A 288,358-nucleotide genomic window follows, 5' to 3' on the forward strand; every position below is an offset into this window, starting at 1 on the left:
CCCAGTACTTGGGAGGTGGAGACAGGAATATAAGGCAGTGGAAACAGGATCTCAGCCCCCACTTTTGGTCTGGGATTTCGTATCGGTAAGAAGTCTCTGGTGGCTGGCTGCTCAGCTTCTCTGATCTTTCAGCTTATACCCTGATGTCTGACTCCTGGTTTTTACTGGTAAGACTAATTAGGTTCATGCTTCAGGGCTTTGTGGACATTTTCTATAGAAAGAATTATCTTGCTGAGACACTTTTGCTTTGCTGGTATGTTCTTTTGTGTGACACAGAAGATTATTTGTTTCTAACAGGGAAGGATCTCTGAAGGCTTGTTCTTTAAATTTATTAGAATTAAATTTCCTTAATAATAAAAAGTATTATTAGAGAGTGTGAAGTGTGAGTATAAGTGTATGTGTGCCAGGATGCACAAGCAAAGGTCAGAGGACAACTCTGGGTTGTCAGTTCTCTCCTTTTATAGTGGTTTCTGGGGATCAAACTCTGGTCATCTGGCCTGGATAGCAACTGCTCTAACCCCACTAAGCCATTTTGCTGAGCCTGTCCTGTTCTTCATCCATTATTTCTTGATCCCTAATATTCGTGAGGACTTTAACTAGTCAAAGCCCAAGCACCCAGTGACTCATGAGTCAGACTAGGTGGAACTGATTTTTTTTTTTTTTTCCGTATTTCCTCAAATTATGTAACTACAAACTCAAGGAAGAATGAGTGTAGATAGATTATGTTAACCTCAGTTTCTCCACTTTTCCACTTAGATGATTCCATCTCTACCAAATCTCACATGCTAGGCTTCCAGGGGGCTCTTTCATTTCTTGTTTAAAAGTGTTCCCTAATTCAAGCAGTTCAGATGCAGTTTTTTGTACAAGACAACCAGACACCCATCTGCATGCCGGTACAGATTTTCTTCTATATTAAAGGTCAGACCTGAAGGATATCTTCTATCATTTCTCCTTTGCTCTTTCCTTTACTGTTCAATTCTTCCCATGGATTCTAACTTCTTTGGTCCCAAGAAGGTGTCTTGAGCACAGGTCTAATTAGTAGTCTTCTTTCCCTTGCATCCTGCCAGCGATAGTAGCGACACCTGTATTTCACCCTCTCTCATTGGAATAATTTCCTGCTAAGAGTACTCATGATAGGCAGATCAGTATCATGCTTTTCTCCCTGTAATTCTCCCATTAGACGGGCAAGTTCCTTATGGGCAGGCAGTGGAGCTTGTTATCTTTCACCACCCACAGGAAAAGGTATACAACTGCCATAAGCTGCTCACAATCTGGTCCCACAGTGCCACTTCTGAGAACTGTTGTCTGTTCTCCAGTCCACTGGCATTTTTACTAGTACACGAATACTCTTGCAGTGGATCCCAGCAAAGTGTGCCACCCCACACCATGCAGAGAAAGACTGTCCGAATTAGTTCTAACTGTCCACTTTATAAACTCAACAGTCATCAGACATGAGAGCCTCAATTAAGGAATTGCCTAAATCAAATTGGTGCAGGAAGGCACAGCCTACTTTGAATGGCACATAGACAGGTGATCCTTAGTTATATAAGCTAGTTTAGCATGATCCTATAACTGAGCCAGAGAGTGAGCAAGCAAGCAAGCATTGCTCTATGGTTTCTGCCTAGAGTTCTGTCCTAATTTCCCTCAATAATAGGCTATTACTTGGAAGTGTGAGATAAAATAAATCTTGTCCTCCTTTATGTAGATTTTGGTCAGGGTTTTATCACAGTGACAGAAATAAAGTTCAGTCACCCTGTATTTTTTCCCAAAGATACTCCACTTCGATGGCTCTACCTCAGTTGCATGTCTTATCATTTATATCAGACAGCATGAAACTACCACTAAAGCAAAGGAGGCACACTGTCTCCTTCCACACGGGAAGGCCTGCATCAGGACTACCCAAACTGATACTCCACCCTCAAAAGAATCAGCTCCGAGTCTATCTTACGATTACAGAACTCACACTGCTAATCCTCCCAAAGAGATCTTTGGTTCTGCCTGTCCCTGTGTGGGTGCCCTGTTTGTGGTGCGTGACATTCTGTGGAGATGTGGACAAATGTCTACTCCCTGGATAGGGTGCTAGAGCTAGATCAAGGAAATAAGTCCACCAAGCCTGGCTTGGCAAACCAATGAATTACTGAAGGTTACTTATAGGAGTATTTATGACTCAGAGGCTGCTGTAACAACAAAAACCCTATCCCAGCATGGGAGATAACAAAGTAAGCTACATCCTTGGGCTCCCTTTCTAATTTATTAGCAGTTCCATACATATAAGTTTTCTATGTAGCAGCAATTATTTACTATTCATAACCTGGGGGATGACGCCTGAGCATTTTGAGTCCTGAAGCTTTGACAAGTTTCCTGTTTCATTAGCTTCCTCAGGGCATCCTTGTATCCTCTAGGAGAGAATATTTCAGTTCAGCAAATATCTACACAACAGTTCCCAGAACATACTCAATAGATGGGCTAGTATTAAGATAATGGACCGTCTATGTTCAAATCAGGTAGCCGGAGAACTCAGGCAAGTGAGTGATGTGTGCCATATTAACTTCTTCATTGGTAAACTGGGAATAATAACAGAACACATTGATGTTTATTTAGAGTACTCAATAGTTACTTATAAGGCATTCCTGCTTGTCTATGAGAAGCACTACATAGTGTTTGACCATTTATTATCAATGCATTATAGTCCTTTGTTATGAAAAAATGTAGTCCCTATAAAAAGGAACACTTCACACAAAAAAGCACCCAATCTTGTATGCACCCAGTTACAGAACGTCAGAATAAATAGAAAAAAAAAATGACAAAGTTCTAAGAATGTTAATCCATAATCACAGTGGAAGACTACCATGGCTCTACTACAAAATTATTTTGAAAGAAAACTATTTGTACATACAGTTAACATTGAATGTGTTAATGAGCATACATCCTATATCAACATGTAACAGAATATATATTACTTTCAAAGAACTATGGATATTACTTGACAAACAGGTTTACCAGTTAGGTATGCATTAAGATAGAACTTAACATTGCTTCAAAAACAAACAGCAAATCATGTTGGCTTCAAGAAGTTACTTCTAATCAAAGCATGAATTAAAAAAAAAAAAGAAGGAATCTAGAACTAATGTACTCAATCAGAGGTTTTTGAGGAAACTAAATAATTTTTACTGTTCCACTGCTTACGTCATCATGATCAAAACAAGAGAAAACAGTTCTCACTCCAGATCATACAGTTACTTGCCAAAAGAAAGTATGAGAGGAATAGAAAATAGATGAGAAGTCAGGCTTTCCCTTCAGGCTCCAAATTTCATGGTGCCAGTCTTGAGGCTTCAAGAAATCCTGGCATATTATTTTAATACACTTATAGATTAAAAAAAAATATTGCTTTTGTTGTTGGGCTGATGTGTGTGGATGTCAAGAGTCCATTGTCTACTTTCACTGTCTGAGTTCTGGGGACTGAACTCAGGTGATCAGGTCTGGTGGCAAGAACCTCCACCCAGTGAGCCATCTTATTGGCCCTAAGCAGGACAAAATGGACACTAGGTACTTGCAGGGCAGAAAGAAGAAAAAAGATCAATATCAAAAAGTCCTAGCTGGGCGGTGGTGGCACACGCCTTTAATCCCAGCTCTTGGGAGGCAGAGCCAGGCAGATCTCCCTGAGTTTGAATCCAGCCTGGGCTACCAAGTGAGTTCCAGGAAAAAGGCGCAAAGCTACACAGAGAAACCCTGTCTCGAAAAACCAAAAAAAAAAAAAAAAAAAAAAAAAAGTTCTCTTTTGGGGTTGGGGACTTAGCTCAGTGGTAGAGCTCTTGCCTAGCAAGCGCAAGGCCCTGGGTTCGATACTCAGGTCCAAAAAAAAAAAATGTCCTATACTCTGACAAAAATACTATGTCGGCCAGTTCCAGCTTGCATCAGATTCACAATCTACCTTGTCCGCCTCCTGAGTGCTAGGGTTACTAGTGTGTGCCACCACACCCAGCCCTTCCAAAGACAAGCTATAAATACACTACACTGAAATTTTGGAAAAGTAAAGGGCTGTTTTTGGGGGTGGGGTTATACATATAAACATACACATTTATAAAACAAAGATTGAAAATTAATAAGCTGGTAACTGAACTGACAGATACTACCTACTGGTAGAAGTATCCCCACACTCATTCATTTCATTTCCTGTATAAATGATTATAGTTACTCAGCAGACAGTTGATGCTGAAGCATCCTGACATGTATTACTTCACTTTCCTAAGGTGTCCCTCTAATTTATGTGCTTAGAAGAATCATTGCCATTTTTTCCCTACATCACAGGAATCCTCAAAGGCTTGCCAATGCCTATGATACTCAAGGGGGCTCATCAGAAGTCATTTTCATACCCCTTTAAGAAAGGAAAAGAGTCGAAGATTTCCCACTGTCACAGCAGAGCACCTCATTATCTGTGGTCAGTAATGTGAACACTTTGCTGTACAGTTTTCTGAATTTCTTTTGTTTTTCAATGGTGTGATTTCCCACAAGAAAGACCGTAAGGACTAACTGACATCACTGAAGACCATTACCACATGACCATGATTCTACTTACCAGGTTTTTTCCAGCACATCATCTTTGGGACACATTATGATAAGTGAACTAAAAAGCTTTATTACACAGGCATCTTTGCAGAAAGATTTAACAATTTACCAAATGTCATTTCACACTGTTTAAAAGGATTAAGGTCTACTGAAAACTTCATTAATTTCATGGCAAGTTTCTCAGATGGTTCTCAGAGAGCTGTGTCCTGACCCTCAAATATTCTGTAGTTTTCTCCCACACTGTATCAAGGCTGGTCTGTGTTCGATGAATACAATAGGGAAGAAGTAAAAATATACCTTTTGGAGGCCAGGTTATACTTCATTTTTTAATTGGCTTCTCTTGGAACACTTGGGGGAGGGACTGTCCTTTTGCCATATTATAAAGATATGTAATCATGCGGAGAGGCCTACATGGTAAGTCAGTGAACCAGCAGTAAATTCCTAGGCATGTGAGAGTGAGCCATCCTAGAAGTAGCTCCTTCAATGACAACTTTAGAAGATGCAGCTCTGTTTGATGTCCTCAACGTAAGCTCATGAGAAGTCCTGAGGAAGAAGTACACAACTAAGGTGTCCTCATATTCCTGACATATAAAGTGTGAGGTATTTCTTTAAAGCTACAACATTTGGGTGAGAATATATTACATACCAATAGATAACATGTACACCTGATGTAAATTCTCTCAAGTTATCTTAGATCAACAAAGCTTTCTCTCAGTCATTTCTCATCACAACAATTCATATCCACCTGTTATGTACTCTTTTGTGCACAGAGAGGTAGGAGTTACTGGTGAAAGATTTTCCACAATGGCTACATCCATAGGGTTTTTGCCCAGTATGAGTCATCAAGTGCTTCTTCACAGCTGAGAGATTATTAAAAGCTTTCCCACAGTGACTGCATTCATATGGCTTTTCTCCGGTATGTATTCTCTTGTGTACAGTTAGAGAGAAGCTACTGCTGAAGCACTTCCCACACTCACTACATTCATAGGGCTTCTCTCCAGTGTGAGTTCTTAAGTGCTGGGTTAGATATGAGCTCTTCCTGAAGGTTTTCCCACAATCCTGGCACTCAAAGGGCTTTTCTCCAGTATGAATGCTATTATGTCCAGTGAGAGAGGACCTTGTACTGAAGGCCTTTCCACACTGAGTACATTCATGGTGATTCTCACCCCCTGTGTGAATTCTCTTGTGGCTTTTGAGGTTACAGCTGGTACGAAAGACATGAAAACACTGGTTACACTCATAGGGCTTTTCCCCAGTGTGAATTCTTACGTGAAGTCTGAGGGATGAGGGATCACTAAATGCTTTTCCGCAGTGATTGCATTCAAACGGTTTTTCCCCATTATGGATTCTTCTGTGAACAGTAAGATAGGATTTACTGCGGAAGGATTTTCCACACTGACTACAGTCATAGGGTTTTTCTCCAGTATGAATTCTCTTGTGCTGAGTAAGGTTAGATTTCGTGCTGAAGACTTTAAAACACTGATTGCATTCATTGATTTTCATTCCATGATGATCTCTTTCCTGTTAATTATGACATAAATTTTAAGTATAATTTATAATATTAATACTATAACATGCTAAAAGATTCCTTCTCCCAGAAAATCTATGACATTATAAAAGTTAGGCTCTTTAGTGCTTATATATAACTTCTGCTTAGTTTGAGCTTGTTCAAAGGCACAGCCATCTGGCTATATATCCTTATATTAAAAACATTTCTTGATAATTTAGGACCACTTATGTTTCAAGCACCCAACACCTGATTCACACTTAATGAAATAGGAACTTGTGGGAATTCTCAGTGAAGAAATATGTCTGAAGTTGGCTTAATGTTTTTCTTTATCAAAATATCATCATTTCACAGCACCTTCCTAGAAACATCACTTCTTCAAGTTAGATGATACTGTTCATGATGACTCTCTGGGTTTCCTATCTTTCCTAACATGGGAAAACCAGAACTCATTACCTCCAATTTGACTGTTTTCCCACCGTTAGCATCTTCTTTGCTAAAGACATGCTCCTTAGGAGTTAGCCATTTGGCTTTAAGCACAGTCTCCAAATCTGAAACAAATAAAAAAGAACAATAAGTCAACAAAGAAAAAAAAAGTGGTGAGGTGCACACATGATTTAAGAAAGACTCTGAGAGATAAGAATACTTGGTAAAGACTGGAGAGAAAGGGGTGTTAGATCTGGAAAATTTAGGAGTTAAAGAAAATGTATTCTAGACATATATTGAGATTGATAAGAAAATAACAAAATAAATTATCAGGAATGGAGACTGTGACTTAAAATTTACAATTTATTTTTTATTTTTAATTGTGTTTATATGTGCTTGTATATACTGATGTCTGTGGTAAAGAGAGGGGTTGGGTTCTCCTAGAGCTAGAATTATAGGCAGGTAGGAGTTTCCTATGTGGTTGCTGGTAACTGAACTCTGGTTCTCTGCAAGAGCAGTACGTACTCTTAACCTTGGAGCCATGTCTCCAGCCTATGACTTAAAATCTGTAATGCAAAGAACTGCATCTTTGTTTTTCCTTCACAGGCCAAGGCATGAGATGACAAAGGCAGAGTTGAGAGAACAGTAAAAACAGTGGTAGTTCATGTCTACCTTTTTCAGAGGAAAAGAATACCTTATTTTTCATTCCTGCTTCCTAGGGCATAGCTGATAGATAGGAATTCCAACCATGCCCCATGGTCTGGTGGGACACTTAGTCATCTCCACCTAGTCATTTCCGGATCATACGTCCTGTGTGACCCAGGCCCCATGTGACAAGGGGGATATGACCTTGTGATCTCTGAGCATGGGCCTGTGTGCACAGATGCGTCCTGGCCTTTATAAGGCGGCGCCATGTTGCCCCTGTCTCTCCCTCTGCGCTCCTCTTTCTGTTTCCTCTCTGCCAGGCCTGGCTCCTCTCCTCCCCCTTCCCTCCATTAAAAGTTCTAAAAGGTACCACTGGGTTCTGTCGTGACTGTGACCTTTCCATGCAGCCACTTCCCAGAAGAGCCCAGACCCACTTTTGCTCACCTGAACAAATGCCAGGAATACTTCCTCTATCCTCTATTATAGCCTTGTCTTCTTGCTCCAATTGGGATATCAGATTTGGTTTATCAAGGTGATGCCCTATTTATGGAGAAAATACATGTAATGTTAGAAAGATTATTCAAGCACTATGCAACTCCATAAACCTGAAGCCAAACTTTTGAAGATTAAAAAAATGTGATTTTAGCCGCAGTGGAATAATTTTGTCTAAATTCCAAAGAACACAGTAACTTTCATAAGGAACAAAAATAAAGTACCTCTACCTCTGGGGTTGGGGATTTAGCTCAGTGGTAGAATGTGTGCCTAGCAAGCAGAAGGCCCTGGGTTTGGTCCTCAGCTCTGGCAAGAAAAAAAAAAAGTACCTCTACCTCAATTTCAAAGTAATGGGTTATTAATAATCCCAGATATGCATGCCTAAGTTCAAATATACATTTAAAAGGCCCTTAAAGTTTGAACTATAGCGATTATAAAGTCAGGACGAGAGAGAGAGAGAGAGAGAGAGAGAGAGAGAGAGAGAGAGAGAGAGAGAGAGACAGAGAGAGAGACAGAGAGAGAGAATGAATCATTTCTCAAGGAAGACATTAGACAGGAAGGTCCATGAAAATATGGGCCAAATCTGTTTTCACCACTGTGCTTTGAAATGCCGATTCACATTTAAGGAGATAAAGGAACTTAAGAAAGACATAAAATTGACAATGAAAATGATGAAAAGGGAAACTCAACCCCGCCCCCTCCAAAAAAATAGTAAATAAATTTACACAAATAAATTACCTTTCTGGAACTACAAACTTCAAAAAAATTAAATCTGTTCGTAGAATGTTTAACTATGGAAACAAAATCCAAATAACCACCCCTGAGTTAGCATGAGTAAGAGGGCTTCAGGCCCTTAACTGACTCATACCCATCCTTTCTCTGTTCTGGTTGTATACGGGAAGAGGGCAGCAAGCATTGTTTATCCTAGAGGGAGCACAACAGAGCTTAGTCTGCTTTCTTCTGGCCTCCAGGTACTTCCTGCACGATTGGCTTAAAGGGTGTTCCTTTATTTGTTTAACCCCAAACATAGACACACATGTGATAAACACATTTAAAAGTCAATGTATAAGAGAAAAAAGAAGACACAAATAAGCACTAAACCAAAAAGTATACTAAAAGAAGTTTGCTTAGAAGATTATTGTAAAGATAATGTTCTCCAGAATCAAGACCATGGTAACAGCACACACCCAGGGAAGGAAGACCTTACAAAGCACTAGGCTCACATTCTTGGTTAATCTCTGGCTTTGCATGAAGCAGAAGGTCAAGGCAGTGTTAGAAACCATCTCCTTTAGTTTTAGTATTTATATGACCTCATGCAAGCACAAAGTTCATTTGAAGAGATTAAGACATTTAGGCTTTTGGTTCTAGGACTTCAAAGAAATATCTGACAAATTACCTGTGTCCGCACCTGATAAATATAGATATTGGAAAATTAGTTTTGAAACATCAGTAACGCTACATTCAATGAATGACATGATAACCCCACAGACAGGTAGAAAAATAAGACTCCAGATTTGCTGCACAGATTGAGTAACCTAATGCAAATCCAAAACACTCTAAAATCCAAACCTGGTTTTTAAACTTTTATTATTGAGAATTGCATACATAAATACAATGACACATGATCACATTTATATCCTCCTCAATAGGTCCCTCTCTCTATTTCCTATCTCTTAGTTTCCATCCATTGCCACTAGCTCCACAGGAGGCAGGTAAGATCTAGTTATCATCTATCCTAACTATGAAGGAATTTGGCTGGCTTGATCTTACGTATGTTTTGTTCAAATAACCATAGCTGCTGTGAGTTCATGAGTTGAGTATGCCAGTCACGTATGTCATACCTAGAAAGCCGTATTTCATAGTGTTCTCCATCCTCCATATTTTATGTTCTTCCTATGTCTTCTTCTTCTTTTTTTTTTTTTTAAAAGATTTATTTATTTATTATGTATACAGAAGAGGGTACCAGATCTCATTACAGATGGTTGTGAGCCACCATGTGGTTGCTGGGAATTGAACTCAGGACCTCCGGAAGAGCGGTTGGTGCTCTTAACCTCTGAGCCATCTCTCCAGCCCCCTATCTCTTCTTCTGTTCCTTAAGTCTTAGGAGGGTAGTGGTAATATAGATTTCCCACTTAGAAATGGGAAATGGGTACTGAGTCTCTTATTCTCAGGACTTTGACCAATTAGGCATCTCTTCCATTGATTGCTCACCACTGCAAAAAGATTTTTTTTTAACCAAGGTTGAAAGTAGCCAAGGTCTATGGGTATAAGCACACATATTTAGAAGGTACTTTGATAGCATGGTTATTTAGTAAAATATCAATAAAAGGTTCCATTCTAGGGCCTATGACTTTCCCAGCCATGGGCTTTTACTAGGATATTGCTAATAATTTTTTAAAAGTCAAGAAGATCATTGTAAGTTTAAAGCCAACCTGGTCTAGCCTTATTACATAGGGAGACTGTCTCAAAATATGAGACAGACAGAGACACACAGAAAAGACAAATAGAGAAAGAGAGAAACCATGGATTTAGGTGGGAATAGAGTGCTATAATAATTGAGATTTCAAAACTTTAGTTTCAATAACATATTAATTCCTTCAAATGAGAACTGTGATGATATTTTGTTTGTGCTCTCACAAATAAAGCTTGCCTAGAGATCAGAACATAGAGCTAGCCATTAGAGACCAGGCAGTGATGGCATACAACTTTAATCACAGCACTTGGGAGGAGGAAACAGGAAGTGATATGTTTGGGTGGAGAGAGGAAGTGATAAGACAGGGTGGAGAGAGGAGCTCGGCCCTTTCAGGCTGAGGATTCAGTAGAGGTAAGAAGTCTCTCTAGTGGCTGGCTCCTTTACTGATCTTTCAGCATTTACCTCAATATCTGGCTCTGGGTTTTTATTATTAAGACCAATTAGGATTCGTGCTACAGAGAACTGGCCACCTAATGTCAGTAAAGAAACAATGGACATAAAGAATAAACTAAATGGCCCTAATGACATGTAAAGTATATGCACCAAAAAGAGAAAACACATTCAACTCAAATGCACATGCAACCATGTCTAGCACTGACCAAATTAGGTTACAAAAGCAGTATTACTATATTAAAAAAAATGAAGCACCAGGTGTGGCTATGTGAGACTGTACTCTCAGCTACTTAGCTGACACACAGAGATTACTTGAACATAAGAGTTCAAGAACAAGCAAGGCAGTGGTGGCTTATACCTTTAATCCCAGCACTCAGGAGGCAGAGACAGGTGATCTCTAAATTCAAGGCAAGCCTGGTCTACAGAGAGAGTTCCAGGACAGCCAGGGCTACACAGAAATTCTGCCTCAAAAAAACAAAAGAAAAAAGAAACCAAACCAAATAAAACAAAACAAAACAAAAAAAAAACCAGTTCAAGAACAGCCTGGGAAAGAGAGACTCAATCCCATAAGTAAAAATAAAACCACTACCACCATCCTGTAACAAAAATCAATGCCTCATGCTAAATATCTCCTCTAACAGTAATGGAAGAAAATTTCAAATGAGGAACAGAAGAATATACACTGCAAACCTTACTATTGTTAGGGTGATAACACTAGCAAGTGATCCACAGATCAATAATGATCAAAACTGTCACTGACTTTCTACTTTAGAAAAATGAATAACCTCATTTTAAAATCTGTAAAATTTCTAGGAATCCTAAACAGAAAACAAACTCTTAAAAAAGAACAAAAAGGGGGCTGGAGAGATGGCTCAGAGGTTAAAAGCATTGGTTGCTCTCCCAGAAGTCCTGAGTTCAATTCCCAGCAACCACATGGTGGCTCACAGCCATTTATAATTTGATCTTGTGCCCTCTTCTGGTGTGCAGGCATATATGTAGGCACACTGTATACATAATAAATAAATCTTAAAAAAAAAAAAGAACAAAAAGGTCAAAGGAGTTTGTAAGGAGTTTGTTTAGTGGGCAAAATATTTACTCCAGCAACGTGAGTGGCAGTCTGGATCACCAGAACACATGTAAAGTTAGGTGCCTATGGCATGCTGCCTGTAATCCCAGGGCATGGAAGGGCAGACAGGGAATTCCCAGAGAAAGCTAGCTCACAAGACTAGCCAAAACAGCCAGCTGCAGGTTGTGTAAGAGACCATACCTCAATGTATAAAGTGGAGAGCAATCAAGGATGACATCCACTGTTAACCTTAGTGTACCCAACCTCCCACATTGGTGCACACATGTAGTGGGTAGCCATTCTAGCCTTGGCCTGGAAGTTCTGACCCCCATTGAGGCTTCTGTAATAGTCACGCCCACAAGGCGGGGCTGAGGGAGGAAGATGAAGACCCAGGAACTAGAGGAGAGGCTTCTCTTGGTTGCCGGACCCTGGTCGCTGGAGGTAGACCAAGCAGAGTTCTCCAGAGAACACTGCAGGACTGCACCATACCTTTCCCAGACCCTGGAACCTATCCCTTCATTTGTAAGTTACCCCACAAAATAAACCTCCCTTTTAACTACGTGGAGTGGCCTTAATAATTTCACCAATACACACATATCATAAACACATATGAACAGACACATACCATATGTACATAGATTAAAAAATACAATGGCCAGTATTCCCTACAAAGCAAGTTATCAAAACAATATTGTATAACCCGGGCACACGGACTACTGGAATAGAATTAAAAGCATTCAAGTACACTTACACATGCAAAGTAAATCAATCTTTGATATACCATCCAAGACCATTTTACAAAGGCACTAGACAACTGTAGGCAAATGTAAAAGAAAGAATGAAGTTCAACTTCCTCTGCATCATTTGTCAAACTAACTCAAAATGATCAAATACCTAATGTAAGAATTAAAACCTATAAATTACTGAAAGAAAATACAGAAAGTTTTTTTTTTTTTTTGAGACAGGGTTTCTCTGTGTACCCACAGCTGTCCTGGAACTCACTCTGTAGACCAGGCCGACCTAGTATTAAGAGATCCACCTGCCTCTGCCTCCTCAGTATTGGGATTAAAGGAGAGCACTACTACTGCACAAGTTTTTTAAAAAGGTGCATTTAGTAATGGCTTCTTGAATATATCAAAAGCATAGGCAAAAAAAATGGAGGAAAGAGAAAAAGAAAAAAGTAAGAAAGAAAAGCTAGAGGGGTGAAGAAGCTGTGGTGTCTGTTCAGCTGTAGCTGAATCTCTTGTGATTAACAAGAGATCAAGACCACTGTAGTAAAACCTTCGATTTGTGGGGATAATGGATGCTGGGCGGGCAGAATCAGCTGTGAACAAGAAAATAGCATAACTGAGGAAGAATTTTCTGGGAAGTGTTCCCTCAGGGTCAGCACACAGAAGCTGTTCTAGTCCTGAGGGTGTCAAGACTGTACCTCAGCGTAACAGCTAAACTGAGTACTGTTAAGAATCTCCCAAGTGGGCTGGGCAGTGGCGGCACATGCCTTTAATCCAAGCACTCGGGAGGCAGAGGCAGAGGCAGGAGGATCTCTGTGTTCAAGGCCAGCCCGGGCTACAGAGTGAGTTCCAGGACAGGCTCCAAAGCTACACAGGGAAGCCTTGTCTCAAAAAAAAAAAAAAAAAAAAAAAAAAAAAAAAAAAAAAATCTCCCAAGTGGTACTGTTTTTGAAAGCATGAAGGAATCCCTGAAGAGAGGCTGGGAGAGGCCCCTAGTGATGGCAAAACCTCAATTGCAGTAGAAGGCCCAGGATTGAAGGGGTCATAGAGAGAAGTTGCTATTAGTTGAAGGTATAGCCAGCTCAGTTGCAGTGGAGACCAGAGCATTATGTTGGAGTGCTAACAGAGTGGCATGATGACTAAAGTCATCAGAAGTTGTGGAGTGGAGCTGCACTAAGCCTAGGAGACAAGCTCTGTGTGCTGTGGAGGGTGGAGCTCAAGATAATGATTCAATCCCTTCAGAGAAGCACAGAGGACTGCGAATGGATCCGAAGACATCAAGTACCTAGCTTTATACTGTTGAACTTTGGTTTTGTTTTGTTTTGATTATAACTGTGCCCTGGTTTTTCCCACATGGAGTTAAGAAACTGTGTCTTTTTTTTTTTTTTTTTACTTTACAGGAGCCCACAGTTGAGAGATACTGAACTTTTAAAATAACTTTGGAGTTTTAGAGAGACTATGGATATTTTAGAGATATTTTGACTATTTTAGAAAAACTCTGAACTTTAAAAAAGACTCTGGATATTTTAAAAAGACTAGGCTTAGAAAGTGATTGAACTTTTAAAGACTGGGACTTTTAAAAGTTAGAAGGTTTTATATTATTATATTAATATTAAAATGAGATCTTGCTGGGCAGTGGTGGCACATGCCTTTAATCCTAGCACTTGGGAGGCAGATCTCTGTGAGTTTGAGTCCATCCTGGTCTACAGAGTGAGATCCAGGACAGGCACCAAAACTACACAGAGAAACTCTGTCTTGAAAACAACAACAACAAAAAAGAGGTCTTTAAGATGAACAAGAAAGTAAAAGTTATAGTGACGTGCTAGCTAACAAGGGGTCAACTGGACACAATGTCAACTGGACACAAGCTAGAGTCACTTTGTAGAGAGGATCTGAACTGAGAAAATGCCCCCACCAGATTGGCCTGTGGTACTTTTTCTTGACTGATGATTGATATGGGAGGGTCCAGTTCACTGACTGTGAGGAGCTTAGTAAACAGCATTCCTCCATGGCTTCTGTTCCTGTTCCTTTCCCCAGGTTTCTGCCCTGGGTTCTGCCCTGGCTTTCCTCAGTGATGGACCTACTACAACTGGAAACTCTTTCCTTCCCAACTTTTGGTCATGGTTTTATCAGAGCAATGAAAACTCTATGACAAAGGACAGCATTGAGAAAATGAAAAGATGCATAATAGAGGAATTCAGAGAAAACTGAAATTTGAAAAGGTCTCTGGTATCCAAAATACCTAGCAAAATTTCATGCTCTAACAGAAATACTAATAACCCAAATGGACAAAGGACTTAAATGAATATTTTTTCACAGTTAAATAGTTAACAAGTACAAGCAAAAATGCTTAATATCATTATTCATTAAGAAAATGCAAATCAAAACAATGGGTATCATTTAACATCCATTACAATGACTATGATCAAAAGAAAATATTCCAGATGCATTAGTGTGACTGTATAACTGGGCATATGCCACGGAAGACTTTGAGTGTTCATAACAAAACAAAACAAAACAACCCCAGAAGTATCCCAAGAAATAAAAGCCAATGCTTAAACTAATGTGTAAACACTCATAACAATATTATTAAAAATAGCCATAGCCAAAAAATAAAAAAAATAACCAAATTCTTAACAACCAATTAATAGATAAGCAAAATTTGGTATGTCCACAATACAATGAATGAAACCCTGGTACATAGCTAAACCTCTAAAATATAGTATTTGAAAGCAGATTAATGGTAACCAGGGGCAATGGATGAGGTTTGAGAGTCACCTTAGCAAATTCTGCATGTTTTCTCTCATACATGGTTCCTAGCCTCAAGTTTTTTGTTTTGTATCTTTAAACCAGAGTACATGTGGAAGCTAGGAAACTAAATAAATGTGTTCTGCTGGTGATGGATGCCTTCCGGACATGGGTGGAAGGGGAAACAGTAAAATACAAGGAAAATGAAAATAGAAAATGGAATATGGGGACAGAAAAGTTCAAGATTGGAGCTGGGTAGGGAATGGAGAAATGAGGTGTTAGCAGGAGGCTTAACTAAATGAAGGGCACATGAGTTGGGAGGTGGTGGCACACACCTTTAATCCCAGCACTTGAGAAGAAGAGGATGGTGAATATCTGAGTTCAAGGCTGGCCTGGTCTACAGAGTGAGTTCCAGGATGGCCAAGCTACATAGAGAAACCCTGTCTCAAAACAAAACAAAATAAAAACCCCAAAAACAAAACAACCCCTCTCACCAAAAACAAAAGACAATCCTTCTAAAAGTTGTGTGGAAACCTACAATCTTCCAATCCAGGGAGGAAGGTTAAAAAAACAAAAACAAAAACAAAAAACAAAACCAAACCAAACAAAACAAAACCAACTGCAACTGGGGGAACAGTTGATCACAGGTGACAGAAAAGGACATGGGAGATACATTTGGGGTTAAAGTTTAATTAAGTGGAGATAGAGTGACTGGGGAAAGGAAATGGTGGGCAGGAGTGGATTAGCCAAAACTAGGATCTATGAAGAAGCCTTGTGGTGGTGTGAATGACAGTGGCCCCATAGACTCACATACTTGAATGCTTGGTTCCCAGTTGGCAGATTGTTTGGAAGTCTGAGAGGTGTGGCCTTGTTGGAGGAACTCTGTCACTAGGAGTGGGACAGGCCCTGTCTCTCATTCTTGGCCCCCATCTTATAGACGATGGAAGTTCTCAGCTACTACTCCAGGGCCATGACTGCCTGCCTGCCTACCTGCCACCAGGCTATCTACATGATGGCCATGGACTAACACTCTGAAACTGTAAGCAATCTACCAATTATATGTTTTCTTTTATAAGTTGCCTTGGTCACAATGCCTCTTCATAATGATAGAACAGTAACTAAGATAAGCCTTTTGGAATCCACTGGCTTGCAAGCTGATTATATATATATATAGAATAGAAGTAGCTTGCATAGGTGGAAATCTTAGTGCCAGGTATGGAATATCAGGCTATTGCCACTGTTTAGTTGCCTACCGTAACTAGACAATAAGACCCTACTGCTGAAGACACCACTCACTTTGAATGCAAAATGTAGAAAAATCAACCTTAAAATTATTAGGAACCTCTTTCCCCAATGACAAGGTTGTATAGTGCCAGAAAGTACTATGCAGCTGCTGATGGAGAAGAGATATCAACAGTCTTACCTAGTGCTAGACCCTGCATGCTGTAATACTGACTAGTTAGCAAAAAAAAGTGCCCACTTGTACAACATTGAGTGGCATGATGGTTATGGGGTTTACAATTGCTTTCTGACTGGATATGTGGTCTGCTTCATAGGAGAGATTTCATTCCTGGTACTATAAATATGTTCAAAAGCCCATAAGTGGAGAAATCCTAGGGAGGAACATACTCTTGTTTTGCTAAATGGTTATGCTGTCCAATTGCACTCTAAATATTTATGTTGATATCCATAGGTCTGTTCTTCTCTCAACTTTATTCAGAGAAGCTTCTTTCTGCCTTGGGCAGTAGTTACTGCAGAGAATCACAACTGATTAAAGTGCTGAGGGATGGGTCATCTATAACCACTTCCATTGAACTGAAGTGGATGAGGGGACAGAAATAATGTAGGGGCTGTTGGATTGCGGGGTGATGAGGAAATGCTGATTTCTGGACATGACATGGCCATTGCATGCATCAACAGATGTTATGATGTGGTTACCTGTTGTGGAATATTATTTTAAGATATATTACATTTGCTTATACGATAGAACATTTGTTTAATGATGCAAAGATGTGTTGTATTCTTTTATGTTGCATTTGTTTAACTCTGTGAAGCTGTGTTACTTTGCCTGTCTAAAACACCTGATTGGTCTAATAAAGAGCTGAATGGCCAATAGCAAGGGAGTAGAAAGGATAGGTGGGGCTGGCAGGCAGACAGAATAAAAAGAGAAGGAGAAATGTGGGAAGAAAGATAGAAGAGATCTAGGAGTGAGAGAAGGAGGGGGACTGAAGGGGCCAGTCATCCAGCTATACAGCCAACAACACAATAAGAAAGAAAGAAGGGTATACAGAAATAGAAAAAGGTAAAAGCCCAGTGGAAAAGGTAGACACAGTAAGTTAAGAAAAGCTGGCTAGAAATAAGCCAAGCTAAGGCAGGGCATTCATGAGAAAGAATAAGTCTCCATGTGGATTTATTTGGGAGCTGGTTGGTGGGCCCCCAAAGAGTAAAGAGTGTAAGAGTAAAAAACCAACTATAATTACCTATACAAGATCAAGCCAGTCAAAATTACAGCACAGCTAGAAGAGAGTCTCCAAGCACCTATCCCTACTAGATGAGCTATTGGCAATTAGTTTGCTCATGCTGGAGTGGATGGCCACATACTCATGTGCAAACAGCAAACTAATTAGACCCAGGGGGTTATTAATAAGAAAACCCAAAATACAAAAAGTTGAAATGGAGTCACAGGTGAGGGAATTTAAAGAGGGTGGAGGGAGGTAGTGATGGATATTATCAATGTACATTGAATACATGTAAGAAACTTTCAAAGCCTTTAATCCCAGCATTTGGGAGGCAGAGGCAGGTGGATCTCTGTGAGTTCGAGGCCAGCCTGGTCTACAGAGTGAGTTCCAGCCTTGTCTAAGGCTGCTACACTGAGAAACCCTGTCTTGAAAAACGCCCCCCCCCAAAAAAAAGAAACTTTGAAAGAACACACACAAGAACACACACACACACACACACACACACACACACACACACACAAAGTTGTTTTAGTCTCTTTTCTTATGCTGTAACAAGATATTGTGGCAGTTTATAAGGAAAAGAGGCTTATTTTGGCTCAAGATTTTGGTGTCTAGAAAGTCCAAACAGCATGGCACTTGATTTGGAGAAGGCTCCTGGCCTTGTCCCAATATGACAGAGAGTGGCTAGAGAGATGGCAGCGCAGTTACGAGTGCATACTGCTCTTACAGAGAATTCAGGTTCAACTTGCAGCACTAACACCTAGCAGCTCATAATTGCCTATAATTCTTGCTCCAAAAGGATGTGACACCTCTGGCCTCCATGGGCACTGACACTCATACACATGCCACATACGTACACAAAATTAAAGACAATAAAATAAATGTTTTTTTAAAGGTTAATATGGCAGAGAAATAGAAAGGGAATCAGCTGTATGAAGAGTAGAGTTGCCTCCCTCTACAACAACATTCTCAAAAGAGAATTAATTTGGTCCCATATGACCTGATAACTCCCAGGAAACAGCATGTATCCGCTGTGAAGATGTTTTGTTGATCCTGACACCTTCCAGCATGCCCCACCACTAGAAGCTTCCACCGCTTCAACACTGCCTTTTACAGGGGACTCAATTCCTAGCATATAAACCTTGGAGGCTAAACCAACCAGAGCAGAAGTATTGAAATGTTCTGAAATTACACCACTATAAAACATGATAAATACTCTGAAAGTCACTCAATTGTATATTTTAAAATGATTTGAACATTGTTTTGTTTTATACCAATAAATAAACTGGACCGAAAATCTTGCTCGAGTCATTAAATAAATGCAGCACAGGGCTGATGGTGGCTTACCAAGTGAAACCAGGTTCTTCCAGTTTTCCAGCATTACCTTCCTGTACAGAGTTCTTTGTAAAGGATCCAGCAAAGCCCACTCCTCCTCTGTGAACTGCACAGTCACATCTTCGAAGGACACCAGCTCCTAAATCATTCATACATCACAGCTGAGCCAAGGACCCCATCAAAGACAATAAGAGAGCCCAAGATGGTAAACCCAAAGACGAAAATCCAGAGCAAAAGATGTTAGGCATGTTGAATTCTATCTGCCTCAGCTTTTAGGCCTTGTATCCTGGCTCTTCTCAGGTCTACTGCCCTACCTCCCGAAGTCCCTTTCTTTTTCTACCCAGACTTGAACTCCTGTAATCTCATCTCCTGGGGCTAAGCACAAGCCTGGCACAGTCCACAAAGGGGAGAGACAACTGTTACATGAATGAATAATTTCCCCATGCTGTGATAAACTGAAAAAAAGACAGTCAAACTTTTAGTTGACCTCACCTCTCCAAGCCCTTGCCAGATGCCTGGGGATCCTGCTTGGAGTATATAAGTCTTTATAGTAACAAGTTTTATGGAAGGAATGACTTGGAAAAAATGAAGACCCAACTTACCTGTATCAAGTTTGTCAAGAACTCATTGGCCAGCCCTTCTTTCCCTGTGTGTCCTTTCTTGGGAGAGAGTGGGTACAGAGAAGACTGAACTGGGGAAGAAGAAATAAATCATGAGAATCTAGGACATCCTAAGATGCTCTGAGTTTACTTATCCACCCGAGACTGACAATATATCACCACCTACACTTACAGCATGCATATTCACATGCACATACATAGCACCTTCTTCTACTCCTGCATAGATACTTAGTCACAGCTTTCATAAACATGGCATAACCTTGTCTCAACTTAGCGAAGATTCAGAGTACCTGGTCCAACTGCCTATGAGGAAGAGAACATTTATTCCAGGAACAATTAAAGGTATAATTCAAAAGAGACCATATAGTCATCATGAAGATGACAGTTCCAACACCTAGTAGCTACATCCTGTTCTAAGAGCTATCTATCATATCTAAGGACTACTGGGCTTCACTCCTGCCTTTCCTGCTAGGCCTGAGCCTCCTCAATGGCTACCCATCCTCTACCACTTTCTGAACACGGGGACATTTGAATCTTACACTAAAGGCTGCAGGGACCCAGTGACTTACCATGGGTCAGAGGAACAGCAGCCGATGCCATCCCGACTGCAGCACTAGAGCTCCTGAACACAGTACAGTAGATGGGTCAGATAGACCTTGACCTCCCACAGACTCCAAGGGCAGCACGCTGGGATCAACAGAAGATAGGAAGTCTCCACAGCCACGCTCCTTCCCAGGGGTGTTGAAGGCCAGCCTTTTTCAGCTTGTCCATCTTAGCCTTCTTTCAACACGCACATCCCACACTGGGCCTTTATCCTGCATGGCAGGTTGTCTGTCCAGGGAAGAAAAAAGGTCTGTTTTCCCTCTGCTTTCACATCACCAGCAATAAGAATTCTCCCTATGTCAAGCAACACAGAAATTCTGAAGTCCTCACCAGCTGGACATCTACTAATTCAAGCTACTCCTGGCACAATCTGCTTGGATACACTATCAGGCTTGAATATTCACAGGCTGCAGGATCAGTTCCCAGCGTGCCCCTATACCCCAAATTTAGACGCCAGCTGCCAGCCCTAAGTGGGCTTCCCTATGTTCTTCACCTAGCGGCTGAAAACTGGGGCTTCCAGGATCCCTTTCGTAGGTTTGATTAATTTGCTTAAAAGGTCCACACAACTCCGGGAACAATTTCTTTATTGGTGGAGTGCAGCCATTTCTGTCTTAGCTTGTTAAAACTCACACATTTCTAAGGAGGCTTATTAAGATTCTGGAAATTCTAAAGGGAGACTCCTTAAAACATGAAAAGTAAACAACTCAGGAGACCCTGAACCATAAAACTGATCAGATTCCCAAGGCCCCTGTCTTCTCAAAGTAATATAAGCAGCAAGGACTGCTGGGGAGACAAAGCCGAGCTGCCTGAAGAGGGTCGGCCAGCTAAGCTGCCTGGATGAGATGCTCTCTGACCTGTGGAGCTACCTGCAAATAGTGCATTGAGTTCCAGGTCTCCAGCATTGGTGAGCGACCACCGATGTCGGGGTGGGTTTTGGTGATGCATCCATTCTTGAGGGCCCCGTGCATTTTTTCCCTTCAAGTATTCCATCTTGCCACCCAAGCCAGATAGCATCCTCTGTGGTGAGAGAATCTTATCCCTAAGTATGTTTTGTTTCTAGTTACTGTCCAGTCTGCTTCTCTGTATCAGGCAATCTTTCTCATGTCTCCCTCACTCTTGTCCTATTTGGTGGACAGTAACATCGACTGTCCACCACTTCCATCTCTGAAGCAACACTCCTGAATCAATGATGTTCACTATAACAGAGGCACCTGACACTATTTCCCATCTGTTCCACAAGCAAAACCATAGGTTTCAGCCTTTGCTGAGGAAACAAGGAAAAGCTTTTGCGCACACAGCTGGGCATAGCTCTTATGAAATTAATCTGGTCAACATTAGACAAAGTCTCCTTTCAATCCCATTTCTAAGAATTAGCTCAATTGATATTCAAATACCAAAAGACTAGGGTAAGATCACTGACTGTACTTATAAGAGCAAATAATTAAGATAATCACAGCGGTCCTGCGGAGATAGCTTAGCAGGTAAAGGCGCTTGCTGTCAAGCCTCATGACTCTTCTTGATCCGAGGGACCTACATGGCAAAAGATGAGAAGTAGCAAGCTGTCCTCTCACCATACACTACGGTACACACACACACACACACACACACACGCACACACACACGCACGCACGCACGCACACGCACACACACAGACACACACACGCACACACACGCGCACACACACACGCACGCGCACACACACACACACGCGCACACACACACACACACACACACGCGCACACGGACACACACACGCACACACACACACACACGCACACACACACGCACACCACGCACACACACGCACACACACGCACACACACACGCACACACACGCACACACACACGCACACACACGCACACACACAATAAATGTAATAAAATAAACACAGCCCACATAGTAGAAGGAGAGACCCAACTTTTGCAAGCTCTCCTCTTATTTCCACAGTAGCACATGTAAAAATAAATAAACGGCTAATAAAAATTGAAAATAAATACAAATAATCATCAAATGGGAAAGGTTAAATAAAATTGTAGGCAACCTACATAATAACACAAAGTGAGAAAAAATATAAAAACAAACCTGAAAACATCTGTAGGTACTGACAGAAATTATCTTCAATTTAAGTGGAAAAAATAAATCAAGATATCAAGAAAGTAGTATGTGTATATATGATGTTTCTTTTTTAGAGGAAGGGGAGGTCTCCTTCCCCTGACATTCACACCATAAAGCAGCTTCTTAAGGTTTAGTTGATTACTAATGCATCTCAAGGAAAGCATGTAGAGTATATAGGGCAGAGACAGAGTATAAACACTAAAAAGTTTGGACAATGTGACAAAGTGGATTTACAGGGATTCTTTGGCTCCTAGGGCTCTTTAGAAGACACATTTAGAACTCTTCTCATTCCCAGTTGTAATTTCCAGCCTCTGCTTTGCAGAAAGAATTCTGATGCTGCAAGTAAGGCGGAAACCCTGAATTAGGAGATATCCTGGAACGTACAATTGGATTGTACAATTGGATTGTACAATCGGATTGTACTAGGTGTAAGGAGAGAGGAGTTAGAATCTGAGAGTTGACAATATGAAGCATAGGAGTGAAAGAATGGAAGGGAGGTAGGAAGGGAGATATGAACAGCAAGAGACAGGAGGGGACAGAAAAAGAGAGGAGACAGAGACAGGATGAAAGGCAGACAACTCCAGAGGCAAAGAAAGCTGAGGATGCCTCCTTGTTGGTTTTAAAAGTGGAGGAAGATTGCCAGGTATAGTGGTGCATGCCTTTAAACATTCAGGAGACAAAGGCAAGAGGATCTGTGAGTTCGAAGCCATCCAGGGCTCTACAGAATAAAACCCAGGGGTGGGGTGGGGGAGAGCAAAGGGGGATGGAGGAAAGAACCACAAAACAAGGGATGTGGGAAGTTTGTGTAACATGGAAAAGGCTTTTTAAAAAGCTTATAGGAAAGCTGCCTGAGGCACTTAGACATCAAGAAAATGATGTCCCTGTGTCATCGGAAGCCACTGTTTCCAGTAATTTGAGATACCAGGCACCATTAGCTTGCAATCCAATTACTACTCCTTTCCAAATGGCTCTGTTGTCTCCTTAGACTCAGTCCTCAATATTCAATCTTTAGCATCTTTTCTGTTAGCATGTATATTCCACAGAGATAGGACAAAGTCTGTTTTGGGCCTCATGCGTCAGGCCCAAGGCCCAGCTCGTCAAAGTGACCAAGTATCCTAGATTGTCTAGGACTATTCTGAATCTTCAGGGTCCTCTGGCCTAGAAAACTCTTCAGCCTTGAATAAAATGAGGGTCTTGATCGTCCAAACTTGTGCAATAATGAGTATCAATTAAACAAGAACCAAATATTCCCTTAATATGATTAGAGGAATGCTGAAATAAAAATCGGCAGGAGTAGGGATGTGGCTCAGTGGTAGAACACTTGCCTAACTTGTCCAAGACCAGTGTTTGATCCCTAGCCCTGGATAAAAGAAACCAAACACATATAGCTAATAAATATCTTCTATATTATAAAAGATCATACCGTTGTTTCAGAAAAGCTAAATTCCCATTAGGAGGCAAGGTAGGAAGGAAGGACAGCCTTGTATCTTACTCTTTAATCTGAAAGTTGTTCTTTGATACTCTTCTAAATGTTTTCAATTCTCATCATTTAGTAGCCAGTCTATTCAGTTTTAGATTTCTATTACTAACAAAGAATTGCAGAACTTCGTTTTCATAATGCCCCTTTATTCTGAAACTTCATGAGGATGTACAGGCATTTAGAAGTCATATGGAATGACTTCTGAAGAATGCCACTGAGTAGTTCTAGCATTTACAGGGAAGACTTGTAAGGGCTAAAAATACACATAAATATCTCATATATTTGTGCTTAATTTAAAATCCTGAAAATTTCAGTGCTGTGGTACACAAGAAAATTCTACATTTATGTGCTTATTCATATTCATGGTTAATTATGCTTATTTCATATAATTTGCATGTAACTACATTTACTTATTACACACCTTAGTATCCATCCCTTGAATATAAACCCATCAAACACTGATACAGCTTCTTCAGATAACCTTCATTCTTAAGTGGTTACATCCTTAGAGTTACAACCTGTTACAAGCAAAAGAAAAGCCCTATAGAAGTTCCATACTGCAGGGTCGGCTGGAACTCCATTGCTTCATATTCATCTGGTTACATGAAATTCATGGATTAATGAAGGCAGGTGTTCACTGAGGCGTTTTCAACCCCACACTGAGTTTTCAACACAAATCTGTTTGAATGATTTTTTTTTTAACTGAAAAAAAAAAAAAAAAAAAAAAAAAAGGCATAAAAATCGATGCTGAGGCCTTTTACAGAAAGTACGAGTTATGATAGGAAAAAAAAATCTCCATACCCACCCTCCGCCTGTGTTTACGAATTAATAAGAGCCCAGCCTATGGCAGGGAAAATGGAATTACCTGATCTCTATGCAGGCACAAGCTCAAAAGAGCAGGCAGAAGATGAAATGATGTGTCTATTTAATTGCGCAACTTATTTGACTGGAGAGCGTTCTTCCAGTGACTCCATGCCTTGTCGCTTAGAGGGCCTAAAAGTGACAGGATTGAACTTCACAGAGCTGAAGGATTTCCACCCCCAGCACTACTGCTAATTTGCACTGCTTGCGCCTTGCTTGACAGGACCCAAAATTGCGTCCCTGGCCTCCACCGGCCAGCTAACAGTAGCTCTGTCCGCTCCGCCTCACTGTGGGAGAACAAAAAGCATCTCCAGAGCTGTGAAGTGCGAGAGCTCGGGATTATCTCCAGGCTACGGAAGGGGCCTGAGGCTTCCGGGAGGAAGCAGGAGTCCGGGGACCCCCTGTCGAGGACGCTGGCGGTCAGAGATCCTTCTCAATACGACCGGAGCCCATTGTGCACACACTACATCGCCCCTCCCAGCGGCCGAAGGCGCCCACCGGGAAGAAAAACTACACCAGCTCCCTGGAGGCCGCTTCCTCCTTCAGTTCCGCCCTGCTCTTCCACTTCCGGCCCTGTGCGGGCCGCTTCTCAGTTCACTTCCGCCCAAAAGTTAGTCGGGGTTGGGGGGTGGGGTTAGGAGGCAGATTTGGCATCCGTGGATCCCTGTAGATTGAAAGTGTTCTTCCCGGTTTCCTTATTGGCTCTGTACACAGTTGGACTTCGAGATAGGCCAGCCAAGGAGACCAGGAGCGGTTCCGGCGGCGGGGGACTGTTGGAGGAACAACCTGGGCACGGGGAGAGCTAAGCTTGGCCGGCCCCGTTGGATGATAGCGGGGGAAATAGTTCGGAGGGAGTGGCTGTGGTGGGGATTAGTTCCGGGGGCAGGATGATGGGCACGGACAAAGCCTGAAGGGAGTGAACTGAGTTGACTGTGGGTGGAGATTAGTTTTAGGGGTGGCCAATGGTAGTGTAGGGTGTGAGATAGGCTTGCTGTGTCCCAAGGAACAGGGATTGGAATTGCAGGGATGGGGATATGGACGGGCATTGGTAGTGTGGGGTGTGTGAGTCCTATGGTCCTATGTGCGATGATCCTCAGGGGGGCTACTGCAGGTGACCCGCCTTGGACCATGTAACAACATGTAAGGAGAATTCTGCTTGCTTGTGAAAAAACTCCAAGAGAACAGGACAAGAGTCGTGTGACCTCAGCCCTCCAAGTATAAAATTGTTTTCGAAATGTGCTTTCATGCCCCTCCCAGCTGTAGTAAGTAGGAGTGGGTTTACTTCAGATTATTTTACTATTCAGATGATGTTTCCAAGCTCGGGTTGTCCTCATGACTGTGTATAGCAGTGGTTCTTTACCTGGGGGTTGAAGGCCCCTTTCACGTAGGTTGCCTAAAACCATTGGAAGACACAGGTATTTACCGTAGCAAAATTACATGAAGTAGCAAGGAAAATAATTTTATGATTGGGGGTCACTACAACATGAGGAACTGTATTAAAGGATTGTATTAGGGAGGTTGAGAACTACTGGTATACAGCCTAAATGCATGTGAACATGCTTTGCCCTTGTGACTGTATAAAGCTCATATGACCCTGCTTAACCCTCAGAATACCCTTGGACAAATAAATTGCTTGATGCCCTGAATAAAGTTGGTTATTGCATGAGACTTCAGTCTGCCTCATTTTTAGGCTCCATCCTCCCAGGCTCATACCACCACCAAGAGTGGTGACCGATCACTCAACAGTAACCTTTCTTCAGTCTGTTCTCCACGATTATACAGCGTACTAGAAGTGCACTGTACACAGTTCTCTGCAATTTGCTTCTTGAAGGCCAACATTGCTTATTTTAATTTTTTGACGATTTTACACACCTATATAATGAATTGTAAAATAATTGCAGGTATAAACAAAAAACTTCAGCATGAACACTGGGTAGGGATAACAAAAAATTATTCACCTTATGACCCTAAATGCTGGGACTTTCTGGAATGAAGGAGAAGGGTTATTGTATTTAGAGCAAGTGATTGTTATAGTTATAATGTTTTGAAGAGTTTCCTTACTGAATCCCATGGTGACTACACTATTTTTCATTCTCAGAAACAGTGTGTAAAATTTTCGTTACTCTGTATCCTTAACAACATTTTTTTTTTTTTTCTTTTCTTGATAAAAGACATACTACCTGAGCAAGATAAAAGCTCCTGCTATACTATTGGGTATTTACTATAAAGAATCAGTCAGTGTTCTAGTTTGCTTTCAACTGCTGTGATAGAACATTCAGACAAGAAAGCCTCTTGAGGAAGAAAGGATTTATTTAGCTTACACATCCTGATCTCAGTCCATCACTGAGAGAAGTCTGGGTAGGAATAAAACAGGAGATGTGGAGGAACATTGTCTTTGTCCCTTAGGTAGCTCACACTTTCACACAACCTAAGAGTTCCTGTCTAGGGAGGCACTGCCCACAGTGGTACGGGTTCTCCCTCATCAATCATAATTATTAAAGTGCCCCACAGTCTTGTCTCCAGGCCAGTCTGATGGAGACATTTTCTCAGTTGAGGTTTTATCTTCACAGATGACTAGCTTGTGCCAATTTGACAAAAACTACACCAGCTTGCTACAAACTACATACCTACATACATACTCATGTTTGTTACCTCATTCTTCACAGTAGCTATGGTACAACCAGCTTATGTACCCATTAGCACAGGAATGGATAAAATGTGGTAAATATACACAGTGGGACTCTATCCAGCCATAAATATGTCATTTGCAAAAAAGAATGGACAAGGGTCACTATACTAAATAATCATAGTGAATGAAATAAAATAAACTAGTCTCCAAAGAAAAATATTTTTCTGTCACACATGGAATCTAGGGGAAAATATAGTAGGGAATATCATAAACCCATTCCTTTGTGCAATTAACATGTTAATTTAAAAGAACATTTTATTTATTGTGTGTTTCTGCATGCAGACGTCAGAGGACATTCCTCAGGAGTCAGTTCTCTCCTTCTACCATCTGGGTCCTAGGCATAGAATTTGTGTTGTCAGGCTTGGAATCAAGCACCCTGACTGAGCTATCTTTCAGGTCCAATATATGCTAATTTGATAATACAGGCTTTTTATGCAAGACAGGCTAATCCTAGGCTATGTTGGGAGTCATTGCCTCAACCTTGTTATATACAGATGTTTGACATTCTGCATTCTCTTAGCTGAAGTGGGTTTATCTTGAATTTAATCTATTCTCAGGAACGAAAACAAGAAGCACAATGCTGAGTGTGAACAGCAGGGCTGACTGGAGCCAGGATGTCAACTTCAGATCCGAGGCACAGCTGGAGTTCTGTTCCTGGTTCCCTGTCTACTGTAGTCATCTGTGTGCTGCGGGATGCTCTGCAGGGGATCAGCAGCTTTCAGTGGAGACTGTGCAGGGACCAGAGTGGGCTGTGAGTTGCCAGCACTCTCGCCCTTTACAGTGGGAAGTTATGTGTGGCTGGAGTAGGAGCCAGCCTTAAAAAGCAAAGGGATTCTGACATACAGTACAACATGATTGAAATAGCTTGTTGAGCAAGGTATGCCAGTCATAACAGATAAACGCTATCTGTTTCTACATACAGTTACCCTAGTGTAGTCAAATTTATAGAAGTAGAAAATAGAACAGTGGATGCCCTAGCCTGGCAAGAGGGATACAGAGTTAGTGTGTAGTAGGAAAGAGTTTCTGCTTCGGAAGTGACAGTTCTTGGGATGAGTGGTGGAAGTGGTTACACAAGATGAAGATAATGAAAACCACTGGGCCAGGACTGAAGATCGGGTCAGAAGGTCTGTTTTGTGTTTTGTAGATGATACCTTTATAGGGAGAGGGAGGGGGAGGGGGGAGGGGGAGAGGGAGGGGAAGGGAGGAGAAGGAGAGGGAGGGGGAGGGAGGAGAGGAGGGAGAGGGAGAGGGAGGAGAGGGAGAGGGAGAGGGAGGAGAGGGAGAGGGAGGGAGAAGAGGGAGAGGGAGGAGAGGGAGAGGGAGGGAGAAGAGGGAGAGGGAGAGGGAGGGAGAAGAGGGAGAGGGAGAGGGAGGAGAGGGAGAAGAGGGAGAGGGAGAGGGAGGAGAGGGAGAAGAGGGAGAGGGAGGGAGAAGAGGGAGAGGGGAGGAGAGGAAGAGGGAGGGAGAAGAGGGAGAGGGAGGAGAGGAAGAGGGAGGGAGAAGAGGGAGAGGGAGGAGAGGAAGAGGGAGAGGGAGGAGAGGAAGAGGGAGGGAGAAGAGGGAGAGGGAGGAGAGGAAGAGGGAGAGGGAGGGAGAAGAGGGAGAGGGAGAGGGAGGAGAGGGAGAGGGAGGGAGGAGAGGGAGAGGGAGGGAGGAGAGGGAGAGGGAGGAGAGGGAGAGAGGAGAGGGAGAGAGAGAAGCAGAGACAGGGAAGATGATACTTTTTAAAGCAAAAGAGTATGATCTGTAGCTACCCTGAGATTGTTTTCCTTCTCTGTTCATCTGAATGTCCTTCCTCTCCCTCTCCCTGCTCCTCTTCCTCCTCACTCTCCATCTTCTTTCCTCCCCTTTCATTTACATTTCCGTCTTCATGTCTTCCTGTTCTTTATTTCTCAGTGACTGTCCACTCTCTCTATCTCGTTCTTCCCTTGGCATTTGTTTCTCTCATCTGTTCCCTATCTCACACCTCCCCCCAATTATACTTCCAAAGTATTTTCTTTCTGTTAGAGATCCCAGTTTCTGCCCTTGTTTCTGTATCCTGTATCCTTTGTGTCACCAGAGAGATAATTATCTTCCAAACTGGTTGACCATATAAGCTATAGGAATTAAGGCAAGGACTAGGATTTCATGATAGAGAATACATCAAGACATCACATTCCACTTCACAAATATATTTAATTCTCAAAAATTTAAAAAAACATAAGAATGATAAAATTTATCAACAACCTGAAGTGTTATATAGACACAAACGTTATTTTATACTATGGCCCCAAATTAATATTCTTTTTATGTAAGTTAATTTTTTTTTTGAGCTGAGGATCGAACCCAGGGCCTTGCGCTTGCTAGGCAAGTGCTCTACCACTGAGCTAAATCCCCAACCCTGTAAGTTAAATTTGTTTTTAGCTAATATAACAAGTTTTACATATTTACAGAATAACTTATTAATTATGTTTGCATTACTAGGATTAAAATATCATAGAAATTATTTAAGGCGAGGAAAGTTTACTTAGCTACAGTTTCAGAATGCTACCATGTATCCTGGTAGAATTCTTGGCTTTGGGATTGGGAGACAGTAGTTGTATGCATGTGGAGAGACTAGGAAGCAGAGACTGGTGATTTGGAACCAGAGGTGGTTATAATGTTCACATTGCCTATTCCCAGTGATTTCCTTCCGCTAGCAAAGACCCTCTTGCTAAAGGCTCTATGGCTTCAAAATACTGCCATAATCTGGGGACTGAGAATTCAAAACATAAACCTGTGGGGAGACAGTTTGGATTCAAGCCATAGCAGGAACCATGTGACCTTTGATGTTTTGATATGTGTGTGCATTGTAAAATGTTGAAATCTGGTTAAATATACACTAATTTTAAAGACATTATTTGTTTATCCTGAAAATATAAAAACCTAACAAAATTTTTATTCATAGCCATTATTTTTTCTATAGTTATTTACATTTTTAAAAATACATTCTGGGTTGGGGATTTAGCTCAGTGGTAGAGTGCTTGCCTAGCAAGCACAAGGCCCTGGGTTCAATCCTCAGCTCAAAAAAAGAAAAAAGAAAAAAAAATACATTCTAGAAATTGTTTGTTAGTAGCACATATCAATGTATGGGTTGAAATGTATCAGATGTACATGCTCTGTATTCATGATATTTATAATTATGTTACGTGTGATAATTCATTTGAGAGGCTGAGGCTGAGTCAGGAGGATTGTGAATTTGAGTCCAGCCTGGGCTATACAGCAAGTTGAAGGATAACAAGGATTATGTGGAACCTGCCTAAAAAAAAAAAAAAAAAAAAAGTGCTTCCCACTTAGAGATTGTGTGAAAAGTTCCTTTGGGATCTAATAACAAAAGGGTCATTGTGACTTTTTCAAGGGAAGGAGCCACAGAATGATGACAACATACAAAGGTTCCAAGTAGTCTGAGGAGCTGCTTGGAGGTAAGATGCTCCAGAAAAACATCATATAGACATCCCTTTTTGAGCAGTTTGTGTTAAGAGGAAGGGGCAGAAAAGGTTAGGCAAGGGGTTTCTATGTAGTTCAGAGAAATGTAAACATGGTTTTATGCCGAAGGAAGGATTTCCTAGGAAAAGAGTTGTTGAAGATTGAGGGACTTCTTGGTGTATTGTGGGCATGAGGTTACAAAATAGGAAGATGGGGAAAATCTCAGATTGGGAGATAAAGGAAATATCAACATAATTGGAAGAAATTTACAAAGAGTCTAAGTTATGTCTGAGTATGTCAACTAGACCCTTAAAACTTCAGGCTTGTTAACAGTTTCCCAATGAAATATTGGGAAAGTTTTAAGGGAACATGAGTGTGTCAGAGCATGAGCATTTTATTGCTCTGCTCTTGGCTGTGGATGTAAGTATCTGACTTGACTTCCTTGCAGTGATGGACTATGATACAATGGAACTCTAAGGCATCATTGCTTGTGCCAGGGCATTTCCCCACAGCAACAAAAAGTGTAACTAAAAGTGGAAATGACAAGTAATAAAAATAAAGTATCAGGTTTAAGGGAACTTCAGTGACTGATAGACTAACACATCAAAGGAGAGATCAATGCCCAGGCTTTAGGACTTTCTCTATGTTAATGTTAAATATTTTGTATTTATAGTTGCACCAAAATAGTATGTTGTGTGTTTTTTTCTTCCAACAGGTATCATAAGGCTGGCAGTCTTCCAAATTTGAAGTTTTACAAGGTAGGTAAGGTAAATGGATAAGAATTTTTCAATAATACCAATGGAATTATTGAGCTAATAGACTATGGAATTGAGTATTAATGTGGGATCAGGAGGAAGGAGCTTGGATAATAGATACCAAAGTTACATTGGAAGAATCAGTTCTTATATTCTATAACAGCATGTGACTGTAGTTCACAATATTTTATAAATATTATAAAGAACTAGGAAAGATAAATTTGAAGCTTCCCAACACAAGGAAATTGTAAATGCTAAGATGGTTAAAATGCTAATTATCTTGATTTAATCACAATACAGTGTGTATATATGTATCACATGATCATACTCTTTTGTAAATGTTTGTACTTGTATGTTAACCTAAAAGAAGAACGATTTCCACAGAAGTCAAATTGTAGAATCTGCCCAGATGCCCATAATCTTATGAATGGATAAAGAAAATGTAGCATATATAGACAATAGAAATTTTTATTTTTGAGACAGGGTTTCATGTAGCCTAGGCTGGTCTCAAACTCATCATGTAGCTGAGGATGCCTTTACACTTTTTATCTTCCTTCCTCCATATCCCACGTGCTATCATTACCAACCTGCATCACCACACTCAGTTTTATGGAGATCAAACATAGGGTCTTATGCATGCTAGGCAAGCACTTTACCAACTGAGCTCTAGATTCAGTCAATAGACTGTTACTGAGCCATAAAGTAGAATGAAATTATGCCATTTTCAGGACAGTGGATAGAACTAGAGACCATCATATTGAGTGAAAGAAGTCAGACTTGGAAAGATTAAATACCAGGCTGGAGAGATGGCTCAGTGGATCAAATACTTCTATGCAATTATGAAGATTGGAGTTTGAATCCTAAGAACCCACATTAAAGCCAGCCAATATTTAGGAATATATGTATATATGGGTAGCATGTAACAACAATTAATGAAAAAAAAAGGGATCATGTCTGATAATATTTTGTTTGTACTCATTAATAATACACAATAAAAACATAAAATTTGCCTGAAGGTCAGAAGACAAAGCCAGCCACTAGATTAAACATAGAGTCCAGGCAGTGGTGGCACACACCTTTAATCCTAGCACTCAGAGGCAGAGATCCATCTGGATCTCTGTAAATTCAAAAGAGAAACAGAACCAGGCAATGGTGACACATACCTTTAATCCCAGTCCTTCGGAGTCACATGCCTTTAATCCTAGTATTAGGAAGTTTGAGACAGGAAGTGATATGGCTGGGCAGAGAAAGGAATATAAGGCAAGAGGAAACAGGAGTTTGGCATTCAGTCTGAGGATTTGTGGAGACAGGCTCTCACCTCTCTTTTGGCCCCAGGATTCGGCAGCGGCGAGAAGTTTCTCTAGTGGCTTGTTCCTTTGTTCCTCTGATCTTTCAGCATTTACCCCAGTATCTGGCTCTGGGTTTTTATTATAAGACCAATGAGGATTTGTGCAACAGTCATGAATTTAAAAGAGAGAAAGGAGGGGCAAAAGGGGGGTTGGTGGGAGGAAAGGGAAGAGAGAAATAGTGTAATATAATCTCAAAAATAAAATATGTTGAAAAAACAAAACAAAACAAACAAACAAAAAACCAAATAAGCAAGTGTGGTGGCCACATGTAATCCCAGTACCGAGGATCTCAGGGACAATCTGGCTATCTAGACTTCCCAGAATTGGTGAACTCCAGGTTCAATGAGAGACCCTGCCTCAATGAATAAAGTAGAAGTCTATTGCAGATGATATCTGGCATCAACTTCAGGCCTCCACAGGCACACATGCATATGTGCACACACATGCAAAGACATAAGCACATGCACATTCTACACATACACACCCAAAAGAAAAGACAAATACCGTATTTCCTCTTATGTGGAAACTCAATATTTAAAGCAGTTTTAATGCTTGTGGGTTTTTTTTTTTTGAGGAGGAGGTGTATAGATATGTTTGCTATGACAAGCATGTGGAGGTCAGAGGACAGCTCATTGGAGGCCATGATCAGGTTGTCAGGTTAGCAGCAAGGACCCTTACCTTCAGAGCCACATCAACATGGGAAGTGTGTTTTAAATAAAACAGAATATAACATGAAAAAGGGAAACATGAGAGATGTAGAAGGGAAATGGGGAAAGGAGGAAGGAGAGGAGGTGTAATAAAGAACAATAGCAGTGGTGGCTGTGATCAAAGTACATTATTTGTGAATATGGAAATGTCACAGCAAAGCCCCTTTGTGTAATACATATTAATAAAAATTAGTAAATAAAAAAGAGAGATAAGTATTCTGGAGTAAACTTTTGTTCTTGAGAAATATTAATGTGCCATGTACTGTTACATAAAATCTAGCAAAAAACACTAGAAATCAAAATCTGGTGGTGAGTGAATACTTTTCTTTCCTTCCTTCCTTTCTTCCTTCCTCCTTCCCTCCCTTCCTCCCTCCTCCCTCCCTCCCTTTCTCCCTTTCTTCCTCCCTTCCTCCCTTCCTTCCTTCTTTTCTCTCTTCCTTATTTCCTTCCTTCCATCCCTCTTTCTTTTCTTTCTGCTCTGCTGTTGAATAGGTTTTCTAAACTATTTTGAACATGACCTTTCAAGTTGATTAATATGTCTCAGATCTTGTGGTGATTTTTCAAGAATGATATTGTTGGTAGTTTTCCTATTAATTTTTTAAAATACATATTCTTTGAAAGTTTCATACATGTATGAAATGTGTTGATCATATCATCTTCCATTCCACCCTCCCAGCTTCACCCAAATGCCCTCCCTCACCACTTCTCCCTTCCGACTCCATGCCCTTCTTCTTTAATCTACTGAAAGTTCTTAGTGCTTCCAGTATGTGCATGGATGTAGGGCCATCCACTGAAGCAACCCATCAGAGGCCACATCCCTGAAGAAAACTTACTGTTCCTCCCTCTGCAGCCATCAGCTGCCATGAGCTTCTCCCACATTTGTGCTGGAATGTGTGCTGACCTGATCTTGTGCAGGTTTTGTGCGAGTAATTAGAATTATTTTGAGTTCCTGATTGCGATGGCCCTGTTGTATTCAGAAAGTGCTGTTTCTGTAACACTCTTTCCCAACCTCTGGCTCTTACAATCTAATTTCACTGTTGATTTAAATGTTAAAGGAGCTATGAAAATCAAGTGGTTCATAACATATTCATTGTCAAATAACATAGAAGAATGGCAAAATTAGAGACTTGGGGAGACAGGACTGTGTATCATGACAGGGGATCTGAGGTCTCAAGCTCTTGGCAGTGGATTCAGAGAGAATAAAAATACACTCAAGCAGGGACAGAGTTTTGCCAAATGGTTGGAGAATTTTGACTTGGAGCTTTCTGTGCTCAGCTTAGATCTCCCTGAATATAGGTCAAATCTATCACCTTAGGGATAGAGGGAAGGTGGAAGGTAAAAGCAGAATTGCTAATTGATAAGTATCACATGAATAATTCAAGAAGGCAGCCTTCATCACATTATTCCAATTTTATCATTTATGCTAATAGGATTAAGAAAGGAGTCAGATGGGCAAGACTTCACAGAGGAAGCAATGTGACTGTGAGAACCTATCAAAGCCAAAGCCTTGTTTAAACACCTCAATCCCCTTGAGAATGTCTAGTTATACATTCAAGAGGCCAGTCACTAGAATCACATCCCATTCTGGCAATGAGGTAAGATATCATCATTGGGAGGCGAGCCTGGACAAGCCCCAGCAAGCCTGCTGGCAGAAGAGACTACAAGGATTCCAGGCCTACAGCAGTGCAGGAGAACTTTTGACCACTTCAGGACTAGCCAAAGCTCTGCAAGACCTTACACCTAGAGGCACAGATGCATCTGTGTCAGAGACTCTACCCAACAGCATTGGCTCTAGGCCTATAACCACCCATGAGTCATCTTCACATTTGGCAGAGGTGATTCCAGAAGCAAGTGTTCCACAAATCCTTTGCAATCAAATTCTCGTCACCGAAGAAGACATTAGCAAGCAGGAAAGGAAAGTGAAGGTAGCAAGAGAAAGGCTGGCAGCTGCGTTGATTGAGCACAGGCTAGCAAATGAGGCCGAGAAAGCGAGGGCGCCAAGGAGGGCAAACTTCTAAACCAGGAGGGGAGGCTGGGGACAAGATACTGCAGATGAAATGCAGAATTGTTTTAACACTTCTTTGCAGTGTCTTTTGTTGTTGTTGGTTTTTTGTTTTTTTTTTTTTTTGAGGCCTGGAAACTTTAAACTTGACAATCTTTATTAAAATTCTTCATGCAGTGCAAAAAAATAAATACAAATGATAATTTATTTCCTTCTCTTACTCTACCCACCTCTTTCTCTATGTTGAAGATCAAACTGAACTTCCCACTCATACCAGGCAAATGCTCTACCATAGAACTATGTCATCCAGCCAGTAATTTTTATTTTTTTATTTTTTTTCCAGAGCTGAGGATCGAACCCAGGGCCTTGCACTTGCTAGGCAAGTGCTCTACCACTGAGCTAAATCCCCAACCCAATTTTTATTTTTTAAAATTATTTTAGGGGCTGAAGAGATGACTCTGTGATTAGAAGCACTGGCTACTTTCCAGAGTTCCCAAGTTTAATTCCCAGGATCTACACAGCAGTTTACAATAAGGGGATTGAATGCTGTCTTCTGGTCTCCAAAGACACCAGGTACACACACATGATACATAGACATACATGGAGGCATAAACATAACAAGTTACTTGTAATTATGTGTGTCTGTGTATTGCTATGTGCACATGAGGATAGGTGCATGAAGTGGCTATAAGAGGGCATTGTATAGGCAGTTGTGAGCCATCATCATACACTGGTATTGGGAACCAAACTTGGACCATCTTTGCGAGTGCTCTCAAGTATTGAACCATCTTTTAGCCCCAGTAAATTATTTTAGAGATGAGAAATTGTGTTTGAGATGAGAAAAGATTTTTTTCTTTTGCTCTTTATAGTCCTATATTTATTCACTATTTTATTTTGTTTATGTATATGAGTGTTTTACCTGCATGTATGTCTATGAACAGTGTGTGGGGTTGGTGGCCATGGAAGCCAAAGAGGGTATTGGATCTTCTGGAACTGGAGTTATAGACAGTTGGGAGTTGTCATTCAGGTTTTGGGAACCAAACCCAGGCCCTCTGGAAGAGCACCAAGTACTTCTTAACTTCCAACCTATCATTTTCTAGCTACCTTACATTCTTTTTTGTTGTTGTTTTTCGAGACAGGGTTTCTCTGTGTTGTTTTGGAGCCTGTATTTCACTTACAGTGTTTTCAAAGTTATTGTGGCTTTTGTAGTCTTAGAAGGCACAATCTTACAGCAAACTCCCTGTTTTTCATTTTGCTTTGCTTTGTTTGTTTGTTTGTTTTGGCTTTATAATCTTTTTGCCCCTTCTTGGCAATGGTCCCTAAACCTTAATTTCAGGAGTTGTGTTGTATGTGTATCCCTTGGGACTGGACTCCACAACTCTGTGTCTTGATTGGTTGTGGTTTTCTGTAATGGTGTCTGACTGTTGTAAAAAGAGGTTTCCTTGATGCAGGCGGAGGACTATACTTAACTGTGTAAAGATAAATGATACAGTGTTTTGTTATGCATGTACAATAAAATGATTTTTACAGATTAACAGCTATCATGTGTAACTTTTCTAATCACTAATGAAATACTTGTCAAAAGCAACTTAGGAAAAGAGTTTATTTTGCTTCACAGTTTGAGGGGGCAGTCAGAAGACTTGGCAGCAGGAATATGAGGCAACTGTTCACACTGTATCTGCAGTCAGAAAACTGCAAGACGGTGTTGAAGTTCTACTCACTCCCCTCTCCCCCCTTTTTTTCTTCTTATTCAGTCTGAGACCTCAGGCCATTGGATGGTACCACTTATGTTTTTTTAAATTTATTTTTAAAACTTTTTTATTCATTTTATGTAGATGTAATTCTAAACGGTTTTATTAAATAAGAAACACAGAGCCAAATAAAAGAGTTAAAAGCCCAAGAGGTCAGAGCACTAGCAAATAGCCTTTAGCTTACCAGTTGCTGCTGTCCTCCTGAGAGACCTTCTTCTGTGTGACCTGTCTTTTTATTGCCTTTTTGTTTGGTTGTAAACCCAACCACATGACTTCCTCCTCACTGCCTGACTATACAGACCTCCAGGTCTTTGTGGTTGGTACTGGGATTAAAGGCAAGTGTCTCCATGCTGACTGTGTCCTTGAATACACAGAGATTTTGCCTGCCATCTGACTGGATTAAGGGCATTTGCCACCACTGCTAAACTTCTGCTAAATGGCTTGCTATTAGCTCTGACCCCCAGGCAACTTTATTTATTAACATACAAATAAAGTCACATTTCGGCACAAATAAAATATCACCATAATTTTACATACCAACCACAGATTCCCCTCTCATCCCTCCTCCCTCCACTGCCACCTAACCCCCCACCCACACCCCTCCTCCCCTCCTCCGAAAGGATAAGTTCTCCCATGGGGGTACAGCAAAGCATAGTACATTCAGTTGAGGCAGCACCAAGCCCCTTCCCCCTGCATCAAGGGTGAGCAAGGTGTCTGACCATAGGTAATGGGATCTAGAAACCCAGTTCATGAACCAGGGATAGATCCTGATCACACTGCCAGAGCCCATCAAACAGACCCAGCTACACAACTGTCTCCTGTATGCAGAGGGTCTAGTCTGGTCCAATGCCGGTTCCACAGTTGTTGGTCTAAAGTTCATGAGTTCCTATGAGTTTGGTTCCACTCATGTTTAGGGTGGTTTTCCTCAATTAAACTCTGAAAATACCCTTACAGACATACCCAGAACTGTGTCTTCTAGGTAACTCTCAAACCAGTCCAGTTGACAATGCTGATGAATACCTCACGCTATTTCACATAGTTACAATCTTATGGGTAGTACAAAACCTAAACTCTGGCTTAGTCAGTTTCCATTATATAGCATGCTATTACTGACAGGAATTCTACACTGCACATTAGAGCTCTGGACATGGTTTTTCTACATAACTTCAGTTTTGTGCTCTCTAATCTCCATTTGTTCATGCTCATTCCTGCCCATAGTCACAATCATTCTCTTACCTATTTTCATATATCTGTCTTTCTAAATACTCTGTATAGCTGTACCATGAAGTCAACCACCCCACTCTGTGTGTGTGTGTGTGTGTGTGTGTGTGTGTATGCACGCATGGTAAGTGTGTGCCACAGAACATGATAGAGGACAAACTCTGGGGTTGACCCCTCACCTCTCACCTTGTCTGAGACAGTATGTCAAGCCCATGAACTTCTATGGATTCTTTTGTCCCTGTCCTATGGCCTCACAGGAGTGCTGGGCTTTCATATACATGCTACTGTGTCCAGATTATGGAATTCAAACTCTGTGTCTGTGCAGCAGACACCGGCAAGCATTTACCCACTAGGCTGTGCCCCAGCTTGTGCATTTCTTTTTATGTCAAACTTATTTTGCTTAAATTCATCAGGAGTTGCCTATGTCATTCAATTAGCCAGACCTGCTGACATAGGCTTTTGTGGTTGATACACCACAATAAATTTATCTGGGGGCCTGAGAACAAACAGCCACTATATTAAACATATAAGCACCTTTAATCCTAGCATTCTGGAGGCAGAGCTCCATCCTGATCTCTGTGAGTTCAAAGCCACACTGGAAACAGAGCCAGGCATGGTGGCACACACCTTTAATCTCAGCATGTTTTGCTTGGGAAAAACACATGCCTTTAATCCCAGGAAGTGATGGCAGGAAGCAGAAAAGTATAAAAGTATATAAAGCGTGAGGACCAGGAACTAGAGGCTTTCAAGCTTTTAGGCTTTTAGCAGCAGTTTAGCTGAGATCCATTCAGGTGAGGACTCAGAAGCTTTCAGCCTGAGGATTTGTGGAAACAGGATCAGATAGAGTTGTCAAGGTAAGGTTGGCTATGGCTTGTTCTTCAGATTACACCCCAATATCTGCCTCCATGTTTTTTATTAATAAGACCCGCTAACAATTCATGCTACAGGGGTGGGCATGCTGGGTCAGCAGGTAAAAGCTCTTGCTGCCAAGCATGAAATCTTGAGTTGATCCCTGGATTCACATGGCTGAAAGAGTTAACCAATTTCCCCAAGCAATTCTCTGACCACCACATGAGTGCCTGGCACCACATGCATGTGCATGTACACACACACACACACACACACACACACACACACAAACACAAATAAATGTAATGAAAATTAACTAGAAAACAGACATAAAACTTAAAGTGTTACCTAGATATATACTGAAACATTTCATAAATCTAGTACATTCTGGCTAGGCAACCTTAGCCTGTATCTCTTTATTATATCTATATATATAGTCCATATCTGTATCTATATGCATACATACATATGTACATACATACATACATACATATAGGGGGTAGAGAAAGGGGATTCCTTAGAATGGATTATAGGCTGTGTTCCAGTTAACACAACAATGGCCGTCTACCAATGGCAAGTCCAAATCCAGTACTTGTTCAGTCCACAAGGCTGGATGTCTCAGCTGGTCTTCAGTATATGCCAGAATTCTGAAGAAATAAACTCTAATGCCAGTGAAGGAGTGGACTGATAGTGAAAGCAAGATCAAGCAAAGAGAGAGCAAGCTTCCTTCTACCAAATCTTTTCCATAGGCTGCCAGAAAATGTGGTCCACATTAAAGGTTGATTTTACCAGTTTAAAAGATCTAGACTAAAGGTTTATCTTCCCACCTCAAAGATACAGTATAGAAGTGGGTTTTCCCACTTCAAATGACTTCCCTCACAGATGTGCCCTGCCATTTGGGTTTTAGTTAATTCCATATGTAATGAAGTTGACAAACAAAAATAACCATCACAATCTGTAAGGACAAGGCACTACATAATTCTGTGGCACTCCCTGTAGTCTGTGCTTGCAACTCTGGCCCCCACATCCACACCTACCCCACAAAGATGCTGTTGAGTTCACTTTCTGTTGGCTATCTACTGCTGGGCATACAGCCTACCCTTAAAAGTAGTTTGTTTTCCCAGTGAGACTCCCATGGAGAAAACTAAATTTTCACTTGCAAGTGGTTATCACCTAGAGATTGCTTTTGAGTTAAGAATGGGAATATGTATCCATTTCTCCTTTCAGCTCTAGGACCTCATCTGGTACAGACCTGTTAAGGCCCTGTGCATGCTGCTTCAGTCTCTGTGAGTTTGCACGTATGTTGACTATGTTGATTTGAAGGGCCTTCTTTTCTTGGTATCCTCCATCTTCTCTGGCTCTAACACTCTTTCCACTTCTTTTTCTGTGGAGCTCCCTGAGCCCTGAGGGGAGGGATTTGATTGATCTATCTTGTTTAGGACTGAGTGTTGGGAGGTATCCTTGATCTCTGCATAATGTCTGGCTATAGGTCACTGTATTTGTTCCCAGCTGCTGAAGGAGGATGCTTCTCTGTCTATGAGTATAGCTGAATTTAATGCTATTTTTTAAATACAGAACAATAGTGTGTTAGTCAGTATTCTATTGCTGTGAAGAGACCCTATGACCATGGCAACTCTTATAGAAGAAAGCCTTTAACTGGGACTTCCTTACAGTTTCAGAGATTTAGTCCATTATCCTTATGGCAGGGAGCATGGTGGTATGCAAGCAGACATTATAGTTGAGAGTTCAACATTTGTAATCTGTAGGCAGCAGGAAGAAAGAGAACCACACCTACTCCCAAAAGGTCACACCTCCTAATCCGTCTCAAAGAGCACCACTCCCAAATGACCAAACATTCAAATATATGAGCCTATGGGGCCATTCCTATTCAAACCACCATAAACAGTATTTGGTTTAACCCTAAGCAGTGACAGGTATAGGTTCTATCTTGTGGAGTGGACCTTTAGTCAAATCAGATATTGGTTGATAACTTCCATAAGCTTTGTGCCACCACTGCAGTAGTTATCTTGCAGGCAGGACACCGTTCTGCCCTTGGCATCAGTTTGTGGAGGGCAACCTGTAGTTTTGGCAACAGCCTGGATTGTTGATACTTTTAAAAAAGTAACAGAAGCCAGGCGGTGGTGGCACACTCCTTTAATCCCAGCACTCAGGAGGCAGAGCCAGGCGGATCTCTGTGAGTTTGAGGACAGCCTGGGCTACCAAGTGAGTTCCAGGAAAGGCACAAAGCTACACCGAAAAACCAAAAAAAAAAAAAAAAAAAAGTAACAGAACATACTATTTATATCTGTTCTAGAAATGAAACATTTTAAAACCCCCTCTTCTGTTTATTGTATTTACAATTTGGTATTCATATGGAATTGTAGTTAGCATGTATTTTAATATTAATTTAGATTAATACATTTCTCTGTACTGATTTTTTTCATTCCAATGGTTTTCTGTTTTTTTTTTTTTTTCATTACTTTTTTCTTCTTGGTGTATATTCTTTCAGTTAAGACTTATGGAAGATTAGCTTAGAATTGGTCTGTGTACCAAGATTCTTTTCTCTCTCCTTTTTCTTTCCCTCTCCTTTCCTCTCTCCTTCTCTGGAGGGTCTTATTCTATGGCCCAGGATGCCCTAGAGCACACACGCCTCCTGCCTCAGTGTCCTGCATGGTGGGATTATAGGTGTGTGCTGCTATTCCAGGCTGCCTCTATTTCTCTCTATATAGTTTGTCTAGATCAATAACTTGAGTTTAAGTAATTCTTTTCCTTCCTGCTCTAGATAGCTTAAGTCTTTGAGTCTCTATCCTTTCAGCTATAATACGTGAATAAAACCCTCAACAATGTTGTCTTTGTCCATGTCCATGGGATGTTGCTATAACACAAAGCCACAGACTACTCAGTTGATAAGTTATTCTCTCACAATTTTGAAGGTTGGGAATTCTAAGATCCAGGTGGTGGTATCTGAAGGGTAGCTTCTTGCTTCATTCTCCTCTGGCAGGAGGTGCAGAAACAAAAGAGGAAAAATGCTAAGCCCCTTTTTGGAATCAAAGGAGGCAGAAGAACCCATGTCCACAAGACCTTTATCAATATCAGCTTGACTTTATTCATGAGACAGGGAGAGCACACATGACCAGAACACTTATTTATAGTGTATTTTATTTGTATTGAAATGTGGTTTTATTTGTATGTCAATAAAGTTGCCTTGAGGTCAGAGCAAGCCAGAGCAGAAGCTGAGCAGTAGTGGGGCATGCCTTTAATCCCTGCACTTGGGAGGCAGAGCTAGGCGGATCTCTGTGTGTTCAAAGACAAAGCCAGCATGGCAGACACACGCCTTTAATCTCAATACCAACCATAGAAGACCTGGAGGTCTGTACAAACAGGCAGTGACAAGGAGGTCATGTGGCTGGGTTTACAACCAATGAGAAAACAGAACAGAAAGTCTATAAAAAAGACAGGACACACAGAAGTAGGTCTCTTGCGGAGAGGAAGGACAGCAGAAGCAGTGAAGGGTAAGGTTTTCCGCTCTTGCTCTGACTTCATGGTTTTTAACTCTGCAATCGGTTCTGTGTTTCTTATTTAACAAGCCGGATACATCTACACTTACTATCCTGAACTTTGAAAATTGTTGCCTTGGTGCTCTGTGAGTTTTTCTAGCAAAACCTGAACAAACACTCATCCCTGAGAGACCAAAGAAACAAAACCATCTAAGTCTAGTTGGTGAACCATGGGAGTTGCTTACAGGTAAAGGCAGCTGCATCACAGAAATGCCTATTCTAGGATGGGGGACTATTCAAGACAGCTGTTGCCTTGAAGCTCCTTTCAGAATCGGAAGGCAGCTACACTGGGTATTTATTCTCCTGTGGCCAGCAGTTGTTTACTGTGTTTTATCCTTGGAGATGGGCCCTGTGAATCTTGTAACTTTCTATCTCAGTCATCAACTTCCTTTTTCAAAATAAAGATTTATTTATATTTATGTGTGTGTGTGTGTGTGTGTGTGTGTGTGTGTGTGTGTGCGCATATGTATGTGTAAGCAGGTGCTTTCAAAGGTCAGAAGAGAGTGACTGGAATTACAGGTGGTTGTGAGCTGCCTTATATGGATACTGGAAAGAGAACAAAAGAGCAGTATATGCTCTTAACTGCTGGGCCATCTTTCCAGCACTTTAAGGATTAGGAAGCTCCCTCAACCTAAAGGTAATGTTTAAGTTAGAGAAACTAACTACAAAACACTTGAGGATTGCATTTCTAACATCAGGTTTTGGAGGGACACTTAGACCACAGCAGGTACATAATAAAGATAACATACCGAGTTTGTCATGTGTTGTACTTCACATGTGTTAAATCTTGCCACCCACTGTGATATTATTTTCACAATAAAAAAAATCACATCTATAACCATGCTCCAATATGATTAAATTGTGCTTGTTTGGGGGAAGTTATTGATTAATGTATAACTGTAATAAGTATGTTATAGCAGTTATCAATAAAAATTTTAACTATCACATTCTTGAGTGTATTCTCAAGGAAAGACTGCTTAAGTAGACTGAGGGTACAAGACTCACATCAAAGGAAGTTTATGATGCCATCATTTTGATTCGTAGCCATTGGTTATCATTGCTTATGATTTTCAAAATGTGTGGAGGTCAGGTTAAGGTGCATATTACTCTTCCTGATGACCCAAATTCAATCGCTAGCTTCCATATCTGGTGGCACAAAACGCATTGTAACTCATTTCTGGGGAATCCAACACATTTTTCTGGCCTCAGTAGGCACCTGAATATAAGTGGCATAACATACACAGATAAACAGATACATACACAAATTGCACACACACACACACACACACACACACACACACACACACAATGTAGTTTTTAAAAAGTATGTAGAGATCATGCAATGTATTCCAGGAAATTCAAAGCAAGACAGCTGTGAGGCTAGTCTACACTGTTTACTTGTGTTCAGACCACAAGAAGATGGAAGAAAATGTAAATGGCTTGACTTTTCCTATTGTCTTCCTCCATGTTTTATTGATTTTTACATTTAAAACATTACTTTCAGAAAATTGTTACATTATTCATGGAACTAGACTTTCATATGCCTTAGGGCCCCAAGTCCTGCGTCTAATTCTGGAGTCATTTCTGACCCGCTCACTCATTCCTTCACCTACTTCTTGTCTTGGATGATCCATCAGGGGAGAGGGTAATGACCCAAGAGAATTTGGGTGGAAGTTCTACAGAAGATGAGCGCAGAGAATCTGAGTTGAAGAGAACCTTGAGATGGCTAGGACTTCATGGAGTGGAGGGACTGGAGAGACACCTATTAGTGCAATGGCTGACACTGGAGTCAAGGGCAGGCATGCAGTGTGGTGTGAGTGCACCACACTGAAGGGGTATGCTCATTTTACACCATGACAATTTCTATACCAATGTGGTTTGAGTGTAGATTGTTCCTTATAGTCTCATATATTTAATCACTCGGCCTCTCCAGCTGTTGACATTTGGATGGTTGTGGGAAAGCTATGAAATGGAGCCTTGATGGAAGAAGAGGTCCATAAGGTGATGGGCTTTGAGATGTTATAGCCTGGCCCTACTTCCTGTTTTCTGTTTCTTAACTGCTTGTGTAGTATGACCAGCTTGGTGCCTGTGCCAGCCACCATGCTTTCCCCACTATAATGGACTGTGTCCCCCTGGAACTATAAGTCAAGCTAAACCCTTCTTTACATTGCTGTTGTCAGATATTTTGTTTTAGCAGCAAGAAAAGTAATTAATACAAGTAGTTTCACAAATTCTGCTGTGCCTGAAGAATGACATACTATGAGGCCACAGACCATAACTAACAATCTCCATTAAGTCTTAACAAAAGACGAATATGTCTCACTTAGTTCCCAGGGACCTCCTCAGTGACAAAGTCAAGAAAGTCACAGGTGATGAGTCTGACCAATGTGGTTTATTTATTCTTTTGATCCTGCTAGGGAAAAGGTAGGTGGATTCATGGGAACTTCCTCAGGTCTAGGTGAGGCAGGTAATAACCTAGGCGGTGACGTTGAACCTGGTAGTCTCCCTCCTTTTTTCTTCTGCAGACAGTCACCTGTGAGGGTCAGGAGAAGCCATAAAAATGAATTAGCCAGCCCTCCAGGTAGGGGAGATATCAGGAATGAAAACATGGCCAAAGCTAGAGACCTGATCTTTCTTATATCTCTCTTCTTCCTTTTTCTGTTTGGGTTTCTCCCTTAAAATGCTTTCTCTCTATCTCTCTAGTCTCAACTATTACTTCACCCATATATCTATTATTTCTATTTCTGAATTTATTAATATTCATTAAACATTTAGCTATCAATCGTGTATAAACTTCCCTATCATGCATCATAATCTAGTTTCTGCTTGTGTCATCAGTTGCCTCTGAATTATCTATCAGCTTGCAATCATTTATGATTCTATCATCTATCTATCATGTATTAATAATGTACTGTCTGTTATCTATATAGCTACTATCAACCATCTGCATATCCTTCTGTCAGTTAGCTTCTGTCAACCACCTATCCATCATATATCTCTCTAAATTTCTAACTATCAAGCACTTATCTACTTATTTACAATTTTTTTCCCTAATATTCTTGTCTCATTCTCATCCCAATTTCTGTGCTTCCTCCCTACTGTCATTTTTCTAGCTTAAAGGACAAGTAACTGACATGCAGTAAAGTCAACACATTTAAAGTGAATGATTTAGTCTGCTCACAGCAGTTAGGAAGTGGTTAATTTTATACTAGCCTGGGGTATATAGTGAAATTCTGTTTCAAAAAGAAATACATTATTTATAAGTTTTTATTATAACCCCTTAAACTATCACGTAGAAAGGAGATGAAAAACACCCATTTATCACCTCTATGTTAAGCTTTATCATAATTCCTTCTTCCCTGACATTTGCAAAAATATGTTTCAAGAAATCTCAGGGCTAATTTCTGTCTCTACAGATCAGCCATTCATCATTTTTTTTTATTACTGAATAGCATTCAATTGTTGAGATATACTTCTTGATGGAAACTTTTTGTTTTGTTTTCAGGTTGAGTTCACTTTTGTCTGTCTTTCTATCTTCCCTCCCTCCCTCCCTCCCTCCCTCCCTCCCTCCCTCCTTCCCTTCCTTCCTTTCTTTCCCTCTTCCTTTCTTACTCTCATTTCTTTTTTTAAATTTGGCTATGACTAAAAAGGTAGTTATTCACATTTTTTTTAAACAAATCTTTGGATAGATGTTCTCTCTCTCTCTCTCTCTCTCTCTCTCTCTCTCTCTCTCTCTTTCGCCCAGAGCTGAGGACCAAACCCAGGGCCTTGCACTTGCTAGGCAAGCGCTCTACCACTGGGCTAAATCCCCAACTCATGTTCTCTCTTTTTTATAGTCTTTAAAAGAACTTTTTTTCATATGATATATTTTGATTATTTTCCATCCCTCAACTCTTCCCAGATATTCTTCACCTCCCTAACCCAACTCAACTTCATGCTCTTATACTCTCTCTTAAAAAAAAGAAAAAATCAAAACAAAAGCTCAATAAGACAAAAAAAAATTGCCAAAACAAAAAAAAAAAAGCCTCACTCCCACAAAAAATCCCAATGAAGTTCATTTTGTGTTGGTCAACTACTCCTGGCCACAGTGCCTGCTCTGGAGTATGGTTGATATATCTAGTGACACTCCATTGGGGGAAAAATGATTTTTCCCTTAGCCAGCAAGTGTCAATTACAAAGAGCTTCTTGGTTAGAAGTGGGACTTTGTATCTACCTCCCCTTTTCAATGCTGGAATTTTGTCTGGCTTGAACTTGCACAGGTCTTATAGATAGGTATGTTCATTTTTCTTGCAAAACTTAATAGGATTAGAATGGTTATGTCCCATGCGAGTATATGTTACTCTGAAAGAAATGACCAACCTACATTCCACTAGTTCTCAGTAAGAGTTCCTGTTACTTTATATCTTTGGCAGCACTTACTAGTATTAACTTTCTAGTTATTGTTTAATCATTTTTCTATATTACTGTGTGAATTTCACTAATGATGAATGTTAGAATTTTAAATTCCATTGTAGAACGCACTGACTACAGTTACTATAATACACATTTCATAAATGCCAAGGGTAGGATTCATACCATACAAAATGATATGATGATATTTACTTGGTTTAGTCATTTTTTAATGCATACCTCACAACTTATTCAAATACACATTATTTGTCAAATAAAAATAAAATAGATACTGAGTATGGTAGAACACGCTTGTCGTCCCATTGCTTGGGACGCAGAAACTAGGGGAGGGAGGTCTTGAACTCATGATCTTCCTTGGCTACCTAGTGAATTTGAAGCCAGCCTAGGCTAAAAGCAAATAAATAAATAAATAAATAAATAAATAAATAAATAAATAAAATATTGATTGCAGTAAAATTAGAAAAAGTAGATTTAAAAGGTCAGCCACATACAATCTAGAGGAAAATATTCACAAATCATCACCAGTGAAGGACTTGTGTATTTATAATAGACATTCATGTACTGCATAACATTAGGGCCTCATTTTACAAATGTAATGTCGTTATAAAAACATTATAGACATTCTTTAAACAAGCTTATTTGGCTACAATGGCACTAGGCAGCATCATTTTTGGAGAACATTCTCATTTATGTGACACAAATGTCCCATCCTAGGACATTCCTAGACCAAGGAAGTGCTGTTTGGGCTTGCCTGTTTAAAAGTTCTTAACAATTCAGTATTGAGAATACAGGATCCTCCCCCCAACTTCCTTGCTCACCAGGAAACAGCACATCAGGCATGTGATGAGTACCAGTAGTACCACCAAGCAGATGAGAATGATGGCCCAGAAGGGAAGACCTGGGGAGATAAATACCAGAATAAATCCCTCATTGCCACCTTCCTGATCCCTGTGTGGCCTGAGGATGGGTATGAATCTTGTGGAGAGAGCTTAGTGGCTCAATTTCATGTGACTCCACATCCTACTTCTTTCTGTATGGGCTTCCAATAGGATGAAAACTGTAATGTCCGTCTACTCTACTTCATCAGCCCTTGCCATGGTTTGACCCTCTTTCATTTATGACCCTCTGCATACAGCACTTTATAACAATGTTACAGAGAAGGTGCTGCTATGATTCCCTAGGCATGGACTATTCTGAAACTTACCAGAATTCTTTATCACATCATCCTCCCTGTTTGAAGAATATCCTGGAAATAAATGAAACATAGATTGCATATGAGAATGTCTTATTTACTTATTTTGAGTTTTTCCTTACAGGGTTTCTCTGTGTAGCCCTGCCTGTTCAGGTACTCACTCTGTAGACCAGGCTGGCTTCAAACTCAGAGATCTACCTGCCTCTGCCACCTGACGGCTAGGATTAAAGGCATATGCTACGACATCTGGCCAGTCTTCCTTACTATTTGAAGGTAGGTATAAAATCCAAGGTCTTAGACATGGGAGGAGAGTTCTGTACTACGGAAATATACCCTCAGCCATGCTTTATTAATTAAAAAAAATTTGTTTCTTTGAGACAGGATCTCATTATATAGCCCTTTTGGAACTCACTATTTATTCTAGGCTGGCCTTGAACTTGTAAAGGTCTACCTGCCTCTGCCTTCATAGAACGTAGACTACAGACAATCATCATCATGCCTGGCTATTCATTTAAATAAAACTTTACAGAAATACAGAATAGTGTAATAATCCACTGCTTAAATTTAACTATTTAATTTTGTTTATTTAAAATCATGTTTACAAATGATTATCATTTACTGCCCTTGCTTTATTTAGCATTTTCATTCAAATTTTAAAATCAATTGGACTTCACAAATTTTACCCTGGAAAAAGAAGAAATCTATCTAAGAACCCATGGCTGGGAATGTCATCTTGTCTTCACTGACCAGGGAGCCTTACCATCCACAAGGACACTCTTCCTGTCCAGGGTGAAGTTCAGCAACTGGGTGCCATTTTGTGTCATCCGAAGGAATTCCTCATAAATAGCAACTCGGTCCACTCGCCGAGCTAATGGTGAGAAGTTACACAGGGAATCAACTCCTGTGTGGTTGCTGTTGGAGACAGACCTGAGAGGGCACAGAGGATGAACAAGGATGTCTGTTATTCTACATTTGTTATAGATTCTCTGTTGCTATTCTCTTTCTTGGGAGAATTTTGTCCAACAATGCAACATTCTATACCTGTACTTTCTGATACAGGTGTTAATTGTTGATACTTTATACTAGAAATGTGGCTAGGCCTAAATGAGTATCCTGTATTATACTCTTCCTCCAAAGGTTCTGTGATCATTATGTAATGGGGCAGAAAGATTGTATGAGATTGTCATGGAGGAAGACTGTGAAACAGTGTTTTCTAGATAAAACTGGACCACTGCACTTAGGAGCTCACAACTGCTGTGGTTGCCTACAAATAGTTTACATAAGCTAAAGCCAGGCTAAGACCTTGTTGCTGAAGGCACCACACACTTTTTTCACAAGACATGGAGAAATCATGCTGGAACTGACCAGGAAGATTCCTCCCCAAAGGCCAGCTTTCACAGTGCTGGGAGGTGCTATTCAGGATTCTGGGCTTGGGGGGTGGGGTGGTCTCTAGCAGTCTTTCTCAGCTGTGAATCCTAGGAACTACAATTATGACCAGTCTGTCAAGACTTTGACATGGGTTCAATAATGACACAAATGATATAGGGGTAACCAATTGCTCTCCAACTGGATTTAAGATCTGCTTGCTCTACTGGAGGAAATATGCCTGACACTGTAAATCTGGCCAAGAATCCACAGTTGTGGAGATCATAGCCCTCAAGAGTGAATCCTCTATTATTTTGTTAAATGGACATAGTTGGTAGAGACAGTCAACCAGGAATCATAATCACATGGAGTCTACAGTACCATGGCCTCCTAGATCTCTCCTCAGGTGAGATTCTGCTGTCTTTTTGAAAAATATTTTTACTGTGCTTATTTATGTGTGTGTGTGTGTGTGTGTGTGTGTGTGTGTGTGTGTGTGTTCACATGTATTGCATTGCTCATATGGCAGTCTGAGGACAACTTTTAGGAGTCACTTTTCTCCTTTCTATCATGAGAATTTTGGGGGTTAAACTTATCATTCTTGGCAGCAAGTGTCAGACATCTTATTGACTGAGAGATTCTCAGATCATGAAGGCACTTGACTTATTGAGACAATGGTGGTTTATTTGAGATAGGGTATCACTGTATAGTCTAGGTTGGTCTTGAACCCCTGATCCTCCTGCCTTGGTCTTCAATACTTAGACAGACATTAGCAGGTATCAGGCCATTGAAGATAGCCTCCTTCCTCATAATCAGCTTTGGATTTCACAGCCTGATTCTTTGTTAACACTAGAAAAGCATTACATGTGTGTTTCTTAAAATTTCAAATTCATACGAAAAGGTGGCAATATTATAGTTTTGTTGAAGTCCTTTAAGGCAATGTTACTTCTTTCTGGTCAAAAGAATGTATTCTGAGTTCTACCTCTATCCATGGGTAGAGCCATGATATTCTGTTCTGCCTAAAAGTTAAGAACATTATATAACACTATCTCCTTCTTTAAGAGTTAATCCAACCAGGCTAGGAAATGCTAAGGAGCTAGGAACAATTAGCCTTCTAAAAAGTTATGTATTCATACTCACCAGAAGCACATTCTTTGATGCACTTTCTTACAGCTCCTCACCATCTGCTCTTCTAAGTTACAATTAAAAAATCATTGCCTTTCCCCTTTCTATGTACTTTTTTGTGTGCCAGCCAATGTCCTACGCATGCTTTCCCTGGCAACCTAAGCATTCTTACTCTTTCTCTGAAGACTTCCTTCACCCCTTCTGGCACAAACACTTCATATACTGTTTGAAGACCCTTAAGGCTTAACTTGACTCAAAAAGCATAGAGTTTTCTTTTCTTCTTCTCTCTCCTCTTCCTGGAAGGTCCCAGAATTTACACCTTGCCTATTCTGTTATTTTCCTCTCAAAGTCTAATTAAAGAGTAATCAAGTTTTCTTTTTAGTTCTTTTAAAAGTTGTTTTGTCAATAAGTCTAAATTCACAAATTGGAACCTCAATTTTCCAGGAAAAAGAATACTGGGGTTATAGATATGTCTCCATGCCTGGCTCCATGTGGTAGTTCTTGAAGATTCTTACTCTCATCCACAAATCAAGTATTTTATGTTGAAATCCAAATTACTCATAAAAGTTAGCTTGTTTGAATGTTGCCGTTTTATGCAGGTGTATATTTGCTGTAGTTCTATACTCTGGATTCCATGACACCTCCTACCAATCACCATTATATCTAGTAGGCTTCATAAACTCAGCTAAGTTTCTAAGATGGTTTGACTTCCTATTGTATGAGTATTAGCTTTTAGGCAACAATTTTATAACCCCTGGGTTGTATTCCTAAAATAGGAACCAAGAAATTATGAAAAGGAAATAATTTTAAGTTTCTCTCCCCCTGCCCAGTTCTGGGTAACAGTTGCATGAGGCCTCGCCAGGTTTTTATATGGGTGCTAGGGATCCAAACTCAAGTCTCCATGCAAGGTAATTATTTTACTTACATTGTGGCTGCTATCCTTAACATGGCCACTAGAGGGGAGTGCTGTCCCAGGACTGTTCCCGATGGCTGCACTGTGACTTTGTAGAGACTCTACACGTTAGGAATCTCCTAGATTTGATGGTGCAGGGCTGTAATCCCAGCACTCTACACCAGAGGTGGAGGTAGTGGGACCAGAAATTCAAGGTCATATTCAGTTACACGATGAGTTTGAGGTCAGGGCGTCCTCAGGGTCAGAAGGTGCTGAAGTGGCACTTACCTGAAGGCTAAAACTTGACAGTCAGAAAAGTAACTCTTGATGCTGCTGTTTCTGAAAAGCTGGTTGAGCTGAAAGACAGGGCCACGTTCCCTATGTCAGAACCTCAGGTTCCGTTAGCCACTAAGTATACTTCCCAATCTACGTTCTCATTGGCAAATGCAAGCCCAAGCACAGGATGTCTTGTTCCATGGCATGACGTAGCTGTAGCACCCTTTCCTAGCTATTGAGTCTCTTTGTGGTCTTCATCATTTATAAATGGGAATAGGAATATGTTTTAAAGAACTCTTATTCTTAAAAAGTTGCCCACTGACCCAGTATTCACGGTCAGTCTCTGTCTGGGAGTGGAGAAGCAACAAGATTCTCACCGCATATTCAATGCTTCTTTTGCTTTGCTGGTGTTTGGCGGTGCCTGGCTGGGCTATGTCTTGTGAATAGGGTAGATTGGTGATGGTGAAGTTCAGGTTGAAATGCTGAGAGCTGGAACTGGTTGTTGGGACTTCTGTTGGCAGAAGAATGGGTGGCTTCATGTCTAGGGGGGGGGGAGGTAAAATTTCCATATTAACCATTTGTCAACAACCAATCGGCTATTAATTATTCATTATGGGCACCCAAGGAGGCAGCTCATCTTTGTTTACATGTAGGATCCTAAGGAGATGGCTCAGTCAGTGTGTGCTCACTGCACTAGCATGAAGACCTGAGTTTGAATCCCTAGCACCCATGTAAAAAACTGGGAGAAATGACCTACTGCTATTATTCTGCTAAATTTACATAGTATAAACTACTTTATGAATTCATATCTCTCTACTTAAAGATTAATGCTACATTCACACCTCACCAGAGAAGTTCCTTTGCATAGTAGATAATGGCAATTGTTAACAAAGGAACTCATAACTGATCCAAGTAGAGAGAATGAATCTCTCTGAAGAGCTCAGCCACAAATGGGGCATCTGTGTCGCACACACGCCCCACAAATGGGGCATCTGTATCGCACACACGCCCCACAAGGTTAGGGACCGTTATAGAGTAGGATGTGGAAAGATTATAAGAGCCAGCGGTCAGCAAGGACGGGAGCAAATCAGCATTTTGTAGACATAACAGTACAGCCATATTTGTGAACTGACAGCAGCTGTGGTTGTCATCACAAGGTCTGACAAGATCAGTCCAGTAAACATGAAGAGAGGGCTTCATAAGCCTCCATCCCTAGCTGAGGAGCCTAGCAGTTGGAGGCTTCTGATGAATAAAGAGTCCATTTTTTTGTAAGAGTGTGGCCCTAGGAGGTAAACCACATCCAGTGTGTGACTCCATGGTGGATCCATGAATATATGGGCATCACAAACTGGACTTGGTGGGTTATAAGAAACAAGAGGATATTAAGTTGGGAGTGGTGGAAGATGAGGGTGGATATGTAAGGAGTTGAGGGAGGAGTAGGGGGTGCATATGATCAAAATGCATTGAATGCGTGAGTGAAGTTCTTGAAACATTAATACTATATTTTTAAATATTGTATTTAAAAAGCTGGGTGTAGGCTTTGCTGACTCTCCATGGGAAGTCTTACCTTTTTGGAGGCGGGAATGGGGGATAACTCATAAAATCCCTCCTCTTTTCCTTCAGCAAGACTCTCAGAGCTCAACCCAATACTTGGCTGTGGATCTCTGCATCTGCTTCCATCAATTACTAGATAGAGTATCTCTGATAACAATCAGGGTAGTCACCAATCTGATTACAATAAAGACCCTTAGCTCTTTGCACAGGACTGGAGTTACATAGAAAACCTCTGCTATGAGAATGAACCTAAAGAAGGTGTGCATGCTAGGGATACAGAGGACTCACAAATGGGAAGTTACTCCAAAGTACAGGAATTGGAACTTTTATGGATGTTCATATTACTCAGGTTTCTTCCTTCCTTCCTTCCTTTCTTCCTTCCTTCCTTCTTTCCTTCCTTCCTCCCTTCCTTCCTCCCTTCCTTCCTCCCTCCCCCCCTCTCTCCTCCTCCTCCTCCTCCTTCTTCTTTTTGCTTACTTGGGTTCTATTTTCTGGAATGTTCTTCCACCTTCTTCACCCAGAAAATTCCAATTTATGCTTCAGGGAGTTCAACATGATGGATTTTGGGGAAAGTATATACACCTATCTTGTTACACTTCTGTCATGTCAGACTCCATTTCAGGAATCGCTCCTAGTCTCACCACTGCTGTGAGCTCCTACAACACACCGCTGCTCACGTGGGACTCATTAACATGCAGGAACCCCATATGGAAGAATCTACAACCCTCTTCCCAAGCAACACATGGGTCAGAATCTTGGATCTTGAATTAATGTTTATCACAAATCAGCCTAGAGGCTATTATATCATATGAAATAAATTGTAGAAAAATACACATATATGATCTCACTTAAAAGTGGAATAAATATTTTGTAAAATTATTATATATAATTTCCAAAACAATTCTGAGTAGCAAAAAGATAAAACTTACAGAGATAATAAATAGAACAGTGCTATCAGTGTATGATGTGTGTGTGTGTGTGTGTGTGTGTGTGTGTGTGTGTGTGTTATATGTGTGTGTAAGATGAGGAGCTGTTAATCAAAAGGCATGGTTTCTCAGCTGAAGTGTACATCAACTGATGAATGGATAATGCCACAGATCGAGAATGAATTCTCATTTGTACCAACTTAAGGACACTTCTGACAAATATTTGCAGTCTAGAGGTGATTTAGTGGGAGTTGAGAATTGAATGGAGATGACTGGAGGCTCAGGCACTGGAAGAGGATGGAGAAAGGTTGATCGACTAGCCTCAGTTCCAGCTATATTGATGTAAAAACTCTGGTGTTGTTACACAGAGTATGACTACAGATGATGGCAATGAACTGCAAACAAAGGGAAAGGATTTTAAAGAAATGTTTCTTTTTACTATAAAGAAATGATAAACAGGGAGTTCAATATGTCTAACTTGATTTAAACATTACCCAATGCAAAAATGAATGGCAACATGTTCAGCCTAGAACATGTTAGCAACATATTATGTATTTGAGGGTCACTTAAAAGTAGTGTTTAAAAGAAGAAAAGAAACTTTAAATATACAAAAGTTTTAAGAAGGTGAAGTTCTGAAGATTGTTGTCAAATATGGTGACTAGTTAATATGTATGTATAATTGATATTTTCAGATGTAAATTATACAAAGAAAGTGGTTTCAGTCAGGCATTTCCACACATGCATAAATATGTATAATTCTTAGTTTCGTTTTTAATGTAAACTTTTTTATGAAGAAATTTTATTATTCATTTTATATACCAACCACAGACTCCCCTCTCATTGTTCCTCCTGCTCCCCTACAGCCTTCCCTCTACAACTTCTCCATTCCCCTCCTCCAAAAAGGTAAGGCCTCCCATGGGGAGTCAGCAAAGCCCAGTACTTTATCTCCTTCCGTCTAGTCTCCCTGTTTTCTCTTCCGTTTCCCCATCATGCTTAGAGTTTTGACAGAGCATGTTTGGTTTGGTTTTATATTATTGAGATAAAGTTTCACACTGCCCCAATGGGCTAGGAACTTACTATGTGACCCAAGCTGGTCTTGTACTGATGGCAATCCCCTTGCTTCAGCCTCCTGAGTACTGGGATTATAAATGTTAGTCACTGGGCCCAGTTCTGAGAAGGGATTTTTAATGTTCTTCCTGGTATTTCTGTCTCTCTGTCTCTCCCTTTAGCCATTTACAGGGATATGTGTGTTAACTACTTTGACTGTAGTAAGTCATTTCATAAGCTATGCTTATAACAAACTATCACTGTGATCATTTTAGCTACATAGTTTGTTTTTTTTTTAAATTTTATTTATTTATTATGTATGCAGTGTTCTGCCTGCAGGCTAGTTTTATCTATCAGTAAAATCTCAACAAGCAGGAGGCTTTTAAATGTATGACATCAGTTTGGTCAACAAATTTCTTGTTATTTATCTGTCTTCCTGGTGACAGTTTAGGGAGGGTATTACTCTACAATCAACATAAGGGCTAACTTGGTTTTGTAGAGAAGGAAGTAGAATGAGGTCATCTAAATGCAGGCTCAGGACAACCAATCATTGTTGATGATGGCTTTCCTAGTCCATGAGATAGAAGCCTGGCATTCTTACATAAGGCATTTGAATTGTATCTTCTATCCACCCACTGAAACAACTCATTTTTAAGATCACATCTTGATGCTCCTCAAGATGGCTTTAAACCCATGGTTTAAATAATCTTCCTGCCTCATCTTTCCAAGTAGTGAGGACTAAAAGTACATACCACAATCCCTGGCTACACAATTAATATTTAATGATCATTTTTTATTCCTGCCAAGAAAATGGAACTGATTTACAACTTGCTTTATTGCAGTGATAACCTAGCTTGTTTCTAGCTCCTTCTCTCTGGGATGGTTGAAGATAAAACAGGGACTATTGTTTACCCCCTGAATATAGTGGAGGGAGGTTTGGTAGTGGGTCACTTACCACTAGGGGTAGTTCTTGTAATCTGGTGAGTGTAACCTGGAAGATAGGGGGGAGAGGTATTGGTGAGGTATTTGTGAAAATAGTTTAGCAACTTGGGACCCTATCTGTGTTGAGCTATTAACATATTCCTTTCTAGTCAGAGCAATAGGCCACTCTACCATCACAACTTCTTACTAGCTTACTACCCACCACCTGTTAGCTAGTCCCTTTGTGGGCAAACATATCCATGAACTAGAGGCAGTGTACCAATGCAGCCTGAAATGGTTTTAGATGTGTGAGTGTGGTTTTAGGAAAAATTCTCTATTTAGCATCATATGAGTATACTAGTAGACATGAATATGATTAAAATAAAATGTATCATTAGAAAGTACAGCCATAGTGCACAAAGGTTTATATGACCTACACATAACAATCAAAACAGAAAGCCAGCTGTAGCCCACCCTAGTAAACCACCCAACCTCTTCTAGGACCCACAGAAAGGAGCCTTGAGAAGGTGACCCTAGGCTCTTGTGCAAATCTAGCTTTAGCTTACTGCTTCATTGTAGTTTATCTGGTCTATATATTTTGCATTGCTTTTGAATTACAGCTCTTGCTACTTGATTAGTTGTGTGTGCTTTTTCAATTCTTTGTAGAAATACTGAAAACCTAGAAACACTAAAATCAGATGGACACCACAAGTAACTTTGGCAGGTATAGAAAAATATTAAAGGATGCCTGGAAACGCTCCACAACAAACCACAGTCCACACTCACCATTGACATAGAGACTATTCTGGTCCAGCATGTAGCTACCCAGCTGGGTGATGCCATGGGTCAGCTGACTCAGCTTTGTATATAGCTCCTGAGTGTCAAGCTCAGGATAGGCTGGGTTATGGTGGTAGGAGCAGATGGCACTCACACCAGTGGCTGTTCCATTCTTCTTAGGCCTGAAGAGAAAGGAATATAGAGACAGTAGAAAGATCCTAATGTGGATATAAGTCCCAAAGAAGGAGGACCAAGCAAAAGAGACACAATAAGGGATGGCCATTCCTGTGGAACGGATAAAAAGGAGAATTACCTGAGGGAAACCAGTCTGCAATCTGAATAGAGGGATTCATTCTGGACTAAGGGTCCAAGCTGAAAAGGAAAAGCAAGGGAAGAGGTAATGAAGGAGGGAATAGGTCTCATCAAACTGGAAGTTATCAGAATGAGCATCTCACCAGGTGCTGCAGGATCCTCTCAGTGGAATTAAACATGGCTGAGCTCATGCCTGCTGAGTATGGGAGGTTGGAGATAGTGAAATTGAGTGTGAACGTCTTCATATGTCCCATGGCTACTGGGAGAGAGGAAGAGAAATAACCATAAGTTACAGTTTATGTGGGATAAGTCTGATCTCCTGCACTCATCAGGTCATCTTTCCCATTGTATGACTACCAACAATGTACCCATCTATTAAAAAACCTGAACAGCTCTTCATCTCCATGTCACACCAACTATCTTTTCTGAATGTTCTTCATATGCATTCTCTCTGCTTCAGCATCACAGCTAGGTCTTATCCTCTTCTGTCCATGCTAAAATCCTAGAATACCCATTGGATGATTTGTCTAAAGGATGTTATCTATGCACCCTGCAGAAGAATTTTTATACAGTGAAAATCTCATTAAGACTGCTCCAACTCTAGGATTATTCATGACTCCTTTGAATTTTCAATATCAAGTTCAAGTTTATTTTACTTTGGTTCTGTTTTGTGTGTGTGTGTGTGTGTGTGTGTGTGTGTGTGTGTGTGTGTGTGTGTGTATGTGTAGTACCCATATGTGCAAATGTGGGGGCCAAGGATTGACACCAAGTATCTTCCTTAATCCCTATCAACATTATATATTGAGGAAGGGTCTCTTATTAAAACTCAGGTTACATTATTGACTAGACTAGCTAGTCAGTTTTGATGAGGGTCCTTTTTCTTGTCCTTCTAAGTGCTAGGATTACTGATAGGCTACCATGTTGGAATTTTAACTGTAGTTCACATGTTTATTTAACAAGCACTTTAACCACTGAGAAATCTCCCCAGTCCCAAGGTGAATCTTTTTGATTAGGCATTCAAGGCCCTTTCTGATCTGCTCTCTTGTTACCATTTATCTTTTTTTTTTTTCTTCACAACTCACATCTGTGTTTTATAACCATTTATCATTTAGTTACTTATTCATCCCTCAACTATCAGCATGGTCCTGTGAGTCCAGAACTAGACATATAGAAGCTATACTGGGAGCTGAGCTTTTTTGGTTCAGGTAAACCAATTTCTCTATTTTCCCATCACATTATGTTGCTGTGAGCTATGGAGCCCTCACTGAGGGAATACTGCCAGTAAAACTCCATGCCTTATTTATCTGGGTCACTTCTGCTCATCTTGAGAGATTCAGTTCAGGTGCAACATTCTCCAGAAAGTCATTCCCTCTTTATATTATGGTATGTGACTCATCTCCCATAAAAATTCCTCACTGTATTAATTCAGAGTCTGGTGGTTGCATGAAGGGAGGCATCTGATTGAATTGCTAGACTTATCTTTATTATTATATGGATGGACTTGACACTACAATATTCACATTCTGGTTTTCTAGTTGTCATGTGGAAATTAGGTAGTGAAGGTGTGGAATGGGTAACTCCTCTAGGATAAGAAAAAGAACTGCAACATACCTGTTGTGGGTTCTGGTTGCACAGATTTTGATGGAGAAGCCAGGATGGTGGTGGGTGACCCGGGAGCTAGGGAAAAGATTGTCATCAGGATAGACAGTATCTTCACACAATGAGAAAACCTTCCATCAGTGGTTCAAGCCATGAAAATCATTCCCAGGTGGATCATAAACAAGAGTAAAGGAAAGAGTGATTGCCTGAATGAAGGGGGACAAGTCTATGAATGTAATCAATTCAAGATAGTGAAAGTGGATAGCCCGAGAGGGTAAGCAAATAGGCCAGATGAACCGGAAGACAAAAAATGTAGAAGATATGAATGCATGAGTAGAAGGATGATAGATAAATGGATAGTCAAAACAAAATCAAAGACTAAAAATAAATAGGAGGTGGAATGATAAAAGGAAGATAGCATTTAAGAAAAGGGTAGATAAATATATGTACATGGTATAGATGATAGATGGACATGTGGGTGGTAGATGAATATATGGGATATATGGTGTGTGTGGATATTTGGATGGATGGAGGGATGGATGGATATAGAGAGTAAGAACAGGCTGGAGGGAACAAATGCCAAGAAGATAACTGGATAGAGAATATTGGTAGATGAGTAGATAGATTGACAAATATTAGTTAGACATATGGGTCAGTGGGTGCATATATGAGTAGGTACATAGATGAATGGATAAGAACGTAGGTGAATATATGGATTGGTATATATTTGGTATATAATATATATACCAAATGGAGAAAAGACAGAAAGAAGTAATTTCAAGCAGGCAAATGGACAGAAGGAGGTGGTCTGAAGATGGATGGACAAATTGATAGATGCAGAAGTAGGCAGATTTATGGATGGATGCTTAGGTAGGTAGGTGGTTGTCTAGCTGGCTAGATGGCTCTGTAAATATATACATGTGTTGGTAGATAGAGAAAGAAAAGAATCAATTAATGAAGGGATAAGCAGGGCAATGGATGGAAATACTTATGGATGGATGCAGGGGGGCGGAAATGGATTAACAAATCAACTGTAGAAGGAAAAACAGAAGGAATAAAGGTAATACATGAGAATGGGCAAGAAAGTGCATGGGAAGATAGATAAGTAGATATGTGGATACATGTATGAGTAGATATGTGGATGATGGATAGATAGATGGAAATGTGGTACCTGAGGATGAATGAGTAGAAAAATATAAAACAGGATAGCTACAAAGACAGAGAAATGGATCACTGAACAAAAGAATATGAAAAATTTTCCAGAATCACTTAAGTAGCCATCTGATTTTCAACTTAATAATGAAGCTCCTACTAGGGAACATTTTATTTGTTTTAAAAGACATAAACTCCAGTCTTCATCTGAACTCAGTCCTGTAATTCTGCAGGCAACACTTATATAAACATCTTTCTCTAATCAAGAGGAGTGAAGAAAAAAATCTAACACTTGAACTGAAATTCCAAGAAGAGGCCAGGCAGCAACTTTTTTCCATTAAGGCCTAAGTCCCTTTCCAGAGATTGCCTTGTGCTTATGGCAAGTTTCCTTTATAAATAAAAAGAAATGTGTGGACCAAGACCTAGATAGACCAAATTGATACATACCTGTAGGAAGACCTTCTGCACCATGTTCATTATAACCTATAACACAAAATGTACACATAAGGAAAAGTAGCAACAAGGCCCCATACACTGTGCCTTGGTACACGTAGGGCAAATATGGATGCATATCTTTGTACATAATTATTTAGAACTACTTCTGTTCTAAGAGCTAACATAAATATCAACATGAACAAGAATTTATTGCTATTTCTGCCAGATCCAATATTTCCTTACCACTTCTAGAGGATGTTCCTAACAAGAGCATCTCATAAGAACTATTGTCATACCTCAATACCCATTTATATGTACCTACCTACACTATCATACTCCCTTGTACTCTCCCTCTATCTATTCATCCGGTTGATAAACATCTGGTTGAGTACTTTCTATACATCCTTTCCCCACTCCCATTTGAAGAATATAGTGTTGAAAAATATCTGTGCCTTACTGTAGTTTACACTGGGGCAAACTTCATATGTAACTTATTTGTCTCTGGTGCTAAGCTTAATGTTTGGCTAAGATTCTTGGTATTATTGAGTAGACAACATATTGAAGCACATGAATCGCCTACTTTATGAAGGCTAAAACCCTGTATGTGTCCTGCAACTTCTGAATTACAGTGACCAGATGAAAACTCAGATCATCAAAATTCTGATTAGCAATAAACCTGTTGTAGGAGTATGAATTCCCTGTTCCCTTTACTCCTTATTGTTAAAATGAGGGTAACAGATGATAGAAAGACAAGACACCAACATTTTTGAATGTAGGAAGTAATTAACCTTGAACTGAACTGCAAGCTCATTCATTGATGACTGGTGTACCTTGTAGCAGAAGGTGAAATGCAGGCTGCTGAGAGAGAAAACTAATTAACATTTTTACCTAGCTGCAGACCTTGTGTGTTACAATAACAAATGGGCAGGAAGTTGGCTAGGTGAGTGGCTGTGACTTGTTCCTTTGTCTCTCTGATCTTTTAGCATTTATCCCAACATCTGGTTCTGGATTTTATTGTAAGAATTTAGGATTCATACAATAATAAAGGCACTGACATGTCAGGCTTGATTAAACAAGCAGAGTGTGGAGAAAAAAAATGCAGATTCAATGACTATTGAGTGCTCAGGTATAAAGAATTATTTATAATATCTTCTAAAAAGCTCAGAGAAATTTTCATATACTCAGAAGCATGTGAACATAAAAATGCTTGAGAATATCACATAGCAAATCAGAGAGCATACTCACCATTGACATATAGATTGTTCTTGTCCATTGAGTAGTTTCCCAGCTTGGTTAGATTTTTTAGCTCTGAGTACAGTCCTTGGATGTCCATCCCAGGATGTGAAGGGTCATGATGGTAGGTACAGATGGCATCCACACCAGTGGCTGTTCCATTCCTTTTAGGCCTAGAGAGATAGAAGTGTGGAGATTTTAGAAAAGTCATAATGAAGATCAGAACCAGAAGGAAGAAGGAGGAATTAGAATGGTAACAATAAGTAATTGTCATTCCTGGACAATGATCAGAAAGTAGCCTCACCTGAGAGAATCCAATCTGCAACTTGAGTTGAAGGAGCCATTTTGGAACAAGTGTCCATGCTGTGGATGGTAAAGGAAGAGGGAAATTAAAACAGCCATTGAAAAAGCAGTCATATGGGATTTACCTTCCCCAGACTGCTTGGATAAGGTTCTCACCAGGTACTGCAGGACACTCTCGGTTGAGCTTAACACAGCTGAGCCATTGCTCATATTTGATGAATATGGAAGATTGGTTATGGTGAAGTTGATTGTTAGGATCTCCAGATGGTGCCCCATAGCTGCAAGAGGAGAAGAGATACAACTGAGAATTTGCTGATACCAGAGTAGAATCCTGTTCTCATCAGCTTATCTTCACTTCAAGTCTCCAACCATATTCCAAAGTATCCATTTAGGTTGGATCCTACATATCTTCTTAAGTCCACATCACACAAATCACCTTTTCTGAACATTCCTTACATTAATTTTGTATTTGTTCTAGCTTAAGTCTTATCTACTCACAACCAGAATTTTTCCCTTCAGACTCAATGGATGCTCTGTCTAAAGATGTTCTCTATTGTGACACTAGGAGTTCCTTTCTGAAATTAAAATTCTCACTAGGATGGTTCATAGACCACTACTACCCATGGTTCCATATACTTTCAGGGTCAAGTACAAGCTTGAAAATTTGACCCTTGTGATGGCTAGTAGTTATACTTAGGAAGAAGGATTACAGAATTTCTTCCATCAGATAGACCTTTGGGCATATCTATCTGGTATTACCTTGATTGCTATTTGATATAGGAGATGCATTCAGCTATAAGCAGTACCACCACAAGGCAAGTGGGCTTGGGATGTACAAGAAAACTAGGTGATGTGAGCCTAAAAATAAGCCAGTATGCAATGTTCCTTCCATGGTCTTTTTAGGTCCTTTCTCTAGCTTTATGCCTTGAGTTCTAACTTGGCTTCCTTTAAGTATAGACTATGACACGGAACTATAAGTTGAAATAAACTCATACTTCCCCAAGTTCCTTTAGACTATCACACTTTTCACAGCAACAGAAGGCATCCCACAACAGCTTTCAATGCTGTGGGATAATGCTTTTGTACACTGGTTTAATAAAATGTTAATTGGACAGTAGCAAGGAAGGAAGTATAGGCAGGATAAGCAGACAAGGAGAATTCTGGAAAGAGGAAGGCTAAGTCGGGAGTCACTAGTCACACAGAGGAAGCAAGATGTGAAGGCAGAGCTGAAAATAAAAGGTACCAAGCCACATGGCTAATAACAGATAAGAATTATGGGTTAATTTAAGTATAAGAGGTAGTCAATAATAAGCCTGCGTTAATGACCATACAGTTCATAATTAATATAAGCCATTGTGTGGTTACAGGTGTCTGAGCAGCTGTGGGACTGGCCAATGAGAGAGATTTGTCCTGACTGTTGGCCTGGCAGGAGCAGAAAAACTTCAGCTACATTTCAAGTCATTTTTCATTGACTTCCATTCTCATTTATTCATCTATCCCGATTACTATGACCCAGTAGGTGCTACATAGGACACAGAAAGGCTGCGCTGGGAGTTGAGCAATATGAGTTGGAATTCACTACATTGTTGCTGGTCACTGAGCCCTCATACTGAAATCCTTATTTCCTGGAACATTTCATGCTTCATCTATCTGGATGATTCCTACTCATCCTGAGACATTAAGTTCAGGAGGAATTTTCCTCAGCAAGCCTTCTCCTTTCTACATTATGTTATATGCCTGTTACCCCCATACTGCCAATCCCTCAAATATCCAAAGTATTGCAGTAGTCTATTTGTCTCACATGCTTTTGGCTGAATGTGGGCAAGTACCCAGTTAGATTAATCTGATCCTTGTGCATTTTAAAATGACCCTGACACTAGAATCTTCATATACTGTTTTCTGAGATCTAACTAGAAGACAGATGGTGGAGGTGTGGGTAAAGGGAATTAACCAAAGGTAGGCAATGGGATCCCAAGATACCTGTGGCAGGTTCTGGCTGCAGAGAAGTAGATGCAGAAGGTAGAGTAATGGTGGCTGGCTCAGGAGCTGTAGAAAGGATTGTCATTGTTGAAATCCTCATTTCTAAGAAGATTTCATGTTTCGTTTATCTGGATGACTCTTATTCAACCTTATAGATTCAGTTCAGGAGGATTTTTTTCTCAGAAATCTATCCCTTTCTACATACAACAGAAACTCTCCATAGCAAGAGAAGCTTTTCTAACTATGGTCAGAGGCAAAAACCATCATTCACAGCTGAACCACGAACTACACTGAAGAGTGATTGCTTGAGTGAACAAGTGAACAAGACTATCAATGGAATTAAATCAAGATAGTGAGCTAATTGATCAGCGGAAATGATGAGAAAAGAGAACAGATGGATTAGGAAGATAAAAAATACAGAGAACAAAAGGATAGATGTAAGGAGGGATATAAAAAGGAGGGCAAAAAGGATTCAAGAAAAATAAAATCAAAGATAATTTGGAAGGATAAAAGAATTGACAACTAAGTGCATGAAGTTGATGATGGGTAAACAAGTGTGTGTGTGTGTGTGTGTGTGTGTGTGTGTGTGTGTGTGTGTTTGACTCAATGAGCAGATTATAGTGTAGTTACATAGATATGTTGATGAACATTAAATAGATGGGTAGATGCATGGATTAGTAGATAGGTACTGCATTCATAGATGCATGAATGGATTGGTACGTGAATTCACAGAAGAAAGAAAGATAGACTGTGAATGCTAAGCAGCCAAGGAAACAGAAGAAATCAGTGCACAAACAGATGAGTGAACTGAAAGATACATAGGTAGTAGCTGACAGAAGAGTGGGTGTTCATACCAGCCTATAATATATGGATATATAGGCATGTATGTGGTTGATGGAAGGTCAGGTGGATGTATGTATGAATGGATAAAGGAAAAAGAAATAAAGTATGAGCTGGAAAATGGACTGTAGTATGGGTTTATCAGTGAAAGTGGATGAGTAAATGAATGCAATCATGATTAAAGGATGGAGGAGAAAAAGAAACAAAGGAAATACAAAAGAATGGACAGGATAATGGATGAATGGATGGATGGATGGATTGATGGATCAATGGAAGGATGTATTTATAGAAATGTGATATGAGTTCAGGAATAGCTAGAAAAATAGAAGAATGATCAGCTTCAAAGATACATAATGAATAGGCTACTGAATAACCAAAACTCAACTCCAAATGGTTAAATAACCTTTACATAAATCCTGGTAACCTGAAGTAATTTAGGAGAAATTAGAGAATACACTTAAACTTACTGGCACAGGAAAGGATTTTGGGGATAGAACCTGGATAGCATAGTCTTAAAGGCTAACTATTATTAAACAGGTACCATGAATCTAAAAGTCTTCTCTACAGGAAAAGATAGCATTGTTTGAAACAAAACAGCTACCTACAGAATGGCAAAAATCTTTATCAGCTACATATCTGACAGAGAGTTTGTGTCTAGAATATACAAATAAATTAACCACCAAGAAAACAACCCAATTCAAAATATGTGGCATGGATCAGATAATTCACACAAAAGAAATGTAAATTTTGGAGAAACATTTTAAAAACATATTCGACATCCCTTGGTATCAGGGTAAAGAAAATTAAAACATTTTAAAGATTTCATTTTACCCCTATCAGAATAGCTAAGATCCCAAACAAACAAACAAACAAACAAACAAACAAAATATAAACAAGAAAGAAATGACAACAAATGCTGGCATGGATGTGAGAAACTGGAACAATCATTCACTTCCATTGGGATATAACCACTACAGAAATATGTGTGGATGTTCCTAAAAATGCCAGAAATAGATCTACTATGAGATAAGAGTTATCACTCTTGGTCATACCCTCAAAGGAGTCTAAATGGTGCTATCTTGAAACATGCATGTCTATGTTTATTGTTGCTCTATTCACAATATCTAGGAAATTGTGACAGTGTAGATGTCCATCAACTGATGGATACATAGTAAAAATTGGAAAATATACACTGTATTTTTCCAAATTAAGAATAATAGAATTGGCATTGTCTCTGTTGGGTCAGTCCTGTTGTATCTGGAAGGTATCCTTGGAATCATCTACAATTCTTAGAACTGTACAAATGTAAAGCAGAAAAATTGCAGCATTGAGAAAGTAAAGTGGACACAAAATTCTATCCCTAGCCAAGGAGCTATTTGGAATTTATACCTGGTAAGAAATGAAAGTTAGTTTTCTACAGTGAAGTGTCGCTGGGTATGTCAAACACACCTAGAAATGGACTCATGGTCAGAAATAGTTGGAGAACTACAAATGTACACCATTTCTTCCCTTAAAAAATTTCCCATGAGATTGTTGTTTCATTTTCTATAGTACTGAACTTATTTAATATTCCTTTTTTGATGGTTTATTTTTTGTTTGTTTAAATTTTCATTTTTGTCTTGAGGTACATGGGGAGAGAGAGAAACAAAAATAGGAAATAGAGAGGAAGAAAATGAATTTTAGTGAGTAGGAAAGTAGGGAGAATCTGAGTGCAATAACAGGAGAGGAAAACATGATCAAAATAAATTGCATAAAATTTAAATAAAAATGCATCTTTTATATGCTTAGATAATTGTTTTGTAACTGGAAACAATCATTTTAAGTGAAATAACCTGGATCCAGAATAACAAAGTCGTGTTTTTTATGGTTTGTGGCTGCTGGCTTTGAATCTTTAGATTTGAGTGTTTCATTATAGGATGCAGTGATATTAAGTGAAGAAAGAGAATAATGGAATGCGAAGGCCAAATGGGAAAGGAGTTGCCTAGTCGAATGACCAGATAGATCAGTAATAGAGGAATGAATAATTTACACTAAGAGCATTCCAAAAAGTCAGACAGAACTCTAATAGTATAGAAGCTTCCTAAAGTATATGCAAACACACATATAAAGAGTCTAAATGGAGTTGCTACATAATAGGCAACAATGCCCCACTTGACACCACAGGATTACAAAAAAACAAGTTCAGCAGCAGGAATGGATTATTCCTTTTGCAGTTGTTGACAAGTGATGTACTATAGACTCCCAAAAATTACTAGCTATTGACAATGCTTTTGATAACCTTCCAGAACTTCTTGGTTAGATTCAAATTGCTGGAGATACCACACATTTGAGATACAGCAAATGGAGAGATGAATCTGGTATTCAGCTTGAAGTTTTATCCCTTGTAGCTAGCTTTCAGAGTGCTGGAAGGTGCTTTGCATGCTACTAGTGAAGGAAAGGAATCACCATCTTACTCAACTGTTAATGCTTTGAGATACAGTAATGACTGGCCTGGTAACACATATCTACTGCGGCAATAGCAACATAAATTCATTGTACAAAACTCTCAAAGAACTAATAAAACTTAGAAAAAAATAATAGAGAGAAGATAATTTTAGTTAGAATACTAAAATAGCCATCAGAGTATGCAGTTTGTTAATGAAGTCCATGATGATGACTTTTCTTTTTAGGAAACATAAATTACACAGTAACAATCAAATCCCCATAATTCTCTAGGTTACACTTTTAGAGATACATTTCTCCAACCATTAAGAATATGGAAAATTCAGAAACCCAACATGAGAGCTGCAATTTCAAGAAGGGACTGCATCCCTTGCTTGCTTTGAGAACTTGACCTTTGAAAACAATGGCTTGTATTTGCATCAATTTTCCTTTGGAAATGTGGAAAAAAGTACAAACAAAGACCTAGATGGGCTAAATTGGTTCTTACTTGTAGGAGGTTCTTCTGGAGCAGGTTTATTATAACCTAGAAAATAGAAGATTTATAAGAAGAAGGGAGAACACAGGAAAGGACTCAGCAAGCTTTTATCTATATGCCACAACACAATGCTTATGTACATTAGTGAACATATGTTCACATTATGAGATTTAGTAAATAACCTGGAGAAGAATTTCCTGATATTTTGACTATACCTGTCTCTTCCCATACCTCTAGAATGTTCCTAATAGGTTCTTACCTATTTTCAAACCTCACTTCCATAATATTATGCATGAATATGCACCATTATCTTTCTTTCTATTCTGTCACTATATATATCTCCAGATGATCCTTATTGAGCATTTACTATTGGTAGTATTGCATTTTCATTTGAAGCATATAGTATGAATAGACAAAAATAAAAAATAAAACACAGGTTGTGCCCCTCACCCCCAAACTGCACTTAACATTTGGAAAAAGGTATAGATGAAAGTTGTTTGTTCTTTCTAACAGGCATAAGGTATGGTTTATAGTAAATGCTGAATAGAAAATGAGGAGATGGAAATTATACACAAGTCCTTGCAATGGCCTAATGAAACAGATTGGATATATGAAGCTGCACCTCAAAATTTCCATTAGTCAAAACTCAATGTAGGAAAGGCAAGTTCCTTTTCAGCTTTGTGCTTTGTTTCCTTTCTTCATTTAAATTCGAAGCAATGTAGATACACTATATCTTCTTGCCAACTTCATGCAGTATTGTGGTTAAAGTGGCTTGGCACTTAACAAGACATGCAGACATCAAACTGACAATTCTCTTGACATATGTGCAAGCAAGTTTCTCTATCTAGTTAGTTAGATAGAATGAGCAAGTGTAAATAAATGTGGGTACCAAAAACTTTGTGATATATTCCTGGATTCAAGAAGAAGTAGAAATGAAGCTTAGGAAACCTATTTCTATACTTTTGCTTGCTGACTTTCCACACAATATGAATATTGGAAAACCTACTTGCCACGCTATTTGTGTGTGCTTCTTGAATTTTTGAAGCAAGGTGATAAGAACATACAATAAACTGGTCTTGGCAGTACTATCAGTATTATTGACAGAGATAGAAAAAATAAAAGATGCCTAGGGCATATTATACAGCAAACCACAGAGAAATTTACCATTGACATATAAACTGTCTTTGTCTAGTGAGTAATTGCCCAGCTGGGTGATTCCCTGGGTTAGATTTTTCAGCTCTGAGTACAGTCGTTGGATGTCCATCCCAGGATGTGAAGGGTCATGGTGGTAGGTGCAGATGGCATCCACACCAGTGGCTGTTCCATTCTCCTTAGACCTAGAGAGAGAGGAGTGTGGAGATTTTAGAAAAGTCATAATGAAGATCAGAACCAGAAGGAAGGAGGAGGAATTAGAATGGTAACAATAAGTAATTGTCATTCCTGGACAATGATCAGAAAGTAGCTTCACCTGAGAGAATCCAATCTGCAACTTGAATTGAAGGAGCCATTTTGGAACAAGTGTCCAAGCTGTGGATGGTAAAGGAGGAGGGAAATGAAAATAGGCATTGAAAAGGGGGTCATGTGGGATTTACCTTCCCCAGACTGCTTGGATAAGGTTCTCACCAGGTACTGCAGGACACTCTCAGTTGAGCTGAACACAGCTGAGCCATTGCTCATATTTGATGAATATGGAAGATTGGTTATGGTGAAGTTGATTGTTAGGATCTCCAGATGGTGCCCCATAGCTACAGGAGGAGAAGAGATACAACTGAGAATTTGCTGATACCAGAGTAGAATCCTGTTCTCATCAGCTTATCTTCACTTCATGTCTCCAAGCATATTCCAAAGAATCCATTCAGGTTAGATCCTACACATCTTCTAAATCTACATCGCACAAATTGCCTTTTCTGAATGTTCCTCACATTAATTATCTCTTGATTCTAGTGTAGTTCTTATGACTACACTATTTTTCCTGCAGACTCAATGGATGCTCTGTCTAAAGATGTTCTCCATCCTAAGTAGTAAGAACATCATTCTGAGATTAAAACTCTCCCTAGAAATGTTGATAATCCATTAATACCCATGATTCCATGTGTATTTTCAGGGTCAAGTACAAGCATGCAGATTTGACACTTGTGTTGGCTGACATTGGTTGTCAAATATTCACACTTAGGAAGAAGAATTAAAGAATTTCTTCTATCACAATTAGCCTTTTGGAATATCTATGTGGCATTTTCTTGATTGCTATTTGATATAGGAGATACAGTCAAATATGAGTAGTACCACCACCAAGCAGATGGCTTGGGATATACAAGAAAACTAGCTGATGTGAACCTGAAAGCACGCCAGTATGTAGCATATACCCATGGTTTGTTTTAGGTCTTTTCTCTAGCTTTCTGCCTTAAGTTCTTACTTGGCTTCCCTTTAGGATAAACTGTGACATGGACCTGTATGTTGAAATAAACTCATACTTCCCCAAGTTCCTTTACACTATCACATTTATCACAGCAACAGAAGGCATCCTACAACTGTTTTCAAGTCATCTTGCATTATTTTTCATTCTCATTTACTCATCCATCCTGAGCCACCCAATTGACCCTGTAGGTGCTAGGCAGGACATGGAGAGGCTGCACTGGGTGTTCAGCAACATGGTTCATGGAAATCAAAATCCTTTCAATTCTACACATCCACTATAGTATTGCTGGTCACTGAGTCCTCATATTGAAATTCTCATTTCCTGGAACATTTCATTCTTAGTTTATCTGGATGACTCCTACTCATCCTGGGAGATTCAGTTCAGGAGGAATTTTCCTCAGAAAGCCTTCCCCTTTCTACATTATGTTACATGCCTATTACCTTCATACTGCACACGCATACGCGCATGCACACACACACACACACACACACACACACACACACACACGAAATCATTTTAGTAGTCTCTTTGTCCCACAAGCCTTTTGGTTACATGGGGGAAAGTATCCAGTTTGATTGTTAGTGTTATCCTAGTACATATGAAGATGACCCTGACACTAGGATCTTCAAATACTGGTGTCCTAGCTCTATCTGGAAGGCAGATGGTGGAAGTGTGTGACAGAGGATCTAATAAGAGGGAGGCAATGGGACCTTACCATACCTGTGTCAGGTTCTGGCTGCAGAGATGTAGATGTAGATGTAGAAGGTAGGGTAGTGGTGGCTGGCTCAGCAGCTGTGGAAATGATTGTCATTGTTGAAATACTCATTTACAAGAACACTTCATGTTTCATTTTTCTGGATTGCTCTTTCTCATCCTGATAGATTCAGTTTAGGAGGAATTTTTCTCAGAAATCCTTCCCCTTTCTACATACATTAAAGACTGTCCATAGTGAGAGCGGTTTTTCTAGCTATGGTCAGAGAGAGGCACACTACCATTCAGAGTTGAACCATGAACTACGATGAAGAGTGATTGTGTGAAGAAGTGAACAAGCCTATGAATGGAATTAACTCAGGATACTGAGATTAGTGATTAGCATAAAGGATGAACAATGAACACAGATGGATTAGGATAATATAAATAGAAAGGATAAATGAATGGATGGAAGGAAGGTTATATAAAAGGAGGGCCAAGCCAGAATTCAAGAAGAATCAAATCAAAGACAATATGGAGAGACAGAAGAAAAGAGAAAAAAGGAAAACAAAGTGAATGAATTTGATGATGGGTAACCAAGTGTGTGTGTGTGTGTGTGTGTGTGTGTGTGTGTATGTGTCTGTGTGTGTGTTTGTATGACTCAATGGGCAGATTATTGCATAGTTACATAGATATGTCGATGAGCTTTAAATAGATGGGTAGGCAGATGTTTGAGTAGAGAGGTACTGCATTCATGGATACATGAATGGATCAATATGTGTATTCACAGTAGAAGGAAAGAAAGTGAATACTAAGCAACCAAGCAAAGAGAAGAAATAGGGGTATAAAAAAGTTGAATATACTGAAATATACATAGGAAGTAGCTGACAGAAGACTTGGTGGTCATGTGGGTCTTGAATATATGGATATATAGACAGGTATGTGGTTGATGAAAAGTCAGGTGGATATATATATCTATATATCTATATATCTATATCTATCTATCTATCTATCTATCTATATATGAATGAATAAAGGAAAAAAGAAGAAACAAAATATGAGCTGGAAAATGAACAGTAGTATTTATCTATGAAAGTAGTGAGTGAATGAATTAAATGAATAAATAAATAAAGGAAGGAGAGAAAAGAAACAAAGGAAATACAAAAGAATGGGCAAGAGAATAGATGAATGGATGGATGGATGGATGGATGGATGGATGGATGGATGGATGGTGGATGATGGATGAATGGATGGATTGACCAATAATGAATGGACCTCGGCTGGATAAATGGATAGATGGATTGATGGAATGTGGTATGCGTTCAGGAATATCTAGAAAAATGGAAGTATGAACTGCTGGAAAGATAAATGATAAATAGGCCACTGAACACCCATAACTCAACTCTAAATGATTAAACAAACTTTCAAAAGTCCTGGTACCCTGATATAATTTAGGAGAAAATGTGGAATATCCTTAAACTTACTGGCACAGGAAAGGATTTTTGGAACAAAACCTGGATAGCATAGGCTTAAAGACTAATAATTAATAAACAGTTCCCATTAATCTAAAAAGCTTATGTATAGAAAAAGAGCATTATTTGAATAAGGCAGCTTCCTAAAGAATAGCAAAAATCTCTGTTAGCTACATATCTGAAAGAGGGTTTGTATCTAGAATATACATATAAATAAAAAATTATCTATCAAGAAAATAACCCAACTGAAAATATAGCATGGCTCAGATAATTCTCACAAAATGAAAGATGAATTGTGGAGAAACCTTTTTAAAAAGTGTTCAACATCCCTTGGTATTAGGGAAAATAAAATTAAAACTTCTTTAAGATTTCATCTTACCCCTATCAGAGTGGCTAAAATCCAAAAACAAAACAAAACAAACAAACACACAAATAAATAAAAAAGAAATGACAACAAATGCTGGCATGGTTGTAGGGAACAGGAACAGTTATTCACTTCTTCTTTTTTTTTTTTTCCCCGAGACAGGGTTTCTCTGTGTAGCTTTGTGCCTTTCCTGGAACTCACTTGGTAGCCCAGGCTGGCCTCGAACTCACAGAGATCCGCCTGGCTCTGCCTCCTGAGTGCTGGGATTAAAGGTGTGCGCCACCACCGCCCAGCAGTTATTCACTTCTATTGGGGGTGTAACCACTACAGAAATACGTGTGGAGGTTCCTAAAAGTGCCAATAATAGATCCACTCTGAGATCCAGCGTCATCATTCTTGGGCATACAATCAAATGAGTCTAAATGCTTTTATTGAGAAACATGCATGTCCATGTTTATTTCTGCTTTATTCAAAACATCTAAGAAAGTGTAACAGTCTATATGTCCACCAACAGATGGATAGATAATAAAAATGATACATTCACTCAATAGTTTTAAGCTGGTAAGAACAATACAATTGCCGTAGTTACCTTGAGTTCAAATGTGTATCAGTCCTGTTGTATCTGGAAGATTCTATTTCATCTACAATCCTTTGACCTGTATTAATTTAAACCAGACCAAACTATAGCACTGAGAAAGTGCAGTGGACACAAAGTTCCACTCCTAGCTAGGAAGCTACTTGCAATCTATACCTGCTAAGAAAGGGAAAATAAGTTTTCTGCAATGGAGTGTTACTGGGTATATCAAACACACCCAAAGATGGAATCATGCCCAGAAATGAGTGGAGAACCAAAATTGGACACCTTTTTTTTTTTTCATTTTTAAAATATGGTATGAGTTTTTTGTTTCATTTTCTTTTGTTTTGAATTTATTTGTCTTATTGATTTGTTTTGTTGTTGTTGTTGTCATCATTTAGATTTTCATTTTTTGTCATTTGGGTACTTTGAGGGAGAGAGAGAAACAAAAAGAGGAAAGAGAGAGGAAGAAAATGAATTCTGGTGAGTGGGGAAGTGGGGGAGGGCCTGAGAGCAATAATGAGAGAGGAAAATATGATCAAAATAAATTGCATACAATTTTAAATTAACTATGCATCTTTTTAAAATGTTCAGGTAATTGTTTGGAACTGGAAATAATCATTTTAAGTGAAATAACCTGGATTCAGAGAAACCAAGTCATATGTTTTCTATGGTTTGTGGCTGTTAGCTTTGAATCTTTAGATTTGAGTGTTTTATTTGCTAGGATGTGGTGATATTAAGGGTTGAAAGGGAATAATGAAACTGGAATTGTCAAATTGATAGGCATTACCAAGTGAAATAACCAGGCAGAGGGATAATAAAGGGATGGATAATTAACATTAAGGGCATTCTAAAAAGTCAGACAGAACTCTAATATTATAGAAGCTTCCTAAAGTATATGCATACATGCATATAAAGAGTCTAAGTGGAGTTGCTAGATAATGGGGCAACAATGCTCCACTTGACACCATAGCATGACAAATAAAAGCCTGGCACCAGGAATGGATTATTCCTTTTGGAGTTGTTGGCAAGCGATGTACTCCCAAACATTACTAGCTATTGCCAATGTTTTTGTTAACCCTCCAGAACTTCTTGGTGAGATCCAAATTGCTGAAGATGCCACAAACTTGGGCCATAGCACATGGGGAGATAAATCTTGTACTCAGCTTGAAGCTTCATCCTTTCTGGCTAGCTTTCAGAGTGCTGGAAGGTGCTATGCATGCTACTGGAGAAGGCAAGGAATTATTCAACTGTTAACGCTTTCACCTCAGTAACGACTGGCCTGGTAATATGTCCACTGATGCAACAGCAACACAAATTCATTGTGTAAAACTCTCAAAGAACCAATAAAAAATTAGACAAAGTAAATGAGAATAGGCAATATTAGTCAAATCACTGAAATGGTCACCAGAATTTTCAGTTTGATAATGAAGCCCCTAATGTGTTGGGAGTTGTGCTGCATGGTTGCAGATTGGTATATGAGTGTTTGTCCAATGGGTCTACAGATAAGGCAAAAGACAGTCTCACTCAGCAAGGACCAGTGGACTTTGTGGACAGTGCAGAATATGGTTGGGACTGCCCCTCTTGCATACACTCTTCTCTCTTATATAAATTGATGATTCTCTTGGTTGTTTTAGTGTCATTTTGTCAATCATGCTTGGGATAGAAACCCTATTTTTTTCTCAAATATCTTTCCTTGAATTTCTTGGAAGCTGCTGCTTCTCAGGTTTTTTGTCAGGGGATACCACCTGTCACTTTAGAACCCTGGAACTGTTCTAATTCTGTGCTGACAGGATCAGAGGCGAATCACCCTATTTCTGTAAATATGTTTTGAATGACGTTGTTCTTGCAATGTGTGCCTATGTAAATCAACTTTTAGTTTTGTAGAAACAGGATGTACCTGGCTTAGTGTTTAGCCAAACTATCAAAATGATAAGTGTTATTTTTGGTTTAAAGATGGGGTAAGATGTTTTGATGTAAAAGTTGGGAGAAAACATATTTGACATATTTGTTTTTGCTGGAGGTTAACCTTGTAGGATGGGAAATAATGTGCTTGTTAATATGAAAAAACATGATTGTTTTTGATATATAAATAAAAATGACTGGAGAACCACTTATGTGAAATTCATCTGATGGTTGGAAAATTCACTTCTTTGTACAGACACCCCTTGCCTGTTTCAGGACCAGAACCCAGGCTGGGGCTTGGACTGTAACATTGATGGGGACACTTATTTTTAGGAGATGTAAATTATACAGTAACATTCTAAACTAAGTCCCATAATTCTATAGGTTACGCTTTTACAAATATATTTCTTCAACCAAGAAGAATATGGAAAATTCAGAACCCACACGAGAGCTGCAGTTTCAAGAAGAGACCAATGGCTTTGCATCTTCCATTGATAGCTTGGCCTCTCTGAAGACACTGCCTTACATTTGGGTCAATTTTCCTTTGGAAATGAGGAGAAAAATATGGACCAAGACATAGATTGGATTAAATTGGTACTTACTTGTAGGAGGTTCTTCTGGAGCAGGTCTATTATAACCTAGAAAATAGAAAACAGGTAAGAGGAAGGGAGAGCACAGGAAAGAATTTAGCATGCTTTGATCTATATGGCACCACACCACCCTTATATACATTATTGAACATCAATTCAGGTTTTAAGATCTGACAAATCATACTGAATAAAAATTTCCTGGTATTTCAACTAATCCCCTCTCTTCCCACACATCTAGCATATTCCAATAGGTTTTTACAAAATATATTTTCACACCTCACTTCCACAATATTAAGCATCAATATACACCATTATCTTTCCTTCTACTCTGCCATTATATATCCATCAAGAAGATCCTCAGGCGTGGGCAGGGGCTGCAGAGGCAGGCAGGTGGAGTGGTGGGGTGGTGGCTGCAATTTTAATAAAAACCAGAAACTGAGCTACCACCCACTGAGGAATTAATGAAAACAAGCTCCTAACCAAGAGCTTGGAACATGGATGCCTTTAATCCCAACACCCGAGGAAGGAGCAATCACCATGGGATGAGACCAGAATGGGATCTGAACACTGTCTGAGGCCAACCCAGGGCCCAGCTGCCAATCCTGCAAAACCCAACAACTTGGAGGTGTTGCTGAGACTACCCTACTCAGCTGAAATCCATCCGGGAGAGGAATCGAAAACCTACAGTTTGCAGCCTGAGGAAAGAACAGCTGAGAAGTTGACGAATGAGCAAAATGTGACCTGAGAACACAAAAGAAGACACTGCCCAGGCACCGAACCAGATCACCAGAATCTTAAGTATATACTTCACTGACTGAGAACAGGTAAGGTCCCATCTCCAGACTGGCAGATCAGGTCTCTGACTCCTAGGCCCTACCCACTGGAGTCCCAGTGACCAGACAGCTACCTTTCTCTACTCCCCCCCCCAAAAAAAACCCCTCAAAACAAAAAACAAACAAAAAACTAACCCCTATGAACCTAACAACCACTGAAACCATAAGCACACCCTACACCAACCGGGAACAACTGCTCCCAGAGACAGAACCCACTAACACTGATTTGACTAAGCTGATCCTGAACAAACAGAGACCAAAAGCACCAATTTAACAAAGAAATCCTAGTGAACCAAGACTAAAAATTAGAACAAGAGAGGTACCTTCAGACACAGACACTGCCTGCACTGAACAGAGGAAGAGATGAGTAGACACCAGTGCAAAAACACTGGCAACAACATGAAGACCTATAAGACAACATCACAACCTAGTGACTCTACACCTACAAGACCCAAACATGCCAAGGAAGAAGAAACAGAAGAAATCAACCCTAAAAATGACTTCAAGAAGATGATAGAGGCCCTTAAAGAAGAAATGAAAAACTCCATTAAAGAGGAAGTGAAAAACTCCCTTAGAGAGGAAATAAAAAATTCCCTTAAAGAGGAAATGAAAAACTCCATTAAAGAGGAAATAAAAATTCCCTGGGTTGGGGATTTAGCTCAGTGGTAGAGTGCTTGCCTAGCAAGCACAAGGTCCTGGGTTCGGTCCTCAGCTCTGAAAAAAAAAATTCCCTTAAAGAGGAAATGAAAAACCCCATTAAAGAGGAAGTGAAAAACTCCCTTAGAGAGGAAATAAAAAATTCCTTTAAAGAAAAAATGAAAAACTCTATTAAAGAGGAAATAAAAATTTCCCTTAAAGAGGAAATGAAAAACTCCATTAAAGAGGAAGTGAAAAACTCCCTTAGAGAGGAAATAAAAAAATTGCCTTAAAGAAATGGAAGAAAAAAAAACAAAAAAAATTGGAAGAAATCAAAGAAAGCCAAGAAAAATTAATAAAACAGATGAAGGAAACCATCCACAATCTGAAAAAATGAAATTGAGACAATAAAGAAAACAGAAACTGAGGAAATGTTGGAAATAGAAATCCTGACTAAATGAACAGGAACTACAGAAACAAGCATAAACAACCAAATGCAAGAGATGGAACAGAGAATCTTAGACAATGAAGACACAATAGAGAAAATAGATGTATCAGTCAAAGAAAACACTAAAGACAAAAAAGTTGTAACACAAAACATCCAAGAAATTTGGGACACCATGAAAAGACCAAACCTAAGAATAATAGGAATAGAAGAAGGAGAAGAATACCAACTCAAAGGCACAGAAAATGTATTCAACAAAATCATAGAAGAAAACTTTCCTAACCTAAAGAAAGAAATACCTATGAAGATTCAAGAAGCTTACAGAACACCAAATAAGCTGTATCCAAAAAAAAAGTCCCCTCACCACATAATAATCAAAACACTAAACATACAGAACAAAGAAAAAATATTAAGAGCCACAAAGGAAAAAGACCAAGTAACATATAAAGGCAAACTCATCAGAATGACACCAGACTTCTCAAGAGAGTCTATGAAAGCTAGAAGGTCCAGGACAAATATTATGCAGACACTAAGAGACCATGGATGCCAACCCAGACTATTATACCCAGCAAAACTCTCAATCACCATAGACAGAGTAAACAAAATATTCCATAATAAAAATGATAAAACCAGATTTAAACAATACCTGTCCACAAACCCAGCTCTACAGAAAGCACTAGAAGGAAAAACCAACCTAAAGAAGCTAAACATACCTATAAAAACTCAGGAAATAGAAAATCCCACACCAAAAAACACCAAAGAAGGACAACACAACATGACCACAAAAATAACAGGAACTAACAATCACTGGTCATTAATATCCATCAATATCAATGGTCTCAACTCACCTATAAAAAGACACAGACTAACAGAATGGTAAGAAAATAGGATCCATCCTTCTGCTGCATACAAGAAACACACCTTAACTTCAAAGACAGATACTACCACAAAGTAAAGGGATGGGAAAAGGCTTTCCAAGCAAATGGACCTAAGAAATAAGCTGGTGTAGTTATCCTAATATCTAATAAAATAGACTTCAAGCTAAAATCAATCTAAAGAAATCAGGATGGACATTACATATTTATCACAGGAAAAATACACCAAGATGAAGTTTCTATCCTGAACATTTATGCCCCAAATACAAAGGCACCCACATTCATAAAAGAAACATTACTAAAGCTTAAAACACACATCAAACCCTGCACATTAGTAGTGGGAGGTTTCAACACACCACTCTCACCAAAAGACAGATCTACCAGATTGAAACTCAACAAAGAAATAAAGGACCTAACATATGTTATGACTCAAATGGACTTAATAGATATCTATAGAACATTCCAACCTAACACAAAAGAATATACCTTCTTCTCAGCACCCCATAGAACCTTCTCAAAAATTGACCACATGCTTGGTCACAAAACAAATCTCAACAGATACAAAAACATTGGAATAACCTCCTGTATCTTATCGGACCACCATGCCTTAAAGTTAGACTTCAACAACAACAAAAATTATAGAAAGCCTACAATCTCATGGAAACTGAATAATGCTCACATGAAACATCAATGGGTCAAGGAAGAAATAAAGAAAGAAATTAAATATTTCCTAGAATTCAATGAAAATGAAAGTACAACATACTCAAACTTATGGGACACTATGAAACCAGTACTAAGAGGAAAATTCATGGCTCTGAATGCACACGTAAAGAAGATGGAGAAATCTCATACCAATGAATTAACAGCACAACTGAAAGTGCTAGAACAAAAAGAAACAAACTCACCCAGGAGAAATAGATGCCAAGAAATAATTAAATTTAGGGCTGAAATCAATGAAATAGAAACCAAGAGAACAATACACAAAATCAATGAAACAAAGAGGTGGTTCTTTGAAAAAAATCAACAAAATAGACAAACCCCTAACCAAATTAACCAAAAGGCAAAGAGAGAGCACCCAAATTAACAAAATCAGAAATGAAAAGGGAGATATAACAACAGACAATGAGGAAATCCAGAGAGTCATCAGGTCATACTTCAAAAACCTGTACTCCACAAAATTTGAAAATCTGGAAGATATTGACAATTTTCTGGATAGATACCACATACCAAAGTTAAATCAAGACCACAGAAACCATTCTGTAGTGGATAGCCATCCCCGCATTGGCCTGGAAGTTCCAACCCCCATTGAGGCTTCAGTAATGATCACGCCCACAAGGCGGGGCAGAGGAGGGAGCGGAAGACCGAGGATCAAGAGGAGGTCGCTCTCTTGGTTTGGGGACGCTGGACGCAGGAGGTAGACTGAGCAAAGTTCTCCAGAGAACACTGCCGGACTGTGCTATACCTTTGCCAGACCCTGCAACCTACCCCTTCATTTGTAAGTTACCCCACAAAATAAACCTCCCTTTTAACTACGTGGAGTGGCCTTAATAATTTCACCAATATCTGGCGCCCAACGTGGGGCTCGAACCCACGACCCTGAGATTAAGAGTCTCATGATCTACCGAATAGACCGATAACCCCTAAAGAAACAGAAACAGTCATCAAAAGTCACCCAACCAAAAAAAGCCCAGGAACAGATGGTTTCAGTGCAGAATTCTACCAGACTTTCAAAGAAGAACTAATACCAATACCCTTCAAATTATTCCACACAATAGAAACAGAAGGAACACTACCAAACTTTCTATGAAGCTACAATTACCCTCATTCCCAAACCAAACAAAAATGCAACAAAGAAAGAGAATTACAGACCAATCTCCCTCATGAACATTGATGCAAAAATACTCAACAAAATTGATGCAAAAATACTCAACAAAATTTTGGCAAACTGAATCCAAGAATACATAAAAAATAATTATCCATCATGACCAAGTAGGTTTCATCCCAGGGATGCAACGATGGTTCAACATATGAAAATCTGTCAATGTAATACACCATATAAACATACTGAAAGAAAAAAACCACATGATCATCTCATTAGATGCTGAAAAAGCCTTTGACAAAATCCAACACCCCTTCATGATAAAGGTCTTAGAGAGATCAGGTATACAAGGAACATTCCTAAACATAAGATAGGCAATTCACAGCAAGCCAACAGCCACTATCAAATTAAATGGAGAGAAACTCAAACCGATACCACTAAAATCAGGAACAAGACAAGGCTGTCCACTCTCCCTGTATTTATTCAATATAATACTAGAAGTTCTAGCTAGAGCAATAAGACAACAAAAAGAGATCAAAGGGATACAAATTGGAAAGGAATAAGTCAAACTTTCACTATTTGCAGATGATATGATAATATACATAAGTGACCCCCAAAACTGTACCAGGGAACTCCTACAGCTGATAAACTCCTTCAGTAAAGTGGCAGGATATAAGATCAACTAAAAAAAAATCAGTAGCCCTCCTATACACAAATGATAAAAGGACTGAGAAAAGTCAGAGAAACATCACCCTTTAAAATAGCAACAAATAATATAAAATACCTTGGGATAACACTAACTAAACAAGTGAAGGGCCTTTTTGATAAGAACTTTAAATCTCTAAAGAAAGAAATTGAAGAAGATATCAGAAAAATGGAAGGATATCCCATGCTCATGAATAGGTAAGATTAACATAGTAAAAATGGCAATCTTACCAAAAGCAATCTACAGATTCAATGCAATCCCCATCAAAATCCCAACACAATTCTTCACAGACTTGGAAAGAAAAATACTCAACTTCATATGGAAAAACAAAAGACCCAGGATAGCTAAAAGAATCCTGTATGATAGAGCAACCTCTGAAGGAATCACCATCCCTGACCTCAAGCTCTACTATAGAGCTATAGTAATAAAAACAGCCTGGCACTGGTATAAAAACTGACATACAGACCAATGGAATCGGATTGAAGACCCTGACATTAATCCACACACATATGAACACCTGATTTTTGAGAAAGAAGCCCAAACTATACAATGGAAAAAAGAAAGTATCTTCAACAAATGGTGCTGGCATAACTGGATGTCAATATGTAAAAGATTACAAATAGATCCATATCTTTTGCCATGCACAAAACTTAAGTCCAAGTGGATCAAAGACTTCAACATAAATCCTGTTACACTAAACTTAATAGAAGAGAAAGTAGGAAGTACTCTTGAATGCACTGGCACTGGAGATCATTTTCTAAATATAACACCAACAGCACAAACACTGAGCACAACAATTAATAAATGGGACCTCTTGAAACTGAGAAGCTTTTACAGGGCAAAAGATATAGTCAATAAGACAAAAAGACAGCCTACAGAATGGGAAAAGATCTTCACCAACCCCACATCTGACAGAGGATTGATCTCCACAGTATATAAAGAACTCAAGAAATTAGACATTAAAATACCAAACAATCCAACGAAAAAATGGGCTAAAGAGGTAAACAGAGAATTCACAAAACAAGAGTCACAAATGGCTGAAAGACATTTAAAGAAATGCTCAACATCCTTAATTATCAGAGAAATGCAAATCAAAACGACTCTGAGATACCACCTTACACCTGTCAGAATGACTATGATCAAAAACACTAATGACAGTCAATGTTGGAGAGGATGCGGAGCAAAGGGAACACTCCTCCACTGCTGGTGGGAATGCAAACTTGTACAAGCACTGTGGAAATCAATATGGTGGTTTCTCAGAAAATTGGGAATCGAACTACCTCAAGACCCAGCCATACCACTCTTAGGCATATACCCAAGGAATGCTCAACCATATCACAAAGATACATGCTCAACTATGTTCATGGCAGCATTATTTGTAATAGCCAGAACCTGGAAACAACCTAGATGCCTATCAACTGAAGAATGGATTAAGAAATGTGGTACATATACACAATGGAGTACTACTCAGCAGAGAAAAACAATGACGTCATGAGGTTTGCAGGCAAATGGATGGAACTAGAAAAATCATCCCAAGTGAGGTAACCCAAACCCAGAAGGACAAACATGGTATGTACTCACTCATAAGTGGATTCTAGATAGAAAGCAAAGAACAATCAGACTGCAACCCACAGAACCATAAGGCTATATATATTGCATGGAGAACCCTAGGATGACTGTTGCTTATAATAAGATTTGGTTTTACTCAATTACTGAGCAACCCTCAATGAAATATTATACTATTAAGGTAAGAATTCATACTGTATCAAGCTGATAATAAAAAATTAATTAATTAATCTAAAAATAAAAAAGAAAAGAAAAATTTGAACTATTAAAAACAAAACGAAACAAAACCAGCCGGGCGGTGGTGGCACCTGCCTTTATTCCCAGCTAGGGAGGTAGAGCCAGGTGGATCGCTTTAAGTTCAAGGCCAGTTTGTGCTACCAAGTGAGTTCCAGGAAAGGCGCAAAGCTACACAGGGAAACCCTGTCTCGAAAAACAAAAAAACAAAACAAACAAAAACCAAACAAACCCTGGTGAGCTGCCTGTTTTTCCTTTATGGTTCTTAGTTGTTCTTTTGCAGAGATGCCAGCTTACGTCATTCTGGGATCAAGAATAATGGGCCTTGGCGGTTTGTATTCCTGGAGTTGTGTCCATGACAGTGGATACCCAAACACTCCAGAAGAGAATTTGACATCACTGCTGCCATTGTTGCTGTTATAACAGTGAATACCACTGCTACTACTGTTTCTGGGATTGCCATATCATAATTGGTTACTACAGCTAGCACAGTGGAGACCCTGGGCAGCAAAAGTAGTTACCACAGTTAGTTAATCTTTCATTCTATTGGGCATGACAAATTTAAATCAATAGTTGTATACATTTCAATTGGCTTTGAAAGTTATAAATTTACAAACTCAAGTTCCATTTGCTTTTGGGATACCATCTTACAAGGACTCCAATTTGCAGTAAGGCTCATCAAGGAAGGGAATGGCTCAGTTGCCTTTAGCCTACCAGCTATGTGCGGGTTAAGACTTCTGTTGGTCTTTTCTGTGCCAAACACACAGATTGCAAGCCCAGCACCACTTAGAGATCTTTGGCACCAGTTAACTCTGCAGCTCTCACAAGATTGAGCTTGTATGATAATGAGTATTCAGAGATGGGTAATGCCTGGGGTGGGGGGGCTCACCAACCTAAAACAGAGAGCCTGTGTGGCCTGGACAGGTGTCTCCATGATGGGTAAGGTGACCTGCTGATGTCCCACACAACCTAAGTCAGAAGCTCATTTTTTAGTAAAAGCAGGGGGGGGGGAACCTATAGGTCCCTGGCCCCCGTTTTGGGTAACTGTTGCCTTGCTTGCTGACCTTGACCTTGATGTCCTCCGTATGCTAATTCCCTTCGAGATTCCACCCTCCTGAATGCTTAAGGGAAGGTCCTTGTCTGTGTATCCAGCATATTGGGCGTTAACAGCTTAGATGTAAGATTGTAAAACATCAGAAGTGGGGGTGGGAATTTAGCTCAGTAGTAGAGCGCTTGCCTAGCAAGTGCAAGGCCTGGGTTTTAATCCCCAGCTCCAAAAAGAAAAAACATCAGAAGCAAACTTCTGCCCTCCAGGGTTCTCCCATTGTGCTGTAAGCCTGTATTTAAGACCTCTTCCCTCTTTCAATAAATGTCACTTGGCATTCAAAAAAAAAAAGAAGAGGGGATCAAGATCATGGTGGGGGCCAGGCCATGGTAGCGCACACTTGTAACCCTAGCACTTGGGAGGCAGAGGCAGGAGGCTCTCTGTGAGTTCGAGACCAGCCTGGTCTACAGCGCTAGTCCAGAACAGGCTCCAAAGCTACAGAGAAACCCTGTCTCGAAAAACCAAAAACCCCAAAACCAACCAACCAAACAACCAACCAACCAACCAAACAAACAAACAAAAAAACTTCATTAGGCAGTGGTGGTGCATGCCTTTAATCCCAGCACTCGCAAGGCAGAGGCAGGTAGATCTTTGTGAGTTTGAGGCCAGCCTGGTCTACCGAGCAAGATCCAGGAAAGGTGCAAAGCTATCCAGAGAAACCCTGTCTTGAAAAACCAAAAATGAAAGAAAAAAAAAAAAAAGATCATGATGGGGAAACCCACAGAGACAGCTGACCATTGCTGACAGTTGCTAGTTGGAGCTCACTGACTCTGGACTGACAGCTCGGGAACCTGCATGGGACTGAACTAGGCCCGCTGAATGTGGGTGACAGTTGTGTGGCTTGATCTGTTTGTGCGGTCCCTGGCAGCAGGACCAGGACTTATCCCATGTGCATTAACTGACATTTTGGAACCCATTCCCTGTGGTGGGATACCTTGATCAGCCTTGATACAATGGCAAGGGGCTAGGCTATTTTTCAACTTGGTATGCCAGACTTTGTTAAGTACCATGGGAGGCCTTACCCACTTTGAATAGTGGATGGGGGTAGAGTGGGAGGGAGGTGAGGAGGAAGGGGAGGGAGGGGTAAGTGGGGTTGGTATGTTAAATGAAAACAATTTTAATAAATAAATATATTTTAAAAAAAAATAACAACCACTTCTTTGTATTAGGTTGTTTTTTTTTTTTTTTTTTTTTTTTTTTTTTTTCGAGACAGGGTTTCTCTGTGAAGCTCTGTGCCTTTTCCTGGAATTCACTTGGTAGCCCAGGCTGGCCTCAAACTCACAGAGATCCACCTGGCTCTGCCTCCCTAGTGCAGGGATGAAAGGCGTGTGGCACCACTGACCCAGCTGTATTAGATTTTAACTTGTCTATACTTCTGAGATTATTCCAAATAAAAATTTATATAAAAAAGAAGATCCTCATTGAGCAGGTACTATGCATAGTATTCCATTTTCATTTGAAGTATATAGTCCAAAGAGACAAAAATAAATGAATAAAACAAAGGGTGTATCTCCCTCTTCTGCAGTTCACATTAGAAAAAGGTACAGATGAAAGTTGTTGTTCTTTTACAAGGTATGGTTTATAGTAAATGCTGAACAGAAAGTGAAAAGAGGCTGAATATTGTACACAAATACTTGCAATGGCTTAGTGAAACACATTGGATATAAAATGCTGCATGTCAAAATTTCAATTGGTCAAGATTCAGTGTAGGAAAGGCAAGTCCCTTTGTAGCTCTGTGCTTTGTTTCCTTTCTTTTTTAAATTCAGAGTAATATAAATACATTATATCTTTTAGCCAACTTCAAGGGGTATTATGGTTCAAGTGGCTTGGCATTTGATGAGACATAGAGAAATTGAATTGATAATCCTCTTGACATACTTATCAAGCAAGTTTATTTTTTTTTTTAAATCTGGTTAGGAAGGATGGAAACACCCAATGTAAAATAAGAACATACAATAAACTGATCAATACAGTATTACCAATACTATTGATAGAGATAGAAAAAAAATAAAGGATGCCTGGGGGACATTCTACAGCAAATCACAGAGCAACTCACCATTGACATATAAACTATCCTTGTCCAGTGAGTAGTTGCCCAGCTGGGTGATTTCCTGGTTTAGATTTTTCAGCTCTGAGTACAGTCCTTGGATGTCCATCCCAGGATGTGAAGGGTCATGGTGGTAGGTGCAGATGGCATCCACACCAGTGGCTGTTCCATTCGCCTTAGACCTAGACAGAGAGGAGTGTGGAGATTTTAGAAAAGTCGTAATGAAGATCAGAACCAGAAGGAAGGAGGAGGAATTAGAATGGTAACAATAAGCAATGGTCATTCCTGGACAATGATCAGAAAGTAGCTTCACCTGAGAGAATCCAATCTGCAACTTGAGTTGAAGGAGCCATTTTGGAACAAGTGTCCAAGCTGTGGATGGTAAAGGAGGAGGGAAATGAAAAGAGGCATTGAAAAGGGGGTCATGTGGGATTTACCTTCCCCAGACTGCTTGGATAAGGTTCTCACCAGGTACTGCAGGACACTCTCAGTTGAGCTGAACACAGCTGAGCCATTGCTCATATTTGATGAATATGGAAGATTGGTTATGGTGAAGTTGATTGTTAGGATCTCCAGATGGTGCCCCATAGCTGCAGGAAGAGAAGAGATACAACTGAGAATTGCTTGATACCAGAGTAGAATCTTGTTCTCATCAGCTTGTGTTAAGTTTATGTCTCCAACCATATCCCAGCGTATCCATTCAGGTCAGAAACTACACATCTTAACTCTACATCACACAAATTGCCTTTTCTGAATGTTCCTCAAATTAATTATCTATTCATTTTAGTTTAGTTCTTATGACTACAATGACTAGAATTTTTTTCCTTCAGACTCAATGGATGCTCTATCTAAAGATGTTCTCTATCCTGAGCACTAAAAGTGTCCTTCTGAAATAAGTCTCTTACTAAGATAATTCATAATCCATTACTACCCATTGTTCTTTGTGTGCTTTCAGGGGCTAGTATAAGCTTGAAAATTTGACACTTATGGTGGCTAATATTGGTTTTCAAGTCATCACACTTGGGAAGAAATATTGAAGAATTGCTGTCATCATATTGACCTGTGTCTTTCTTTATCTTTGGGGCATTATCTTGATTACTACTTGATGTAGGAGACCCAGTTAACTACGAGCAGCACCACCACCAGGCAGGTGGGCTTGGGAAGTACAAGAAAGCTATCTGATATGAGCCTGAAAGCAAGCCAGTACACAAAGTTCCCCCGTGGTCTGCTTTAAGTCCTCTTGCTAGCTTTCTGCCTTGAGTTTTTACTTGGCTTCCCTTGAGTATAAAATGTGATATGGAACTGTAAGTTGAAATAAACTTGTACTTCCCCAAGTTCCTTTAGACTATAACATTTATCATAACAACAGAAGGCATCCTACAACTGCTTTCAACTCATCTTCCATTGACTTCCATTCTCATTTACTCATCTATCCTGAACTGACCACTATGACCCAAGACAGGACATTGAAAGGCAGCACTGGGAGTTGAGCAATATGATTCATGGAAATCAAAATCCTCTTAGTTCTACATAGCCACTACATTGTTGCTGGTCACTGAGCCCTCATATTGAAATCCTCACTTCCTGGAACATTTCATTCTTATTTTATCTGAATGACTCCTACTCATCCCGAGAGAGTCAGTTCAGGAGGAATTTTCCTCAGCAAGCCTTCTCCTTTCTGCATTATGTTACATGCCTGTTACCCCCATACTCCCAACCCCACAAATATCTAAAGTATTGCAGTAGTCTATTTGTCTCACGTGCCTTTTGGCTCAATGTGAGCAAGTACTTGGTTGGATTATTAGTCTGATCCTTGTGCATATGAAGATGGTCCTGACACTAGGAACTTCACATATTGGTGTCCTAACTGGAATTTTGATGGTGGAGGTGTGGGACAGGGATCTAATCAAATTTAGTCAATGGATCCCAACATACCTGTGTCAGGTTCTGGCTGCAGAGATGTAGATATAGAAGGTAGGGTAATGGTGGCTGGCTCAGGAGCTGTGGAAAGGATTGTCATTGTTGAAATACTTATTTCTTCAAATATTTTATGCTTCATTTATCTATTGCTCATAGTCATCCTGATAAATCCAGTTTAGGAGGAATTTCTTTCTCAGAAATCCTTCCCATTTCTACATACATTAAAGACTGTTCATAGTCAGAGAGTTTTTTTTTTTCTAGCTATGGTCCGAGGGAGGCACACTACCTTTCACACCTGAACCATGAACTACCACAAAGAGTGATTGTGTTAGTGAAGAAGTGAACAAGCCTATGAATGGAATTAACTCAAGATATTGAGATTAGTGATTAGCATAAGGGATGAGCAAAGATGGATTAGGGCGATATAAAATTAAAGGGATAAATGGATGGATGGATGGAAGGAAGGTTATATAAAAGGAGGGCCAAACTAGAATTCAAGAAGAATCAAATTAAAGACAATATGGAGAGATAGAAGAAAGAAGAGAAGAAAGGACAGCTAAATGAACGAACTTGATGATGGGTAAACAAATGTGTGTGTGTGTGTGTGTGTGTGTGTGTGTGTGTGTGTGTGTGTGTGTGTTTCAATGGGCTGATATAGCATTGTTATATAGATGTGTTGATGAAAATTAAGTAGATGGGTAGGTGGATAAATGAATACATAAGTACTGCATTCATGTATACGTAAATGGACTGGTATGTGTATTCACAGGATAAAGAAAGAAGGTGAATGCTAAGCAGACACAAAAACATTAACAATAGGTGTATAAACACCTGAACTGACTAAAATGTACATTTATAGTAGCTGATGTAAGAGTGGGTGATCATACCAGTTTGAGTATATGGATATATAGGCATGTATATGATTGATGAAAGGTCAGGTGGATGTATGTATGAATGGATAAAGGAAAAAAGAAGAAATAAAATATTAACTGGAAAATGGACTGTAGTATGGATTTATCAATGAAACTGGATGAGTGAATTAATACAATCAAGAATATAGGTAGGAGATAAAAGAAACAAAATAAATACAAAAGAATTGGCAGGAGAATAGTTGGGTGGATGGATGGATGGGTGGATCAATGGATGGATGAATCAGTTGATAGATGAATTGATGGAAACATGATATGAGTTCAGGAACATCTAGAAAATAGAAGTATAAATAGCTGGAAAGATAAATGATGGATAGTTCAATGAACATCCAAAATTAACTCCAAATGATTAAAAAAACTTTACATAAGTCATGTACCCTGATGTAATTTAGGAGAAAATGGGTAATACAGTTAAACTTACTGTAACAGGAAAGGATTTTGGAGACAGAACCTGGATAGCATAGGATCAAAAACTAACAATTAATAAACAGGTCCCATGAACATAAAAAGCTTCTTTACAGAAAAAGAAAGCAGCTTCCTTCAGAATGGCAAAAATCTGTGTTATTTACATATCTGACAGAAGGTTTGTGTCTAAAATATACATATAAATAAAAAATTAGCCACCAAGAAAGGAATCCAATTGAAAATTTAGCATGGCTCGGATAATTTTTACAAAATGAAATATAATTTTTAAAGAAACATTTTTTAAATGTTCAACATCCCTTGGTATCAGGGATAAGAAAATGAAAACTTCTTTAAGATTTCATCTTTCCTTTATCAGAATAGTTTAAAAAAAAAACCCAAATCAAACAAACAAAATAAATGACAACAAATGCTGGCATGGATGTGGGGAACAGGAACAATCATTCACTTCTTCTTTTTTTTTTTTTTTTTTTAGCTGAGGATCAAACTCAGGGCCTTGCGCTTGCTAGGCAAGTGCTCTACCACTTTTCTAAATCCCCAACCCTCATTCACTTCTATTGGGGGTGTAACCACTACAGAAATAAATGTGGAGGTTCCTAAAAATTCTGGAAAAATCTACTATGAGATCCAGCATTATCACTCTTGAGCATACACTCCAAGGAGTCTAAACACTACTATTGAGAAACATGCATGTCCATGTTTATTGATGCTCTTTTCACAATATCTAGGAAATTTCAACAGTCCAGATGTCCATCAACTGATGAATAGATAATAAAAATATGGAAAATATACACAATATTTTTCAGCTGGTAAAAATAATACAATTGCCATACTCTCTGTGGATTCCTATGTATACAGTCCTGTTGTATTTGGAAGATACTATTTCCTTGGAGTCATCTACAGTCATTTGAACTGTATAAGTTTAAAACAGACAAAATTACAGTACTGAGAAACTGAAGAGGACACAAAGTTCCTTCCACCCCTAGTCAAGAAGCTATCTGTGCAGGGCAGAGGTGGCACATGCCTTTAACCCCAGCACTTGGTAGGCTGAGGCAGGCGGATCTCTGTGAGTTCGAAGCTAGCCTGGTCTACAGAGCGAGTTCCAGGACAGCCAGAGTTACACTGAGGAGGAGGAGGAGGAGGAGGAGGAGAACAACAACAACAACAATAAGAAAAAGAACAAGAAGAACAACAAGAAGAAGCTATTTGCAATTTATACCTGCTAAGAAAAGGAAAATAAATTTTCTCCAGTGGAGCATCACTGGTTATATCAAACACACCCAGAGATGGACTCATGCTCAGAAATGGCGAACAGAAAAGGGACATCATTTTTTTTTTTTCAATTTTAAATTTGGTATGAGATTTTTGTTTTATTTTCTAGGTACTGAACTTACTTAATATTGCTTTTTTGTTTGTTTGCTTATTTGTTTGGATTTTCTGTTTTGTATTTTGAGTACATTGGGGGAGAGAGAGAAACAGAAAGAGAGAGGAAGAAAAGAAATTTGGGTGAGTAGGGAAGTGGGGATGACATGAGAGCAATAACTGGAGAGGAAAACATGATCAAAATATATTTTATAAATATTTAAAGGAACTAATAAAAATTAGAAAAATTAATAAAAGAACTAATAAAAATTAGAACAAATACAAGAGAGAAGGGAATTTTAGTTAAAACACTAAAATAATCATCAGAATTTGCAGCTTGATAATAAATCCCCTAATGAAGACTCTTCTTTTTATAAAACATAAATCACAGAGTAACCATCTAAACTAAGCCTCATAATTCTATAGGTTACACTTTTAGAAATACATTTCTCCAATCAAGCAGAATATGGAAAATTCAGAAACCCAACATGAGAGGTGCAGTTTCAAGAAGAAACCAATGGCTCTTCATCTTACTTCCATTGAGAACTTGACCTCTCTGAAGACACTGGTTGGGCTAAATTGGTACTTACTTGTAGGAGGTTCTTCTGGAGCAGGTTTTTTATAACCTAGAAAATAGAAGATATATTAGAGGATGGGAAAGCAAAGGAAAAGATTCATCATGCTTTGGTCCATATGGCACCACACCACCCTTATATAGACTAGTGAACATACATTCATGTTATAAGATCTGACAAATCATCCTGGAAAAGAATTTTCTGGTATTTCAACTATACCCGTCTCTTCCCATACCTCTATCATGTTCCCAATTGGTTCTTACAAAACATATTTTCACACCTCACTTCCACAATATTATGTATCAATACATACCATTATCTTTCCTTTACTCTGCCACTATATATCCATTTAGAATATATATCCTTTTTGAGCATTTACTATGGGTAGTATTCCATTTCCAAAGGAAGTATATAGTACAAACAGACACAACTAAAAAATAAAACGCAGTGTGTGTCCCCACTGCAGTTCACATTAGGAAAACGTACAGATGAAAGTTACTGGTTCTTTGTATCAGACATATGGTATAGTTTAGAGTAAATGCAGAATAGAAAATAAAAAGAGGCTGGAAATTGTAGACAAATTTTTGCAATGGCTTGATGTAACAGATTGACTATAAAAAGTTTTGTGTCAGCACTTCGATTGGACAAAACTCAGTGTAGGAAGGGCAAGTCTCTTTGTAGCTTTGTGGTTTGTTTGCTTTCTTTTTTAAATTCAGAGTAATGTAGATACATTATACCTTCTTGTCCATTTCATAGGGTATTATGGTTAAAGTAGCTTGGCAATTGACAAGACATAGAGTCATTGAACTTACAATTCTCTGGACACATCTGCAATCAAGTTTCTATATCTTGTTAGTTAGGATGCAAAGAACAAGCATAAATAAATATGGGTTCCATAATCTTTGGCATACATTCTTGGATCTAGGAAGAGTTAGAAAGGAAGCTCAGCAAATGTATTCATATCCTTCTACTTGCTGATTTTTTATAAATTATGACCATACATCCATACCTCCTTGCCAGGCTTTTTGTGTGTGCTTCTTGAATTTTTGAAATAAAGTGCTAAGAAGATAGAATAAACTGGTCTAGACAATACTATCAATACTATTGATAGAGGTAGAAAAAAAATGAAGGATGCCTCAACTTCCTCCACAACAAACCACAGTTCATGCTCACCGTTGACATATAGACTCTCTTTGTCCAGTGTATAGTTGCTCAGCTGGGTTATTCCATGTATCATACTGCTCAGTTTTGAGTACAGTTCTGGGGCGTCCATCCCAGGAAGTGAAGGGTCATGGTTGTAGGTGCAGATAGCATACACACCAGTGGCTGTTCCATTCTTCTCAGCCCTAGAAGGCAAGGAGTATAGAGATTTTAGAAAAGGTGTAATGCAGATAGGAAACAGAAAGAAGGAGCAAGCAGGGGGGCAACAATAATAGCTATCTGGCAAATGGGCAGAAAGTGGACTCACCTGAGGGAATCTAATCTGCAACTTGAGTTGAAAAAAACATTATGAAGCAAGGGTTCCAACTGGGGAGAAAAGCAAGGAAAATAATGGAAATAACATTTGGATAGAGTAGGTAGATATGATTTATCCAAATGGAAGCTACTGGAATGAGGGTCTTACCAGGTTCTTCAGGAGAGTCTCAGTGGAATTGAACACAGCTGAGCTATTGTTCATACTTGCTGAATATGGAAGGTTGGCAATGATGAAACTCACTGTGACAGTCTTCATATGATGTCCCACACCTGAACAAATTGGGAAGAGATACAACTAAGAATTTGTCTGGGGCCAGACTGGAATCCTATACTCATCAAGTAATATCTCCTTGTGTCTTATCATCTACCAACATACCCACCATACCCACAACCTTAATCTTATCTCTGAGTGACACTAATTTACCTTTCTGAATGTTCCTAACATACTTCATGTGTAATTTCCTATCATAATCATATCTTCTCTTATCCATACTACCACCCTACCAGATTCATAGGCTATACCGTCTAAGGGACTTTTTCTACACTGAACTTTAGAAGAGTGTTCTGAAAACAAAGTCTCACTGGGACTTTCCTCTTACTCCTACAACTCATAGATCATTGTGCAGTTTCAGTGTTCAGTTTGAGTGTTTTGATTTGTAATTCAAGTCCCTTTCCAATCTAGTTTCTCATGTCATTTTAGTTTTGGTTACTCATCAATCTGGACCTACCATCCTGCCTTTATGGGCTTTGGACTAAAAATGCAAAAGCTATATTAGGCAATGAACTTTATACTCCATGGATGCCAAATTCCTCTCATTTATCCCATTATACTGTTTTTCTAAGTCAATGAGTCCTTGTTATCATTTCCAGCAACTCTTTATGTCCTGTTTATCTGGATAACTCCTACTCAGCATGAGAGATTCAGATCAGGTTGAACTGTCTCTAGAAAGCCCTTTTCTCTATATATTATGTGACCTGCAAATTTCTCACTGCACTGCAATGGTCTATTCATCTCACAATACTGGTGGTTAGATGAGGCTTGGCTACTGATTAAATTGTTACTATAATATTTGTGTCTGTAATGATGGCTATGGAACTAGGTTCTTCATATTCTTGTGTCTAGATCCCATATAGAAATCAGAACTGTGGAACAGTATATCTTATAATTATAGAAACAGATCCTTTGATACCTGTGGTGGATTCTGTTTGCGCAAGTATTGATGGAGAAGGCAGTATGGTAGTGGCCAGTTCAGGATCTGTGGAATGGGATGTCATCAGGGATGAGAAAATCCCCAGGTATTTAGAGAAGCCCATGCAGCAATAATCCAAAGCAGAACAAACCATTCATAGGTAGATAATACACAAAAGAGATCAAAAGAGTAAGTGGGCAGTAATGTTAGAAAAGCCTGTAAATAAAATTAACTCAGATAATGAGAGTGGTTAGCTGGAGAAAGACTGAGAAAGGAGGATAAATTAATTGGAAGACAGTAATTGAATTGTTAAGTAGATAAGTAGAAAGAAGAATGAATAGATGAAGGGTAACCCAAAATTGAAGAATAATAAGTATCTAGAGAAATGGAAGGAAGGAAAGAGGGGACAAATAACATGTAAGTAAATGAACATGATGGATGGTGGGGACGTGCGTGAATAGATAGATTTTTGTTGGGGTAAGTAAGTGAATGAATAGGTGGGTGGATAGACATATTGGTGGATGGGATGGGTGGTAAATAAGTGGATGGATAAGTTGATAATTAAATGGATGGTGGATGGATGGATGAATGAATAGGTGATGAATGGATGGATACAGGTATATATGGCTAGATAGATGCTGAAAAAAGAAAGAGAAAAGGAATTGATAAGCAGACCAATAGATGAGAAAATATAGATAGATAGTTGAATGAATTGACAGATGTCTAGGTACTGAATACATGGGTAGGTGGTTGCATGGTGGGTGGGTATATGAATGAATAGGTATGTAGGGGGATAATGGATGGATGACTGGGTAGATGTGTGTGTGTGTGTGTGTGTGTGTGTGTGTGTGTGTGTGTGTGTGTGTGCATGTGCGTAAAAGAGGTAAATATCAAAGAAATAGAGGACAAACTAGCAAATGGACAGAAGTATGAGTGGGTAGATAAACAGTGTATGGATGAATGGCTAGACAGCTGACTAGAAAAGGAATGATAGAAGAAATGAAGAAATATAGTATAATGAAAAGGATAATGGATGGATGGATGGGTAACTGAAAATGTGGTTCTGGAGGAAAAGTAACTAGCAAATGAAAGAATGGACAGCTGAAAATATAGATGAGTGGGATACTGAATGAGTGGGCTATTTTATCCAAACACTTTAGTAGACATCAAAATTTGCTACTTAACAATGAAGCATTTGTTTTAGGTAACATAAACCAGTCTCTGAATTGATTTAGCTTAATAACACCATATGAACAATTGTTCAGATTTCTTCTTCTGATTCAGAGGACTAAGGAAAATTCAGAAATCCAACACTAGAGCTTCAGTCTCAAAAAGAAGTCACCAGCTCTGCATCTTCTTTCCACTGAGACTTTGGCCACTCTCCAGAGACTGACTTTTGTTTAGGACAAGCTTCCTTTAGAAATGAGGAGAAAAGCATGGATCAAGACCTAAGTCAGGCTAAACTGATACTTACTTGTGGTTGATTCTTCTGTACTAGTTCCACTGTAACCTAGAAAAGCAAAAAATACAAATAAGTGTAGATGTGTGTCACTTTATACACTGACTGAGCTTCTATTGGTGTTCTATGATCTGAGTGAAGAATGTTCTGGTGTTTCAACTATTCTAACTGTTCCCTACTCAATCTCAACTATGCTCCCCAAAGTGTGTCTATATGCTTTATTTTCATGTATCATTCCCATATTTATATACATCCACTTATACCATCATCCTTTCTACTCTCTCTACACTCATCTGACACATATTTATTGGGAAGTTATCATGTTTGGCGCGGCATTTCTACTTGAAGAATGTAGAATTGAAATAAACACTCCATGTTCCACTACAGTTTACACTGGATTGACAAAGTCTGCATATAATTTAACTTACTTGTTCCTAGTGTCAACCATAATGTCTGCATTATAATGAATATTTGAAAAATGCTGAGTGAATAATACAATGATGAATCTAAGTTGTATAAGTTATTAGATAGAAAAATCTTGCATGAGTCCTTGCAATGGCCAAGTTAAAGAACCAGATTTAAAATGGAAACATTAAAATTCATATCCAGACAAATTTATGTTACAGTGGGAAGGTTCATTTACCTACATGTGCTTTAGTTTGTCTTTGTGTTAAAATGAGAGTAACTTGGGTAAACATCATGCTACACAGTGGTAAATATTGATTGTAAACTGACAAGACCTAGAATCATCAAGAAGACAAAGCTCTGGACATTCTGTTAGGAGGGTTTGGGATTAGTTTAAATGAAGTACATAGCTCTACCCTAATTCTTGGTAGATCTATCCTATGGACAAAGCTCCTGAACCATAAAAGAAATAGAAAGAGAGATGAGGGCCAGTATTTATATTCATCTTCTTCCTGACTTGGGACATAGTATGGCAAGGTGTATCTGCTTTCCTGAAATGCTATTTATGGGTGCTTTTCAACTTCTTGGAAGAAGAATCTAAGAACACAGAACAAACTGGAGTAATGAAGGGCAAGATTTGAGGGAAAGAAAGCTTAGGGGAGCAGGAGATCCCAGCTGGATCAAGAACAGAAAGGGAGAATGAGGAATAACAGACCATGATGAATGAAGACCACATGAGAACAGGAATAGGCAGAGTGCTCAAGAGGTCCCCAGAAATCCACAATGATACAACCTCTGTAGTCTGCTGGCAATGGTCAAGAGAAAGCCTGATCTGACCTAGTCTAGTGATCAGATGACTAAACACCCTAACAGTCGTCTTGGAACTCTCATCCAATAACTTATGGAAGTGGATGCAGAGATCCTCAGCCAGGCCCCAGATGGAGCTCCAGGTGTCCAACTGTAGAGAAAGAGGAAGGTCTGCAAGAGTGTGAATTGTTGAATCCAAGATTGCAAAAATTTGCACAGGGACAAATAGCCAAACAAATGGAAGCACATGAATTATGAACCAAAGGCTCTGGAGCCCCCAGCTGGATCAGGCCCTCTGGATAAGTGAGACAATTGAATAGCTTGATCTGTTTGGGAGGCACCCAGTCTGTGGGACCAGGATCTGTCCTTAGTGCATGAGCTGGCTGTTTGAAACCTTGGGTTTACACAGGGACACTTTGCTCAGTCTGTAAGGAGGTGACAGGACCTGCCTGTACTGAATCCACCAGGTTTAAATGAATCCCCAGGGATGCCTTGATCCTGAAGGACATGGGAATGGAGGGGAGGTGCTGGGGGGAAGGTGGGGGGGGGGGCGGGAGGGGGAGGACAGGGGAACCCATGGCTGATGTATAAAATTTAAAACACATAATAATAAAGGAAAAAAAAGGAATAAAGTAATATAAAGGGAATGAGCCAAGTGAGGATGGAATGTACACAAAGAGTCTGGATTATGTATGTTGTATTTCCTTCAAATTTTTTGACTGTTAATGAGCTAACTGCTGAGAGACATTTGATTGTGGGGATTGTTAAGTTAAATAAACCTATATATTCTAAAAAAAAGAGAGAGAGACCACTGACTTTGAAAAGGCTAGTAAAATAAAGAGTGGCTGAAGAGATCCCATATTAAAATAAAGACCATGCTCACCATTCACATAGAGACTATCTTTGTCCAATGTATAATTGCCCAGCTGAGTGACTCCATGGGTCAGATGGCTCAGCTCTGAATACATCTCCTGTGTGTGCAGCCCAGGATGTGCAGAATCATGTTGGTAGGAGCAAATGACATTTACACTAGTGGAGTTTTGATTCTTCTCAGGCCTGAAAAGAGTAAGGTATCACTCTAGAGATATCTTCATGTGGGTGAGAGTCCCAGGTAAGGAGGAAACAGCAGAAGAGTCAAAATAGGTAAGTCATCCCTGGAAAATGACAAGGAAGTAGACTCACCTGAGGGAGGTCAGTCTGCAGCTTGAGTCGAAGAATATATTCAGGAACAAGGGTCTAAGCTATAGAAGAAGGATAAATGGAAAAGAGAAAAGAGTTGTATGCAGGATATACAGGAAGTTTGTCCTACAAGGAGGTTCCAGGATGAGGGTCTCACCAAGTGCTGTAGAACACTCTCAGTGGAGTTGAACATGGCTGAACTATAGCTCATATCTTCTGAATATGGAAGATTAGAGATGGTAAAATTGATTATGAAAGTCTTCAGATGATGCTCCATACCTGTAGGAAGACAGAAAGAGATATCTATAACTGAGAATTTGCCTGATACTGCACTAGATTCCTATACTTATCAAGTTATATCTCCCAGTTTATCACCATCTGTCATTGTACACATCCAAGTCAGAGATGAACATCTCATCTCCATGTCAGACCAATCCCCTATTCATAATGTTCTTCATGTGTGCTATCTCCTTTACCATACAGATCAGGCCTTATGTTCTCATATCCAGACTATTACCCTACAAGATTCACCGTGTGTTCCATATAAGTGGATTTTTCTGTGATGAACACAAGGAAAGTATCGCTGAAAGGAAAAAACTCACTAGAATACCCCCGCCCCCAGTGCTCTTAACACTTATGGCTCCCTTTGGAGTTTCAATGTCAAGTTCATGTTTCTTGGTTTGATACTCAAGATTCCTTTAATGTGGTTTCTTATGATTCCAAGATTAAGTTACTTATCAATTCTGTGCCTAACACTATGGCCTTTTGGGTCCTGAGTGGACATGGAGAGCCATCACTGGAAGCTGAGTTTCATGCTTCAAGAAAACCAAATTCCTCTAGTCTCTCCACTCACTTGTTCTTGATGGCCACTGAGCCTCTCTTTCTTCACAGCAAAAGATCATGACAATTTATCTATTATTTTTATTCATCCTGGGAGATTCAGTTCAGGTGGAGCTCTCTCTAGGAGGCCCCCACCATCTTAAATTGTGTCAGGTGCCTCTCACTTCACAAGAATCCCTCCTTGTATTGTCCTAGTCTGTTCATCTCAGAAGCCTAGTAGCTTCATGAGGGCAAGCATCTGACTCAAATGCTTGTCTAATCTCTATTATTGTAATAATGCTACTGGCACTGGATCCTCACATCATGGCTTCCCAGGTCTCATTAAGTCAGGAGGTGGAAGTGTGGGACAGGGATTTTCATCAAATGTAGGAAAAGGCTTTTCCAAATACCTGTGGTGGATTCTGGCTGCACAGATGTCAATATAAAAGGCAGGATGGTGGTGCTTGGCTCAGGAGCTGTGGAAAAGGCTGTTAGCAGTGTGAACAGAGTCCACATACAGTCCAGGAAGCTCTATAGAAGTGGTTCAAGCATACCAACCATTCACAAATGGACCATAAACAAGAGTGACTATTCGAGCAAAGGGGGAACTAAATCTCTGATTGAAATGTATTAAAGACAATTAAAATTGAGAGCAGTTCATCAATTTGAAGCCAGATAAGAAAGTCATAAATGACTCAAAACATATTTCAAGAGGAATAAAAACATGAGAAATGGGAGCTATGGAGACCAGAACAAATAAGTGAATGAATATGATAATTAGATGAGTGAACAGGTGGGTGAATTTGTGCTTGGATGGTGCGTTGGTGCATGCATGGATGGATGGACAGACTGGGTTAAGCATGAGGTGAATAAGTGGGTACATGGAGAGGAATGAATGGATATGTGTGGGGGTGGATGTAGGGATGGATGCATGGATGTGTGGATGATACATAGAGGAAAGAACAAAGGAGAAAATTCAAGTAAATGTACTAAAATGAAATAGGTGGATATATGTATATATAAGTATATCATACAGTGATGAGCGGATGTGAATTTAATTGGTTTAATGCATTGATAGATTGATAGGTAGGTGGGTGAGTAGATGTATGCATGTATATGTTGTTAGATGTATGGGTAAGTTAGTGGGTTGATGGATAAATGGATAGATGGAGGAAATAAAGAATGAACAAGGAAAGGACATTATTATAATTGCGTGCATGGTTGATAACTGAGAATGAATGGAAGTAAGAACAAAGGCAGAAAAGAGGAAGAATGAAAATGAAAAGTAACAAAATTATCCGGAAATTAAGTAGATTGATTGGATGTAAATAAGGTGTCCTAGGACTAATTATAAAAATGGAAGAACAGTTGCAGAGAAAGGTAGGTGACTGGGTCATAAAATGAAACTGTAATATGTTAGCCAAAACAACATAAGAAGCAATCTGTTGTAGAATATTATTTTAAGATGTGTTACATTTGTTTATGCTGTGGAACATTTGTTTAATGATGCAAAAATGTCTTGCATTCTTTTATGGTGCATTTGTTTAGCTCTGTGAAGCTGTGTTACTTTGCCTGTCTAAAACATCTGATGGTGTCAGGCAGTGGTGGCACATGCCTTTAATTCCAGCACTCAGGAGGCAGAGGCAAGTGGATCTCTGTGAGTTCGAGGCCAGCCTGGTCTACAAAGTGAGTTCTAGGAAAGGCACAAAGCTACACAGAGAGACCTTGTCTCAAAAAACCAAAAAAAAAAAGAAAAAAGAAAGAAAGAAAGGAAAAAATCTGATGGGCTAATAAATAGTTGAGCAACTGACAGCAAGGCAGGAGAAAGGATATGTGGGACTGCAGGCAGGCAAAGAAAATAAATAGGAGAAATCAGGGAGGAGGATCAAGGAGAAAGGATTGAGAAAAGAAGGGGCCAGCCGCCCAGCAACACAGCCAGACATGGAGTAAGAAGGAAAGAAAAGATATATTAATATATAGAAACAGTGAAAGGTAAAATCCAGAGGCAAAAGATAAATGGGCTAATTTAAGTTAAGAAATGTTAGCTAGAAATAGCCAAGATAAGGCTGGGCATTTGTAAGTAAAAATAAGCCTCTGTCCATGTATGTATTTGGGAGCTTGGTTGCAGGCACCCAAAGGAGCAAAAGAACCTAAAGGTTAAAAAACAATAACTGCAGCAATTATAGTGTATAACTTGACAATGAAGCCCCTGTTTAAGACCATGATAGTTCAGGTTATAGTAGGCATAAATTAAAGAATTACTATTTAAAATGCAGTCCTTATTCCTCACCAAGAAAACTTCTCTTTGCAACCCACAGAGACCATTACAGTACCCCCAACCAATCAAAATGCAGATTGGTGAAGTTGAGTGCTAATGACATTGGATACATCTATAAAAGAACTCTTGCATCCAAGGCTCTAGAAACGTTGCAGAAGAGTCAGGGAAAAGTTTGTAAGAGCCAGAGGATTAGGGAGTTTGGTATGAAACTATATATTCCAGTAATGCCAGAAGCTACACTCATAAAGCCTCACCAGCATGACTGCATAAACATAAGCTGAGCAAGAATAACAATAGACATGCCAAAGTGAATGGGGGAAACGCCCATGAGGTCTCAACCCTACCCAAGGAACTACAGGCAACCAAGGAATGATGAGAGTGGGAAAAGTAGTCTTCCCTAGGAAAGAGCACACCAACTGGTTTTCCATTATCTAACAGTCAGTCCTGAAAACAGAAGTACAAGTAACATTATACAGACTGCACAGGTTGTATTTAGGAATATATTTGTTTTCGTTTTTCGAGACAGGGTTTCTCTGTGTAGCTTTGCACCTTTCCTGGAACTTGCTTTGTAGACCGGGCTGGCCTTGAACTCACAGAGATCCATCTGGCTCTGCCTCCCAAGTGCTGGGATTAAAGGCGTGCACCACCATTGCCCGGCTAGGAATATATTTGTATAAAGATATATGTCTATGCAAGTAACAGCAAATAACAAAAAGAAAAAGGCCATGGATTTGAAAAGAGACAGGAGGTTTGTAGGTGGTTTTGGAGGGAAGAAAGTGAAGGGGAAGATGTGAGTATATTATAATCTCAAAAACAAAAGAAGAAATTAAAAAGTTACTATCTGACATGATCCTTCTTATAAGTAACAATTACTAATTCATATTTTGTTCTCTAAGCTGAAGGAGTATAGGGAATTCAGAAATTCAATGCTAGGGCTGAAGGGCAAAAAACAGGCCAGGGCCTCATCTTTCTGCTACTAAGACCTTGGCTCCACACAGGAGACTGGCTTGTGTTTGGGGCAAGCTTCCTTTTTAAATGAGGAGCAAAACCTTGACCAAGACCAAGTTGGCATGGTTTGATACTTACTTGTAGCAAGCATGTCTGGACCAAGTTCATTATAACCTAGAAAACAAAAGTCAAGTATAAGTGCAAGATGCAGCATGGTCTCATACATCATGCTGTTATCTATGTGGGAAATGGATACATGTTCTTGTCAGTACTTATTAAGTGTCTACTAATGTTCTAGGATCTTACTTAAATATTATCATGAGGAAAAACTTCCTGATACTTCATTTAGATCCAACTCTTCCCTACCAGCTCTCTAGCATGCTCCCAGAATGAGTGTCTCATATGATTTATATTCATACCTCAAAATCCAAAGACATATTCTCATCTATGCCATTATCTACCCACCTATTTTCCCATATATAATATATAATATTGATCATTTGCTATGCATCTTATTCCACTTAAAGTTGAAGAATATTGTGCTGAGTAATATTATAGTGAAGCTGTGCCTCACTATATGCCTCATTATAGATTACATTCAGATGAGGTGAACATGAAACTTATTCATCTCTGGTGCCAGGAACAAGGTCTGGTTTTCAGTAGATTTTTGGTAAATGCTGACTTAGCAACAAAATTAGACATATAAATTGTGCATTTTTTGAGTGGGAAACCATGCATAGGTCTTCAATGGCCAAAGGATGAAGTATAAACTCAGGACACCAAGACTCAGACCAGCTACAAACTTCACTTTTTATAAGTAAATTCTGGCTCCTTTCATTCCCAGTGCCTTAATTTGTTCTGTGTTAAAAAGGAAGTATGAAGGTCTAAGACAACATCTTTCACACCCCATGGAGTATAATGGTTATTACAAATGGTCAATCTGACAATTTAATATCAACAAGGAGACAAACTCTGAGCATGATGTTCAGGGAGTTCATAGATTGGGTCAACCCAGGAGGGATGATATACATGAACTCTGGACAGCACTGCATTATGGCCTAGATTCCTGGATGGATAAAAAGATAGTGAGCTGAAGACCAGCATTTATATGTCTCTTCTCCTTGACATTTTCCATGATATGATAGTCTACCTTACCCTTCTATGCTTTTTTTTGTTTGCTTATTTGATTATTTGGACAGAAATGAAGAGTATAGAAACAACTGGTCTACACAAAGACCACTAGGAACATTTGAGAGTATAGATAAAATGAAGGATGCCTGAGGAGACTACATAGCAAACTACAGACCATGCTCACCATTCACATAGAGGCTATGCTTCTCCAGTGTGTAGTTTCCCAGTTGGGTGACTCCATGGCTCAGATGGCTCAGTTCTGAGTACAGACCCTGTGTGTCCATTCCAGGATGTGCAGGGTCATGCTGGTAGGTGCAGGTAGTAACCACGCTTGTGAATGTCCCATTCTTCTCAGGGCTTAAAGAGAAAGATGTACAGATTCAAGGGAGGTCCTAATGTAGATGGAAGCTCCAAGGAAGGGGAAACAGCAGAACATCAAAAGAAGGGATAGTTATTCTCAGGCAATTGTATGGAAGTAGAATCACCTGAGAGAGGTCAGTCTGCAACTTGAGTTAAAGGAGCTATTCTGGAACAAGGGCCCAAGCTGTGGATGAGAAAGGAAAAAAGAGAGTAAACAGTTGGGTGGAGGATGCAGATGAAGTTAATTTTGGCAGGGGGGTTTCAGGAAAGAGGGTCTTACCAGGTGTTGTAGGACATTCTCAGTGGAGTTGAACATGGCTGAGCCACTGATCATGTCTGCTGAATATGGAAGGTTGGAGATGGTGAAGTTGATTGTGAAGATTTCCAGGTGGTGCCACATATCTGGAGGAAGACAGAAAGGTTAAGTGCCTACAACTGAGTGTTTACTTGTGACAAGGCTGGAATACTGCTCTGATCAGATCACATTCTCTACCATGTGGTCTGTCATGACTATCCAACACTTACATATGCACTTTCTCCATAAAGCCCTCCTCTCTATTATGCCAGTTTTGTTTCCCTCTAATTTCTTCTCATTGTATTGTAATCATCTCTTTATTTCATGAACATGGTGTTTGCATGAGGGCAGGCATCTAACTTAATTGCTAGTCTGATTTTGTGCTTCTTATGATGAACCTAGCACTGGGCTCTCTACATCTCATGCTTCCTAGCTCTCATGTGACATGTGACAAATGTTAAAGGTGTGGGGCAAGGCATTCTTGTCAAGTGAAATAAAAGGGTCCCCAGATACCTGTATTGGACTCTGGCTGTAGAGATGTTGATGGGGAGGGCAAGATGGTGGTGGCTGGTTCTGGAGCTGTGGAAAAGGCTGTCATCAGGCATGGACAGAGTGCCTGATAGGGAAGCCCTTTAGCATTGGTCCAAGTCAGACAAATCACCCACAAGAATAAGGGAAAGAGCAATCACATGAGTGGAGGATTGAGAAAAACCTGTGAATGGAATTAGTAAGATAGTGAGAGTGGTAAGAGAGGCTGAGCAAACAGCACAGGTGGATATGAATGCAGAAAATAGAAGAGGTGATTGTAAAGAACATATAAATAATAGGTCAAAGTGGAATTAAGAAAGAATGAAAACAGAGTTTGAGGAGGTAGAAGCAAAGCAGAAGGAAGGAAGTACAAGTAAATGAATGAGCATGAGTAAAGGTAGATAACTAGGCAGATGCAGGGTATGAATGTGTGATAGGAAGGTGGATGAATGCACAAATAGGAAGATGGATAAATGGGTTGGTAAGTTGTTCACAGGGTGGCTGGAGAGGCATACTGATGCATAGTCAAAGCAAGACAGAGAAAATGAGTGTCACAGACATTTGGACAAAAGAAAGTGTGTGGATATATGGGAGAATGGATTGACATATGCATGGGTAGGTGGATAGATGGATTCATGGATAGATGGTTCATGGGTAGATGAATATATCTGTAAGTATTTATGCATCTGTAGTATAGTGATGGATGTGAAGATGTATGGATGGATGGGCAAATAGATAAGCGAAATGAAGGACAAACAACAAAGGACAGAAGTAAAGGATGGATAAGTAGGTGAATGAATATAGAAAGAAAAAAAACAGAAGGCATAAGAAGGTTGTAAAAAAGTGAGCAGTAAAATGTGTAGACAGATGAGTAAATAGAAATGTGGTATCAAAGAAAAGGAATGATTAGGGAAAATGAAATAATGGATAGCTGAAAAGATAAGTGAACAGGTTACTGATTTTTAAAAGGCATTTGTAGCCTGAAGGTTTCTCTGGTCCTGCCCGACTGTGGTCAGGACAAATCTCTCCCACCTGCATCCTGAAGCTGCTTATAAAATAATCACCCAGAGGCTTAATATTATTTACAAACTGTATGGCCATGGCCTATGGCTCAAGCTTCTTGCTGGCTAGCTTTTATAACTAAACTCAGCCCATTTCTATTAATCTATATGTTGCCACATGTTTTGTGTACATGCTGCTCCCTGAACAGCATGATGGTGTCTCTCCTCTCCTGTGTCTCCCCTTTTCCTGTCTCTGTCCTGGGTTGCCTGCCTGCCTATAAGCTGCTTTCCCATAGGCCAAAGCAGCCCATTATTAACCATTGGGAACAGCACATATTCACAGCATACAGAAAGACTTCCCCCAGCAGGCATTTTTTACCCCAAACCTCTTAAGTAACTGTTATAATTTAGAATGAGAACGAAGTCCCTACTGGGGCCCCAGTAGCTTTTGTTAATGGGAAAAATAAACTAGAGTCACCATATGATTTCTGCCCTCCTATAACTCTTGTTCAAACTTCTTCCTTTAACCCAGAGGAGTATGAAACGTTCAGAAATCCAATGTGAGGAATGAAGGTCCAAAAAAGAGGTTAAGGACTCAACATTATTCATCTACTAAGACATTAGCCTCTCTTGGGAGGCTGGTTTGTTCTGAGGCATGCTTTTTTTCTGAATGAGGAGACATACATAGACCAAAATGCTTAGTGATACAGACACATACTTGTAGGAGGTACATCTGGACCAGGTTCATTGTAACCTAGGAAACAAAAATTATGCGTAACTGGAAGGGTCACAGTGGTCCCATACACCATGGCATGGTACACGGGGGGCCCCATTATGATACATTTTTTTGTATACTGAGAATATACTCATGTGCCCATATCTGACTTAAATGTCATCATGATCAATTTCTTGTTATTTCAATTAGATCTAACTCTTCCTTACTACTCAATAGCAAGAGAACAACAAGAGATCTATGCTTATATACTCCTATGTATGCAATTATCCACACCATTGTTTTCCCGTTTAATGTACCTCTATTATCTATTGTTGTTTACTGAGCACTTACTCTCTGTGGTACTCTATTTCCAAATGAAGCATATAATAATGAACAAATCAGTCTTTACTGCATTTTATTTTACAATGAGACAAGGTACACATGAAAATTATTTGTTCCTGGTGTCAGGACTAAGATTTGATTTATAGTAGACTTTGGTAAATGTTGACTAGACAACAAAGTGATGCATTTAAATAGCACAGTTTATGAAGGTGGATCCTAACTAAGTTTCTTCTGTGACAGAATTGAAGGGATGGATGTGAACCAGAATGTCAAAGTGGGAGCCTGTTCCTTTCATTCTCTTTGCCTCAGCTTTTCTTCTTGCTAAAATAAGAGAAATGGGGTCCACATTGTCTCCTCTCTTCCATAAGTTTGTGTAATAGTTAATGCTGATTATCAGTTTTACTGGTCTTAGAATCACCTAGGAGACAAACTTCTGGGCATGTCTTTCAGAGAATTTCCAGATTAGGTTGGGATTGAAAGATCTGCCTTAACTGTGGGCAGCTCCGTATAATGGGCTGTGACTAAATATGGAGGAGATATAAGAGGATTTGCATTTATCTTGTTTTTTCTTCCTGACTATTGATGCTATGTGACCAGGTACTTCACCTTCCTTGCCATTATGAGAATGATTTCCTTACATTGGAAACTAAAATAAACCTTCTGATAAGTTGATGTCAGATATTTGCTTATAGCAATTAAACACATAGCTACTTCATGAGGCAATAGTGATACACGAATGTAAGTTCCTAAGAATGATTTCCAGGTTAGGAAGGACAGGAGAGGACATGTTGTGGAGGGGAGGGGAGCAGAGAAGAAGGGAGGGGGGAGGGAAGGTAGGGAATGAAAGGAAGAGGAAGAGAGGGGTTGGCAGGAAAGGGAAAGTGGAAAGGAAAGAAAGAAGATGGGAGGGAAGTAAGGAAAAGAAAGGAGAAAACTATTTTGACCAGTTTTTCTAGGGATATGTCTTGCATTTGATCATGCCATACAGGACATATAGCTTAGAAGCTGCCCTTTCTTGGTTTTATGCTGATATGTAGTGTCTGTAGCTTAGGCCATTAGATACACTGACAGCTTTTCTTACATCTCCTCTGTGAGAAAACAGTCCAGGAGAGAAGTTAAGCTAGTATCAAGAGTGTTAAGAAAGCAGGCTTTGAGACAAGTGTATATTCTTTATTTCTCCAAGAAAGACTGTTTTGTGAAGTAATTGCCTGGAGCATCACATTGGCAATAAGAACAGCACTCATGTTTGGATTCAAAACTCTCAAGTTGGGACTTGTTAAGGAGTAGTCTTTTGGGATGTAGGTGAGGTTTTGGAATGGAAGCTTCCATTTGAATCCTAATATCTCCCTAAAGAACTGGGAACGGGGAGCTTTTGTAGCATGCAAGAGGGCCAGGAGATGCAGATGGAAAATGCTCACCATTGATGTAAAGGGTGTCTTTATCCAGGGAGTAAGGACCCAGACGGGTGATTCCACGGGTCTGCCATCTTAGGTCATAGAAAATTGACTTGGCAGGCAGTCCCAGACCAGTGGGAACCTGGCGGTAGGTGCAAAGGACATCTACCTGGGTCTGGGCACCATTCTTCACTGACCTGAGTTGGGGGGGGGAAGAGGTGTACATTGAGGAGATTTTGATCACCTGCTGCATCTTGCTCTGTGGTCACTCTACACAATTCATAGCCTACACTTTGATTTTGTTGATGATGTTTGCTGCCTTGCTCACTCACTTACTTTCCCAAATTAAGATCTCCACATTTGTGCCGGTACTCGTGTCTGAAAGCTTCTCTCTTTGCATTGTTCCTCAGATTACTTACAGTTATCCCAACTTTGGTTTTACCGCCTCTTCTTCTCCTCCTTCCTCTTCTTTTCTCCCTCTTTACTCTCCCTTCTTCCTCACCTTCCTTCTATTATCCTTTTCCTTTCCCCTCCCCTTCAGAGTCTTCTTGTTCTCTTTTTCATCCTATTCTTCCTTTTCTTTGTTTTGAAGCAATTTCTTTGGCATCAAAACATTCTATTCTGGTTAGAGGTTCATTATAGACTCGAAGTTTTAAAGAGAGGCTCAGTAAAACCAGAAAATAAAGAATGCAGCTGTATCAGAAAGCCTCTGAAATGTACTAGAGTCACAAGGCTCCTCCCTCCCTGGAGTTATTCAATCAATACTGAGTGTTGAAGAGAGGAGAATGTCCAACCTGCTGAGACAATTTCAAGTTGTACAGAGAGCTCCAGTATCAAGGCTTTTATGAGTTGTTATCCTCTTTCTCTTCACAAGTTAATTGTATCAGATAGTTCATTAAAGTAATCTGAAGTTTACTAATATAGATGGCAAATTTTGTGTTATATATATTTTAATACAATTAAAAAGGAATCAAGGAGGGGAAAGCACTTGGTGGATAATAATGCTTGCTCTGCAAGCAAGAAAACCTGAGTTCTTTTTGTCTTCTTATTTATTCTTCTATCATACAATTACATCCTGACCACAGCCTCCCCTCCCTTCACTCCTCTCTGTTCCCCCTTTCCTTCTCCCACAGATTTACTGCTCTTTCCATTTTCCTTCAGGAAAAATCCTCCCAGGGATATCCCCCAAACAGGGCATAACAAAATGCAATAAGACCAGGCACTATCCTCATATCAAGGCTGGATGAGGCAACCCAATAGGAGGAAAAAGAGGAATTGATTTCTAATTCTTAAGAACCCGTGTAAAAAAATTGCTCAGTATGACTACATGTGCTTATTATCTAAGCATTGGGACAGGGGATATTTAGGAGCTCACTAGTCAGTCAGCCACTTTTTAAAACTTTTTGTTTTTGAGAAAGGGTCTCACTACGTAGCACAGGCTATCCTGGAACTCACTATATAGACCGGGCTGGCCTTGAACTCACAGAGATCAAAATTAAATGTTTGTGTTACACCCAGCCTTAAATTTTTTTTTTTAATTTAATATTTTTATTATGCTGGCATCAAAACTAGGGTCTTGTACATTCTTAATAAGTGATCTACAGCCAAGCCATGTCCATGTCCATAACTGGTAGATTCTAGGCAGGGACTCTACTGCTTAGCTACTCCACCACCCCACTACTGAGGTATTATTGGCAAGTACCTACCCTATTGCTCTAAAATAAAAATTGTCATAAAATCATTAAAAGACAAAACAAAAAAGTACACCTCAATCCTAAGTGTTCCCATCATCATAACTCCAAGCCTTTTCAAGTAGGATAATGGGTTGTTAAGGGAGGAGAGGGAGGCTGTAAGTGGAGAATGTGTCTTACCTCAGAGTGGCTACTCTACAGCCTGTGTATAGGGGGCCAAGGCTGCTCCTCTGAAACAAAGGGCCGAGCTGCAGAGAAAGAAGTGAGTCAGAGTTGGGTACAGCCAGGCATCCATACTAGGAGGGAAAGGAAGGGCCTGAGGGAAGCAGGTAGCTCACCAGGTGCTGCATGAGTGTATCTGTGATGTTGAACTTGGGGGAGCCAACCTGGCCCATGTCAGCTGAGTAGCGCAGGTTGTTGATGGTAAAGTTCACTGTGAACATCTCCTCACTGACTTCCCCAGCTGTGCAAGTAGAAAGAGATAAAGCTAAAGCTGATATGACAGGAGGTAGATGGGGATGGGGGATTAATGTGCTTTGTAGTGGGTCTTCTAAGGTCTCCCTGTATGCCTCTCAGTAAATCCAAGGGTGACTTGATAATGGAGGCAAGTGTAGATGTCAGTTAAGGGTGCCCTTGATTAGAGGAATTCTGATAGATCATTTCTACCCCCCTCCCTATTCATGGGTTCAGTATAAACATGGATCTTAGTTTCCTTGTGAGGGGGAAGGCTCATATTACCGGCTCAGGCAGGACTGGTGACGCCTAATGTCTGTCTGTCCCTTCCTTCTTCTCTCCCTTTCCTCTTCATCTCATTTTCCCTTTGCTCTCCCCCTCTCACTCCCTTCATCATCTACCTGTTCCTGTCATCCTTGCCTTCTCTTCTCTGTCTCTTCTTGTTCTGCTCCTTTCTTCTCTGCCCCACATCCCCTCTTTTCTCTCATTTCCCTCTTCTCTTGTCCTCTCTATTTGTCCCTTTCTCCATCACTTATTTCTCATTTATTAAAAAGGTGCTTTAATTGATAAAAGGTATAAAGTTAAGATCACTAATAATCTTACAACCTACAATGATACATGATTTTACTTATTTTTCTAGAAAACATAAAATTATAAACTTTGGAATGAGAAAACATTTACCTTAAACATTTTATTTATAATTTTTACAAAATTAAATTTTTCAAAGAAAGGTTTAACCATAACTGTTTCAAGTCCAATTCATGAGAACACAGTTACAAAATTCCCATGAGAAAATTCTTCTATACTTCAAAACAGACTTCCCTTTAAAAATCAACTGAAATACCCAAAATTCATACCCCCCAGTTTTTATAGTTTAAGAAAAACCTGCCACCATTAATGCAGAAATGGTGAATTAACCAAGGTTTCAAAATTTTACTTTTGTCTATTTCTAATTTTTTTTTAGAATATCTGTATTTTATTTTTAAGTTTTTTTCTTTCTTCTGTCTCTTCCACCTTCCCCCCACCCCTGCTGCCCCCAATCCACCCCTCTTCCCACCTCCTCTAGGACGAGGACTCCCCTGGGGGATTCATCTCAGCCAGGTAGATTAAGTCAGGGTAGGGCCAGTCCCCTTCTCCCTTCATCCCCACTAAGCAAAGTCTCCCAGCATAGGCCCCAGGTTCCAAAAAGCCAGCTCATGCAGTAAGGACAGGTCCCAGACCTACTGCCTGGGGGCCTCCTAGATAGTTCAAGCTAATCAACTATCACACTTATCCAGAGAGCCTGATCCAGTTCCACGGGGCCTCCTCAGCTATTGGTTCATATTTCATGTGTTTCCACTAGTTTGGCTATTTGTCCCTGTGCTTTTTTCTAATCATTGTCTCAAAATGTCTCGCTCATACAATCCCTCCTCTCTCTCACCAACTGGACTCCTGGAGCTCTACCTGGGGCCTGGCCATGAATCTCTTCATCTGCTTCCATTAGTCATTGGATGTGAGTTCTATCATGACAGTTAGGGGTTCGCCATCTGATCACCAAAGTAGGTCAGTTTGGGATTTCTCTTGACCATTGCCAGTAGTCTACTGTGGAGGTATCTTTGTGGATTGCTGGGGACCTCTCTAGCATTTTGCTTCTTCCTATTCCCATGGAGTCTTCATTTATCATGGTATCTCTTTCCTTGTTCTTCCTCTCTGTTCTTGATCCAGCAGGGATCTCTGCTCCCCTAAGCTCTCTTTTCCCTGACACTTGCCCCTCATTACCTCCCATCACTCCCAGTTTGCTCATGTAGATCTCATCCATTTCTCTGTTGCTGAACAATCCCTGTGTCTTTCTTAGGGTCCTCTTTACTAACTAGCCCCCCTGGAGTTGTGAGTAGCAGTCTAGTCATCTTTGATTTACATCTAGTATCCTCCTATGAGTGAGTACATACCATGTTTGTCTTTCTGAGTCTGGGTTACCTCACTCAGGATGATTTTTTCTAGATCCATCCATTGGCCTGCAAACCTCATGATGTCATTGTTTTTCTCTGCTGAGTAGTACTCCATTGTGTATATGTACCACATTTTATTTATCCATTCTTCAGTTGAAGGGAATCTAGGTTGTTTCCAGGTTCTGGCTATTACAAACAATGCTGCTATGAACATAGCTGAACATGTGCCTTTGTGGTATGATTGAGCACTCCTTGGGTATATGCCCAAGAGTGCTATAGCTGGGTCTTAGGGGAGATTGATTTCCAATTTTCTAAGAAAGTGCCATATTGATTTCCAAAGTGGCTGTACAGCTTGCATTCCCACCAGCAGTGTAGGAGTATTCTCCTTGCTTCACATCCTCTCCAGCATAAGCTGTCTTCAATGTTTTTGATCTAAGCCATTCTAATGGGGTTAAGGTGGTATCTCAGAGTTGTTTTGATTTGCATTTCCTTGATGATTAGGGATGCTGAGCAATTGCTTAAATGTCTTTCAGCCATTTGAGCTTTTTCTGTTGAGAATTCTCTGTTTAGCTCTATAACCCATTTCATAACTGGACTGTTGGGCATTTTGATGTCTAATTTCTTGAGTTCTTTATATATTCTGGATATCAGCCCTCTGTCAGATATGAGGTTGGTGGTGATCTTTTCCCATTCTGTAAGCTGTCACTTTGTCTTGTTGACTGTGTCCTTTGCTCCACAAAAGCTTCTCAGTTTCAAGAGGTCCTATTGGTTGATTGTTTCTCTCAGTGTCTGTGCTACTGGTGTTATATTTAGGAAGTGATCTCCTATGCCAATGTGTTCAAGACTACTTCCTACTTTCTCTTCTATTAGGTTCAAAGTAACTGGATTTATGTTGAGGTCTTTGATCCACTTGGACTTAAGTTTTGTGCATGGTGACAGATATGGATTTATTTGCGGCCTTCTACATGTTGACATCCAGTTATGCCAGCACCATTGGTTGAAGATGCTTTCTTTTTTTCATTGTACAGTTTTGGCTTCTTTATCAAAAATCATATGCTCATAAGTGTGCTGATTAATGTCAGGGTCTTCAATTCATTCCATTGGTCCACATGTTGGTTTTTATGCCAGTGCCAAGCTGTTTTTTATTACTGTAGCTCTATAATAGAGCTTGAGGTCAGGGATTGTGATGCCTCCAGATGTTGTTTTATTGTATAGGATTCTTTTGGCTAGCCTGGGTTTTTTTCTTTTTTCCATATGAAGTTGAGTATTGTTCTTTCCAGGTCTGTGAAGAATTATGTTGGTATTTTGATGGGGATTTCATTGAATCTGTAGATTGCTTTTGGTAAGATTGCCATTTTTACTATGTTAATCCTGCCTATCCATGAGCATGGGAGGTCTTTCCATTTTCTGACATCTTCTTCAATTTCTTTTTCAGGGACTTAAAGTTCTTGTCATACAGGTCCTTCACTTGCTTAGTTAGAGTTTCCCCAAGGTATTTTATATCATTTGTGGTTATTGTAAAGGGTGATGTATCTCTGATTTCCCTTCTCAGCCTGTTTGTCTACTGTATATAGAAGGGCTACTGATTTTTTTTTTTTTTTTAGTTAATCTTGTATCCTGCTACGTTGCTGAAGGTGTTTATAAGCTGGATGAGTTCTTCCTTGGTCAAATTTATGGGGTCACTTATGTATACTATCATGTCATCTGCAAATAGGGAAAGCTTGACTTCTTCCTTTCCAATTTGTACCCCTTTAATCTCCTTATATTGTCTTATTGCTCTGGCTAGAACTTTAAGTACTATATTGAATAAATATGGGGAGAGCGGACAGCCTTGCCTTGTTCCAGATTTTAGTGGAATCACTTTGAGTTTCTCTCCATTTACTTTGATGTTGGCTGGTGGCTTGCTGTAAATTGCCTTTATTATGTATAGGTATGTTCCCTGTATTCCTGATCTCTCCAAGACCTTTATCATGAAGGGGTGTTGGATTTTGTCAAACCCATTTCTGCATCTAGTGAGATGATCATATGGTTTTTTTCTTTGAGTTAATTTATATGGTGTATTACATTGACAGACTTTCCTATGTTGAACCACCCTTGCATCCCTGGGATGAAGCCTAAATGATCATGATGGATAATTGTTTTGGTGTGTTCTTGGAGTCTGTTTGCCAGGATTTTATTGAGTATTTTTGCATCAATGTTCATGAGGGAGATTGGTCTGTAGTTCTTTTTCTTTTTTGCATCTTTGTTTAGCTTGGGAATCTGGGTAATTGTAGCCTCATAGACAGAGTTTGGTAATGTTCCTTCTGTTTCTATTGTGTGGGACAATTTAAAGTGTATTGGTATTATCTCTTATTTGAAGATCTGGTAGAATTCTGTGCTGAAACCATCTGGTCCTGGGCTTTTTTTTGGATGGGAGAGTTGTAATGACTGATTCTATTTCCTTTGGGGTTATTGTACTATTTAAATGGTTTATCTGGTCTTGATTTAACTTAGGTATGTGGTACCTATCCAGAAAATTATCCATTTATTTTAGATTTTCCAGTTCTGTGGAGTAGAGGTTTTTGAAGTATGACTTGATGATTCTCTAGATTTCCTCATTGTCTGTTGTTATGTCCCCCTTTTCATTTCTGATTTTGTTAATTTGGATGCTCTCTTTCTATCTTTTGGTTAGTTTGGATAAGGGCTTGTCTATATTGTTGATTTTCTCAAAGAACCAACTCTTCACTTCATTAATTCTTTGTATTGTTTACTTTGTTTCTATTTTATTGATTTCAGCTCTCAATTTGATTACTTCCTAACGTCTATTCTTCCTGTATGACTTTGTTTCTTCTTGTTCTAGAGCTTTCAGGTGTGCTGTTAAGTCACTAGTTTGAGATTTCTCAAACTTCTTTATGTGGGCATTTAGTGGTATAAATTTCCCTATTAACACAGCTTTCATAGTGTCCTATAATTTTGGGTATGTGGTGTATTCATTTCCATTGATCTCTAGGAAGTCTTTAATTTCTTTATTTCTTCCTTAACACATTGGTTATTCAGTTGAGTATTATTCAGTTTCCATGAGATTGTAGGCTTTCTGTTGTTTTTGTTGTTGTTGAAATCTAACTTTAAACCTTGGTGGTCTGATAGAACACAGGAGGTTATTCCAATTTTTTTGTATCTGTTGAGATTTGCTTTGTGGCCAAGTATGTGGTTGATTTTAGAGAAGGTTCCATGGGGTGCTGAAAAGAAGGTATATTCTTTTTTGTTAGGATGGAATGTTCTGTAGATATTAAGTCCATTTGAGTCATAATATCAGTTAAGTCCTTTATTCCTATGTTAAGTTTCGACTTGTCAGATCTGTCCAGTGGTGAGAGTGGGGTGTTGAAGTCTCCTACTATTAATGTGTGGGGTTTTATATGTGATTTAAGCTTTAGGAATGTTTCTTTTACATATGTGGGTGCCCTTGCGTTTGGGGCATAAATGTTCAGAATTGAAACTTCATCTTGGTAGATCTTTCCTGTGATGAGTATGTAATGCCCTTCTTGATCTCTTTTGATTGATTTTAGTTTGAAGTCTGTTTTGCTGCATATTAGGATGGCTACACCAGCTTGCTTCTTAAGACCAGTTGATTGGAAAGAATTTTCCCAACCTTTTATTCTTAGGTAGTGTCTATCTTTGAAATTGAGGTGTGTTTCTTGTATGCAGCAGAAAGATAGGTCCTGCTTTTATGCAGCAGAAATATGGGTCCTGCTTTTGTATCCATTCTGTTAGCCTGTATTTTTTAATAGGTAAATTAATTCCATTGATATTAAGGGATATTAATGACCAGTGATTGTTAGTTCCTGTTATCTTTTGGTGGTAGTGTGTGTGTACTTCTCTTCTTTGGGGTTTACTGCTGTGGTATTATATATTGCTTGTGTTTTTGTGGGTGTATCTGACTTCCTTAAGTTAGAATTTTCTTTCTAGTGCTTTATTCTTTTTTTTGTGTTTTTTTTTTTTTTTTTTTTTTTTTTTCGAGACAGGGTCCAGTGCTTTCTTTAGGGCTGGGTTTGTGGATAAATATTGGTTAAATCTGGTTTTATCTTGTAATGTCTTGTTCACTCTGTCTATGATGATTGAAAGTTTTGCTGGGTATATTAGACTAGACTGGCATCTGCATTACATCTGTCCAGGTTCTTCTGGCTTTCAAAGTCTCCACTGAGAAATCAGATGTTATTCTGATAGGTTTTCCTTTATAAGTCACTTGGCCTTCTGTCTTTGCTGCTCTTAATATTCTTTCTTTATTCTGTATGTTTAGTTGTTTAATTAATATGTGGCAAGGGGACGTTTTTGGGGGGTCTAGTCTGTTTGGTGTTCTATAGGCTTCTTGTATCTTCATAGGCATGTCCTTCTTTAAGTTGGGAAAGTTTTCTTCTATGATCTTGTTGAATATATTTTCTGGACCTTTGAGCTGGAATACTTCTCCTTCCTCTATCCCTGTTATTCTTAGGTTTGGTCTTTTCATGGTGTCCCAGATTTCTTGGACATTTTGTGTTATGATTTTTTTGGCATTGATATTTTCTTTGACTGATGAATGTGTTTCCTCTATTGTATCCTCTACACCAGAGATCCTCTCTTCTGTCTCTTATATTCTGTTGGTTATGCTTGCACCTGTGTTTCCTCTTCATTTACTTAGATTTTCTGTTTCCAGCATTCCCTCTGTCTGTGTCTTCTTCATTGTTTCTATTTTTCTTTTCAGATCTTGAACTGTTTCCCTAACCTATTTCATATAATATTTATTCAGTATAATGACAGTGTTCACAGTTAAAATATCCCCTTTCATGAGTTCTTTAAGTTTATATCAGCTTCCTGAAACATGAATTTTAATATGTTTTTTTAAAGCACAGCCTTATCATTCTAATGTCTTTTAAACATGTTTTCATTTGTTTACTTTGTTTAATATCTGTTTTGAATTTGGGAAATTTGTTACTTTTTTGTTTCTACATACTGATTGTTAAAGTCACTGTTGCCTAAATGGGTTAAGTCGAATGAGTGTTCAAAAGCTGATAGGGTAATTTAAAATGGCTTTCAGTCTCCTAGCTACAGACCTGGCCAACCCCAGAAAATTACAGTGTTGTTAATGCTGTGCTGAAGACATCTTCGAATCAACCCAAACCAGATAGATCAAGTGAAAAAATTGAGTTGTGGTTCTTTAAGAGAAGTTGTTACTTCTTTCTGACAGATCTCCTGGATTCTTTTTTTAATAAATATTTTTATTTTATAATTAATTTAATTTTACATATCAGCCATGGATTCCCCTGTCCTCCCTCCTCCCACCCACAGCCTTCCCCCCCCCACTCACCCCCCATTCCCACCTCCTCCTAGGCCAGATCTCCCCTGGGGATTCAGACCAGTCTGGTAGATTCATTTGAGGCAGGTCCAGTCCCCTCCTCCCTGCACTAAGGCTGAGCAAAGTGTCCCTGTACAGGCCCCAGGCTCCAAAAAGCCAGCTCATGCACCAAAGACAGGTCCCAGTCCCACTGCCTGGGGGCCTCCTAAAAAGTTCAAGCTCATCAACTGTCTCACTTATCCAGAGGGCCTGATCTAGTTCCATGGGGGTTCCTCAGCTATTGGTTCACAGTTCATGTGTTTCCACTAGTTTGGCTATTTGTCCCTATGCTTTTTCCAATCATGGTCTCAATATTTCTTGCTCATATAATCCCTCTTCTCTCTCACCAACTGGACTACTGGAGCTCCACCTGAGGTTTGGATGTGGATCTCTGCATCTGCTTCCACCAGTCACTGGATGAGAGTTCTATCATGACAGTTAGGGTGTTCGGCCATCCAATCACCAGAGTAGGTCAGTAGTCTATTGTGGAGGTATCTTTGTGGATTTCTGGGGACCTCTCTAGCACTATGCTTCTTCCTATTCCCATGGGATCTTCATTTATCATGGTGTCTCTTTCCTTGTTCTCCCTCTCTGTTCCTCAACATAAATCCAGTTACTTTAAACTCGATAGAAGAGAAAGTAGGAAGTAGTCTTGAACACATTGGCATAGGAGATAACTTCCTAAATATAACACCAGTAGCACAGACACTGAGAGAAACAATTAATCAACAAGACCTCTTGAAACTGAGAAGCTTTTGTAGGGCAAAGGACATGGTCAATAAGATAAAATGACAGCCTACAGAATGGGAAAAGATCACCACCAACCTCATATCTGACAGAGGGCTGATATCCAGAATATATAACGAACTCAAGAAATTAGACATCATAGTACCCAACAGTCCAATTAAAAAATGGGCTATAGAGCTAAACAGAGAATTCTCAACAGAAAAAGCTCAAATGGCTGAAAGACATTTAAGCAATTTCTTAACATCCTTAATCATCAGGGAAATACAAATCAAAACAACTCTGAGATACCATCTTACACTCCTCAGAATGACTAACGTAAAAAACACTGAAGACAGCTTATGTTGGAGAGGATGTGGAGCAAGGAAAATACTCCTATACTGTTGGTGGGAGTACAAGCTTATACAGCCACTTTGAAAATCAATATGGCACTTTCTTAGAAAATTGAGAATCAATCTCCCTCAAGACCCAGCTATACCACTTTGGGCATATACCCAAGGAGAGCTCAATCATACCACAAGGGCACATGCTTAACTATATTCATAGCAGCATTGTTTGTAATAGCCAGAACCTGGAAACAACCTAGATTCCCTTCAACTGAAGAATGGATAAATGAAATGCAGTATATATACACAATGGAGTACTATACAGCAGAGAAAAACAATGACATCATGAGGTTTGCAGGCCAATGGATGGATCTAGAAAAAATCATCCTGAGTGAGGTAACCCAGACTCAGAAAGACAAACATGGTATGTACTCACTCATAGATGGATACTAGATGTAAATCAAGGGATGAATAGACTGCTACTCACAACTCCAGGGGGGCTAGTTAGTAAAGAGGACCCTAAGAAAGACACAGGGACGATTCAGTGACAGAGAAATGGATGAGATCTACATGAGCAAATTGGGAGTGGGGAGGGGGTTAATGGAGGGCAAGGGTCAGGAGAAAGCAAGCTTAGGGCAGCGGGAGGTCCCAGCCCGATCTCCTGGATTCTTAAGAGCAACTGATACTGGCAAATTTTATTGGGAATGCAGTCTCAAATATACATACAGGTTTATGCAAGTGCACACACACACACACACACACACACACACACACACACACACACACACAGGTGGGAGTTGGGAGGGAGACAGAGATAGAGAAAGATGGGGAGAGACAGGGAGACAGAGAGGGCCAGTTTATTCCTACAAGAATAGCAATCCACAAATTTTATTTTCTTGTGCAGTTTATTTTCACAGGAAATCTAAACTCACTTCTTTCTTTCCTACACTTCCTCTCTGCCCCTTCCCTTCCATTTCTCTATCTTCTCCTCCCTTCCCTCTGTTCCACCTCCTCCCTCTTTTTCCCTCTTCCTTTTCCCTGTCACCCATCCTTTCAGCCCTCCTCCATCTCTCCCTGTCCCTCCCCAACCTCTCTGTCTCCTCCTTCCTTTCTCCCTTTATCCTACTATAAAAGATGCAGAGAGAGAGAGAGAGAGAGAGAGAGAGAGAGAGAGAGAGAGAGAGAGAGGAGAGGAGAAGAGAAGAGGAGAGGAGAGGAGAGGAGAGGAGAGGAGAGGAGAGGAGAGGAGAGGAGAGGAGAGGAGAGGCGAGAAAAATGTGAAAAAGAAAAACAAAATGAAACCATCTCAATCAACCAGAAGTCACCCAATAACTTATTTAACAAGGGCTTTAGGACCAATCAAATAAGAATGATATAATGCATAGTTGCAAATAACCAAGTACTTTCCTAGCTTTGTTCAGAATTTGTCTGTAATTGCTTCCCCATTGTCTTTCTTTAGAAGACCTAAACCACCTTTGATTTGGTTTTTCTTACTTCACAAAGTAGTACTTGCTCAAATAAATTCTTTAAAAGAAAAAATGTTATTGTGCCTTAATTTATCTCTTGGGGACAACAAAGTCAGGTTTGTTGGAGAACTAAAATGGAACCCATGCAAGAGTCAGTGTGATAGGAGATGGTGAGTGGGTCTAAGTCTTCCTCACCCAAGGGGCCAGGTGAGGAGAGTGTTTCTCTCACTGAGGTGTTGGGGGATGCTGGTGATGGTGAAGCTGAGAGTGATGAGTGCCACCATTGAGCCACTGAGGAGCAGATGAAGAGAGAAGCTTCCAGCCTGGAAGAAAGCAGTGAACGAGGTTCTTCCCAGACCTAACCATGGGACACCGTGAGACTGACAGTATCGGAAACAGAGGATATTCTACAACTCTTAAGTTATTAAGACCTTCCTTTCTTCATTCCTCCAAGTAAAATTTATTGTGCATGTATGCAAGGTTCCTCAATAGCCTCTATAGGTCCAAAGATTAATAGACAACAGTCTTTCAATATTTTGGCTGGGGAAGTGAAATCTAGTAGGAGATGACTATAAAATCCAACCATTGACTGAAAAAGCTCTTTGGAAAAAGCACCATTTTGGGGGATTCCCTAAATTGGAGGCAGAACCTAGGCAATGACAGCCAGAAATACTCACTGGTGGTAGTTGGGGCTGCAGCTCCAAAATGGTAACCTGCAGAGAAAGAAACTGTGAGGGACTTATGGATGAGTGTCAAGGATCAAGGCAAAAGGAGAATGTGGAATCTTTGGGGGTAAGAGCAAAGGCTTGCTCTTAGCCAAACAGCTAAGATGTGGTTCTGAATAGTGAAACTGGGATGCTTATGGGACCAAGATCCCTGTTCATTCAAAGCAAGCATTCTACCCAGTTCCCCATGGTATTTTTGAGTCATCATAATAAAGAGAGAATACAGACACAAAAGGAAGGAAAATCATTCTAGAAAAAGGGATGAATTGGTCAGTACTTCAGGAAAACCTAAGAATCTAAGAGAGAGAGAGAGAGAGAGAGAGAGAGAGAGACAGACAGACAGACAGACAGACAGACAGAGAGACATAGAGAGACAGAGAGATCATGACTTAAATGTGGGAATCTCACCATTGATGTAGAGACTATTCTGGTCCAGGGTGTAGGGGCCCAGACGGGTGATGCCATGGGTCTCATGACTCAACTCCCAAAATAGTTGATCTTGGTCTAACCCTGGACTCATAGTGTCAAAGTGGAAGGTGCAGATTATGTCCACTCCTGTGGCTGCTCTATAGTTGTCAGACCTAGAAGAAAGACATGAGAGATTGAAACACTGAAGTCGGTTCTTGAGCACTTGGACATTGACAGCAGGGGGCAGAAAGAAGGAGGCTAAAGATCATGAAAGGGATGGTAATAAAGTTTAAAAGTGGGTCTCATTGTCTCCTCTGAGCCTTTGGACACTGAGGATCAGAAATCATTGTGTGTGTGTGTGTGTGTGTGTGTGTGTGTGTGTGTGTGTGTGTGTGTGTATGATTAGACTCAAGCAAGCAACACTGAGTATGTGGGCAGCTTTGAGGATTCTGCTTTCTCATATTGGTGAATCAGGGTCTCTCTGTTTTCTGTTGAACTGCATACTCCAGGCCAGCTGGCTGGGATATTCCTCTCTGTCTCCTACCCTATTATACAAGTATTAGGATTACTAATGCATGTCACCAACCTGGCATTATATGTTTATTCTGGGAATTAAACTCATCATCAAGCTTGCCTTGCAAATGCTTTTACCCATTAAGCCATCTTGCCAGCCCAGCATCCTGTACTATTTTTCACTTTATTTTTTATTGTTCATTCATTGGAACCTTAGTGAGCTCCAATCATCTGCCTGTTTCTTCCAGGAGTGAGTTCTCTCATATTGTTGAATCAGGGTTTCTCTCTTTTTTTGCCAGTGCTGGGATTACAAATGTTTGCCACCGCACCTACCTTTTTCACGTGGACTCTAGGGGTTGAGTTCACTTTTTCATGCTTCTATGGGAAGTATTGTACCAAATGATCCATCTCTCTAGACCTTCATAAAGTATTTTATTTTTACTGTATACAGGACATCCAGTTCTTCTAAGAGACTCTCATTTTAAGTAGAATAACATTTGAATTTTCTACATTAAACAACTCCTATTAGTAAGTTACTAATAACTCAATCTACACACTATCTGGGGGAAAAAGTGTTAGAGTGAAGGGTGGATGGTAAAATGGGATTTTAGAAGTATATGATCTCTGTTGGCTATTTCACAACAGTCTAGTCCATCTGGGGGTCTTACCTGAGTGAAGACAATCTGCATCCAGAATAGTGTGGGGCAATGCTGGTCTTATTGAGTAAGGTCTCAAGCTGATAGAAAAATAAATAAATAAAAAGAGTTAGTCAAAAATATAGATGGGGCTTTGCCAGGGAGTTGTAAGGTAGTTGGTGGGTTTCTTTGAAGAACTCACCCAATAATGTAAAACCAACTTAGTGGAGTTGAACTTCAAGGAACCTGGGTTTCCCATCTCCTCTGTATAGTGCAAGTTGGTGATTGTGAAGTTGAGAGTTATGGGTACCATGACAGTACCATTGCCTATAGCAGTGGGGAAAATAGAGACATCCACATTCAGAACTGCTAATGACCAAGGCTGCTTCTGTTTCTATGTGACATTGTTGGTCTAATAGATTTTGAAGCAGGGCACATTCCAGATCTGCTAACACATTAGAATTGGAACCTTTCTTCATGCATCCAGGAATAATCTGTGTGTGAAAGGTTTTGTGATAAACACTTTAGGTCCAAAGATGAACAGGGAATCATCATCTAATGTATAAACCAGGGAAGTTACTGAACTATTATACTTTAGGAGAAGCTTGTGGTGATATATTGTGTCCCCCAATATATTGTGTATCCTAATAAACTTATCTGGGGTCAGAGGACAAAACAGCCATTAGATAGACATAGAGGCCAGAAAATGGTATCGCACATACCTTGAATCCTATCATGTGGGAGGCAGAGATCCATCTGGATCTCTGTGAGTTCAAAGCTACACTGGAAACAGCCAGGCATGGTGACTCACACCTTTAATCCCAGGAAGTGATGGCAGAAAGCAGAAAAGTATATAAGGTGTGAAAACCAGGAAGTAGAGCTGGTTAAGCTTTTAGGCTGTTAGCAGCAGTTCAGCTGAGATCTTTTTAGATGAGGACTCAGAGGCTTCCAGTCTGAGAAAACAGGATCAGCTGAAGAATTGGCAATGTGAGGAAGCTGTGGCTTGTTCTGTTTCTCTAATCTTTCAGTGTTCACCCCAATACCCAGCTCCCGGTTTGTTTTTTATTAATAAGGACTTTTAAGATTTGTGTTACAGAAGCTAGTAGAAGGGAAGGCAGGAAAATCATGAGAATGACCCAACCAATGAGTAATAAAAACTCTTTGGAGAAAGCATTATTTCATATGTGACAAAAAGCACAGATAAGAGTTGCTAGAATCTAACCAATAAGGAAAACACTCCAGGCATCCTGGGTAAAGGAATGCAGGAGAAGAGAGCCTGCTGAATTAAAGGAACTTAAATTACTTTACTATGGCCAGAGGGAAGTACAGGTGTGAGATTTGCTGGACCCTCTGAGATTATTCCAGAGAGGCAATGGTTAAGTAGCACAAAGCTTTGGATGTGACTAAGAACAAATAGAATCACTCAAATATTATTTATAAGAAAGGAATTCTGTAGATACAAACACATCATAAAGAATGCTGTAGATGCCATGTGGAAGACATTAGGAAGCCAGAATAGAGGCTGCTAGAGTCTTTCTAGGAAAAATAATGCCGGTTTCAAAATGGTATAGCTACAGAGAAAGAAGAGGAGTGGGAGTGCTCCCAAAGGAACAGAGATGGGATTTGGTGTCAGTTGGCTATGGGAAGTGAACAAGAGGAGGGGTGAAGGTTGGCACTCTGCCTTTGCCCTTGGTAATTATGAGAAGAACATTTGGAGGACAATTGTATCTTCAGGATGAGTGGCTGTGATGGTTCCTCTGTTGGTCAGTGTGATGGACAATAGTGTCACCTGGGAGACAGGCTTAGCATACTTGTGGGAGATTATCTTGATTATATAAATTGATGTGTGAAAACACATTACAACTATGCACAGGATCTTTCCATGGGTAAGGCACCATGTCATGGATGAAGTGGAGAAAGGGCACTGGAGCACTAACATGTATTCATGATTCTGTTCTCCAATTGTGAATGTGATGTGACCAACTGTTTCATGCTCCTGCCACTTTAACTCTATGATGGACTATACCTTAAACAGATAAAAAGAAGACCTTCCTTCCTCCCTTCAGATGCTTTGATCAGAATATTTTATCACAGTAACAGAAAAAAATAAGTTGATGGTCAAAGAGACCTGAATGATATTTAGGAAGTGTGTAGTCCAATGCTCTGGAACTTCTTTGTGGTACTGACTGATAATCAGAATTTGGATTCTGAGTAACTAGATTGAATAACAGAAAACAAAGTCTTCACTGCAAAGGAAGATGGGCATTGAGAGAAGAAATGATTTGCTTGCCTTATTGGTACCAATTAGAGCATGTATCCCTCCCTACCTGTGGAATTGGTTGTAGGGGATGGAGCAAGAGAGGAAGCTGGGAAGGATATGGTAGTCACAGGCCCTGAGACAAAACAAAAACAAAAACAAAAAACCTAAGATGAGGAATGAAATACAAATTGTCATATATCTTTAAGAAATGGTAGCAGCCTGGATGACTATATACAAGAATCTGTGTTTTGTTTTATGGCATCTATTGTTTAGAATTTGCATCATCCTTGGGTTGTGTGCTTTGGGGAAGGTGACTCTTATTCTCTCTATCTCAGTCTACATTTCTATGAACCTTTTGAACTCCTGCTCATTTAAAGTGGATAATAGAAGAAAGGTTCACTTATCCAGCATCTCATATTTGTGGAGAAGGGACATTTAGAGGTCTGAAATACTCACTGTTAAGGATGGTATCTGAGACTGGATGAGTGTAACCTGTAGAGACATGAAAAGGTGATGAGGAAAGAGAAAGATTGTCAACAAAAAGGCAACTTTGGGCATGAACTAAGCTCTCTGCCACAGAGCATCTTAAATTACTGGAGTTTCTAAGTCTGTCTTAAGAAAGATGTAATTTCCCATTTTACTTCAGACTGTGTTTGAGCATACCTTTAGCCTGGAAGGAAGAAGAAATCCACATTCAAACATGACCTTTTATGTTGAAGTAGGAGCTCCTATGGTAAAAGCTAGGGAGAAAGCACCCTAAGGGTTTGGTTATTAACTATACTCTTCTGTATTTTCTAGAGAGGAAGTGCCTATATCTGGGACAACAGCAGGGAATAGATCTCTGCTCACTCAAGGCTAGACAGAGGGTGAGGGTAAGGTATAGACAGTAGGTTAATGGATTCCTCCATTTCTAATGTCTGGGTTGTATATGGTGGAAATTTTCAGATTTTTCAGACATCTGAAACCTCATCATATTCACTGCTGGGGTAGTAACTAAGCTCTGGTGGGTATAAGCTGCACAAATGGAAGAGTAAAAGTCTAGGGGTCAGATAGAAAGGAGATCAGAAGTACATGTGGCTTGCTGAGCAGCAATAAAGGTAAGCAGCCTGTAATGCTTAATCTTGGCTGTCAGGTTGATGGGATTTGGAATAACCTGTGAGATTACACATGGGCATGTGACAGCATTTCCAGAGGAGTTTAATTGAACAGGGAAGATGCCTGTGGGTAGTACATTCCATGGCTTTAGGCCCTGAAGTGAATAAAAAGAAGTGAGCACCAGCATTACTGTCTCTCTGCCCATGTCTTCTGTGCCAGGAAGAAATATATCTTTTCTCAAACCCTGAGCCAAAATTTACTTTCCATTCCTTAAGTTGTATTTGTTAGGTGTGTTGTCTCAGCAGAAGAAAAATGGCGAATACTCATCTCTCACCATTAACATAGAGACTGTCCTGATCCAAAGTGTAGGGGCCCAGCTGGGTGACACCACAGGTCAGCTTCCTCAGCTCCAAGTACAGTTGCTCTCTGGCCAGGCCATGACCTATGTGGTCAGGGTGATACGTGCAAACTGTGTCCACTCCAGTGGCTTCTCCATCCTTCCTGGGACTGGGGAGAGAGAGTAAAATGATAATCATAAATTGTCTTGAGAAGTATTGGAGTAACATAGGAAGAGGCCATCAGGAATAAGGGGTCTCGTATAGAGGCAGGTATCTAGGCTTAGCAGAGACTAAGAGATTATGAATATTCACCCCTAAACCAGACGCTTTTAGTATCCCCTTTTTACACTCAAGGCCTGGACAACACTGAATACATAGAGAAAGAAAGTAACAACATCCTCAACAAAGAAGTTGAGGATGAGTCCTATAAAATTCTATCTTCTGGACACGACATGGCTACTATACTCATGAATTCACAGTAGCTGTTTACTTGTTCAAGAGAAGAATCAAGTCAAGAAAATTTCTAGCATATATGAGGCTCTTACCCCATTCCTCTGGAACTATTAGCAGTTAATAGCTGCTGGGTAAGAGAGAATACTTTTTATATACATACTACTTTATTATTTCTTTGAGAATTTCATACATGCATACAATGTGTTTTGATTATACCTTCCACTCTTCCCTCAAGTTCTTCCAGATCTACCCCTCCCTCTGCCTTCTCCCAATTTCATATCCTCTTTTTTCTATACCCCACTGAATATATGCTGCTCAGATAGTCATAGGTATCGGATCATCCACTGTAATGGAAGAAAACTCTCCTCCACTAGAATCCATTGATGGTCAATAGCTTCTCAACTAGGGGTTGGGGGCTCATTAACCCCTTACCACTCCATTCTAGAATATTAATGTTTGTAATAACAGCTACTATGAGTGCATGAGTGCCACACTCTGATCATATCTATAAGCTGGATATCTGGCTTTGACAATTTTTCTGCCCCTTCTTCCACAATGGGTCATTGAGCCTTGGGAGAAGGGAGTATGACATAGATGGCCAATTTGTGGCTGAGCACTCCACAGACATTTATTCTCAGTGCTTTGGCCAGTTGTGAGTTTCTGCATAAACAGCTATTTATTGCACAAGACTTCTTTGGTGAGATCTGAGGGTTGAATTCATCCATGGATATGAAGATATGGACTTAGAGGACAGTTGGATTTCATGTGTATCCATCAAAATAATAGTTGCAAGTTACCTTGGAGCCTATGAGCTACCAACCATGGGCACTTGTTCAGATTTACAATGCATGTGTTTCCTCCAGCAGAGATGGCCTTAAATCCAACCACAAAGTGACTGGTTACACACTTCTGAGAAGCTTTTTTTTTTTTTTTTTTTTTTTTTTTTTTTTTTAGGGAATTTGCATTGGTAGGTTTCCAATGCTCCAGTAGATCACCTTTCCCCCATGCACATATGACCAACACTAATAGGACTTAATAAGTTATCCAAGTAAAGAAGAGGTGGAGTTTTCAGGGATATGTGTTAGGGGAAGTAAGGAGGACTTGAATGGGGTAAATGGGAGGTAGATATGATAGTTCAAGAAGAAAGAATAAATAAAAAAAATTATTTATTTCAAAAAATCCAGACCTTGATCCTTTATACACATTGACATCATAGTTTGGGACTGTGAGAAGAGTGAAGAATACTTTTGAAATAGTAAGATTCAAACTCTAGTGCTCATGGCAGGGGTACAGTAGAGCACATGATTGAGGCAGATGAAGAATTGGGACTGGGGACGCAAGCAAGTATAGAAGATGTCTTTCTTTCTAACCTGCAAAAAGATGTTAACATCCAATAGAACTACTTCCCCTTGAGCCTAGGGAAGGCAAGCAAGGAGAATGAAGAAAAAGTAGTATAAACTTGTATAACTGTTATGGAATATTATTTTAACTATGTTAAGATGTGTTACATTTATTTATGCTGCATTTGTTTAATGATGTAAAGGTGTATTGGTTTTGTTTATGCTGCATTTGTTTAATTATGTAAAGATGTGTTGCTCTTTCACCTTGCCTGCCTAAGGTACCTGACTGATCTAAAAAAGTTGAATGGCAAATAGCTAGGCAGGAAAAGGATAGGCAGGGATGGCAGGCAGAGAGAGTATGTCAGAGGGAGAGTCTAGGCTTGGGGGGAGGAGAGAACAAGGAAGAAAGAGGGACCAGGCAGCCGGACACAGAGTAGGAAATACAGAATGAAAAAAAGGTAAAAATCCCCATGGCAAAATGTAGATAAAGAGAAACAGGTTAAAATGAGTTATAAGAGCCAGCTGCCACAAGCATAAGGTAAGGCCAAGAATTCATAACTAATAATAAGTTTTTGTGTCATGATTTAGGAGCTTGTTGGTGGCCTACAACAACATCTCATACATATAACCATTATAGAAATCAGTATAAAAGGGCTTCTCAAAAAAATTAAAATAAAACTTCCACATGACCAAGCATCACAACTCCTGAACATATAGCTAAATGACTCTCTATATTGCCATAGAGATACTCATTCATGTTTTTTAATTCTCTATTTACAACAGCAAGGAAATAGACTAACCTAGATGTCCACAAACAAATGAATAAATAATGAAAGTGTTGTAACTATTTTCAATGAAACTTTATCCATCCACAAAGAAAAATGAATTTTGAATGCAAACATAAGAAATTAGAAAATATTACATTAAGTAATATGACATAAGCTCAGAAACACAAGCATTTGTTTTGTCTGAAATTTCTGATCCTAGCATCTGATTTTTATATATGCATTTTATGTGAGAGTGAGTTTGTCTAGAAGCCAGGAAACCATGAGAGGGTGGAGAAAATGGCTTTAAGTGAATGGGATGAGGATGGTAATAGGCTACATGTGATATAGAAGTGGAGGGGAAAGAGTGAGTGTGGAAGTGTTTAAGCAAGAAGGGAAGGGAGATGGGGGAGAAGAAAGGGGAAGTGTCAATCAAAACTAAGTATGTATAAAAATGCTATAAGATAGCCTGCTACTTTGTAAGCTAATTAAATTTTTTTTTTTTTTTTTTTTTTTTGAGGCAGGGTTTCTCTGTGTACCCCTGGTTGTCCTAGAACTCACTCAGTAGACCAGGCTGGCCTTGAATTTAGAGTCTCACCTGCCTCTGCCTCCTAAGTGTAGGAATTAAAGGCATGGACCACCACCACTCAGCCATTTCTTTTTATTGGGGGCTGAAGTTATAGCTCAGTGGTTTTTGAGCTTGGTAAAGACTTGTTTGAGTTGAGTTCCTAGCACATGTATCTACTTCCTGTAACTCCAGCTCCAGAGAATCTATCATATTCTTTTGGCCTAGATAGGCACCTGGCACTTACATGCACATCCCCACAAACAGACACACATACATATACATAATTAAAATTCATAGAAATATTTTTTAATTAAAAAATATACCTGGCCTATGAAATTCTAAGACTCTAAGACTAGATAGTTATAATTTCCTCAATTATGATAAAAGATAAGTTAGATATAAAACCTTAGACTCACAAATATAAGATAGATAGGATATCTTCTTTAATATTGTAACTGTAATTCTTGCTTGATAATTGTTTTGTTATATGTAATTTTACTATGTAAAAGTTAAAACCTTGCTTTTTAAAAAAAAAAGAAAAGGGGAAGTGCTGTGTATATCACTCTGTATAAGCCAGTGGCCAGGCAGGAAGTATAGGCGGGACAAGAGAGAAGAGAATTCTGGGAAGTAAAAGCTGCGGCAAGGAGAGATATACTGCCAGCCACTACCATGACAAGGAAGATGTAAGTTAATGGTAAGCCATGAGCCACGTGGCAAAGTATAGATTAATAAAAATGGGTTAATTTAAGATAGAAAAAGTAGATAACAAGAAGCCTGCCACGGCCATACAGTTTGTAAACAATGTAAGTTTCTGTTGTTTACTTGGTTGGTTCTGAGTGTCTATGGGCCTGGCGGGTAAGAGAGATTTGTCCTGACTGTGGGCCAGGCAGGAAAACTCCAACTACACTCTTTGGGGCAGGATAAGAAGACTCCAGTAAAATGGGAAGCTTTGTAGGGAGATGGGAAATCAGAAGAGTTCTGGAGTGCACTGTCTTCTGGCCTAACTACTTCTTTGAGACAAGTTGGTGAGAAGTACAAATGCCAGAAAATTTTGAGACTGAAACTTGCATCCTCACACTATGTAGTCACACTATGTATATTTTTTTTAAATATAGATGGTGTCTGGATAGGAAAATGAAGCAACTGGTGATACACATTTGTATTTGTTGTTTTAATATTTTGTTGTATTTATTGTTATTATTTTAACTTTTAACTAAAATATTAAAGGTATTTTACTTTTTTCGAGACAGGATTTCTCTGTGTAGACCTGGCTGTTCTGGAACTCATTCTGTAGACCAGGCTAACATTGAACTTACAGAGGTCCACCTGGCTCTGCCTTCCGAGTGCTGGAATTAAAGGCCTGACTACAGATTTATTTTTATTTACGTGTGTGTGTGTGTGTGTGTGTGTGTGTGTGTGTGTGTGTGTGTGTGTGTGTGTGTGACCATTGCATTTCCTATCCATCTGTTGTTGGACACATGGGCTGGTTCCCTTTTCTTGCTATAACGAGTAGAACAGCAATAGACATGAATGTGCAAGTTAGAGATGCATTTTTTTTCTTTTTAGGGAAACCATAGAAATATAATTGAAAGTATGGAATAATGGGTCTTCTTGTGAGAGAGAGCAAAAGGAGAGAATCTGGAAAATGTACTCAAAGTTAGTGTCTTATTCTACTGGTCGACTCTGTAGGGACTTGGAACAGTTGCATGGGAAAATGGTGATATCAAGAGAAACATTTTACTGGAGCCCCCTTCTGAATACCCATCTGCACTGGGTTATTGAGAGAGAGGCAGGAGGGATGTAGGTCACATTGGTGGGCCTGGGAGCATAGGGACAACTCTGGGGTGACATTCTAAGAACTCACCTCAGCAAAGTCAGTCTGCAGCCAGCATACAAAGGGCCAATGCTGGTGTTTCTGAACAAGGGCTCAAGCTGTAGAAAATAAAGTAGTAGGTAAGACAATGGGATGGGGGACCAAAGGATAGGGCTTATTCTTTGGTGAAATGATCGTCCATTGGTGATCCAGCATGTTGGTAGACCTAAGTAGGAACCACATGAGATGACTAGTGGGATGGGGAGGGCTGAAGTTAAGTGGGCATGGGTGAGAGTTGTGGGGCTGGAGTGAGGATGGGTATGGAGATAGGCGGAGAGGCCTGGAGTATGGCAGACATGACTGAGCACAGTGAAAGTGACCAAAGAGGAGCGCTAGAGCTGGAGAATGGGGGCAAGACAAGCATGAGGTAGACAGAGCTGAAGACTGGTATGTGGGAGCATAGAGAAGGTGAGGCTGAAATGGCATAAACTGATCAGAGGTGTTTGGAGCCGGAGTTTGGTGGGAAGGATGCAGAAGGAGGTTGGAGAAAGATAGGTGGAGCCAGAAAGAAGATAGTTCTAGAGAGAGGTGTGAGGGGATGGAGTTTGGTAGGCAGACTGTGGAAGGGTGCTAGAGAAAGGTCAATGGGAATAAAGAGGATGCAGGGCTGAAATGAAGTGAATAGGACTGGAGAAAATTCATGGGACCTACTAGGCTCTGCAGGATCCTCTCTGTGGTGTTAAACTTCCTGGAGTCTGGGGGCTGCATGTCCTTCTCATAAAATAGGTTGGTGATGGTGAAGTTGAGCGTAAATAATACCAAGGGTGATTGTATAGCTATAGGGGGAGAATGAGAAGAGAAGCTTTTTGAGTCATACCTGTTAATCAACACAAAGGAAGGTAGAGCCTGAGGACATAGCCCTGACACTGGCAACATGTCACTGGAGACTACAGTGGTGAGTGAGTATCCTTGGCTGACTAACTTTGGGCAAGGCTAGAAGATCCTGTGCTTCAAGCCTAGGGGGAAAATGTGGGAGATGGCTCAGTGGGAAAGACTGCTCATTCTGCAAGCACGAGGCCATGAGCTCTGTATCCAACCAAGTACACATAGAAAAAGGGGACATGGTAGCTTATACTTGTAATCTTAGTACTGGAGGGATGAAAACATTTCGAATTTCTGGAGTTTGATAGTTGGATAACCTAGATGAGTATGTGAACTCCTGGTTCAATGAAAGACCTGCCACAAAAAAGATATGGTAAAGAATGATAGAGGAACACATGTCAAGTCAATCATTGGCCTATATGTGTATGTAAATATGTGCAAGTGTGCCAATGCAGACACATTCATTGCATATACATACAGCTCAATACCCAACCCCCAAGAAAGAATGAGAAGTTACAAAGTGTAAAAGGTACCTCTTCATTCAAGATCCTCATTAGTATTTCTATAAATTGTTCACTAGTTTCTTCCACCCATTTATCCAACTATAACTTAGTTATGTTTCTCTGTTGTCAAAAAAATATGAAAGGATACACTCAACTCCATGATATGATTTCAAGGACTTCTTAGCCTGTGTACTTGACTCCTTCCTATTCTCTTTAAATAGATATGTGGTCAGGGCCTCATGCTACTTCCAGCTGTAATATGGGGGGGATTTTAAATACTCACTGCTGGTGCTGGTTACTGCAATCTGGTGTGTGTAACCTACAGAGTGAAAATTAAAGGAAAGAGCATAAGGATTGTCACATGGAAAATGAATAAAGGATGTTCTTAGAGGGGGACAATATGGGCTTTGCTACAACAAAGTTAAGATGACCATGGCTTACCATTGACATAGAGACTATTCTGGTCCAGAGTATAGGGACCCAGTTGAGTGATGCTATGGGTGAGCTGTTCTAGTTCTGAGTATAGTTGCTCTCTGTCCAGATCAGTGCCTATGGAATATTGGTGGTAAGTGCAAACCATGTCTACTTTGGTAGCCTCTCCATTCTTCTTTGGCCTGGAAAGATCAGATAGGGAAGACAGAAATAAGTGGATTGACTAATGAAGAGTGCTGTGATTCTGGGAACATGACAGGAAATGGCTTGTGGAAATGAGAATGCTGATAGAAAGGTGAGAAACTGTATATATTTGGTGGCTATTCCATTTTTTTAGTTACTGGATGGAAGGATCCAGGAATGGAGATAACAGGGAGCATTGAGTGAGGTTCTCTGACAGCAATATGAGAAAACTGTAGAAAACTTTAGAATGCTTGAGGTGCTTGTGAACAGGACCCACCATGCTGCCTTAATTCTATGGTGGAAAATGGCCCTACTTTTACTTCCTGAACCCAGGATTCAGCAGTGCCCTGTATCTTATGATCCATTATTATCATGGCAAACCAATTATTCTCCTAAATGGAAATCTTGTCTTCTGGGATCCTTCCATGGATACCTACAAGCCTATGAAGGAAGACTCCTGTGTCTCCACATGATCCTTAATTTGTCTATAGACTGTTCAGTTTTGGCTTACCTCTCTACCTTTCACTTGCAGCTGAGTACTTCTTCCCTGCATGTACTATACCCTTTTCTAAGCTTTCTCTACCTGATTTTCTTTTTCTCTAAATTTCCTGGCCATCATATACCTGTCTTGAGGCATGAGATGCAATCTCTCATTTCCCTTTTAATTCCTATACTTCCCTAATCTCCCAGTTCTTCAATAGTTTCTCTTGGTTTCAGTTTCCCATCTACAAAATGGGCATACTGATGTTATCAATTTTTTTTTTAATCTGCAAAAGATCAAGCCAGTCACAACTTTAGTATGGATGGAGATGAGCTCATAAGGGGCCATTATTAGCTGGAGCACTATTGGTAGTTGATGGTGGTTAGAGTTCAAACTACTAAACCCAATAGATGGAGAAAGGAAAGCATTCCATGATTAAACCACATTTAAACAGTATCAACATACAAAACCAGCTCTAATGTTACAAAAGAAAAACTTCTAAAGAAGTTAACCACATATCCCCCAAAATAGGCATGATCCCTAAGGTGGAGCTATTGGGAAGTGGGGGATTGTTGACACTGAGTGAGAGCTTTTTAGATCACTGTGGGGTGTGTACTCAAGGAAACTGTAGAATTCCCGCTTGTTCCTCTTCCTCGGTTTTTCTTTTTGTCTGGACACAGTCAGTTTAGCTCTACTGCCCCTCTACAAACCAAAAGCAATGACCCATCTGATTGTGGATAGATGTGCCTCTAAAACCTTGATCAAAATTAAACTTGTCTCTTAGGTTTGTGATGTAGCTCAGTTGGTAGAGTGCTGATGTAGTGTTCATGAGACTCTGAATACCATTATTCTGTCACCATAAACACTGGTCCTGGTAGTAAACACCAGTAATCCTAGCACTTGAGGTGAAGACAAGAGAATCATAAGTTCAATTTCATGCTCAGATATGTACTGAATTTTTGCAAGTCTGGCTGTTTAAAAGATAACAACAACAAAAAGCAAACAAAAAGAGAAATCTTTGTAAGTTGATTATTTCAGAGATTTTTGTTTTGTTTTGTTTGGGTTTTGTTTTTTGTTTCTGTGACAGAAACTAATACATACTACATGGAATATTGAAGTTAAGAAGAATGAGCAAAGTATAGAATCTAGCCTAACCCAGGGGCTGCAAAAAGACTGAGACCAAAAGGAAGATCTAGCTATAGAGAAGTATGTATAGAAACTCCACCATGCCTTCCTGGGTGGTCTTCTCTATAGTCTCACCTGAGTGAGGTCAGTCTGCAACCAGAATACAGTAGGCCAACACTGGTGTTTTGGAACAAAGATCTGAGCTGTGAAGAAGAGAGAGGGTTTAGTTAAATATACAGTCTGAGTAAGGAAACAGGGAAGAGGTCAAGAGAGAAGTGTGATGCTTAAAGGAGTGGGTTGCGGAAACAGTGGGTGTACAAGTGAGGATGTAGATGAGACTGGATGGGTGAGAGAGGCAGTGGAGATGTAAACCAGTTAGAATCTGTAGCAAGGGTACTCATGAGTGTAAAAAAATGTGTGGGTGTGGACCAGTGGCAGGGCAATAAAGGTAAGTAAGCAGAGTTTAGTGGGAAGGTTGGGCAAGTGGATGATAGGACTAGAGTGAGTTGGTAGGCCCTCAGTGACTGTCATAAGAAGGGAATGAGTGGGGATAAGAGAGGTGGAAAGGATACTAGTGGGTGTAGCAAGAAAAAAGTAGGAAGGTTTGGGGTAGGTGGGCCCAGTACTGATGTGATATGAGAGATATGGGCAGATACCAGAATGAAGGACAAGAAGGGGAAGTAGGCAGTGTTACATGGAGGGAGGGGCTTTAGTGAATGGATTTGGAATCAAGACATTGGTATACCTGGAGCAGGTGGGTAGAACAACCATGAGTAGTTCAAGGGATGTGGGTATGTCACCAATGATAAAGGCAAGGAAGGTAGGCAGGGATAGAGTGGGTGGGCTACAAGTTGGTGAAGCAAGAGGTGATCAAGGCTGAAAAATGTGGGTTGGGTAAAGTGTAGCAGGACAGATGTGGTAGGTACCAGTATGGCAAGATGGGGGTCTTAGTGGGACTTTAGTGAAGGGTGGGGGAAGGGAAATGAGCAATTCATGGGCAAGCAAGAAGTGGGTGTGGTAGGAGAGGGTTGGGGGGGGCACCAGAACAAGTGACTATCAATAGGTAGGGCAAGAGGGGGTTGTGAGTGGGAAATTAGTGAGTGGGTAAGGAAAAAAGAAGGTGGTGTGGTAGGATTGGGTAGATGGGGCAACGGTGAATAGGGTAAGGGAAGTAGGCAGGTCACCAGAGGAAAAGTCAAGAGAAGTAGGTTGGGCTGAAAGGGGTGGGCAGGATACCATGGAGGGTCACAGGAGAAATATGGATAGAAACAAATGGCAGGGCAAGATAGAGAGGTAGGTGGGGCTTTGGTAAATGGGTTGGGCAACTGGGTAGTACTTGGGGATAATCTGTAGGCAGGTCAAGAAGATGTGAATAAGGCTGGAAAATGCAGGTAGCGAATCAATGAGTATTATAAAAGTAATCTGAGGGAGCATTAGTTGGTGAAGTAACACAACGGAATTTTCCCAGGGTCCTAACCTGAGGAAATCCCTCCCAGGGTCCTGGGGAAGAATGCTACATCTGGCATCGGTCTATCTGGTGGAAATAAATCTATATACACCTTGTTCTTTTGTCTGTTTACTTCATTTTTCTATAACAAACTTCTATCTATACAGCTTCATTTCTGTCCTCACATTCAGCTCCTTTCTGTATCTATTTTTTTCTGTCCCCTCATAGCCCTAGTAATAACAAAGTCCTTATGCTTTTGATCTCATCTTTGCCCTGTTCCTTTATCCTCCATCTTTCCTCCCTCTTCTCCTCTCCTGACCTGATTTACCTACAAAAAACTCTTCCTTGCTCCTTTCTCCTCAGCCTGAGCCATTCTGCCTTACCAGTTACAGAAACTCTGCCTTCTTCTTCTTTCAGGCCACAAAGCTCAACCTGGACCAGGAGTTCTGCTCCAGTCTTTACTGCACCTGGTTATGCAAAAGGCCCTATTGTCCTGAATCAATAGCTCTGCAATGCTAATAGACCTGAAGGCAAGGGATGGTCTGAGCTTCATTTGCACAAGAAACAAAGCTATGCATCTACACACCTGCTTGTCTCCTAGGCCCTGCAGGGGGGTTACCTACTGGATCAGCAGTAGATCTGAGAAGCTAAATTGTTTGACATATGGCCTAGTAATGTATGGGCACACAAGAATTTCGTAGCAGAAGATAGATGATACATATTAAAATCTAAATAACACCAAATATTCCTTGATAAATGGCTTCCTCTTGAATAACTTGTTGGTCAGTCAAGGTATAGCTTATTATATACAGCTGAATCTCTATAATATATTCTTGCTGCCCACTGCAGTAACAGAGGGACATGGATATGGATGGAGTGTGTGGACCAATCATCAGTAGCTTGAACTAGAGACAGGAGAGTTATGCTAGAAGAGGTAAAAGAGGCATCAGTGATTGGGCAAGAAGGCAGGACTGAAGTAGGTGATTTGGGGGTACCAGTGAGCCAGGCAAGGGAAAAGGGTGTGACTTGAGGGAGCAGGTGAGCCTTAAGTACCTGAGGCAAAATAGACAGAGCACCAATGAGTGTAACACAGGGAAGTATATGGCAGATGGTAATTAAAACAAGAAAGAGAAGTGGATGAGGCTTTAGTGAGTGAGTGGGACAAGCAGGTGGCAAGGATGGCTGGAGTGGGCAAGCAAAACTAAAGGTGATAGAGTGGCTGAGGCAAGGGGAGTGGGTAGGAGCTTACCAGAAGCTGCAGGACTTCCTCCACTTTGTTGAACTTGGCATATCCTGGGCCCCACATGTCCTTTGTGTAGGGTAGGTTGGTGATGGTGAAGTTAAGAGTATAAAGCATCAGAGCAGAGCTTGAAGCTGCAATTAGATTAGGAAAGAAGTTAAGTCCTGAGTCATACCAGAACTAGATTTAGGACACGATCTTTGTTCATATCACTTGGACCCATATATTCACATCTAGGGCAACAGTTCAAGATGTCTCTACCAGAATGAAAAAAGTAAAATAAAAACTTCTTTTCATTAATAGGAACAATAGTAATTAAACATTGATGGCAATTGAAATATCAATAGCAATGTGCTTTTAGCCTTGGTAAGATACCATGTTTTGCAACAGACAGCAGTTACTGTAAGAACTCTTGAGTAGTTAAAGTGCTGAGAATAACTAACTGTTCAGTGTTTGGATACAAAGAGAACATCTATATCAGCCCCTGCAAAGCTCAGGTAGTATCATAGAAAAGGGGGAGGAAAGAAGGTAAGAGAAGGATGGGGAAGAGCCCTGTGGGATACTGTCTTTAGGATACCACATAGCTGCTGTACCTAACTCACAGCTGCTCTTACTTATACAAGAGTGGGCTTAGTGAAGTTCTAACATGGATGAAGGAGGGGCTCATCGAGTTCATTCATTTCTGAGGAGCTATTAGCAGGTAATTGTCTCTGGGGGTGGTAGTACAGACATGCTTTTCAGTTGTGTGGCTACTGGTAGGTCGGATATGCCTCTATCACTGCTTTGGATTAATTATCTTCTTTTCCTGTTGATTCCCTTCATGCCACAACATAGGAGCTGTACATAGTTTTATCCATGCACCACTACCACGTTTGCTCATTGGGGCATGTGCATCAGAGGAGGAGACCATGGATGACTAGGGTACAGGGTTAATTTCTCCAAGCAGGATCAATTGTTAGCTCAGAGTAAGGCCTTGGGTCAGGGAGCTCTGATAAGAATTTCTTCTAGAGATTAAGAGCTTATAGAGCCATAAAATTGATCTGTTTTGGTATATGTGTGTGTGTGTGTGTGTGTGTGTGTGTGTGTGTGTGGTGTGGTGTGTATAGCTGTATTGTGTTTGCATATGTGGGGCATGTGTGTGTGCAGGTGCATGTACATGTATATGAGAGCCAAGGTTCATGTCAGGTGTCTTCTCCAATCATAGTCTGTCTTATATATTGAGGCAAGGTCTCTCAGAGAGAACCCAGAGCTTGTCCTTTCTGCTAGTCTGGCCTGTCTTTGCATTTTGTGGTTTGGGATTACAGGCAAGCTGCTATGTTCACCCAGATTTCATGTGGGTTCTGGGAATCCAAACCCTGGTCCTCATGCTGAAATAAGAAATATTTTACTTATTGAACCACCCTTCAGCTTTATATTTCCAAGATGACACCTGAAGAAAAAAGCAGAGACTCACCTCTGGCTTCCACAAGTGTAAGCACACAAAAGCATGTATGCATGCATTCATACACATACATGCACACACACACACACACACATACACACACACATATACATACACACTCACATAGACTTCTTGGTCATTTGGTCAAGTGGGTCAAATTAGGGGGCTAATAAAATCATGAGTTGGTGTTTTTATACAATGCTTCCTGTACAAATTTGTTCTTGGCTAACTAGTCTGCTGGCTAATAGTCTTTTAAGAGCTTGAGAAAGATTTAGAAGTCAATAGACACCTACATTAAGAAACAGACAGAGAATAGCTTTGGAGGTTGGATACTGGGATGGGTAATTCTGACAATCCTCAGACCTTTGAGCACCCTCTGTCATTCATCATAAGTCAACCTTAGGATCCTCTTGGAGATATACTCCACCCTTTATCCTGACTACAGAACTCACTGGAAGCATTTTCAGAGATAGTTTTACCTGTGAGGTTGGAGATGGGAGCTGGCATACTTGAAGAAACAATGTTCACCATAGACACTGTGGGGAAAAAGCCATCCATTTGGAGTAGAGACATAATCTATGTAGACACCAGGATGGGTATCCCAGTCTGAGTTCTGCTAGGGTTTTAAGTGATACACATCACAGGCTGGTGGTTGGGTTAAAAGTGAAATGGAGACAATAGACTATTGCTTTCTTTCATTTCAAAGGGCTGGGTATAGTGATAGATGTGGTAGAAAATTAAGGAAACTTAGAATACTCACTTCTGGGGGTGGAAGTCAGGATCTGGTGGGTGTAACCTATATAGATAAAATATAGTTTTAAAATTTAGCAGAGCTGAGGGGAAGAAGGCCTAGGAAGGGAGGGTGTGGGCTCTGCAATATAGCAAAGCCCAGGTGGCTGCTGCTCACCATTGACAGAGAGACTGTTCTGGTCCAGGATGTAGGGGCCCAGTTTGGTGACACCCTGGGTCAGACTGCTCAGCTCCCCGTATATCTGCTCATTTTCGAGCTTGTGGCCAGCAGAGTCTAGGTGGTAGGTACAGTCGGCATCCACCCCTGTGGCTGCTCCATTGTTCTCAGACCTGGGAAGGATAGATGAAGAGAATGATGTTAAGTTGATTGCCTAAGGAGGGATCCTAGGACACCTGGAACAGCACATGAAGGGTTCAGAGGAGCAGAACTGTCTGATAGAGACTTACAAAGTCAGTTGTAAATTTTCTATCATGTTGACCTCCAGTAACATGTAACTCTGAGCAGACAGTGAAACCAGATTTTTATCAATTGTAACAATCAGATAAGCAAGTGTATGTTATGGGAAAAGGAGAGGTCACAAATGAGACATTTGAAGAATAATGATTGAGTCACCAAAGGTCAAAATTAGTGAGCAGAAAGGGCATATTTGTCTTAAGAGAAATCATGTGGACCAACTTTAAACTTCATAGGAAATGTTCATTCAAAATGGATGAGCAGAAGAAGGTTCCAATTTGTTTAAGGATTGAGGAAGAAGTAGCAGGATCAGGAGAGATCTGGGTACTAGATATGGCACCCCCTGAATTCACCTGTGTATAAGACATTCAGAAGAAATGCAGGGAGAATATGAACACAATCTTTGGACTGAGGGCACTTTAGCAACTCTAGCCTGCTACTCTAAGGACTCACCTGAGCAAGGTCAGTCTGCAGCCAGAATACAATGGACCAACACTGATTTTTTTGAACAAGGGCCTGAGCTGTGGAGAAAGAGGAGAGGGATGAGGAGGAGGAATGAGGGATAGAGACAGGACAGGAGTGAGATGCACAAAGCAGGCAATGGTGAGTTGGATTTGGGTATGTGTAGTCAGGATAAGGTCAGCAGTGGCTTCTTCCAGGGGGCATTGCATGTCATGGCCAGTAGTGGGCGCTGAATGCATTGAGCAGCACTCTCACCAGGCTCTGCAGGGTTTTCTCAGTGATATTGAACTTCCTGGATCCAGGGTGACTCATGTCGTCCTCAAACTCCAGGTTAATGATGGTGAAGTTGATGCTGAAAAGCAACTGGACAGGGCCTGCTGCTGCAGAGGGGATGGAAGAAAGACACGTGCTCAGGCTATTATTTCTGTCTAGAATTCAGCATGGGGCAAGAGCTATGTGCATGTTCAACCACTAGGGGGGAGAATAAGCAGGATTGCTATACAGAGGTAACTTCACCATGAAGCAGAATGCAAGTACATCTGATCCTGCAGGTAGCTAGCAAGCCTGTAGTCACCCTTGGCTTCTGAGTTTTTATAATGTAAATCTATTTTTTCCTTTTCTTTTTTATTTTATTGTGCTGGGTTATATAAGGCCATTTTCATGCAAGCCTATGTGCTTGAAGCATATCCTTCGCTCACACAGGTCACTTCCTTCTTTTCTGCTCCTCCCTCTCCCATCTGTTCCCTAAGACAGTAACACTTCTACTTTCTTGTCATCTATTCATGCACAATTATATGTCAACGTGTATGTAATCTAAGAACCACAAATGAGAGAAAACATGATGTTTGTTTTTCTGAGACTAGCAGTTCACAATGTATGGCCAGTTACATCTGTTTCCCTATAATTGAAATAATCTGTTCTTTATTGCTAAAATGTTCCAGTGTGCATATGCAGCACATTTTCTTCACCATTCCTTTGTTGGTAGACATCAAAGTTGGTTCCAAAACTTTATCGTATAAAAAGTGCTGCATCCGGGCAGTGGTAGCACATGCCTTTAATCCCAGCACTCGGGAGGCAGAGCCAGGCGGATCTCTGTGAGTTCGAGGCCAGCCTGGTCTACAAAGTGAGTTCCAGGAAAGGCACAAAACTACACAGAGGAACCCTGTCTGGAAAAACCAAAAACAAACAAACAAACAATCAAACAAAAAACTTTGAGAAACCCTGTCTCAAAAAACCGAAAAGAAAAAAGAAACGAAAGTGCTGCCCAAACAGCAGCATGCATGTTTCTCTGCATTATGTTGACCTGGGGTTGTGAGGGTACACAGGGTCATGTGTTAGCACTAATAGAACAGCGGAAGAACGTAAAGGAAACTCCTTCAAGGTTCCATTGCACCCTTCTCAGAATGGTGGTCACCAAGAAAACAAACAGAAAATGGTGTGAGGTTGTGGACTGCTCGTTCGCTGTCATTGGGAAGTTGTGTTACACCAGCGATGGGCAAGAATAGGATGAAGGCTTCTGAAAGATAATCTACATCCTTTCTTTCAGATGCAAACACTTATTAGTAATTTAAGAAATGAGACATTAGACAATGTGTCTCCAGCCACACAATCTTTAACTGGCAGAACCCAGGCCACATAACTGTAGCAATTCTATAATTTCCAGTCATTTAATACCTGTGCCTCCTGAGTTCTTCTATTAGAATCTAATTATTTTTATCTCACCGATACTTCAGGGTTTATTATATAAATCCTACAAGAGTCAGTATAGGATAATTTTTCTTTTTTTGTGTGTATGTGTTCATGTAGGCTACAGATGTTTGTGTACACGTATATTTGGGGACCAGAGAGCATGCCTAGTGTCTTCTTCTATCATTTTTTTTTCTTTTTGAGAAAAGTTCCCTCACTGAGCATGGAACTGACTGACTTGCCCAGACTAACTGTCCAGCGGGCCTTAAACATTTTCCTGGCTTTGCTAGCATGGTGCTGCAATATCAGGTGTATGCTACCACACCCACCTTTTAAATGGGTACTACAGAGCTGAACTTGGATGCTCATGACATGTGACAAGCACTTTAATGATTGACCTATCATTCCAGTCCCAATGTGATTTTTTTTTTTCACAGCAAAACATTTTTTTTAGGAGTTCTTATACCTTGATGGCCCAGCCACAATGTGTGTGAGTCAAATAAAAAAACAAAAAAATAAAATGCCAATGGAAGCAGATGCAGAGATTCACAGCCCAGCTCCAGGCTGAGCTCTAGGATTCCAATCAATGAGAAAGATGAAGGGTTCTATGAGCAAGGGACATCTAGATCATGATGGGGAAACCTACAGAGACAACCAAACCAAACTAATAGGAACTCATGAACTTTAGACCAACAGCTGTGGAGCCTGCATGGGACTGGACTAGACCCTCTGCACAAGTGAGACAGTTGTGTAGCTTGGTCTCTTTAAGAGGCCCCTAGCAGTAGGGTCAGGATCCATCCCTTGTGCTGGAGCTGGCTTTTTGAAGCCTAATGCCTAAGGTGTGACATCTTGCACAGCCTTTTTGCAGGTGGAGGGGCTTGGGTCTGCCTCAACTGAATGTACCAGGCTCTGCTGATTCCCCATGGGAGACTTTACCTTGTCTGAGGAAGGAATGGGGGATGGGTTGGGGAGAGAAAGCTAGAGGGGCAGGAGGAGAGGAGGATCTGTGGTTGGTATGTAAAATGAATAAAACATTTCTTAATAAATCTGTTCATGCTGACAGTTGTCATAATAAAAAGTAGAGAGTGAGCAGACAGGATCACACAGAATCATCATGCAGTTTAAAATGACCCCTTGTTTCTAGATCTTGGCAACTAAACTTTCATTTCCATGAATTCTACAGAGAGGAATGGATACTTTCTTTATTGATGGTTAAGTAGAGAGACATATGTGTATTTGCAAGTGACCTCCAGTTTCATTTCTTCAATCAACTGAAGGAAGCTATTTCTTAACACAACTTGCTGGTCAATTGGTTAGTTGTGGAAATTAAGTAGCTGTTCTTAACTGAATTATTCTATAAATCAATTCTTAGCTAATAAGTATACTAGTTTCTACCTCTGAGAGGACTAAGAAGAAATTTATAAATGAGAGGCCATGAAGATAGTTCAACCGGTAATGTGACTGCTGCAAAAGCATTAAAATTTAAGTTCAGATTTCTAGTACCCATGTTAAAAGAAAGAAAAAAAGCCAAGTATTGTTGTGTGGGTCTATAACCACAGCTCTAAAGGGGCAGAGACAGGTGGAGCCCTGGAGCCCATTGGTTAGCTAGCCTAATTGAATTGTGAACTTTATATATGGTGTGAGAACTTATCTTAAAATCTTTGAAAGAGCTGGAGCGATGGCTCAGTAGTTAGGAGTATTGATGGTTCTTTCAGAGCTCCCAGGTTCTATTCCCAGAACCCACATTGTAGCTTACAACCCTCTGTAACTCCAATACTAGGGTATCTGACGCCCTCTTCTGTTCTCTTGGGTTACTGAATTCAATAAAACACCATCTACATAAAAATAAGGTAGAGAACCATCCAGAAAGACACCCATACTTGATGCATGCACTTATAAACTGCACATGCACCTGCACACACATGAACAGCCACACATACAGTGAGATGATTCAGTGGGTAAAAGTGTGGTGATATTGTGTTCCCTAATATATTGTGCACCCTAATAAACTTATCTGGGGTCAGAGAACAGAATAGCCACTAGATACAGAGGCCAGAAAATGGTGGCACACATACCTTTAATCCTAGCATTCCAGAGGTAGAGATCTGCCTGGATCTCTATGAGTTCAAAGCCACATTGGAAACAACCAGGCATGGTGACACACACCTTTAATCTCAGGAAGTAATGGCAGAAAGCAGAAAGGTATATAAGGCGTGAGGACCAGAATCTAGGGCCTGGTTAAGCCTTTAGGCTTTTGAGCAGCAGTTCAGCTGAGATCTATTTGAATAAGGACTCAGAGGCTTCCAGTCTGAGGAAACAGGATCAGCTGAGGAATTGGCGAGGCTGGTTCTGCTTCTCTGATCTTCCAGCTTTAACCCCAATACCTAGCTCCGGGTTTGATTTTATTAATAAGACCTTGTAACAATTCATGTTACAAAAAGGTACTTACTCCCAAGTCTGATGACCTGAGTTTGATCCCTGGAATTCACATGGTGGAAAAAAGAAAAATCAACTCCCTCAAGTTGTGCTCTAATCTCCACACATGTCATGCCACACATACATATATGTGCACATGTGCAAACACACACATGCAATGCACACATACACACATATACAAATAAGGAAATTCTTTGAGGAAACACACATTCTGGATTTTTGTGTCTTAAAAGGGCTTATCACTTTGGATGAACATGTTGTTTAAATGAAATTTTAAAAATATTATATATATATAATATATTATATATAAATTATAAATAGACATATATATTCACAATTTTTTGTGACTACATGAAGTCTAGGAACCACAAATAATAGAAAAATATGACATTTGTCCTTTTGAGACTGTCTCAATTTACTTACTAGGATTAGGAGATGTTAATGTGATTGATTCCCTTTTCATAGATGTAAAGACTGAGCTAATGGGAAGCTGAGTAATTTGTCTCAATTCATACAACTGCTACAATGCAGATCTGAACATAAGTAATAGTCATGCTATTTATTCTAGCATTAAGTTATTATTCACATAATATGTGAGAGTTTGTGTTGGATTTGGATTCTTTTTTGTATTTTTAAATAACGTTTTATTTCTATGTATTTGTGTGTGTGTGTGTCTGAATGTGTGCCATATATGTACAGATGCCTGTTGAGGCCAGAGAGGGCAATGGATCACCTGCAACGGAGTTAAACACGAGTGTGGAGTGTGGGTCCTTTGGAAAAGCAGTCCTCTGAACTGCCGAGTCATCCCTCCTGTTCCATTTTTCTATATTTTGACAAAATTTCTTTTTATTTTTTATTTTTTGATCATTGGAAACAGTCTTTCATTTATGAGAAACTCACACAAACTTCACACAAAACCTACATTATGCAAAGCTTTGACACAATTCTACATGTATTATAATTTATGAGTGTGGGTTGGAGAACAGATCATTACTATAATTAACATTAGTGACAAGGGACATTTTCTATCAGAAAATGATAGAAACACACTCTTGATGACATCTCCTTTCTCTTGAGTGGGAAGCCCAAAGTATTTAAGGGAAAGTCTGCCTGCCCATCCTTCCCTTTCAATGGCAAGTGAGATTTATTCTCAGGCTGGGGACATTTCAGTAATACTGTGGCTCAAGCACTTTGGCTGACAAGAATGTCCAGCCTTAAATTGCATATGTGTCATCCATGACTCTGCTCTGGACATGTAAAAGACAAGCTAAGTGGAAGCCAAGAGGTAGAACCGAGTGGTGCAGATAGTCAGCTGACTTCCTGGGCTAGATCAAACATACACTGCCGAATTCCATGTCATTGGCCAAAACAGCTATAAAGTACACACATAGAACACTCGCCCTCCTCCTTCTCCCCACAAATGACTGAGTTTCAGGTCCCTATCCTCCAGCCAACTCTCTAGTCTTCAGAGCCACTCTAGGCTCTCAGGTCCCCTGAGTCCACTCAGTAGGGCTTCCCTGGCCAACTCCTTTGAGGAGTTGTCAGCTGACTGAGCTAATGTCACCTCATCCTCTGCTTACTTTTGGCTCTTGTGTTTCTCTTCATTGAACTGTTCTAGACAAAATCATTTCTGTTTGGATCTGCTAAACATTGCAACAGTGCATTCAATCAGTGGGTAGAACTCCTTCCTAGAGCAGGCCTCCTGAGACAAGATGGACAGGCTGTAGCTTTACATTCAGATCAATGGGGCTCATCTGAGGTGAGGGAGGGTAGAGAGTGGACACCTGCTGGCTTGGGCCTAATTTATTTTAGTCAAAACCTAACACATAATTTCTTAATATCAACAATACTTTCCAGTGGACTTTAGATGAACTGACCACTCCTCACTTACCACATCCAACTACCAGAAATTAACAACAACAACAGAAAAAAACCTAAAGCACATACACGTGGCTTTCTTAAAAGTCTGAGAGAGCAGAGTTGATCTTTATTTCCTTATTAAAAATGTGGGGTACTTTTCCTTAGAGTCAATACGATGTCTTTATTTTACAGTAAGTACTCTTTTGATTTCAGGTCTTCACAAAATTGCTTTTTTCTAAACTTTTGAAGTAGAAGGTACTTTCAACAAAAATACAGTGCAATGTCAGCACCTTTTTTTCTTTTAAATATAGAAATAAATAAAATAGTTCACTTTTTTTGTCTTTGTCAGTTTATGTTGTTTCTATTGTGAGCAAATTCCACTCTGAGCTGGGTATTTTCTCACAGAAATTTCAAGCAGAGGCAATGAAGAATTTCAAAAGGAAAAAAAATTAAAATCTTATTGCATAAACTTGAGCCATTTCCGAAACTTGGCTGAGCTGAGCTGAGAGATGCTGGAGGCTTTTCCATCCAATCCCTGCAGGTTCTGGCATTAGGTGAAATTCATGCTCAGGAAGGGCTGGATGAGAGGAGAGGCAGAGGAGCAGACTCGTCTGGATTCTCTTCACCTTCTTCAGGAATGGCTTGCTTGAAGGATGCACAGTTCCTGGGTCACAGAGTGGACTGTGTGAGCAGGGCCTCCCAGCTGTTCTCAGGGACTGCCAATGAGGTGGACAGTCTTCCTTATGCCCGAGGCATCGGACCGAGTGTTGCTTTGGTTTATTTCGGGAAATGCTACTGGAAAGATAGAACAAAGCGCCTGGCAGGCACTATAAAAAGTAGAAGAAATATGGAAGATGTCATCATTCAATGGGTGGCTACATGCTTTTAGGCAGGGCCGAAGGGAGGGAGATACAGTGTGTAGTATTGCTCCTCCTTCCAGGAGTACCACCTCAGTGGCTCTGCCAGGGCTGAGTCTGTGACTTGCTGACATTGCATTCCTGTGTTTAGATGGAAGCTCATCTTGGCCAAGACAAAGGTGAGGGGAACCCAGCAACAAGGAAAGGAGAGAGGAGCCAAGGGAAGTGGCCACTGCTGTTCAGGGCCAGAGCTGGAGGGAGGCCAAATGTAAGTGCGCCAAGGCTTCTCTGGGATGGCTGCCATTTTCTCACAAGCAGAGAGAAAGATGTAAAGGTCATGGAGGGGTCTGCTCTATTGAGCCACCAACTCCCACTAAGGAAATTCTACACACACACACACACACACACACCCGTGGCTTGCTTCTAAACAGGATATTACTTTATTACTTCCATTTCTTTGATTCATCCATTCTCTCTCTCTCTCTCTCTCTCTCTCTCTCTCAGAGGAATCTGAATCTAATAATAGCTAGCATATATAAATAATATTATCAATGTTATTTGTTCTTTGTTTCCAAACCCCATGTTCCTCTTCTCTTGAAAACTGGGGAAATCAACTCTGCTCCTGGAGGACTCTGATTCTGCTCTTTTGTTGATTTGTTTTCAATAGTTTGTGCTTCTGTTGTACCCAGAATAGAAGGATGCTAGGAGGGGAAGGGACCTGTGGAAGGTAGGAGAAAAAAGCAAGGATAATGGGAAAAGCCCAAGTCGTCTTTCATATATATATATATACACCTCAGAACTAGAACAGTGACCAGAGTCGGGGGGGGGGGGGGGGACTAATTAGCCAGAGAGTCTATCCCATGGGCTCAGCAGCTGCCCTTTTTATCTGCTGTGGGTGAACCCCGCCCACTGCGGCGTCCTCGACAGGAGCGAAGCTCTTTCAAATCATCCTCATCAAAGCCGTAGAAAGTTGACGTGTCACTTTCTGACGTGGAACCGAGTAAGTCCTCCGTGGTATGTGCTGCGGCTGCTGCTTCCTTCCCCTTCCTGCTTTCTCCTCCCAAATGAGCAGAGCATCCACAGTCTGCACAGGACACCAGCTCTTCAGGCTTCCCACTCTTCTTATTCATGTTGGAGACCCCCGCCCCAAAGCAGAAGTTATCAGGAATGACTGTCCCATCTGGTACTTTTTGGGTTCTGTGGTTCTCATTTCTGTGTTTGGGCGGACACTGAGTGTCCTGGTCTTGGGCTTCATCCCCCTCCATCCAGCAGGCCAGATGAGTGTGAGCATAGTTGTAGCTGAGTCCTGGTTGATTCTTGTCATGTTTGCCACAGATGTCAGACGTAGGGTTTGTCATGGTCTTCCTGAGAAGCCGTATCATGTCTCCTCCTGCCACCTGCAAAGGCATGAGCCCGTCCTCTGGTCCTGTTCTTGCGCTTGGGAATGTCCTCTTCCAAATCCTCCTCTTCATTCCCTTCTTCTACATTTTCATCATTTTCCAAAACCCTCTGTATTTCCTGGATGCTTTCTTCCTCTCTGGCATCCACCTTCTTCTCCACACCCTTACCATGAAGCAAGGCTTTCAATGTGGTGCTCTTAGAGGCAAAGCCATCTTTCTTCAGGGGCAGCTCTATTTCAGGTTTTATTTCCAGGAGACGAAGCTTTGGGTCCTTCTGGTGGATGCAATCATTGCTTCTTGCGACAGCAGCGGGCAGGGTATATGTACAACTGGCCCAGACCAAGGCCTGGGCCTCAGTGCCTTTTGTCCATCCAGATGTAGCAGTTGTTTCTGGGCTACCACAGTCTGCGAGTCCAGGAAGGGCAGACACATGCTCCGCTCTGCACACAGCGGTGAGTTGTAGCTCCCGCAGTGCTCAATGGCTTCCTTGTAGAACTGGTCCCCAAGCGCTTTCAGGAGGTTGTGAATGACAGTCACCATTTTGCTACAATGTAACAGAGTTTTAAAGGTTCGCTCAGGGGAAGTGGCAGGCCAATCAGAGCATGGGATACCGGCCTGCAGGCCAACCGGCAAGGCTGGTTGCCAGGTAGGCGGGGCCTGCATGGTGGTAGTTGTTAGGGGAGCTTTGACAACTTTTCCAATGTTGATTCTCAATGGTATTTTCAATACAAACCCTGAGTTTGAATACATGACAATGTATCATAACAGTCTATTTTTCAGGAGTCTTGCTGTGGTTTGAAGGAGAAATGTCCTATGGTCTCATGTGTTGGAATTCTTGGTGCACAGCTGGAGGCACTGCGTGGGAACTTTTAGGAGGTGGAGCCTTGCTGGAAGAAGTGAGTTTAGCTCCACTTCCGTTCTAATCCCTGACTTTGGATGCAATGAGGTCAGTCAGCCTCCTGCTCCCACCCCTGCCTTCTCTGCCATGGCAGATTATGCCCTTCGAACAGTAATCCAGAACAAACCCATCCTGCCTAAAGAAGCTTCTTGTTGAGTATTTTGTCACAGCAATGAGAAAAGTAACTTATACAAACGTTTGTGTCACCTGATTGTGCAGTTCACACTGCTAGAATCAAATAACACAAGTAGTTTACACACCATACCCCAGTGGTGAGCAGTGGTGCTCTATGTAAAGTGTTTCTGGTATCTTTGGCATTTTCACAAAGAAAATATTGTAGAATAGTTGGGGAAGAAATCCAGGAAATACAGAAATGACTGGTTCATAGATTCTAGACAAATCAAACATTTAAAATTCTGCTAATAAGATATGATTATACTTTTGTAGTCAGGAAGTTGACACACACTTACACTGGGGGATACGAGTAAATTTAGCAAGAAGAATAACCTTATCTATTTAGTCTATTCAACATGAGAAGTTTTTTCTTCTTTTTTCCCCCAGCTCTTGTGTAGCCCAGGCTAACCTCAAACTCTCTATGTGGCCAACGATGACCTGAAACTTCAGATCCTTATGCCTCCGCCTCCCAAGTGACAAGCAAGAACTTCAGTGCTCAATTTGTGTGATGCTGGTTGGAGCTCAGAATTTTGTGCATACTAGACAAGCATTTGGGCACCTAAGCTATGTCTTTAGTGCCCAAAGTAGTTGTTGAAACAAAATCATTGATTAGTTGTTAAACTAGGGATTTGATTGTTTAGTGTGCTGGTTCTCCACACATCAATTATTACAGACTAAATAAATACCCTCAGCAAATAGCCCTGATGGGATGTACTGTAGTCAAGGAGGTTGGATGATGTAGAATTTAAGGGCCAGTAAGATTCAGAAGCAGGTACTAGGGGATGTTTTAGGATGAATGGTGCTAAGGAAGTGTATGGCAGATCCTTGGTGACCTGGGAAGATGCTGTGAGATCCATTTGGGGTCCTCTGGGGGTTTTCATCTACCCCTGCCCTCTGCTGATCTTTTAAATGACTGGGGGAATCTAAACAGAGGGGAATTCATACCTGTGGGAGTGGAGGAAGTGTTTGGCATTTCTTCAGAAACAGTGGCCATTACTGATGCTGAAAAATAAAAATAATTTAAGTGTATTAGGAGATACAAGGAAGTGACACCTTCCCTATTCATAGCTAAATGAAGGTGAGTTCCAGGCATGGGATAGGGATTCACATTCATGGGCTTACTAATGAATAATGGAGACTCAAGATACTTACTTCTGTGGGTGGTGGCCAGAATGTGCTGTGTATAACCTACATGGATAGTGAAAATAAGGAGGAATTGAGAAAGTAGTGGTGTGGGAGGAGAGGAGTATGACTCTGAAATATAGCTCACCATTGACATGGAGACTGTTCTGGTCCAGGGTGTAGGGTCCTAGCTGCATGATGCCATCATTCAGTCTCTTCATCTCCCAGTACAGATGCTCTCTATCTAGCCGTTGATTAGAGGTGTTGGGGTGGTAGGTGCAGATGGCATCTACTCCTGTGGCTGTTCCATTGTTCTCAGGCCTGGGAAAGGCAGGCAAGGGGATTGACATTAAATGGATTACATAGGGAGGGATCCAGAAGTGTCTGGTATAAGACTGGAAAGGGCCAGAAGAAATGAATCACCTGGTATATTGCTGAAAAGACAGACTTACACTCTCTGAATATACTGACTCTTTGTGGCCATGAGCAGACATGGGGTGAAACTTAAATGTAATGCAAGACTCAAACTACATCCTCATGTCACAGTGCCTAGAGGGCTCATATTTACAATAGATGAAAACTGGAATTGGGAGCAGAAAATTATCTTAAGAGAAGTCCTGTGCACTGAACTGAAAACTGCCTCCTTTACTTCCAAGTCATAGATAAAGGAAAGAATTAAGAATAGCTGAATATTAGGATCCTGTAGGGGTTGCAGGCTATGGGGGATAGCTGTGGACAAATGTTAGGAACAGGAAGTAATGTGGCACTGGAGGTTATATGTCCTAAATTCCCCAAAGTTGAGAACATAAAGACAGAAGGAAAGCTGAATAAACTGGTTTAGAATACCTGAGGTATGACTGGTCCACTATCCTTGTGTTGTGTGTGTGTGTGTGTGTGTGTGTGTGTGTGTTTATAAAATCTTTTGTTTTGTTGGGGGTGCATGATGGTGTATATGTGTGTGTGTTCATGCTTATGTATGCATGTGGAGCTTAGAGAATAACTTGTGTGTTTATTCTTCCTTGGGAGCCATCCATCTTGTGTTTAGATTGTTCTCTCTGTCTTTCTGTTCATTTGTGTCTGTCTCTGTCTCTGTCTCTCTGTCTCTTAGACATAGGTCTCACTGATTTGGCTAGGTTGACTGGCCAACCAATCCCAGGGACCCTCCAGTATCTACTTCTCCAGTGCTGGGTTTATAAGCACACACTATCATGACTATGGTCCCCATGCTTGGTCAACAATCACTTTATTGACTGAACTATCTCTCCTAGTCTGTTGTTATAAGGTCTCACCTGAGAAATGTCAGTCTGCATCCAGAGTACAGTGGGCCAACACTGGTTTTACTGAACAACGCCCTGAGCTGTGGAGAGAGGGAGAGGCATGAGAACTATGCTGAGGACTTAGGGTTTATGGCTTCCCTCCTGGTCATGGCATTGTTTGGTGAGTGCAGCTTTCATCTGTGGGTTGGCCTTTATACACTGGAGTGGGCAGCTCACCAGTCTCTGCAGGATTCTCTCAGTGGCATTGAACTTCCTGGTTCCTGGGTGACCCATGTCCTCCACATACTCCAGATTAATGACAGTGAAGTTGATGGTAAAAGGCACTGGAAGGGGACCTGCTACTCCAGGAGGAGAGAAGTGATGTGAGAAACACAGTGTCTGAACATTATCTTTTTCTCTCTCTCTGAACTTGAGTTGCGGCATTTACCAATGTGCATCTTCTATCACTCAGAAGGGGTTTCTTCAAAAGTGGACAGTTTCCTCATAAAGAAGACTCAAATATCAGCTTCACCTGATAGTTACCAAGGATGAATAGGATTACTCTAGACTGGTAAATATGCTATCAACCAGAAAGGAATTATATCTGACTCTCAGGAGAATGAAAGTCATATAAACACTCTCCTTTTGGAATTTTGTTTTCAAAAATGTGTTTTTGACATCTGATTATTCATTGATTGATTACATGTGTGTATGCTTCGATATATCTGTGATTGAGTATATGTGCACATGCGTGTGTGCATGTGTGTGCTTGTACACATGTGTTTGACAACCTGTGCATGTGGATGTGCACACATATGGATGACAGAGTACAGCCTAGTTTTTTTTCCTTCAGGGACTGTCCATCTTTCTCTTTTTGAGACAAGGTCTTTAATTGGCCAGGTACTCATCAGGTAGGCTTGACTGGCTGTCCACTGAGTCCCAGTGATCCACAAGGCTCTATGTCCCATAAACTAGCATGATAAGTATATGACACCATATCACTTTCCTTTTTTCTTTCCTTCCCCCCCTTCTCTCTCCTTCCCTCCCTCTCCCTCTAGCATACATGAGCTCTGGGGAATTGAATTTTGATCCTCAAGCTTGCAAAAAAAAAACAAAACAAAAAAACTTTAGAACTCAACTATCACACCAGCCATTATTATTATTATTATTATTATTATTATTATTATTATTATTAAGAAAAATATGTTGGTCATTTGTGTAAGAGGTCCTGTTTAATGAGTTTATCCACAATGGAGTTGTTACTGTGAACCAAGTGGCTATTATGATGTCCATTTCACAGATTCAAACACCAAGGCAATGAGGACTGGCAAAAATGGCTCATGGGGTTAAGCTGCTCTGCCAAGCCTGATGACTGAAACCCTGAAACCCACGTGGTGGAAGGACAGAACAGACTCAAGTTGTCTTCTGAATTCCCCTTGTGCACAGTGATACACACACACACACACACACACACACACACACACACACACACACTCACCCCAAACAAGCAACCAATGTAAATGAAAAATCCCAAGCCAATGAGAAATTAAGTAAATCGCCCAGATCACTGAACCCAACTTGAATACAGGACATATTACTGTAGTGTTCATATATTGCTTATTCATTTAACACATGTGAGCTTATGTTATTGTGTTAGATTCTGATAACTTTTATATAATTGACATTTTTCAAGCACTATATCTCAGCACCAATTTTTAATATAAATCCTATAATTCTTTCTGACAAGTTCTAATATTGTCTATCCCGGTCTCCAGCTAGCTATGTAGTAAAGAATGACAAACTTACCATCCTGGCTCCATCTTCTAAGTACTGTCATTAAAGGCATCCACCAGCATACACAGTTTACATGATGCTGGGGGTCACACCTAGGATTTCATGAATGTTAGGCCAGCACTTTACCAGTTAAGCTGTATCTGTAGCCAAGCCTTTCGATTTTGAATCATGATAATTTAGCATAGCAGTGAAATTTGAGGGAACACTTACTTCACCATATGATATAATTCTCTGTATACTAGATGAAATTAGGGGAATCTGCTAACAGAGATTAATAATAATTCTAAAGGGTGACAGATGGGTTTTGCTTGCCCTGTTTTGAGATATTTTTGGTATTTTTTCCAACTTTAACTTTTTAGCTTTTAAAAATTCTGTGTTAGGGAGGATGTATGCACATCTGTATGAGCATGTGCATACGGAGGTCAAAGGGCAACTGGAGAACTGGTTTTCTCCTTCTACCATGTGGGTCTCAGGGATTCAACTCATATTTGCAGCCTTTACCTACTGAACTATTACAGGCCTTTTACTTTTTATAGTTCTCATAATAAAAACATTACAGATGGGTTGGAAATAAATGAAGAGCATAATCCTGAAAGTATAGGAATGATTTGCCATGGTTCATCAATTCTGAACAAATCAAATTTTCCTTAAAAATATATGACTATAGTTTTTACAAATTGTAAAGGACCTGATACGCATTTATATTAAGGAATATATATGTGTGTATATGATGAATTATCCAGAATAACAACTTGGCTGAGACACTTGACAGCACACTAGTGACTGCATACTAGATATCTAGTCTCAGCCAACAGTCCTGCTCCTGTGTATCCTTCTAAGGTTTTAGGATTTAGAAGGATTTAGAAGTCCATGGCCACTAATAAGCATGAGCAACAATTACAAGAGATTCTGAGTATCAGAGAATAGATAGGATTAAAAGGATTCTTTGTGACCTAGGAAGAACCTGTGAGAGTCAAGAGTCAACCTTAGGATCCTCTGGAGTATGCCACTTCCTCCACTTCTTCTCTAGACTCTAAAGATTCTAGAACCACTGAAAACATCTTCAGAGAGGAGAATTTCTACCTGTAGGGCTGGGAGAGTTGGCAGTCATTTCCGTAGAAGCAGTGGTCATCATAGAAGCTGTGGAGATAAATTCTCAGATGATTAGAGTAGCTTTAGCTTGGAGACATCAGGGAAAGAACACAGATGTTGGGATTAATTTTGTGCTTAAGACTCTGTCCATTCCAGGCTAGAGATGAGGGAGACTTGTGGCAATTTCCTCTGAACTGAAATATGCATTCCAAAAAGGAGAGGGGAGGAGACTTAAAAAAATGAATAAACTTCACAAGTCTGGTAAAGCTAAAGCCAGGAGATTCTTAGAGCCCAAGATTATAGAAGAAGGGAAAATGTTTAAGGCAGAAGCTATAGTTATCTGAGGTGCCTAGAAGAGGCTCTCTGACCTGGTGAGCTGCCTACAAGCCAAGTAGAGAGCTTATAGATGCAGCTTCGGTGAGTTTTCATCCATGCTAGGGTAGCTATTGACTATGAAGCTGCCTTTGAGTCATCCTTGCTCTTGTGAGTAACCCTAATAGACTCACTGGTTACCCAAGTTGGATGGCAGTGTAATTGCTACTTTGGTGTATAATCATTTCCCTCTCTGGGATGAGTAAATGTCTGTGTGTCATGTCTCTCCAGGAAAAGTCTCACATCAGTTTGAGAAATGGAGATTGGACTTTTGACTGCTTTCATTCAAAAGATCTGGGAGTCATAGGTGCCATAGAGATTTATAAAAAACTGAGAATACTCACTCCTGGTGGTGGTAGCCAGGATTGGATGTGTGTAACCTATAAAGAAAATGAGGAAGAGTGAAAATGGAGGGGGACAGTGATGGGGAGGTAAGAGAGAGGAGAATGTGGGCTCTTCATTAAAGCAAAGTGAAGATGGCCACTACTCACCATCGACATAGAGACTGTTCTTGTCCAGAGTGTAAGGACCCAGTCTGCTGACACCATAGGTCAGCTTGCTGAGCTCCCAGAACATCATCTTTCTGTTCAGTCCCAGGCCAGTGGGGTCAGGATGGTAAGTGCAGACAGCATCCACTCCTGTGCCTGCACCACCATTTTCAGATCTGGGAAGGATAGATGAGACAATACACAATAAATGGATTCCTTAAGAAGGTATCCTAAAATGCTAGGGTAGGGCAAGGAGTAGCCAGAGTAAATGCAAAGGTTGATAGAGGCTCAGAGAGATAGATCAGCAGGTAGAACAATTTGCCACCAGTCTTGACAACTTGGGTTCAATCCCTGGGGCCCACATGGTGGTGCCAATAAATTATCCTCTGGATTCCACATGAACACCATGGTACTGTACACACACACACACACACACACACACACACACACACACAAAGTACACACACACACACACACACACACACACACACACACACACAAAGTACACACGCACAAAGTACACATGCACAAATGCATGCACACACTTATACATGTATTTCAAACAAATAAACAATGTTTAAAAAGGAAAAAGAGAAGATTGGAAAAGACCAGAAGCCAGAGTTAGATTCTGAGCATATTGATTTCTACTAAACTGAGACAATGAGAAGTCATGGAGTCATGCATTTTTATCAAACACGAGACTCAAATCTCCACTCTCATGTTCTAGTATCTGAGGAGCTCACATACCCAAGGCAAATGAGAGCTGGATTTAGAAATGACAGCAAGTGAAAAGGGCAATTTTTGTCTCCACAGTCATCAGAGGACAGAATTGGAATGTGTAAGGCCACATCCTTTTATTACAAAGGCAGAAAACAGCATTGAGAATTCAGACAGGATAGTGGCAGGAAGGTGGTAGGATTGGAAGACACCTTGTGTTAGGACTTCCTCACTTCACCTGAACAGAAGCTACCCAGAAGAACAACAGAAGGAAACTCAGTACATTTTTAGGCTTGACATCCCATTTCCATATCCCCAAACCCACCTGAGTGAGGTCAGCAGGCAGCCAGAATACAGGGGACCAACACTGGATTTTTGGAACAAGGGCCTCAGCTGTGGAAGAAAGTTAGAGGAGTGAGGAGAGATGAGCAGGTAGAGGTGAGGCAGAAGTGAGGCTGGCAAGATATTGAGATATTTCATCCTTGGCTGAAATGGGCCGGGTCTTCTTAGAAGACTTATCTTTGGGGTCAGGGGTAGATTCTTCTTTCTAGGGGCTGGGGTGACAGGTAGGCATGGCTTATACCTATGCATAGGTGCAGTGAACAGGACTCTCACCAGGCTCTGCAGGGTTCTCTCAGTGATATTGAACTTTCTGGATCCAGGGCGACTCATGTCCTCCTCAAATGCCAAGTTAATTATGGTGAAGTTGACAGTAAAATGTACCAGGACAGGGCCTGCTGCTGCAGAGGGGGCAGGAGAAAGACAGACACTAAGCTATTATTTTTCTCTGAACTTGAGCTTGGGGAATCAGCTGTGTGCATAGTCTTGCACTGAAGAGAATCTTCCTCTAGGAAACACAGTTTCTTTGGAAATGAGACCTTATCCCAACTTCAACTAAATTACAAAGGATTGATGTGTGTGGGTGACTTCACCATGAAGCAGAAAGAAAATATATCTGTCTCTCCAGCTGGCAAAATCTCTATAGGTTGCTTCCTTTCCTGAAGTTCCTTTTAAAGCCAAGTCTTTTCTGAAGTTTACATACTTATTAATTTAAAACAATTCTTCAATAGAGACTGTGCCAGAATTTGTTTGTTTGTTTAGCAAAGACTGTGTGTGTGCATGCCAAAGCATGGATGTGAAGACCAGAGGAAAACTCTCAGGAACTGGTCCTCTCCTTTCACCATGTAGGTCCCAGGAATAAAAATCAGTCCATCACATGTGGCAGCAAATGCCTTTGCTCCCTAAGTCATCTTACCCACCTGCCCATGTGTAGCAGATCAAGTTTGAAGTTCTTTGCTTATACTAGACTGATTGCTTGTACTGAACAAAGTATTATAATGCAATGCAAGTAGCGTGGAATGGAATACAAATGGAAAAACTCCAGCAAATTATGAAGGGTTTGCTTCCAAGTCAAAGTCTATAAGTGGCAGGACCAAATGTTAATATAGGACATATATTACAGTCTTTATGTTTCCTATGCACTCAGCCTATGTAAGGCTGTGCTGTTCAATTAGATTCTGATTTTTTTCTTAATGTGAATGTGACATGTTAATATGTTAATATGACAGTGCATGTTCATATTTGTGTGCATGTGTGAAGGCCAGAGGAATGACCTTGGGTACCACCTTCAGGAACAGCTACCTCCTTTGGGCTAGAGAACTAATTGGCCTGGAACTTACCAGCTGTCCAGTGAGGCCCAGGGATCTGCCTATCTCTGTCTCCATGTACTGAAACTTCAAGTGCTTCCTACTGCATCTGCCAATTTTATGTGGGCTTGAGGAATCTAATTCAGGTTCTGGTGGCAAGCCAAGTGCTTACTGAGCTACTCCTGTGCCCCTGAGTTGGTTTTGGCACAGAGGCCACTATACACTTCAGTTCTCACCTAGCAGCCCTGCTGGTTTGACTTTTTCAAAGGGCTAGGAAAGGATTTAAAACTACAGACTGCCTACGGGGTTCATGAATATGTTTTAGATAATGTCTTGGCCTATTGCGTCTGATATTTAAGGAATTCTCAGGGAACTGAGATGTGCTACATGCTCCCTCCCTCCTTTTGCCTGCTGCAATTATAGGAGTATCTTCAGAGAAAAAATTTCTACCTGTGGAACTGGAGACAGGGGTTGTCATTCTGCCAGAAATGGTGGTCACCACAGAAGCAGAGGATTAAAAAATACCTGGTATTTAGAGTGAAAATCCTTTCATTTTCAAGATACCAGAGGGGAGTGCACACACCTGAGACTTCCTATATATAATGTTCAGATGTGCACGTGTATATTTTTTTTGAGAATTCCCATATATAATGTACAGATGTGCACGTGCATATGGAGGCTGAGACTAACATCTGGTGTCATTCTTTTATAAATTATCTTATTTTATGTGTAGGGATGTTTTGCCTGCATCACGTCTTTGCACTATGTGCATGCCTGGTGCTCAGGGAGGCCAGAAAAGGGCATTTGACTCCCTAGAATTGGAGCTACAGATGATTGTGAGCCATCCTTGGGGTATCTAGAATAGAACCCAGGTCCTTTGGAAGAGCAGCTAGCACTGTTATTTGCTGAGTCATCTCTCCAACCCCTCAGGTGTTGTTCTTCCTCAAGCACCCTCTACTTTGTGTTTTAAGGTCAAGGTGTAAGGGCTTAGCTGGTGATCTCATTGGTCAGCTTGCTCAGTTCCCATTACATCGCGCATTGTCCAGGCCAGGTTGTAAGACTTGTGAATCCTCAAGTCATTAAGGCTGGTTGACCAGTAACTCCAAGGATCCTCCTGGTTACTCCTCCTAGAGCTAGGATCACAGATGTGCGCCAGATGTGCGCCACTACACCCGGCTTTTCACATGGTGCTAGAGATCAAACTCCAAGCCCAATGCAAGCACTTTACTGAGCTATATGCCTAGCCTGACTTAGGAAATGGGCATAAGTTTTCATGCACCTGTAGATGGAGAGGGGCTAAAGCAATGAAATGTAGGGCTTTTGTTTTATTTCATGGGGTTGTGACTTACAGCATAGGAGATACTTACAGAGCCTCGCAATACTCACTCATGGATGTGGTGGACAGGATCTGGTGTGTATAACCTGAAGAGATAATGAAAGAGTGAGAATGGAGTAGGGTGAGAAAGTAGAGGCTGAGAGGGGGAAATGTATGCTGTGTAATAGAGCACTATGGCCACTGCTCACCATTGATGTAAAGGCTGTTGTGGTCTAAGGTGTAAGGGCCCAGCTGGCTGATATCATTGGTCAGCTCACTCAATTCCCAGTACACCTGCTCATTGTCCAGCTCAGATCCAGTGGGGTCTGGATGATGAGTACAGATGGCATCTACTCCTGTGGCTGCTTTATCTTTCTCAGGCCTGAGAAGGATAGATGAGAAGAATGATGATAAAGAGATCACCTAGAAAGCATCTTAAGATGATAGGGGCAGGAAAGGAAGGAGCCAGGGGGAGGTAGGATGACTGGTATAGAGGTGACAGATCAGGCTTAGAGTCTCTGAGTGTATTGACTTCTAGGAGCCTGTGAACCTGAGCAGACATGGAGGAAAAAATTTTTTTTTATTAAATGTGAGGCACTAATCTACATTCTGATGGTGTGAAGAATAGAGAGTTCATATTTAAGACAGATAAGGATTTGGAGATTAAAGCAAGGGAAAAGACATTAACGTCTGTGCCGGTTAGCTTTAACTGTCAACCTGAATCAACCAGGAAGAGAGTTTAAATGGGGGGGTGGTGGTATCTACACTGGACTGACCTGTGGTCAAGTCTGTGAGGGCTGGTTTTAATGAAGCTAACTAAGGTGGGGATACCTAGCACTCTGTGGTCAGCACCATATACTAGGCAGCAGATCCTGAACTGTGTAAGAGTGGAGAAGTCAAGCTGAGTGTGGACAAGAGAGCATTTCTCTTTTTAGTTCTCTCTATTCTTGATTGTGGGTGTGATGTGTCTGTCTCAGTCATCAGCTGCTGGGACTGGCCTGAAAGTAACTACAGACTGTCACTTCAAAGTTCCAGCTACAGTAAACCGTTTCTCCTCTGAGTTGCTTTTGGTTGAGGTGTTTATCACAGTGACAGAAATGAAACTAGGACAATATCTCAAGAGAATTCTGGGGTAGAATTTAAAGCTCCTTTGGTTCCTCAGTGAGGGCATGGTGGTGGGAATTCAGAATGGATGAACAGGAAAAGGCCATCAGCCAGCAGATGGTCTGCAGGCTGTGGGGTGACTGAAGCGGCAGTTGCTGGGTGAGGGGACACCTTGGATGTTGGATCCAGTGTGTCCTAAATTCCACATGGACAATGTATAGACATGAGAAAAGGAAGGAAGCCCAGCACACTTCCGGTCTGGGACACATCCAGGATCTCTACCTTCTTTTTATTAGGACTCACCTGAGTGAGATCAGTCTGCAGCCAGAATACAGGAGGCTGATACTTGTCTTATTGAACAAAGGCCACAGCTATGGAGAAAGGCAAGAAGGCTGTGAATATAAGAACTGAGAGAATACAAATTGTTTTTTCTGAGATGTATGGAGCTAGTATCTGTGAGCAAAGCTGGAATCTGTGGAACGAGGTTGAGGTTGGTGTGGCCTTCTTGCAGAGTGTGGTCTAATTCATAGGTTTATGTATGTGGGAAATTCTGCAAGTACTGAGCAGAGCTCTTACCAGTTTTTGTAGGATTCTCTCAGTGGCATTGAACTTCCAGGACCCAGGGTGACCCATACTGTCCTCATACTTGAGGTTAGTAATGGTGAAGTTGATGATGAAAGGCATCAGAGGAGAGCCCGGCACTACAATGGGGGTGGGAGAAAGACACACTAAGCTGCTGCTTCCTCCGTGAACATGGGCATCTTCCTGCACTAGAATCTGGGTCACAGCTCCCCAGGGAAGAGAGTGGGTCTGGCATCACCTGTCATGTGTCAAGCATGAGTAGAATTTCTCTGTGGGGTTTAGTACACCATGGGGCATAAACTAAACACACCAGACCCTGTGTTGATAAAATTCTAACATGCATCTTTATTTTCTGAGTTTTCATTTAACCCAATTTGTTTTTCTGCAACTCACATATATATTCTCTGTCTGTCTCTGTCTCTGTCTGTCTCTCTGTCTCTGTCTCTCTCTCAGTAGAGGGTTTAAGAGTCTGTGAGATGACTCAGCCAAATCACTTGCTTGATGATCTCTGGGTTTGATACCCAAGATCCACACAGCAAAAATAAAGAGCCAGTTTCCATTGGTTGTCCTCTGATCTCAACACCCACACTATCTTTTATACACACACATGTCTGCGTGCATACACAACAAGTGAAAATTAATTTTAAAATATTTTTAAGGGCAGAGAGTGGACTAGAGAAATGGCTCAGTCACTAAAGTCAGGAACGAGGATCAGGACTCGATCCTGGAACCCATCTACAAAAAGCCAGGCATGGTGGTACACACTTACAATCCCAGTGTTGGGGAGGTAGGAACAGGTGGATTTCTGGGGTTCACTAGCCAGCCAGCTTCTCCTACTTGGTGAATTCCAGCCCAGTGAGATGCCCTGTCTCAGAAAACAAACTGTGGAAGGCACCTGTGGAATAATGCCTAAGGATGGCTTTCAGCATCCATAGGCATGTGCACACACATGCAAGCCAACTTACTCCCATATGTGCATGCACATGCACACAGGAGAAAAATTATCTGAAGAAATATATGTGTTATACTGGGGTTTTAGTCCATTTTACATGGTTTCCTTAAATCAGAGCCATTGATTTGGTGGGAGATGGTATTGGGAAGCTTGTTTTAAAGACGTAAAATTTGAGCCAAGGGGAAATTAAATACTTATACAATCTCCAAATTACACGGCCTGAGTCAAGCCCAGCCTTTGTGTGCCTAGTCTTGTTCTCCTCAAACCCTTTATCAAGGTCCATCGGCAGGTCCAGATGATAGTGAAACCTCAATTTTCTCAAGTGATCAGGGATCAGTATATCCCTGGAAGTAATAGGTGTTTGTTCTTCTGGTCATGCTCACCAGCAACAGCTTCTTTCTTATTTCCATTGTACTGGAAATAAAAGCTCCCTACTGAAATCCTGTCTAGTCCCTAATCCCTAATAGACTCTTCAGGCTCTTGGATTCTAAGAGAATAACAGACACTGTCCCCCTACCCCACCCCACCCCATCCCACCTCTACCCCACCCTATGCCCACCCCACCCCCACGAAGTTCACAGATCTTAGGGTACCACACTCAGGCACATATAGAGAGCATTACCAGTAGTGACACATTCCACATACTTGGTACACCTGAAACTAGACATGCCCTTTCTTCCTGACTTCTTCCATACCTAAGAGTCATATATTACTTCCTGGAAATGTAAGATCCCTCTCTTTCCTCCCCCTGCTGCCCATCCAGCAATCAGTGACAGCCTGACTACATGAAACCACTTCCTTCCTCTGAGATCTATAAGAAAGGATCCTCACGGTGCTTCATGGGCTTGATATCACCTCAGACACACCACTGTTCTGTCTATCCATGGGACTAATTTCTCTTCTTATGTATCTCTTACCCCAAATCACAATCTGCCTCAGTGTTCTCCTTGAATCTCAAGCCCTAGCACTTTTAGTGATGGAAAACAAGAGAATAGAATAAGCTAAGAATGGTGTCTGTTCTTTCAGAACCTTCAGCAGAGCCCCTCGAGGTATGAGAAGGCTCAGTATAGAATGCTGAACCTCAGCTGAAATAGAACCAGCCCATGCTAGATGACATTATAGTTCTCAGGTCTATGCATACAGTATGTTGTTCTCATTTTTCCTCAGCTGAAAACTAAGAGGCTGTGGAGATGGCTCAGTCAGTCCAGTGTTTGTCTCACAATCATGAGGGCCTGATTTTAGATCTTCAGTACCTATGCAAAAAGCTGGGTGCGGAGCTACACTGAACACCTTTAATCCCAACACTTGGAAGGCAGAGACAGGAGGATCTCTGGAGCTCCTTGGCCAGATGATAGTCAAGCTGAATTGGTGAGCTACAGGTCAGTTGGAGACACTATGTCAAAAATTAAGGTGGAGAGCCTATGGGAAAACACCCATTATTGATCTTTGACATCCACATGCATGTGCATGCATGCATAAGCATCTAAAACACACACACACACACACACACACACACACACACACACACACACACACAAAGAATGTGGGGAGTCAGACTGATCCAAGTCTTTCTCAGAGTCCTTGATGAAAGGACAGAAGAAACTTTAGTTCTGTGTTCTTGTCCAGGAATGGACTTGGCAAGGCCTGTCTGGTGCTGGAGTCAATGCCTTGGAAGAGTTGAGGTTGTGATTCCTAGGGACCTGACTTTTTTTCTGGGCTGTAGTAATCAGTCCTAAGGCAGCTGTATCTGTGAAATATCCTGTTCTCTCTTTGCCAGTGTTATCTGACTTAGCTCTCTGCTGACCTGGGCCATTTACCCCTTTGGAAACAGTATATATAATACTGAGTTCTTAATAAACTTGCTTGGCATAAGTCATCAGGTTAATTCCTTTGTCTTTTCATCTCCTTATTTATTGATTCTTTATTTCTCATTTTTGCCTCTCTAGTTCAACACTTCACTGTTCAAGACCCTTATCCCTGCTGACTCAGGTCATTAGAAAAGTAAGGAGAGAGAAGATTATCTATGTACCTGTGGGTCCCACACTAAGGTCATCTGTGGCAACATTCCTGCTGAGACACTCCTGGCCTGACTCCAGAGAGTAGCACCTAGCCATAACCTATCCTTTGTTTAGAGATACCCTTTGTTTCTCTTGTGGCCCTATGTGAATCTTGTCTGAGAGTTTCCCAAGGACCCAAAGCCTATGCAAAACTTGGTTTGGGGAAACCTGGAAAACTGTGGTACCTGATGAATCAAGAAATTTGCACTTGGCATTGTATTTTTAGAAGCTTCTTTCAATTTATTTTGAACATATCGAAATCAACTTGCCAAAGTGTAAATATGGAGAAAACCAAAATGCCCTGGGTGAAAGGAAAGCACTTCAGTCCTTAGAGGCTGGAACCCCTGTAGCTGGATAGGCCAGACTCATTCTTCAGGTGCCTCTGAGTCTTCAGTCTATGGACGCAGGTGAACTCACACAGTGACAGTCATCTACTTTAATTGAGCACTTTAATTGAGTATAGTCCTACTTTCCTTCTCTGTCTCCCCTGCTGTCTGTTCTCCATAGTCTAGAGCCCATACTATTTTGTTTATGTCACATCATCAGGGCATTAAACACAGTAAGAGCTTAATAAATACTTGTTGAATGAACAAATAAATAAATGAATGAATGAAGCCTCAGGGCTTTCCTGATGTACCACTGCTACAGGACATTAGAAGTTTGTAGTAGGTATCACACTTTCCTATGCCTCCCCAGTGCTAAGATTACAGTACATACCACCCTGCCCAGCTTTTATGTGCATGGTGGGAATTGAACTCAGTTCCTCATGCCTATATAACTAACTGAGCCTTTTTACCAGACCTGTAGAAAGGTACCTAAAATGGAAGCTCATACCGGAAGACCCCAAGACACAAGTTGTACTTATTGCTGGGATACTAGTAGAAAGTCATAGCAATTAGATGAAAATTATAATGAATCAAAGAAAGAATGCTTCCGCGGGCATGGGCTGCTCATCATAAGATCTTAAAATCATTTTCCCTGTCTGAATCTGTTCTGGGAGTATCTCTTCTAAGTCAGGAAATAACAATGCAGATGAGGAAAACTTAGGCTACTTTGGCTCCTGCCCTTTCTAGGGATGTGGTGTAGGGGATAAAAAAAGGTGAAATGATACTTGGGTCCAAATTACTTACTGCTAGTGGTTGAGGTCAGGAACCAATGGTTATAACCTGCATAAAGAAAAAGAACAAAAGTTAATAGTCAAGGAATGAGGAATGAAAAGAAGTTGCAAGAGACTAGAATCAATGAGCAAGCATCTAAGGCCTTGTACATGCTAGGAAATTGTTCTGCCACTTATCTAGATCCCTAGATTTCCTCTACTTGATTAAGTCAGAGTCCCACATTATAGCCCAGAAAGACCTTGAACTCATGATGTTTCTGCTTACAGTTCTCTTAAGTGGCTGAGATCACAGGTGTGTGCTGTGGATGATTGATTGATAAATAAAACACTGGTTGGCCAGTAGCCAGGCAGAAAGTATAGACGGGACTAGCAGAGAGGAGAATTGAAAGAACAGGAAGGTGGAGAGGAGGAGACACCAGCCTGCTGTCCAGGGAGCATCCTATAAGGGCAGCAGGTAAAGCCACAGAACAGGTGGCGACATGTAGATTAACAGAAATGGGCTGAGTATAAGAGTAAGAGCTAGATAATGGTAGGTCTGAGCTAATGGCTGAGCAGTTTAAATAATATAAGCATCTGTATGCTTATAAGTGGGCTATGGGACTTCCAGGGCTTGGTGGACCTGGAGAGAAAATTCTAGCTACAGGTGTGTATCATCATATACAAGTAGCTGAGATACAGGTATGTGTTGCCTGGCCTAACTTGGATTTATTTTTAGTCATATTTACCCAATACTCACAAAATGCTGATTCTGGGGACTGGATGTAAAAATCAGAGGTCAACAGTTGAGTACTTGCCTAGCATACATAAAGCTCTGGGTTTGAACCCTAACACAACACACACACACACACACACACACACACACACACACACACACACACACACACACATGAATAGAGACTCTGTAGACAAAACCCAGAAAATATAATTAGACCATAAAAAAGAAATTCATTCTCAGGTTGTCTGCAGTTCACCTCACTACCATGTCCATCTCTTGCTATCTGTATCTAGTCTCTCCTATATTTCCACAAAAGCTATTGCCTTTCTCTCCCCGCTTTCCTTTTCCTCCTCCTCTCCTTCCTCTCCTCCTCCCTCTGTATCCTCTGTCTGTCTGTCTATCACTCTCTGTCTCTCTGTCTCTCTGTCTCTCTGTCTCTCTCTGTCTCTCTCTGTCTCTCTCTGTCTCTCTCTCTCTCTCTCTCTCTCTCTCTCTCTCTCTCTCTCTCTCTCTCTCTGTGTGTGTGTGTGTGTGTGTGTGTGTGTGTGTGTGTGTGTGTGGTCCAGAGCATAGATTGTTCAATGAACTCCCTGGGGAAGGCAGTTTGCAGGTGCTCACCCACTCACCATTGACATAAAGGCTGTTCTTGTCCAGGGTCATAAAGTCCAGCTGGGTGATGCCATGGGTCTCACGACTCAGCTCCCAGTACAGCTGCTTTGGGTCCAGCCCCATGCCTGTGGGCTCAGATCGATGAGAACAGATCATGTTCACACCAGTGGCTGATCCATCCTTCTCAGGCCTGAGTGCAGGGAGATAATAGGGATGAGAATAAATTCAAAATGGATGATGAGGATGGCTTGTAAGATTATGTCTGAGGGCTGGAGATATGGCTTAATAAGTTAATGATGCTTGCTGTTCTTGCAGAGAACCTGAATTTGGTTACCAGAGTATCCGTGTTGGACAGCTCACAATCCCTGTGCCTGCAGCTCCAGGGCATCCAACATCTTCTATCTTCCAGGAGCACCTACATGCAGGTATGCATGCTCACATATACACATACACTTACATATGAATATAAATATAAGCAATAATAAAATCCTTTTTGAAAAAAAAAAGAATAATCATGTCAGAAAATACCACAAGAGTACTGGGCAGATGGCTCTGTCAGTAACTACTTGCCTTGCAAGCATTAGCAGCTGAACTCAATCAAAGACCCCATGTTAAAAAGCTGAGTGTGGTGGTATGCATTTGTAAGCCCCATGTTAGAGATGTGAAACAGATAGATCTCTAAGGCTCACTAGCCAGTCAACCTAGCCATACTGAAAAGTTCCAAGACAATGAGAGACTGCAAAAACCAAAATGAAACAAAACAACCAAACAGAAACAACAAAAACAAGGTGGTGAGACCTGAGGGATAACTGAGGTTGACCTCCGGCCTCCATACACATGTGTACATGGATACGTGTACAACCATCCATGCATGCACACACACATACACATACACACTACAGAAATAAAGTTAGCATTTGGGCAAGGTAAAGTAATCCAGAATTTATAAACAGTCATTGGACAAAGAAAGCAAACTGGGACTAGAGGAGGCAGGATGCTTATTCATTATGCACATTCAAGTTGAGCATCTCTTATCTGAAATGCTTAGGACTACAGTTTTTTTTTTTCTTTTTTTTCAGATATCAGAGCATTTAAGACTTTGGAATATTTACACAGAATTTTACCAATTTTACATCTTTATCATGAAATTTAAATTTCTGTAATTTCCAAAAAAATTTGAATGTCAACTTGACACTAGAAATTCTAGGGCTAAGCACATGGCTCAGTGAGCAAGAACACTTGCTCCACAAGCATAAAGACCCATGTTCATAACCCAGAAGCCACAACCATATCTGAGCATGGCAGTGCATATGTCTAATCCCAGAGTTAAGGGAGTGACCCTGAATCTCATTGGCCAGCCAGTATGGATGAAATGGTGAGCTTCAGGATTGCTGAGAGACTATCTCCAAAATATAAGGTCAAGAAACAACGAAGGACAGACATGTCAACCTTGGGCTAAAAACACCCAGACAAGCAATATACCTATACAGACTCTCTCATATCACACACACACACACACACACACACACACACACACACACACACACACAAAGAGAGAGAGAGAGAGAGAGAGAGAGAGAGAGAGAGAGAATCTGAAACTGTGAGCATTTTAGATTTAGAAATGTTTAACTTGTACCGGCCATCTCCGGATAAGCTTAAGAAATAAAAAGGTGATTTCACTTAATGACCTTGCAAATAACTCAGTTGTTTAATTTCTTAGCACTTCCTTTTTGTCTTAACTGTGTGCGTGTGTGTGCACAAAATTCTTCAGCCCCCTTGAGCACTTTCAATGGGGCTTAAGAGATGAACATGTAAAGCAATCAGAAAGCTCATTGGAGAAGAGTGCATATAGCATAACCTTAACAACATAAGCTTTAAACACTGGATATAGTTGTTGGCAGCTGTAATTTCAGCATGAGCACTGACATGGAGATATGGGAGGCAGAGATGGGAGAATCAGCTGAAAGTTTGCATTTGCAGCCCAGAGGAAGAAACAAGAGAGACTGACTTATAAACAAGGTAGAAGGTGGGCAATGACTCCCAATAAGTTGTCATCTCACTGCTACACACATGCATGCACATGGGCAGATACACATGATGTTGCGGGCGCGCGCGCGCGCGCACACACACGCACACACGCACACACACACACACACACACACACACACACACAGAGTCAAATAAAAATAAATCTTTAAAAAAGAGAGGTGAGCATGCCACAGAAACTATCCTGTTTGGATTTATGGATTTATAAATTTTCTTGAATGGAGGGAGAATAATTTTGAACATTGCTGGGAAATTATTTCTGGGGCTATATTATACACCTTGGTTAGGTGTATAATATAGTTCAGAGGATGAGAACTGGGGAGAAGATCCAGTAAAGAGAGTATCCCCAGTACTCAGTGTGGCTTTGATGGGCAAGTGGGGAACAGGGAGAGTCAGGAATGTGGGAAGCATAGGAGTGTAAGCACACATTCTTAGACATCTTACGTGAGCAACGTCAGCTGGCACCCAGAGTACAATGGACCAATGGTGGTATTCTTGAACACAGCAGCAAGCTGGAGAGGAAGGAGAGAGAAAAGAGTAAGAAATTTGGGGGTGATTAAGAGGGAGAAGTGGGAGGTCATTATATAAGGGCTCTTACCAGGTGCTGCAGGACTGTCTCTGTTTTGTTGAACTTGAAGGATCCTGGGTGTTTCATAATTGGTGTGTATTGTAGATTTGTGATGGTGAAGTTGAGGGTAAAAGGCACCAGGGACTGGGTCAAGGCTGCAAAGCAGGAAAGCAGAGAAGAGAACATCTGTCTTCAGCTTGTATGAGATCCTTGTCTTGCCCTTCGTACAGCCTGAACCAGTCTTCCCAAAGGCAGGAGGCTCTTATTCTCTCTGTCAGAGGACTCCACTCAATTAGTCCTTGAGCCAATGTAGATAGGAATGTAGGAATGTATACTTCGAGTGTGTGTGTGTGTGTGTGTGTGTGTGTGTGTGTGTGTGTGTGTGTGTGCAAGCCAATGCAGATAGGAATGTAGGAATGTATTCTTCGAGTGTGTGTGTGTGTGTGTGTGTGTGTGTGTGTGCAAGAGAGAGAGGAGAGGGGGTCCTACAGCCTTTACCAACTCACTGCTCAATTGGTTCTTGAACCAGAGCAGACATGGACCATAACTTAAGTTATTGTGACTGCTCTTTATTGTGTCTGTGTTCATATACATGGGAATGTGTGTGCCTGTGTATATACATATGTATGGTGTGTGTATGTGTTTGTGTGTGTGTCTGTGGGTGTGTGTGTCTATGTGTGTGTGGTGGGGGAGGACATCCTTGGATGTCATTCCTTGAACACTGTCTATCCCCTTCTATTATTCTTTTGAGATAAAATCTCTTTAGCCTAGATTTCACCAAATCGACTGGTCTATCTAGCCAGACAGCACCAGGAACCTACCCATCCTGTCTCTGAAGCACTGAGATTACAAGTGAGCACATGAGTTCTGGGAATAGAACTTGGATCCTCATATTTGTAAAACAAGCACAAGCATTTCATCAACAACCTATCTCTCTAGCCCCACTGATTGCAATTTTATTTTCTTCCTTTCTTCAGTAAATATGTATTCCCTTCAAGGAATAACATAGCAAATATTTCTGGTTAGTAAAATAGAATAAATGTCTGATATTTAATTATGAAAGAACCCCAATAATAACAATAAAACCAACCCCCTGAAGGAGGGATGCAAATATTAGAAAATCAATCCCAAAGATCTGAAAGACAAAAGGGCAAAGCATTGTTATGTCAGAGAGTATCAGCAACCCATTGAGGAAACACAGGCCTCGCTGTCAATGATGAATGAAGGAAAAGAGAGAGAATTGGTGAGAGAGACCCTGGTTGGCCTCTCTACCACTGCTCTACCAATGCCTTCTCTTGGTGAAACTAATAGGAAACTATGAATAAGAAAGGGAGGAAAGAAAGGAAAGGGAGGAAGAAAGAAAGAGAGAGAGAGAGAGAGAGAGAGAGAGAGAGAGAGAGAGAGAGAGAGAGAAGGAGGGAGGGTGGGAGGGAGGGAGGGAGGAAGGAAGGAAGGAAGGAAGGAAGGAAGGAAGGAAGGAAGAAAAGGGTGAGGGTAGGAAGGGAAGAAAGAAAAGTGAAGATTGAGAGAGGAAAAGGAAGAGGATAGAAAAGGAAAAGGAAGGGAGGAGAGAGGAAGAGGGAGAGGGGAAGGAAAGAAGAAATGAATGGTCACTGAGAGGTATGTGTAGTGAGTAATGTGTTTTGTTTTTATCACATTTATTTTAATTTTGTATGTATGGATGTTTTGCCTACGTGTAGGTCTGTGGACTACACGCATGTAGTGCCTGTAGAGGTCAGAAGAGGGCGCCAGAAGCCCTGGGACTGGATGGTGGGAAGCTGCCATGTGGGTACTGGGAACTGAACCTGCTCTGCAAGAGCGCCAGGGCTCTTAACTGCTGAGCCATCTCCCCAGCCCCAAATTTGGATCTTGTAACAATAACAATAAATTACAGAAATATTTCATCTAGGAAAGTAATATACTCTGATAGTATGTTTCAAATTAATGAACTTTCTTGAGCCAGAATCTTATTGTGTAGTCCATAGTGGCCTTGAACTCAGACCCTCCTGTCTGAGCCTTCCAAGTGCTGTGATTTCAGGTGTGGGACAGTGATACATATTTAGAAACCTTCTTGTGGTTGGTATGTGGTAAACAAATTACAGAGGGAAAAATGGAAGCAGAGAAACCCCAGGAAAACCATTTCTGGTGTCTGAGTAAGAGGTAATAGAGGCCTGGATGGTAGGTGGAGTGAGGGTGAAGAAAACAATGGACCCAAGGTGATATGTGTTAGAGCAAGCGTCCTGATGGGTGAAAAGTAGAGTGACAGAAGAAAGAGGCCAGGATGCTCTTACAATGTCTTATTTTAGTTATTAATTCCTTTTCTTAGATTGTAATCCCACCAACTCTATGGCAATGACTTCCACTGTTTTCCTCACTGCTATCCCTCAAGCTATTGCCTGGTACTCAACAAAGCCATCAGATGTCCTTCTGTACAACGAGTGTCTATTATATCAATTTCCATCTCTTTTGTATCTATAATCATTCCTTTCTCAATAATAAAAATATCATCAGTGAAGTGGTCCTATAAGCAGTTTTACATCCTCATAAATGATACAGTACTGTCTAGTTTTTGTCAACTTAAGAAAAAATAGTGTCACTTTGGAAGAGGAAATCTCAATTGAGAAACTGCCTCTGTCTTAGTTAGGGTTTCTATTGCTGTGAAGGGACACTCTGACCATGGCAGCTCTTATAAAGGAAAACATTTAATAAGAGTGGCTTACAGTTCAGAGGTTCTGTCCATTATCATTATGGTGGGACCTGGCAGCATGCAGGCAGACATGGGGCTTGAGCTGAGAGTCCTACATCTTCACAGGCAGGCAATAGGAAATGAACTAAGACACTGGGCATGGCTTGAACTTATATGCGACCTCAAAGCCCTCCTCCACAGTGACACACTTTGTTCAACAAGGCCATACCTACTCCAGGAAGGCCACATCTCCTAATAATGGCACTGCCTATGAGCTTATGGGGGCCAATTACATTCAAACTACCACAGCTTCCATCTGCTTAGCCTGTGGCCATGTCTACGGAACATTTTCTTGATTAATGATTGATGTAGGAGGGCCCAGCCTACTGTGTGTGGTGCCACCACTACATAGGTGGTCCTTGGTTGTATAAGAAAGCAAGCCTGTAAGAATTTGTCTGTGACTTCTGCTTCAGTTCCTGCCTCCAGGTTCCTGCCTTGGAATTACTCAAAAATGGACTGTAACCTGTAAACCAATTGAACCTTTTCCTTTCCCAGTTGGTTTTGGTCATAGTATTTATCTTAACAATAAAAAACCAAATTAGGTTGGAAACTAAAATCTTTGGATGCTGAAGTCTGATTTAGTTGGTTAGTTAGTTAGAAACAGGTTTTGGACTTGAACTATGTAACCCAGAATGACTATGAACTCATTGATCTTCCTGCCTTCACCTCCCAAGTATTGAAGTGACAGTTGTGTGATCATGTTTTATGGTGAGTTAGGGTTGGAACTCAGAGCTTTGTGCATATAAGGCAAGCACTCTGCTAGATGAGTCCTAGCTCCAGCCCTCAAATCTCTTATATAAAATGGCATAGTATTGTTAGCCCTTTGTTTCTAGTTTCCACATTTGCATTGTGCAGATTGTGTATATGTTTGAAAAACTGATTTTGTATCAGATATGTACAGTTTCCTTTTTAAAAAAATCATTATTCCCTGAACAAAACTGTACACCATTCTCCTAGGATTAGGTATTGTATGTTATCTAGAGAAACTATAAAATATAATGGATAATGTGCATAGTTTATATTCAAATCCTTTGCCATTTTACATAAGAAACATAAACAATTTTAGATTTTGGTTTATGTAAAGGGACCTCAAATGATAACCCATGGAGCAATAGAAAATTGACTTCTCCTGCTTAGAGTTGACCATGTATTGGGTCTTGTAAGAACTCACCTTTTAAAATATTTTTTTATTTAAATTTTTTCTTTCCTTTTACATAACAACCCTGTTCCCCCTCCATCCTCTTCTCCTCTCCCCACACCTACCACCATTCCATGCATTCCTTCCTCATAGAGGGTAAGGCTTCCCTTGGGTAGTCAACACAGGTTGGCATACCAAGTTGGGGCCAGACCTAGCCATTCCCCCCAGCATCAAGGATGAGTAAGGCATTGCACCCTAGGGAATGAGCTATAAAAAGCCAGTTTGTTTACCCAGGATAAGTCCTGTTCCCATTGCCAAGAGATCCACAAACACATCAAGCCATACAACATTAACCCACATTCAGAGGGCATAGTTCGATGAACTCAACATTTAAACCAGCTAAATCTAGAGATTGTACTATTAATTTTAATACCTCTGAGCTTTTCCTTTATAAATATGGAGGATAGGTTCTTATAGGATCCAAGGCCAAGGTTGTGATCAATAGGTAACTTTAGTACAGAATTACAAAGTCATTGAGTAGAAATCGTGTATTTATTTGTTCTTTAGCTGTTAGCCAGAGAAAGCAGGGAACTGGCTGAAATCACATCTCATGACCAAGATGAGTTTATACTGAGCCTTGAATATCACAAATATCTCACAGGAATACTACAAAAGTCCTCATATGTCAGAGAATCCTAGACTATCTTACAACCAAAATGCATTAGAAGTAACTTCCTGAGGTATTTGGGTGGTGAGGATTCTGGGGCTACTTTAAACATAGAATGAGTGGATACTATTATCAATTAGTAATTTCTACTAGGAAGAGGGCTTACTACAGGTAGAAATGGATACTATTACCAGCTGATGATATCTACCACAAAAGAGAGCTTGATACAAGTGGGAATGGATGCTGCTATCAGCTGGTGATGTCTATCATGGAAGAGGCCTTGTTTCAGATGAGAATGAACGCCATTGTCAACTGTGAAGTTTACTGTGGAAGAAGTGTTGGTGTAGGTGCTACGTAGCTGTATAGATGAAATCTGAGAATGACTACAGATTTGAACCAGTATAAGGAAGGGATTTTCTATGCGTTTCTAGAAACATACTTCATTCCTTCTTTTCATGAACGAATGAGTACATTTTGTGTAGTGTACCATGGATAAGGCATTGTGTTACCAAAAGCAAAACAAGTTTGCTCAGTATCAGAGTTAACTGAAGTAAATATATTATTCAAAAGTAGAGAAAATATAATAATTTATGATAGTTTTTTTCTCAAAGTCAACCCAGAAATTAAAAGTGAATACTGCTTGTTTTGCCTAAATGAAGCTAGATCACATATAACAGAGATACCTGCATGTCTTTGTTTATTCCAGAATTATTCATAAAATCCAGGAAAAAGAATTAGCCCCTGTGCCCTTCAACACATGAATGGAAAAAGAAAATCTGGTATATAAACACAATTGAATGTTATCCTACTATAAAGAAGAATGAAATATGACATTTGCAAAAAATGGGTGGAACTGTACAGCATCATGTTAAGTAAAGCAAGCCATTCAAAAAGACAAATATGCATTTATATGCAGAATCTGGATTTAAAAATAAAGTTTAAAATTTGTCAAATTATAAAAACTATTTTGGAAGAGGAAGGAGATGAGGGAGAGGATAGCAGAGGACAAGAGAAGTAATGAAAGGTGAGTATGAGAAAAGTACATTATATATATATGTATGAAAATGTCATAGAAACCAACTATCTTATATAACTAATATATGCCGACTTTAGAAAATGGGTGATAAAAGTTTTTCTATACTTCTCTTGCCTGTAAAGCTTGTTTCAAAAGGATATAAAATACAACTAGATAGGTTCATATATAAAAATGAACAGCATTCAGCATTTAGGTCAGATATTATCTTTCAACTTCTTTGTCAACATCATCCTCATCTTCATCATCATTGTTTTTGCCATCACTGTTTTTATAGACATCACTTCCATCATTATCATCACTCTTCACCATAATCAACATTGTCATCATTGCTGTATCGTCATCAACACTATTATTATAATCAATAACATAACCACCATAATCAATGCCATAATCAAAACTAATACCACTATTACCCTTAACACTGTCAGCACTAACACTGTTAACAATACCACCAATACAATCATCATCACCTGTGGGAGCCCGTTTTCAGGTTCCTCGTGGCTTTACCCACAGGTCTGCATAGAGGGGATGATTAGGACCACAGGCTTGAGTGCAGGTGTCTGAGATGGTCTGCACTTAACAATGCTTCGGAGAGGTCTTTTGCTCCATCCCTTGGTGTCTCTATAAATACCCTGGGGCAGAGACAGTCAGGGCTCATTGGAATAGATTCCAGGCCCTCTTGAGGCTATCCTTTATTTTCTGTTTATCTCTACACTCTAAATCCTTTTATCTAATATTTCCTGCTGCTTGCACTCAATACAACTCTGGAGAACTGTGGAGTTGGTGGGTAAACGCCCTGCAGAATGGTGCCATGAATAGGGACTAAAGAAAAAAAAAAGGAAAGAAAAAGAAGAAAAGAAGGGGGTTGTGTGTAAGGACTATGTTCTTAATTATGTCATCAGCCTTCGATGGTGTCCCACCTTAAAAAGCGGGTGGACCCTCTATGTGTCCCTTTTCTCTTTCTGTTCTCTTCCCTCCTTGCACTCTCTCTCTCTCTCCCCCTTTCCCAATAAAGCTCTAAAAGGTAACTATGTTGCACTTACTCTTCCATCTGGCACTCTCCACCAGTGGCCAGCCACCAGTGCCACCTTAACCAACATATGGCTCGTGAGTCCAGTACACTCCTTCATTGTCATGGCTGCCACAGGCGGCAGCCAGCCACGAGCAGGGCCATTTTAACCAACAGGGGGGACTAAAGACAAATGAACAGGGACTAAAGTCAAAGTAATAGGGATTAAAGATAAAGGAAAATAATAGTTTTATTACTGAGTTTTTGGCGAAAGTGCTGAGTTAGTGCTGCCAGTGGAAAGGGGCATGCTTGGTGTTATGGAAAAGAAAAATGGACTGGAAGGATGTCCAATGCTGCAGTGCAAAATTCTCTTCTGTCAAAATTTTCTGTCTTCTATCCCTTTCTCGGTTTCTATCTGTGAAAAATAAGTATCAGTTATAGTGTAGTAGTATAGTGTAGGAAAAACCTAGAAGTGTAAGATTGTGTAGAAAAAAATAAGTAAGGCAATTAGACAGAAAAGCTCTTCAATTTTCTAAATTTGGGGGCTATGAATGCAAACTGGGAGAAAAATCTTTCTTTGAGCTTTACAGGTAGTAAAAAGGCTCCTCTTTGAGCTTATCAGGCAGAAAAAAATTTCCTATGGAAGCTTTTGACTCTCCCTGAGGCAAAAATGTGAGTGTAAAAAGCCAAAAAGTTTAAAGTTCAGAAGTTTTGGAAAAATTGGTCTTCTCTCTCTTGGAAAAAATCTTTCTCATAAACTATAAAGCTTTTCTTGGAAAATTTGGGGGGAAGGAAATCTCTCTAAAAAGCCTTAATCTTTCTCAAAAGCTCTCTTTAAAAACTTAAAAAACTAAAGCCTTTAACTTTCTCAAAAGAACAAAAATTAGAATCACCTGATGACATTAGTATGGGGACCATCTGTGATTAGCTCTAAGGGAAAACAACAAACTTCTTAAGATAGTAAAATCTCTCCAAGTTCTCTTTCAAGCTTTAAAAATCCTCTCTGCAATGCAGGAGACAGGGATGGAGTTCCTAAAAAACCTCTCTTCTAAGCTCTGTCTCCTCAAGCTAGTAAAAGACAGTGGGTCAAAGTCCCCTGAGGGAAATGCTTGGGAGAATGTGGGTAAGGAGCTACAGAGAACCCAAAAGGGCTGGAAACTTTACCTAAGAATAGCAAAACAGCCAGGCTTTTCAGTTACAGCTGAGCTGAGGCATCAAGGATTTTGTTTCTGAGTGAGAGTTTCAAAATAAAAAGGTACTCTTAATTGCCCTAACACAAAGATCCCCTGAAGCGATACAAACTCTGTTAAGCATTGTATCCTCGCTTCTAACCAAAAACTGAGAAGCAACTAGCCAGTGTTGGAGTTGGAATGCATTTCAGGGATACTTGAGTTCCTGTAGTTGTAAACTTCCTGGAGAGCACAGCTGAGGCAGGAAGGTGCAAGACCCAGGCGAAGATGGCTAATGAACAAATCTAAAGCCGGTGGGAACAGCACAGTTGTCTGCTTTCCTACAAGTCCTGGGTTGATAGGTCCACAGCTGCAAAAAGAAATCTGAGAAAAGCTTTCCTACCAAAGAAAGGACCTTTCCGGGAAAACAGTAAAGCTGAACTGTGTCTGAAGCAGTTGTGCTGCTGAGTCAGAAGCTGTCTGGGGAAAGATCCCAGCCAGGGCAAAACAGAACTATCCAGGAGTAAAGCTTTCTTTTCTATCAGAGAAAACATCTTTTTGAGAAAAGCTTTGTTTCAACTGACTCCCGTGAGTTGAGGGAGTGTAGCCTTAAGGGGTAGTTGCCTCTGGCATAAACTCTGTCCTTGAGCACCCAGACAAACACAGGCAACCCACAGGGGGACTAGGTCAGGTGAAAGGCCTGAGGGAAAAACACCTGTCCTAAAGTGAGCTTAGAGATGACAAAAACCTCCCTTCCTAAGCTTGATTTGTGAACACAAACCTCACAGACCCTGAAAACAGAAACGAACTAAAGCCCCTACCTTCAGAAGCAAAAAAGCTGTCATTGTGGTGTTGGGAAATGTTTCTGGGGTAAAGGGGATAAATTGAGACCAAACTGGGAACTATCTGGGAGAAAGACTCTCGGAAGAAGAAACGGAGAAGGGACAGATTCCTCCTTAGAAAGCTGCTGGAGTTTGAGGCAGATTTGGGAGGGAAAGCCCCTATCTCAAAAGGCACCTAGCAGAAGAACAGAGCAGTCTGAGATATCTGAAGCTCTACATCTGGTGGGGAGGAAAAAGCAAAATAACATGAAGATCTATCAGTGGGAGAAAATCTCTCAGAAGGAGCTACGGAAAAGCTCTGCTGTAAAATGCTTTTGTTTTTCACTGACTGGCTAAGGCAAACACAAGTCCCAAGTAAAGTTGCTATCAGAAATTGCCCATCTCAATGCATGTTAACAAGGTAGGTGCAGTTCAGATTCAGGGGCCAGTGTCAAATGAAGGAGAGACACCTGTTGAAGCCAGATCAGAACAGAAATCTCCCAATGTGTTGTAATTGAAAACTTAAAACACTTGGTTCAAATGTCTCATTACAAAAGCAAAAACTTCATAAGCAAGTCTGGTAAAAGAGAACGAGTTCACTCTTGGACCCCAAAAGAACTATGGGAAATGGAGTCGATAAGCTAGCTCTTAACAGTAAGCCAATAAAGAAAAATGAATTCTGAAACATGTAGTATTTCAGCTAAAGATGGCAATACTGTCCAAAAACTTTTCAGCTCAGAATGAAGTTTCTTCTCAAAGCAATGCTAGAAAGCTTAACTCTTGAAAACTCAGATCAAATAAAATGAAAGGGCCATTGTAAGGGAAACAAGCCCCCCCCCACTAGCTCTGCTAATTGCAGATTCAGTGGAAAATACTGCATTCTGCCCCCATGCCCCATATCAGAAAAGTTAGCCCACCATGCTGTGCTAACAGGATGCTTGCCAATTAACCCCTGGGGTTGTGTTTGCAAGATAAATTGCTTGAGAAGAATGCTTGCCAAATAACCCCTGGGGTTATGTTTATAAGATAAATTGCTTGAAAAAAATACTTGCCAAATAACCCCTTGCTAGATAAGCTTGGAATTCGTTTACCTACCCAGACTCTGAGAAAGACCGTGGAGACATCTGGCGTCTAGGTGTCTACACTCTGGGTGACCCCACTCCCCTGGCCTGGTAGAACTGCCTCATAAAAGGCCTGTGAGCCTTAAACTCGGGGTCACCAGCTACTCCTCGCGCTGGTGCCCCATGAGCTCGTGTTAAAATAAAGCTTCACTTGTGACCCGATATCAGAGTGGAGCTCTTGGTTTTGAACGCCGACCCTAACAAAAAGCTACCTATAAGAGCAAACAAGCCACTTTAAAACCTTAAAACAAGGGAAAGCAGTCTATACACTGAACGTTGTCTTAGATATGTAGAAACTTATGTGACATTAAAAATGTTCTTTGCCTTTTGACCAAACTGCCTGCGATGAGTAATTTCTTTCCAAATCTAATAAGGAGACAAGGAAAACAGTCATTCAAAAAGAAATGACTGCTTTATAGATGGTAACAAACTTCAGAAAATCTAGCCATCTTAAAAAATTGAGTTGCTTCACCTGAAAGTTATAAAAAAAAAACTCAATGCTAAATATCACAGCTGCTAACATCAGGGGTTAAAGCTAATGAAGTAAAAATACTAAATCCTGAAAATCCTCACAGTAAGCTAATGAAGGATATGTTTCATGAAAGAACATTTATGTTCTTGACTCCTTTGAATAGTAGCAATTTTGGTGAAAATACTGGGCTAATAAAAATCTATGAACCAGAACTCCCATCTGGAACAGAGGTGAGTGCCTGGGTTATAGTCAGAGAGGCAACTGTGCCTGGGTCCCACCGCTGGACACAGGCCACACCAGGAGGACCTGATCAAGTTGGCCCCAGGTTCCTGCCAATTGGCAGGCCCTGCAGGAAGGCTCCCCTTTTCCAAGACTGCAGGCAGACACTTCAGTCTCCACACCCTCCCCCACACCAATCTGCTGGAGACCCCAGCCACTTCCTGAGAATCAGAGACCAGCCCCCAGCTTCCATCCTGCCCTGGAACTCCCATCTGGACCAGAGACCAGAGGAACTCTCATCTGGACAGGAGGAGCTCCCATCTGGACAAAATAAGGAGACCCCAGGGACTTCCCCAGACTCAGAGTCCAGCGTCCCAGCTCCTATCCTGCCAGCACTCTCATCTGGACCAGTGCTCCCATCTGACCCAGAGCTTCCATCTGAACCAGAGAGAGGCTCCCTAAATCTGTCATCTCTGTCTGGACGAAGTATAATGATAAGACCAAGAACAAACACAAGAGGAGATGGGCAGATGTCAAGGCAGAAGTACATACAACAGAATAAAGAACAATACAGCATCACCAGAACCTAGCCCTTCTCCAGAAGCTAGACCTGAGCATCACGGAATGGAAGAAGAAGAAGAAGAAGAAGAAGAAGAAGAAGAAGAAGAAGAAGAAGAAGAAGAAGAAGAAGAAGAAGAAGAAGAAGAAGAAAAAGAAGAAAACAACCTTATAGGTAACATCATGAAGAGGCTAGAGCCTTATATAGAAGAAATAAAAAATAAAGTAGAGGAACAGACAAACAAAAAATAGGAAGAACACTATAAAAAACTAGAGGGAAGGACAATTAGCGGAATAAAACAATAAGTCCCTGAAAGAAAATCATGAAAAAGCAAGGCAGACAATCCAAGACCTGAAGAGGGAAATAGAAAAAATGAAGAAGACACTAGCAGAAGGAATGTTGGAAATAGAAAATCTGAGTAAACAAACAGGAACTTCAGAGGCAAGTATAACCAACAGAATGCAAGAGATGGAAGAGAGGATCTCTGGTGTTGAAGATACGGTGGAAGAAATAGATTCATCAGTCAAAGAAAACACTAAAACCAACAAAGTCATGACTCAAAATGTCCAAGAAATTTGGGACACCATGAAAAGACCAAACCTACAAATAATAGGGATAGAGGAAGGAGAAGAATACCAACTAAAAGGTACAGAAAATATATTTAACAAGATCATAGAAGAAAACTTTCCCAACCTAAAGAAGGAAATGCCTATGAAGATACAAGAAGCCTATAGAACACCAAACAGACTAGACCTCCAAAAAAAAGTCCCCTTGCCACATAATAATTAAACAACTAAACGTACAAAATAAAGAAAGAATATTAAGGGCAGCAAAGGAAAAAGGCCAAGTGACTTATAAAGGCAAACCCATCAGAATAACATCCAATTTCTTGATGGAGACTTTGAAAGCCAGAAGGACCTGGACAGATATAATGCAGACACTAAGAGACCATGGATGCCAGCCTAGACTAATATACCCAGCAAAACTTTCAATCATCATAGATGGAGTGAACAAGACCTTCCAAGACAAAACCAGATTCAAACAATACTTATCCACAAACACAGCCCTACAAAAAGCACTAGAAGGAAAATTCCAACCTAAGAAAGGCAGATACACCCATGAAAACACAGGCAATAGATAACACCACAGCAGTAAACCCCAAAGAAGAGAAGTACACACACAATACCACCAAATAATAAAAATAACAACAGGAATGAACAATCACTGGTCACTAATACCCCTTAATATCAATGGACTTAGTTCACCTATAAAAAGACACAGACTAACAGAATGGATATGAAAACAGGACCCATCTTTCTACTGCATACAAGAAACACACCTCAAATTCAAAGACAGACACCTCCTAAGAATAAAAGGCTGGGAAAAGACTTTGCAATCAAATGGTCTTAAGAAGCAAGCTAGTGTAGCCATCCTAATATCCAGCAAAATAGACTTCAAACTAAAATCAATCAAAAGAGATGATGAAGGACATTACAGACTCATTGCAGGAAAGATCCACCAAGATGAAGTCTCAATTCTGAAACACAAGGGAACCCACATATGTAAAAGAGACATTACTAAAGTTTAAATCACATATAAAACCCCACACATTAATAGTGGGAGACTTCAACACCCCACTTTCACCTCTGGACAGATCGGCCAAATTGAAACTTAACAGAGACATAATGGACTTAACTGATGTTATGGCTCAAATGGACTTAATCAATATCTACAGAACATTCCACACAAACAAAAAAGAATATACCTTCTTCTCAGCACCCCATGGAACCTTCTCTAAAATCGACCACATACTTGGCCACAAAGCAAATCTAAACAAATACAAAACAATTCGAATAACCTCCTGTGTTCTATCAGACCACCATGGTTTAAAGTTAGATTTCAACAACAAAAAAACTACATAAATCCGACAATCTCATGGAAACTGAATAATGCTCAACTGAATCACCAATGGATTAAGGAAGAAATAAAGAAAGAAATTAAAGACTTCCTAGAGATCAATGAAAATGAATACACCACATACCCAAACTTTTTGGATACTATGAAAGCAGTGCTAAGAGGGAAATTCATAGTACTGAATGCCCACATAAAGAAGCTGGAGAAATCTCACGCTTGACAGCACACCTGAAAGCCCTTGAACAGGAAGAAGCAAAGTCTCCCAGGAGGAACAGACGCCAGGAAATTATCAAATTGAGAGCTGAAATAAATGAAATAGAAATAAAGAGAACAATACAAAGGATTAATGAAACAAAGAGTTGGTTCTTTGAGAAGATCAACAAGATAGATAAGCCCTTATCCAAACGAACCAAAAGACAGAGAGAGAGCATCCAAATTAACGAAATCAGAAATGCAAAGGGGGACATTAACAACAGACAATGAGGAAATCCAGAGAATCATCAGGTCATACTTCAAAAACCTCTACTCCACAAAACTGGAAAATCTAAAAGAAAGGGATAGTTTTCTGGATAGATACCACATACCTAAGTTAAATCAAGACCAGATAAACCATTTAAATAGTCCAATGACCCCTAAGGAAATAGAATTAGTCATTAAAAGTCTCCCAACAAAAAAAATCCCTGGACCTGATGGTTTCACTGCAGAATTCTACCAGATCTTCAAAGAAGACTTAATACCAATACTCTTTAAATTGTTCCACACAATAGAAGCATAAGGTATATTACCAAACTCCTTCTATCTGGCTACAATTACCCTGATTCCTAAACCAAAGATGCAACAAAGAAAGAGAACTACAGACCGATCTCCCTCATGAACATTGATGCAAAAATACTCAATAAAATTCTGGCAAAGAGACTCCAAGGACACATCAAAACAATTATCCACCATAATGAAGTAGGCTTCATCCCAGGGATGCAAGGGTGGTTCGACATACGAAAGTCCATCAATGTAATACACCATATAAACAAACTCAAAGAAAAAAAACCGCATGATCATCTCACTAGATGTAGAAAAGGCATTTGACAAAATTCAACCCCGCTTCATGATAAAGGTATTGGAGCGATCAGGAATACAGGGAATATACCTAAACATAATAAAGGCAATCTAGAGCAAGCCAACAGCCAACATCAAATTAAATGGAGAGAAACTCAAAGCAATACCACTAAAATCAGGAACAAGGCAAGGCTGTCCCCTCTCCCCCTACTTATTCAATAGAGTACTTGAAGTTCTAGCCAGAGCTATAAGACAACATAAAGAGATTAAGGGGATACAAATTGCAAAGGAAGGAGTCAAGCTCTCCCTATTTGCAGATGACATGTTAGTGTACATGAGTGACCCCCAAAAATTCAACCAAGGAACTGATACAGCTAATAAAAACCTTCAGCAACATTGCAGGATACAAGATCAACTCAAAAAAATCAGTAGCCCTCCTATATACAGTAGACAAACAGGCTGAGAAGGAAATAAGAGATACATCACCCTTTACAATAGCCACAAATGATATAAAATACCTTGGGGTTACGCTAACTAAGCACGTGAAGGACCTATATGACAAGAACTTTGTCAATGAAAAAAGAAATTGAAGAAGATGTCAGAAAATGGAAAGATCTCCCATGCTCATGGATAAGCAGGATTAATATAGTAAAAATGGCAATCTTTTATCTACAGATCCAAAGCACTTCCAATCAAATTACCAACACAATTCTTCACAGATCTGGAAAGAATAATACTCAACTTCATGTGGAAAAACAAAAAACCCAGGATAGACAAAAGAATCCTGTACAATAAAACAACCTCTGGAGGTATCACAATACCCGACCTCAAGCTCTACTATAGAGCTACTGTAATAAAAATAGCTTGGTACTGGCATAAAAACCAACATGTGGACCAATGGAATCGAATTGAAGACCCTGACATTAACATGCACACCTATGAACATACAATTTTTAACAAAGATGCCAAAAATGTACAATGGAAAAAAAGAAAGCATCTTCAACAAATGGTGCTGGCATAACTGGATGTCAATGTGTAGAAGGCTGCAAATAGATCCAGATCTGTCACCGTGCACAAAACTTAAATCCAAGTGGATCAAAGACCTCAACATAAATCCAGCTACTCTGAACCTGATAGTAGAGAAAGTAGGAAGTAGTCTTGAGCGCATTGGCACTGGAGATCACTTTCTAAATATAACACCAGTAGCACAGACACTGAGAGAAACAATCAATCAATGGGACCTGTTGAAACTGAGAAGCTTTTGTAGAGCAAAGGACATGGTCAACAAGACAAAGAGACAGCCTACAGAATGGGAAAAGGTCTTCACCAACCCCACATCTGACAGAGGGCTAATATCCAGAATATATAAAGAAATCAAGACATCAAAATGCCCAACAGTCCAATTAAGGAATGAGCTATAGAACTAAACAGAGAATTCTTCACAGAGGAAGTTCAAATAGCTGAAAGACATTTAAGGAAGTGCTCAACATCCCTAATTATCCAGGAAATGCAAATCAAAATGACTCTGAGATACCACCTTACACCTGTCAGAATGGCGAAGATCAAAAGCACAGAAGATAGCTTATGCTGGAGAGGATGTGGAGCAAGGGGAACTCTCCTCCACTACTAGTGGGAATGCAAGCTTGTACAGCCATTTTGGAAATCAATATGGCACTTCCTTAGAAAATTGGGAATCCATCTCCCCTAAGACCCAGCTATAGCACCCTTGGGCATATACCAAAGGAATGCTCAATCATACCACAAGAGCATTTGCTCAACTATGTTCGTATCAGCTTTGTTTGTAATAGCCTGAACCTGGAAACAACCTAGATGCCCTTCAACTGAAGAATGGATAAAGAAAATATGGTACATATACACAATGGAGTACTACTCAGCAGAGAAAAACAATGACATCTTGAGGTTTGCAGGCAAATGGATGGATCTAGAAAAAATCATCCTGAGTGAGGTAACCCAGACTTAGAAGGACAAACACAGTATGTACTCACTCATAGGAGGATACTAGATGTAAAACAAAGATGACTAGACTGCTACACAACTCCAGGGAGACTAGAAAATGGGAACCTTGGAAAGACCCAAGGATCACCCAATGACAGAGAAATGGATGAGATCTGCATGAACAACCTGGACGACAGTGGGAGTGATGAAGGGCAATATTTGAGGGAAAGAATGCTTAGGGGATCAGGAGATCCCAGCTGGATCAAGAACAGAAAGGGAGAACAAGGAATAACAGACCATGATAAATGAAGACCACATGAGAACAGGAATAGGCAGAGTGTTCAAGAGGTCCCCAAAAATCCACAATGATATATCTCCTATAGACTGCTGGCAATGATCGAGAGAAAGCCTGATCTGACCTAGTCTGGTGATCAGATGGCTAAACACCCTAACTGTCATGCTGGAACTCTCGTCCAATAACTGAAGGAAGTGGATGCATAGATCCTCAGCCAGGCCCCAGGTGAAACTCCAGGTGTCCAACTATCGAGAAAGAGGAGGGTCTGCAAGAGCGTGAATTGTTGAATCCAAGATTGCAAAAAGCATAGGGACAAATAGTCAAACAAATGGAAGCACATCAATTATGAACCAAAGGCTGTGGAGCCCCCAGCTGGATCAGGCCCTCTGGTTAAGTGAGACAATTGAATAGCTTGATCTGCTTGGGAGGAACCCAGTCTGTGGAACCAGGGTCTGTCCTTAGTGCATGAGCTGGCTGTTTGAAACCTTGGGCTTACACAGGGACACTTTGCTCACTCTGGAAGGAGGTGACAGGACCTGCCTGTACAAGACACACACACACACACACACACACACACACACACACACACACACACACACAACCCCACCCAATTCTTTGCTGGGCAGTGGTGGCGCATGCCTTTAATCCCAGCACTCAGGAGGCAGAGCCAGGTGGATCTCTGTGAGTTCGAGGCCAGCCTGTTCTACAAAGTGAGTTCCAGGAAAGGTGCAAAGCTACACAGAGAAACTTTGTCTCAAAAAACCAAAAAAAAAAAAAAAAATCTATCAGAAACATTATCATTGTTAAAGAACTCATGACAAATACAGCTTTAAAAAATCAAGAAGGGGGAAATTTGTGTCAATTTGAGTATGAAAAGTAGCTGAATCAATTTTCTTGGGATTAAGGTTTCATCCTGTAGTCTGGGGATAGTAGAAGAATAAAGAGGCTTCCAGAATGCTGAGGAGTTTAAAATGTTTCAGCAATGTTTTCAGACCTGCTGAAAGCTGCAGGTCTGGAACCTCACTCCAATTTAGACAACTATCTTCTCCTATTGGGAAATTGACTGTTGAGTTGCCAGCTAAGCAATTCAGAAACAGAATATTCCTTACAAGGTTTTTCTTTTCTTTCTTGTTGGGTTTGCTGTAAACAGACATAGCTCTTAATAGAGTTGTTATAAAACTTCTGAAATGCATAGCAACAGAAGTCAGTAAGTCCCAAAGTTGAGAGACAGCTATTAAAGAATTACACTCATTTCAATCTATCAAGAACTTTCAGAATATCGAAGCTGTCTATAAGCTCTAAACTTTAGAAATGATTCGCGTACTTCCTGTCTAGTTAAGATAATCTTTCTAATAGAGATAGTGATAATAATTGAGAGTAAGAAATAGAAAATTATTCTGTCTTGCTAGAAAGTGTTAAATCTCTAAGTGTTAAGAAATCTTTAGGTGTTTGCTAAGTTAGATATATGCTAATGGTAGCCCTATATAAGTTTGAAAAATAGATCTATAGAGTTTCTTTAAGAATATAAGCTTGCAAGAAGCATCTAAGGTAGTCTTAAGACATGTAGTAATAAACTTGTAAGAAGTAAATATGCTAGTTGTAAATGTAAGTTTAAATAAGAAGATAGAATGAATATAAGAAGTAAATAAGAGATATATTTACTAAGGAAGTCTTATAGCATTTCCTTATAGAATTTCCTTAAGGATATAAGTAAATAAGAAGTATATAAATATATGTTATATGTGAGGTTGTAAAAAATGTAAATGTTGAATGGGAGTCTAAATGCTTTGCAAGATATGTAAAGAAATGTAAATGTTAAGTGTGAGTCTATTCTTAATGTATATGGTGAAAGAACCTGAGACATGGTAGATAGTGTCATAGTAGACAGCAAAGCATGCAGTCTGAGTGGTTTTCAAAAGCTCCAGAAGCCACTAAGAAGCTAAAAATGGTGGATATCAGAACCAGCACAAGGCATCTGTAGCTGAGATCCATGGAAAATCAACGCAACACAGAAAAACCTAGGCTAACATCAAAAACAGTGCAGTTTAAAATATTACTGTAACTGAAAAGGTCTCTAATTTGAGAATGAAAGTTGCAGAGATACTTGTTGGAACTAAAATTGTTAACTGCAAAAAGTTTTGGTTGTAAAAGTCTCTTCCTATTTGAATGTGAAAGCCTAATACCAAAATTTACTTTTTTTGAACTTAAAAAATGAGATAAAACTACAAAAAGATTTTTGTTATGGATTTCTTCATATTTGGAAGACTCATACCAGAATTTATTATTTGAATTTTGGGACTTAAAAAATAAAATAAACAATAGTGATTTCATTGCTATGGGACTATTTTGAATTTACTTATGGTAATGACCTAGTAACTGTTTTCTGGAATTAGTTGTGTTAAAAATTAAACTGCTTAAATAAAGAAGTTTATTTCTACCTACAGTCAAGATACAGTTTTATGTATGCATATATGTTTTATTAACTGTTGATTCATGAACTGTTTTATGGGACTGTTTATGTAAAAATGGAATTACTTATGGAACTGGTTTTGTGTTACAAATGGAACTGTTTAAATAGAAAAGTTTGAGTTTGCTAACTAGGTTTGAGTTTGTTTAAACAATTAAAAGAAAAGGAGTTATGAGTGAATTAAAGTTGAATATATGTTTGAGATTTTGCTTAAAAAATTATAAAGAAAAGGGAGAGTTAATATTACTTACTCTATTTAATTAAAAAATTGAGTGGATTAATGTTATATTTTGTTAGTAAGAAATACAATTAGTATACTAAGATTACTTTAAAGTGTAATGAGTTTTATTATGAAACTGCTTTTGGAAGTTTTGCTAAAAATTTTCAAAGTATTAATGGTTAGATTGAGAATATTGCTTTTCAATATGGACTTGTAGGAATTGTATAAGTTTGGATTTTCTTCTAACTAGGTTTGAGTTTGTTTAAACAATTATAAAGAAAAGGAGTTATGAGTGAATTAAAGTTGAATGTATGTTTGCAGAAATTATGTTTAACCTATTGATATTAATGCACCTTGGTTTTGTGAAGTTAAGAAAATATTAAAATTTGATGTAAAAAGATCAGAAGTTTTTCCTATGTTCTGTTAGCAAGAAATTCAAATGATTCTATTGAGTTAAAGTTGTAAGACTGAGAAAATTGTTAGCTATATATAACACCATTCATGTTAATTCAGATGGTTCTGTAAAGAGTTTTGAGTTGTAAGATTGGGAGAATTGTGACTATGTATAGCAATATTGATGTTAACCTGTTAATGATAATGATGCAGCTAAGGGATTCTTTAAGTTTGCAATTGCATTAAGTTTTTGATTTAGAAAGGGCTTGATGTAGCTAAGACTGCTGTAGTCACCTTGGACCTAATCCAAAAGAGAAATGCCATCTATATCATCCTCTACTCCCATCCTGGGAGGTGTAACAGCTATGGAGATTGCTCTAAGCTATTAATAATGAGTTATTTTTTATATATTAAGAAAGGGGGACCTGTGGGAGCCCGTCTTCAGGTTCCTCCATGGCTTTACCCAGCAGGTCCGCATAGAGAGGATGATTAGGTCCATGGGCCTGAGTGCAGGTGTCTGAAATGGTCTGCACTTGACTATGCTGGGGGGAGGTCTTTTGCTCCACCCTTTGGCATCTCTATAAATACCCTGGGGCATAGACAATCAGGGCTCATTGGAATAGGTTCCAGGTCCTCTCCAGTCTAGCCTTTATTTTCTATCTGTTTATCTCCACAATCTAAATCCTTCTATCTAATATTTTCTGCTGCTCACACTCAAAACTCTGGGGAACTGTGGGTTTGGTGGTTAAATGCCTTACAATCACCATCATTTCATCACCTCTACTACCATCAAACATGGCCATCCTACTATAACCAAACATTACTATCTTCATCATCAATATCATCATTAACACCATTACTACCAACACAATTAACTCTGTCTTTAATATCATCAGTTAGCATCACTACCACCACCATTATTAACATCACCACTACCAACACCATCATCTTCATTACCATCAGCAGCAGCAGCATTAATAGGATCATCACCATCATCATTAACACTACCACCACCAACACCATCATATCACTATAAACTAACACTATCTTCACTATCATCAGTATCACCAATATCACCATTGCAGCTATTACCAGCATCATCAAAGATATCATCATCGTTATCAACACTAGCTTAATAATAATCAGTACATCAACACTGTCACAATTATTAACACTCTTACCACTACCACCATTGCTACCACCAAAATCATTAATATCATTAACATGATTACTACTATCAACACTGTGAATAACACCATTTCTATTAGCACTATGAACACCAACATCAACACCTTTAGAAGTCCCATAAAAATATATAAATTCTAAGGGCAGATACCTTTTTTGTGTGTTTCCTGCTATGTCTCCCACTGTCTGGCACAGATTAGGTGCTTGATGAAGGTTGTTGGTTGATGAAACTGCTATATTTACTATGACAGCCTATCTTTCAGTACATTATATTAGAGGCATTGCTGTGGATATCACTCTGTATAAATAAAGTGCTGATTGGCTAGTAGCCAGGCAGGAAGGATAGGGTAGGCAGGACAAGGAAGAGGAGAAGGCTGAAAACAGGAAGGCTGGGAGGAGACACTGCCAGCCGTTGCCATGAGAAGCAACATGTAAAGACACCAGTAAGCCACAAGCCACGTGGCAAAGTATAGATTAATAGAAATGGGTTAATTTAAGATAAGAGAAGTAGATAACAAGAAGCCTACATGGCCATACAGTTTATAAGTAATATAAGCCTCTTTGTGCTTACTTGGTTGGGTCTGAGCGACTGTGGGACTGGTGGGTGAGAGATTTGTCCTGACTGTGGACCAGGCAGGAAAACTCTAACTACAAGGCATTGACACTTTTCATGCTCCTTCTAACATAGATGTCACAGACTGGTACTTACCTGTGGTTCTGGGGAAGGAGTGAGCCTCAGAGGTCCCCTGGTTTACTGTGATAGTCCCAGTAGCTAAAAAGAAACTATCATTAGTGAAAAAGCAAGGCACTCTCATAGCAGAAATACCAGAAAAGATTAATGTAACTTTTGCACAGACTGAAAAATTGTCTTGGGACTGTCTTGGAAGTGCAGAGAGAGAAGGAGGTAAATAACTGCCCTCTCAGATCCCTTGCTCCAGTTAAAGAACATGAGAGGCATTAGGAGGGGTCAGCTCCTGCTTTACTTGGTGTAAGATGGGGAGTCACTGGAACATCTGTTGAATGCTCAGGGCTGGTGATAACTGCAGAGCTCTGATGGGTGAAACCTGCAGTAACAACAGAGGATAAAAGACTGTCAGGGTTGAGAGAGAGAAATGTACTGCTGTGGTTTGAACGCAAAATGGCATTCACAGGCCCCAGTGTCCAAACAATTGTTCCTCATCTGATGGCACAGTTTTGGGAGGCTGTGAAATCTCAGGGACATGGGACCTAGTTATAAACCATCAATGGTGGGCTTTTAAAGACATACTAACCTGGGTTTGGTTTAGAATCTGCGCTTTCTGATCTGCAACAAGCCCAGTCATGAGCTGGCACTGCTAGGGGAGGGTATGTTTCAACCACCTTCCCTCCATGATAGATTGTCCCTCATAAAGCTACGAGCACAAATAAACACATCTCTACTTAAGTTCCTTCTCTCGGGTATCTATAATGACAAAAGTAACTGATAGAAATACTAGAGAGACTTAAAGATAAATAATGGATTGGTGTTCATGAAGTAAGGCCTATCAGAAATACTCTATTGGATAAGAGTGAGGTCAGTTCAAACTGAGGAACAGATGAGATTCCAATTTGAGTCAGCACCTATTGAGCACATGGCTAGCCTCTTAAGAGCCAGGCAAGAATGTGTGTGACCAAAGCCAGAGAGTAGATGCTGCCAATCTAAGAAGAAACTTCAGCCACATCCAGATGCTTACCATTGACATACAGGCTGTCCCAGTCCAAGGTGTAGGGATCCAATCTGGTGACACCATGAGTCAACCTACTCAGCTCCCAGTATAGCTGCTCCCTGTCCAATCTGTGGCCTTTGGGGTCAGGGTGATATGTGCAGATGGCATCCACTCTGGTGGCTGTTCCATCCTTCTTAGACCTGGGTAAGTATAGAACATAATTGTGGTAGCTCTGCCTCCCACTGTTTGTTCTTTTCTTTCTCCTTCTGCCAGGCCCTAACTAAAAAAGTTAAGAAATTCTAACAAAGACATTGCCTTGGAGGAAACAAACACCATAACCAATAGTTAGGATCACAAGGACAGCCACCTTTGTATGTTGTGGAAAAAGCCTCTTTAAACATGTGACAGACAGAGAGAGGGTAGTATTGGTAGGGGTTAGAAATCCACATGATGCCAGGGTAGCTGAGTCTTGTCACCGATTCTGATGGACATGAGGTTCTGAGAGCCAAGCTTTAATGGGCAGAAGTGGTCTCAGAAGAGATGGTCTTAACATTGTAATTCAGAGAGCTCTCATTCAGAAGGCTAATGTTAGTTACCTCAGGTCCTATGGAACACTAGGTCTGGAGATTTCTAGGAATAATCACAGCTCTTAAATTGTTGAGGAGAAACGCCTATTTTGAGGGTCTGTTTGAAACAATTGCTGATTCATTTTGACATAAGAAAGCCTCAATGCCTTACCATTGTGTGTGTGTGTGTGTGTGTGTGTGTGTGTGTGTGTGTGTACATGTGCATGCATGGGCATGTGTGCATGCATACGTGCTGTTAGAGAAGGAACTCAACCTCACACTTGCAGATTTCAAGCATTTACTCTATGTTTCATGTATATTCCAACCCCTCACTAGTGAATTCTATATAGGCATTCTGTTGCTGAGCAGCATCTCCAGCCTTCCCTTTAAAATTTTTTTTTTAAATTAGTTTTTTTGAGACAATATTTCAATAATTTTTCTAGGCTGGGTTTGAACTTGCTATCTCTGAGACTGTTTCCTGTGCAGTTTAATAAAGTTCTTACTGAACTCTTGGATAGCAGTAATTTTTCTAGGCTGGGCTTATACTTGCTATCTCTGAGACTGTCTCCTGTGAAGTTGAATAAAGTTCTTACTGAACTCTTGGGTATCAGGATGATAGACTTTCCCAATCAGCATTAGCTGCAAAGTACTGATCCAGCTAACCAGCCAGGGAATGAAGTGCTCTTATGCCCCATGGCTGCAAATTCAACTTTTATTCAAGTGTAATAATAATCATTTACTCAACATTTCTCAGGCAGGGGCCCAGCCCTTTGTATTCATAACTGTGATGCAGGAGAAACTTAAAGTAATAAAATTGATGTTATAAACGATTTACTAATAAACTTGCTTAGAAAATATTGTTGCATAATGTAGAATTTAACTAAATGAAAGCCTCCTCTATATCACTGGATAATATATAGTGTGCTAATGAAAGTTTCTAGGAACTGTTGGAAAGAAAATTTTGTACCATAATTAAAATTGAGGGTTGCAGAGAAAATGCTTCTGCTAATGCTTGCTTACTGAGACTGATCTCCAAATAGGTTCATTCCCATGACAAAGGGGACAACCCTGACTCATAATTAGCCATTAGGCCCTCCCACTGTCCAAGAATATACCTCTAATAGCATCTCAAGGGGGCAGCTCAGGCTCCTAACTACCATTAAGTCCTGGTCAGCCCCTATTTCCCTTGTGCTCTTATAAGGAAAAATATAATTCTACAAGATGGGGAAGATTACCCTGGGTAACAAGTATTTGAGAAGAACAACACCGGTGTACTTAAAAATTAATTCTCATAATGTCTTCATTGTGTAAATCTCCCATCTGCCTAAATAGCCAGGTTTGCAGTCTCCTGGTCTTGTTTAAATTGCTCAAAGTGTAAACTGAGGCCAGGACCTAAATGAGATTTAAGGATGGCATCATATGTGGAATATACAAGCCTAAGGTCTATATAAATTGGTAAAATTTCTGTTTGAGGCTGGTTCACTTTTGTGCATTAGATGGAACTAACCATGTACTATTATTAAAGAGCATTTTTCTTCATTAATCTCTAACTTTGCAGAGTGATTTTTCATTAGGAAGGCATATTAATTCTATAACAAATACATCATTCATCCTCAGAGGAATCCTAATAGGTTGATATTGCTCAGTTCCCACAGTGATTATCAAGGTGATATATGTAAGACAGTACAATTACATAAAATTTAAGTTATGAAATATGAATGTATAAATATATATAATTAATATATAAATATTAGATATTTAAGTGTTATTATAACATAAAAATATAATTATATTATATGCTATGTTATTATGCCTATTATGTGCTGATGGAGAAGAAACCTAGGGCTCACCACAATGTAGGCAAGCACTCTAACACGGAGTCATAGCCTAGCCTTACATATAACTATTTTTTTATTTCTAGGACCTAGTGGATACTATGCAAAAAACACTCTACCAGTGAACTATATCTTTATCCCCTACATAAATATTTTATGTAAGTATTTTATAGTTTACTTATATAATTAATTACCATGATTAATTAGTATGTAATATGTAGTTTATAATAATGTACGTGGCATTTACAGAAGTATATACATGTGTACACTATATATGTGTGTTTGGGTCTGGTACCTGAAATGTTGCAATTATTCTGTGAGACCTGACATAAAGCATTTATTTATCTGCACCTCGGTTTCCCTTTCTGTTCCTACTTCATGAAGCTTTTGCTTGAACTGATTAATTATTAAATATAAACACTATGAACTATTAATTGTAAAATAGTTCAGGGTTTTGGTGCTTAATAACACTTAGCTGCTGGTATTGTTGATGCTTCATAGTCAGATGGTAGTGATTATAAATACAAACAGTCGAACAGTTGGGGAGCCCACTGCTCAGTTCCACCCACCTGTTTGGCTGAGTTTGTGTTGGGATAGACTCACCTGAGTGCCACCAGTGCACAGCCTGAATAGAGGGATCCCATACTGCTGTTCTTGAACAGGGGTTTGAGCTATGAGAAAGGAGAGGGAAAATTAGAACGAAACACTGAACAAAGCCAGGAGGAGCTGTGACTCAGGTAACAGGAGCAAGACCAGAGAAAGGTAAAGCTTGGATGCAATGGGCAGGCCTCTCACCAGGTGCTGGAGGACTCGCTCAAGAGTGTTGAATTTCCTGGAGCCATGATACAGCATATATTCCTTGAACTCCAGGTTAGTGATGGTGAAGTTGAGGGTGAACTGGGCAATGACAGGCATGGCCACTGCAATCAGATGGGAAAAAAGAAGGTCATGTCTATGTCACAGTTGATCTTACCTCTAAGACAACTTCTGAGGACCAAGACAGGAAGTTTGAAACAAGAAATCAGATCATGGTACTTAGAACAGGAAGACCAAAAGCCTCAGAAGAAACAATGCACACATTGTTTATGTATTAGCAACTATGGTCTTTTTCACTTCCAAATAGGTAGAGATTCAGGTGCAGAGTTCTCAAGAGCGCCAAATGCTGATGTAAAGGAAGGCTTTGGATGGTGAAAGCACAATGTTAAAATGTGTGAACAGAGCTACTGAACTATGGCAGAAGCGTGCCATAGACACAGAGAAAGTACTAGTGTAGGTCTGTGAACCAGGCCAACAGGCTAGGAATTGAGGTGCAACCCTTAAAAGCTCCCATCAAAGGTTAAAAAAAAGAAGTTTCATGGTTTGGAGGAAAGGAACAGAAAAAAATGTTAATTCAAGCCTATTCAGTATTTAACAAATGTTTTGAACATGAACCTAACTGCATCCCTTAGAGAAGCCTTCTCTCACCAATTCAACCCCACTTTCTCAAGACTTGTCCTTTGATGAATACATCACCCTGTAGAGGCTTTGTTACCATGGTTATAGGACAATGCTGAGCTAGACTTAGTTTCGAAACATCCTGATCTTATCACTAACCATTTATATGTGGATGTATCCCTGACAGTCCCTCACTTCCATCCACTGCAAATAAGGAGAGGCAAAATTATGAAAGCTACATGACTGTAAATAACAAAGGAGATTGCAATCAAGAGGAAAGACAGACAAGTTAGAAGCCAGTCTGGGCTGCATAGCAAAATCAGTATCAAAATAAAAAAGAAGGGGGACTATGTGTACACATAAGTGGTAAAATACTTGCCTAGCATGGCCCCGAGTTTGATCCCTAGCACTGAAAAGAGAAAAGGAAGAAGGAAAGAAAAAAAAGAGAGAGAGAGATCCCTCAAGGGCATTGGAATGAGTAGAAAAAAAGCTGAGCCCAAAAGTCATACCTTGTATTTTCCCATCTATGTAATGCCCTTAAAATAATATTACTACAGAGAAGGAAAACATAAGTGATTGTTGGTGGTTGGATTGGTAGGAGGAAGAATTTGTGGGGATTGAGCAGTTCTAGACCTTGACTGTTGTAGTGGCTTCAGGAATCTGTTCATGTGATAACTGCTATAGAAACACATATATGGACAGGTGCTTATGTAACTGTCACCCACCAAGCTACTTGTCAACTTGGCAACCCCAGAACAGTGGTTCTCAACCTTCCTAATGCTGTGATCCTTTGCAGAGTTCCCCATGTTGTGGTGACCCTCCCAACCATAAAATGATTTTCATTGCTACTTCCTAACTGTAATTTTGCTACTGTTATGAATTGTAAAGATGTAAATATTTTTAGAGCTAGAGATTTGCCAATGGGGTAGTAACCCACTAGTTGAGAACTACTGCCCTAGAAGCAACTGAGAGAAAAAAATCTCCTTTGAGAATTGCCTCAATCAGATTGGCCTGTGGGTATGTCTACAGGTCTAGGTATGAAAGAAAAATAGGTGAATGATATAAAGGAAGTTCATACTAATTTCCAACAGCTCTGGAATCTATTATTATTAATTCAAAACAAAAAATTAAAAAATATAAAACCACACAGCATATAGCATGTCACATGGGAAGGATGAAACTTCATAAAAGTCTATCTTTTGTAGACATATTCTCATGTACCCCAGGCTGCTCTCAGCTCTCTATGTAGCCACAGATCCTTGATCTTCTGATCTTCTTGTCTCTACCTCTTGAATTCTACAGGTGTGTGACTCCACACCTAATTTTATGGGGTCCTATGGATTGAACATAGGGCTTTATGTGTGGTGCGGGAGTAGTCTGTTAACTGAGGAACATCACTAGTGCCTCTCTTAGTGTTTTTTATTATTAATTATAATTGCCTATTTTACTTTGTTACCAAATGCACTGAACTTGTGATGAACTATATGTGACATATTCAACATTTTATCCCCTATATATAGTACAAAAGAGATGCTAAGTAAATATTTCCTGATTAAACCCAGGATGTAGGGTTGCAAAAAATGGCTCAGGAATTAAGATCACTTCCTGCTCTGTCAGAGGACGCAGATTTCATTCACAGTACCCATCCAGATCTGGTTACTCACAAATTCTTACAATTCCAGCCACAGGGGGTCTGATACTCTCTTCTGGCCTCTGTGGCCGCCTGCATATAGCATAAACTCACATAGATATGTACATATTTACAAAAAATAAAATTAAAATAAATCCAAACCCTGAGCTTGAGCCTGTTACTCAAGCATTGTACTACTAAGCTACAAGTGGTGGCATTAAGGAAGTGACCTTAAAAGGTCTTAGTGTGAAATTTTAAATAAATGTATCATTTGGTAGTTGAAGAAACTGAGGCACTGAGAAGATAAACAAGTTGTCCAAGATTGATATGAATGAAAATTTGAGGGTGGCATATCTTCTGCTCTTGAGAAACACACAGAACAGGAAGTACCCATGAACATTTCCCATGAACTGAGAAAGTTGGCTTCCTAGAATGAGTTGTAGAGAGAAGTCACCTACCTGTAGAGAGATTAGGGTGTTCTGTGGAGGTCCCTGTGAAAAACAGAGAAGAGGTCACAGGCGCTGAGAAGACATGGATTAGAGTAAAAACATGGTATTTGAAGTAGTGCATGAATGTCCAAGAGAGTATCTTTGCTCTCCAAATCAAGCCATAAATATATATAGCTGTGGTTGTGATAGTCCAGCTTTTAATCTACTTTTTTCTTCTCCATGACCTTGGATTCAGTAGGCTGCGGATCAGCTACTGCTCCCACAGGGTGTGGTGAACCCAATCATCAGACTTTGGAGTACTCACTGTTGGGAGAGGTAGCAGAGGTTCGATGGGTAAAATCTGCAATGAGAAAAGAAAAGACTTGGGATGCAAGGACAGAAATGTTTATGGTATAGCTGAGACCCATCAGTACCATCTCTAGCTGAGACTTCAAGTCTATACAGTGGAACACTTAGAATCCAGGGGTCATTGGCTGGGCTGTGGTGGCGCACACCTTTAATTGCAGCATTCCAGAGGCAGAGGCAGAGGCAGAGGCAGAGGCAGAGAAATAGTCAGGAGGATCTCTGTGAGTTCCAGGCCAGCTTGATCTATAGAGTGAGTTCCAAGATAGTCAGGACTACACAGAGAAATGACAAACCTTGTCTCAAAGAAACCAAAACACCAAAAAAAAAAAAAGTGTCATCAAAAGAACTATATTCTCATGGACTTAAAATTTAAACACAACCCAATTCTACTGTAGTATATATTTGTAAACTGTTACTTTTCAAAGTCCATAGAGAGGAAGATGAAAGATTCAACTTTTTGTTTTGTTTGTGATGGAATGGAATCTTTATTTTATTTGAATTAGAATTAAGCAGGTCTTAAACTCTCAATGTAACCCAGGCTGAGCACAACTTGCAGAAAACTTCCATCTCGCCTTTTGAGTACTTTGACTGCAAACAGGGGCTGCCTCACCTGGTAAATGCTTCTTGTTTCTGCTTCTGCTGCTTCTCCTTCATTTTACTCCCTTATTCCTTCCCTTCTCCTCTTCTTCCTCATAGTGCTAGAGATCAAAGCATGACCCCTGAACATACCAGGCACACTCAAGGACTACAGGCATGAGCCATCACTTCAGCTCAGTATGAAGTTTCACATGAACACTTCTGATGGGAGTAGGGCTCAGAGACTATGGCCCGATGCATAGCAAGCATGACAGAGACCTTTTAGGTCCACATAGATATGATATAGGCAGATATTGGGTATATACCTCTAACCCCAGCACTCAGGCGAGGCTGAAAGGGGAATCATCAGTTTGAAGGTAGACTGGGTTATAGTTCTAGGACAGCCTCAGTCACATAGCAAGACTTGCCCCAAAGTAAAACTAAACAATGAACACCCCTAGACTTGAACAACTACTAAACCACCATTGGCTTCAACCAGAGGTGGTTGTGGGTGTGAATAGAGGAAAGCTTTTGTAGGTTAGATACATATTTAAAGAATTCCTTTGTAATGCAGTAATACAGAGAAAAGTGAATGACTTGAAGACTCAAAGCTTCTGTGTCAGCAGCAGGTAGTTACTCAGGTGGAAGATGACACCTAAGAAGGGTCTTGTGACCAAGCAGAGAGCCCACTTATCTTAGGGTAACGTTCTCATCCTCAGCTTATGGTTCCTAAGAGGATAATCACCATTGATGTACAGGCTGTCCTTTTCTAGAGCAAAGGATCCTAGGTTGGTGACACCGTGGGTATTATGACTGAATTCCCAGTACAGCTTCTCTCTGTCCAGCGTACGGTCCATGGGATCAGAATGGTGAGTGCAGACAGCATCCACTCCAGTGGCTGTTCCGTCTTTCTCAGGCCTGGGCAAGGAAATGAGACAGAGACGGGGAGATGGAAAGTCCAGGTTGGGGCTCACAAAAGTTTCACTGAGGGAGAAGAGAAGTGGGGCTACTCATGAACAATGAATGACCTTCGTGGCAGAAGAAAACAATAACAGAGCCAAGGACCTTGTGAAAAAGACAGCATCGAAACATGCCAGTATCTGTGCTATCCTTTATCGTGACATCTATAACATGACTTAACATGCTGTACTAAGAAATGTGACAATGGGGGTGGGAAAAGACGTTTGCAAATAAGGTAAAAAAACAAGCAATTTCAACTGGTGTAACTACTATTCAACCATTGAATGATGCCAGATGTTTCTCCACATCTCTATCTCTATGATTTATTTTTGTGTGTAAAATTAATCAACAGTTTCAGACCTGTGATGGTTAATTTTAAAAGTCAACCTGCCACAAGCTCAAATTGCCTAGGAAAAGTCTTAATGAAGAATTAATGCTACCAGGTCAGATTGTCACCAAGCCTGTTTGTTAATTGATGTACGAAGACCCAGATCACCATTGGTAGCATCAATCTTGAGCCTATAGGAGTGAAGAAGGCTAGCAAGCAGCCAGCAGACAGATGGGTGCCTTACTTTTTCTCTACTCTTGACTGTGGGTTTGATGTGACCAGTTGTCTCAAGCCCTTTCCACTGTAACTTCTCCACTCGCTGGATTGTAGTCTAGAACTGTAACCCCAATAAACATTTCCTTATGTGTATTTCTTTTTTTTTTGTCAGAGTATTTTACTACAGCAACATAAATGAAATTATAACAAAACATAACAGGAAGTGCTTAATAAAATAAAATATCATTGTCTTGTGAAAAGAAATGGAGTCTACACTTTCCAGTCTGAAAGGGAAAGGACTGGAGAGAAGTTGGAGGTCACCTTCTCCCAGAACACTAGGAGCAAGGAGTTAGGAGTGAGTTATCTCATGGTGATTTTCTACAGGCCTTGCATAACAACTCTAAAGCTCTTACCTCAGTGAGATCAGTCTACAACCAGAATAAAGGTGCCCGATACTGGTATTCTCGAACATGGGCTTGAGCTGTGGACAAAAGAGAAGATGATCTAAGGGGCCAAGAGGTACAAGACTGAGATTGGACAGGGTGAGTGTGAGAGAGTTCTGACCAATCGATTCAAAATTCTCTCTGTGCTGTTGAATATTTCAGATCCTTGGGATCCCATGCCCTCTCTATGGCGCAGGTTGGTTATAGTGAAGTTGAGGGTGAAGTGTCCCAGAGATGGGGTTGTACCTGTAGCAGAAAAGAGGAAATGGGAAGTTTAATATGCACCATAACCTGGATGGCTATAGTCAAAGGAATGGCTGAACTTAGCTGCTGTGTAACCAGTCTTCAGAATCTCTCATCTTACAAAACTAAAACTCTAAATAATTAAACAGTCCCCATTTGTCCTTCTCTAACCTTCAGCAACCACTATTGGTACTTTTGGTTTATATGAGTTTAACTATTCTATACCTCTCATGAGAAAAATCATATAGCATTTCTCTTTTTGTGAGGATATTCTCAATATTACCTATGTTAAATGTGAGAATTTCCTTCTTTTTAGGGCTAATAATATCTGACTGCATAGATACACTGTATTTACTTTTATCAATTAACATACTCACATATACTTGGGCTCCTTATGTATTTTGGCCAGATAATGCATGTGGGTGTGTGTTATTTATTCATTTATTTACTTACTTAGAGGTGTGCAAGTGTGTTGTATTGTGTGTGATGTATGTACAAGGGGTGTGTGTGTGTGTGTGTGTGCAGGTGCACATACCTAGGCATGCATGGAGGCCAGAAAAGCCTTGCATTGTTTTGTTCTGTCTCTGTCTGATTTTTTTGAGACAGGGTCTCACTGATTTTGGAGGTAGGCTTACAACCAGCAAGCCCCAGGGATCTTCCCATTTCTGCTTCCCATAGTGCTGGGGTCACACCTGACTTTTCACAGTAAGTGCTTTTACACCCGATCCATTTCCCCAGACAAAGATACTTATTTCTGAAGCTAAAGTGATAGAGTCACTGTACTATATTTTTGTATCCCCTATAGCATAAGGTTGGACTATGTGCTCCAAGCCTGCCCAAGGGCTTCAGTTTGACAGAATTTATATCTGTGGCACATGCCTGGAGTCTTTCTAGACCCTATGCCCATGTCTGGGAAAAATAAAGAGATAGGACAATAATCACAATCATGACTATGATCCACAATAGTTTTCTAATATTCAAATAGAATTCATGCATGAACATAAACAGATTGCTTATTCATGAATTCAATCATTCAATCTATAAATAAAAAGTGAATATGAAGTAGGTGATACACGAGGAGTGAATAAATTAAGTAGAAGTAAATCCATAGAGGAAACAAGTAAAGAATTAGTCATCATGATGAGAGTAAAAAGCATGGGCCAGGTGTGAATGTAAAGAAAGGGTTGGTAATAGAAGGTAGTCTAGAAAAGTCTTTCGGACCCTTGAGATGAGATTTGGAGATTGAGAGATCAGAGACAGTTGGCCTTCATAAGTACCTAGTGTAAAGTGCTGTGGTCGGACCGAGGTTTGGTGCTAAAAGAACAAACTAGTGTCTCAGGTGGCCCAAGCATAGATTGTGCAGAACAGGTTGAGTGAGGAGCAGATACCATACAAAGCAGTGTGGCAGTATCACAAACTCTAGAGTCATTGTTCTTAGCTGTAGAGCTTGGAGTAGGCGGTGTGGAAAGGAAGAGTTGATAGAGCTGCTCTGGAGAACTTATGGGAATGATATTGTAAATTTCTCTCTTATGGAGTTGATTCTAGGGAAGGGGCTCCTGGAGATATTGGGACATCACAGTTTTGAGTACTCACTGCTTGTAGTAGGGATCCAGTACCGACGGTTATAACCTGCAGATAGGAAAGAAAGAGTAATGATAAGGGACTGTTATGTAATCACTAAGAGATGAAAAGAGGGTAGACCTGGAAGTTGAAGTCATTATGAAACATTCTGAGACTTTATTATAAAGAGTAATGACTACATCTTACTTAGCCCTTATTATGTGCCTTGTCCTGTGATAATAGTCATGATAACTATCATCACCATTAATTTTACTAAAACAATATATAATAATATAGATGGCAAGATGGTTCATTGGCTGAAAGTACTTGCCACCAAGCCTGGCCATCTGAATTCAATACTTTTGACCCACAGGAAGAAGGAGAGAACTGACTCCCACAGTATTCCTTTAACTTCAGCATGTACATGAGGACATGCATGTACACACAAACACAAGTAAGTAAACAAATAAATATAACTTTTATTTAAATATTCAGGTCACCACAGTTGTTGGTCTAAAGTTTATGAGTTCCCACTAGCTTGGTTTGGTTGTCTCTGTAGATTTCCCCATCATGATCTTGATGACTCTAGCTCATGGACTCTTTCTTCCCTCTCTTTGACTGGATTCCTAGAACTTGGCCTGGTGCTTGGCTGTGGATCTTTGCTTCTGCTTCCATCAGATACTGGATGAAGGATATATGATGACAGTTAGGGTATTCACCATTCTGATTACTGGGATAGGGACATGGGATAGGACTAGGCCCTCTGCACAAGTGAGACAATTGTGTAGCTTGGTGTGTTTAAGGGACCCCTAGCGGTGAGATGAGGATCTATCCCTGGTGCATGAGCTGGCTTTTTTGAGTTCATTACTTAAGACAGGACACCTTGCACAGCCTTGATGCAGGGTGGAGGGGCTTGGACCTGCCTCAACTGAATGTACCAGGCTTTGCTGACTCCCCATGGGAGGCCTTACCTTTTTGGAGGAGGGGAATGAAGGGTGGATTTGGGGGGGAAATCTGGAGGATGAGAGGGGGATCTGTGGTTGGTATATAAAATGAAAAAAATTCTTAGTAAAGAAAAAAGAAAATAAAAAATTAGGGCATGATATAATTATTTATTGCAAATATAATCTTACAGCGATGCGGCTGACTGCACTGGGCCTATCAAAATCAAACATGAATCAAGGAAAGGTTCATGGAGCCCTTTATTTCCTTGATGAGCTTTTGGCAACTGATAAAGTCTGGGAGAGGAATAGTCATTGCTTTTAGTTGTGTACTAGATGGTAAACCCACCCATCTTCAATGCAGAGTCCTGAATGTGGGACTGCACATATGGTCCTTGTAAAATTAGTGGATCACAAAATAAAATAAAAAAAGACGTGAATGTGGGAAAGGGACCTGTAAGGAGGAGGAAGGCAGAAAAAGAGTGGGAGGGAGGTAAGAGAGAGTACAGGGCTAGAGTGAACAGAAGACATCATATATATGTCTGAAACTGTCCAAAAATTTAATAAATAAAAATAAAATGAAAAATAATTTCAAAATTAAAAATATAAACAATAATAACTGATGTCTGTGTTTTGATGGGGTGATACTATATCACAGCAATAATATTTCATACATTGCAAAGATAAAATCATATATTTATGAATGAGTGTGTGCTCTAAGCATATTTATTTTTTCTCTGTTGGGGAAGATAATTTAAGTCTATCTTTGCTCGCTTAGTTTCTTTTTTCTTAACAAAATTTTTTGATACTACCTTAGTGTATGTATATTACTTATAACACAGAATTGATAAAATTATGGCATGTTGTGGGAGAGATATGTAGTGATAAAAATAGAGATTTGTGAAGATGGCTCAGTAGTAAAAGTGTTACTGTAAGTCCTGGATGGCATTCACTGTCAACTTGACACGGTCTAGAATTATCTAGGAAGTGAATAACAACTGGGGAATTACCTAGGTCAGATTGATCTGTGAATATATCTCCTGGGGATTGTCTTGATTAATTGATTCAGGAAGATGCATCCCACCGTGGTTAGCCCCATCCCTAGGCAAGTGGTAGTCCTGGGCTGTGTAAGAAACCTAGTTAAGAGGAAGCCTACCTGCCAGCCAGCAAGAAGCATCCTCCACATTTTCTACCTCATTTCATTGGCTATAAAGTATGCTTTCTGGTTAGAGATAGGATATCCACAGGAATATCCCAAACAGGGAAATTCCTTGATATAAAGACAAACCTAGATCCTCGTGCAAATTATGCAAGTTACCTGCCTCTGAGGTTCATTCCAGGTGGAAAAGGAGGAGGAGGCCAAGAAAAAAAAAAAAAAACTTTCTGTAAATGTTTTTATGGAGGAGGAGGATAAAGGAGATAAGAAGGGGAAAGGGTGGGGAAGAAGAAGGAGGGGGAATGAGAGAAGGAAAGAGAAACAGGAAGAATAGAAGGAGGAGGCCTGAATTCAGTTTCTACCTTGATTTCTCTCAGGGATAGAATATGATCTGCAATTGTAACACAGACCCTTTCTTCTCTAAAACTGCTTTTGGTTAAGGTATTCAACAATTATAGAAATGAAACTAGATCATTAAAGTATGATGACCTAAAATCATATGCCTAGATCCCACATAAAAGCTCAGCATGTAGCCTGAGTGTCTCTAAACTTGGTATCCTATGGTGAGATGGGGAGCAGAGAGAGGAAAATCTCAAGTAGTTCATGGGTCAGCTATCCTGAAGTATATGTTGATGAATGAAAAAGACATCATGTCTCAAACAAAGGCAGGATTAGGACCTGATGTTGTCTTCTGACTTCTACACATGTACTGTGGAACACACACACACACACACACACACACACACACACACACACACACACATACACACACACACTCACTCACAAATACATGCAGAGACAGTGGGGGGAGATATATGGCTTGAGAAATGGGAAATTTTGATGAAAGGAATAAGATGCTTTAATGGTGAAAAATGGGGCCTCAAATGTAATTGCTAACATTGGATTTGACCGAAACTGGAGAAGAAGATTTATTTGGAGTGTGTGCATATTAAAGATTGAACCTAGAGCCTTGTGCATACTAGGCAAGTGACCCACCTCTGAGCTACACCCTAAAAAGAAAAATAAGGGGAAAAGAAAGCCAAGAAAAGAGCTTTGCATTACTATTTCCCTGGAGGATAAAGAAGATAGGGAGGGGAAGGAAGGGGGAGGATAAGGAAGAGGAACAGGAGGAAAAAAGGAGGAACTTTCCAAGACTACTTTTCTGGATCATTGATTCCATTTCTGATATTCTATCTAAAAGTTGGGCTAGCTAGTAAAGAGGACCCTAACAAAGACACAGGGATCGTCCAATGACAGAGAAATGGATGAGATCTACATGAACAAACTGGACATGAGGGGGTAATGAAGGGCAAGGGTCAGGGGAAAGAGAGCTTAGGAGGGGAGCGGGAGATCCCAGCTGGATCAAGAACAGAGAAAGAGAACAAGGAAAGAGAGATCATGATAAATGATGACCCCATGGGAATAGGAAGAAGCAAAGTGCTAGAGAGGTCCCCAGAAATCCACAAAGATACCTCCACAATAGACTACTGGCAATGGTCCAGAGAAAGCCCAAACTGACCTACTCTGGTGATCAGATGGCCAAACACCCTAATTGTCATGACAGAACTCTCATCTGATGACTGATGGAAGCAGATGCAGAGAGCCTCGGAGCTCCAGGAGTTCAATTGGCAAGAGAGAGGAGGGATTGTATGAGTGAGAGATAATGAAACCATGACTGAAAAAAGCATAGGGACAAATAGCCAAACTAGTGGAAACACATGAACTATGAACCAATACCTGAGGAGCACCCAACTGGATTAGGCCCTCTGGATAAGTGAGACAGTAAGTTTGAACTGTTTGGCAGGCCCCCAGGCAGTGGGACCAGGTGCATGAGCTGGCTGTTTGGAGCTTGGGGCCTATGCAGGGACACTTTGCTCAGTGGGGATGAAGGAAGGAGGGGACTGGACCTGCCCAAACTTAATCTACCAGGCTGAGCTGAATCCCCAAGGGAATCCTTGCCCTGGAGGAGATGGTAATAAGGGGTGAGTTGGGGGGAGTTTGGGGAGAGGGAAGGAGGAGGGAGGACAGGGGAATCCGTGGCTGATATGTAAAATTAAAAATAATAAAAAAAGAAAGTATAGATCAGATCTACACAAAACTCTGAAAATCTCCAGTTTTTTTTTCTGTATTATCTCATTTGACTTTCAAAGTAATCTCACATCTATATTTTTACTCATTTTTGTAAATCAACAATAAAGCCTGGAGAGATTCCCTGACTCATCAATCATCACACACACACACAAAATAACCTGATACTACATAGTATTCATACTGTGAAAAACGCTTTTTGTTAGCCCAAATTTTGAAGTAACTTTTCTATGATTTTTAACACTGTTGACTTGACAGGATATATAGTGTCATAGAAGGCAAGCCTGGTGGCACACCTGTGAGGGTTTATGTAGACTAGGTTAGCCTATGGGCATGCCCTTAAGAGATTATTTGATTAGATTAATTGAGGGGGGAAGACCCATTCTTAATGTGAGTGATTCCATTTCCTGGGCAGATATCTTGAAGTATACAGAAAGTAAAAAGCTAGCTGAGTATCATTATTTTTCTTTCCTCTCTCTAATTAATGACTGTAGATATGATTCAACTAGTTGCTTCAAACTCCTGCAATTGACTTCCCTGCCATGATGGGCTGGATCTTGAAGTGTAAGACAAAATAAACCCTTCCTTCTAAGGGCAAGGGGTTCATGAGCTCCAAATCCTACTTGAGACACCATTGAAAGTTGATGCTAAGGAAGAATCAATTTTCTTTAGGGACGTGAGCTTTAAGTCAATCAACACTCAGTAGATGGCCCCATACCCATGTGTGCATGGACAACACAAATTTGACTTCCCCAACCATGATGATATTTCAGCTGTTGTGATCTTTTGCATGTAGTCACAATAACTGTGAGTTCATATGTGCAATATTCCTGTAATATCTAAAAATACTATTTTACTGCCAATGTCTACTGTCTCTGGATCAGGGTATTTTGTCAGAGTAACACAAAAGTATCTTCTGGACACAAAACAATATTACTCTAAATAATACAGTGGAATATGTATTTCACATTATATATGAAGGTGGTCTCCAAGTGGATATAAGGGAGTAAATAACTAACCATGAATTAGGTTAGATTCCTAGGTTCTACCTGACCAGATGTTTGGGGATTGCTCTGGATTGTTCATCACTTTGTCTGTGTTTTTCAAGAATGTCTGTTGGTGAAAACCTCATTCTGGCATGCTTTATAGTCATAATCTTAGTAAAATGATTTCCTCCTTGAATGCACAATGGTTCTTGGTATAAAAAAAAGAGTATAACAACTCACAAAGTTTTGATAAGATTAACATGATTACAACCTTCTCACCACACAGGATCCTTTTGATAAGCATGAGCTGCTATTAATTTTTTGTTCTTGGCATAGTCTTCCTGTGACATTTTTTCTGTTGATAGCTAGTCACTATCCAGCACATATTTTATTAAGGGTAGCAATGTTTCTGGGAGTTGCAGTTGCTTGAGATGCTCCATGGAGCCCAAGAACTAGGCTTGTATGATGAAGGGAAGGAGAATGAAGATACCCTCAGGCAAATAGGAAGCATTTAACCACAGCATCATCCATCACTCCCAACTTCCCCATTGTCTGCTACTCTAATTGAGATCTTAGGTTAAGAAGAAAAATTGGAGAATGTGGAGAGAAAGAAAGGTAATAAGGGAAGGAAGAGGAACAGGAGAAAGAAATGAACTGGGAGAACACAATGGAGAAACAAGAGGATCAAAAAGAGTAGAAGGAGGGGAAAGAGGAGAAAGGGGTATAAGAGAAGGAGGAGGAGATTACAAGAATGGGAAAGGGCAGAAAGAGAAGACAATAAACAGGAGGAGGAGAGGGACATGAATAGTAGAAAAAGAAAGGGGGTACAAAGAGGAAGAACAGGAGAGAGATGAAGAGAAGGAGAAACAGTAGGAAATATTTAATCCAAAGAGATGAAATAGAAAAGGGTTAAACATTACAAAATGAGCCATCTAAGAAATATTAGGCTTCTCTCAGGGTTGCAGGAAATTCTCAAACAATAAAAGATGAAACTGTAAAGTTTATGTGCAATAAATTCTCAAAGTTGAGACTATTAACATAATTTAATAAATATTAGGGGGCTGTACTGTACCTTTGGGATATTTACCAGCATCCACTTACCTATACCTAACAAAAAATATTAACACCCTTTGAGTAGTGACATGGATATGTCTCCAGGCATAGACATTCCAAAACCATCCCCTATAATGAGCTGTTAGTATAAAAAAAAGTCACTGAGTAAATGATGTTTAGGATCTGAAGTGTCCTCCAATAAGCTCATGTGTTGAAGGCTTGGTCCCCAATTGGTGAAACTGTAGAAAGGTGATTGGATTGCAAGAGTGCTAACTTCATCAAATAACATGGACCATGAGAGACCATCTCCCATAATCAGTTCAGGACCATAAAATGAATGCCTCAGAGTAGTGAGGGATAGGAAACTTTTATCTGAGGGTAATTAAGAATAAGTTTCATCCTATCTATGACTGGTGAAATAATGATACACACATGCTTTCTGATGTTAACTTTCTCTTTTACTTTATCTTAAGAGTGGTCTCTGACTCTGTCTCCACACAGCTACATATCTCCACACTACTGCATACAGCTACATATCTTTACATACATACATTTTCTCATGGATACACATCTTTCTTTTACATACATTTCTCTTCTACATCTCTTTTCTATACAGTTTCATCTTCCTTTGCCTCCACACAGTTACAAATCTCCACCCAGCTACAGTCAAACATCTCATTTACATAGCTCTCTCACCAGACAGCACTTTACACACACACACACACACACACACACACACACACACACACACACACACACACTTACATTCTGCAGCAGCTCTCACATAGCTCTACACAGCTGTCTGTCTCCACACTGCCGCTGCTACTCCCTCACAACCAAACTGGACAACTATAAGTTACATTTTCAGGGCTCTACCCATTCTCAAAACATAAGATAAGTCATGTAGTTTCTCTTAAGCAAGCAATGTCACATTGACTCATGCACATAACTCTAAGTTGGTGAAGAGTCCCAGATATTAAACAATTGGCTGACCCTTGAGTGGTCAGGGTACATGAAGAAAGAAAACCACTGCAAGGACTATGTCTCAGTGTAAACAGCCTGGCCTTGATTTCTCAGTAAACAACACCTGGGATTTAGTCTTTGCGTAGTCTCTGTAGGGGCAGCTTAGTCTATTTTGGACTTGTTCTAATGTCTTTGCAAAATGTGTAAAAGGCTGTCTTTGAGACTTGAGAACACTGTTACTTCCCTGTGACAGTAAAGAAGAATATTCTTGTAATATTTCTGTTCATCAGAATTATAAAGCTTAAACAGAAATCTACAGCAAAATGTGTGCCCAAATACATAAAACACAGTACCAAAGAGCTGTGGAAAGCACCCCACAGCTGTTCTTATTAGAGAAGCATAGCAGTGGCACCTGAGAAAGTTACAGACAGAAAACAACCGGTTTCCACAGCCAGTAACACGATGGCTTTGCCAGATGGGGATCCCCATCAGGGAGTTATACTTCTGGTGGGTCAACCTGTCAAACACTAGTTGTCACCTGCTGTATACTTCCACAGCCCTCCGTAATCAATGGATCAACTAATAACTGAGTGAATTATTAGCAGAGGTGGGGGCTCATTGGAGAAACTAAGTCATTTGTTTCATGGCATGGAAGGGTATATTGCATCCCCCAAATCTCCCTGTCTCTTTGCTTCCTGCATCCAATAAAAGAGCAGTTTATCCATTTTATGCCTTCCACTATATTTCTACCTTGCCACAGGCCTAAAAGTAATGAAACCACAATGATTAATCTTTATTAACTGGACTAGATTTAGAATCATATGGAAACAGATATGTGTGTTCATGAAGGCATTTCCAGAAAGATTTCCCACTTTGAGGTGGGAAAACACATATGGAATGTGGATGGCGCCATCTAATGAGCAGGAGTCTCAGACTGAACAAAAACAGAGATGAACTCAGCACCAGGGTTCATCTCACTCCGCTTCCTGACTGCAGATGCAATGTGACCAGCAGCCTCAAGCTCCTGACATGATGCCACCGCCATGATTGATGGTACTCTGGAACTGTGAGCTACTTTTCTCTAGTAAGCTGCCTTCGTCAGGTATTTTGTCACACTGATGAGGAAAGTCAATAAATAATACAGGAACTAATTAACCAGGGCTGAAACTTCTGAAACTATGGGCCATAAAACCCTTTTCTTCTTTAAACTGAGCCTGCTACTTTTTTAGAGCAATGAAAACTAACACCAAAGGAGACCCCATTCTGACAAAGATACTCACCATTGACAGAGAGACTGTCTCTGTCCAGGATGTAGGGACCCAGCTTGGAGACTCCATTAGTCAGCTGGGCCACTTCTTGATACAACTGCTTCCTGTCCAGAGGAGGACTCGTGGGGTCATGATAGTAGGTGCAAATAGAATCCACTCCAGTGGCTGCTCCATTCTTTTCTGACCTAGGGTGATGAGCATATGGGAATGGGTCATCCAGAGTTATGAGAAAATTATGCATATCCTCCTCAAGTTGAGTCCCTCCTGGCTTCATGCATGTCTTTTTAATGGACCATGTCTACCTTCTCAGTCACATTCTTTTTTAAGTTCTCTCTATCTAGGTCTCCTACTTTATAAAGTGGGTTAGCTCTAGAAAATTGGTTCTACTTTTTTCTCTTCTCATTTTTAATCCTTCAGTTATTTGGTCTACATCTATCATGACAACTACCAACACTTCCTATTATGTTCAAAGTTACTCCAAGACTTCTTGGAATATCTTTCTTTCCAACATGTACATTTCTCTCTTCCCTTTTCCTTCCTTTTATTTCCCTCTCTTCATTTCTACTTCTTTTCTATTTTCTCTATCATTTACTCTTTCTTTTCCTTTCTAACATACTTCCCTCTTCTCTTTTCCTTTCTTCATTTTTTCATTCCTTCATGCTTCATTCACTGTGCTACACCCTATTCTTCAATAGCATAGAGTTTTTCTATGGAGGGGAGGGGCTAGAAAAGAAGGAGGAACAAGAGGTAGAACAGAAGTAAAGGAGGAAGAAAAAGAAAACAAATAAAATATTACTTATGATGAACCAACCATGAAATAGTTTATTTTCCTGTGCTTCCTCTGCTTACTGTACATGCACTGTCAAAGTACGACTCAAACAACATCATCTGTAGAAAGCCTCCACCCAGCTCCCCAGGGTCAAGTTGAAACTCCATTCTAGGTTCTTTTAGCCTCTGTGTAGAATTAACGGTCTCTTTGCCCTGGTTTATGGTTTCATGTTTGTGTAACCGCTGCCCATCTATATAGTGGAACTTTTGCAAGAAGAAAGTTATGGTTGCTAAGTCACAGAGTGTAGCATGAAATGAAGAATTCCATGATTGCTAAGTGATTCAATATCACTTTTTCTGGTCAGTGAGCCTCAATGCTCTACACAATTTTTTTTTTCATATAAATAAGTTCCATGGAAGCCTCTTCTTTCAGGAAGTCCTTTCTCTCATGCACTAAATTAAAGTCACAGTCTCCCATGTCTGAATTCCTGGAGGGCTTCATTCCTTTATGTTCCTTGCCTTCTGCATGTGATATTCCCATTTTATCCCCAGATGAATTTGATTATGACAGATAAGTCCTTCATGATATAAAGGAAGAAAGGCTCACCTGATCAAGGTCAGTCTGCAGCCAGAGTAGCCAGAACCAATGCTGGTATTCTTGAACAATGATTGGAGCTGGGGGTAAGCCAAAAGAATGAGTGAGAGAGAGATCCACGAGATTGGGATGAAGGAAAGGTAAGCCATGCATGTTTCACATTACCAGGTAGTTCAAGGCCTTCTCTGTTTTGTTGACATGTATGGAGCCTGGGTACCCCATTTCGGTTGTATAAGGCAGGTTGGTGATTGTCAAGTTGAAAGTGAATGGCACCAATTCTGGATGGGTACTTATAGCTGGAGGGGAGAGAGAGTGAGAGTGAATATAACCATGAGCCTGAGTGTGCATGTGTGTGTGTGTGTGTATGTGTGTGTGTGTGTGTGTGTGTGTGTGTGTTGTATGAGAGAGAAATAAAGAAAATCAATTTTCTGTTTGAGTACTGAGCTGCTGGATGTGAGGGGAAGACTAATACTGTCTCATAGCCACAGTGTTCAGTAGATAAAGTCTACAATATCATACCCAGAATCTTTTTTGCCCAACTAGAGGGAGGGGGTGGAACTTCATAGTGGATGTATGACTTCCTTTCGAGACGGATCCTGAATTTTCAGCCCAGAATGTCTAAAGGTGACAAATCATTGACATTTCATTGACTTGAGAAGGGACTAAGACTTTTTATTATCAGATCTAGGCCACACCACATAAAGGTTTCAATGGACAGTGGTAACAGTAAAGACTCTGAACTGGTCAAAACGATGAGAATAATGATGATTGAATATTCAGTCCCAAATTGGATATCTGTATTATGCCCTCCAAATCTCACTGAAAATTGTGGAAGGTTTAGAAAGAATATGGAGCATTGAGGAATGCTATATTCAAGACATGACAAGGCTTTTGTAGTCTTGTGCTCACAGAAGATGTGAGTATTTGTAAGAGGTGAGGTCTGTCAATGACCCATGGTAGGTTTGCAGGAGGTTGGGTGTATTGTCCCAAGGCCCTTTTTCTACTTGAGGAATGGTTGTTTGGATGGGGGGGGGGAGTTCATGAGACCCCATCCCTCTCTGAGGATTGATAGGCAGTTAATATTTGCTGGAGGAGGAAGAAACACTTTCTTCATATTTATAAAAACTAGTAAGTTGTTTATGATCTTGTAAATAATCCCTTACTTGTACTCATAATAAACTCATCAGTTAAAAAAAAAGAAAGAAAGAAAAAGAAAATAAAGAGATGGAAAGAAATACACAAGAGAGAAAAAATAATCCTATGGTTAGAAAATTTCCTTAGAGAAATGATAAAAATTTATAAAAAGTCAAAATGCAAAAGGGAAGATATGAGCAAATATAACAAGATAGACGACAGATTGGCTATATATAAAATTTATTCATGGAAGAAATTTATGGTCTATGAAAAATCACAGACTTTGGAGAAAAAGAAAATTACAAAAACCAAAAAAAAAAACCCCCCAAAAAACCACCCAGAATTCCAAGAGCAGTACGTGCAGTATCCCTGAAGGTAGGAGGATGTGGACTATGCTGAAATGGATATAAGGCTGGTATGGCCAGACACATGGAAGCAATGTACAGAATAGAGAAGGCTGAGGCTTGTAGACATCACATCCAGTTGATGCAAGAACTCATGGCTCAAGATCTCTCTATCTTCTCCATGGTTTAGTCCAGTGAATGTCCCTGACATCCTCTATTCCCACCTTCTGCAGGCTCTAGCCCAGGTTCATGCAGTTTTCCAGTCTAGTCTGGTCAACCATGCCTGCTGCAAACTACCTCCAGGATTCCACCAGGACAAACCCTAACTGTCATAACATGTCCTTTTGCACCATATTCAACCTCTCTACCTGTTGTGGTTAGAAAAAGAATTGTCCCCATAATAGCATATATTTGTATGCTTAGTCACCAGGGAGTGGAACTACTTGAAAAGAAATAAGGAACTCCTTGAAAAGGAAAAGGATCAAGACAGAAGTTGGTGCCAGGGAGTAAGGTATTACTATGATTGGCATGATAATGCTGTTTGTTATAGGACATGGAAGACTTTGGGACTTTGGACTAGATAATTGGTTGTACACTTTAAGCAGGGCTTAATGGAGCATCTTAGTAGAAGCATGGAATACAGTGGTGCTGAGGACAATGTGGAATGTGGGTGTCCTACTCAAGAATTTTCAGAGGAGAAGAATATTAGTAAGTGGCCTATAGACTGTTCCTGTGATATTTTGGTGAAGAATGTGGCTGCTTTCTTCCCTTGTCCAAAACATCTGCCTAAGGCTAAATTGAAGAGTTTTGGATTAATGGTGTCGGTAGAGGAGATTTCAAGGTAACCTAGTATTGAGTGGTTACTGTTATGCAGATCTACAATAAAAAGGAGTATACTGAACAAGGAAAACTACAAAATGTATTCAGTTTGAGGAGAAAGGGAACACCGGGAAATGCAATGGAACTAAGTCCTGTGTTCAAGAAGATAAATATTTAAAGAGAAACCTGATGCTAAATGGAATAAATGGAGTGGTGACCTCAAGACAAGACCCTATGCAGGTAAGTTTCCAACTTGTGAAAAGGAATTAAAGGAAAGCTTAAGAAGTGAAGGAAGCCATCAACAATAGAAAGCAGATACGAATGCAGTTGAATGAGGGAGCCATTTTCCAGGCCCAGCAAGTAGCAGAATTTGGCATTTTCAGCCATGTGGTTCTGGTTTTAGGGTCAAGGATATAGAAAATGGGGTGGAGAACCTACTTCTGGGGTTAAGGAAAGCCACTGAGGCCAGACATGTGTCAGGAGTATCCCTTCATGGAAGCTCAGGAAGGCTCTTTGTGATGCTGTAAAGGTGAAGCCTAGATTACATTGGAGACCCCAAGAAGTGGGAGATGCCAAACATGGGGTACCATGCCAGTGAAAGCTGAAGACTGGGTGTGGAACAAACCCAAGAGAGAGAAGTGTGATGCAGTCAGCAAATCTGAAAGGATTGATCATCTGAAGAGAGCTTTGACATCATCCACGGATTTGCAGTTTGGACTTTGCCCAGGTGGTTTTTGGTTTTGACTCAGTCTAGTATTTCCTCACTATCTTTCCTTTCTCCATTTTGGAATGGTAATGTACATCCTGTGCTACTGTCGTTTGGTAGTAAGTGATCTACCTCTTGATTTTGATTTTACAAGGGGTTACAGTTCAGAGATTGACATGAATATCAGAAGAGACTTTGAACTTTGGACTTTTAAATAATGTTGAGACTCTAATAGACTGTGGGGACTCTTGAAATTGTCCAGCTTTTTGAAATTGAACTGAATTTTTTCATTTTGATATTCCTACAAGCTAATTTGGGCCAGGAGTAGAATGTGGTGGTTTCAATAAGAATGATCTCCCCAGGCTCATATATTTGAATTCTTAGTCACAGGGTATAACACTATTTGAAAAGGGCTTAAGATGTATGGTGTTGTTGAAGTAAGTGTGTTACTGGAGGTGAATTTTGAGGTTTCAAAAGCCCATGCCAAGCCCAGAGTCTCTGTATCTGTAGATCACAATGTAACTTTCAGTTGCTGCTCCAGCAACTCCCTGCATCAACATGCTCCCTAGGCTCCCACGCAATGATTAGTGACTAAGTCTCTGAAACTCTAAACAAGCCCCAGCTAAATGCTCTGTTTTATTAGATTTTCCATAGTCATGACCTATCTTTACAGCCTTCTCCAGTGTTTGAGACTCTGTGACCTTCCTCATTCATGAACTCTCCCTAACTTGCCAGACCAAGCATGCAACCTGCATACAGTTCCCTGGCCTAGTCTGGCCAGCCTTGCCTGAACCAGGGTCAATCTCTATACTTCTGCTAGAACCTTACCTACCCACCCCCAAACCACAAGATCCTCCCACACCATATCCAACCTTTCTTGGCAGCCAGATCTAACTTCACAATCAAATCTTAAACCAGCAGGTTCATTCTAGACATTAGCCCAGTCCACTTTGTCCACCTATCTTCATTACACCAAAGCTTCCACCTTCTAGGCCTAACCCACCTTCTTATCTTCATTTCTATCCTATCCTTCTCTATTCATATCATACTTAGAACTATCAAAAGAAGTACACATGCCTAGAGCTCATGACAAAAATACAAACAATATAAAAGAACAAACCAATATATTCTCTCCCTCTCCAAAATAGTCTTGTATAAATGTTTGCCGATGAAAAATTACTCAAAAGAATCCCAGGATACTCAACTTAAAAGAAAAATCATAAAATTTATCAAAGAATTCAGAGTTTTAAAAAAAAACACAAAGAAGCATTTTGATTAAATTAAGGAGAAAGTAATTATGAGACTAAACACCTAACTAATGCCCAATACATGAAGAAGACAATCCAGTTCATGGAAATATAATTCAATAAGAAGATAGAAACATTGAAGAAGACTCAAACTGAAAATGAAGATGGAGTTGAAAAACTCAATGATTCAATTAGAAAACTCAAAGAAAATCTTTTTTTTCCCTCTATGATCTTGTTGGAGATTTCTATGACATTGACTTGGGATTCTTCTCCTAGTAACTCAAAGGTTTAGTGTTTTCATGGTGTCCTATATTCCCTTTTCTGTCCTTTTTCTATTGTTTATTTGTTTGTTTGTTTTTCTACTCCTTGCTTATTTTGTCCAGATGGTTCATTTTTGAATCCTGATATTTTATCTTTTGCTTGATTCATTCTATGTGTAAGAGTAGGTCAACAATTTAAATAGATCAAAGAAAAGCTTTACACATAGAAGCCCCCTTTTGAGTTGCCCCCTTTGAGTCAGAATTTTCCATTGCCATTTCCTTTGGTTGACTCCCTCCCTCCCAGAGGTGGAAGTACTTCCCTGTTTGCTGAAGACACCATGGACTTCAGTTACAGGGCCCAGAAGATCCTGAGCTTGAACTGACTTGAATGTCTCCTCATTGAAGACTAGTATTCATTGTACCAGAAGGTATTGGGAAAGCTGTCAAAGGAGGAATGCAACAGACAGTCCTACCTAGCTATAATGCCTATGGCAGCAACTACCAACATTTCACTAGAGCCTTATGGGGGAAGTAGTGGCATTCATACCTTGGTGGTAACCAACCACTCTCTATTCAGAATAGACTTACAACCTCCACAAAAAGGTAAATCATTCTTGGTAATGGAAACCTAATATTGAAAACCACTACCATAGAAAACATCCAACCACCAATTTACTAAATCAGCATAATTCTAAACAACAATCTAAACATTTGTCCTTATGCCCACAGATAAGTGTAGTCTTCACCCCTCATCAAGGAAACTTCTATTTGCAACATACATAGACCATTTCCAAGAAAAATAACCAATCAAATTGCAGAGTTATTAAGCCCAGTTCCAATGGATATATGTACAAAACACTCTAGTGCCTAAGGCTTGGGAACATTGAGGAAAAGGGGGCAGAAAAATTTTAAGAGCCAGAGGATCAGGGAGTTGGCTGTAAGACTATTTGTTAGTAATGTCAGAAGCTACACTAAAAAATCTTACTAACATCATTGCCTAAACATGAGCTGAACCAGGACAATAGTAGACATGCTAAAGTGGGTGGAGAAAGACCACAAATCCTCTGTCCTACACAAAGAACAACAGGTAACTAAGAAATACTGAGAGTGAAACAGGGAAGAGCACACTATTGGTTGTAAAAACTGAAAGATCAGCCCTGAAAATATGCATACATTGCACAGTCTCAGTAGATTATATTTAGGTATGTGTGTGTGTGTGTGTGTGTGTGTGTGTGTGTGTGTGTGTGCACGCGCACGCATGTGATACCAATTAATGAAATAAAGTCCATATCTTTGAAAAAGAGTAAGGTAGGGGTCTATGGGAAGGTTTAGAGGGAGGATAGGGAAAGGGAAAATTACATAATGATATTAAAATCTCAAAAATAGAAGAAAAAACTCAATTAAAATTTTAATAAAAAGCTCCTAGCTCCTAGGTCTATGAAGAGGGATCTGTGGGTGAGAGTGTTTGCTGTGCAATTATGAGAGCCTAAGTTCGAATCCCTTGCACTCATGTGAAAAATTAGGTTTGGCCAAGTGTGTGTCTGCAACATCAGACAGAGCTGTGATATATGTTGAGACAGGAGGATCTCTGGGGATTTGTCATTGTCAGTCTAGTTCCAAGTTCAGTGAAAGACCTTACCTCAATGGAATAAAGTGAAGAATAACAGAGGAGAGTACCTGCTGTCCTCTTCTTATCTCTGAGTATATACACCAAACACACACACACACACACACACACACACACACACACACACATACATATACTATTAATGAAAATGAATGTATGAATAAATTAAACAATCAATGAGCAATCAATTTTAAGGCTCAGGAAGCATTGTGGAAGTGGGTACAGACAGAATATAAGAGTCAAAGGAAGCAGTAGTGTGTTATGAAAGTCTGTCTTCCAGGTATGCCACGGCTGTTGCAGTCTTGAACCCACAGCAGCTGTGTGTACAATAGCTGCATAACAGAGCACATAGAAAGGAAACTAGTACAGTTACTGATGGTTGGGAGGAATGTAGAATGAGGAATTGTTGCTTAATGGGTACAAATTTTCATTTTTGGGTGACTAAAATTGTTTGGATGGTTTTGGATATGGCTTGGTGGCATAGTATTTGTAAAGTAAATGAGGTCCTGGATTCAAGCCCCACAAAGCCAGTAACGAACAGGAATCTAAAAACTGTCTGGAAACTGAAAGTGATAGTTACATAACACTGTACACTTAACAATACTGGATTGTATACCTAAAACATACACAGAGGAAATATTTATATACATATATATTATATATTACTACAATAATAAAACTTCTGCTTACCTGGTCTTGAAGTCACATTCTCAGAGGACCATGTGGACATTTTAGATGTGTTCAGAGGGGCATAAGGACTTCCATGTAGTGCAGTTGTGGTCTTAGAGCCAGTAGGTCTTGAACTTGTGATAGCTAAATGAGAAGTCTCACTTGTAGTTTCCAGGTCAGTGAGTGGGCTTGTTGAGGCCTCTGATGGTATCAAGGTCATTACATCACTGACAAAATTTGGAAGTTTAACTGTAGTGATGGGTGCTGAGGTTTCTGTGCTCTGTGGAGTTGCATTGCCATGTTTACTAGTTGTAGGGGCACCGGGAAACCCAGGGACACTCGGGGACATAGTCAGATTGGATTCTGCTGAAGAGATGGAAACCCATAAGCCTGTGGTGCCTGCTAAAGCAGGGGAAGGGGTTACTGTTAGAATGGTGGAGCTGGTCTCTGTCCCAGAGAGGGCTGGGAGAGAGGCTGTTTCTTCAGAAGCACCAGATGAAAAGGTTGTTTCCAGGTCACTTCTGCCACCCACAGTCACAAAGGAGTTCAAGGGAAAATTTGTCATCTCTGTCACTCCAGGGGAGACAGTCTGAGTTAAGAGAGTTGTACTAACATCTGCCCCATGTGTAATGGGCACTGAGGCTGTGGTTTCCAATAAAGGAAGAAAACCAGTTGAAACAGGAAATGTGTTAGTTTCTGCACTGAGGTGGGTGGTTAATGAAGCTGTGCTTTTTGGTTCACTAGGAGACACAACTACAGTTGGAAATATACTGGTTGATGGCCAGGAATTAGTGAATTGTGAGGTCATTACACCTGGTGCCCCAGGAGAGACGGTCACTGTTGGCACAGATGAACTGGTTTCTGTTCCAGGATGCTTGCCAACTGAGGTTGTTACGTCTAAAACACTATTAGAAAAACTAGAAGCTTGTTGGGTTGAGGCAGGATGAGTAACCAAGGAGACTGTTGATATTGGTTCATGCATCGATGTACTCAATGTAAGCAAAGTCATACTATTGTCTGTTGTAGAAGCAGCATCTAGTCGAGTGGTCATATATGGTACACCAGATGAAAGAGTTGTTGGAATAGCTGGAGTGGTCTCTGCCCCAGAAGCTAAGGAAGTGATGTCTGATTCACTATAAGAAAATGTGGGAGTGGTTGTGGAAAGTGGTGTGCTGGGCTTGGCAGAAGGAATGAGCCATGTTTCAGTTCTTTTTGGCTCTTCAGGTAAAGCAGATAAAGTAGAAATTGTTGAAGTTGCTTCTTTTCTGGGATGGGTGACCCAGGAGGCTGTGGTCTCTGTTTGACTTGAGGAAACAGTCAGAGTCGGAGTGGCTGTATGTGTCTCTGTCTCAGAAGTAGTGGCCAGTGATGTCATAATTTCTGTTATAACTGGAGGGACAGGGCTTGTAGAAATGGCTGAACTGGCCTGTCCCTCAACATGGGAGACCAAGGATATCATGGTATGTGGTTCAGAAGATAAAAGAGTTGGTGAGGACATCATGTCTGGAACACTAGGAGAGATGGATGTCCTTAGAATACTCAAAGTGGCTTCTGTTATAGGATGGATAACCCACGAGGCTGTGGTCTCTGGTTGACCTGGAGAAGCAGTCAGAGTGGAAGAAACTGAATCCCTTTCTGTGTGAGAGCTAGTGACTAGTGATGGTATTGTTTCTGTTACATGGGGAGAGACAGGCCTTGTAGACATAGCTGAACTGGGCTGTCCCTCAATGTCAGTGACCAAAGAAATTGTGGCATGTGCTTCAGAAGAAATATGATTTGGTGAGGTCATTTCTGGCATACCAGGGCTAGTGACTAGTGATGGTATCACCTCTGTTACATGAGGAGAGACAGCCTGAGTAGTCATGGATAAACTGGTCTGTCCCCCAGCCTGGGTGACCAATGTTGTGGTCTGTGGTTCAGAAGTAATGTGGTTCAGAGCTGTTGAGGCCATCATGTCTGGAACACTTGGTGAGATGGTTGAAGTTAGAACTTTTGAATTGTCTTCTTTTTCAGGATGGGTGATCCATGGGGCTGTGGACTCTGTTTGACCTGGGGAAACAGCCAAAGTTGAAGTCACTGAATGGCTTTCTGTGCCAGAACTAGTGATCAGTGATGGTATTTTTTCTGTTATACCTGAAGAGACAGGACTTGTAGACATGGCTGAACTGGGCTGTTCCCCAGTGTTGGTGACCAATGAAACTGTGGTATGTGGTTCAGAAGGAATAAGAGTTGGTGAGGTCTTCATTTCTGGTACCCTAGGTAAGATGGTTGTAAATAGAACCTCTGAAGAGTCTTCTCTTCCAGGATGGGTGACCCATTGGATTGTGGTCTCAGATTGATCTGTGGAAACAGCCAGAGTTGTAGTCATTGTATAGCTTTCTGTGCCCAAGCTAGTAACTAGTGATGGTGTCATTTCTGTTATACCAGAAGAGACAGCCTGAGTAGACATGGATGAACTGAGGTGCTCACCAGGATGTGTGACTAATGATGTTATGGTCTGTGGTTCAGAAGGAGCATGGATCAGAGTTGTTGAGGTCATCATGTCTGGAACACTAGGTGAGAGAGTTGTAGATAGAATCTCTGAAGTATCTTCCTTTCTGGGATGGGTGACCCATGGGGCTGTGGGGCCTGGTTGATCTGTGGAAACTTTGAGAGTTGTAGTTGTTGAATAATTTTTTGTGTCAGAGACAGTGACCCCAGATGGTATCATTTCTGTTACACCTGAAGAGACAGCCTCAGTAGACATGGATGAACTGGGTTGTGCCTCAGCATGAGTAACCACTGATATTATGGTCTCTGTTCCAGAAGGAGTGTGGGTCAGAATTGTTGAGGTTATGTTCTCTGGAGCACTAGATGAGAGGGTTGTCGTTATAACATCTGAAGTGGCTGCCTTTACAGAATGGGTGACCAATGGGGCTGTGGTCCCTGGTTGATCTGTGGACACTGCCAGAGTTGTAGCTGTTGAATAGTTTTTTGTGCCAGAGCTAGTGACCACTGATGGTATCATTTCTGTTATACCTGGAGAGGCAGCCAGAGAAGACATGGCTGAACTGGGCTGTTCACCAATGTGGGTGACAAATGAAACTGTGGAATGTGGTTCAGAAGGAACAGGAGTTGTGGAAATAACAAGATCTGGAACACCAGTTGAAATGGAGTTAGTTAGAACACCTGAAGTGTCTTCTCTTTCTGCATGTGTTGTCTGTGAGGCTGTGGACTCTGTTTGACCTGGGGAAATAAGTAGAACTGTGCTGGTTCCATGTGTCTCTGTCCCAGAAGTAGTGGCCTGTGATGTCATCATTTCTGTTACACCTGAATAGATAGCCTCAGTAGACATGGATGAACTGAGGTGTCTACCAGGATGGGTGACCAATGGTGTTATTGTCTGTGCTTCAGAAGGAGTGTGGGTCAAAATTGTTGAGGTCATCATGTCTGGAACACTGGGTGAGATGGTTGAAGTTAGAACTCCTGAAGTTCCTTCTTTTCCAGGATGGGTGACCAATGGGGTTGTGGTCCCTGGTTGATCTGTGGACACTGCCAGAGTTGTAGCTGTTGAATAGTTTTTTGTGCCAGAGCTAGTGGCCACTGATGGTATCATTTCTGTTATACCTGGAGAGGTAGCCAGAGAAGACATGGCTGAACTTGGCTGTTCACCAATGTGGGTGACAAATGAAACTGTGGAATGTGGTTCAGAAGGAACAGGAGTTTTGGAAGTAACAAGGTCTGGAACACTAGGTGAAATGGAGTTAGTTAGAACACCTGAAGTGTCTTCTCTTTCTGCATGTGTTGTCCGTGAGGCTGTGGACTCTGTTTGACCTGGGGAAACAAGTAGAACTGTGCTGGTTCCATGTGCCTCTGTCCCAGAAGCAGTGGCCTGTGATGTCATCATTTCTGTTACACCTGAATAGACAGCCTCAGTAGACATGGATGAACTGAGGTGTCCACCAGGATGGGTGACCAATGATGTTATTGTCTGTGATTCAGAAGGAGTGTGGGTCAGAATTGTTGAGGTTATGTTCTCTGGAGCACTAGATGAGAGGGTTGTAGTTATAACATCTGAAGTGGCTGCCTTTACAGAATGGGTTACCCATGAACCTGTGGTCCCTGTTTGATCTGTGGACACTGCCAGAGGTGTAGCTGTTGAATAGTTTTTTGTGCCAGAGCTAGTGACCACTGATGGTATCATTTCTGTTATACCTGGAGAGGCAGCCAGAGAAGACATGGCTGAACTGGGCTGTTCACCAATGTGGGTGACAAATGAAACTGTGGAATGTGGTTCAGAAGGAACAGGAGTTGTGGAAATAACAAGATCTAGAACACCAGTTGAAATGGAGTTAGTTAGAACACCTGAAGTGTCTTCTCTTTCTGCATGTGTTGTCCGTGAGGCTGCGGACTCTGTTTGACCTGGGGAAATAAGTAGAACTGTGCTGGTTCCATGTGTCTCTGTCCCAGAAGTAGTGGCCTGTGATGTCATCATTTCTGTTACACCTGAATAGACAGCCTCAGTAGACATGGATGAACTGAGGTGTCCACCAGGATGGGTGACCAATGATGTTATTGTCTGTGATTCAGAAGGAGTGTGGGTCAGAATTTTTGAGGTCATTATGTCTGGAATAGTATTTGATATAGTTGTACTTAGAATCTCTGAAGTGCCTTCTTTCCAAGGTTGGGTGACCATTGAAGTTGTGGCTGCAGGTTGATCTGGGGAAACAGATAGAGTTGAAGGCACTGAATGACCTTCTGTGTCTGAGGTAGTCACAAGTAATGGTATCATTTCTGTTATACCTGGAGAGACAGGGCTGATAGACATGGGTGAACTGGGCTGTCCCTCAACATGGCTGACCAATAACACTGTGCTGTGTTGTTCAGCAGAAATAAGACTAGGTGATGTCATCATTTCTGGTACACTAGGTGAGATAGTTGAAGACAGGACCACAGATGTGGCTTCGCTTTCAGGATGGGTGACCAATGGGGCTGTGGACTCAAGCTGATCTTTGGAAACATCCAGAGTTGAAGTAATTACATAGTTTCCTGTGCCCAAGCTAGTGATTAGTGATGGTGGCACTTCTGTTACACCTGAAGAGACAGCATGAGTAGACATAGAAGAACTGGGATGTCCACCAGTATGGGTGACCAATGGTGTTATTGTCTGTGCTTCAGAAGGAGTGTGGGTCAGAATTGTTGAGGTCATGTCTGGAACACTGGGTGAGATGGTTGAAGTTAGAACTCCTGAAGTTCCTTCTTTTCCAGGATGGGTGACCAATGGGGCTGTGGTCCCTGGTTGATCTGTGGAAACTGCCAGAGTTGTAGCTGTTGAAAAGTTTTTTGTGCCAGAGCTAGTGGCCACTGATGGTATCATTTCTGTTATACCTGGAGAGGCAGCCAGAGCAGGCATGGCTGAACTTGGCTGTTCACCAATGTTGGTGACAAATGAAACTGTGGAATGTGGTTCAGAAGGAACAGGAGTTTTGGAAGTAACAAGATCTGGAACACTAGGTGAAATGGAGTTAGTTAGAACACCTGAAGTGTCTTCTCTTTCTGCATGTGTTGTCCGTGAGGCTGTGGACTCTGTTTGACCTGGGGAAATAAGTAGAACTGTGCTGGTTCCATGTGTCTCTGTCCCAGAAGTAGTGGCCTGTGATGTCATCATTTCTGTTACACCTGAATAGATAGCCTCAGTAGACATGGATGAACTGAGGTGTCTACCAGGATGGGTGACCAATGGTGTTATTGTCTGTGCTTCAGAAGGAGTGTGGGTCAAAATTGTTGAGGTCATCATGTCTGGAACACTGGGTGAGATGGTTGAAGTTAGAACTCCTGAAGTTCCTTCTTTTCCAGGATGGGTGACCAATGGGGTTGTGGTCCCTGGTTGATCTGTGGACACTGCCAGAGTTGTAGCTGTTGAATAGTTTTTTGTGCCAGAGCTAGTGGCCACTGATGGTATCATTTCTGTTATACCTGGAGAGGTAGCCAGAGAAGACATGGCTGAACTTGGCTGTTCACCAATGTGGGTGACAAATGAAACTGTGGAATGTGGTTCAGAAGGAACAGGAGTTTTGGAAGTAACAAGGTCTGGAACACTAGGTGAAATGGAGTTAGTTAGAACACCTGAAGTGTCTTCTCTTTCTGCATGTGTTGTCTGTGAGGCTGTGGACTCTGTTTGACCTGGGGAAACAAGTAGAACTGTGCTGGTTCCATGTGCCTCTGTCCCAGAAGCAGTGGCCTGTGATGTCATCATTTCTGTTACACCTGAATAGACAGCCTCAGTAGACATGGATGAACTGAGGTGTCCACCAGGATGGGTGACCAATGATGTTATTGTCTGTGATTCAGAAGGAGTGTGGGTCAGAATTGTTGAGGTTATGTTCTCTGGAGCACTAGATGAGAGGGTTGTAGTTATAACATCTGAAGTGGCTGCCTTTACAGAATGGGTTACCCATGAACCTGTGGTCCCTGTTTGATCTGTGGACACTGCCAGAGGTGTAGCTGTTGAATAGTTTTTTGTGCCAGAGCTAGTGACCACTGATGGTATCATTTCTGTTATACCTGGAGAGGCAGCCAGAGTAGGCATGGCTGAACTGGGCTGTTCACCAATGTGGGTGACAAATGAAACTGTGGAATGTGGTTCAGAAGGAACAGGAGTTGTGGAAGTAACAAGGTCTGGAACACTAGGTGAAATGGTAATAGTTGGAACACCTGAAGTGTCTTCCCTTTCAGCAGGAGTCACCCTTGAGGCTGTGGTTTCTGTTTGTCCTGGGGATACAAGTAGAGCTGGACTGGTTTCATGTGTCTCTGTCTCAGAAGTAGTGGCTGGTGATGTCATCATTTCTGTTACACCTGAAGAGACAGCCTGAGTGGACATGGATGAACTGAGGTGTCCACCAGTGTGGGTGACCAATGATGTTGTTGTCTGTGGTTCAGGAGTGTGGGTCAGGGTTATTGAGGTCATCATGTCTGGAACATGAGGTGAAATGGTTATAGATAGATCCCCTGAGGAGCCTTCTTTTTCAGGATGCATGACCAATGGGGCTGTGGTCTCTAGTTGATCTGGAGATGAACCCAGAGTTGAAGTCATGGAATGGCTCTCTGTGCTTAAGCTAATGCCCAGTGATGGTATCACATCTGTAATGCCCACTGAGACAGGACTTGTAGACAATATTGAACTGGGCTGTCCCTCATTGTGAGTGATGAATGACATGGTGCTATATGGTTCAGAAGGAATAAGAGTATTTGTGGACATCATTTCTGGAACACTAGTTGAAATTATTGTAGGTGAAACCCCTGATGTTGTGTCTCTTTCAGGATGGGTGACCAATTGGGCTGTGGACTCAAGCTGATCTTTGGAAACATCCAGAGTTGAAGTAATTACATAGTTTCCTGTGCCCAAGCTAGTGACTAGTGATGGTGGCACTTCTGTTTCACCTGAAGAGATAGCCTGAGTAGTTAGGGATGAACTGGGATATTCTCCAGCATGGGTGACTGATGATGTTATGGTCTGTGGTTTAGAAGGAGTGTGGATCACAGTTGTTGAGGTCATGTCTGGAACACTAGGTGAGACAGTTGTAGATAAATTTCCTGAAAAGTCTTCTTTTCCAGGATGGGTGACCCATAGGGCTGTGGACCCTGGTTGATCTGGGGAAACAACCAGATTTGGAGTCACAGAATGGCTTTCTGTGCTTGAGCTAATGACCGGTGATGGTATCATTTCTGTAACATCTGGAGAGACAGTACTTGTAGACAAGGTTGAACTGGACTGTCCCTCAATATGGGTGACTAAGGACACTGCACTCTGTGGTTCAGCCAAAATGAGAGTTGTTGTGGACATCATTTCTGGAACACCAGTTGAAATAGTAGTAGGTGGAATCCATGATGTGGCTGCTCCTTCAGGATGGGTGACCAATTGGGCTGGGCTATCAGGCTGACCTATGGAAACATCCAGAGTTGAAGTAGTTACATAACTTTTTGTGCCCAAGCTAGTGACTAGTGATTGTAGCATTTCTGTTACACCTGAAGAGACAGCTTGAGTAGACATAGAAGAACTGGGATGTCCACCAGTATGGGTGACCAATGGTGTTATTGTCTGTGCTTCAGAAGGAGTGTGTGTCAGAATTGTTGAGGTCATCATGTCTGGAACACTGGGTGAGATGGTTGAAGTTAGAACTCCTGAAGTTCCTTCTTTTCCAGGATGGGTGACCAATGGGGCTGTGGTCCCTGGTTGATCTGTGGAAACTGCCAGAGTAGTAGCTGTTGAAAAGTTTTTTGTGCCAGAGCTAGTGGCCACTGATGGTATCATTTCTGTTATACCTAGAGAGGCAGCCAGAGTAGATATGGCTGAAGAGGGATGTTCACCAATGTGAGTGACAAATGAAACTGTGGAATGTGGTTCAGAAGGAACAGGAGTTGTGGAAATAACAAGATCTGGAACACCAGTTGAAATGGAGTTAGTTAGAACACCTGAAGTGTCTTCTCTTTCTGCATGTGTTGTCCGTGAGGCTGCGGACTCTGTTTGACCTGGGGAAACAAGTAGAACTGTGCTGGTTCCATGTGTCTCTGTCCCAGAAGTAGTGGCCTGTGATGTCATCATTTCTGTTACACCTGAAGAGACAGCATCAGTTGACATGGACAAACTGGGTTGTGCCTCAGCATGGGTAACCACTGGTATAGTGGTCTGTGTTCCAGAAGGAGTGTGGGTCAGAATTGTTGAGGTTATGTTCTCTGGAGCACTAGATGAGAGGGTTGTAGTTATAACATCTGAAGTGGCTGCCTTTACAGAATGGGTGACCCATGAACCTATGCTCCCTGGTTTATCTGGGGATACTGCCAGAGGTGTAGCTGTTGAATTAGTTTTTGTGCCAGAGCTAGTGGCCACTGATGGTATCATTTCTGTTATACCTGGAGAGGCAGACAGAGTAGGCATGGCTGAACTGGGCTGTTCACCAATGTGGGTGACAAATGAAACTGTGGAATGTGGTTCAAAAGGAACAGGAGTTGTGGAAGTAACAAGGTCTGGGACACTAGGTGAAATGGTAATAGTTGGAACACCTGAAGTGTCTTCCCTTTCAGCAGGAGTCACCCTTGAGGCTGTGGACTCTGTTTGTCCTGGGGATACAAGTAGAGCTGGACTGGTTTTATGTGTCTCTGTCCCAGAAGCAGTAGTATGTGATATCAGTATTTCTGTTACATCTGAAGAAACAGCCTGAGTGGATGTAGATGAACTGGGAGGTCCACCAGTGTGGGTGACCAATGGTGTTATTGTCTGTGCTTCAGAAGGAGTGTGGGTCAGAATTGTTGAGGTCATCATGTCTGGAACACTGGGTGAGATGGTTGAAGTTAGAACTCCTGAAGTATCTTCTTTTCCAGGATGGGTGACCAATGGGGCTGTGGTCCCTGGTTGGTCTGTGGACACTGCCAGAGTTGAATAGTTTTTCATGCCAGAGCTAGTAGCCAGTGATTGTATCATTTCTGTTATTTCTGAAGAGACAGCCAGAGTAGACATGGCTGAAGTGGGCTGTTCACCAATGTGGGTGACAAATGAAATTGTGGAAAGTGGTTCAGAAGGAATAAAAGTTTTGGAAGTAACAAGAGCTGGAACACTAGTTGAAATGGTGCTATTTGGAACACCCAAAGTACCTTCTCTTTCAGTGTGAGTTTCCCATGATGCTATGGTTTCTGTTTGTCCTGGGGAATCAAGTAGAACTGTGCTGCTTCCATGTGCCCCTGTCTCAGAAGTAATGGCCTGTGATATCATCATTTCTGCTATCCCTGAAGAGACAGCCTGAGTAGACATGAATGAACTGAGGTGTCCACCAGGATGGGTGACCAATGATGTTATTGTCTGTGCTTCAGAAGGCGTGTGGGTCAGAATTGTTGAGGTCATCTTGCCTGGAACAGTTGGGAAGGTCGTTGTACTTAGAACCCCTGAAGTATCTTGTTTTCCACGGTGTGTAACCCATTGTCCTGTGGTCCCTGGTTGATCTTGAGAAACAGCCAAAGTTGAAATCATTGAATGGCTTTCTGTGTCTGAGGTAGTGACAATTAATGGTATTGTTTCTGTTGTATATGGAGGATCAGGCCTTGTAGACATGGCTGAACTGGGCTGTTCCACAATGTCGGTGACCAATGTAACCTTAGTGTATGGTTTAGGAGGAGTAAGAGTTGGTGAGGTCATCATTTCTGGTACACTAGTTTCAATGGTTGTAGATAGAACTCCTGAAGTACCTTCTCTTCTAGGATGGGTTACCCCTGGTGTTGTAACCTCTGGTTGTATGAGGGATAAAACTGTGTTTGAAGTTATTCCATGGTTTTCTGTGCCTAAGCTTTTGACCCATGATATCACTTCTGTTATACCCTGTGAGACTGCCATGCTATTCATGGCTGAACTGTGTTGTCCCCCAGCATGAGTGGCCAATGGTGCTGTCTTCTGTGGTTCAGCAGGAGTGTGGTTCAGGATTGTTGAGGTCATCATGTCTGTAACACTGGACATTGAGTTTATAGTTTGAATACCTGAAATGGCTTCTGTTTCAGGGTTGTTGATCCAAGGCGTTGTTGTCTCTTGTAGTCTTGGGGAAGAAGTTAGAGTTGAAGTTGTTGCATGGCTTGCTTTACTTAAGTTAGTGAGAAGTGATGTGGTCACTTCTGTTATACCTGGAGAGACAGCCAGAGTAGACATGGCCAAACTGTGCTCTTCTCTGGCATCAGTTATCAATGAAATTGTGGTCTGTAGTTTAGGAGTTTGATTCACAGATTTTGAGGTCATCATGTCTAGAAGGTTTGGTGAGATTGTTGTAGTTAGCATCCTTGAATTCACTTCTATTCCATGATTCATGGTCCAGGAGGTTGTGGTCTTTGGTTGACCTGGGGAAATAGTCCAATTTATGGTATGGATTCCTGTCTCAGAGCTAGTTACCCCTGGAGAGACACCAACAGCAGATATGGGTGAACTAGTCTTTCCCCCAGAATGAGAGATCAGAGAAATTTTGGTATGTGGCTCAGAAGGTTGAGGTGTCAGAATTGGTTTGGATGTTCTTGAAACATCCTCAGAAGTGTGGCCTTCTGAGGTTATCATATCTGGAATGCTAGATGAGATAGCTACAGGTGGGGCATCTGGTGATCTGGCTTCTTGTTCATCAGTGGTGGTTGTTGGGAGTGTGGTGTGAGATTCCACATTGTGAAAACTTGTGCTTGTCCTTGGAACTCTGGAGCTGATCTCTTCAGGACTGGGAACAAATGAGGCTGATGTACCTGCTTCACCTGGTATAGCAGTAAGAGCTGTAACAGAACTGTCTTCTGATATGGCAGAAAGGGTTACTTGTGATGTTGTTTTCTCTAGTTCATATGAATAACTTGTTATTGTTGGGGAAATTGTACTGGTGTATATCTCAGAACTAGGAACTAGTGAAGTCATAGCTGATGCACTAGTATTTTTCTGTGTGGTCTGAGAACTAATGACCAGTGAGGTTCTCAATCCTGTTATAGCAGGTGATATAGTAGTGGTTGGAAGGGCTGGCATGACTTCTGTCCCATGGGTAGTATCCATCGAGAGTGTGGTGGTAGCAGTTTCACCATTGGAAATGTCAAGAATATTTTCAGAAACAGGGATTCTGCTCTGTGAAAGATGCATGACCATTGAGGCTGTTGTATCTGACTCACCAGGGGCAATGGTCAGGCTTTGGAGAGCTGGCTTTGTCTCTGCTCCAGAATTAATACCCAGTGAGGTTGCCATTCCTGATGTGTCAGTAGAAAAAGTGCTGGAAACAGAATAATCCACCTCCACCCCAGGATGGGTGACCCCAGAGACTGTTCTCTTTGGTTCACTCAAGGAGTCAGTAAGAGTTGGGATAAACATACTGGTGTTTTCTTCAGGCCTGCTAATCAGTGAGGTTGCAAAATCTGGTATAGTAGATAAAACAGTTAATGCTGGGAAAGTTGAACTGACTTCTCTTCTGGGAGTGGTGGCTGTGGACACCATGGAATCTGATTCACCTTGAGAAACATTCATGGTTATCTTGGCAACAGGTGAAGTAATCTCTAAAGGACGGGTGACCCATGAGACTGTATCAGACTCACTGGGGATCAATAGGGCTGTACTCTCTGGTTCTTTACTGTAAGATGATGGTCTTGTCCTGAGGACCATGCTAGTGTTTTCTCCAGAGCCTGTAGGAAATGATGCTGCTATCCCTAGGACATCATGGGAAGCATCTGAGGCTGTGATAAGCATCTCTGTTGTGTTTATGTTGCCTATTTGCTCTGATGTCTTGCGGGGAGTCAAGGGTCTTGGAGTTGTAGTAGAGATTTTGGTGGTTGAAGTGGCAATGGAAGTAGCCTTCAGAGTTGTGGCAGTGGTCTCCTCTTTTACTGCCCCCTTTGTGGTTAGCTCTGTAAGTTGAGACATGCAACACAAATTGTAAAAATGTTTATACTTTCTCAATAGGCAATTAACATTTTTTTCTCTACATGATGAAGGGAGAGAAATATCCACTATAGTACTGCTTTCCTGGGATGTGGGTGGCATGATCTGGGTAGGGAACGGGTACTGTGAGTTTGCTATATGGCTCATCTGTTTCCTCTACTTGTGCTTTTTAAAAAATTTTCTGGTGTGTGTGTGTTTGTGTGTGTGTAGTGTGCGCGAGAGAGACAGGGTTTCCTGTTTCCTAGGCCAGCCTTAAACTCACTACACAGCTGAGGGCATTCTTAAACATTCTTAAACTGCCTCCTAAGTACTGAGATTATAGATCTGCATTATCACATTTAGTATATATGGTGCCAAGGCACACTAAGGTACCTTAAACTGACTTCCTTCTCTTCTTTGCCTTCTCTGCCAAGTACATGCTGGGACCACTCTCCACTTAGGATAGACAATGTGGCTCCATGTCTTAGATTAAAAGACTGCATCTTAGGAAGCCTGCCTAAGATACTTCAACCACAGGTTAAAATCAGTAGTTCTGACTTGGTGCTGACTTTGTCAGAAACCTAGATTTTCAAAGTCTCCAAAGTAGCTTACTAAAACCTGGGCTCCCACTGAGTCTGTGGGGAAAATCCTCAACATCTTTAGCCATTGCAAAATGCAAAACTACACTAAGATTCACTTTCATCCTAGTCCAAATGACATTTATGTACAAAGTAGAAAACAAACGCTTGTACCTATTGGAGAAAAATGAACATTATACACTGTTGGTGAAAATTTAAGCTATTGAGTTTATCCATTTTAGAAGAAGATTTCCTTAAGAAACTACAAACAGGAAACAGTAAAGATGGCTCCATGCTTAGGAGTACTTTCTGCTCATGCACAAGACCCATTTTTGGTTCAAGTATCCACTTAGTGACATATAACAACCCATAACTCCAGTCCCAGGGATCTCATGCCCTTTTTTTACTTTCACAAACACCAGACATGCCTAGAATCCCTCGGTGTAGGGCTAGGGGCATGGTTCTCTGGTAGAGCCTCTACCTAGAATCTTCCAGTGAAGAACCTGGAGATGGGGCTCAGAAGCAGCGTTCTTGACTTAAAATATGCTGATGGAGAGCTGAGCAGGCTTCAGCAATAGTGTGCTTGCCTAGCATGTAAAAGCTGCCGTGGCTTACCACCAGCTCTCTCCCCACACACGTGGCATTATAATTATTTTGTTCCTTTAATGTCTTTCTATGCACTTTCAGTTTATATCTTAGTCTCCAAGACATGTATTGTATTAAAGTAGCATATCTGTGTGGACATGGAGGTACTTATCTGACATCTTAGCATGTAGAAGATTATGACAGTACAACTGTGAGTCTAAGGCTAGCGTGGGTTACATAGAAAGGCTTTAGAGAGAGAATGTGAAGAGAGAGGTTTAAGTTTGAGTTCTGGAGTAAATCTTGCTCAGCATGTTATGAGAATGCTGCTATACACTGCCTTCTACACAGTAACCATTAGACAAAGATCCAGCTCAGACAAGCATTCATGAAAACCATATAGTATTCTCTTTAAGGAAATCAAGAGGTTTGGTGCTCTGGAACAGGAAATAAGGCAATGGGTATTATTTCTACTTTCTAGGGAGTAAGCACAGTGGGATTTACCTTTAGGGATAGCAGGTGATGTAGAAGCCAAAGGGCCATTTCCCAGGCCTGTAGTGTCTCCATGGGCAGCTCTATCAGGTATCTCTGTGTGGGACTGCATGCCGTCTTCTGTTTCTGCAGGTCAGAGTGAGGAAGAAAACAGGTAAGTATCTCTCCCAGAAAGACTGTACTGTCTACATAGATCACCTCATTGAGTACATGCCACTCTCTTTCTAGAATACATGACAGTGACTTTGAGCCACAGCCACACAGGATGAACAGCCAGTCCCTATATCCATCACCTTCCTATAAATTTATTAATTTGCCCTTACATCTATGTGCAGATCTGATGGCCTTTCCCTTCTTTTACCCTTTGCTTTCTACTGTCAATCTTTATTTCATCTCTCTCTCAATCCCCCCTCTTCCTTCCCTCCCATCCTTGTTTCCTTATTTCCTTCCTTCCTTCCTTTCTTTTTCAAAGCAGTGTCTCATGTAGCCCAAGCAAGCTTCACATGTGATACATAGCTGAGGATTACCTTGAATTTCAGCTCCTCCTGTCTCCAAGCTTTTGAGTACTTGGAAGACAGTGAGTACCACCTACATGATGCAATGCTGGGGTGGAGCCAAGAACCTTGTGCATGCCAAGCAGCATTCTACCAAATAAATCACACCACCTTTCACTTTCTGTCTGTCCTCCTTTTCTTCCTCTTTACTTAAATGTGTTCTTATCGTTTTATTTGATTTGGTTTCACTTCAGAGTATGAACAAACTACAACAAGAATCAAAGTAAAGTATGGTGATATAGACCTGAAATCCAAACTCTTAGTATGCAGAAGCAGAAGAGGCTTGCTTGGTGTGATATATAAAGGCAATGTACAGAGAAAGCGAATCAATGATTTCAAATATCTGCATTCTTGTGAAACGCTCAGACTATCTGAATAGGGACTCTAACATGTTTCCTCTGGAGATTGCCTAATGAAGGCATTAATGTTGTTGCAGGACGTTTTTTGGATTTGTGTCACAAATGAAATCTGGTGTCAAATTTAATTCTCTCACTTTGATACTATCCCTAAAAGGTCTTCTCCTGTATTTACTGGCTTCTAGGTCCCTCCCATGCCATCAGGTACCCTAGTCCCTCAGCTTTCAGGATCACATTTTTCCTTCTCACTTGTTGACTCTGTTGTGATTCTAGTAGCATGTTCAGCACAAAGGCAGAAACTCTTATTTGAATCAGGTCTAGTGGTGTTATAATATCTATAATCTCTGCTGTGTGGGCAGCTAGGGCAGAACTGTTTCCAATTCAAGGTCAGTATAATTTACAGAATGAATTTCAGGCTGGCTTGTGCCTCCATATGCCACACATATACATAAAACAAGGGCTGTGTTTGCTGCTTAAGAATAAAGCTCATGTGTCAATCCATAGGGAATAGTCTTCCAAAACAAACCAAAGACAAATCTCTCCCTTTTATCTACAGTTACTGTGGTTGAAGTCTAGTCCGCTATGCTTCACTAATCTATCCCCTGAGGATCCCCATGTTGTCACAATACCTCTCAATTTATGGCAGCTTCACGTTTCTGTAGTATTTGACAGAGTTTACAATTTCTCTCTAAAATCTTGTCTTCCTATGGCTACCCAGCACTCGGGAGGCAGAGACAGGCAGATCTCTGTGAGTTCAAGGCCAGCCTGGTCTCCAAAGAGAGTTCCAGGAAAGGCGCAAAAGCTACACAAAGAAACCCTGTCTTGCAAACAAACAAACAAACAAACAAAAGAACATAAATTCCTACTCCAGAATAGTTTGAATTTTTTTGTTTGGGGTGGTGGTGGTGCTGGGGTTGAAACCTATGGCATTATGCACCCTAGGGGAAGTATTCTATCACTAAGCTATACATACCCCTGTCTCGTTGGTTTTTTAGACAGGGCCTCACTATATAACTGGTTCTCTTTGAACACAGGCTCTTTTGCCTCAGCTTCCCACTTGCTAGGGTGACAACAGGCAGGCACCAAGCACACCTGACCAAGTTCTTAGCTTAGTTCTGTCACTTAGGAGCTTTATGATAGTGAGAAAATTATTTCACATCTTCTATGTATCGCAACTTCATTACCCACAAAATAATATTACAAGTTAATATTATAATTAAAACCTTTGTGAAACAGTGTTAACATAGAAATAAGTGCTGTATAAGCTGAATTGTCATTATCAACACTGTTAATTCCATTAATAATCATAGTAGAACATCTATAACATTGTATTAATTACTCATTGACTTGCTTTTTTTTTCTGTTTTGCCCATGGCTAGCTCCGTTATTAGAAGTGATTGGTGTTACTAGTTCAACCAATGTTTGCTAAAGAAACTTATAGTATGGGATTAGAGGGTATGGGTCATCTGTATAGCATTTGAGTCACATGTGCAAGGTCCTAGGTCCAATGTCTAGTAACACACAAAACAGGATTTATCCTTTGAAACAGTTGGATGAATTTGAAAATGTAAAGTATATACAATAGAGTTTTACACAGCTATAAGTTGTAGGAACTAGATATGATCATGTTAAACAATATTAGGCAGACAGATAAATAAATATCATAGATTTTATGTCATGTGGAAACAAACATACATACAAAAGCCCTAAGAGCAGAAAAGTGATTACAAAGGAAGTGGAAGGAATCTAGAAGGTAGAGAAGAAAGTGAGAAGAATTCATAGCAGGGAGTGGGATGATGAGAGCATTGTCTGAACATGTATGAGAAAATCAGAATGAAAGTCACTAATCTGTACAATTTGTATCATTTAATAATGCTAACCATAGTAATCATAAATAAATATGAATGCAATAATTAACTCCTAATTTTCTTAGGAAAAGGATATTGTCTATGATCCTCCCGCATCTGTAAATGGAAGTGTAGGGACAGTGGGTTCTTCCTTATCAACCTGGTTAAATGTGTAGGAACCTGAAAAGCATTTATCACCCTTCCCAAGTTAGAACTTTCAGTCATTGTGTTTTTCAAGAAGGGTGATAAAGATGTCTTGATGGAATGAGTTCTATAGGCTTAAAGCTTGCATAGCTTGATCTGTTTGGGAGGCACCCAGGCAGTGGGATCTGTCCTTAGTGCATGAGCTGGCTGTTTGAAACCTTGGGCTAACACAGGGACACTTTGCTCAGCCTGGAAGGAGGTGACAGGACCTGCCTGTACTGAATCCACCAGGTTTAAAGGAATCCCCAGGGGTGCCTTGATTCTGGAGGACATGGGAATGGAGGGGAGGGGCTTGGGGGAAGGTGGGGGTAGGGGCGGGAGAGGGGAGGACAGGGGAACCCATGGCAGATATATAAAATTTAAAACACATAATAATAAAGAAAAAAATATTTTTTAAAAAAGTTCTAAATGTAATCATGGAATCTTGAGAGTGGCCACTCATTCCAACAACACTGTTATCTTCTGTTTGTAAATTACCTGAAGAAGTAATCCTGTGGAGGGCTGGGCTGCTTGTAAAGTCAGTGCCAGTGAAATCAGGAAAGGTCAATGGTGTAGAAGTTGAAGAAGGTGGTTTTTCTGCAATGGTAGAAACCAAAACATCTCCATAACTTGATTTTGTAATAGAATGAGGACTGCTAGAAGTCACAGCTGAGCTGCCTTTTGGAATGCTGGTTGTGGCAAATGAAGCCATCTCTTCTGTTGGAGAAAGGGTTGTTGTTTCAATAAAAGTGGTCTCATCTGAAGGTAACGTATCAGTTCTTGGAACATGAGTACTTTCCAGTGAAGGCATAGTAAAATTGGGTTCTGTGAAGGATGTTACCCCAGTGGACTCCACAACAGATGAAGAAGGATTTAAGATAGTGACCGTTTCTACCGGAGCTTCAGTAAACTGTGAAGCTGGAGTCTGATGTGGAGTTGATATGTTCGTAGCAGAAGTGATGACAGCACTCTCAGAACTTGACAAAATGAGAGTGGACACAGGAGCTGAAAGTATCTTTGTTTGTAGGGACATGCTAGTGTCCTCCAATCCAGAAGTCAGGTGGGAAAACTGCTCAGTATCAGATCTTGTAGTCTCTGAATAGGCAGGCAATGGTGTGGACATAGAAGTCATCCACATGGAGGAAGAAGTACCCATTGTATAGGTGTCCCTGGATGATTCATGGGGTATTGGTACAGAGGAACTTAGCTCATGTCCTGTACTGATGGTCTTCATGTTGGTTACTTTGAATTTTGAGGAAGGATGAAAATTTTCTGCATCAGTAGTAACTTCAGATAAGCCCAATATTTCATGTGAGGTGCTGCTCAAATTTGGAGGTGAACTTGTTCTAGTGTCCAAACTTCTGCTCAATGTATCTGTTGTCTTAAAAGACCCAGAGGTGGAGAATGAAGTCTCAGGAATAGAAGTGGGGTTTGAACTATGTGATGATAGAGAGAAAGCAGAAGAAGGTGATGTCTTTGTTGGTAATGTCAATGAGGAAGAGGCAGTACCATCTGGTAAAGCAGTATCAAATGATACAGTGTTTTGGAACTGGGGTCCAGGAGTAGTTATGTCCACACTGGATACTTCAGTTCTGGTGAAAGAGTGAGATGTTTGAGAGGTTATGGTGTCCTTTGAAGTGGCTAACTCACTGTTTCTCCAGTTTGGAAATAAAGTTGTAAAAGAAGCTAAGTTTGTATCCAACCCCTTTCTGGTTGTGTGCCCAAAAGAGAATGTGAGGGGCATAGAAGCAGGAGAGGAAAGACTTTGTCCTTCTGCTGTGGAAGTAGCAGGAAAAGATGATGCTGTCCCAGGTATTTCTGCAGAATTCACAGAGGGAGTTTCTTCATGGGATGGGGAACCTGTCCATGAGAGTGACGCAGAACTGCTGAGATGAGTCACGGAATCTGGATGTAGAAATGTCTGAGTTGCTGCAGAGAGGACCCCAGTATCAGTACTGGTACCTGATGTGTTCCAAAGAGTGGTGATTTTAAATGATTCTGCAGCATTAGTTACTTGACTGATACCAATATCTGGGAAGGAAAGTGTAGAGATACTAGAGGTATTTCCCATTGAGATGTCTGTTGTCCCTGTGAAGGATCCAGAGCTTGAAATAGATAGTCTCTCAGTTGAGTTAGCTTCTGTTCTTGCAAACCCAGTAGAAGTCCTAGTGGGTACTGTGAAAAGATCAGAACTGGATTTTGTCATCAAGTTAGTATCTTCAGACATGGTCATTTTCTGTTCTACTGAAGTTAGCAGGAAGTCTTTTTGAGTTTCTGTATGAGCAGGTTTAAATAAGGGCATTGATGTAGAAAGTGTTGTGTCCCAGTTGCTTTGTGGGGTCATAATTACAGTTGTTTTTCTTGATGGAATTGAATTAACTAGGACTGTCCCTTGGGAATGCACTCCCAGACTATTGGTTTTTACTGTGGTTGTTGGGTTTTTAGAGGAAATTTGACTTGTCTTCAAGTTCCTTATGTTATTTGAAGGACCTAGAGTTGAAATCTCTGTGGTATCCAGGCCTTGGATTGAGGTACTTCCAGAAACCACACTTTTGTCTTTTCCATTTGAGGTTGTCTCTTGAATAGAAGTTACAAGTTCCATCAGAAAATCAAGGGAAGAGACATTTTGTACTTGTGATGTAGAAATAACAGGTGAAGGTGTAGTTTTCTCAATCACAGTTGATGTTGAATCTGAAGAAGTGTGTTTTTCCTTGGGTAAAGAACTTACATGTGACTCTTCCTCAGAACTCCTGGATTGAGATATCAATGCTAAATATGGAGATGTTTGAGGCTCAGGTGAAGAAAACTCTGCCATAGAAACAGTGGTTGCAGTGTCCCTGGATAGGGTATTGTATGATAAAGACCCAGAATTACCTGCCTCAAAGATGGAGGGTGTGCTAGAGTAAGTAATGTGGCTGGGAATGCTTCCAGTGGTGATGTCTTCTGATGCTGAGAAATAAAAAGGGCTTTTTGTGGAGACTCTGCCAGCTGTAATGGACTCTGAAATGGAGAGGCCAATAGACATGCTAGGGGGCAACTGAGAAAAAACAGTACGGTGTGTTGTGCCAATGGTGGTCTCTTCAAGAATGGTAGTTTGTGGAAGTGATTGGCTCAGGGAAGAAGCTGTGTGAGCCATAATTCCAGAGGCATCAGAAAATGTTGCCTGTGAAATAGAAACTGGAGTATCCACCAATGGATGCTGCAACATGGTTGAAAATGCAGTTTTAGATGAAATTGATTCAGGAGTGATAGATTTGGATTGGGGTATGGAACTACTGGCTTCCATTATTATCTCTGCTTTAAGAGAGGAAGCAGAGCTTGTATGTGAGGATTTGGTGACCTGTGAAGTCTCTTGGCTTGAATGTGTACTATTGCTCCAATTTGGGAGTGGAGTAGACAAATCATGAATATCCAACCCAGTTGTGATTACCTCCCTAGAAGAGGTGAAGGCAGAGGCCACATAACTAGGAGATGGGGTGCTGTGTTCCACTGTGGAAGTACTAGGGGAAGTTAAGGTCGAGACATGAAGATATCCTGGAGAACTGGCAGGTTGGCTTCCTTTCAGAGTTGGAAAAGTTGCACTTGATGGGACGTCATAAGTTTGGCTTAGAAAAGTGGATGTTTCTGTGACCAGGGGACCTGGAGTGAAACTAGTGAGATTGTGGGACACTGAAGGCATAGGTGATGTTTCCGGGGAGAGGACCATGTTTGATGTCACTTCAGAATCCCCAGTCTGGCTGGTAGATATTTCTTCTGATTCTGTGATATTGGAGCCATAAAGCTTGGTGAAAACTCCACTAGACATACCTTCTGCTGTAAACTTGGTATCTTCTGAAGTAAACTGCTGAAGCATTGGAAGTATTGTGTTATCGGGAGACATGGATACTGTTCTGGATGCAGGAAGAGAGGAACTGTAAGGCACTTCAGAATGGCTACTAATGGAATCTGTGCTCAAGTGCAGCTTCTCAGGTATATTAGCTTCTGTCAGTGTTGGCAGGAGGGTAAATGTCTGTGTCCCAGTCTTCTCGGGTTCAAATGATGTTGGCTGTATAGATGAAAGAGTAGATATTTGGGTGATGGGAAGGATCGTGGGGAAAGCTTTATTTTCAGATGACACTGATGTAGGTGTGAAGGTGTGTTTTAATTGGGGTAAAGAACTGCTGGCTTTCATGTTGGACCCTGGTGTGACTGAGGAAAATTTATTCATCTTTGAGGTTTGGGAAGCATGTGCAGTATTTGAGCTTTGCTGGGAAATGGTGCTCCAGCTTGGAATGTAAGTAGTCCCAGGATCTGAACTTGTATGTGAATCTGTTGGGAATAGATCCTTGGTAACTGTGAAAACAGAGGCCACAGAATCAGGAGAGTGACTACTGTGTCTGTCTGACAAGGAAGCACCAAGGGTCAGTGAAAGTAACCCTGATGTTGCTGTGGAATCTGTAGACATAGAAACTTCCCCAGAAGTAAGTGTCCATGATGCTAAAGCAGGACTGTTGAAAGGAGCTGTGGATTCTGAATGTGGATATGTGTGCATTCCACTGGAGTGTGTGTCTTTGACTGAGGTAGTGCTGGATGTGTCTGGGTACGTCAAAATGTCTGTCATAACTAGAGAGTGTTCCATGGGTCTGCTTGTCATCTCTTCTGGTTCTGTATTGATGGCTGAGGTAGGGAGACGGGTGGAGATTACAGTAAACGTATCTTCTGATGTTGACTGATGAGGGGTTGAAAGGGATGTGCTGTCATCAGACATGGCTCCTGTCCTAGATTCAAAAAGGGAAGGGCTAGTGGGCAGTCCACTCTGGCTAGGACTGTATTCTGCGGTTGAATTAATGTCTTCAGATGTACTGAAATCTGTCCATACTGTCCTCGGGGAGGAAGCTGTGCCTGTCTTAATGTCTGTGCTTTCAGATGAGACTGGCTGTGAAGATGAAGGTGTAGTATGTTCCATCATGGGCATAATGGTTGTGAAAGATTTCTTTTCTGGTGAGGCTGATATAGATGTGATTGTGTGTTTGGCATGGGGTGTGTAAGTCTCATCTTCCATGCTGTTCTCTGGTGTGAATGAGGAAACAGAGGTTTTCTGTGAGATTGTGGACAGGTGAGCACTGTTGGATCTTGGTATTGAATGAGTCACTGATCCTGAGGTTGTAAATAGTCCGGAAGGGATTGGGTCTTTAGCAACTGTGAAGATAGAGGTGACAGAAATGGGAGAGTTGGTACTGTATCTCTCTGCATTGACAGGAACTGGAGAATGTGAGGGTGTATCAGGTGGAGGTGGAGGTCTTGTTGAACTTGCAGACATGGACCCTTCCCAAGTTGAAGGAGTCCAAGATGGGGATGGAGAATTGATAGAATGACCCACAGATTCTGAAAGTAGAGATGTCTGTGTCCCACTGTGCTGGGTCTCTGTGTTTGAAGCAGAGGTTGATGTGTTTTGGGAAGTCACCATGTTTGATGTCACTACAGAATGTCCCCTGTGGCTGGCTGCTGTCTCTTCTGATTCTGGGGTAGTTGTAGATCTGAGGAGTCTGGTGGAGATTCCAATGGAAGTGTCTTCTGATGTTGACTTATGTGGAATTGAGAAGGATGTGCTGTGCTCAAACATGGCTGCTTTCTGAGACACTTGAAGAGAAGGGATGGTGGACACATCAGTCTGGTTAGTATTCATTCCTTTTGTTGCATGTGATACATCAGATTTACTGTTATTTTTCAATGCTGTGTTCAAGGTGGAAGGTGTCTGTTTTCCTATCTCTACAGTTGCAAATGAGACTGATTGTGAAGATGAAAGTGTGGTGCCTCCTGAGTTGGTTGGAACTATTGTGAAATATTCATTTTCAGATGAGACTGGTGTAGTTGTAATAGTGTGTTTGAGTTGGGGTGTTGAACTCCCATCTTCCGCATGGTTTCCTTTTGTGACAGAGGAAACCATGGTCATCTGTGAGATACTGGATGCTTGTGCAATGTTGGGACTTGTCTGAGGACTGCTACTTAAGCTTAGAATTGAGTCAAACACAGGTCCTGAGCTTGCAGACAAGTCTGTTGGGATTAGAGCCTTAGAAATTGTAATGATAGAATCCAGAGAATTAGTAAATAATCTGTTGTGTCTGTCTGTCATGGAAGAAATAGCAGAAGGTGAATGTGACTCATGTGGCATTGTTAAGGAATCTGCAGACATTGATACTTCCCAAGAAATGGGTGTTAATGTTTCTGAAGCAATATTATTGGTGGGAGCCATGGCTTCTGAATGTGGAAATGTATGTACTCCACTGGAGTTAGTGTCTGTGATTGAGGCAGAGGTTGATATGTTTTCAGAAGTTACCCTGTTTGATGTAACCACAGACTGTCCAGTGTGACTGTTTGTCAACTCTTGTGATTTTGGATTGGTGCTTGAACGAGGGGTTCTGATGGTGATTTCTCTGGATGTTTCTTCTGATGTTGATTCAGGTAGCTTTGTAAGGGATGCATTCCCAGTAGACATGTCCCTTGTCCAAAATTTAAGAAGAGAAATGTTTATGGGCACTTCAGTATGGTTAGGACCATACTTTGTGGTTAAATCCATGTTTTCAAGTGTGCTAGATTGTATCCAACCTGTGTTCCAACCTTGCTTGGTACTATTATGGGTAATAGGCAGTGGTAAGTTCATAGAACCTGCAAGAGAGTGACTATGCCTTTGTGATGTGGAATTAACTGGTAATGAAGAGTTTGTTCTGACTGTAGTTCCCCAGGGAATTTCAGAGATGATTCCTTCCAGTGATGAGAATTTTGTCTTGGATGGGGCAACATAACTTATGCTGAGAATAGTGGATGTCTCTAGCAATGGATAACTCCGAGAGACATTAGAAAGCATTCCAGACACTAAGGAAGTTTCTAATGTGCCTTGGGAGACCATGTTTGAGTTCACCACAAAATGTCCTGTCTGATTAGTGGTAATCTCTGTGCTAGTGATAGAGTTTGGGGGCCCAGTGGACATTTCACTGGTGGTTTCTTCTGGCTTGATTGGCTGGTGAGGGCTTGAATAGGAAGTGTTGTTAGTAGGTTCTGTTCTGGATACAAAGACAGAATTTGTAAAGGACATTTCAGTAAGCTTAGGAGTATGCTCTGTGGTTGAAGTCATATCAGGCATGTTAGTTTCTACCACAGTAACAGTCATGGGTGTGTCTGACAGAAGGGTACTCCTCAATTCAGCTCCATTGTGTGTGTCAGTCCTTGCAGAGTTCCATGTGTTCACTGAAGCAGAAACAGTGCTCTTCTCTGTGGTGTCAGGGATCAAGGTGGACAAGGTGGTTTTAGATAAAACTGATTCAGACATGTGGGGAGCAGAGCTGGCCGCTTCCCTGATGGTCAGTGCTTTCTCTGAGTTTCTTTTGCCTTTTAGAGTGGCCAAGTGTAAAGGCACACTATTTCTCCAGGGTAAAGCTGAAGTGGTCGGTGTTGCTGTGCTTGTGTTCAACCTTCTTGTGCTTGTCTCAGGTGTTGCTGTGAGCACTGAAGCCACAGATCCAGTAGAACTGTGTGGTTCTTGAAATGTTGATGCTACATGAGAAGGCAAGGTTGGTTTGGGTTTACTTGACATAGTAAGCTCTTGACAAATATTAGGTAACTATAAAAGGGGACTCTAATAATACCCTCAAAAACAGCCTTATACTCATTCTTACACACCTATAAAGGTGATTAGAATTACACTGTGGTTGATATCTGCATTAATCATATCTTTTTACATTTATCTAGTGGGATAAATTTTATGCTGGACTATATGTTGTTCTGGGATAAAACATTTCTCACTTAGTACTCATATATCTGTATAAACATGTATTAAAACAATCATTACATAAATTGTATTATTTCTCAGGAGAAGTTGTATGAAATATAGCTTATAAATAAAACCTACAGCCTTGCAACTATAAAAATAAGTCAGGTTAAGTCAAAATGCAGAGAATAAATGACTATGGAGTGTTCAGCCCTAAATCATACTCCTTTTCTATAGTGTTCACGGTGCCTCTTAGAAAAGGAAGTCGAAAGACTGTAAGAGCCAGATCTAGAAAACAATGTCTTCTGAACATGACAGGACCATTGCTCTCATGAACTCATTCTAATTGTCTATACAAGACCTGCACAAGATTAACTCAATTAATGTTCCAGCATGGGGCCAGGGAGATGAAAAGTTACTGAGAGTTGACCATGGATCAGTAAGAGACAATCAGTTCTCTCCAAGGATGTGGCTCCTGGTAGATTGCCCATGCTCCAGTTGGCCCTGCAGCCTTACACATCTAGCCATCATTAATGAGACTCAATTTCTTATTCAAAAATGAAGAAGAAGCACAAAGAGGAGGAAGAGAAGGAGACGGACTGGAGAGATGGCTTAACAGGTAGAAGTATCTGCTGTCATATCTGACAGCCTGAGTTTGATTCCCAGGACGCACATGGTAGATGGAAGAACTGACTCCTGGAAATTGTCTATTGACTACCACATGTGTATTGTGACACACACACACACACACACACACACACACACACGTACACACACACATGTACACACACATGTACACACTAAATTAAATAAATAAATAAAAATGTAATACAAAATTGTTATTTACAGAAGGAAAGGACATGAAGTTGTGAGGGAGACATGATGGAAAAGTCTAGGAGGAGGTGGGGGCAGAAGTGAGGAATGAATATGATAAAAATATATTGCACACATGCATGAAATTCTCAAGTAGTACATACACTTTAAAAAATGAGCCACTTTGAAGAAGTTATCAATTTGTAACTGGTTGGACATACAATAGAAGAAATTCATAGCATGGTACATGAATGCCTGAAATTTTTATTAGACTTTGCTAGGATGTGTTTATATAGTTTTTATATAGTTAATTCTCTTACAAAAAAAGAGATAAAGAGAAAGGAAAAAAGAAAGAAAGAAAGAAAGAAAGAAAGAAAGAAAGAAAGAAAGAGAAAGAAAAAAGGAAGGAAGGAAGGAAGGAAGGAAGGAAGGAAGGAAGGAAGGAAGATAAAAGCATAAAAGCTGCCTTCTTTTCTTAGTCAAATATTAGCAGAGATTTGGCAATGGTTCTGGATGTGAAGTTATGCTCAATGGAAACTTGTAGATGGGCTCTGGAGTGATTGTCTATATCTGGTCTTGTTGTGATTTCTCTGGGGCTGTCTGTCCTATCCCAAGAAGGCTATTTTTCTCACAGTTTATGAGTCAATACTGTCCCTGTCTCTAAACCTGGATTGATGTATTCCTGAAATTCGGGCATTACTCACCTGTCCAAGAAGCAGTAAGCCAAGTGCTCAAATACAAAAAGCACTGGCAGCTCCAGAGCATTTTACCATGTAAAGCTTCCTGCTTTTATTATTTTAATTATGGTGACATATTCAAAGTAAATATTTGGGTTTGTGCCTCCAAGTCTTGCATTTTTGAGTGGTAATATAAGTAAAACTGCAGAATAAAATGTATCATCATCCTCTCCTGGCTGTGTATAAGAATGGACCTATCAACAGTTGGACAAAGAAGGAGGAGGGGCCCAGGGAGAGCACCCTTCATTGCTAAACTATTTCCTGCAAATAGAGTCAGGGAAAGGGAGACCCAATGTCATCAGTTAGGTATCCACTGGTGACACACAGCAGGCTCCAATGGGTAATTCTAAGATTGATGTGTTACATGACAGAAACTAAAGTCATGAATCTGAGGAAGTGGACTGTAGGGTTCATAAGGGTGGGAGAGAGCTAAGAGAGGAGGGGGGAAGGGTAATCAGAATGTACTTTATACATGTATGAAGATGTCAAAAAAACAAACCTAATTTAAAAACAAAATCTTCAGTTTTTGCCTTTATTTTCTAGCCATCTCTGTGGAAATATTACTGTCAATTTTATGTTTTATTCTGAATTCCCAAAGGGTGCTACCTTAGATTCCAGGAACAACAGGGTTGATGGATACATACCTATGTGATAAGAGACCAAAACTATCTGAGAAAACACACACTTTGGTCATAGGCCATGGAGAAAACATGTCGGTACTGAAAGAAGCTCTCTCCCTGGGACTCTGTAGGCTGACAGTGGAGAAAAGCCATCAACAATGTTATCCAGCCATGAACCCTGTAGGCTACAAGAACAATTGGTTTGACAAGATATATTAATGTATGCCATAGTGGCATAAATGTTATAGGGATAACAAACCTTTTTTGATCGGATTTATGGCCCAATCCACAGAGGAAAACTCATGACTAGTCCTTTAAATCTAGTTAAGAACCCATAGCCAGTAAGCTTATTGTTCTTAGGGCAGAACCTGTTACTACTGGTCTGCTAAATAAATATAGTATCAAACTTCTTTCTAAATATGTATTTAGTGCAGCCCTCAGTCCTCAATAGGAGAGCTTCTTTATGCGGTGGATGATAGTTAATATAGAGACTGACGACTGGTAAAATTGCAGAAAATAAGTTTCCATAGAGTCCTTAGTCATAAATGGGACTTCTACCTGAAACACACCCTCACTTGAGGGCTCCAGGAATGTTGTAAAAGAAGGGAAAGAAAGAATGTAAGAACCAGAGGTAGGAAAGGATCAAGGTGAAGCAGTGTCTTCTGGACACGACAAAACTATGGCACACATAAAGTCACAGCAGCTGTCATTGCCTGCACAAAAAAGAGATAGCCAGGGCCTCTGTGAATCTATGAGAGGCCCACGAGGCCCCACCTCTCCTTCAGTATCTACAGGCAGTTAAGGTTACAGAGAAAGTTGCAAATAGAGAGTTGAGAAATATGGACATTTCTCTCGAAATCTCAGGGAAGCTAAGGATTAGATTAGTTTTAGGACTCTCTGAAGTTATAAAAAGTTTTTGTTGTTGTTGTTGTTTATCTTCATAGGTAGTCCTGCAGTTGAAGGAGTTGTAGTTTGCTTTGGTACCTAAGGTAAGGACAGTTAGCATCATTTAATGTTATTGAGGCATTTATGAAAAATTTGGAGAATAAAGCAGTAGGTGATTGGTCCTCACCGAGGCAAGAAAAAGGCAGGGATAATTATAGGGACAGGATAAGGGGGGGATCCTTTACTCAGGAGTCTGCTTGAATCCTCTAACAAGCCAAGAAGCAAAACTTGCAGCAGAATTGTCAACTGCTTGAGACTTTTCTTCTTGCAACCCTGAAATTTACTAGGTTTCTCACCAGACCCCATTTACAATAAAACATGTCCCAAGCCTTTCTGTAGCCCAGGTGACTCCGGGTTTTAGTTCTATCAGAGTACAATCCCATTAAAGACACCATGAGAGCCATTCTATAATCCTATTAATCAAAAGAGAGAGATGGGAAAGAGAAAAAAAAACACTTCCTAATAACCTTTTGAGATATAAATTGAGAACCAATAAAATACTGATATTAATAATCATATGACACTTAATTTTTACTATTCCATGAAGAGCCTGTACTCATAAGTGGATATGTCTTAATTTCTTCACTGACTGCCTGACTTTTCCTTGAATCCCATGTTTAAAATCTTTATTGAAATATCTTTAATAAGTCTCCAACTCTGCTTCATGCTAGCTAGTCCTGAAACTCTTTTCTTTATCAAAGCCTTGAATGCCAGTTTTGCCTAAATTGAAGTTCCTTAAAGGTTAAAGGAATGCCTCAAGCTTCTGAGGATTAGAGTGTGGAGCTATATGTCAGTGCTCTTAGCCAGTGACACCTTGTGAGTTTTGTCCTCATTCATTTATGAGACAGATATTTGTCTGCTATTGTACCAAAGAGAGACATACTACATCTGAAATTATCTGGAAACACTGCTGGTTGTTGTGACTATGACTTTGGATGCTAATAAGGTCCCATGATGAAGTCCAACATCCTACCAATACACGGGAAAGATCCCTGTTCTACACACCCCCTAAAATGAATTATCCAGATCTATGTACATGACTGTTAGTACTGGAACTAAGAAATTCCTCCTACAATGAGATTGGCCCAGGCTAAAACACTTGAGCTCTCTCATTGGACATAAGTAAATGGACAATTCAGTAGTTTACAAGCAGCATTGGTAAGAATAAGGACAGGGCCACAAAAGAGATGGCAAAATGCTTAAAAGTACTTTTGGATCTTATTGACCTGGGTTTGGTTCCTAGAACCCATATGATGGCTCACATCCATCTGTGCTCCAGTCCCAGGGGATAAAATACCCTCTTCTCACTTCTGAATGCACCAGGTATGCATGTGGTGCACATGCATATAAACATGCATGTAAATAAAACACTTGTACATAAAATGAAAAAAATATAAACCTAAGGGTATACAGTAGAATAAAATATACCAGAGTGTTTTATGAAGCAAAAATGAATTATCTTTGAAAAGCTTTCTCATAGGTTACAACATTTCACTTAGTTGAGTAGAATAAATTTGGGAGATATACTGCACAAAACTGGCATGCTGGATATGGTGTTTTGAATAAGAATGACTCTATATATGTTTGAATATTTGATCCCAGTTCATGAAATTGTTTGTGAATAATTGGGAGGTATGACCTTGTTGAAAGAGGTGCATCATTAGTGGCAGGGTTTGAGGTTTCAAAGGACTTGCTCAGTTCCCATTATACCTCTCTCTGCCTCCTATTTGTAGATCAAAATATAGGCTTTCAACTCTTCCTGCCACTGCACCCTTGCTCCACCATCATAGACTCTAAAGCTATGAAACTGTAAGCCCAAATTAAACACATTCTGTTAAAAGTTGCTTTGGTCATGGTGTCTTATCAGAGTATATATGAAAGAATTGAAGACAGAAGCTGTTCCAAGGGAGTTAGGTAGGCTATCACTGTGACAGGCCTGATCACACTGTCTCAGGGGAATGAGACTTTGGACTAGAAAAGTAACTGAATGTTATAAGCAACGCTTAATGAGCCATCCTAACAGGAGCCTGGAAGACAGTAGTGCTGAGGATGATGTAGACTATGGAGACTGAGCTCAGGAAGTTACACGGGTATTAGCAAATGAGCTAGAGACAACTGTGCTATCTGGGCTAAGAATGTGGCTGCTTTCTATTTGAGGATAAATTAAAAAGTATTAAGTTAATTTCATAGGAGGCAGAAACTTCAAGACAGCCCAATAGTTACCCACTTATGTGGTTATTAGTGATCATTCTTACCATGTAAAAGAACAAATGGGGTCCCCCAAAAGAGTGTATAATTTGAAATGAACAACCGTTCCAGGAAATTGAATGCTAGAGTGTATGCCTGCCTGTACAGTAAGAGATGAGAAGATTAAAGAAAGGCCTGTTCCAAAATGGGATAAAGGGAGGAATGCCCTGAGGACAAGACCCCATTTAGCTAGGCTTCCACCTTGTAAAAAGGAAAGGCCTGAAGAATTTTCTGCTCCATGCAGCAAGAAAGGAAATCTTCTGCAAATGTGATTTAATGAGGACAAGCTCCATGCCAAGCAGGCAGTTGAATTTGGCTATGCTGTCCACATGGTTCTGGGTTTATAGTCATGAAGGTATATGAGTAACAGGGTTATAGAATCTTCTTCTATGATTAAGGACAGCTGCTGAGGCCAGGTCTGTGGTGAGGAAGTCCTTGCATGGAGCTACTGAGAGACCATTGCATGAAGCTGTGAATCTGAAGCCTGGGTTATGTGGAGGATGCCAAATGTTTGACAAGCCAGAGTCTTTTAATCATGTTAATGTATGCTCTATGGCATTGTTGTTGGAAATACGTATTTTCATTTTGATTTTACAGGAGGTCACAATTAAGAGCTTGCCTTGAATCTTTTTTTTTTTTTTTTCCTGAGATAGGGTTTCTCTATGTACCTTTGCACCTTTCTTGGAACTCACTTTGTAGCCCAGGCTGGCCTCGAACTCATGGAGTTCTGCCTGGCTCTGCCTCCAGAGTTCTGGGATTAAAGGCATGTGCCACTACTGTCCAGCTGCCTGGAATCTTAGAAGAGACTTTAAACTTTGGAATTTTAAACTTTGTTGAGATTGTGAAAGACTATGGGGACTTTTGAAGGTAGATTAAATGCAATTTACATTATGATATGCCCATGAGTCTATGAGAGCCATGGGGGGAGAGGGGGATGTGATTGTTTGAATGAATATGACACTGATTGGTTTGTGTTTGAATATTTAGTCCCTAATTAGTGAAACTACTTGGGAAGGATTAGGAATTGTGTTGCTATTGGAGGAGGTGTGTCACCGGGGCTGGCCTTAATCTTTCCAAACACTTATGTCATTTCCAATGTGCCTCTCTCTGCCCACTACTTGCAGATCAAGATGTAAGTTCTCAGCTATTCCTGCTGCCATGCCTTCATTCCACCATCATGGACTCCAACCTTCTGAAATATGTTCTTAGAAGTTGCCTTGATCATGGTTTCAAATAAAAGCAATAGAAAGGTAACTAAGACAGTGGCTCACACATACAATCTCAGAACTCAGAAAGTTAAGGCAGGATGATTTCCCTGAATTTGAAGAGAATCTGGGCTACAGAGTGACTCTCAGGACATTGAGAGATGCACATCAAGATCCTCTCTCACAAATCAAAAACAGAACCACTGCACAACATAGTGACTATAGTTAATAATGTCTTGTATATTTTAAAATTGATAAGAGAGTAATTTTAAATGTTCATGCCACTTAAAAGTGAAATATAGGTTTGATGATAGAGACATTGACTAAATACCTGATTCATGATTATGTATACATATCTATGTACACATATTAAGGTATCACATTGCAGGGTCTCCTACAGATATTAACATCCACAGATCCTCCAGTTCTTTGTACAGAATGTAGACGTTTGGGGGCTGGTTAGATAGTAAATAGGTCAGTGGTTAGGGAGGCTGACTGCTCTTGCAAAGGACCTGAGTTTAGTTCCTGCCACCAACTTTGGATGGCTCACAACCTCCTGTGACTAGTTCCAGGAAACCTGACCCAATTTCCCAGCCTTTGTGGGCATTGCACTTAATGTGCAAACACACACACATACACACACACACACCAAGTAATAGAAGTGAAGTTTTTAAAAGGCTATAGTTTTTGCATAGAATCCACAGATATTCTTTTGTACATTTTACTTCTATATTACTTATAGAACCTAAAATATAAATGCAATGTAAACAATTGCTATACTGTGTTGATTAGGCTGTAATGACAAGAGAAATATCCTTCATATTCATTTACAATAGATGCATTTTCCTCTAAACACTTTTTATGCATTGTTGATTGAATCCAATGGGATAGAGCCCAAGGATATAGAGACTGGTTGTACATATAACCTATCTTTGCATAATTTAAAAAATGCTTTCAATTGTACAATGCACATAGGCAAAATTTGTCACAACATTCAATACATTTCTTACTAAGGGTCTCAGTCTTCACAAGCTGTTGTACTTTATTGAATTTGTTGTCACAGCTCATTCTCTGCTGGCCATCTCCTGCAATCCTCTCTTTGCTTATCCTCAGTATGAGATCATCTCTGGAAGATCATCACAAGGTGTCTTGAGTCAGAATCTCTATCTCTGGAAATCTTTGAGCTATTTTGCTTGAATTCAAAGTATAGCTATGTCACTCATCAGCTGCCCACATTGGGGTAATCATCAGAACAGATTGTGCTTTTTTACCAAAGCGGAAGTAAGAAGTTTTTTTATTAAGGTTTAATATAGTCTAACAATTTATATTGATTTAGTTTTTGTAAGTAGCTGAAAATAAATGATCAGAAAAATTTATGTAGGTGACATACAAATACTATGGCATTTGAAATGCTATGTTCAAGAAGTGTAAATTGAAGAGTATATTTTCTGTTTACTATTTTTAAGAGATTTTATTTTATATATAATTATAGGTATATGTTCATGTCAAGGTGAGGGTATGTGCACATAAGGCCAGAAGAGGGGGCTGGTTCCCTTTCAAGCTTGAGTTACCGGAAATTCTGAACTGCTTGATGTGGATACTGGGAACCAAACTTGAGTCCTCTGAAAGAGCAGCAAGCATTCTTAACCACCCTCTCCAATGTCTGTTGTCATCATCCTGACTCCCTTTAGTACAGTGCCATCATAGAACAGAGTTGTTCTTTTTTATAGTTTGGAAAGGAGAATCCTCAACAAGGAGTGGGTCAGAGATGTAGGAGGGAGAGCTAGAATCAGAAAACACTTTCCCTTCAAAAGTCATTTGTATCTTTGCTTTGAGGGATGTTTTTTTTTGTTGCTTTTTTTCTAATTCTTGTGTTGCATACATGTATATTATTGTGCTTTGCTCCTATTCACCCCACACTGCCCTCTCTTTCTTTTACTCTCCCTCTTCCTGTGGTCCCCAGTAGTCTACTTATTCTTGCATATAATATATATTATATTATGCATATATATATATATATATATATATATATATATATATATATATGCTAGAACTACTCTTATCTATACATATTTTTACATACACAGTATACTCACCAGTGCATATTCATACGTGGACACTTATATATCTATATTTAAATAAAAAACTTTGCATATGAGAGAAAGCATGCAACATTTATTTCTCTCTTTATCTATGACTTTTTCACATCACTTTTGCACTCAACCAACTATAGGATGAAATTTTGAAAGAGAAGTGTATTTTTACCAAAACTTTGCAGGCTTTTGTCCTTACTAGGCCCTAAACAACACGTTGTAATAACTATGCACAGATCACTTACAGATACAGATGAATTACAATAAACATTATAAGTAGTCTAGAGAGGATTCAAAATACATGGGAGGCTGTGGGTAGAGCACACTAAAGCCACAGCATTTTATAAAACTGACTTTCCCATGCTGGGACTTTGGTGTCCCAGAGCATTCTGGATTCATTTCCCTGTGGACACAGAGGAAAGCTGACAGCCGTGGGAAGGAGTGTGTTTAGGAGTGGGGTGAGGGGCTAGAACAGCAAACATCAGAGATAAAAACGCAGAGCAGATCTCAGGAACAGATAAATGAAAGCAGCTGAAACTGGTGAGGATGGGAAGAAAGACTAGGAGAGCAGGGACACCCAACAGCCAGTCCCATCCACCCCACCTTCCTGCCGCATCACAGGCTTTGTCTCTTTGCAGGAGAAAGTCCAGAGCCACAGAAGTATGAGATGAGACCAGTCTGGGCAGCCTCAGGGCAGGGAGCAGGACAAGGAGCTACTTTTATCTAGATCCCTAAGACCCCAGCCATCTTTGAGTTGAGGATGAGCGAGAAAGATAGAAGGCTGGTCAGGAAAAAGTAGTTCTACCTATTGTCTTCAGGAGGCAGGATCAGTTAGCAATTTCAAGACTCCCCAGCCCCTCTTCATCCCTGCCTGGAGGGTTAAGGACTGACTCCCCACTTGAGCAAAGTGAAGGTATTTTACCAGGACTGAAAAACAGAATTTCCAGGGAAAGAAAGGACCTCATTATTTATACACACCCACATTGCTATGGGAGAATAGAGACTGAAGAAAGCTATAAGATAAAGCAACAGATAAAGGAAGCCAATTAGAGAAAAACTGGACGCCCTATTCCACCTGGCCTTCATACAACTGGAGCATGCTCAAGGAAATACAAACATGGGATATACAACTATGAGAGAGACAGCTGCTACGTAAATGTCCTTTAAAAGGCCATGAGAGTCATGGCCTAGTGCTTTGGGCTCTTTCCTTAACTCACTAACCCACTTCTGTTCTGGGGGTGGCTTCCCTTCTTAATAAACTGTGCCTATTGCTAGTTCTCATTATGTGTCTAGGGCTCAATTTTTTGCCATGGAACATAAGAACCTAGACACTTCAGCACAGGCTCAGATCTGTACCTCTAACAACATTCATGCAGACACTAATACAAACATGGACAATACTCACATGCAAAGACATAAACTCTCAGAGATATGCTGATAGAAACTTATGTATACTACATACTTCACTTAAGCACACAAATACTGTCACACTCATATGCATATACACAGTCTCACACGCACTGATATCCACACATATGTAGTCTCAGTCAAACGTTCATACACTCAAATACACACACAGTATACTTCCTATTGCGTGTTCATACATACCCATGGACATACTGTGCCACAATACTAATAAACATTCACAGACTCAGAAAATAGCTAAGATAGTCACAGCCTTTCACATTCATTCACTCACAACAGGCAGGAATGCAGGTCCTGAAACTCTGAACTCCTTCCTGGTTCTGTCTCAGCTCACTTCACTGGACCTCAGTTTTTTCCAAGATTAAAACACAAATGATTAGAAAATACACCTATCTACCTAGGTATGTCAACAAAGCTAAACTAAGATGAGATGAATTAGTGTAGTTGATTACAACAACGACTTGCTTCTCCATAATCCTACTCTATTGAAGTCACCTCTCCCCACTGCAGTCCCGTACCCTTGACCTTCCACTCTTTTTCCTTCCTATTGACCCCTTAATATTGTATCATTAACATCATATAGTCATGGCTTGTGAAGTTTCCCCTTGCTAGCATGCCCAATTCCAGCAGGGATATTTGGTTTTTGTTGTTGTTGTTGTTGTTGTTGTTTTTCCAGATATAATCTGCAACCCTGCACTCCTGGTGAAATGGGGGGGTGGGGGGAGACAAGGAGACTCATCTGGAAGCTCCCAGGCTTAAAGTGTTTCTTTACCTGGGCTGCATATAACACAGAGAGCATGTTCCCCAAAGCTCATGATAGTGTAGAAGAGGCAGGTATTTTGCAGATGATCTATAAAGTGCCGTGAGTCTCATTGCCCAGCACTCTTGAGCACATGCGTTTTCCTCAGATCTCCAGTCCATTCCAGTTCCTGGGAGTACTTTTACCTTTCTTAATAAACCATCTCTATTTCTATGTCCTTGGTCTAATTCTTTGTTCTGGGAGATGAGAACCTGTATACTTCAGATGCCTTAGGACACAGATCCATCCTTATAACAACAGAAACAACATGGAATAATGCCTGGATGCCCCAGGCACAGCTATGTCTTCTCGGCTGTCTCTATGGCAGGAGAGTAGCATGAAGTATTAGGTCATAAGTAGGGTATATAAGAAACCTCTGGGTCGGGAGGAATACTGGAAAAGAACTGCTACTTCCATGGCCAACATCTAATGGTGCATGTGTAGACACTGGTATATAAATGTCTCAGTTCTTGGTATAGCATTTGCTATTGAGCTTCTGACCTTTCTCTCAACTACAGCCTACTTTCTCTCTTGGAAGTCTTATCTGTGCTTCTTCCCATCCTCCCTTTCTCCCTCCACCCTCCCCCTCTCTCTTCCTCTTTCTGTTCTTTCCTTCCTTCCTTCCCTCCTTCTTTCCTTCCTTCCTTCATTTCTCTTTTTCTGTATGTGAATCTGATGCATGTACACATGTATAAGTGAGTGCAGTACACAGGCCAGAAAAGGATGTTAAGTATCATCTTATACCACTGAATGCCTTATTCCTTTGAGATGGGGTCTCTCAGAAACCTATGCTGGCAGCCAGTATGCCCCAATGCTTCTCCTGCCTCTATGTTCCACTGTGCTGGAGTTACAGGTATATTCATACCTATTTTTGATGTTGTTGTTTGAACATGAGTGCTGAGGATTTGAACTCAAGTCGCCTTGCTTATGCTACAGCATTCTTACCACGGATCCATTTTCCAGCCTGTAGATTCCCTCTTAATAACCTGTTTCTGCTTCTGCTACTGTTCATATCTCTCTCTTTGTGGTGGTTTGAATGAGATGGCCCCCATAGGCTCATATATCTGAATGCTTGGTCCCCATTTGGTAGAACTATTTGGGAAGCGGTAAGATGTATGGTCTTATTGTTAGAGGCATGTCACTGGGAGTGGGCTTTGAGGTTTCAAAAGCCCATGCCATTGCAGTTCCTTTGCTCTCTGCCTCATGGCTGTGTCTCAAGATGTAAGCTCTGTTTTTTCCTCCAGTGTCATGCCTGCCTGCTGTAATGCTCATTAGCATGGTGGTCTTGGACTCTAGCTCCCTGGAACCCAAAATTAAATGTATTTTTATTGTATTTTTGTAACAACAATAAAAAAGTAACTAGGACACTGTGCAATTCTTATTCCACATTACAAGAATCTGGGAATTCTAGCAGGTACCCACTGGATGTCAATATTTGCTGATAACACCCCCTTACCCATGAGAGATCTTTTTAAACTCCAACCAGATACTCACCTCCACAGGTATTACCAAAACCTATAAAACATTGTTTCCCAACCCCCTACACACAGGCAGGATAACATTTAACATTAACTAGGCACAGCAAGTTAGCCATAACCATGAGTAAAATAGTTACAGTATGCTAGCTTTGTCCAGTGGCTGTATTGTAGCCTATGAGGTTTGTCTGAGTTGCACTCACTGCTAATTCATAACAAGCAGCAGAATATTAGTCAACGCTCTATAATTACTAGAGTCTGACTCTTTACTCTGTCTGGAAGCTGTAGACTCAGATTTACTGCTCAGAGGATATGGGAATTTCCAGTATTTTACATCAAAAGTCCTGAAGGGTATCTGGACTGATTCCAGGAGAGTCCTTTGGGAAGGCCTGAGGAGCTTGGTGGAGGGGCCACTTGCCTATACCCCAGGCCACCTGTCTTCCTTGAGATAGAAATGGGGTTGCACAGATCAACAGCTCTCAGAATCTAACCTTGAGTGAGCCTTGGTGATAAAAGCAATTAAACAGCCTCTGTTTGTAGCAACTTGGGAACAGTTGTAAAAACCTGCCCAGCATTCAGGGCATTGTATTTGATGTTCTCACAAAGCTATCCAAGTGCAAAGCTCTTCCAGGGTCCTCTGGCTGCCAGGACTTGAAGGACTCAATGCTACCTAGGGTGGGATGGGGTTGGGGGAGGAGGGAACAATGGGGAAGGAGGAGTCAAGACCACCTTTGGATTTTGGAATATGTTGGGGGCTTGGAGGTGTCTTTGTACCTTTTAGTGGGAAAGCCAAAATTTCCTGCCCAGGAAGTAAGAATAGAACAATGTGTGGGTTTGGGTGGCTTTAGGTTGAGGACTAGAGGATGCTGGGTCTTCTTTCTGTAGGAGGTCTTTTTCTCTCTCTCTCTCTCTCTCTCTCTCTCTCTCTCTCTCTCTCTCTCGTGTGTGTGTGTGTGTGTGTGTGTGTGTGTGTGTGTGTGTGTGTGTGTGTGTGTGTTTCCTGACAGTGCTTAACTATTTAGAGTCCTTTCCTACAGTCAGGGCAGCATGACCCAAGAAGACTTCTCTAAATGACCCACAGACTTGAACAGTTCACCTTTTGGACCCAAGACCAGGTTTTCTTGGGGAAGGTTCTTTGACTGTTTTTCTGGTTTTGCTCTCCCCCTTATGCATCCTCATATCTCACAACTCTACTCTCAGCTCACATAAATCCACCCAAATACACTTAGTGCTGACTGCTGACTTCCACCTTCGCCCACAGTCTCCTATGCCAGGAATGCCTTCTCCTCTCCTCAAGAACCACAGCTACAAAATCTCCGCCAGTTCCCTGTTTGGAAAAGCCTATGCTATTGTGCAGTGGAGGCATGCTTCCCCATCTTCTGTGCTTCAAAGTCACCCAAGCTAGTTTGGCACTATGCCTCCAATGTGGGCAATCACTTGTCTTGCCCATCAGGTGGAAGATCATATAATCCTGTGGGAGCACGGGTTTCTGAGTTGTTCCACCTCCACTCTGACAATGTCTCTTCTGTGCTAGAAGCCTGGAGTTCCATAAAATTATTGGGGAATAGGTTGTGAATGAGCAACTGAGCAAAGGGTGCCTGGTCAGCTGCACTCAAATCCCAGAAGATATTTCTTGGACAAAACAGCAGCTTTCTGATCTCATTCAAATCAGTCCAGAAAATGCAACCTTGGCTTTGAAGGGAATCTTTACTAAAACCAAGAAAAAAGAGCATGTCCTGGTTCTGACTGCCTCTGAGTCAGCGCAGCCAGCTAAGAAACAAAAGGGACACCCTGAAAGGAAGGACACCCCACCCCAACTCGCTTTCATGGTTCTGATCTCTGTCTCACACCAGGGATAGCCAGGAGTTTCCCACATAATTGACCAGTCCACATGCCAGAGGTACTATACACTCATTTCTGCAAAGCACAAACAGGCTTGCTAAACATAGTGTGGAATGGTAAGATGGCTTAGCAGGCAAGGTGCTTACTACCATGGCTGATGAACTGAGTTTGAACCTCAGGACCCACATGCCAGAAGAAAACAGACTGATACAAGCCCTCCTCTAATGTCCTCTAATGCCCCATGACATCATGGCATGTGTGTCCACACACATGTATTCACATGTATACACACACACACACACACACACACACACACACACACAGATTTTTCAAAATAGCTCATGAACTATGCCTCAAGTCCAATCTTCTTTGTCCTATATATAAGTAAAGATTCTCCTTGGTAAATATATTACATTTACCATCTCTCTTCCAACTGTAACATATATAAGACAGGCTCTATGTTAAAAACAAAATTCTGTGGATAAGAAAAAGGAATATACCAATGCCTACTTTCCCTGGTACCTCAACTTAATTGCAGATCCTTGAAGCTCCTCAAATCGCATATACAGCTATTGCTGACAATATTACTGCACTTGACTCTCTCTGAGCTCCTGTTGTCTTTCTGCTTGGTTAATAAACTCACTCACTTGGGATCACTCTGACTTGTCCTTCAGTTCTGTTTTGTGAGATGTCAGGGACCAATCTGTACTGAAACTGAAGGCCTGAGTCTATGAGGGGGACTCCTGAATCAATAGTTGTGATTCTTGCTGCTAGCGAGAACTCCAGGGAGGGGCTTGCAAAAGCCAGAGCACCCTTGTTTTCTGCTTCTCTCCTCCCAGAGTCTATCCCATTCAGTCCTTACCTGGCCCATAGGTGAGCAGAAGGCTGGCAGCCAGAGTCAGCAGGTGGCTCCACTGATGTGCCGAGGATGCCAGGCCCTCCTGCCCCATCCTCCTGTCTGGCTGTGCTGTGCTTCTCTTCTTACTCTGTCGAGTGAGTCCCTGAGACTGAACCCAGTCTAACCTGGCCCCAGCTTCACTTCAGGGAGGGTGCCGAGGACACACCTTGCTAGGTTTCCCAGGAGGGGCAGGGCCTGCCCTAGGGGAAAGCAATGGCTGCCATAGCTGGCAAAGGTCATCTGGCATTATCCAGAGCCCATACAGTGACTAACACCTTGTAGACCAATGCAAGACCCAGGGTAACCACAGTACCCTAAGCTTGACCCTTGGGCTAAGCCAAGATATCTACACTAATCTATCTGAGTTTGAAGGAGGACAGAGGAGCCTCTGGTACACATCTATCCTTCTTAATTTTTTCCCACATTCTACCTGACGTCCTTGCTTAGAGCCTGGTACCACCAGACAGGACTGGGGTGGACCCTCCCCTGAGGAAGGTGCTACTCCTCCAGAGTGCAGTTTGGAATGTGTAGGAGTGCAGAGGAGGCAGCATTCCTGTATGGGAACTCCCTCATTGCTGGGAGAGATGAAGACTGAGCTTTTTTAGTAGCCTGCAATGGCCACCCTGCTTTCTTTTGTCCCCATCATGATCCCTCCCTAGCCACTACAGGAACTATAGTGTATTATTTCTGAGTAAAGCTGCTTAGCTGCTGCTGACAGACAAGAGGGTGCAAAGGGCTGTACAGAATTCAGCAAGAGGGGCTGGAGATATAGCTTAGTGTTACGATCACTGGCTACTCTTCTAGAGGACCCACGTTCAATTTCAAGCACTCACACAGTGGCTAAAGACCATCTGTAACTCCAGTTCCTGAGATCTGACACCCTCAGCCTCCATGGACAAGAGGCACTCAAATGGTGCACAGATGTTTTTATTCAGACAAACACCCATACACATAACAATTAAATAAAATATAAAATTAAAAAGAAAGAAAAACAGAATTCAGGAAGAGGTTTGGGGTTCTGACTCATATTTGCCAGACCCATAACCTCTTCCTGGTTTTGTCAGGTGAGTGAGTATTCACTCATTTATGTAGATGTGTTGGTGCATGTGTCCACCTGTGGACTCCAGAAAACAGTGTTGGGTGTCATAACTCCTTAGGTATCATCTGCCTTTTAAAAAATTTAATTATTTGTTACATTTACTTATTTTTTGTTTGATTGTTTAATATATGCATGCATGTGCATGCATACTGTAGCACTCATGTAAAGGTGGAGTGACAACTTTTAGGGGTCAGTTTTCTCCTTCCACCATGTGGCCCTCCTTTGGCCTGGGACTCACTAATGTGGCTAGATGGGTCACAGCAAGCCAGGTATCTGCATATCTCCACCTCTCCAGCATAGGGAGTACAGACGCACATCACCACACCACTACAGCACCATACTGTGAGCACAGCTCAGGGCTTTATAGTTAGATTCTGAGAACTGAATTCAGGTTCTCCAGCTTGCAAGGCAAACATTTACTGATTTAGCTTTCTCCCCAGACTCCTCCCTCAATAACTTATTAAAAATAATCTGGGGCAAGAAATGGGATCTCCTTGATCCCTCAGTCTTCTTGTCCAGGTTCTTGAGAGATCTTCATCTTTTCAGCCTTACAACAACCAGTTCTGACAGATTTAAGATCACTCATCCCTAAGAAGCAGAGTGAGTGCAGGCACTCAGAGAGTCAGGCCCTCACGTTTCTCTTACGTCTTGTACCTGGAACTAAACTCCATAAACCTATGTCTGAAACAAGTTTATCAATATCCTCCACCTCCCAGGCCTGAAGTCACCATCCTCTTGGCAATTTCCTGAAGACTGGCCCACCTATCTGCTTGCCCTACTTATAATGGAATGCATTGTGACCCCCATCGTATTATGAGCATGCATCTCAAGGGTGATAGAAAAATGAACAAGTATAGGATTGAACCGTAGCCAGTAAGTCAGTGTGAGACATCAGACTTGAATGTGCAAGTGGTGGAGAAGTGGGTCAGGCTTCCTGGAACAGATGTCTCAGAACTACAGGTAGAACGGTAAGCTGGATTCAGCTGGACCAGGGGAGGTGGGGGTGAAGACGGGAGTTTTCCAAAGAGAATACAGCAGCTGGGGTAGTGGAAAGGAAAAGCAAGATGAGTTGAGCTTGGCTTTTGCCTGAACTTTTAAGTTCAGTCCCTACTAAGGTGCTCCCCACCTAAGAAAAGCAAACACAGAGAAGCAGAAGCCAAGCCTTGCTCCCCCAAGCTCCAGCACTGAGGACTTTACACAGTTCTAGCACTTTCTCTAGGATGGAATCTCAAGCCTCTCACACGTCATCAGCCAATTAGTCACAAGGGTCCAAGTTCAAAAGCTGCCCTGCCTTTATAAAGAGCAAGCAGGACCCTGGTTCCGTTCCCAGAACTCATGTCAGGCAGTTCACAGCTGCCTGCAACTCCAGCTCCAACCGATTTGATGCCCTTGTCTGGCTTCCACAGTCACTCGTGCATACGCACACACGCAGTCACAGACATAATTAAAAGTCAAATACATCTTTAAAAGAAAGGCAAGCAGAGAAGGATTAGTAAATTTCATTTCACTATAGGCAATCATAACTATTGTTTGTTGAGTACCTACTAGGTGATAAAAAAAAAATTTCTTGTCATCACCAAGCTAGGATTTCCCCTCTCCCATAAGGCAGTTTGTGTAAGGAGTATGGGAGTAGGGTTGGGACCTCATACAAGCTAGGCAAGTACTCCTCAAGTGAGCCATACTTCTCCAGCCTCTCACTGGATGGCTCTAGATCAGAGCTCTGCCTGTCACTTATACTCCTAGTCCTTCATTAGGGAATTCCAGGCAGTCATTCAAACACATAACAATTCTAGTATCTTAGAATCCCACATGCTGTGATTATAGGTGTCAGCCATGACAGTCCATTCGTGTGTGTGTGTGTGTGTGTGTGTGTGTGTGTGTGTGTGTGTGTGTGTGTGTGTGTGTGTGTGTGTGTGTGTATGCATGCACACGTGCGTGGATTGAGTACATATGTGTATGCAGGTATATGTGCACATGCATGCATGTGCATGTAGAAGCAGAAGTATATTTCAGGTGCCTTCCTCAATCATTCTCCACTTTAAATTTTTGTCATTTAAGGATTTCATATGTGTGTATAATATATTTTGATCAAGCACATCCACAGAATGCATTTTAAAAAATGTGCTCCTTGGGCACGAAAGATATCAAAAAACTGGCCAGGAAAGCAATGAGAACGCCAAAGGTGTACATTGATACTGGAGTCAACAAAGCTGTTTGGAGCAAAGGAATAAGGAAAGTTCCATTCAGTACCCATGTGTTTTTGTCTAGAAAACATAAAGAAAATATGGATTCACCAAATAAGCTCTGTACTTTAATAAGCTATGTCCCTGTTACCACATTAAAAAATCTGCTGTCTCTCTTAGTGATTAGGGAATCTCTAACATCTGCACTGCAGAGGGCAGCAGACAGCATGGACTTCTCCCACCTTTCCCCAAGCCTTTGAATAAAGTGTTTGACTTTAAAAAACTACTATCAATATGGATGTGAACTAACTTTTAATGTCAAATGAAGTCATAAAACTGAAAAGAGAAAGAAAGGATACTCACAGTGTTGTCAACCAGCCAGATAAGTAGATTTCAAAAAGAAGGAAGTGAAACTCCCCCCACCCTCTGCTTCAAATGCCACTGGCAAGGTGGAGTTAGAGGAAGCTCAGAAGAATCCGTTGAGAAGTCTTATGAAGGGAGTTTCCACAAAAGAATGAATGAGGGTCAGAATGTCAGGCAGAGAAGTAAAGAGAGAATGATGGAGGATCTGGAGATTTCTTACGTGCCAATTCCCATAGCAGCAGTTATGACGACTGTAATAATGTTTACTGACCACTCAATTATGTGAGGCATTGGGGAACAAAATGGTACTATGAGTACACAGACATTAAATTCCAGTAACAACAAAAGACATTTATTTAATATTTCCTCTGAGCTACACCCTTCACAAAACTTTCTGACTCACTGAGTTTCCAAGTTATCTCTGTGAAGTTTTTGCAATCACATATCCATGCAGAGGATATATAACTCAATACTATGCAGTTGCCCAGTGAATTTGCATTCATATAATGTTCAAGGGCAATCGAAGATATGCCTTGTCTGGTAGAGTGCTCATCTAGCAGGCATGAAGCCCCGGGGTACAACCCAGCACTGTATAAACTAGGTATGGAGGTACATACCTGAAATTCTGCTTCTAAAAGGGGGAGACAGAAGGATCAAAATTCAAGGTCATTCTCAACTCCATAGTGAGTTAAAAACCAGTCTGAGCTACAGGACAACTTGTCTAAATAAAAAAATGGAAGATTAAAGGTAGGGAAGGGTAGTAGAAGGGGACAGAAGTGAGACAAGTGTGTCTAGGTATAAAAAAACTCTTTGGAAAAGGATTATGAAGGAATTGTCCAAAACAGGAGGTCTCAAGTGAAAGCAACTGATTTTCTCCCAGATCCTAGGGGCATTTAGAAATGTCTGGAGATTATTGGTAGTCAAATTGAGACAAGGAGAATATTAAAGTTATTTGGTGGATAGAGACCAGGGTAATGGGATTAACATCCAATAATTCGAATTACAACCTCCCACTATAGAGCAACATCCAACCCCGAATGTGTAGCATGAATCTTAAACGTACTTATTAATAAAATCAAACCTGGGGCCAGTTATTGGGGTGAATGCTGGAAGATCAGAGAAAGAACAAGTCACAGCTATCCTCACCTCGCCAGTTCCTCAGCTGATCCTGTTTCCTTAGACTGGAAGCTTCCGAGTCCTCATCCAGAATGGGTCTCAGCTGAACTGCTGCTCAAAAGCCTAAATGCTTAACCAGCCAAATGCTTCTAGTTTCTGGTCTTCATGCCTTATATATTTTTCTGTTTTTGCTATCACTCCCTGGGATTAAAGGCTCACTTCTTGGAATTAAAAGTGTGTGTCACCATGCCTGGCTGTTTCCAGTGTGGCCTTGAACTCACAGAGATCCAGAGGGATTTCTGTCTCTGGAATGCTAGGATTAAAGGCATGAGTGCCACCATTTTCTAGCTTCTGTATCTAGTGGCTGTCTGTTCTCTGACCCCAGATAAACTTATTAGGGTGCACAATATTTTGGGGAACACAATACCACCACATAAATGTCAGTACCATCCACACCTAGAAACCCTGCCTCTGAACCCTTCCTCATCTAAATGACATTCCTTTTTTAAACATTGAAAGTACCTTACTCCTTGAGTACTTCCCATCTTGCTCTGCTCCAAACTGTGGTCTCATTTTTCCCTCAAACTTCTCCAATGGTGGGCTGGAGATATAATTCAATTGATAAAGTGCTTGCTGTTTAAGTGTGGGGACCTGAATTTGATCTCCAGAATCCATGCAGAAAAATGATAAACAAATAACTGAGCATGGTAATGTGTGTTTGTGGTCCTACTGTGAAAAATTATTCTTGTCAACACAAGGAAAGACACAGTTTCCACTTACATCAGAATAAGAGCCAAGCTCTGTTCGGCTTGCTAGTGGGGTTTGGGTTTTGGCATACTCTTTTCAAAACAGAAATTGCCTCATTGGGCCGTTTTCACTTTGTTACTCTGTTCCCTTGTGTGACACAGAGATTATTCTTTCTTTGTTTCTAACATGATCATTGGGAATACAGAGGCAGAAAGATCCCTGGGGCTCACTGGCCAGCCAGCCTAGCCCACTCAAGAAGCACCGAGTCCTGGAGAGTTTGTTACAAATAAACAAAGAACACAACAACAACAACATCCAACAAGTGGGTCTAGAGAGATGGCTTAGTGGTTAAAGCCCTCACTATGTAAGTAGGAGAATTTGAACTTTGTTGCCCAGAACCCACATAAATGTTGGGTGGGCATAGTGGCTTACCTTTATTTCTAGCCCAGAAATGCAGAAGTGGTATGTGGCTTGAATAAGAACTCCCCCTCCTCCATAGGCTCATATATTTGAATGCTTGGTTTCCCATTTGGGGAATTGTTTGGGAAGGATTAGGAGGTTTGGGCCTTGTAGGAGAAGGGGTGTCACTAAGAGTGGGCTTTGGGGTTTCAAAAGCTCACACCATTCCCAGTATCTCTCTGCCTTATTGCAGATAAGAATGTAAATTTTCAGCTACTCCTCCACCACCATGCCTGCCTCCGTGATCCTGACATGATGGTCGTGGACTTATCCTCTGAAACTATAAGCCCCCCCCATAAATTCTTTCTTCTATAAGTTGCCTTGGTTGTGGTCTTTCATCACAGAAATAGATAAGTAACTGAGACAGATCGCATGTCCCCAGAGCAAGCTGGGCAGTGAGACCAGTCATGTCAGTGAGCTCAGGATTTGGTTGAGTGACCCTCCCTCAGTGACTAAGTTGAAAGATTGAGAATGATTTGCAGCATCAACCTCAGGCCTGCAAATGGTCCTTCATACATGTGCACCTCTCCTCTCCTGCCCAGCCCCCAATAGCTCAGGATCTCCTTTATTGCCTATCATGTCCTTTTTTTCCTCCAAATCATTAACACCTGAGATCTTTCCATGTGTTACTCATTTTCTGTAAACCTGGATCTTTCTATCTCTCAAGCTTCCACAAAAAAATATCACCTCATCAAAGAGCTCTGCTCTTTCCTTTCTTCTCTATCTACGGTCTTCTTTATTTCTTCCCCAGAACACACCAATCTTCATACAAAGTCATGAGTTCCATTCTGGCATTGCATAAGCTAGATATGATGGTGTAAACCTGTCTTTTCAGTACTGGGGAGGTGGAGGTAGGAGGGTTCAAGATCATTCTCTGCAATCACAGGCTACATGAGACCTTGTCTCAAAATACAGCAAATTTAAAACTAATAATAAAATAACAAAAGATCAGTAATTACAACCAAAAGTACTTGTTGGACAAAAATAGCTGATAAAAGAAACAGCTGATAACCTTTGGGTTTCCTTCAAATGTGGTGATAGGAACCCCAATGCATAGGATAGATGTTTGAAGGGAACCACATCCAGACTTTCAGGGTCACACTCCATCAAATGCCATTTTGGATCTCTTCCTTTGAGAACTTTCTGAGTAATTCCTGAACTGCCTGCCACTTCACCTCAGCTCACACCCTCCTCTCTGCTCTGACCTTGAAAATTGTCTTTATTGACACTGATTGCTTGCCAACATTCCCACCACTGTGATTTCCCCCTCTACCCAGCCAACACAGTGACCTTGCCTCCCCTGCCCCTGGTACAAATTTTTCCTTGCCTTCTCGCCACCATTAGACTCCAGTCTAAAGTTCCCAGCTTGCTGTTAAGACCGATCTTGAACTGGTAGATGTCCCTCATTTGCTAAAATAGAACCTACATTCTCAGGTCCCATGCCTAGGCCCAGTACTGTACAGATGTGCTTCCATTCCTTGCCCTGATGCGTTACTTTGAAGTTTGTGCTTATGAATTCCATGATTCTCCCAGCTTTGCCTGTTTCCCCAGAAAGAAAGCAAAACTTGCTTCCCTGTTTCCAAAATCCATTATGCATTTATTTTTTTCATGAGATGTAGGGGTAACGACCTTAAGCTGTACATTCAACTGTGTACATTACTGCACATAAATTCTATGTCTACCAAAAAAGAAGACAGGGAAAATAAGAGCTGGGGTTATATGGCATTGACAGAGGGCTTATGGAGGATGTGCAAGGTGCCCCATATATTCTAAATTGTGAATCTACCCCAGAGCACCAATAAATGTACAACATGGTTAGTGTTAACTGTTAAATTGACAGAATCTAGAACCATCTGGGAGATAGGCCTTTGGGAATGCCTGTAAGGGGATTATCTTGATTGTGTTAAATGATGTGGGACAGTCCTCTTAACCGTGAGTTTCCCTTTTCTCTGTCCACCTTCTCCCTTGTACCACCTTACTGTCTCTCAAATCTACCCAGCCCTTCTTTCCATTTGTTTGTTCGTTAAAAATTTTGTATACATAGACTGATTTTGGTTTTGCCATTTTCACCCCATTACCTTTTCTCTACTTCAGTGTTCCTTTTTAAATTAATACCTGTCTTTATGTTATTGATTTCACTACACTGGAGTGTGTGGAGTTTTTGAAATTTGTATCTTACTCTACTTTGGAAAATGAATAGAATTAATTCTGATAATGCAATGTAGATGCCTTTCAGTTTTTTGTTTATTTCTTTTTAGTTTGATTTTTAGAGATATGGTCTTACTGTGTAGCCTTGGCTGGCCTGAAACTTGCTATGTGGAACAGGCTGACCTTGAATTCATAAAGATTTGCCTGCCCCTGCCTCCCAAGTGCTGGGATCAAGGCTTGTGCCCCCATAACTATCCCCCCTCCCTTTCTCTCTGAAACCCTTCTTTAGGACAAATTCCTTTCCTTTCATGTCTTCTTTCTGTGTGTGGCACATTGAATTTTACTAGGGTTTCTTGCCAAAGCAAGAGTGGGAGGTTATTTACTTGGGAGCAAGGGCAACTGATCAAAGACTACACAGCTGAAGAAATGATACCACCTCTTCCAGCGACTATTAATTACTAATATCAAATAGTCTCTCAGATGAGTGTAGGGCCTCACTGGCCTCTCCTTCTTCTTGATTAAATGTTGTGCAGGTCATGTGCAGATAGCCCCAGCTGCAGTGAGTTCATGAATGCCATGTAAGGCAGACTCCACTCAGAGCACTTTCCCTCTTCTTTTTCAACCTTTATTATAATCCTCTGAGGATTATAATCCCACACATCTTTGATCTGCACATAGGCATTGCTATACAGTAGGTACTCAATAACTTTGCCAAACAAGTGAGCAAATGAGTGAGGGAAGCTGGTACAAACAGGATTGGTGGTTTCCTTCATCCTGTGAGCTGGGAAACAAAGATGAGTAGGAATTCACAACACGTATCCTGCCAGGTCTGGAATACCAACACCGAGTTCAGTTCTTGCTGAACTTTGGCAGAGCATGGTTCAATCTGAACTTTCTGCAGCCTCAGTAGAGACTTTGTGCCATTTCTCAGATGTCAGGATAACCCTTTCCTGCTGCAGAGTGAATCTGATGACAGTCACACCCTGATGCCCTTCAATATCTCCTGGACATGCTGTGAGTATCTGTTAGCTCAGGAAACATTCTGACAGTCTGCTAATCCCAAATGTCCACAGATGTAGCTGAGGCTGAGAAATGCTTAAAGGAAGTGTTCCTGTAGAAATAAAGCACAAAACCCAGGCCTAGAGGATCTTGGTGTTCTTAAAAAGAAATTCAGTTCCAGGAGGTAGTGACTTGCAGGGTCTTGAGCAAAAGACTTAGAAGCATCCTCCTCTTTCAAATACATTGTATCAGTTAGATACTTTTTAAACTTACATTTACCTTTTACAATTGGAGCTGCTGGAAAGCAATAACTTATGCAACTTATCCTTATCTATGAAAAATTAACTGTTGTTAGAGCTTAAAGAAGTCGAAGTTAGACACCAATGAGAATCAACACTGGCCTCTTTGTCTCTTCCTGCTGGATCTGCACTCATAGAATGCTGTGGAAGAAACAGCATGGAGTAAGAGTTGAGAGAGAATTTCTGCCACATTGGGGAAGAACCCAGAAAACTTATAGAATGGTCTTTCTGGTATACATATAATAGAAGCTTATTATGGAATGGATCTGGAATGTTCTTGAAAGGCTTATATTTTGAAGGCTTGGTTCCTGTGTGGGAGGGTGTGTAGGTGTGTGAGTGTGCTTGTAAGCCAGAAATTGACACTGAGTATCTTCCTTGATATCTTCCATTTAATTTTATGAGACTAGGTCTCTCACTGTATCTAGACCTTACTGGTGTAGCTACACCAGTGGGCTAGCTCTGTGTTTCTAGAAGACAGGAATGTAAGCCAGTACAATTGTGAGTTCAAGGAAAACCTGGAATACATAGGAAGTTCAAGGCAACTTGAGCAATAATAACTGAAGGAAAATGAGAGGATGGAAAGGGAAGAAAAAGAAGAAAGAGTGGAAAAAGTAAATGGAAACAGCCCACAGTCTTTATCTTCTTTACTTCTAATTCCCTGGTCCTTTTTCTCAGGATCTTGTCACTAAAGAATGACTTGCTGGTCTGCATCATTAGACTATTATAACAATGTGTGTCCCCAAATTGCTATTTCTTCAGGATTCTCAAGCTGAGAATAGTGTCAGCCAGAGGGGAAGTAGTCTTCTGGAAAGAAATTCCACACATCTTTGGCAACTTGCAAGACTACTTCACAAGCGAGATTGGAGCAAGATGATGGTGATGGATGGACCACATCTTGACCAATCCTGCTTACTTGCTTATGTCACTGGCCCTCCATTCAAACCCATCCTTCACATCACAGGTCTGTGGATGAGGTGTTACTGGACCTCTTTGTTTTTCTTTCTAATGTGACTACACTGAATAAATCTTTTTCTGCTTTTCAATATTATCTGTTTGTTCAGTTGGCCTAGAGGTAAAAGGAGCCTGTTACCCCTGCAAGGTCCCATGTTCTGACCCTAAACTCTAGTTTAAACCAACAAACACCAGCAAAAACCCAAGAATCCATGTAAAAGTTGGGCACAAGCATCTGTAATTTCCAGCATGCTCCGCCAGATGTGGAAGGTTATAAACAACAGCATAGGTTGTCCTCTCATCACATGGTCATCATGGTACATTCATATCAGGACAACATACACACACATAGACACAAGAAGGGGGTAGAGAGAGAGTGAGAGGGGGCTAGGGAAAGAGAAAGACTGAGAGGGAAAACAGGAAAAAGAGAGTGCAAGAGGAGAGAGAACACAAAGAAAGAATGAGGTGGTTGTAAAAAAGGTGGAAGAAAATATTCACAGAGCTCTTTCAGCCACCTCACTCCCTCTTTCTTGAAGAGCTAATCTTGACAACTTCAATTTTAGTGACTGGGGGCTGGAGAGAAGGCTCACCAGTTGAGTGCATATTGCGCTTGCAGAGGACTGGAGTTCAGTTCCCAGCACCCACAATGGACAGCTCACAACTGCGTATAACACCATCTCCAGCAGATCCTGTGCCTCTGGCCTCCATGGACACCAACACTCATGTTCATATACCTCTTCACAGACACACACATACATATAATTAAAATTAACCGTTAAGAGTTTATTTTCAGTTACTAATAGAAAAAAACAAAACAATTCTTTTTTTTTTTTTTTTTTTTTTTTTTTTTTTTTTTTTTTTTTTTTTTTTTTTTTTTGAGGCAGGGTTTCTCTGTGTAGCTTTGCACCTTTCCTGGAACTCACTTTGGAGACCAGGCTGGCCTCAAACTCATAGAGATCTGCCTGCCTCTGCCTCCCAAGTGCTGGGATTAAAGGCGTGCACCACCACCGCCCAGCCAAAACAATTCTTATACAGTCCATTCCTTCAAGATTATCATGCCTGCCCAAAATCTATTTACTTCCAATATTCTAAAGCATTGTGTGTTATTGTGACAACTCATCTGAATCCTTTCTTCATTGTGTGGTTCTAGATCAGTGTGAACCCAGAACCAAATGGACCCTGGTCAGCATCAGGCACAGATTCAACATCAATTAAACTCCCAGAGGGGGGGAAAAACAAATGCAAACAGGGTAGATGTCAACTGCTGTCAGCACAAAGATGATAATGGTGTGCAATAAGTGTGAGGTCTATTTGGAAACAAACCTCTGAAGATATCTGTGAGAACGATCTAAATTAGGTTAATTGAGGTAGGTAGATCTACCTTGATTGTGAACAACAGCATTTTATGGTTTGGGGGTCTTGGATTGAATAAAAGGAGAAAATGAGCCAGGTAGAAATCATAATGGGTTAAATTAATAGTGGGGCAATATTGATGACATGAAGTTGATTCATATAATCCATGTCAGAAGCTTGATGTGGCAATGTACACCTACAATTCCAGCATTCCTACAGTGGGACAAAAGGTAGAGATGGGAGAATTACCTGGAAGCAGATGAGCCAACTAGCTTGAATGAGGCAGAGCAATAGAAATTATGAGAGATGCTGCTCAACAAGGTGGAAGGTTAGAACTGACTCCCAAACTTTGTCCTCTGACCTCTACATATGCACCATGGTATGTGCACACTTACATATATACAGATGCACACACACATGAACGAGCACACACACAAATAAATTTGGGGAGCAATGAAAGAGTTATCTTGACAAAGGGAGCCATTATGGGGTTAGAGAGAAACCTGGTACTAGGGAAATCTCCAGGAATCCACAAGGATGACCCCAGCTAAGACTCCTAGCAGTGGTGGAGAGGGTACCTGAACTTCCCCTGCACTCAGATTGGTGGCTATCCTAATTGTCATCATAGAACCTATATCCAGTGACTAGTGGAAGCAGATGAAGAGACCCACAGCCAAGCACTTAGCCAAGCTCCTGGAGTTCAGTTGAGGGGAGGGAGGAGGTTCATATAAGCAAGGGGGGCAGGCATCAAAGATTATGATGGGGAAACCTACAGAGACTGCTGACCTGAGCTAGTGGGAACTCATGGACTCTGGACTGACAGCTGGGAGCCTACATGGGCCCTCTGAATGTGAGTGACAGTTGTGTGGCTTGATCTGTTTGTAGGGCCCCTGGCAGTGAGTCCAGGGCTTATCCTGGGTGCATGAACTGGCTCTTTAGTGCCCGTTCCCTATGGTGAGATGCCTTGCTCAGCCTTGATGTGGGGGACCAGAGGGGGGCATGGGGCTTGGTCCTGCCTCAACTTGGTATGCCGGCCTGTGTTGACTCCCCAGGGGAGGCCTGACCCACTATGAGGAGTGGATGTGGGCTGGGTGAGTGGGAGAAGGGGAGGGAAGGGGAACTGTAGTTTATATGTAAATAAAAAAATAATTAAAAATAAATTCAAAAAAGAAGGAAGGAAGGAAGGAAGGAAGGAAGGAAGGAAGGAAGGAAGGAAGGAAGGAAAGAAGGAAGGAAGGAAGAAGGAGGCTGAAGAAATAGCTTAGTGGTTAAGAGCGTTGTTGTGCCCCCTGAATTTGGTTCCCAGCACTCACAGCGTGTGGCTTATGCCCACCCTTAATTCCAGTTCCAGAGGATTTGATTCCATCCTCTGTCATCTATAGACACCTGTACATATGTGAGAAATAGTCCCATAAACACACCTATGTTTGCATATAATCAAAAATAAATCTTTTTTAAAAATAGAAATAGTTATGATTAAAGATAAGTTAGATATGAAACCTTAGACTCATAAATATAGGATAGATAAAATATTTTGTTTAATTTTTCCAAAACAAATAGACTAGATATTGTAACTATAATTCTTGCTTGATAATTGTTTTGTTATATGTAATTTTACTATGTTAAAGTTAAAACCTTCCTCTTTAAAAAAAAAAAAGAAGAAGAAAAGAGGAAGTGTTGTGGATATCTCTCTGTATAAATAAAACATTGATTGGTCAGTAGCCAGGCAGGAAATATAGGCGGGACTAAGAGAGAGGAGGATTGTGAGAAGAGGAAGTCAGGGGGGAGACACTGAGAGCTGCCACCATGACAAGGGAGATGTGAGGTACCGGTAAGCCATGAGCCATGTGGCAAAGTATAGATTAATAGAAATGGGCTGAATATAAGAGTAAGAGCTAGACAATGGTAGGTCTGAGCTAATGGCCAAACAGTTTAAATAATATAAGCATCTATGTGTTTATTTTATAAGTGGGTTGTTGGACTGACAGGGCTTGGTGGGGGCTAGAGAGGTCTCCAACTACAAATGGCACCCAATGGCTCGAGTTTCCACCTTAAACCTGAGAATATTTTAAAAAACAATTCAAAATGGAGCTAAAAACAGCTTCCTAGTTGTCTCTCTCAAGTTGGCAGGTTCCTGGCTTGTGCGTTTGACCAGCAGTATGGCGGGAATGAGCCGTCTGCAAGTGGCACATTACGCTGCATGGTGGACTTAGCTTTTGCTAGTACAAAAAAAAAGTGGTTTCTGGGCTACACACCACTTTGATAGGACTGCTTCTGATAGTTGATGGTACACATGGCTCCAGACCCAGAGCTGGAGGTAAACTGTACCACCACCATGTTGAAAAGATGAGGTGGGCAGAGCCAGCAGCCATAGCACCTTTCAGTCTTAGAATGCTGCATTTTAATACAATGGATTCACGATAAGACAGATTCAGATGGAACAAGACTTTAAATGCTTTATAATGTGTGTAAAAATTTACGTAGGCTTGAAAGAGAGAGAAAAAAAGGAATATATACAGTTATAAAAAATGGTTTTTAAAAATAAAGTCTTTAAAGAAACAGTAAAGGTAGTATAAAAAACAAGCCACATAAAGATGGATATTACACAGAAAATCTGGATTGTGTTGTCTTTGGGATTTTTAACTAAAGAGAGATATTTGATTATAAGCCAATATGTATATTTTAAAGGTACCTTGACTTCAAAATTTGAATATAAGTATATGTTGCTTTGGAAAAGAGTCTCTGCTTTTGTTTCTACAGAAAGCCAGAGGCTGTGGATTTGTTCCAGATTAAGATACATCAGGTTTGATCAGCCAAGACCACCTGAAAGGTCTCTGATGACACCATGGCCCAGATGATCCAACATCTAATACAGTTTCAAGGCAACTGGCTCAAATGATACACTGTCATGGACTACTCCATAATCCTAAAATTTCTTCATGTCCCCATAAGATACAGTGCCCCCTCCAGCAGGAAGTGGCAAGAGAAACTACACCCAAATTCCCAAATATATCAAGCTGGCTTTGGAGATGGAATTTGCTCACTCCATTTCCAAACCCAGGTATATTGATTAAAAAAAAAAAGTTAAAAGATTCTTGTGTCCCTCTAGTGTGGGACAGAGAAAAACCAATATATTTTTTTTAAACAGGTTGATTATAAATGCAATCTCTTTCTAAAGAAGAAAGGGGGACATGATATAAATATGATAGGATGAAAGGGTAGATTAATGAACCTACTTTTAAAGAGCAACAACTTGTTTGAAATGTTTTACATTGGTATAGATTTTAGTTTATTGATACAAGTTTAAACTTAATTTTGTTATGTTTATGTAACTCATTTATATTGTAATGGATAATTAAGAAGTACAGTTCAATTAGTCTTCTATGATAGTCAAATTTATAGCCATGTTAAGTTTTCTAGATATACATAGATATATTTCAGATAGACAGGTAATCTTCAAACACTTCAAAGATCTATAGAATATGGCATTTAAAATATTTTTAAAAATTAGACTTTCTGGACAGTGAGACATGTCTGCTCCTGGTAATACTGATTTACTTCAGAGAGGAGGATGGGCATTGAAGACACTTCATATGGAGCTTATCTTCACCTTGGCAAAAATAGCCATTTGGGCAAGAAACTGTTCTTGCCTGGACTGCTTGATCAACTGGACATGCAGGACTCATAGAAAGGTAACCACTGAACTTTGCTTGGCAAAATGGTCCTTAAGGTTCCTGCTTTGCAGAGGAAACTACCAGACATTCTACAGGACACTGAGAAAAGTGACCAAGAAACTCTAGCCCTGTTGCTGAAGACAGATGCTTTACAAAGGAACATTAGGAGACTGTCCAGGCTGCCAGCTGTGTCTGTCTACTCTTGCAAGACTCCTGAAAGTTGCTTGCATCCTTCTCCCATTTCTCAGGTATTATTATATTCCTTCTCAGGTCTTTGATGAGGTTGAAGACTAGCAGTTATAGTTACAACTTAGTGTGTATGTGTGTGTGTGTGTGTGTGTGTGTATTATATACTATATTAAGAATTAGACTCAGGTTCTTTAGGATAGGACACCTTTTGGAATGATGCCACTTCCCTGAACTTTAGTATGTGTTTTTTGCTTGATATTGTTTGCACTGATTGTAGTTCCATCTTATCTAGGTCATTATCCCTCATTACTCCTGGACAACATTTGATAACCATCTCTTTGTATATAGTCTTGTATTAGGTTAGAACCTTCTTATTTAGACAAAAGGGGGAGATGTAGTGGGCAGCCATTCCAGCCTTGGCCTGGAAGTTCCAATCCCCACTGAGGCTTCAGTAATGGTCACGCCTAGAAGGTGGGGCTAAGAGAGGAGGCTGAAGACCCGAGTTCTGGATGCCAGGGCTCTCTTGGTTCCAGGATCCCAGACGCTGGAGGTAGACCAAGCAGAGTTCTCCAGAGAACACCGCCGGACTGTGCCATACCTTTGCCAGACCCTACAACCTACCTATCCCTTCATTTGTAAGTTACTCCACAAAATAAACCTCCCTTTTAACTATGTGGAGTGGCCTTACTAATTTCACCAATAGTGGTGACTTTATTTTCTATATTATGAATTTTTTTATTTTTAAGTAAATTGATTTTTTTCACATTTTTCATGTGTGTTTGTTCAGGTTTCCATGGGTGCACATGTATCTGTAACCATGTGCATATGGAGACAAAAGATTTATTCAGGAACTCATTCTTCATTACTTGTCCACCTTATTCATTGAGAGAGGGTCTCTCAATCAAATACAAAGCTCGTCTACATGGCTAATGTTGCTAGTCAGCTTGCTCTGGGGATCCACTGACTCCACCTTTCAAGGCTGGAATTACAGATGGGGTGCTATGTCTAATCCGGAATTTACATAGAATTCTGGGGATATACATTCTGGTCCTTGTGCTTCTCCAGTAAGTGCTTTAACCTCTGAACCAGCTCTCAGCTCAAGTTTTAAAAAATTTATCTTCTTCTTCCCCTCCTCCTCCTCCTCCTCCTCCTCCTCCTCCTCCTTCTTCTTCTTCTTCTTCTTCTTCTTCTTCTATATCCTCATATACAACTTCCAGGCAAAGATAAGAGATTGAAATAAAACCAGGAACCAGAACTTTGCTCTGGCATTTTTGTCCTCCAGCAAGCACATTCTAGAGATGGTGGTGGTGGTGGTGGTGGTGGTGGTGGTGGTGGTGGTGGTGTGTTTATGTATATGCCTCTCTGTCTGTCTGTCTGTCTGTCTGTCTCTCTCTGGGGGTGGGGGTGGGGCTGGTGTGTGTGTATGAAGGTAAGAGGACAGTTTTCAAGAGTCAGTTCTCACTTTCTGTTGTGGGCATAAACTCAAGTCATCTGGAACACAGATGTGTGCTGCAATGCTACATTATTTAAGTATATACTTAGTTACTTCGATAACAACAAAAATTAAAGTTTACTGAGTCAGGGTTAATATCACACATGTAGTCTCAGTTATGAGAGATGCTGAGGCAGGAGAATTGAGAATTCAAGACCCAGTCTGAGTTACATAATAAGATCCAAAAATGAATAAATATATGTACACCATGTCATTCTTTTTTGGGGCAGGGGTCTTTTCAAGACAGGGTTTCTCTGTATAGTTTTGGTGCCTGTCTTGGATCTTACTCTGTAGACCAGGCTGGCCTTGAACTCACAGAGATCCACCTGGCTCTGCCTCCCAAGTCATAGGATTAAATGCATGTGCCACTGACACCCGGCCTACCGTGTCACTCTTATAGCAACCTCATATATTTCTGTTTACATCTGTGATAGCTATTTTTGGTTGTCAACTTCACCACATCTTGAATTAACTAAAACCTAAGTGGATGTGTGCACCTGTGAGGGATTTTATCTTAATTAAGTAATTTTAAGTGGTAAGACCCACTTTTAATCTGGATCTTTTGAGGTGGGAAGATGCACCTTTAGTCTAGATCTTTTGAGACCTACCTTTAATCTGGGACACATCTTCTGGTGATGTGTAAAGGACATGAAAAAGGAAGTTTTTACTCTTTGCCTGCTTGCTCACCATCTTGCTCACAAGTCCATTCCTCCACTGGCATTACAGCCTACTTCTTCAGGATTCTAGCATCTACTGAAGACCACAAACTGAGACATCCAGCCTCATAGACTAAACAAATACTGGATTCTGGACCTTTTATTGTTAGATAATCACTGTTGGACTAGGTGGATGACAGCCTGTAAGCCATCCTAATAAATCTCATTCTATAAATTTTGTTCCTGTAGAGAACACTGAGTAGTACATTCTTTCTCAGTTGCATTGATAATTCATGTTGATGAGGCTGGTGAGATGGCCCAATAATTAAGAGAGTACTGCTGGCATAGGATCTAAATTTTGACCCAAGAACCCACACTAGGTAGCTCACAACTGCCTGTAAAGCCTGCTTCAAGGGTATCTGAGACAGCTAGCATCTGTGAACACTTATAGTAATGTGCACATACATACACACAGACAAACACACACATTATTTAAAGTAAAGTAAATCTTAAAGTAAATGTGGAGGGTTATAGGGTAGCTCATTTAGAAGAGTGCTTGCCTAAAATGCACAAGGCCTTGGCTTGCATCTCTAGTGCCCCGCAAACTGGGCACGGTGGTTCACACTGTAATCCAATACTTGGACTGTAAAGGCACAAAGCCCAAAAGTTCAAGCTTGTCCTTAGCTACATAGCATACTTGAGACCAGCCTCAGACATGTGAGATCCTGTTAGTGAGAATAAGAAATGAAAATTTATCAGCTAGGGCAGGAACTACAAAGCAGCAGTTTCCAGAATATCCTCGCTGGAGGACAGATCCTGGTTGTATTTTGTCTCTTATCTTTGCCTGGAAGCTGTATGTGATGATACGACTAAAACTGAGAGATGCACCACACACCTCAGTATTCCTCATTATTCAGCCAACTAGACTGACCAGCTCATCTTCTCTGTGCCACGCCCAGTTTCTGCCCAAGTCCTGTGATAAGCTCCTAGTCGAGAAGTTGATGATACCCCACTTCCTGGAACCTGTACCTCTCTGCAGGAGTTCTGCCCCCTCTCCTCATAAACTCCGACCTATGAGTCTATAATCAACTCTTAAATTCACCCTCTGTGGTTCATGAATTTTACTGACTCAGTCATTTTGTATAACCTTGAATATCCTAATGCCTAATTCCTGAGTTAGAACTCACCTGAAGTAAGAGTAAAGGCCTACTTCAAATGCAAAGATACCCTCAAGATTCCCATATCAATATCTCAAAGGAAAAAAATTGCCTTGTGTAGTGATTAATCTATATCCCCACAAGTATGTAAGTATGCACTGTGATGGTCACACATTGAAATCAAGGGTATATCTCTCAGAATTTGCCCTATTATGAAGCCATTCACTAATCTACTTCAAAGCATCAGACTGGTATAATTATACAGTAATATATTTATTTTGTTAAATAAAAAATTAAAATTGGTTATTTAGAGGTTTTTGTAGAAAAATGGAGGTTATCATTTTAAATAAAATAAGATATACTCAGAAACACAAATAGTACATTTTTTCCTCATATGCAATATCTAGATTTACAAAAAAAATAAGAATTGATATTAGAAATTAAATTATTTGCAAAAAGGAAAATGACCAGGGGAAGATGTAAGAGGTATATATTAGAGAGTAATAAAGGCTGAATCTAAATAAAAGTATGTAATTTCATGTATAAAAATATTATAAACACATTGTTTTATATTATTAATATATAATAATAACCCATGTTTGCTGCTGCTCTACTTACAAGACCTAAGAAATGGAATCAGCCTAAATGCTCAACAATTGACAAATGGATAATAAAATTGTACATACAAAATGAAATTTCATTCAACCACAGAAACTATGAAATTTGCAGAAGATGTATTAAACAAGAAAATACAAGTGGGTATACCCAGGATCATAAGAATAAATACCATATGTTCTCTCTCAAATGTGTATCTTACCTTGTGATTTTATTATATATAATACATGTTATATACTTTGTATATATAATATAACATTTTATTTATTTATTTATTTATTTATTTATTTATTTATTTATTTATTTATGTTTGTGGATGATTGTTTGCAGTTGCCAGGAAATAAGGAAGGGGCCCCTGAGTGGTGGTAAAAAAGGTTTTAAGGAAGAGAGGTAGGGGAGGTAATAGGACATGTCATATAAAAATGGAAGGGAGGTACATGGGGGCAGGGAGATGGGGGAGAGAAATGGAGGGGAGAGTCAACCAAAACTAAGTTGGTATGAATATGGCATAAGAAACCCTACTACTTTGAGTGCTAATTTTTTTTAAGAAAAATAAAACAAAAACAAAAAACACTAAAGTTTGCTGCCAATGGTTAATACTGTAAATTTTTTAATAAATAAACTTGTGTCTAAAAACAATTTTAAATATCAAAAAGTCAAAGAGAATGCAATCAGTATATGACTGATGTAATGTCTACTTGAAAAAGTAAAAAGCAAGCACTTACTAGGTCTGGTCCTGGAGTGAGAGTCTGGCCAGGGCTTTATCCCTGAGTGTGCTGAGTGTGGCTGATCATGTAGAAAGGGATGCTCTGGGGGTCTCTGGCCTCCTGGATCCCATCCTTGGCCTCTGGTACCTGTCTTCCAGGGTCTCATACGTCTGACTGGCTTTCCAGGTGACTTTGAAGGTGCTGAGCTGTATCCTGCCTTTCTAATAAGCTTTCTCTGGCCCAGCTGCTTTCTGCCATCCATAGAACCATTCATGTTTCCCACTTGGAGCAGTAAGTATTTTCTTGGTGGTCTTTCAGAGTAGATGAGCATCTCAGGGTACAGTTCCTCTATAAAAGGGTGAGATGTGGGTGCATGATTGCCACCCAGGACCCCTGTGGTTGTGAAGAGGCCTTGCACAGTACTGGCACCCATGTATATAATTACTCCTGTGGAAAAGAGAGAGGAAAAGAGGATCCATATCACTTTATCAGAATTTAGAAAATCTGACCACAAATGAGCTTTACAGGGGGACATCCCTATCAGTTATACATAACAGACACCTGTCATTGCAAACAAAGGGCTAGATCAATTCTAGAAGTTAAAATATAGATGGGGGACTGAGAGAATGGCTCAGTTGATAAGACACTAGACATGCAATCACAGGGACCTAAGTTGAAGCAAAAATCCAGGCACGGCCATGCATGCCCAGAATCCCAGCACTAGAGAAGCAATAACAGGAGAATACTTGAGGACTTCTGACCAGCATTCTAGCCTAATCAAGCACCAGGCTAATAAGAAAGCCTGACTTAGGATGTTCACTATCTCCACTTCTGTTCAATATTGTCCCCAAAGTACTAGTGGGAAAAATAAGATAAGAGAATGAAAATAAGGGAGAGAAATAGCAGTAAAACTCTCTTTATTTACAGATATCATGTGTTGTGGTTTGAAAGAAAACAGCCCCCAAAGAGAGTGGCACTATTAGGAGGTGTGGCTTTGTTGGAGTAAGTTTGGCCCTGTTGGAGGAAGTGTGTTACTATGAAGGTAGGCTTTGAGGTCTCATATATGCTCAAAGTATACCCAGTGAGTCAGTTCACTTCTTGTTGTCTGTGAATCAGGATATATTAACTCTTGGCTCCTTCTCTAGCACCGTGTATGCCTGCATGTCACTATGTCTCACCATGATGATGATGAATTGAACCTCTGAAATGTAAGCTACCCAATTAATGTTTTCCTTTATAAGAGTTGCCATGGTCTGCTGCAAGAATATAAATAGAGATTCAGCTGTATATGAAAAAGCTATACCTAGATAAATCAAGGAATCCTTCTAGAGGAAAGCCATATATCACAGAATACTTGGTGTTATTTGCCTTATAATATATCAGATGTCTTCTGCTATGAATTTCTTGCACACTCATATACTACTAGGCCTTAATGACAAACAATATAAGCTTCTCAGACATACTGCTGATCTGAACTAGGTAACACCCCTACAGAGCCTAGGAGACAAGAGGATTATAGATGTATAGCTTTGTTTCTTGTGCAAATGAAGTTCAGATCTTCCCTCCTCAGACAGGCCAAACAGCATTCCAGAGCAATTGACTCAGAACAAAAGAGTTTTTTGCATAACCAGGTGCAGTGAAGGATGGTATAGAATTCCTTGTCTGGGAAGAGAAGAGAACAAGACAGAGTTTCTGTAGATGGTAGGGCAAGAGTGGCTCAGGATGAGGAGTAAGGAGCAAGGAAAAGTTTTTGCAGATTGAAGGTGAATTTGAATCAGGTCAAGAGAGTAAGAGAGGAAGGAAATATGGAGACAAAGGAACAGAGGACAAAGATGAAATCAATAGCAGAAGAGCTTAGTTATGGCTATGAGAGGGCAGAAAAGGAAGGGACAGAGAGGAACTGAATGTCAGAATGGATCTGAAGCTATGTAGTTAGAATTTTGTCTTAGATAAATAAAGTGGATGGACAAAACAGCCTGGTATACTTAGATTCTTTACCTTCAGAATACTCCCACACTGGTATAGCATCTTCCCCAGAACCCTGGGAGGAATCATCTCAGGGCAGCCCCCTGGGAAAATTCTGATAATGGTCATGGTGTCTCTTCACAATAATAGAAGCCCTAAGACATCATGATACTATTATACATTAGAAATCCCACAGATTCTACCAAAAAACTTCTCGAAATAACAAACAAATACAGCAATAGAATACAGAATCAACTTGTATAAATCAGTAGCTTTCCTATATACCAACAACAACATACAGAGAAGGAGATCATGGACACACTCCTATTAACAATAGCTTCAAAGAAAAGAATAAATCTAGGAATAAACTTAAGCAATGAAGAACCTCTAAAATGAAAACTTTAAACCTCTGGGGGAAGAAAAGATGATAAAGACACTAGAAAATGGAAAAGTATCTCATGCTCATTTATTGGTAGAATTATTTATGTGAAAGCTGACCATTTTACCAAACATTATTTAAAAATTCAATGCAATTTCAATAAAAATCCCTGTGTTAGTCTTCACAAAGCTAGGAAAAAAACTATTCTAAAGTTCATGTGGAACTACAAAAGATATTAGATAGCCAAACAATTCTGGGCAAGAAAAGAAGATGCTGGAGGGGTTACCATTACAGATCTTAAGACATATTACAGAGACACAGGAATAAAAAACAATATGGTACTGACACAAAACAGACATGTAGAACAGTCAGTCAAAATCAAAGACTCAAACCTGAGTATATGTAACTTCCATCTTTTCATTTTGATGAAGAATCCAAAAACCATAAGCTGGAGAAAAGAAAGCACCTTCAACAATCAGTGCTAGAAACACTGAATGTCCCTTTACAGGAAAATGAAATTAGACTTATAATTATCACTTTACACAGAAACTAACTCTATATGTATCAAAGACTGAAACCTGAAACCTGAAACTGCTAGAAGAAAATATAGGCAGTGCGCTGCATAATAAAGGTGTAGGAAAGGACTCTCTGAATAGGAGTTCATTTGCCCAAGAATTAAGGCCAAGAACTGATAAGTGGGACTTCATAAAACTAACAAACATCTACACAGCTAAAGCAAAATCACTGCTGGAAGAGGAAGCACAGAGAATGGGAAAGAAGCTTTGTCAGCTATATATCTGACAGAAGGTTCATATCCAGAATACATAAAGAACTCAAAAACACAGAGTCAAAAAAAATGACCTATTTTAAAAATGGCCCTGGTGATAGGAAATCACAACATGTCCACATGGTTGGGCTTGCCTGGCGGACTGCCTAGTTATTTCCGGTTCAAAATAGCCATTTCCAGGTTAGAACATCTCGCGTGACTAGGACTCTGTGGCTTTACATGGTTGTGTACGTGTAATCTATGCACATGCATGGAGTAGCCACATGTGGTCCTGTACGCATGCGCGGCTCACTCTTTAAAAAGCCGGCGCCATGTTGCACAGCTCTCTCCTCTCCTCTCCTCCTCTTTTCTCTCTCCTCTTCTCCTCTTCTCTCCTCTCCTCACTCACGTGTGTGCTTCACACAGGCCTGTCACCTTTATCCTCTATCCTCTATTAATAAACAGCTCTTCTGTGGATTTGTCGTGTTCAGGACGTGTTCCTCGGGGAGGGAGGGGGGTAAGAGCGCCTAAGTAACTAACACCTGGAACCTGAACAGAGAAAAAAAGTAATGGCTATTTTGGGAAGATGGCTCAGGGGTTAAGAACACTGGCTGCTCTTGCAGAAGGACCTGTGTTCAATTTCCAGAACTCATATTGCAGTTCCCAACTATCTATAACTTCAACTCTAAGGGGACTTAATGCACTTTTCTGAACCCCACTTACACCAGGCCTACATGTAGTACATGTACATGCAAGCAAACACTTAAACACTTACAAAATAAATACATAAACAAAATTTTAAAAAATTTAAAAATAAAAAGAAAGAAAAGTAATCACTAAGAAATATCTTTTTTTTTTTTTTTTTAAATTTACTTAATGCTTTTTCCTCAACAGAATATCTCTACTGATTACTGGAGAACTTTGTACAATGTACCCAGCTCACACTCACTTGCCTTTCCTCCCAGGTGAATCCTCCCACCCTTATGTCCTCCCCACTAAATAAATAAATAAATAAACAAACAAACAAATAAATAAATAAATAAATAAATACATTACGTCCAATTTGTATTGCCCATATCACTGGAACATGGGCAAACTTCCAGTGGCCGGCTCCTTAAAAATAACTGAGTTCTTTCCCACTTCCCAGCCCCACAAGAAGCCATCAACTGTGAAGAGCTATACTTCATCTCTGTCACAATTTTAAGGACTCTTCAATAGCTTCCACTTTGGATTGATTTTTTGTTTGTTTGTTTTTTGGAGGAGGCTTGTTGCAGAAGCCTTCAATATGTCTCATTCTCAACTGAGTCTGGAGTCATCAATACCATTGCAAAAGAAGCTCCCTTGCCCATATCAGTCAGAAGCAGCAGAGATCATGGACTTTCACATGGTTTCAGGTAACAGCAGGGACCTCAACATGGTTCCTGCAGTAGCCCTGATCACAGACATCAGCATGGTCCCTGGCAGGAGCATGGACCACAGACACCAACTTGGCCTCTGGGGACAACATGGACCACAGAAACCAACATGGCTCCTGGTAGCAGTGCAGACCTCAGACATCAACATGGCCCCCAGTGGCAGCATGTACCATGGACATTGGTTTTTCTGAGACAAAAGTTTCTCTGTGTAGTCCTGGCTGTACTGAAACTCACTTTGTAAACCAGCCTGGCCGGGAACTGAGAGATCGGCCTGCCTCTTCCCCAAGAGTGCTAGGATTGAAGGCATGCGCCACCATCACCTGGCTCCAATAAATATCTTTAAAAATGTTCATCATCTGTAGCAATTAGAGAAATGCAAATCACAACAACTTTGAGACTTCATTTTATCCCAGTCAGAATGGCAAATATTAACCAAGAAAAAACAAACAAACAAATAAACACCACCAACCAACCAACCAACCAACAAAAACAAGAAATGTTGGAAGGAATATGGGGAAAAGGGAACCCTCATTCATGGTTAGTGATGGTTAGTGGAATTTCAATCTGATGGGGACACTTTGACCAGTGTGAAGACTTTTAAAGATGCTAAAATTAAATCTATCATGTGATCCAGCCATACCACTCCTTGGCACATGGTCAAAGTTCTATACATCATACTACACTGATACATGTTCATTGCTGCTCTACTCATAATATCTAGGAAATTAAAATAGCCTATATGTCCTTCAACAAACCAACGTAAAATGAAAATCTGGTACATATGCATTATGCAATTCAATGCAAAGAAAAATAATGAAATTGTGAAGTTTGCAGGATAATGGGTGGAACCAGAAAAGATCATACTGAGTGAAGTGACCCAGACCCAGAAAGACAAACTTTTGAAGTGCTTTCTCATCAGAAGATCCTAGCTCCAAATCTTCAGATACGAATACATTTCCCAGAATAACTGCCCAAACCAAGAAAGTAAAAAGGGACCATTGTTGGGATAGAGGATTTAGGGGGCAAAAAAGAAGAGAATAGCAGGGTACAAGGGATATGGGGAAGGGGGCTTATTAGGAAGGGGAGCAGTAAATATAGAAGAGGGAGTGAGGAGAGTAAGACAATAATAAGGATGTCAGAAAAAGTCTAACAAATTGTACCATTTAACTATTTACCTAAAAAGCCTATAATGCAAAAAAAACCCTATAACTATATAGATTATTTATTTATTTTATTATATACGTATAAATAATATTACACAGACTGAGAAGACTATATTTAAATATATATGTGTGTAAGTAACAGCAATTAATGAATAAAGAGACTATGACTTTGAAAAAGAGCAAGGAGTGGGTGGATACATAGGAGGTTATGTAGGGAGCAAATGGAAGGGAGAAATGATGTAACTATATTATAATCTCAAACAAAAAAGAAAAGTAAGAGCAAGCATGTGTCGGGGCTGCAGAGATGACTCAGAAATTAGGAACATTTGTTGCACTTCCAAAGGACCCAGGTTAATTTCCAGTAACCCCATGACATCTAATAACCATTAGATTCCAGGCGATCCAATACCTCTCTCTGGCCTCTGTGGGCACTGCTCACACATAGTATATTTACATATTTGCAGGCAAAACATTCACACACATAAAAAAAAAAATGTTTAAATCTTTTTTTAAAAGGTTGAATAAAATTCAATCTCAAAAATAAGATTGAACAATATCTGAGGCTGTCTTCTGGGCTCCACTCACACATTCTCTGCCTTAAACACAAAACTGGTTCTCAGTTGATTCTTGTAACACACCTGGGGACAAGCTGAGTTAAAATTTAAAGAGATGATTCAGATAAACCAACATTTCATTTATTTGCTTCCTAAACTTGACAGATAAAAAGACTCTGTAGATGACACAGTAGATAAGAGAAATTGCTGCAATTGCATGAGGACCCGAATTCAAGTCCACAGCACCCACACAAAGGCCAGATGTTGTTGCATGAGTCTGCAACCCCAGCACTGTGAGAGTAGAGACAAGATCAGTAGGGTTTGCTGAGGGCCAGCCCAGTTCCAGGTTCAGTGAGAGGCCCTGTCTTGAGGGGAAAAAGCAAAGAGCGATAGAACAAGATACCTGGTATTCATTTCTGGCTTCTGTCTTGGGTGCCTATGTCACACAGGTATAAATCACACACATAATGTGGACATTAAAAATAAAATTAAAAATGGGGGTGCAGGTATAGTGATATTTTATTTGTACTGAAATGTGATTTTATTTGTATATTAATAAAGTTGCCTTGGGGTCAGAGCAAGCCAGAGCAGAAGCTGAGCAGTAGTGGTGCACGCCTTTAATCCCAGCACTTGGGAGGCCGAGCTAGGCAGGATTTCTGTGTGTTCAAGGATACAGCCAGCATGGAGACACATGCCTTTAATCTCAATACCAACCATAGAAGACCTGGAGGTCTGTACAGACAGGCAGTGACGAGGAGGTCATGTGGCTGGGTTTAGAGCCAATGAGAAGGCAGAACAGAAAGTCTATATAAAAGTCAGGACAGAGGAAGTAGCTCCCTTGCAGAGAGGAAAGACAGAGAGCAGTGATGGGTAAGGTTTTCAGCTCTCAGCTATTGCTCTGACCTCTTGGCTTTTAACTCTGCAATTAGCTCTGTGTTTCTTATTTAACAAGACGGTTACATCTACAGGCAAGGGCAAAGGCTTTATAGTTTAGAGTGGCTGCTCTTTGGGAGAAGTTGGGTTTGATTCTGAGTAACTATGTGACAGTTTAAAATCATCTATAACTCCAGTTTCAGGTGATCCACAGCCTTCTGGCCTTCACAGGTACTAGGCATGCATGTGGTACACAGACACACATGCAGGCAAAGCACCCATATGCATAAAGCAAAATATGCTATAATATTAATATAATACTATTAATTTTAAAATTAAAAAGTCAAATTGAATAATAAAAAATTATGTAGTATGCAAATATATGTTTGAGAAATATATGTGTATATGGACATACATTATGGAATTCTTTTATCTAACTAATTCAAATGTGCATTACCATGCACATAAGTATTACATATGCACTACTGTTGCTGTTTTGAGAAGTCCATCCACTCTGTTGAGTTTTTTCAAACATACAATGTAATTAAGAAGTTGAGTTAGGACGATTGTCACTTTTAGGCTGACACCTCAAATATGATCTTCTATATTGAAGCACAGAGACAATGGGCTAGAGCAGTGGAGGACACAGATTCCTTTCCAATAATCTGGAAATGAGGCTAAGTAGGAAGTTACAGGCAAGCCTAGGCTATATAGTGAGTTCTGGGCCAGCTTAGGGTATATAGAAAGTCATTATCTCATCAAAGAAACAAAATCAATAATAGAATATAATCATCACTAGTTATAGTTATGCTGTGGAATAGATCTCTTAAAAAACTTATTCCTCCCATGTAACTGTATCTTTTTATTATTCTCAAGCTATAAATGACTTTCCTAACCTCTGGCAACCCCTGTTCTTCCTTCAACTTACGTGAAATCAATACCTTCAGCTTCCATATACAAGTGAGGTTCCATTGAATTTGTCTTTCTGTGTCTGGCTTATTTAACTTAATGTAACTTCCACATATAGCATGTTGACTCAAATGATAGAAATTCATTTTTAAATTAATGCATTTTATTTATTCTGTTATGAGGGCAGTGTGCACACCACAGCACATGTGTAGAAGTCAGAGGACAACTCTCAGGTTGTCAGGCTTGGCAGGAAGCATCTTTACTGGCTGAGCCATCTTCCTGCCCTCCCCCTCTTTTTTTTTTTTTAATGGCCAAAAAGCATCTCATTGTGTGTTCATCCAACATTTTCATTTTCCATTTATCTCTTGGTAGGAACTTAGGGTTATTTTATGTTCTGCTATGGAGTATTTCTATAAACCTAGAGAGCAACTCTCTTTTCAACATCCTAACTTCAGTTCCTTGTATATATTCACATTGTTCCATAAAGACTGTACTAAATTTTGTAGTGCTATTTCAGGCCAATTAATCTTTGCTCTGGGAGGTTCTTGTATCTTTGCTGACTGCTTAATACTACCCATAGATTATATTCTTCCTATCAGAAGTCAGTGATTCTCTTCTCTCCTTTCCAGGCATTACAAACAGCAACAATTCTAGATATTACAAATGTCTCCCTGGAAGCAGGGTGGCCTAGATGTGTGTAGTTGAGGATGACCTTGAACTACTAATCTACCTAGTTCTAACTCCTGAGTGCTGGGATTACAGATGTTGTGAAACCAAAACAAGAGCTACACTGTTGTTAAAGAGTACTGTTGTTATATACTGTTATTAAGTCTCCATACCTTACAAAAACAAATTTCTGTTTCTTAACCCTACTATATCCTGCAAATCATGTTTTTCAACCTTAAACTGAATTTGTAAGTCCATGATTTACACCCACCCTTTTGCCTTTCTAAACTCCTGCACCTGTGATATATGATCACCTTTTTGCTTTACAAAAATGTTATCTTCCCAGATACCTTGAAGATTTCCCCCTCCACATAATGTATTTTTGCCCTTACATTTATTGCCTCCTTTTGAACAGCCAATTATCCCAACAGCTGTTTTCTATCACACCTACCCGACAGGCAGCCATGAGCCCCAAGTCCCCAACTCTTCTGTCCAGGTGCTAATAGCCAATTATCTTCACAGCTGTTTCCTATCAACCCTAACCTTTCCCCATAAAAGGGACCTCACTAGCCAGTGAGAGGCTGGTCTCTGAACTTCTGATTTAGGGTAAGGCAGTTGTCTGGCTAGTCCCTTATACAGCTCTAAGTAAAGCTTGCTTAATCAGACAGTTGTGGAAATGGGTTTTCCTCAGGTCTAAGAGCAAGTATTACTATGGCTGCTTTTATGTAGTGCTGGGAATTGAATACAAGGCTTTCTGCATGCTAGGCAAGCACTCTATGAACTTTGGTATATCCTAGCCTCCAACAGCCTGAATTCATCCAGGAAATACATTTATACAATCTAAAGCAGAAGTATAATATTGGGGGTGTCATAGGTCTACTTGAGATTCAAATTAACTCTTAAATTTAGGTGAGGGAAGACTGTTAGGGTCCTGGAGAAGTCCTACAAAAGACCACCACATATGTAATCAGCAAGAGCATTATTCTGTCCAGAAAGCTTCCAGCGTGCTGGGGCTGATCATCCCATACAATGGTAAAATGGGAACAACCCTGAGAGGAGCCTGCAGGCTCCTTTTAAGCATAGCCAAGGAGAGTTCCTAGGGCAGTTAGGTCACTTTAGATATGATTGGCTTAAGCAAGTGGTAATTGTATTAGTATGTTCTCATTAGCCAGGCCTAGGAGGGCTTGGCTAAGGCTACAGTTGTTCCATTTTGGGGCAGGCCTAGACAAGTTCCAAGCTTTGCCCTTATTTGGTTATCTACTGATT

General features: G+C 40.6%; 3 protein-coding genes and 1 pseudogene across 6 annotated transcripts; 1 reads left to right on the forward strand and 3 right to left on the reverse strand.

The window, feature by feature from the left end:
* Positions 1-3,831: 3,831 nt before the first annotated feature.
* Positions 3,832-25,349, reverse strand: Znf558 (zinc finger protein 558). 4 transcript variants are annotated; one of them, XM_036193459.1, is made up of 9 exons: positions 25,020-25,349; positions 24,526-24,653; positions 24,082-24,362; positions 20,031-20,292; positions 19,444-19,532; positions 18,854-18,980; positions 7,589-7,684; positions 6,530-6,624; positions 3,832-6,087 (listed from the first exon to the last, which is right to left on the reverse strand). In XM_036193459.1, the coding sequence occupies exons 4-9, from the start codon at positions 20,059-20,061 to the stop codon at positions 5,302-5,304; spliced, it is 1,224 nt and encodes a 407-aa protein (XP_036049352.1). In that variant the 5' UTR covers positions 20,062-20,292; positions 24,082-24,362; positions 24,526-24,653; positions 25,020-25,349; the 3' UTR covers positions 3,832-5,301. The 4 variants fall into 4 exon arrangements, with proteins under 4 accessions (XP_036049352.1, XP_036049350.1, XP_036049354.1 ...); XM_036193457.1 differs by adding an exon at positions 21,519-21,594 and having other exon boundaries at positions 24,526-25,349; XM_036193461.1 differs by lacking the exon at positions 24,082-24,362 and adding an exon at positions 21,519-21,594 and having other exon boundaries at positions 24,526-25,349.
* Positions 25,350-25,462: 113 nt separating this feature from the next.
* On the forward strand, positions 25,463-35,780 carry Mbd3l1 (methyl-CpG binding domain protein 3 like 1). Its single transcript, XM_036193768.1, has 5 exons — positions 25,463-25,783; positions 27,768-28,334; positions 30,587-30,650; positions 31,370-31,412; positions 34,896-35,780. The coding sequence occupies exon 5, from the start codon at positions 34,914-34,916 to the stop codon at positions 35,481-35,483; it is 570 nt and encodes a 189-aa protein (XP_036049661.1). The 5' UTR covers positions 25,463-25,783; positions 27,768-28,334; positions 30,587-30,650; positions 31,370-31,412; positions 34,896-34,913; the 3' UTR covers positions 35,484-35,780.
* Positions 35,781-45,279: 9,499 nt separating this feature from the next.
* Positions 45,280-242,922, reverse strand: Muc16 (mucin 16, cell surface associated). The gene is given in 82 exon segments (XM_036192391.1): positions 45,280-45,378; positions 48,074-48,153; positions 48,460-48,501; positions 49,208-49,374; positions 52,115-52,182; positions 52,480-52,646; positions 52,746-52,808; positions 57,337-57,509; positions 57,641-57,699; positions 57,783-57,895; positions 59,251-59,316; positions 60,838-60,873; positions 69,263-69,435; positions 86,689-86,747; positions 86,844-86,965; positions 88,311-88,376; positions 91,600-91,635; positions 92,758-92,930; positions 93,053-93,111; positions 93,209-93,330; positions 94,251-94,316; positions 95,725-95,760; positions 97,805-97,977; positions 98,104-98,162; positions 98,258-98,379; positions 99,330-99,395; positions 102,284-102,319; positions 103,461-103,633; positions 103,762-103,820; positions 103,917-104,038; positions 104,445-104,510; positions 106,179-106,214; positions 107,936-108,108; positions 109,783-109,850; positions 109,941-110,065; positions 120,544-120,579; positions 121,000-121,172; positions 122,181-122,248; positions 122,350-122,474; positions 125,837-126,009; positions 130,830-130,897; positions 131,490-131,614; positions 132,447-132,482; positions 132,605-132,777; positions 134,520-134,587; positions 137,081-137,205; positions 139,273-139,308; positions 139,420-139,592; positions 140,170-140,237; positions 140,434-140,558; positions 150,435-150,491; positions 150,642-150,677; positions 150,760-150,932; positions 151,901-151,968; positions 152,105-152,226; positions 154,745-154,801; positions 155,470-155,505; positions 155,617-155,789; positions 156,656-156,723; positions 156,946-157,070; positions 159,363-159,398; positions 159,501-159,673; positions 160,699-160,766; positions 160,972-161,096; positions 165,117-165,152; positions 166,445-166,617; positions 168,918-168,985; positions 169,072-169,185; positions 190,487-190,545; positions 191,194-191,366; positions 194,171-194,238; positions 194,363-194,487; positions 197,090-197,152; positions 197,385-197,420; positions 198,747-198,919; positions 199,919-199,986; positions 200,070-200,194; positions 218,397-218,884; positions 219,461-230,747; positions 232,425-232,538; positions 235,851-238,364; positions 238,605-242,922. Coding segments are annotated over 82 exon segments (26,214 nt in total).
* On the reverse strand, positions 147,884-148,957 carry LOC118587800 (annotated as a pseudogene).
* Positions 242,923-288,358: the final 45,436 nt, after the last annotated feature.

This window comes from Onychomys torridus, chromosome 7 (assembly GCF_903995425.1).
Source record: "Onychomys torridus chromosome 7, mOncTor1.1, whole genome shotgun sequence".
Lineage (NCBI taxonomy): Eukaryota > Metazoa > Chordata > Mammalia > Rodentia > Cricetidae > Onychomys > Onychomys torridus.

Excerpts from the sequence above, each read along its gene's own strand:
- Znf558 (XM_036193459.1), bottom strand. The coding sequence starts at position 20,061 with ATGGCATCGGCTGCTGTTCCTCTGACCCATG. Across the intron at positions 18,981-19,443 it reads TCTTGACAAACTTGATACAG|GAGCTGGTGTCCTTCGAAGA; the intron begins GTAAGTTGGGTC and ends TGAATGATTTAG. Across the intron at positions 6,625-7,588 it reads TATTCCTGGCATTTGTTCAG|ATTTGGAGACTGTGCTTAAA; the intron begins GTGAGCAAAAGT and ends TATTTGTTTCAG.
- Mbd3l1 (XM_036193768.1), top strand. The coding sequence starts at position 34,914 with ATGGGCAAGACTTCACAGAGGAAGCAATGTGACTGTGAGAACCTATCA.